Source organism: Mauremys mutica, chromosome 1 (assembly GCF_020497125.1).
Source record: "Mauremys mutica isolate MM-2020 ecotype Southern chromosome 1, ASM2049712v1, whole genome shotgun sequence".
Taxonomy (NCBI): Eukaryota; Metazoa; Chordata; order Testudines; family Geoemydidae; genus Mauremys; species Mauremys mutica.
The window spans coordinates 56,312,304-56,600,661 of record NC_059072.1 but is presented as its reverse complement, the minus strand read 5'-3'; the positions used below and the strand labels follow the sequence as shown (position 1 = coordinate 56,600,661).

Genomic DNA, 288,358 nt, shown 5'->3' with positions numbered 1-288,358 from the left:
CCTGGATCACCCAGTCCCAAATCCAAGTTTCATCCCCCCACTGTGTAGTTGAGTATTAAGAGTAGTTTGTTGTTATTCACTGTTTCCGTCACGTTTTCCTTGTCAGAAGACTTTGTGTGAAGGGGGGAGGGGTTTTTTAATTGCATAGGACAGCCTCCATTACCAGGGTACAGACTTGGGGGCAGGATCAACAGCAGGACACACACAGACTGCAGTCACTAGGCACCAGGGTCAGTCTGGGAGGTGTATGCTGCCCCGGGTCAGTCTGTGAGGTGTATGCTGCCCCAGGGTCCTAGCGCCTGCCATCCACAAATGGCAAGGCAGGCTGCCCTTACCATGCCCTTCCACCCTAGCCACGAGCCTCTCCGATGCCCTGAGCCCCAGCAAGAGCCCTCATCCACGGACACATAATCACCCTTCCCACACACCCCTCACCCCTTCCTACGCCCCAACCCCCAGCCCAGAGCCTGCATCCAAACTCCGCCCCAAAGATGGCACCCCTCACCCCTTCCTGCAAACCCACCCCTTCCTGCACACCCACCTGCAACCGTCCTCCCCCCAGAGACCCCTGTAGGAGCAGGAGCCTGTCATTCCTCTAGTGTAGAAGCGGTCTGTACATCAGTGCACACCGTACCCACCACAGTCTGCGTCCATGTTTCAACCCTTGAACAGGAATTCATAATTAAAGAAAACTTTGTTAATAATCAGTGTTCCATTAAAGTTATTTTAAAACGTGTGTTGGAAGGGGGGAAACCTGGAGAACGGGGTATGTAACCACAGATCGAAGTTAACAGTCACTGAAACAGGCTCAGGTTCAGCTTCTCTGTAAATCAACTGTAGAGTCATAGGTTACCCTGCTCTCCGAGGAACCTAGCTTTCAAAGCCTCCCGGATGCACAGCGCTTCCCGCTGGGATCTTCTATCGGCACGGCTGTCTGGCTGAGCGTAATCAGCAGCCAGGCGATTTGCCTCAACCTCCCATCCCGCCATAAAGGTCTCCCCCTTGCTCTCACAGAGATTGTGGAGCACACAGCAAGCAGCAATAACAACAGGGATATTTTTTTCGCTGAGGTCCGAGCGAGTCAGTAAGCTCCGCCATCTTCCCTTGAGACGTCCGAAAGCACACTCCACCACCATTCTGCACTTGCTCAGCAGGTAGTTGAAGAGTTCCTTCTCACTGTCCAAGGCGCCTGTATAGGGCTTCATGAGCCAGGGCATTAGCGGGTAGGCTGGGTCCCCGAGGATCACTGTAGGCATCTGCACATCCCCAACCGTTATTTTGTGGTCCGGGAAGAAACTACCTGCCTGGAGGCGTTTAAACAGACCAGAGTTCCTGAACACACGCGCGTCATGAACCTTGCCCGGCCACCCGACGTAGATGTTGGTAAAACGTCCCCTATGGTCCACCAGTGCTTGCAGCACCATAGAAAAGTAGCCCTTTCGGTTAATGTACTGGCTGGCCTGGTGGGCTGGTCCCAGGATAGGGATGTGAGTCCCATCTATAGCCCCACCGCAGTTTGGGAATCCCATCGCGCCGAAGCCATCTATGACGACCTGGACGTTTCCTAGAGTCACTACCTTTGAGAGCAGTTGCTCAACGATTGCGTGGGCTACTTGAATCACAGCAAGCCCTACGGTAGATTTGCCCACGCCAAAGTGGTTCGCTACTGACCGGTAGCTGTCTGGCGTTGCAAGTTTCCAGAGGGCTATGGCCACTCGCTTCTGCACAGTCAGGGCTGCTCGCATCCGGGTGTCCTGGCGCTTCAGGGCAGGGGACAGCAAGTCACAGAGTTCAAGGAAAGTGCCCTTACGCATCCTGAAGTTTCGCAGCCACTGTGATTCATCCCAGACCTGCAGCACTATGCGGTCCCACCAATCCGTGCTTGTTTCCCGGGCCCAGAATTGCCATTCCACACCATGAACTTGACCCATTGCCACCATGATCTCCACTGCGCGGCGTACCCTGCTTTGTGAGAGGTTTGCGCCACTCTGTGACTTCCTGTCCTCACCGCGCTGACGGAGCCTCCTCGCCCGATTTCTCAGCAGCTGACTGTGGAAGAGGTGGACGATAAGGTGCGAGGAGTTGACAACGGCCATAAGTGCAGCGATGATCGCAGCGGGCTCCATGCTCGCAGTGCTGTGGCGTCCGCGCTGTAACCGACCAGAGAAGGGCGCGAACAGATTTCCCGCCGGCGCTTTCAGGGAGGGAGGGCGTGATTGACGGTTCAATGATGACAGTTATCCAAAACCACCCTCGACACATTTTTTCCCCCAGCAGGCATTGGGGGCTCTACCCAGCATTCCAATGGGCAGCGGGGACTGCGGGAACTGTGGGATAGCTTCCCACAGTGCACCGCTTCCAAAGTCGACGCTGGCCCCGTTACAGTGGACTCAGACAGTCGAATTAGTGTACTTAGTGTGGATACACAAATTCGACTTCATAAGGTCGATTCCACAAATTCAAGTTAAGTAAATTCGAAATAATCTTGTAGTGTAGACGTACCCTAAATCATCCAGCCAGGGCTTTGTCAAGCCTGACCTTAAAAACCTCTAAGGAAGGAGATTCCACCACCTCCATAGGTAACCCATTTCAGTGCTTCACCATCCTCCTAGTTATATAGATACATATTTGCAAGTGATTTTGAAACTGTCCCTATACCTTTATACCAATATATTTAAAAGTGAGATACTCTCATGGACCCCAATCCTACAGATACATAAGAGTGTATACCTTTCTCATAGGAATATTCTCATTGACTTCAAGGTTAATGAACTAAAAACTTGGTATAATTTAACATTTCTGTATGTATTACAAATGTCCTGATAATTACATGATTATTATTTTAAACATGTTGTTCAAAGCAAGTCAGTGTGATACATAATTGGCTGTTCTAACTAAATGAATCTGTACAGTTTTTGTCCATAATCACCATTTTTGTTGCACTTCCCTGGCTGTGCCTGTCTTCTATCTTTTGCTATGCAAGTGCTAAAGACAAATTTACAGAACCTTTGCTGTCCATGGCTATTTGAGTCTTAATTTTGATAAAATATGTAGAAAGGGGACTAAAACACATTTATGAACTGACTTTTAAAACATTAATGAAAAAGAAGGTTATATAGGAGCTCCAAAAGAGGATCAGCCTAGGTCTGCCTAAGAGCACAGGGGAGTGGGACTAGGACTCGTGAAGCAGTGAAATGCAAGGAGCAGGAGCCAATCAAAATGGCTGGACTTGTGCTTCCCCAAGTGCAAGAGCTGATCCAGTGTAGTGCCACTACCAGCGTTAGCTTCCTCAGAGGTGGTGAGGCTATTATCTGCCCTACTCCTTCTTCCACAGTTGACAGAGCTAGGGCAGGAAGTGTATGCTGCATCTTGTGAAAAGGTGGCACAGTGCTTCCAGGAGCTCCTGGTGCGGGTGCATGTGTCTGCACTACAGCTGCATCTATAGGCTGCAATTGAGCCAGTCCTGAACTGGTAGATTCTTTTGTTCTTGCAGGATTTAAATGTACCAAATGTTCTATATTTTTAAATTTCTTATTCATAATAAAAGACTTCAGTTTCCTCTTAAAGTTACATTTTTACAGCTAAGTTATAAAACCATAATGAGAGAGATTTAAATAGAAATGTTGGTAATCTTGGTAGCTGTAATACTGTTACCGACTAGTTTGTTTAACAGATCTGTTAAAGTTTTAGAGTTCTTTTGATTCACAAATTATCTTTATGCCATGATCAGTTGCAATTCATTATCCACATGAAACATCTCCCAGAGAAACATGTTTGATACTGTAATGTACAGTAAGGTTGAAAAGACAGGCAAGGTTTGTAAAATTCTGTGGGAAGGACATAGACATCAATAAATGCTAAGGATGAAATGCATTCTAATGTAGAAAATGTGTGAAAGGCCCTCTTAATCTCTTTAGCCCTTTTAAAGCCCATTTAGAGGGTGCTAACAGGCAGGCTGCATTGTCAAGGAAAACAGGAATTTCTTTCCGACCTCTGAGAAAGCAGGAAGAACCTGGAGGAACCTACACAGAACTTGGAGAGAGGAGCACAGATTGCAGGAGGAAAGAGTTTGGAGGAGGCACCAGGAAGTCAGTATGAGTGTTACACAAACATTAATGAATTAAACTAGCAATTTAGGTGATGTATTATCAGTATGCCATTTTATAGATGGGGAACTAAGGAAAAGGCAGATATAATGTCTTGCGGAAGATCACACAAGAAATCTGGGTCTGTCTTCTATTCCAGCTCTTGACTTCCACTTCTGGTACCTTCACCACAAGACCATCTTTCTTCCCACATATTAAGAGATTATCTGCACTAGAGTGAATTTTACCCTTATATTTTAACCTTCTTCAGGTGAAGACTGTGTCTGAGCCTTGAGCTCACTGTTGGGACTTGACAAATAAATAATAAGGAAACTACCATTCTGTGTTTAACCTACATAACTGAAACAAACATAAACTGGGTGCTGAAGGACACAGTCTGTGTCTTGAACATGTGTCTGAAGAAAAATCTTCAATTTGCTGAGTCAATAGGAGAGGTCCTAAATATTTTCCCCTTGCTCCTAGTGCTTAATAATAGCAGATTACTATTCTGGCAGGCACAATGAAGATGGAGCCAAGTCTCCACCCATTCCCTGCTTCTCTGGTCACTCCATGCCCACCTACATGGGGGTGGGGAAAGTACTGGTCTGCCCACCATGCCTGGAGTAGAGATTCAGAAGAGGCTGGCCAAAAACATAGTGAAGTCTTACTTCCCCTTTCTCCTGTGCAACCATATAGGCCTAGATGCAAACTGACCCTGAGCCATCTTGGTGTTATGGGCAAAGGGTCACAAAAACAGTAAGACTGTATTATTTTACAATTCATACGTTTCTAAAAGAGATGTTTAAAAAAGTAAGAGGCATATTATAGTCTGGGGTGGTAATGCTATCTATTATTAAGGTTGCCTGACACTTCCCATTGTAAGACCCTGTTTTCAGTTGTTTATAACTTTGCCAAACTTTAACCATTTGGGCTGATATTTTACATGTCAGATGTTTGCCTCAGGCTGGTTTGTTTTTGGAAAGCTTTACAAAATACAGTAAAGTGGAGGTAAGTAAGAGGATGTTACAGATGGGACTACTGAGGCACCAGGAGATAAAATGATTTGTATAAGGTCACACAGGAAATTTGAGGCATAGCAAAAAGTGTGGTATGGTATGAAGATGTTATTGGCAGTTGTTTGAGATGGCTTTCATAACTCCTGTGTTGCTTCCCTGCATGTGAGCAATGTGCTTATCTCAAATACATGCTGATAAACTCCGATTCCACACCATCTTTTTTTCCTCTATATATTTTATTGTAAGGCATCACTTTTTAATCAGTTATTATTGAAGAATGACATTTCATAGTGGGAATATTTTCCATAAATGCTTTTTATTTTATTGATCAGCTGATTACAAATTCTTTGCTGATTACACTTTAAATACTTCAAGATCTTTGTAGGGTGCTATTTTTGATTGGACTTTTTTTTTTAATGTTATGGTAGAACTTCAGAGTTACGAACACCAGAGTGATGAACTGACTAGTCAACCACACACCTCATTTGGAACTGGAAGTTTGCAATCAGGCAGCAACAAAGACACTCGCCCCCTCCCAAAAGCAAATACAGTACAGTACTGTGTTAAACATAAACTACTAAATAAAAAGGTGAAAGGTTTTTTTTAAAAAAAGATTTGACAAGCTAAAGAAACTGTGTGCTTGTTTCATTTAAATTAGGATGGCTAAAACCAGCATTTTTCTTCTGCATAGTAAAATTTCAAAGCTGTATTAAGTCAATGTTCAGTCATAAATTTTTGAAACCATAGGGTTTTGGTCAGAGTTATGAACATTTCAGAGTTACGAACAACCTCCATTTTCGAGGTGTTCATAACTCTGAGATTCTACTGAATTTATTGTCTCTGGGTGGCAGTGAAGGGGCTGATGTAGTAGGATTTTCTTCCACACTGGGTATTTGTGTGCAGCTTTGTGGTGTCCACTACGTCAAACACTTTGAATTCCAAATTGTTATATGTCTTAGATAATAAATGTGTCAGTGAATATTATCTTCCAACTGTAACATTCCAGTCCTCCACAAACTTTCTGAGCTCCATTTTTTCTTTCAATATTTCTGACATACATACTGTCCTGCAAGTTTTGGCCAAATAATCTGGTGCCATTTGAAATTATTTAAATTTCATGCATGCTCCATACAACACTGTGCATATATATGGTATCTGAAAATAATCTTAACTGATATTTAGCATCTGAGAAGGTGTGTACTTCTTGGCTGGCTTCTTAGGTCACTGAATTTTTCAACAATGAAATCAGATGTCTAAACGATACATTCAGTTACATGGAAATGAATTCTGCATTTTGATTACCATTAGGCCCAGAAGAAATGAATACACAAAGGCTATTTTTCAGCTGTGGAAAAAGATTGCTAATAGTCTTGTTCTGCCAAGAACTGTCAGTCACAAGGGCATGCAACATTACTGTTTGCTGCTCTGTAGGGCCACAGTTACATTTACTGTGCATAACAATAAAGTGTTATGCTCGTTTAGGGGAATTTCATCCAAAATAGCGGGGGCCACATAAGGCTTATAGTTCCATTACATAATGGGTAAGGGAAAGAACTGTGAAGCAGCAAGCATACAAGGATCCTCTGCACAAACTTCTTTGGTGCTCATTGCTACATCAAAATTATTTTTTTGCATCATTTTCTTTCTAATGCAGGATATTTTACTCTTCCCTTTCTTCGTTTCTGGAAGGCAGAAAGAAGCTCAGTAGTTTTGAAGTTGCCAGTGCAACCAGATGGTGACCCACACAAGAGGAGGAGGAGCAAAATGTGTACAACTTGTTCAGAAATGTCATTATCATCCAGGGCTATCAAACTTTGCTGGGCACACCCGAGAGGCCTCCTAGAGGTGCCCATCAGAAACTCTCCTTAGTCCTGCCTGAAGTGTTCTTCACAAGATTTATCCTTAAGTAGAAACCTGAATCCCTCCACTGAATGCAAAGATACTGCAGCAGTGCCATCCATGTCCCTACAGATCTAGCTTCTGCCTAGGTCCAGTAGATCTGCTTCACAGGTTGTCTTGAGTGGTCTGAGTTATCTGCACTGACTCTGAGGTTTTGAAAGTGCCTTTATTGCCTTAGGCTCAGTAGTAAACCAGTTTGGTGGTACCGAGCTTTGGTTCATGTGGAGGCAATGACACTCCAGGAGATCACTGAATGTAAGAAGTACTGTGAGAGAGCCTGCACCAAAGTTGCCAACTCCAGGCAGCTACACAATGAATCTTAGTGATTGGATTTTGTCTCTGCTGACAATGAAGTTCCCAATGTATGCTCATGGAAATAGTCAAGTGCAAGTGGACTCGTGAGTTGGCCACAATGGTAGCGATACCACATATGCATAGCTCAGAGAAAGCTTCATCAACATTTTTCAGAGTATCCTCTTCAGTGAAAATGCCCTTTGTACCAACACCAAAGCCTGAAACCTGGAAAGCAAAAGTTGCATAGAGATCCTCAGAGCATGTGTATCAAGAGTGTTATCTTTGAAACCGGCATTCCATGGCCTTGTCTACACTAGACCTTTTTTTGAAAATCTTGGCCTTCCTCTTCATCTTTGTCTTCCTTCTTGTTGTTATAATGTACAGACTGCCTCAGAGTAGCTAGTGTATTCTTTTCTCTCCATATTAATAAGCATTATGTCCAAGTATTGTGAGAAGAATGTATCACATGTTGGCCTTGACTAATATCAAGCTGTTCATGGACAAAATTAATAGTCATTTATCAATTAAATGTTGCATTACTGACAGCCATTATATACCAGCTCATTTTACCTGGCTGTTACAGTTGAAATAACAAGCGTCACAACATGTTTGCAGTTGGTGCTGCAAAATTACAAATGTCAATTAATATTGGGGTTATATGATGTAAAATGTTGCAACAACTTTTGTATAATGAATTATTTTTGCCACATGTCACCGTACACTTCCCTGATGCCAACAGTGGGTATCCAGCATAGCCTTCTAGTCACATGTATTCGTGCTGTGGTTTATTGGTGATGTGTGCTTTTTCTTCTGATTCTGGTACACAGTTGATCTATGCTCCTGTATCAACTTTGAATTTTATGGGTGTTTTAGCTTTCCCTGTCAGTAATGTGGTGATTGCTTCAGCCATATCAGTCACTGCTGATTGTCGTGATACCAGAAACAGTTTAGTGTCTTGTTCAGCATCAGTCTCTGATTCATATCTTTCCATGAGTGTATGTCTCTCTCCCTTTGAGGACTCAAAATTACCCAACTGGTACAAAGTGAGGTAAAATGTTTTCCCTTTCTACACTTGATACAAGTTTTTCCTTGTGCGTGGGATGTCTGTTTTCGTGTGCTTCCAGTCACATTTACAGCAGGTGGGCCCGTTTACTGTTTTTGTCTGCCCACTTTTTCTGAGCTCCCATTTCCAAAGGGCTCAAAACCAGAGATGCCCAGCATAGGGGAAAATGTGTGAAACAACCTCATTATGTTCTCTGCTGCTCAATTCCATGCATTCTTGCCACTATTGTAATGCATTTACTTCCCAACTGGTGTTTTTCAGTATCTTAGTTTGGAAGCCCCGTGGACTCATGCTATTTTCCGTATCTTCTATAGGACTTCAGTTAATTTTTCCTACATCTCTTTGGAGTTTGACACCTAATAAAATTCTGTCTTTTAACATGTCATCTCCATCTGCAAAGGCAGTCTTTCATTATGAGTTGCAGCAGTATTAACCATTCATCTGTTGTCTGTATTGGGCCCAAATTGTTCTTATAAGACTTTCTTTTTAACTGGATCATTTTTATATGGAGTACAAGAAGCCTTGTACACTTATAAATAATTTGTAGGGTTAGAGTTGTTTGGGACGATTTTTTCTTTTAGTTTCCCATGCCTATATATATGCACTTGATATATATGTGTGTATGTGTCTTCATATTAAGTGTATTTTTAGTGATCTGAGTATACGCCATGCGCGACCCATAGTCATATGTAGGGGCATAAGATAACCTACTGTATAGAAAACTTTACCTGTATATACCTAAGTGCTTCAAGAAACCAACCACTCTGCAGTGCAGTACTGCTACTGGACTGGCGAGTACCTGTATATTATTTTATACTTTATTCATTTTATTGTATTATAATTATTTGAAAATTTGTATTCCATTGGTAAGTATAACTCTTAGTTAACTGGAATTTCTGACAAACCGGCACCCCTAATTCCCCCAACATGCTGGGTAACAAAGCTTTTACTGTATATGGGAACACTTACAGTCCTTTTTGAGTTGTTGATGATCTGTCTGCTTCATGTCCAGCAAACTCCATCAACATCAGCTTCTTTTGTCTGGTCCAGTTTTCAGAAACATTTCTTACTTCGAAGTTCATTGGAGGTATATTTCTTACTGTACTAGCAGATGCCTTTCCAAGTTACTTCTGAAGACATGTCTTATCCCTACATTATATTATAAAGTGAATTGCATTCAGGCAGAGGCTTCTCAAATATCATTTCTTTATATAGCTGTTGGTAGAGGAATACCTGACTTCCTGAGTTCACTTTCTGCTGATGTTTTCTGTCATGAGCCTTAAAATGACAAGAACTCTTTCAGCATGCTGGTTGTTGAGGTCATTAACTTTGTGTTTCATGCAATACAATACACCTGGGCTGATCCATTTGATTTTTCTGCTGCCACAGCTAAGTCACTGAGGAGCCTTTTGTATTGGCATGACATTATGGGAGCAGCAGAGGAGAAAACATATCAAAGGATCTTCTGATCAATGATTTAAAACAATATTGGAATAGATCTGTCAGATGCCTGTGCCTACACATATGCCCTAATCTGGATTTTTTTTTACTGGTACTGGGCTTAAATAAATGGACTTCCAGAGTTCTTACTTGTTTGTCATGGCTGATCTTTATTTTTAATAGCTAGTTAACACATACAGTAGTTTTTAGCTTCTCAGAATCTCTCTTTAGTTTTCCCTCCTGTTGTAGAGGCAGCTGCTCTGATAACTGACCTCAGATATATTTACCATCTTGACCTTTAGCACCAGAAATTGAATGACAGAGCCTACCTCCAAAATTAGTTCATTCTTTCAGCAGCTATACTCGAGGATTCATGCAAGGATAGGGGGCAACTGGTCCATTTCAACTCTCTCACTTGTAGAAGAACAGGTTAAGAAATATGTAAAAGTCACTTTATAGGAATTACTTGTAGGTGTCTTAATGCCTTGCAGTACCCTCTCAATCTCAGTCTCCCCAAAAATGGGGAAAAGAATGTAACCTTACAATCTAACAGAAACCTGGGAGGATATCTGGCTTAATGTGAAAGAGACTTCAAGTCCTTTATCTTTGCTATTCTCCCAAAACAAGGTATTAAACAGGTACTACCGGACACAAGAACATTTGTTTAAGGCTAGTTTGACAACACACAGTGAATGTTGGAGATGCAGACAGCTACATGAGACTCTTTCGCACATCCTTCATACCTGTCAAAAATGCATGTATCTGGACAGGTTGGACACTATATTCAGTACTCTCTCTCTCTCTCTCTCTCAGAAACTAAGTGTCACTATCTTTCCTTCTCCACGCTTTGTGCATATTAAGGGTACTGGATGAGTTGGTATTACCAGTTAACATTAAGAAATGGACTGAAGTAACTATTTTTGTGGCCAAAAGAGTTATTTTGAGAATGAAATACTTCAATTCCTCCCTCATGCACAGACTGATTTAGTGAGCTTTCTACTACCGCATTAGTCTAATGGGACTGCTTGGAAAAAATGTGAAGATGTCTGATCACACGTGAAACTTTTGCAGTTTAGTACATATTCGTCTCCAATTATCATAGGTTATTTTCTTACTTATTTATCTATTTAGTCACTTTAATAATTGATTCCCTGCCTCAGCTAATGATATCTGAGAAATGATTAAATTATTAGGTGAAACTATTTCACCGATACAAATAAACTGATATTCAGAAGAGAGAAAGTAGGACATTGCAATTCTTCATTGTTTAGCAAGCATGCCAGTTTGATTAGACTTTGATATTTTTCAGCTGTCACAGAACCACTTTGGGATTACAAGAGATGTTTTGCTACATTACAACCATTAAAATCAGTGTTTTGAATCTTGTTAAAGCACATTCTTGTTCCTACTGCATACCTGAAATAACTTCTAATACATTTAGAGAGGGTGAAAGAGTGTACTCTCTCAGACTGGAAGTACAATCTAATATAGTCCTCTAAAGAATGTCAGGCTGCATACTTAACTCTCTCTTCACTTTAACACCATTTCTGAAGTCCATGCATACTACAGTAGGTGTTGTAATAACAAGGTGTTAATAATATATTTAAAGTAGTTTGTAACAAAGATATATTGGTCTTATGTTGAGAAAGAAACAGTTAACTGTAACAGAATTTTATTATGAGGGTTACATTGTATTTTAATCATATGACTGGAGATATGGATCTTTTTCATGGCTCTGCCACAGATTTCCTAAGTGACCTTTGCAAGTCACTTAATCATGATATGTTTCAGTTTCTTCCATCTGTAAAACCAGGATAATACCAGCTACCTAATCGGAATATTGTGAGAATTTAATCATTGTTCATAAAGCACTTTGAAATCTGCAGCTGGAAGTAACTTTACATTTATATAGCACTATTTTAATTAGTAATTGTATTTATTATCATGGGATACTATGGTCATAATTGTGGTGATATTTTCTTTTTAAGTCTTTCTTTTCAATGGCTTTTGTCAGTTACCTTTCATGCTTATCTTAGCCCAGAAATGATTTTTTTTTAAGTTTGATGAAAATCCTTTAAGGGTATTTAAAAAACAGTCTTGTTTGGCTTTTAGCACATATGTACTGTAATCCTCAACATGAAATGCTGCTTTGTTAAATCTTTAAAAAATAATTTAAGATACAAAGAGGTTCATTTGTCTGCTTTACATACCCAATATACTATATTCTTTACCTAAGAGGGTGCCAAATTTAATGATCAAGTACACACATCTGAATAGTTTCCCAGACTCAGCATTCATGACCTCCCTGAACCCTCCCATCACTCTGGAAAGCCATTTGTCCACTACAGATGCTTTGAATGCCCTCTAGTTTTAAGATAGTGTTAGAAAGGATCAGCAGGTTTGGTGCCTTGTTCATTGAGCCCTGATACGCCTCTGAATATTAGAGTTTGCATGTTCTTGGAGAGCAGGACACTGTCTCAAAGTGTGCACATTGTGAAAAGAATATGTTGTGATATAATGTTTGCACCTAGCACCTTTTTGATTTTCCCCCCCTTTTTCTTATTTTCCTCACTAACTAAATGCAGTATTTTGTATTAATGCAATATCAGAACCGAGATTCTGATTGTACAAAATCAGTAAAATTGAGCTTCTGATATCTATGGCATCTATAACTTAGCATATGTGGTATAGTATATGTTTAAAGAATTAAAGATAACTCACCATACACAGAAATACAAAATGCTGCATCCTGTATATTCTGGAGATCAACTTACTGCTGTTGTGGCAAACAGTGGCCCCAGTCCTCTTCTACACTGACTGCTTTGCACCACTCTTCCAGTGCAAAGCAACTGGAAGGCTGCTGGATTCAGAGCCTCAGAATTTTCCTGGCAAGAGGAATCTGTGAATGCCACAGAACCAACATAGCGACACTATATCACTCCAGATTCTTGGCTTAGGGAGCATGGCTGATGGAAAGAAGGCATGGCTGGAGCAATCCCTGGCTGCCAGAACAACCCCATGAGAGTCACAGGCAGCTTGGCATAACTTACAGTGATCCTGAGGCTGCTCTAAGTTGTGCCGGGGACAAATGCTCCCCCCAGGCAGTCCCCAAGTAATGAAAGTAGCTTAATGTCACTTTTGCCTCCCATCTCCATGTCTTGTGCCAAGTGTAGCTCAGGTGGAACAAAGAATCTGGTCCCATATGTGATGGGTTGGACCCTGCCCTTCTGGGGTGCTACTGGGTGTGCTGGGGTCCCACTGAGCCCACCTGTATCACCAGCCTGGGTTTCCCTCACTCTGTGCTGCTGTGATCAGCTCTCAAGCCCCTTTCCAGCACACAGTAGGGACACACCCAGCTGTAGCATCACACAGAGTCTGCGATCAGCTCTCTGTGGGAGGACTCAGCTAGGGGAATGGCCAGCTCTCCTGTGCACATACCCTCTGGAGTGTAAACCCAGAATTATATTGTCTTATGCTGGATAGAAATCCATATAGTGTAAGCTCATGAAATTCAATCCCTCCCTCAATGTGGAGGGAGATATACATGGCTCTTTGTGCCCTCCCCCGCACCCCCAGTTATGAATTGCACAAACTGGAGTTTGGTATAAACAAGAAATAAGTTTATTAACTACAAAGGGTAAATTTTAAGTGATTATAAGGGATAGCAAACAGAACAAAGCAGATTACTGAGCACATAAAACAAAACATGCAAACTAAGCTTAATTCACTAAAGAAACAGGTTACACATAGTAATTTCTCACCCTAAATGTTGTTTGAGGCAGGTTTCAGAGTTTCTGCAGCTCAGAATTCCAGTTATTTCTCTTTACAGGCTAGACCTTTCTTTCTTTGTTTCTTCAGGTGTTTTTAGCAGTCTTCCTTCTTGGTCAGGGAGGCAATGGAGAAGAGCCCTGATTGACTCGCTTCCCAGCCTTAAGTAGGATTTACATAAGGTGGTGTGGAAGCAAGGAAAGAATTAATAAGGATTTGAAGGGGATTTTAATGCATGTTAGTCAGTTAGCAAGAGTCAGGCCATACTGTGACCCTTATGACGTGAGATTTGTAGAAGCAAGATAATGTAAGACAGAGTAAACTGTGTGAAAGTATTACGACCTTGCAATGTGCAGTCTTGCTTTTTCTAGTAAGATAGCAGAAAAGCTTATGTATAAACAAAATGTATTTGTTGCTTTTCACTGTCTCCATAATTGTCTAAGCTTGTCTGTAACAAAGGTATAAAGGCTTAATGTAATTGTTTACCAGTTGAGAGACCTGTCCAGGACCCTGTGTCCTATGGCACTCTCTCCCTCCATGGTAATTACTGGAGAAATAATAAAGTATTTAATTTTGCTGCACCCAAACAAAAAGCGAGAACTAAGTTTTTCTTCGACAATTTGGGGGCTCGTCCGGGATGGCAACGCCCACGGACCCACAGACGGCTACTACGGATCATTCCCCTTCGAACCCCATGGCGCCACATGAGAGGTATGAGACCTTTTGAAATCTCTATTGGGGTATCGGAGGAGGACTGTCCCTGAGGACGTCTGTCTCTCTGTTGGGCTCACGCCATCTGAACTTATTGACTGTGCAGCAGGATCAGATGCAAAGTGGTATTGGGGAGAGGCCCCAATAAGGTTAGTTTATAGCAGTACTGGGAACTGCTGAGTTGGCCAAGGTAAATGCATAAGGTAATGCATAAGGTAATGCATAGGTAAATGCATTAGAATGCACCGGTGCTGAGGGGTTTTTACCGCCTCAAGAGGGGTTGTCATACCGCCTCATGGTATTGGTCCGGACCAGGTAAAGATGCATCGTGGTTAATAAAAAAAAAAAAGAGATAAAAAGAGATAAAAAGGTTAAAAAAGGGTTAAAAAAAAGGAAAAAGGAAGAAAAGAGGCCTTGGTGTGTGTGTGTGTACACCAGTGTGAGTGGCTGTTACCGGGCTAGCCCGGTAACTAGTGGATCTTTAGGAGATCCGACCCACGGTGGGCTGACTCAGCCTGGCATAGTCCGGCGAGGAAGCTGCCTGGGTCTAGGGGTGTGTGAACCCATCTTCCCTCCCCTTTCCCTTCCGTGTGGGCTACTGACAGTCTGATCATCTCCTTAGTAGAAAATGGGTAAGGGACAGTCTAAATATTCCACCTTACCCCCTAAGGGTACCCCAGCATATTACATGTACGTACATTATGGTCCTAAAACCTGCAGGTATTTAAATGATTGGAATCTGTACACGCGTGAAAATTCATTTAAACAATGCCCATTAGAAGGCACCTTCAATCTAGATAAGATCATATATCTAAGAGGAGCTTTTAATCACCAAAGAAAAGCCTCTGACACGGTGTGAGCAATTTGTCTAGGAACGGGTTAATTTGAAATTCGGCTTCACCCAGAGATAGGAGAAGTTGTTTTGTGTTCAAGGTCGAAAATCAGTGCGGACTATGCTAAGTGCAAAGGAAAACTGCTTTCAGCCCCAGCTGCTTGTGGAAAATAGAGACAGGCAAACCAAAGGCAGTACAAGTTGCAGAATTGGAATTATATTTGCAAAGCTTAACTTCCCAGTGAGACATGTGTGAGTATTAAAGTGGTTTAAGGCTTGGGGCATTCATGTTTTTCCTGTGTGAGGTGGGAGCATTCCCAATACTCTCCATTGTTGTTTTATTATTTTTAATGAAGCTTTAAAATTTGATTATATGCTCTGTCAGTCTGATCACCTGACATGAGGGATAAATTAGTAACAGGAATTTGTCACAGTTTGGTGTGCAATTAATAATGGGAGGGCCCTGCAGAATTTACACCATCTATCTGTTTTACCCTTGTTATTTTGTGTTTGCTTTGTTTGGTATTGTTGGTGTTATATGATAAGGATTGCATGATTAAAGGTGAGCTCTAATAGAATAAGGAAACACTATTTGGTTTTGGTGCACTATTTAGCTTTGGCTCTGTTTTGTTTAACCGGTTACTGTTGTTTTTCTGCTCTGTTCATTTGGGCGTTAGGTGTGTGAGCGGAACTGAACTTCTCGTTCGTAATTCCTCAGGGTGGAAGCCATGTGTGCGATGAAGCTCTGAGGTTGTCCTGAGATTTTACAGTCCCGCCCCCCCCCTGTAACGGACAATGTAATAGAAGTAGGAAAAATCTGGCTTAGACTGTAATTTTCTTTGCTCTCTGTGTAATTTTCTTTTCTGTTTAAGTGTCAGCAGACAAATGGGTGGGTCTCTGGGTAGACCCCCAAAGGGGTTTGGATTATATGTTAAGTGAATGGCCATGTATTTTTGCCCAGGTGGCAAGCCTTACTAGGGAGGACTCGGGTAGTCTTGTAAGTAAAAATGTTTTGGGGAAAAGACCAGTAGGGTGGGGCTAGTTGAGAAGCTCACCATCCTAGCTAAACTGGTAGTGGAGCAAATTGGTGCAAAATGGAAGGGACGGCTCAGCGAGAAAAAAAAGGATCGGGCCCAGGCGAGCAGGCAACAGACAGAGTGATTGGAAAACAGGTTGGAAACTTTTGAGGGTGTAGTGGAAAAAAGGAGTAAGTGAATATAAGCATGAGAATTTCAAATACTCAGAAGTATATTTGGAATGGTGATTTGAATTGGTAAAGTGGCTGTTGGAAGGGAAAAGCAAGTGATTTTTAAGAGAACAGTTTTTGGTGTCTTTGAAATGTTTGTAAATAAATTCAGGCAAATACATTTATTAGATTGTAATAATTTGGCTATGACCAATTTTGTTAAATCAGTTGAAGACTGTATACAGTGCTATGTAATGGACCCTGTGTCTTATGGCACTCTCTCCCTCCATGGTAATTACTGGAGAAATAATAAAGTATTTAATTTTGCTGCACCCAAACAAAAAGCGAGAACTAAGTTTTTCTTCGACAGTGGGAATCCTTTGTTTCCAATGGAAAAATACCAGCAGTGTCCAAGGTGGTACTCCGTACCAGGTGACATCATCACATGACCTTGCAGTGTCAAAACTACATCTCAGGAAGGTGGGAGATTAGTATCTTCAATGTCATATTGTCTTCTTAAATGGCCCATCCAGGCTGATTGACTACTGTCTGGCGGGCGTTCCCCCAAGTACACACACAGTTGTAATTGTTACATAGTCAATATTCCTAACTTCAGATACAGAAATGGTACATGTATACAAATAGGATAATCTTATTCAGTAAAACATAATCTTTCCAATGATACCTCACATTACTCATCTTGCATAACGTATATCTTAGTCATGCCATATTCATATCATAACAATATTTCTATGAAGAATATGGGGTGTAGAATCACACCGTAACATTAAATGTTTTGATTTTTGTGTCATTAAAATCTCATCTTAAAATTTGCCTCACTGTAGGGCCAAATGCCACTGTTGGAGGCACATGCACAGTCTCACTGAAGTCACTGGGAATTGTACACATGAATTCAAGGGCACAATTGACCCAGAGTTTTTCTCTACTTATGTGAACGGGACTTTGTCAGTTTACTTCAAGGGGAATCTGGCCCAGTAATTTGAAAAAAAAAACCAAAACCAAAAAAAACCCCTTCTCTGTGAGCATTTGGATCGTATCCATTCAAAAGTTTGAATTAGTGACTCATAGATACTTTTTCAGATTTATATTTAGCGTATCCAGCTTTACACTGGCTTAAATGAAATCAGAATCTGGCCTGACTCCTTTTTGTAAGGAACCCAGTATTCTGCCAGTGTAACATGGGGGAAGCAATTTAACAAGCTCACTTCTCAGGACTATTGAATTTTACTGCTGTAAATCAAATGAGAAGCTTACATAGGGACAGGTGGAGATAATATTTGAACAGAAATCTGAATCCCAGTTGAATCCAGCACAGACATGGATAAATCTGCTGCTAAGGCTTACTAGTTTCTATGGCTATGGGCTTTTTGAGATGTGTGAGGATTTTCTTACTGTGAATATTTTTTTCTTTTGCATGGGCTGAACTTGCTGTCTCCATATGAAGAACTACAGTAATATCAGATCTTACTGCTGAGATCATTAACATGGACCTTCTTTGTTCTCACTTCTACCTAGGCTGCCAGTGGAAGAGAACTTAAGTTAAAGTACATAGGAATGAGTAGCTGAAGAATGATATTAATAGGCAGGCCCTGTCCTGACACTGCTTTACAGTTTGTCTGTTATGAGAGGGGGTCAAAGAACTGTCTCTTGGATTGAGGGGAGGAGCAGAGACAGAATTCAGGCTCTAATATTCTCCTCTATTGCACAGTGCAGAGGGGAACAAGACTACAAAGATATCAGAAAATTATACACTGGGCCATGTCACTTTGACGCAAATATCTAAATGATGATAGCGCTGTATGTCTGTCTTAGCACCCATTAATATGGAATGTAGCACCCATTAATGTGGAATGTAAGGGCCCATTTTTGAAAGTTATTTAGGTGGAAATAGGCACCTAATGGGAGTTTCCAAAGCTCCCGGGCAACTAACTTCCACTGATTTCAGTGGAAGTTTTGAAATCCCACTAGGTGTCTATCTTCATCTTTAGGCCCCTAAATACATTCATCTGGACCTAAGTGCCGCCCAACATCTGACAAAGCCTGGGTTCATTTCTGCAGCTGGAACACAGCAGGCTAAAGGTGGCTCAGACTTTTGTCTAAACTTATTGTACTTTTCAATCATTAGGAGACAGCCAACTTTTTAGTTGCTTCTTATTGAAAACCTTTATGCTGCTTTATATCAATGTTTGACACTGAGAACAACTGCTAAGTCATGGCTCACCAACCAACTTGCATATTTTGTTCCAAAATGTGTGTATTTTTGAGATCTCCAGAGTGATGTCTTAATGACGTGTTCTTTAATTTGCATTTTAGATCATTCTCTTTTTGCTATAGAAAAAAAATGTCCTTGTGTTAAAAAGGGAAAGAGTGCTTGGTAATAAGGGAACATTGGCTTCTTTTTCTGCACTGGGGTTATGTAGTTCACAAGTTGATAAATGTTGTAATGTAATCAGATCCTATCAGAACTAGAGATAGCCCACTGTGGTCCCGACCAGATAGTATCTATGATTTTCACATGAATAGTCCATACATTTCCTTATGAAATATATTATTGAAGGTGATTCATAGCACTGGCATTGGAAAAAAACATGTGACCCTTTCTTCACCCCAGCAGGTTTCTGAGGAGTCATCTTTAGATTGTAAACCCTTAGGGAAAGAGATTTGTTTCCCTTCTGTGTTTGTGCTGTGCCCACCACAATGGGATCCCATGTCAATTCAGGACTGTGGGTGGTGGTGTTGTAAGTAAGGTTAGTAGCACCATCTATTTTTAAGGTTGCCTGATGCTTCCTTTTATAGGACACTGTTTTCAGGTGCTTATAACTTTGGCAAACTTTTAACTGTTTGGGTTGATATTTTCCACATTGCACATCTACCTTAGGTTGAAGTGTTTGGTAAAATTTCAGCCAAAGTGGTTCAAAAGCCATTTCTGAGAATGAGGCTAAGGAAAAATACATTGTTTTGCCCACGTTAAAAACATTCTGGTGACAGGAAACCTAAATTCTGACATTTCCTAACTTTTTAGTGCTTGATGTTGCAACTTTATTAAAGTGCTTTAAATGAGTGTGTGTGTGTGTGTAATATAAATATTTATTTCTACTAATTAAACTCTTTGAAAATAGGACATCAGTGAATTCGAAGATGTGTAATGAGAGATGTGAAAGGATGCCATGTCATACCTACCTTTAATAAAGAACAGAGGGGAAAAGAAAAAAGCAGTAAGAGGATCAATTGCACCATGGTATTGATTTTAGGTTGGGCTCATTACTATTGATATGATATGCAAGTACCAATTTTAGAACCTGGATAATGAGCATTGTCTGTGGTGAGGGAATAGGTAAAATTATTTTCTCATCCAATGAAGAATCCAGTTATCTCTGGAGAAGGCTGATTTGTCCTCCATTAAGCTAGATGAATGCTATTGCTCTTAAAGATAGTGGCTATCTGTGTGTGCTAACTGTGGTGGTTTGTTTCTATCTTAGATCTTGTAATCGCTCTGGAGAGAAGGTAAGCATATGGAATTACAATAAGGAAGGTTGGGAAATGGGCAAAAAATCATGTAAAATAGTTTATTTGACCAGAGAATTAAGTTACCCCAACCTCCCCTATAGTGGAAGATAAGCACTGGGCTCAAACATGCTCCCCACTGAAGTTAATAGGGGTTTTGCCACTGACTTTAATGGAAAAAAGGTTGGTCCCAATGTCTCTTCCATTTCTTTTATAATAAAATGCATTAAACAAGTGATAAAGACAAGTGATAAAATAACAGAATGTTGTAAATGGTACATGGGAATATGTTTACATTGGTTTTAGATATATATTTAATAGCATGAAAACTGGCCTTTTTTGTAATATTTTAAATATGTATTTTCACAAATATTTTAATATTTTTTGTGCTATACAAAAGTATACTGTGTATATATGTGCATTTTCCCATGCGGCTCTCACTCCTGATCTCATTGAAACTTGGCTTGCGGGGGATCAGGAGGAGACCCATAGCCCTCTTCTCCTCTTTTGAAGGCTACTGCTGCTGTTGGCATGAGCTTTGAGCAGTCTTTGCTCTCCCTGAGCACAAGAAATGGGATTGTATCTAGTCCCTTTGTAGAGACACATTGTTGTGGAAGATGAGCCCGGGTTCTCTCATAGTCTACCTCTTACTATATAAGCGTCTGATTCAGTGACAGCATATTTGCAGCCAACTCTAAATATACAGCTTCACAAAACATAATACACAATTTAGACCTCCGATTAGGGAAATCAGGAGAATAAATGTCTCATCCAGAATACAGTATGTTTTTCTATTTCAATATTAAGTTAAATTTTCATTCATTGACAAGTAATACCAGTTTTTTTCTCTTGTGCATGTGTAAATCTTTTTTATAGTATTGCTTAGCACTGTTAGATGTTCATAAAAATGCTTTAATTATATTTACTGGTTATAAATTAAAAAAAATAGCTTGTATACTTTTACCATTATTGTAGTGCAGCAAGTTACCTTGTGCATTATAAACCTGCTTTATTGTCAATCAAAAAGACCACAAATAATTCTTTTTAAACAAGTCATGTATTTTAATAATAAACCACTTGCTGACATTTCTCATAATTTAGCTTTGGAGGTTATGTTTGTGAAAGAGTGTAAAATTATGCTCTGGCAGTTCTCCAGAACATTTAATTGCCTCTTGCCAATACTTTATTTTAGTGTAAAAGAAGTGACAGGTTGCTGTGTCTGTAATAGTGGTTAATTTTTAACTTCAAAAACTTTCCTGTGATCTTAAAAGCTTATAATTTGTTCATAGGCGCAAGCTCGTACAAGCACTCTGCAGCATCTGTATGTAATTTTAGCAAACAGATACAGTGGAAGCCTGTAGTCTCTCCAAAAATTGTTTAATTAGATGTGAAAACTGGGTTAAGCTCTTACATTAACTTTAACAGCTGTAAACACAACACCAAATGTTCACGTATTGGACCTAATACTACATCATGCTGTGTGCCTCCTGTAGGGTGCGGAGCACCTTCAATCCCTGATGAAGACAATGTAATCTGAGAATATGCTCAGCATCTTGCAGGATCAGACTCAAAATATCTAGAGTGACTATCTGGCCCCACTGAAGTCAATTGCAAAACTCCCATTGAGTGAAATGGGACCAGGATTTCACTGCTGAAATGTGCAAATGTATAGTTTATGGCTGTGGGATATTAGAGGGTTGTTATCAAGTCAAAACAAAGGGGCCAATCTTTCAGGCCCCTGCTCAGGGATAGTAACATTTTCCATTCTTTCCACATACAATCCTCAGTGGGGATGCCTTGTGAGGAAAGGATGAATGATCAGGCCCTTAATTTAAACACAAAAACAAACAGAAGACCTCATCTGTGTTACCAATAACACCATAGAACAATAGCTGAAAGAAATTTTAAAATTCTCAAGTGTTTTTCACCTTTTTTGTTTTCACATGTTTGCCCTTTTATTCAGCTTGGACAGTGAAACTAACCTGGTTAGTTTAAATTCTAATTACATCCTTACATAATATTTTGTACTTTATAGTCCGTTTCAGGTTGATTTAAGCACTGCAAGGTACTGTTTATTTTTTTAAAAATGAGAACATTTTTATTAATATTAGGTTTTGGGAAATCTTTTTTAAAACTCCCCCCTCTTTCACAATACCAAAGTAACCAACAAAAACAATCCCCTACACTTGTACCTAAAATGGCTATGTTCCTTTAAATTGCTTTTCAATTTTATTTTTCTAAAGGATTATAGTTCCTTTCTTTTCAATCACATTAATGTTTAGGGAATTCTTTTTCAAACCTAAAACACTAGATTTGATAAGATTTCTAGTAGAAGTAAATTTAGGATAATGATTGTATTTTGCATTATAGAAGAAATAGGATTATTCTTTAAACACTGTGGGTAAAATTGGAACACAGGCACTATAACTACTTTATTCAAGTAGTGATTTCTGATCTTATTTGTATTAAAATAAAAAAAGTGTAACAGTGAAAAACACTAGTGCTTTTAGAATTTATTTCAAAATGAACTCAATTCTGCTCTCAGTGGCATTAGTAGTGGAAATTCCCACTGATTTTAACGAGAGCAAGATTAAACCCACCATGTTTCCTTTCATAGGGTTAGACCATGCTTGTTAGACATAATCCATAGTGAGTAGTGGTGAAACTCTGCAGTGTGCTGGAAGGCACGGATTTTTTTCCAGAGCTATCTGGCATGCAGGGGAGTGTGCTTACTGTCACACCCATTTCTCCATGCTGCCCCTTGAGCCACTGCAGAGGGTGAAGTAGCTGTGGCTACATCTTCTCTCCATCTCCTTTGGTGTTCAGGGTACCATTAGGGGAGCTGAAAGAGAATGTTCCTTGCACTCCCCTCATCTCAGTGACTGCAGTCCCGCCTGGCTTGTACACAGGTAGGGGGAAAGGCTCCGTGCACCCTTCTCCCATTGTACACTCATCATAGGGGCCAGTCACAATCTGGTCCATAATCATTCTTGCTTCAGACTGTTTAATGCAGGGCAGTTTTTGCTTCATTTTCAGTTCCTTCCTTCCTACCATTCATAATTCCACTGCTCTCATTAAAATGCTTTTTAGCATCCACTAATGGGAGTGGGCTTGAAGAACTACAGGTCAGGTTTTGAAATACCCAACAGTGTCCACATAGCCAGTAACATAGCAGTAGCAATTGAGATACACCTCCCTCTGCTGATAAGCATGAAAAGGAGAGGAGATAAAAGTGAGTAGTAAAAAGACAGACATTTAGTTTCAACATTCAGCTGGGGATGAGCTGCAGAAGGATATGGCCTGCAGCTCTCTTTTATGTGATGCAGCTCCCTTTGGCGATTTGAATGTCTGCATTCCGTAAAAATACAATAATGCCTTAGTAAAACATGGAAACTACTCAAAAACCCCGTGAAAGAGATGTAGCTAATGTGTCTCTGTTCTATGGAACTGAGTGTAATATATTTTAAGCTACGTAGGTGTCACATTTGGAGGACAATTTTGAATAGTACACAAAATGTGGTTTGTGGAAATATATGTGTTTGTTAACTGTGCTGTGATGCATAACTTGTAGATGCCATCTGACTACAGATGTGTCATTGTGATATCCAGGCTTGGGAGAATTCACTGTTTTATTTGAAGACAACTAAATGTTCCATACATTAGGTCATCTTTTTTAGGAACTTGATATAACTGAATGCAAGTGATCTTGTAAACAAAGCAGCTATGTGCAACCATAGGTATTATTAGCCCTATTTTACACAGGAGGAAACTGAGACAGAGAGCTGAAGTGATTTGCCCAAGGCTATGGAGAAAGTTAATGGTCAAAGCAGAATTAGCACTTGGGAGGTCTGCTTGACTCCTAGCTTTATGAATGCAGTGTTGTTGTAGAGCTGTGTCAGTCCCAGGATATTAGAGAAACAAGGTGGGTGAGGTACTATCTTTTATTGGTCCAACTTCTGTTGGTGAGAGAGACAAGCTTTTGAGCTTACACAGAGCTCTTCTTCATGTCTGGGAAAGGTACCTGAAGAAGAGGTCTATGTAGCTCAAAAGCTTGTCTCTCTCACCAAAAGAAGTTGGTCCAATAAAAGATATTAGCTCACCCATCTTTTCTCCCAAACTTATGCTCATTCCTTTGGGCTACAGTGTCTTCAGTGCAATAGCATGTTTCTCTGTTGCTGGTGTTAACTTCTCTGGAAGAGTTTTATTATTTGGTGTATGAGCCTTATTAATGATCAAACCTGCACACTACATGCTGCTGCTGTGTGACACCTTGCATGTCTGATGATGATTAGGCTGCTTCTACTTGCTCCTCCTGCTGCTTTCAGAGTTCAAAAATGAATTTCTGGGTCTTTGTACAACATAATTTTTCCACAACAAATTTCAAACATAAATGTCTGGAAACAAAGATGGTGGACCATATTCTCAGACTTCAATGGAGCTACATTCATTTACACTAGCTGAGAATCTGAACTGACACGACTAAAACTGGTTTGGTCCTAAAAAGCTTTGGTTATATATTTACTCTTCTCTTCTTACTGCCTATGCAGAGCACAAGTATTCCTGTGTTTTTCTGTGATACACTAGCTCAAAGCACACACAAGCAATAAGGAAGTGTCATGGATGGAGAATCAGTATTGACCTCTTTAAGAGGGAAAAATGAAAGACATTCTGAGGAGTGAAACTTCCTCTAATCTTTTGAGAATTCTACTTTATATGAGCCTGAAAGAAGGACTGCAGAGTCCTTCAGCAACAAATTGACTGGTGAATAATAACAGGTCCTGCATTCACATTTCTCTGTCTTTTGAAAACAATTTCTTTAAGGTTTTACTCTGAAAAAGATCTAACATATCCAAAAGCTGAAGGCAGCAAACATCAATGCTCATCTTGTATAATGCCCATATATTCCATTTAAATAGATTTGATTCTAAATTATTTAGAATCAAAATTTAACAAATAATATTATAAGTACAAATTATAATTTCCTGTGCCCTGTCCACTCTTTCAGGCATGGCATCCTACTACTCTCTTGCTTCTCCCACAATCATCGCTGTGCTTTCTTTCACCCTTTATGCATGGAATTCTTCCTTATCCAGAAAGGCACTACTCTTTCTTCTGTCACATTTTGTCCTCAAGACACAGTTCAACCATGGCTCCTACAAGGAGGGTAGACTCCTAATTGTGCTATATAGAGGGGCAGTTGGGGATGATAACTATTTTTAAAAACAACAACAATACTATTTATCTTTCCAACTCTCCACCCCTCTTATGATTGGGAGATCTTCAGGGCACGGCTGTGTCTTACGGTACGTGGGCAGCACCTAGTACATTGTGGGCACTTCTGTAATACTAATGCTTAACTAATATTAACTTAAATAAAACTGACTTAAAATTGCTTTAAATTATTACTATTATATATACAATAAAAACAGGAAAAGAACTTTTCCTCCTCACTCAATTGAGGCCAGCATCCAAGGGAGCAGGCAGATTCTCCTCCACCACTGTTGCCTGCTACTTCAGCGCCCACCCCTTTCTTCCTCAGGCACTGCTCTGTCTTGCCAGAACCTAGTGGTGCTGTTCAGCACCCCTCCTTCCTGTGACGCCTTCACCCAGGCTCTCCAGCAGCTCTCTGCTTTCTGAATGGTGGCCTCTCAGGACATAGGCATAGCTTGACTTCTGCATTATGGGGGCAGCTCTGGTCAGGCCAACGGAGCTGCACATTGGGGGGACAAATTTTGTGCCTGCCTAGTCTTGCAATGCTCCCCTCAACTACGCCCACGTCTCAGGATGCAACACAGATATACCTCTGGATGCTGGTTTTCCGGGTGATACCAGAGAGTATCTGCTCCAGTATGAGAGTTCTCTCTCGTCATGGCTAGGTAGCAATGCAGGCATTCAGAAGGATGGATAAGCAAATCCTTGGCTCTGTACTGCCCCTATGGTACAGAGGCCTCTCCCACTGCTTCTGGTAGAGGTGGTTGCACATCACTCCACCTCTCTTTGCTACTGCTGCTCATTTTTCAAATGTATTTTATTTAAAAAATGTCCTCCAGCTCATCTGAAGCAACCACACTACTTTCCTCTCATTCCCCAAATTGCAATCCACAAAGAGGTTTCAGCATGCCTGCAGGAGCATTTTCAGGGTAGATACTCTTTTGAGTTATTTATTTTCACAAATATTCACAGCTCTTTCACTTTGCACAAACATCAATTTACTTGTCAGAATATTTGCCAATATCAACCGAAAGGAATTCCAAATACAAAGAAAGTGCACACATCAGTTTTGTGTGCAAAAGTGTTTGCAAAGAATTGTTTCCTGTATTTGCTGAGCTCTATTCTTTAGTTAAAGGCAGAGAAAGTGCTCTCCACTCATGCTTGGACTTCTGCCCTTTTCTCTTTGACATGAACTGCCAAAGACTCCTTGCCTCTCTTTTTACCCCTGCCCTGATGTCATTCCACTGTATTTGGCATCCTGTCAGGTCACTGGGGTAAACTCTAAAACAAGTTATCTTCTGTGTAATCTCCTGCCAGATTATTTTCCTGGCAAGGGACCTGGCTGGATAAGTGCCATATAGTGCCCTTTTATTTTTTTTTAACACCTTCTTTATAAGGAAGTTATTTTCTAATTCTCTAAATTTAGGACACCTCTGCCTTACTTGAACATGAAGCTTTCCTAGTAGCAGCCCTTTTGTCTTCTGTTCCCTCCATTTTGTTTTGTGATTTCCAGTTTTTATAACTAGGGAATGAGTTTGAGTGAAACTGGAGGGCTATGACCAAGATGTGCTTTGTTATTGTGTTTATAGTTATTGAGTCTTGTACATGTGAGGAACATTTCCTATTGTTTAATGATCAGAAAACAGTTAGCAGAGTTCTTGTTTTGGGACTAAGATTTAGTGTATCAGGAAGGGATCAATTCTGTTGCAGCAGGGGTTCTTTCCAATGGGTTCCAGTTCAGGTTATTTTACTATTTACTTCAAATGAATTAGCAAACTAAAGTTGCTCTTTGACTGTCTTACGATCTGTTAGTCTTAGCTAGCTAACATTTTTCATCCATAAGAAATTGCAGTAAAGCTAAATATAACTATGTTTAGTGTTCCTCTACCCTGCAGTCGACAGCCAGTAAATTACAACCTAGAAATATTGGGACAAATTCAGTTATACTCTTGCAAGCCCATTGAATTCAATAGGGATGTATGGGTGAAACTGACTGCAGAATTTGTCCCTATATGTTTTTTAAAGGTTGAGGTGGATTATATTTTTTTCCAAAGAGGAACAAGATACAGTAATAATGGTAGTATATATCCATTGTGGGTTAGATTCTAATTTCAGATGCATGGTGTGCTTGCTATATTTCTGAGACTTTTTTTACTGTGTTTGAAGTACCATGTAGCCCACTACGAAATGCAACACAAAAGCAGATTGTTCAGGATATTCAATAATGCATGCTATGTTTCTCCGATTAGAATGTTATAGTTTAATCTGAATTAAGAATTATCATGTATTATAAAATGATCTCAAATTAGAGAACCTGATACTCTATGGCATGCACTTTGCGGCATGCAGTCATTGCAGGTGCAAAATGTTACCAAATCAGTATTTTGCACTCAGTTTGCACAGATGTAAATAATTTCACAAGGTACAAGCACTGGAGTGTCAGGCACAGAAAATTCATTATGAGAACTCTGTAAGTGCTCTATACAGGGCCGGCTCCAGAGCCCAGCGGGGCAAGCACCCGCCTGGGGCGGCCCTTTCCTGGGGGGGCGGCAGGCTGGGCCAGCGGACCTGCCGCAGTCATGCCTGCGGGAGGTCCACCGGAGCCCCGGGAGCAGCGGACCTGCCGCAGGCATGACTGCGGAGGGGACGTTCGGCCGGCGGCTCCAGTGGACCTCCCGCAGGCATGACTGCGGACGGTTCGCTGGTCGCGCGGCTCGGCTGGACCTCCCGCAGGCATGCCTGCGGCAGCTCAACCGGAGCCGCCGGGCCAGCGAACCGCCCGCAGCTGCGGGAGGTCCAGCCGAGCCGTGCGACCAGCGGACCCTCTGCAGTCATGCCCGCGGGAGGTCCGCTGCTCCCGCGGCTCGGGGGCGCCTCCCGGGCATGACTGCTTGGGGCGGCCAAATTTGTAGAGCCGCCCCTGGCTCTATATCATTGTGCACACATGTATTTGCTACAGAGTAGTGCACATTGTAATGTTTTAGAGACATCAATTTTTAAAAACATCATTATTGGAGGTAAATGCATTAAACGTAAAAGACTTTTTACAGCCCACTAAATCCATTTGTCTACAAGAAAAAGTATTGATCTCTGGCATTTTAAATGAACTGCAACAAATGTGGTAGAAAAGCCCTAAAATAATATAGCTCATATGAAATAAAATTAGAGATTAGAAAAGGGAAATAATTAAAAACATTCCCCTATCTCAGTGAAGAAAGATATAAGTAATTACCTAATTTTAAGGGAAAATTTGGTCTCATGTCTGCATTGATGTCAACAGGAGAACTGCTTGTAGGAGGAGCAGAGTAACCAGTGTTTAGTTAATTCATGATGATATGACAGCAGAAAGAGCTTCAGGCAGAGAATCTGCACAGGCAGCTCCCCGATCAGAAGGTGTGAAGGATAGTGGAGTAATGGAGGACCTCAACCTGAAGGAAGGGTTAAGATAGTGTTAGATATATAACCTACTGTAGTTATATATGATGCTCAGATGAAATGAGTGAAACATCTACATTAATGATTCCCTCTCCCCAACAATTTCAGTCATAGCGAGGGAGTGGATCATGGGTGCATGACACTTTATGTAGTAAGTAAAAGCATGTCCTTGACCCAAACAGTGTAAAATCTAAACTGATATCCAGACGTCAAAAGACTGAGATAACAGGAAAAGGGGGTAAGGTGTGGGGGAAGAAATGTACAGAATAAACCTGTGGACAAGGTATGAACTTTTGTTGAATGGTAGGTATGCTTGTTCCTCGTTTTTTTTTAATGTTTTTCCAAGGATATATTTCTCCATTGGCCTATATTAGGGATGATCATTAAAGTGGACAGCAAATTAAACATGAGATTATAATAATCAGGCAGCAAAAAAGGCTCAATAAAGACCGAAGTAAGACCATTTCTATGTGGTTTTTGTTCAACTGCAACTGGAATACTGCAATCATTCTGAATTACCATCAAGATATTAACAAATTGATGGATATTCTAAAAAGAATAATATAAATCAAATCCCTCCCAATCTCCTAATGATTGTTAAAGAGAGATTAAAAAGTTAATTATCTACAATAGAGCTATTCTGGAGCTTTTCTATGAAAAATGCAATTTCTGCAAAACTGAAATTTTCTGGGAAAATTTCAATTTTGCTGAAATTTCTCAATTTTCCTTCAGGAAAGTAGGAACAAAATATTTTTGAATTGAAATAATATATTTTGTCAAACCAAATCAAAACTTGAATGTTGAACTGGCCTAACATGAAATCAATGGCTGCTTCTATGTAGGTTCTTATACTGCTTGAGTTACCATGATGCCTTATGTCTCCATTCTTTTCTATGGGCTGGGAGTCCTGGCTGGACAATATGTCCCATGATGCACTACAGTCTACCCTCTTGTTGAACAAACCTGGTGCATTATGGGAGTAACATGATCATGGGATATCAGGAGAGCTATTGGCCTTTGAAATAGTCTTCCAAGGAAAGTAACCTCATTGTTTGTTACATTTAAAACTAGACGATCTTAAATTCCAGAAAATATACCATGGCAAACAGTTCTGTATTAAGGCATGAAAAGACTTGCCCATAAACAGTGAAAAGATTGGCATGGTTTAGTTTACAGAGGAGTCTAAAAAGACGGTATAAGAAGTATAAAAATAATGAATAGTGTGGAAAATGTAAATCAGGTGCTCTTATGTGCCCTCTCATAACACAAGATGATGTTCAATTAAATTGACAGCAAATTTAAAACTGACATAAGAAATATTTTTTACACATCATCATCATCATCATGGCAAATCCCAAAGGGATGTAGCCTCCTTGCAGACTGACTGCCACCCAGATCAGTCTCTAGCTAGATCCTTAAGACAATCTGGCTGGGTCTTCAGTCTGTGTCTGGCACTAGTGGTCTTACTGTGCCAGTGAAGATTTTGGTGACCACATGTAGTGGCTTTCCTTGGTAACCACATGTAGTGGCTTTCCTTGGTAACCACATTTCGTAATTCTTTGTTCTTCCATCCTGATAATATGTCTATACAAAGAAAGCCACCAAATCTGAACCAGTGCTGATGGAGGTGGTTGCTGGGTTTGGCTACGAATATTCTCATTGCTGATCTTGTCCTGGCACTTAATATAGAGCAGCTTAAGAAGACAATGAGAATTGGAAACATCAATCTGCTGCTCTTCAGCCTTCCTCAGCAGGGCTGCCCAGAGGATTCACGGGGTCTGGGGCAAAGCAATTTTGGGGGCCCCTTCCATAAAAAAAAGTTGCAATACTATAGAATACTATATTCTTGTGGGGGTCCCTGCAGGGCCTGGGTCCTGGGGCAAATTGCCCCACTTGCCTTGCCCCCCTCCCCCCCTGGAGGCCCTGTTCCTCAGTGCCCACATTTCATGATCATATAATAAAGTTGGTATAACTGTGGTTCTTCAGATTCACAGCTCTGTAGGAAGCTTGATATCACAGCATTGCCACAGAGGCCACTGAAGGGCCCAAAACATGGTGGCAGCTGCTACTATACAAGTGTCCACATCTTTTGAGCATCTCCATCACTGGTTATGATGCTTCTCAAGTATTTGACAGTGGCCACCTGTTCAATGTCCTGTTTGGACAAGGTTTATACTGAGCTGGTTGTAATCAAGGCTGCTTGATAATAATGGCCAGGGACTTAATTTTATCAGAATTAATAACCACACCAAGGAGCACTGCTTCTTGCCAGACTGATTTTGTTTACACAACACATATGTGGTAATCCTACCACTAGACATAACTGAGACCAAGAGCTCAGGAGAATTTGAAAAAAAGGTTAGCCGTTTATATACATAATGAGAACATCCACAGTTAAATTTGACAGGTTTGGGGAAAAAAAGTAGAACTGCTATAAACCCTTGCTTCAGGGTATAAACCAACCTATAATTTGCAGTCTTAGAAAGCTATTGTCCATTATAAGGTTTCATGTAGTAACATACTGTACATCTTTTCCATCTATAACTTACATGGTTCTTTGACATGCTGCATGTGTATGACCTACCAAGACATACCTGGAATTGTCAGACAGTCTAAGTGATATGCATGCATGATGGTTGTAAAATTAATCTCAGCTGTGAGAATAAAAACTGTTCAGAAGAAGACATCAAGTCTGACACAGTTTTGAGAAGAGAGGGTTTTCAGCATAAACTAATACAAGAAAAAATAATTTATGATTGTGTTTGATCTCCTTGGGAGTGGAAAGGGTGTTTATTACAAACTTAATCTGAACTTTATCCCCCTTTTAACAAGCTGACCCGCAGATATACATTCAAACTAACTGTAAAGGAGAAGGCATAGCTGTATGTTAAAAATTTGAATAAACAAATTAAATATATATGGTGAATTAATAATATGGAAATGTCTCTAGTCAGATGAATCCCAAATAGTCAATCTATTTCAACCTATTTCTGGCAAAAATCTCTGGGAAGAAAATCACTAGAATAAATGTTAAAAACTGGGTTTTCCTTCTATTTATTGGAAACCTTTCTCTAGATGCTCATCTGTTTTATTCTTTATTAAAAACCTGAGTGATGCCATGGACACTTCTAACTTTGGATCTGTCAGATCAGTTACTATTTCCTTGTACCACCTGCTGTCTGTAATGTAGCCAGAGTTGAGTCAATGCTTTTATGGACTGGTGACAAGATTGTAATCCATCTTTGTGTGACCTGTAGTTTAAACTAGGGGCTTTCCTGAGAGAACTCAGCAAGGTTTCAACTTGTTCAAAATGCTGCCATTATACATTTAAACTTGCAAAAAGAAAACTTATCACATTCAAATATGGAATTTGTTTTAGAATTGCTTAGCCACCATGATTTGGTAACATTTTTTTACCCACTGTGCACTCATTTTGCAGAGGTTTAAATGACTGCACAACTGTAAGGGAGTGGAGGATATGGCATAATGTTATTATGTATCTGATTTTAGCACATATGCGACAGAGCACATCCTAGATAACTAGAAAGAGAAATACAAGCCACCAGTTTTAAATGATTATGACTTATCTGTTTGTCTGAATATTTTCACAGGGTATGTAAATAAAAGATAACCATTGTTTAATTTCTCACAATCAGTATTCATTTGACACATTATGGCACGTCTCAAAGTAATGCCAATCTTCAGATGACTGATTATTTAAAGTTACATAGTCTACAGTTTTTTGTAGGGGAAATTTTCAGAAAAATATGTGTGTGTTCTCAAGGTAAAATTCCCCCTATTGCAGAGGCCCTGAACTACTACTTAAGTCCCATTTAAACCCTCCTTTTGGGAGTCTGAGTAGTAGTTAAATGGTGCATAGATCTTGTGCTGGCCCTTTGCAATGTTTCTCTTCAGGGAATAAGGATGACAGATTGAAGTATCTTTTCACTGGTTTTTCCATTTAGCTAAAACCCCTTTTTCATCATAACCCTAACCTTAGGAGAGGTAAACTTAGATGGTAAAGATTATATTTTGTTTTAGAAAAAATACTGAGTATATTGATAGTGTGTATTTGTGTACATATAGCGCACTGTTCAACTTATGTAATTTAAAATGATGAAGGAAAAAGGAGGTGAATAAAGATCTTGTAGGGTTTATCTTTCACCGCTAGGTTGCCAGTTCAAATTCAGATTAGCTTAGTAGAGATCAAAAGCTGTTTCCATCTCCTGGCTGCTCAGTGATCTGTGCAGAATGAGTTGATGATTTTATACCAGTTCTTAGTAGACAGGTGTCTGTATCTCAAGGCCACTATTTCATTTAGCACAAAGCCCTTGGTATTGTCCACAAAAGATATTCTTACTGTTTTGGTTTGAGTTCTATCCTTATTCTTCACAGGAGACTTTAACTTTCCATAGGTCTTTTGGAAAAGTAATACAGCAATTGGTCAAAACACAAAATGTTCAGTAAGTTTGTGGAAAGTATTGGGAACAACTTCTTGTTTCAGAAAGTGTATGTTAACGTTAGTGACCATTATCCTTTACCTTTCAACCCATAGACTGGTTTGCAGCTCTCATTCTAAAAGATTATTATTGTCATATTTCTATTAGGTCAGGTCACTGCAAGTAAGTTTGTTTTATGGTGGGCCAACAAACCTTCCAGTTCAAGGTCCTCCCCTTTGGCTTCTCAGTGGCTCACAGGGTATTTACAAAATGTCTGTCCATTGGGGCAGTTCATTTAAGAAAAAAAAATTGTCAACCCCTATCTAAAAAATTGGTTACTTGGGACTGTGACATACCCAGCGTACAATCCAGACTGATGAGTAGCTGTGTCCCCCTGCCCTCTAATATGGGTACCCTTTATAGTGCTTTGCTGCTGCAGCCTCCACTCCTGGACTGCTCACAAACAGCCTCCAGTATTTAAGTCACTCTGAGTGGCCATACTGGGTCAGACCAAAGGTCCATCTAGCCCAGTATCCTGTCTACCAACAGTGGCCAATACCAGGTGCCCTAGAGGGAATGAACAGAACAGGTCATCATCAAGTGATCTATCCCCTGTCGCCCATTTCCAGCTTCTGGCAAACAGAGGCTAGGGACACTTCAGAGCATGGCTTTCCATCCCTGCCCATCCTGGCTAATAGCCATTGGTGGACCTACCTTCCATGAACTTATCTAGTTCCTTTTTTAACCCTGTTAAGTCTTGGCCTTCACAACATCCTCTGGCAGGGAGTTCCACAGGTTGCCTGTGTTTTGTGTGAGGAAATACTTCCTTTTGTTTGTTTTAAACCTGATGCCTATTAATTTCATTTGGTGACCCCTAGTTCTTGTGTTATGAGAAGGAGTAAATAACACTTCCTTATTTACTTTCTTCATGCCCATCATGATTTTATTGACCTCTATCATATAAGCCCTTAATCGTCTCTTTTCTAAGATTAAAAGTCCCAGTCTTATTAATCTCTCCTCAGATGGAAGCTATTCCAGACCCCTGATAATTTTTGTTACCCTTTTCTGAACCTTTTCCAATTCCAATAGATCTTTTTTGAGATGGGGCGACCATATCTGCACAAAGTATTCAAAATGTGGGTGTACCATGGATTTATATAGAGGAACAAACAAATTAATGAGCTAGCAGTGCGCTGGATAGTACAAGAGGCATATCTCTGGGGTACAAGGCAGGGGCTGGAGAATTTGCAGGGGTTGTGCTGTGTGTGTAGTTCATGCATGGCTGGGAGAGCATGCAGCAATCAGCTGGGTGCGACTTTGCATGCTGAGGGTTGTGAATGAATGAGCCAGGAGTGGTGTGTTCCCACAGCAAAAGGCACCCTGGGCTGGAGAATCAGAGGGACACAGCAATTCAGCAGGCCAGATTGTACTCTGGGTAGGTCATGCCCCCCCTCCCCAATCTTGAGGGGCGCTCCTCCCTCCTATCCCACTCTGGAGGGTGGGGTGGGGGGGCGTCCTATGTCTCTGTGTGAGCTGCAGCCAGCCACACATGGGCTCTTACCAGCCTCGTTTATACTGCAGGGTGAACCCAGCACACTCCCAGTATTAGTTTTTCCCCCCAGAAGTGTGTGACCTGTTCTGTCCAGCCCTCTCCTGGACTATACAAACTCATGTAAAGTCTGTCATTTAATTTATAGAAAAAATATGCACATGTTCTGTTATTCCAAATAGAGTTTCCCAGACACTTCAATTCAAATGCACTGGATTAGATAAAACAATAAAACAAGTTTATTAACTACAGAGAGATTCATTTTAAGTGAGTACAAGTAATGAGGCATAAGAGTCAGAAATGATTACAAGTAAAATGTAGATAAAATGCAACTATGACCTAACTTAAACTACATGAGAGTCAAAGCAAGGTTTTCTGACCACACTCTTTAGCAGATTACTGGCCAAACTGTTAGGTCAGGAACCCTCCCCCAGTCCAACTCTACTTCCTTTGTTGGTCAGATGCCATGGATGTGGTGGGTAGAAAGAAAAATAGGCGTGTTCTTGGGGTGTTTCTCCTTCTTTTTTATAGTCCTTGCCCCACTTTGAGAAGCATTTCCAGCTCCTAGTGTGGCAACAGGCAGTCCATGTGGGCAGGAACTCCAGGCTGTTTCTTTCCTAAAATATAGATTTTTTTTTGCCCACATCCCCTTTCCTGACAAAGAATGGCTTTTAGCAGGTTTACATCTGGCTGAGGCATCAGCTTGCCCTTTGTCTCTGAGAAACTGGTTTGGCCATTCCCCAGACTTGGAACATCTGTTAGTAATGCCACAAAATGGAATCTTATAACTTTTTACATACAATGTTGCCACACATATTTACCAGGACAATAATGACCAGCAAATTATGAGTTTTCAGATGATACCTCATAAGGTATACTTTGTACAAAGATTTTTATCGTAATGTGCAAGGGGTGTATACAGGGGTACAGTCCATCACAGGGACATCACATGGTTGCTTCTCAGTGACAATTATATATGCTTCATATTTGAGAGTCTAGGACTTCTAATAAATATAAAGAAGTTCCTGTTTGTTTCTACATGACAGATCATCTTTGTAAGTACAGTCCTCAATGCCCAAGGTACAGGTTGCTGAAAATACAGTCATTTATACTGATGCTTTGTTAGCAATGGACTCAAAGGGTCATGTTCTTCCTGGCACTAATGGAATTACTGGCCTGAGCAATTTATGTGACATCCTATGGAAGACTCAGAATGTGAATTCTCCAGTACTGCTAGCACTGAATTATAAGCCAAGCAGAGATGGCATGGAGAAAAGGTTGTCTATTTCTGAAAAGGTCCTGATTTCCTTACAATGGGAGACTGAGTCCATGTCGACACGAGCACTTTCATTGGTATAACTTATGCCAGTCAGGGGGTGTGAAAAAACACACCGCTGAGTGACATAAGTTACACTGACAGAAGCACCGGCAGGGACAGGAGACTGTCTCCCGATGACATAGCTATCATGACTCACCGGGAGTAGATTAATTATGTCAACAGGAGAGCTCTCTTCCGTCGGCATAGAGTGGCTACATGCAAAATCTTACCGTAGTGCAGCTGCACTGTCACAGCTGTGCAGATGTAAGGTCGCTAGTGTAGACATAACCTCAGATTACAAATGTGCTAAAAGGAGTGTCATTCAACCCTCCTGCTCTTTCAGAGATGATCATATCAGACACCTCCAACAATGGACAGAGTACTTATCTCAGTGCTCTAAGAAAGAGAGCTCTTTGGAACTCGAGAGAAAATCCTGCATATAAATGCACTGGAAGTAAGATCAATTCACTTCGCTTTCAGATCTTTGCTTCCTCATAACAAGGTGAGTCAAGTTGCTACGGACAATATGACGGTGATGTATGATGTTTACAAGTCAGGGAACCTTCATTTCATGTATGCAATAAATCAGCCAGGCTGCATATCCAGAACAAGATCCACCCCATTGTGCTCCACTTGGATAGAAAATTCAAGTGCCTAGCACATCAATTAAGCAAAGACATGACACATAGTTTTGAGTGGGAAACAAAGGATCCAGGATCATCTTCAACCTCTTAGTTTCCAGAGATACATCTATTTGTCACTAGAAACAATACAAAATAGTCAGTTTTGCCAAGAACAGGTAGGGACAGCCTCTTTATATCAAATGCTTTTCTCATGGATTGGGGGAAGAGTCTGCTCTATGCTTTCCCTCCATTTTTCTTAATGCAAAATGACATCAGACGTGGCTGAGGCAACAGTGGTATATAGACCTTCTCCATCTTTCCAAAGCGATATACAGACCTTATCCAATGCACTGGACTTACTGTCTCATAATAAGAGCAGGATTTATCATCCAGATCCACTATTCCCGCATCTGACTGCTTAGGTGGACTTTAACAGACCTAGAAAAGTCTCAGGCTTTATAAATATGGTAGGTTTTACCTAATTCTAGAAAACTTTTTTTAGTAGAAGGCGATTTAAATGGGCTACATTTGTGAGATTGATGCATGACAAGCCTATATCACCAATTGTTGCTGCTATAAAATGTATAGTAAGTATTTGTATAACAAAGATTTTGGATCTCTGTCGGGGAGGTAAGATTCGGTGTCTGAGCCCAGCAGTATAGCCCAGTGGCAACAGTCAATGGGATTGGTGGTAGGGGAACCCAGGCCCTCTCTGCTCTACTGGGTTCCAGCCCAGGGCCCTGTGGCTGGCAGGTTGGATATGCAGTGTGGGGGAAGACCACACCAAGCCTGCTCCTTGGGTCACTTCCTCCCATGGCCTCTGCTCCTATAAAATCACTACAGGGGGTGCTTAGGGACTCCTGGGCAGGGGGTAGGTTCTCCCTAATCATGATCCAAAGAACGTTCTCCTTCAGTCACAGCCCACCATCTCCAGGGGGCCTTTGGCGGCTCGGCAGTGGGGTCTGGTCCAGGCACTGTGGATCTCCTGCGGCCTGTCTGCTTCCTTGCTCCGCCCACCCCCTTTTGGCTCCGTTTTGAGCTCAGCTTCCATTATGAGTATGCCCAGAAGGTGCGGCTGGGCAGGGCTTTCTGGGCTCAGAGCTGCTCATTAACCTTTTGTTCCCCTGTGTGGGGCTTATACACAATGTCACAGTCTCTCAATATCATCTGTCAAAGTCCACTTGGCTGCTATATCAGCACACCACGAGTTTGTTGGTAACTAATCTGTCTTTGCTCATGGCATCTGAATATGGTTTATCACAAATTATGAAGTTCTCCTCTGAGCCCATGGCAGAGTACTCATTGATTTATTTGTCTATATAAGCTGCATTTATTGTGGCAATAATGCAGGAGGTCAGACTGAAAGATCACAGTGGTCCCTTCTGGCCTTATGACCTATGAACTAGATAGAAGGGTTATACACCCATATGGCTGACCCATACACTATATTCCACAAAGATTAAGTGATACTTTGTCCTAACCCAAGGTTTTTACTAAAGGTAGTTTCAGAATTTCAGATTAATCAAACAATAAAACTACTAGTGATTTTCCCTGCACCCCATAGTCACAAGGGTGAGACTTCATACTGTGGATACTAGAAGGACTCTAACTTCCTATCTGGATAGAAGCAAGAGTTTTTGAAAGCTTCCTAATTTTTTTTATAGAGACAAGTTGGGTGAGGTAATATCTTTTATTGGACAAACTTCTGTTGGTTATAGAGACAAGCTTTCCAAAGATATTACCTCGTCCACCTTGTCTCTCTAATATCCTAGGATCAACACATCTGGGTGCAGGGGGGCTCCAGATACAGGGGTTGAGGGTCAGTTGGGTGGGGTTCAGGTATGGAGGGCTAGAGAGGTTCTGGATGTATGGGGTGTCCCTAGACCTGTGGTGATTTACCTCACGGTCAGCTGCTCTGGGTGCCTGAAATGATATACCTGTGCTGCTAGGGAGTGGTGTCTGACTGCTCTTGTAGCTTCCCTTTGCTTCCCTGTCAGAAAGTCATTTTTCTGTAGGGAAGCAAAGAAATCTGCAGGAGACATGAATTCTGCACACGTGCAGTGGTGCAGAATTACCCCAGGAGTAATCTTATGTAACTGTTCAGAAGGGTAAATCCATAGTTTCTCAAGGACAGTGGTTCTCAACCAGGGGTATGTGTACCCCTGGGAGTACTCAGAGGTCTTCCAGGGGTACTCAACTCATCTAGGTCAGTGTTTCTCAATCTGGGGGTTGCAGTCCCCAGAGGGATCATGGTTTAGGAGAGGTGCAAGTGCAGGGCTGGCATTAGGGGGTGGCAAGCAGGGCAATTGCCCAGGGTTCCACACCACAAGCCCCCCCCCCAAAGCTAAGTTACATACTTCAGCCCCGCTGCCTGGGGCTTGGGCTTTGCACAAGGCTCACAAGTGAAAAACAGGCTCCAGTATCACACTGAAATGCAAGTACAATATTTATATTCCAATCAATTTATTTTATAATTATATGGTAAAAATGAGAAAGTAAGCAATTTTTCAGTAATAGTGTGCTATGGCACTGTTTTGTATTTTTATGTCTGATTTTGTAAGCAAGTAGTTTTTAAGTGAGTTGAAATTTGGGGCATGCAAGACAAATCAGACTCCTAGAAGTAGTCTGGAAAGGTTGAGAACCACTGAATTCGGAGACTGAGTCCCACCTATCATGAATGGAGTACTACCATATATACTCATTCATAAGCTGAATATTTCTGGTAAAAAAGTGACACATCAAAGAGTGGGGGTCTGCTTATAAATGGGTGAACACCAAAATTTGATGATTTTAAACTCTATGGAATCACTGAATTGAATATCTAATACATTGTCGTTTTGCTTACCTGGTGCGTCTGCAGGCACGGAGACCCTCAGCTCCCTGTGGCCACGTTTTACCGCTCCCAGCCAATGGGAACTGCAGGAAGTGGCACTTCCCATTGGCTGGGAATGGCAAACCGCTGACACTAGGAGCTGAGGGGCTCCATGCCTGTGAATGCTCCAGGTAAACAAAACGTCCATGCCCGCTAGGGGCTTACCCTAAGGAACCAGAAGCCAAAGTTTGCCAACCCTGAAATATAGGGTTGGCTTATGAAAGGGTCATACAGTTTTTGCTATGTTTACCTAACCATCTCAGGGGATCAGTTTCTAAACCATCGGGCTAATGAACGAGTATATACAGTACTTGTTAAACTATCTCATGAGTGGGAATATGCAGAGGACACTTAAAGAAAAAATTAAGGTTATTCTCTTGTAACTAGAGTTCTTCAAAATGGACTTTACATCTTCACATTTCCTGCTCACGTTCCCTTCCTCAGAGTCCTAATGAAACATGACTCTGCAGAGGTGGTGGAAGGAACTGAGGTGATAGTGGACATGATGCCTTCTTTTATAGCCTCACCCTCAGAATGTTCAGGCACACTGAGGGGAAGAGTAAGATGGGTGCACGATACCTTCACTGACATCCCTATGAGAGGTTTACTGTCCAGGCTGCACTGATTGGTGCAACCAATGAGTGGGAATATGCAGAGTCCATCTCAAAGAACTGCACTTCCAAGTGAGTAACCTTCATTTACAAGTTCCTACTAAACCATTTTGAACCATTGGAGAAAATTTCCTTGTACTTTTACTCTAAAGTCTAAAGGCTACCAAGCTTTGTAAACTTAGGTCCCTTTCCATCAAGCAGCTGCATCTGCTAATGTTTTCCAGATAAGGTGGTAGAAGGAGTCTTTAACTTTCTTCACAAGAGAAGTTCAAATTGCACTTAAACCAGTCAATTTTCTTTTAGTCACAAACCTTCTCACATTCCGGAAAAACAATTATAGTGGTAATAATGGTCATGGTGGTAAAATTCTACTTTCATAAAACTGTGGATGAAATCTAATCTGTTGGTATTATGTAGAGCATGGAGGATCTAGTTTTGATGCTTTACTCCCCTTCCTAAAGTCAACTATCTTCCAAGCTAATGGGGCAGCTAGCTGAGATCCTCCTGATGATGTAATTCAGGGGTAGGCAACATATGGCATGCGCGCCGAAGGGCGGCACATGAGCTGATTTTCAATGGCACTCACACTGCCCAGGTCCTGGCCACCGGTCCAGGGGGCTCTGCATTTTAATTTAATTTTAAATGAAGCTTCTTAAACATTTTAAAAATCTTATTTACTTTACATACAACAATAGTTTAGTTATATATTAGACTTATAGAAAGAGACCTTCTAAAAATGTTAAAATGTATTACTGGCACACGAAACCTTAAATTAGAGTGAATAAAGACTTGACACGTCACTTCTGAAAGGTTGCCGACCCCTGATATAATTGCTTGCTCCACCTGGAGCACAGCTACTTTGTGGGTGAAGACATCGAACATCTTATGGTGCTGAATAACTACTTGGGCATCTGTACGCTCATTCATGAAGCACTACAAAACTGACGCACTTTTTACTGTCCAACACTGCCTTGAAAATTCCCTTGTGTTCTCCTGTGAAAAGTCTCTTTTTGGGGGAAAAAAAGTTATACATTTTGGTCTGTTTGTACAATTTCGCTTGATTTTTATGATGTTTCCACTTTGGACATTTTCACTTTCTCCCCCCAACTTAATAGGGCGGATGGTGGTGGGGGGAAACTTCCCAGAAGTTTTTTGGTAGCAGATTTCCATGATAGAGAATAACTAAAAATGCCTGTAGCTATTACTTCTCTGAACAGGAGTCTGCTGCTCTGGCAGAATCCTGGTTTATGGTATTTGACACTTTTTTAGTGCCTGGTCACACAGAGATGATAATTGATCCTTATCTTTGGATGCTCTGGGAAAAGAGAGAGGAGATGACAAGTCTGCTTTTATTCCATCCTCCCTCTCTTTTGGAGAAAATTTTTCAGCCTGATGTCTCAATATCTAATCTGTTTCTTCTAGCGTTTTCTTATTCCTCTGAACTTTAGCATTTGTGGCCTGGTTAGCTATATCAGTACATGCCTGTAAAGAACACTTAGTGAGTAGACAGCATGCAGGGGTAGCAAGGCAAGAAACTTCTAGAGATGAAAAAGGTAGACAAATTCAGCAGTCCCAAGCCTAACTGAGCAGTGGATTACTACTCAGACCAGATAAAATTACAGGTAAGGAAACTAACCCTGATTTACCCTGAATTAAATAAATTAAACATGAAACATAAAACAACATGAAATTACAAGATGAAAAACAACATGAAAAACCATATCAAAATAACAAGATCTATTAAAGAGAAACTTACCAAGGCAAAGAAATTCAAAGTTACTCCAGCCATAGTTTAACTCATTCTAGTGAGCATGTACAGCTCTGGTGTTGTGAATGAATGTAGTTTTCTATATCTACTTCTTTACTGTGTTGATTCTGTTGGGCTCCTAATCCAGGCTTTGTCTCTGTATTAAGCCTAATATTTGTATTGGGATGAATCTTCTAACTGCGGGAAAAAATTGACAGAGACATAGAAAGGTTAAGAACTGTATGCTTAAAGCAGGTCACTCTCTTGGCACAATGGCTGACTCAGTGACATTCATTCTGACAACTGACAGACTTTTCTGTAGATATTTCTTGCATGCTTTGCTGTGCTGCCCCATCTCTCTCTCTCTCTCTCTCTCTCTCTCTCTCTCTCACACACACACACACACACACACACACACACACTACGGTATGCAGTTTGACTCTTCCAGGTGTCTTCAATAATTCTCTTAAAATTACATTATCACATCACATAGTCCAAATTATTAGTTTTCTAAAATAATACCTAGCCTGGCTCAATATCCCAAAGTTCTCAGAATATTGGGTGCTCTTATGTATATACAGTCAGATGAGTTCTAGACAGCTTGACACCCTGAAATTTCTGAATTTTATGCTTAGATTTAATCACTATTATTATTATTATTATTATTTGTGTGTTTTACTGTTAAACTGATATTTCTTTAATGAAGTAAATCTATAGGACTGCCCTGGGTAATACTATGAAAAAAGTTATGTAGCTAGGAGAAAACTATGTGGGCCAAATTTATCTTGGGCATAACTACACTGACTTCAATGGAGTTATGCTAGGGATGAAGTTGGCCCTGTGTCTCTTTATCTGCGAAGAATATTTTCTCTCTGGCCAAAGTAACAGCTGCAGTGTACTCATAAGTGTAAAAAAAAAATCTGTATTTTTTTTCAGCAGAGCGAATGTGTAGGCCTTTTGACTACAATGTAGTAAGTCTTATTTTTACATAATGATTTGCATGAAGTCACTGGCAGTCCTTATGCTAGAGCTTTTTGCTTCCTATCTCTTCCCCTCTTAGTTTGCAGTGACCTATATTTCAGTCTCTTTTTTTGTAGCTGAAATTCCCAGTGGCTGATACAACAGCTGCAGTGTGCTGATGGAGCTCCAAAAAAGGGTGAAGCTCATACCCTGGATTGCTGTTTCAGGTTTGGCAGAATGAACATAGAAGTCTTGTGCCAATTTTTGATCCTGTGAAATTTAGCCTTATTACTTACATAGTGACTGCATAGTACTGCACATAATACCTTGTAACTGGGATTTACTTCACTTTGCTTCTTCATGGAACGTATAATGACATTCAAGTGTTTGTTTTTGCCTATATAGTAATATATTATTTAAATATATTTGAAGTCATTTAGATCCGTAGCTCTGAATATGTAGCATACGTTAGAATTCTTTTATATAACACTATTCCCCTACCAACTGGTTAGTATTTCAGATTTTGAAATTGCTGATCTGACAAGCAATTACTAATTTCAGCTACAATGATGGGCTCGCTTTAACAATCAAGGGAGACAGAGATTGCGTAAAGGAAATGTGTGAGTTGCTTTAGTTATGTTGTATTTAAGGGAAGAATAAACATGATGGGATTAAATTTATATATGATAAATCATCCTTATGAAAAAATCCTATAGAATTGAATAGGCATGAAACCATAAAAAACAATGACTTTCCTAGAGGTTTTCTACAAAATCCATCCCACAAAATCAGATAAAAAATTATATCCCAACTATAGATTTCAATAGGATGGTTCAAAAAACCCTGCAGGTTTCTATAGAACTCTATTCGTTTCATCCCAATTAAATTTGATAGGACTTTTCAATATGGACATGCAGTCAGTGATTTGACAAATAAGGAAAGTTACCCCAGGCTGAATAGAACTGTGCAATGGGTTTAATATCATGAAGAGAAAAATAAAATGTAAACATAAAAAAGAGCCTTAACAAACAAAGATATGATTAATGGATTTAAGTTGTTTTCCAAAGAACAGCAAAGTGTCAAGGAAAGGTGATGAAGAGCAGAAGCAATACTCATCCATTTTATTGCAATATGTATTGCATAGATCCAGATTCTTCTAATTAAATGTGTACATCAATCTTATTTTTGTTAATAAATTGATTTGCTTAAACTCCAATTCTATCTCTTTCTAAGCCACTGCCTTTTTATACTACCTCTACTACTATTTTGCACATAAATAGTCCTTTTCAGCAAAAAAACCTCTTTACAAAGTTGTGTGAGTATTACCTCAATTTTACAGAAAGGAAAACACAGAGAGGATATGATATTTAGCAGCCAATCTTTGGCACTGCTGGGACAAACCCCCCTAACTCCTGATTCCCATATACAGGACTCTAGTACACAAATAATCTGCATGAAGTTGAATGACTACATTTTAAATGTTGTACTGTAGCTGAGAAAGAAATTGTATTATTAACTGCATAACATGTTTACTTTTACAAATTCTATTATTTTAACTAATAAGCCTTATTTACTGTATGACTTTAAAAGTATGTGCAAATATTTAAATATTCACCATAGCATTACAATTCAAGTTGTCCCAGAAATCCATGCAACTTTAGTGAAACTGCAGGGAAAGTAGAAAGTTTCAATAGGCACAGAATAGCCTTGTACTTTACAAACTTGCAAAGTAATTGGCATACATATTTCATTCCTAACATTTCCACTAGAAGAGATGAGTGAAAAGAATAAACAATGTAAATACATGGACTCATTCCACTACTGTAGGAACTTTTTTTTTTAAAGGCAGCATTTTACTAGCAAGAAATAATATCAATGCACACTTCATGAAATCAGACAGCATTACATCACCGAGGGCCAGATTCTCAGGTGTAAATCAGCATAGCTCCATTGACTTCATTGGATTGACACCAATTTACACTATCTGAGAATATGGCCCTGAAAGTCTAAAATTGTTAAAAATATATTATTTCAACTATTCCTCACTCCTTCATCTTCCTTTTCTCAGATTTCATGACTCATGGTACAGCTGCACTTTGAACTGGGAGTGTAATTCCCAGTTTGAGGAGATTTACCTGCACTAGCTCTGATCGAGCCAGGGTGCTAAAAGTGAGTGTAGCTACGGCAGTGCAAGCAGCAGGGGGGCCATGTGAGACACTAGGTATGTACTTGGGGCAGCTAGCTCCTCTTACTTCTCATGCCACTACACGGTTTTTAGCACTAACTATATCAGAGCTAGCACGGATATGTCTCTTTGAGCTGTGAATCACACCCCCAGCTCGAAGTGTAAATATGCCCCCGGGTTCTCCTGGTTCAGTTCCTATCTCTCTGTTTCTTTAGTAGCTGTAATGCTGACTCCTTTTCCTCCTCTATTCTGTTCTCTTTGGTTTCAATCAGGGTTCTCTTTCTGATTCCTTCCTCTTGTTCCACTTTACATCATGGGCTTCATCTATCACTTTTATGCTGACTACTCCCAAATCTCTTCATCCCCAGTCTTTCTTCTTCTGTTTTCCTTCACAGCTCTGTCCCTCCAACACTTTTCTAGATGTTCACTGACAACTCAAACTCACTATGTTGAAAGCTGAATTGCTCGTATTCCTTACAAAACTCACATTGTTTTCCACGACTGTTGATAATTCCTCTATATTACCTGTCACCCTGGTTTGCAACATCAGTGGCATTTTTAGCTCCTCATTTTTTCTCACAACTATAGATGTTGCCCTGTAGAGCACTTTATTGCAGAGCTCACTGGACCATTGACAGGTTGTCTGCATGTTGCTGTCTGGTCACATAGTAGTATTCGCTTCATGTTTCTAATTGCTAAACTGTGTTAAAGGAAGCTAAAAATATTAAATACTTGCCAAACATTAAATTTTCATGTAAGTAATTGCAATAGCTGCCCACAAATAGGAGGGGAAGTGGTGTTTGCCATCATGACTGGGGGGCAAGGTGGTCCATAAGAATATTTTTATTAAGATATAGTCCACACTGAAAAAGTTAAGATTATAGAATAGTTTCCTTAACTCAATTTTAACATGATCATAATTTCTGAAACGTTCACATTCTGAGCTGAAATTTTCCAGGCTTGGTTTCTTCTGAAGCTGAATTGCTGGAACAATATACATTTTGTACTGTAAAACAAGACAAAACAAAAATCTGACTATGCTTGTTTTGAACTGGGCTACAGCAAAAATGGCAAATGTTTGAAATGTGAAAGTTGGCATGGACATAATTTTCACTGAGACCTAGTCCCTTATTTCATTTTTGGAAGAAATCATTTTTGAAAATCTATTCTTCGGCTATCCCTTGATGTGAGGATGATGTCTGCCAAGAGGGTTCATTGTTGAGTTTGTGAGTGGCTGAGGAACCCAATTCGTGCCCCACAGATTTTCTCACAGAAGTGACAGGTGTAATTTTGGAGTAGACTTAGTTGTTGGCTGGACTATTGTGCCCTTTCTTTCCTCCTTTGTTGCCTCTCTGTCTCATCAGTACGTCTGTTCTCTTCAAAGTGAGCTGTGGCTTGGTGTATCGTGTGGCGCCACTGTGTTCTGTTCCGCGCCAAGTCCTTCCAGATTGTTGGGTTGATGCCTTCCTTTTTAAGGTGCACTTTCAGTACATCTTTGAAACTGCTGTCCTCCACAAGCCCTTCTTCCCTGACTTAACTGAGAGAAGAGTACTTGCTTTGGGAGGTGAGTGTCAGGCATACATACACAGTGACCAGCCCAGCGGAGTTGGTATTTCATGACCTGCACTTCTATACTGCTTTTGTTGGTTGCAGAGAGAACGCTGATGTTAGTGCATTGGTCTTCCCAGCTGATCCTGAGAATCCTCTTGAAGCAGCACTGCTGGAACCACTCCAGCTGGTTGAGATGTCGTCTGTAGTTACTCAGGTCTCACACCCATCGAGAAGGGTGGGGATGACAACTGCCTTGTAAACCAAGATCTTGGTGCCTGTTTGCAGATCCCTATCACTGAAGACTCGTTTGAGTAGTCTTCCAAAAAATGTGCTGGCACAGTGGATCCTGTATTCAATGTCTGTGTCAATGCTGGCTGTTTGGGAGAGGTGGCTGCCAAGGTATGGAAAATGGTCCACATTTTCCAGGGGTTCTCCGCTGATGGTGATTTGTGGAGTACGACAAATAGTTTGTGCAGGTGAAGGCTGTTAGAGTACCTTGGTTTTTCTGATGTTGAAGGAAAGACCTAGGCTGCGATAGGCATCTGCAAAAAGATTTAGGGTTGGCCTCTGTGTGTGCAAGAATGATGCAGTCATCTGCATACTGAAGGTCAATGTTGCCAATTCTTGTGATCTTAGATTTTGTTTGGAGACATCGAAAGAAGGAAAGGAGGAAAGAAAGGGCACAACAGTCCAGCCAACAACTAAGTCTCCTCCAAAATTACACCTGTCACTTCTGTGAGAAAATCTGCGGGGCACGAATTGGGTTCCTCAGCCACTTACAAACTCAACAATGAACCCTCTTGGCAGACATCATTGAGGAGCTTGCCATTCAGACGATACTCTATCCCAATTCCATCAGGAAGGCGGTGGCAAATGAGAATCAAAATCACAGCAAGGTAAATGGAGAAGAGTGTTGGAGCAATGAAACATCCCTGCTTGACGCTGGTGTGAATGGTGAATAGTTCAGTCTCTGAGCCATAGCACAGAATGCTTGCAGTCATCCCATCATGGAGTAGTCTGATGATGGAAATGAATTTCTGTGGACAGTCAAACCTACACAGCACTATCCATAGGGCATCATGATTGATAGAGTCAAAGGCCTTGGTTAGATCAATGAATGCCATGAACAGTTCCTGGTGTTGCTCTCTGCATTTCTCTTGAATCTGTCGTGCCACGAAGATCATGTAAGTTGTGCCTCGGGATGGCCTGAAGTCATTCTGTGATTTGGGGAGGACTTCCTCGGCAAGGAGGAGAAGGTGGTTTAGTAGGACTCGGGCAAGGATCTTCCCTGCAATGGAGAGGAGAGCAATACCTCTGTAGTTCCCGCACAAAGATTTGTCCCTTTCTTGAATATTGTAACAATGTTGGCATTCTTAAAGTCAGGTGGGATTTCTTCACAAGTCCAGATTTTGGCAAAGTTTGTGCAGGAGCATTGTTCCACCAACTTTACAAACCTCAGCTGGGATGCTGTCTGGGCCTGGTGCCTTATGATTTTTTGTCTGGGTGATGACATGCTGGACTTCCTCAGAAGATGAGGGATCAGCAAGATGTTCCATTGCCGGCCATTGCGGCATAGACTTGATGGTGTCTTCAGAGACCGTGGATTCACAGTTTAGTAGGCTCTCAGAGTGCTCCTTCCAGCATTGTTTAATGGCCGCTTTGTCCTCGAGGAGGGTGGAGTCACCCTGGGAACGTAAAGGGGTTGGGACTTTGCAGCTTGGCCCATATATTTGAAAATCATAAGCTAGTGAAGCATCACTTAAGAGCATTATCAGAGGGCATCTGCTAAGATTTTATCAGAGGTTAACAATATACTGTCCAATGTATGACATCACTGTATAGTCTCTGTGCTTGACTTGACTAAGGCTACTGGTATGATAGTTTACATGAGGGGGAGTCTTATAAAACAGAGAGAGCCTAATCATCCAAAAAACCCTAAACAAATGTTGCCTTAACATCAGGGATGGGAGAAACTGCAGGCATGGAAAAATGGCAGAGCCTGTGATTTTAAGAGCTTTGCAGTTCTTGCTGCTTTCTGCAATATTCAGTAAATGCTAAGCTTTCATTTTTAGGGAAAAAAAGTAAGTTTCTCTCTTTTCCCATTTTGTTCATATAGCCACTGCAGTGTAAATGGATAGAAAAATATTGCCAGACAAATAGCAGCAGTAATGGTGAAAACTCACTCCCACTCCCACTCCCACTCTGCGGAGCGTACTCAAAACCTGGAATCAGATTCATTAGCCTTGCCCAGAGCAAGTGCAAGGTGGAGTGAATGCTTATGCATTGTTGCAAGGGCTCATCAGTGTGAATAAAGCTTGTGCAAATCTAGCCCTTAGACAGCATAGCAAGAAGTGATGAGTGCACTTTATGAACTGAAACACAGAGAGCCTTAACTCAGATATTGATAAACAACGTGCAGAATAGAGGTGGCCAAAATGTGGCTTGCGAGTCACATGTGGCTCTTTTACAGTTAAAGTGTGGCTCACAGAGCCCCTCTCCCAAGCCCCTCCATTCTCCACCTACCAGACTTGAGGGGAGGAGCTCAGGACCTCTGTCTTGCACCAGAGTGTTGGGGTAGGGACTTCTGCCCAGTGAGGAGTAGGGTCTCAGGGCTTCAGTCCCACCAGGCACGCCTGCTGGGGCTCAGGGCTTCAGCAGGAGCAGAGCAGAAGCCCCAAGCTCTGGCAAGTGCCTCCAACAGGGCAGAAGCCCCGAACTCCAGCAGAGATGCCCCAGCTCTCAACTTCAGAAGATTATCAGATGTGGCTCGGAGGGTCAGTAAGTTTGGCCACCTCGGTATAGAAAATCAAAACTGAGTTTCGCTCTTGATTTGATGACTCTTCAGCTGTGTGATTTTTTTCCACCTTCCATAAGTACACTTTGTTAATCACATTTGATCTTGTTCTTTATTGACAAAATGGGAATATCTTTTCATTAATCTCTGTAGCCTTGTCTCCACTGGAGCATTTTAGTGGTGCTGGCACCACTGCAACCCCAACGCAGCATGCATCTACACAAAGAAGCAGTTGCAACAATGCATAGGCATCCACATCATCATTGTGTGCAAGTGCAATTGCTCTGAACAATGCTAATCACTGTCTCATCCTCCACCATTTGATTCTGTAATGCTGAAGTGCCACTCTAATGTTCTGTTAGATCTCCAAGTGAATTGCCACAATGCTTCTGTGGTTACAAGTGCTATATGATCATTGGATGTATAAAAAAGGGAATACTGAGTAGGAGTAGAGAGGTTATATTTGTACTGTATTTGGTACAGTACCTCTGTATTTGATACTGGTACAACTAGTGCTGGGATACTGTATCTATTTCTGGGGTCCATAATTCAAGAAGGATGTTGAAAAATTGGAGATGATTCATAGAAGAGCCAAGAGAATGATAAAAGGATTAGGAAACATGCCTTATAGTGAGCGAAACAAGGAGTTCAATATATTTAGTTTTTTAAAGAGAAGGTTAGGGAGTGACTTGCTCCTTGCTCCTGAGAACTGATAAAGAGAACACAGAAAAGGGTCGCTGGTAAATAGTTTCTCTTTCTCCCCCTCTCTCCTTTTCTCCAGCTCTCATCCCTATTCCTTCTTGCATGCTGTTCCTACACTTGTAACAGTGTTCCTCTCCTTGCTGCCAAATTACCCTCTTTTCAAATGCTACATTAAAAACTTATTTTCCACAAAGGACGTAGTCCGTAATAATTGTAATTGACCTTCATATTTTTGTGTGTCTGTACTGCTTAGAAATGGGATAGGGAAGGTGTACTATATGCTCACAAGCTCCAGGGGCCTCCTGTCACCAAGCAATGGTTAAATATTTTTTAATCTCTAAGAAAAATCCCAGGCAAAAATTGTCAAACTGGAGTTGAGGGTACAAAAGCTGGATACTGAAAGCCAAGGTTACAATAGACAGAACCATTAGAAAGTAACAAAATGCACAGTTAAGGTCACCGTCCTAAACAATCTTACTCTGCCCCTGTATCAGAATGTCTTTAGAAGAAATGTATCAGAGGGGTAGCCGTGTTAGTCTGGTTCTGTAGAAGTAGCAAAGAATCCTGTGGCACCTTATAGACTAACAGACGTTTTGCAGCATGAGCTTTCGTGGGTGAATACCCACTTCTTCGGATGCAAGCAGTGGAAATTTCCAGGGGCAGGTGTATATATAAGCAAGCAAGAAGCAAGCTAGAGATAACGAGGTTAGATCAATCAGGGAGGATGAGGCATATATACAACTATATATGCCAGCAATGCCCCTCTGCTATGTACATCGGCCAAACTGGACAGTCTCTAAGGAAAAGGATAAATGGACACAAATCAGACATTAGGAATGGCAATATACAAAAACCTGTAGGAGAACACTTCAACCTCCCTGGCCACAAAATAGCAGATCTAAGGGCTTGGCTACACTTACAAGTTGCAGCGCTGGGAGTTACAGCGCTGGTCATGCAGCTGTGGAAGGGCCAGCGCTGGAGTGTGGCCACACTGACAGCTACCAGCGCTGCAGTGTGGCCACACTTGCAGCACTTTCCAGCGCTGTATTGAGAGGTGCATTGTGGGCAGCTATCCCACAGAGCACCTCGTCCCGTTTTGGCGCCGTTTTGGCGCTGAGTATTGTGGGAAGGGGAAGGAAGTGTGCGGGTCATTCCGCTTCCTGTTTGCCAGCGCCCCGTGGTGCATCGCTTCACATCCCAGCATTCACTCTTTCCAGCAGCGTTTGGCGCCATTGTGAGTGTCTTTCTGTTACTCTCTGTGTGAATCGCGATTTCTGTGGCAAATGGAGCCCGATCTGCTGAGGACTCTGCTGATGAGTGTCACCAGCACAACACGTTTGGCAGTCCAGCTATTCCTTCAGCTCCAAAGTGACAGTGAGGATTCCGACGATGATATCAATATGGATTTGCCTGCCGCGTGTGACACTAAAGTGCTTGCGGCATTTACGGAAATGCTCAGCACCGTTGAACGCCGCTTTTGGGCTCGGGAAACAAGCACTGAGTGGTGGGATCACATCGTCATGGAAGTCTGGGATGACGAGCAGTGGCTGCAGAACTTTCGTATGAGAAAAGCCACTTTCATGGGACTGTGTGCTGAGCTCGCCCCCACTCTGCGGCGCAAGGACACAAGATTGAGAGCTGCCCTGACGGTGGAAAAGCGAGTGGCTATTGCAATCTGGAAGCTGGCAACTCCAGACAGCTACGGTCGGTCGGGAACCAGTTTGGTGTGGGAAAGTCGACCGTGGGAATCGTTTTGATGCAAGTTTGCAAGGCAATTAATCGCATCCTGCTAAGAAAGACCGTGACTCTGGGGAGCGTGCAGGACATTGTGGATGGCTTTGCACACATGGGTTTCCCTAACTGTGGAGGGGCGATAGATGGGACGCATATTCCTATTCTGGCCCCCCCCCACCTGGCATCAGAGTACGTTAATCGGAAGGGGTATTTCTCTATGGTTCTCCAGGCGCTTGTGGATCACCGCGGGCGTTTCATTGACATTTACACAGGCTGGCCTGGAAAGGTGCATGATGCACGCATCTTTCGGAACAGTGGCCTGTTCAGGAAGATGCAGGCAGGGACTTTTTTCCCAGACAGGAAGATCACAGTAGGGGATGTCGAAATGCCCACTGTGATCCTTGGAGACCCCGCGTACCCGTTACTGCCTTGGCTCATGAAACCCTATACAGGGAAGCTTGACAGGAGCAAGGACCGGTTCAACTACAGGCTGAGCCGGTGCAGAATGACTGTGGAGTGTGCTTTTGGGCGTTTAAAAGCCCGCTGGCGTTGCTTGTATGGGAAGCTAGACTTGGGGGAAAGCAGCATCCCCGCGGTTATATGCGCTTGCTGTACCCTCCATAATATTTGTGAAGGGAAGGGTGAAACATTCAGTGAGGCATGGACCACCGAGGTTCAAGTCCTGGAGGCTGAATATGCACAGCCAGAGAGCAGGGCTAATAGAGAGGCCCAGCACAGGGCTACAAGGATTAGGGATGCCTTGAGGGAAGAATTTGAGGCTGAAAGCCAACAATAATGTTTGCTGCCTTGCATGGGAGTGAATTGCACTGCTTACACTGTTATTCTATTATCCATAATAATAATATGATTTGTAGTGCCTCTTTCTTTACTGGGCTAAGGTATCTTTCACTATCTGCTATAATAAAGACTGTTTTCAAAGCCAAGAATTGTTTTATTGAAAAGAAAAAAACTTCCTTGACAGACAGACAGACACACAACATTTCATGAACACAAGAGGGCAGGGGTGTGGGTTGGTGAACTGTACAGTCACAAGTTTGCATATGCCCTGTCTGGATTGCTGTTTAATGAATCCTGCACTTCAGGGTTCATATACTGCATGGTGATGGGGGTTGAATGCAGAGGGTAAGGGTGGTGGTAGGTATCAGGGCTGGTTGGGGAACATACAGGTGTTGGAGGCAGCTGGTGGTGGTAAGAACCTGGATGCTGGGGAAAGGTGGTTTGAGCTGACATTGGGGCACAAGGCACAAAGGACGGGGCGGGTGGGGGAGTAGCACGGTAGTGCTCTGCTTGCATGGCAACGAGTGACTCTATAGACTCCGCTTGGCGCTCCAGGATGCTTAGCAGCCGCTCCGTGGTTTTCCTCTTGGCCACTGCATTTCTCTTGCGTGTCCTGCTTTCTTTCTCTCGCCAATCCTTCAAGTCCTTACTCTCTCGAGCAGACTGATTAAGAACAGTTTTCAGCATGTCTTCTTTGCTCTTTCGGGGATTTTTTCTCAAATTTTGAAGCCTCTGTGATGTTGAACATCTGGGCAGTCCAGTAGTCAAGGTCACTGTAGAAACAGAAATGACAACATTTAACACGGGCAGCATTGTATCCACTATCTCCAGACATGAATTGTTACACTGAGGGAGTGAGTTCTTATTTAAGCATTCTTTTACCCACACGCATAACACTACAGAAGCCACGACATGGTGAGTGAGCAGTGCTTATATGGGGAGAAGTGGGGCTTGGGTGTAAGAGGGGAGCTGGTTGCTTCGGGTAATCTGGAGTGCTAGAGGGGTTGAGTGAAATGAAGATGCAGATGCAGGGGTGATCTTATCTCCCTATCTCTTCACTAAAGAGTCTCCCAACATTTTTCACAGGACTTAATCCTGGAAGATGTTTCCCTACTGCGAGTCACTAGGGAACAGCGGGGGGCTCTTTTAGAGCAATGTGGATTCCGCCCGGGACCCTATGCGGCTTGCCTGTGTTCAGAAATGGTCCCCCCACCACTGGCAGAAGAGTGGCGCGGACGCGTCACCGTCACTGGGACAAGGGACACAGTGGCTCTGCCTATAAACCTGCGCAGGCATATTGCCCACGCTCTGGATGAAGCTTTTGCTGAGATAACTGAGGCAGATTACCGCGACGTGATAGACCACATCAACGGGCTATTCCACATCTAGAGGCTGGCATGCATGCATCCATAACCCCCCCTCCTCTCCAGAAACATTTCACCCAGAAAATAAAAGCCGCTTACCGGTAACACGCTCCTCTGCTTGTCCTTCTGCAACTGCTGGCTGCTGCGATTGCGTGCTTTCCTCCTGGCTTGAGAAGAGCTCCTGGCTGCATGCCTCCAGGGAATCTGCGGTTTCTTCCCCCATGCCAGGAGCTTCACTCGCGGTTTCCTCCCCCCCCACGCCTCCGCCTCCGCCTCCGCCTCCTCCTCCTGTCCCCCAGCCTGCTCAGAAGTGTCCATCGTTATCCTGGGATTGGCAGTGGGGTCACCCCCAAGTATCTCATCCATCTCCCTGTAAAAACGGCAGGTCGTGGGAGCAGCTCCGGATCGTCGATTCCCCTCTCGGGCTTTGTAATAGGCACTCCGCAGCTCTTTAATTTTCACCCTGCATTGTACTGCGTCCCGATCATGGCCCCGATCCAGCATGGCCCTTGATATCTGCTCAAAGATATCGTAATTCCTACGGCCGGAGCGCAGCTGTGCCTGAACAGATGCCTCACCCCAAACACTGATGAGGTCCTGCAATTCACCAGTGCTCCATGCTGGGGCTCGTTTGCCGCGTGGAGGCATGGTCACCTGTAACTGATTAAAACTGATTGCACTCCACACCTGGCTGCAGCAAACAGGAAGGAGATTTTTAAATTTCCCGGGGCATTTACAGGGCGGGTCACCTGAGGCAAGAGCAGTAGAGTGCAAACTGATGTGCAGAGTGGCTGAACAGGAATTCTGGGATAACTACTTATTCCCTGGAGGACAGGTAAAGCGCTGGTGAGTGTCCACACCTGCTGGGCAGCGCTGGATCACCAGCGCTGCACTCCTTATACCCCTGCCGGGATGGGTTTTCAGCCAGCGCTGCAACCAGGGAGTTGCAGCGCTGGTTGTGCCCTGCAAGTGTGGACGGGGTGTTGTTGCAGCGCTGGAAAGCCTCCACCAGCGCTGCAACTTGTAAGTGTAGCCAAGCCCTTAGAGTGAGTGAGTGAGTGAAGGGATTTTGGCTTGGCTGGAGCTGAGTCTGGCCATGAGCGAGCAGCTCTAGCTCTCTAATGCATTTGAGGCCTGCTTTGGGGGGAGGAAGACCCCTTTGATTTGCTGCCTGCCTCCTGGTCGGTCCCCTGGGGCAGAGCAACCAGAGCTGCTATAGGAAGAGCTCCCTCCTGCCTCTCCCCCCAGCTACCTGAAGTTGTTCTCACAGGAGGGAGCAGAAATAGCTCAGCAGCTCAGAACAGCTCCTGCTCCCTCCTTCTACTCCCTCCTGTGAGCAGTTGTATGGTTCCTCTACTCCTCTTCCCCCTGCAACACCAAACTTGGGAAGGAGCGGGTGTGTGTGAGTGAAAATCCCATGGAGCTATACCCCCACAACCTGGAAGGGAAGAGGGGACCCTGCTACAACTTTCCTCTTCCAAGCCTGGAAGAGGGAGGGTGTGAAGAACCCCAGGAAAAGCAAGGGTAAGGGTAGAGGGGATGAACTGTTGGAGAGTTGGGGGGCTGTGTAGGAGTAGAACTGATGGGGGATGGGGGCTAAAGTGATGTGGGGCTGAGGCAGTATTGATTTGGAAGTTCGGAGCAAACATAATTGGGGAGCAGAAGTGGGGATGAGAGCTATTGCAGTGGGGGCCAGAATTACCTTGGCCACTAAATTTGGGATCGTGGGCAACACTAATTCTCTCTCTCTCTCTCTCTCTCTCTCTCACACCCACCCACCAGGCAGGGACGGTAAAAAAAAATCAAGACACCAACCCCGCCCCCAGTATAATCTTTTAAGAAAACTTCATGTTTTAGGGTGTCTGATTTGTGATTTCTTGAGGTTGGCAATACTACACTTCTTCTTATTGCCAGATTACTATCCTTCAAATACCTCCTTAAAAACGTTTCCATAAAGCTAGTAATTTGGACCATAATCATTATGTGATTGACCTAGTGCTTTCCTGAATAGTTGGTTAAGGATTTTTATGACAAGTGCTCCCAAACAGCAACCTAAAGGCGACAGAAAACCAAGTCCATGATATTTACAGCCACAGGCTACAAACTTCTTAAAATCCTTATTAGGCCCCCCCTTTAAACAAAATCCTTAACCAAAATGGCTTCATTTTACACCTAATGTGCAATGGGTAGAAGGACAGTGTGGGAAGTGGGCAGAGTTAAGGTTTTTAGGTGACCATTTCTATGTATTTCCATGCTTAATGGAGCTCGTTTTCTTTGAGCATAAACGTTGAACTTCCAGGCTTTTCAAGCGTTTGTATTTTGTAGACGAGGACAATGGGCTCTAAGTACATTTCTTATTGACACATGTTTCCAGGCTTACCCCTAGAGTCACAGAAAGTTTTGGGTGAGGATTGTGTATCTGGTTGGCGAGGGCATGGAAGCACGCTGAGATTAACTCTTATGTGTAGGTTTCTGTAGTTGGGAGTGATTATTATTACTCATTACACTTTGCGATGCCTGGTTGTGTCAGAAAGCAAGTAAGTGTGTGTGTGTGTGTGTGTGTGTGATGCCTGGTTGTGTCAGAAAGCAAGTGTGTGTGTGTGTGTGTGAGAGAGAGAGATGGAGTGGCTGCAGTGAGCCGGCTCCACGCATTGGCCAGGTCCCTGCCCCAAGGGGGCGGGCAGTCCCTTTGATCGGGGGTCCTGGGATGGCCACGGACTGAGTGAAGCTGGCATGCTGCTCCTCGCTTCCCCACAGGCTGCGGGAGGAGGGGAGGAACCGCCCTCGCCCACCCCGGCGCGGAGAGCGAATGGCAGAGTTCAGGCGGGGGGAGCCGGGCGGGGGCTGCGGAGCGGGCAGCCTGCTGAAGGAGTAGCGGGGAAGCCGGGAGAGGAAGAGACAACGCAGGGGACAAGGGTGGGCGCCAGGAACATGAAAGAGCCGAGCCGTGCGGGGTCGGCCCAGCCCGGTGGCGGCGGCGGCGGCTGCTGAAGCGGGCGCTGCTGCTGGAGGGAGCAGCGGCGGGGGGCGCCCCCGGCGTGAGCCATGCGGGTTGCGAAGTGGCTAGCGGGGCTGCTGTGCCCGCTCTCCCTTCTCATCACCGGCTCCTGGGAAGGCCGGTTGCACCCCTCACAAGGTAAACAGGCGGCAACAAAGGAGGCTGGGCTCGGCCCCGAGCGGCGGGGCTTCCCCGGGCAGCTGGCGGTGACACAGAGCGCGGCGCTTTCGAGGAACGCGGAGCCCGGGTGGGGGGCGCGCCCGCGCGGAGGGAAATCTAGGCACCGCAGCCTCCCCGCAGATGCTGACATACGGTACTACACGTTCACTCCCACTCCGGTTTGTACCACTCTCACACCCACCCCCCAACTCCAGTTACACACAGCGCACAAACACACACGGACATGCACGCCACACTCACACGCATCGCCCCCCCCCCCACCCAAGCACCGGGACCCTGGCACGTGCTGAACACAAACCCACAGACCCGCTCCCTCCTTCCCCCTACTTACAAACGGGGGGTGAAATCCCGGCTCCCCCTGACATCAGCGGCACCATCCCAGCGCTTGTCGGGGGAGGGGGGCAGATTTCAGCCCCCGTTTGTAAGTGGGGGGAAGGACGGAGGGGTCTGTGGGGTGTGTGGTGTTCAGCACGTGCCAGGGTCCCGGTGCTTGTTGGGGGGGGGCGATGCGTGTGGAGTGCATATTCGTGTGTGTTTGTGCGGTGTGTGTGTAACTGGAGTTAGGGGTGTGTGTGAGAGTGGTGCAAAACAGTGGGAGTGAATGTGTAGTGCCTTATGTCAGTGGGGTGCATCTGTGGGGAGGCTGTGGTGCTTAGGTTGGCGGGCTGGGTGAATAGGGACTGTGTGGCATAGGGTATGTGAGCAGGGATGGGGAGGCAGGCTGAGTGTGTTGTATACCCCCCACATATACTGTATGTGAATGGCTCTGACTTGTGCCTCTGCTTTTACTATGGGCATGTCAATGGAAAGGAGGCATGTAGGGCAGTCTTCAGTCTCCTGCTAAGCGTGTTGGTGGTGCACACAGTGTGTGGGGGTGTTGGGGGCTGTGTGGGAGGCGGGTTGCATGTACCACTGTGGGAGCTGGTACTTGCAGTATGTATGAGTGTTTGGAGTGGAGACACAACATGTATGAGTGTTTGGAGAAGAGACACGGGAGGAATTCCTTTGAAGACCCAAAGTCTCCTTCCTGACCCATGTCTCCTCAAGTAAGGCAGCTGCATGCTAGACTACACTGTACTGTAGTGGGCAAATTTTGGATAAAAGTATGGCTCATTTCCACACTATTTGGTAAGGATGAGTCTCTTTCTTTCTGTTGCAGAGACCTTAGTGAAGCAACTCTCTTCCTACGAGATAGTCACACCTACCCGAGTGAATGAATTTGGAGAAGTTTTCCCTCACACACATCACTTCAGGAGGAGGAAAAGGAGCTTGGAGGCACCCGGGGAGCCTGCTGCTTTCAGGACACATTACCAGCTCAATGCTTATGGGCAGCTCTTCCAACTGAACTTGAGCACTGATGCAGGATTCATTGCTGCTCATTATAAAGTGATGCATGTGGGGTCCGCACAGGAGCAGCCCTCCTCTGACTTGCGCCACTGCTTCTACCGGGGGCATGTCAATGCACAGGAGACACATACGGCTGTCTTCAGCCTCTGTGGTGGCCTGGTAAGCATGTTGGTTATTTCTTCCTATTCTCCTTCATTCATATCTTTCCCTATTTGAAAGAGGCTCCTTTGCAGCAGAGCTAAGTCTGAAATTCTCAAGCACTATTCGAGGTAGCTGGTCATGCCAGGAGTAAGGGTAGGTGTTGGCAGTTGTGCTGAATTGATGATTCTTTTTTGGTGGGCTATAGACATGCCATTTTCATAAGATCTGCTACTGGCATATAGTAAGATTGTTTGGTATGGCATTTTAACACAGAAAAAACTGCCTCAGAAACACAATAAACCAGTGTTTTGATTAAGTGATGCTGTAAATCACCATTAAATGTTATATATGTACAGATGGGTAAGAAGTCAGGAAAGTGATGTGGGGTCCTGGGATAGCCAGGGAAAGGCTAGTGCCTGTACTATTTCTTCCACTGCTTCCACAAATGCTGTAGGAAGAGAAGGTGCAGAAGAGGAACTCTCAGTGTTCCCTGTGCCACTCATGTTAGGCTGATCATGCTTCAATTGAAGTAAATGAAAAACCTCCTGTTGACTTCAGGGAGAACAGGATTAGGCCATGTATAAACTGAGCTAGTGAGAGCCATAAAGCTAAGTAGATTTGTTTTATTTACTCTTCTGACTCCCACCCTTGGCTACAAAATATGAGAACTGGCCTTTTCCTCTTTATTTACAAAACACAAACAATGCAACACTCTTTGAAGATGTACACTGGCTTCTTCTTTTGCCACTTCTATCAATTCCTTGTTTTTTCAGTGCGATAATACTGTTTTATATTAAAACGAGGATGACATTATAAAGCAGTTATTTACGTTATCCTGTCAAACATTTGTTATTTTATAGATCAAGCATTCTAAACTTCTAATGATAAAATTGTATCACAGAGTATATTTTTGTTTTAGTTAAACCAAACCAAAACAAAAAAACCCACCCCACTTAAAACATATTGCAGCTATGGTAAAGGAGCAAGGGCTTGTCTACACATAAAACACTACAGTGGTGTGCTGCTCTTCAGTGAAGACACTACCTATGCCGACAAGAGGGATTCTCCCATCAGCATAGGTATTCCACCTCCCTGAGAGGCGGTTTAACTGAGGTGTTCAGGGGTATGGAATTTTTTACACCCCTGAGTGATGCAGTTATACCAACCTAATTTCCAAGTGTAGACTATGCTGTAGAGTGAAAGCTGTTATGTTCATTAGACCTGCCATCCAAGCACAATGTTGTAAAACATTTCCCTTTAAAAATACGATTGTGTAGTTGTTGCTATGTTAATTTAGGACTAGATTGTGTACAGGCTTGGTCCCGTGCAGCCATGCAAGGAAGTAAAAGGAGTAAGGCTTTTAGGTCTGGGTATTGGGGAAGAACAAGGGCTGCATACCCTATACTCTTCCTTATGAGCACTTGAGCGAGGAAGATGCAGAAAATAGAGCAGAGTTAGCTGGATGTGAGTGGTGGGATTATGCAGCAATTTACAAAAGGCTGACAAATAACATACTGCCTTCTGCGACGGTGTTAATAGGGGAACCCCAGAGGAAATTGTACTTCAGAGGGGTGTCTTTGCTCAATTCCTTCCAAGTGCTCCTTTTGGGATAGTGTAACTATGTGCTATCCTATACTCAGACCTGAGCCTGCAGACTCATTCTAGCGTAAGACATTGACTATTTGAACTGAAAAAGTAAACAGTCCAGACCTGAGACTGTGCATATCCAATCTTGCTTTTGAAGCATCCCTAATAAATACTGATATACATCATTAAAAAGGAAACACAGCTCAACCCAAAACCCTACCAAAACAAAACACTATACTGCACATACACTTCTCCCCCTTGGGAGAAGATAAGAAAGAAGAAATGAGCCACATGTGTGAGATGTTCATCATGTTTAACGTTTTATTGAAAGGTGCTCAGATTAGATTGCTATAATAAACTACAGCGAATAGATCTTTCTCCTTTTACAGCTTTCATTATCTAGGAACTCCCATCCCATGTAAAGCAGTTTTTCACTACTTGAAGGGACATGACCAACCTGAAAGGCACAACTATCTGAAATATTTGTACCTATTGTACTTATATATAATATGTAAGCTTATTGGAACTGAAAGAAGTTAGTGTAAAATATTTTTCTCAGTTTTTTAGTTTATTTGCATTGTATATTCAACAGCCAGTCTGTGTCATGTATAGTTTTAAATGGGACTAATCACAGAGAAAGTAGTACACACTGTGAGTAAGGATAGTAAAATCTAGCTCTTAGTTATTTTATAACCCTTTATTGTAATTATATTGGGTCAATCCCATCTCTTAGTGGGACCAATTTTCTCCCTGTTAAACTCAGTTACTTGAGCCTGGCATGTGGAAGTGAAGAGTTGGGGAGGATTTCCCTCATTGCAATTCCCAAGAAATCAGAAGTGAGTGAAGTTTGAGAGGCTGTTTTGAGCCAAGTGATGACAATTATGTTCTCCAGTTTTGTATCTTTCAGGGGAACTGCTGTGGACCAATGCTGTAAAAGTTAAGGGAAAAAATAGGACTTAAAATGCTACAGGAAAATTAAAAATAATGTTTTAGAAATTGCTCTGAAGATATATACAAGTGTATCCGAGAGTGATCAGAAGTTTAGTTGGTAAACCAGGTACTCAATACCCAGTTAATCTCTTTGGCATCTTTCTCCACTTCCCTGACTTTATCCACAGCCTTCACTACTGCCTCCTAAGTTCCTACCCTCTTCCTGTTTGCATCCTTGACTCCAGTCACCCACTCAAGCTTCTGCTGCTCTCTCTGACCTCAGTGTAAGCATGTATGGCTGCACAGTACCCAGAGAACATTGCTTAAAGGCTGTTGACAAATTGTATGCACTTTTGATGTGTTACATGGCAGAGCTTTCACTAGGTTGAGGGATGCAAATGGCAGGGGGAGGTTAAGAGGTTATTAGGGAGCTTGTAATAATTGCAGGGGGGAACCTATAATTAGGAAAGTTGGGGATGCAGTCAAAGGCAGGAGGTTAAGTGGGCTCACAGTTGGACTTCTGATCACTTGCAAGCAGACAGTTTACATCTTTTGAGTGATTTCTAAAATTTCAAACTTTATTTTCGTAAGTTCTATTTCTTTGTTTTTGTTTTTACTTTTACTGCATTAGTCAATTTTAGCTTCCTACGAGAGTGGGAAACAAGGTCTCCTATGGATGTCATTGGCTGCATGTGGACCAAAGTGGCCTCTCAAACACTATTCAGACAGGAGAAACAAAAGAGGTAAAACATTCATTTAATTTTACAGGTTGATTGAGAAATACAGGGAAATACTGTTGAAAAGAATATTCCAATATAGTAGATGACACAGTTATTTAATAATCATGACTGGAGTGAGTCTTCAATTCAAGGTAGCCCCTACCTAAAGAAAAAGTGAGAATTAAAAAAAAATTAAACTATTTAATGCTGTAGAAACAGTAGGCTCAGCCCCTTGAGGAGCATTGTGTTGTTCTTGAGACAGACACAGGGATGTGTTGTTGGACTCTGGAGAGATATAAACCATGTTTTCTGCAGCTGGAAGGATGGCTTGGCCAACCTTTTGCCAAATGTTATCCCTTTCTTTCATTGCTGCAGAGGACTCCAGGTCTAGCATGGTTCTATTGTGGAGTTGCATGTGTGGGAAGGGAGTGTGTGTAGGGGTACGTGGAGCCTTTTTGCAGGTGCTGTCCTTGTATGTAGTACAGATCCCAGCTTGACAAGAGATCCCATAGTCTCAGCAGAGTTTGGGTGTGGCATGAGGCCACTGGATCTTCTGTTACATGAACTACAGAAAAACAGAACTGGTAAGGGCTAAAGCAGTGTCAGGAGTGTAATAGTCTTCAGAGTAGCTCAATTGTCACCTCTGTGGCTTAAGCAGAGAATTTTTTTCAGCCCCTTTTTGTAACACTCCTCTTCTCCACACTAAGCCTGGCTATTCTGATTTTGGGGGAGTGGGAAGAATTTGGGCCTAAGCATTGATCTCCAGAACTTCCTCAGTGCAAGAGGTTTTGTTTGTTTTGTTTTAATAGGGGTCAGTGGATCACCTTTCTGGGGATTCTGAAAACAATTGTATCTGCTATTAAGTAGGAGTGTAGTAGCTTCTTTTCAAGAAAAGTAAACAGTCTTGGAATTTGTTTTACTGAAGTGTTATTTTTAATTATACTTGGTTAAAAATTGGATGGCTGCCACAAACTGGTACTAACATATGCCAGTGGTTAGACTCATCTGGAATTACATTATATAGATAACAGCCCACTGGTATTTGTTTTTCCTCTCTTTAATGTAGTTAAAGTACAACAGTACTAGTGAGTTAGAATACATTGGTTTTTCAAAGAAAACTTTTACAGTGCTTGTCACTGGATGCTAAATTTTCCTTTTAGGTAACATTTAATTTTAACTAACAGGCTAGGCTGTCTGTTGAAAATAGTTACTTCCTTACTCTGAAGATGAGATCAGTGTGCAGAAGCTCAGTTAAGCATATAATGTACACGAGCATCAGTATTATATCAGATGAGGAAAGGATAGGGAAAACGTTACAAACTGTCAACAATTGACAATCAATCACTCTTTGGACAAATTTAATTGCTGCTGACATACACTTAAACATTCTGGGTTAAGGAATCCTCTATTCTGGTAGATGAAGCTGTAACCTCAAATCTCCATAATATGTCACTGAAATACTTCAGTACTACTAGTATTGTTACCCCTCACCAACACAAATTGGCATAAGAGACAAGAATTTACTCACTGAGTAAAACTTAAGTATTGTTATGTTTATATGTAAGCAAAAAGGACAGGACAGGAATCTGTTCAAACTCTCCAGACATTCAGTGCAATGAGAGAGAACTGAGAGTTGTGTGCTTTATTTTTTCACTTGGATTTTTCAGCTGATTTTTTCCTCTGCTATTTTCTCCCTGATTCTCATGGTTTTGTCTTTTGTGCTCTCGCTTTTCCTTTCTTCAGCATGATTTCTCACCAACACTACTTCTCACATACTTTGGCCTGGTTCCTGTTAACTTTCCCTCACTGTCCATTCTTATAGACAAGGCCAATCTCTAACTAAATGGGTTTTGCATATGTCACACTTGAACAGGCATTTGTAACTAAGAGAATACAGTATTTTATTGTCAGCACAGTCTCAAGGCTCCTCAGTCTCACTTTGCCTGTCATAGAATGAACAGCACAAATGTTTAAGCTCTCACTTTTGCTTTACGATCTTTTGTTAGGCTTTCCCCACCTCCTTCCCCCCTCCAAGTCTAGTCAGCATTCTACCTAAGGGGACATTTTAAATGTGTGAAATAGAAGAGTATGGAAAATTATTAAGTGAACTTTATGGCCATATCATGTGAGCATATCTAACATGTGTCTAGCATATCTAACATGTGAGCATATCTCTGCCTCTCATGTCAAAACTTTCAATCATTGTGTATAATGGCTTCTGAGTGATCAAATGTATCTCCCTCAACTGAAATCAAGGAAGAGCAACCATCAACAGTTGAAGAACCAACAACTCATAGGAACCTGGGACTCTAAAGTGAGACATGCTTTTGGAGGCATGACTTTCTCCTCTTTTTTTCCCAGAGTTGTCTTTTGATAGTTCAAGCCTTTGGTGCCCAGAATGCAGGTGGGCTATCTCTTCTCTGTCACTAACAAGAAAAAGATTTATTGTTAAAGCCACCTCAGTCTTGCTAGTCAAAGCTAAAATAGTGCCCACTCCTGTCCTATCTCTTCTTAAATAATATAGGTCTCACTTCCAATGACTCAGTTCAGAGAAGCTAGGCTTCTGTTATCTCAGTTATTTAAGACAAACCTCATGTGTCCCCAAGTGCTTCACGTAATATGGATTTATCTGAACCTGATTTTTTTGAAGAGGACTCCTGTTCAGATTAGGTATATTTTGATAGGAAAAATACCTAATCTTATACCAAAATATCTCTAAACTCTTAGTACAATGAATTCTTAGTACAAAATTGTACTTGATAATAGGTGGGTTGCATCTAGTTCTTGTTTAACCCTCATGGATATAAGCTAACGTTTTAGAAAGTAAAGTTGTGGACTCCTTACCCTAAAGTAGATGCCATCATTGCAAATTGCTCTAGAAAATTCTCTCTCTTCTGACTGAGGGGAATGTCACACTCCAAACACTCTAGGACAAACATGGACATACTCTCTGCAGAGATCCTATGAATTCTACTGTCACTGTCTATTCACCAGTTTTATGCAAGCACAACTTTGACTATGTATTGTTGAGCTTTCACCTCCGTATGTGACCCCTCTGAAAGTACACAGAGGGATTTCCACATACATCTTATATTGTATCGTGACACACATATTTATTTGGATTTGGACACCTATCCCAGGCTCTGAGTGCATTGACAAATCATTGTATAAACAGTTCACAACAAAAACAACAAGAGCAGAACAGCAGCAAACCTCATCAGCCAGTCAGCAGAAAAAAAAACTTCTCCACTTTGGTTTTCCCCAAACTCCACACACCTTCTGCTCTCCCCAGACACACATGCAAATAGATAGGCCTTTAAGCATGCTCCAAAAGTCAGCAAATTCTGGCAGCTATTTTTATTTCAAACCATGAGCTGTGTGTGTGGGAGTGAATTCTATATCTGAGGGTCCCTCACAGAAAATGACCTGTCTGCAGTCCTGCTCTCTTACAAACTAAAGGAATTTCAGCCTGAGTGCTGCAGGTGATCTCAACTGCAGCATTTTCACACAGAAGAGATGCTGGCTCTCATATAGGCAGGTCCCAAATCTTTTAAGGCTTATAGGACTAAACTAACACCTTACGTTTCACCTGCAAACCAACTAGTAGCCAATAGATATCACAGAGGGTTGGTCTCATCTGCTCTTGGGGAGAGAGACGCTTATTAAGCAGTCTGTAACACATACTTCACTCACTTTAGTTTCTAATCAATTTCAAATGTAGCCTTATGTAAAGTGTATTGCACAAGACTGATGTAATGGTGATAGAGGTAGGATTATGGTAGCAAGGTCTGTAACTGTGAGAAGAGGTCACAATCTCCTGACTCACTGTATATTGAAAAAAGCAGTCCTAGTCACCACTGCTGTTTGATCATCTAAAAACAACTGAAAAGCTACCAGGACCTCAGAATTATGTACTTGAGTGACAAGGGGTGGATACACATCCTATGTGACATCCCAAGCAAAGGGATCAATATAATCTTTGTCATATCTTCTGGTTACTTTGCCAAGTTTATCATCGTCATCTCAATTTTATTAGTTTTGAACCACAACCAATTTGTGCTCCATGACACAATCTCTACCAGATACTGGGGGGAGATACTTAATCATGGGTCTCACAAACTGAAGATATAAAACTGGTTGTGATCAGCATAATAAGACTTTAGAATCCAGTTCTTCTCACTAACTCTCCTAATAGTCCCATAGACAATGAACAGAAGAAAGCTCTTCAACTGTTAGCCATCAGGATAGGGCTGTCTTTCTGTGTCCATCTTCATGTAGTGAGAATGAGAAGTGCCTCCACACAGATCCAAGAAGTTCTTGTTAAACTGTATTTGGGATATTTGAGTTGGTGACAGTTTAAGTATTTTTGAAGGACAAAAGACAGGGGTATAAGTTCCATCAAAACATGTTGTAGAAATGGATCAGAGTGTGTATCAGTGATTCTTATAAGGTTTCTTTTGGGTTTATGGCTCATTCCACATGAAGCAGCACCACCTCCTGATGTGGGAGAGAAAAATAATATCATGGTGTGTATCTTGTTATATTTGACACACAAGTGCATCTGAACTAAAACTGAAAATGGAAACTGATCTCCATTTGCTTGTAAATGCCACTAAATAGCAAAAGAACTAGCTGATTTGCTGTCAGGCTTACTACTTTGATAACTTCTTGTTCTGGTTTGAGTTGGGCAGTTGTGTCCCATACTGTACTTTGGAAAGTTTGAGGAAGAAGGTGATTATATGTATGTACTCACCAAAGTGCTACATAGGGCGTTAACCATGCCTGGCACTCTTCTTCAGGTGTTTAAACTTTCCCTGTGTCCTTGCTGGCCTATCCCAACTTCCTTTCAGAACCATTTTGTGGAAAGGACCCTGGGTTTCCTCACTTTTCACAGACTGCTCCAGTAGTTATTTCTCTTCTGTCTCCGCCTTCCTTAAGATCTTAAGAGAGTTTTGTTCATCTTGTATCTAACAGTGCTTGTTTACAAGCAAACAGTTATCTATCATCATTCCAGATATCTTAAACAGAACAAATTTTATTTGGCATGGAATTGAAAATAAATAAAAAATCAAAATAATAAAATGTAAGCCCATACAAAATATTAAAATAACTAGACTAATACTATTGTAGAACTCGTTGTTGTGTATTTGGTTGTCATGGGTTTTGTTACTATGGCAACTGAGTTAGACTATTAAGGGATAGCTCAGCCGGGTTCAACCGGCTGAGTGAGCTCTCTGTATCTGTAAATAAAATGGAGGTTTTGGTTAGCTGTCTGCTCTCTGGCCTCAAGTGATTGCTTCCTACACCGGCTGCCCCAAGGATATAACACTGGCGACGAGGGTGGGATCCTGGTGCTGCTCCAGTAACAGAAGGAAGTAGAAGTCAAGGTAAAGACCAAACAAAGAAAAAAAGCTGCTTGTTTGCACTGACTGTGAAAGTGAAACTAAAAATCATGGCTACTCTGACCAGGCCCCTGGAGCCTTTTGATGAGAATACAGAGCAGTGGCATGTGTATACTGAGCGTTTTGAGCTTTTTGGTATTGCAAATGACATTACAGAAGCGAAGAAGGTGCCAATATTCTTAACTGTTGTAGGGGCTAAAACCTACTCTCTGCTACACAGCTTACTACATCCTGTTAAGCCTGAGACTAAATCTTACAGTGACATTGTGGAAATCCTGGGGTCTCATTTCTCCCCAAAACCACTGGTAATTGCTGAAAGATATAGGTTCCACAAAAGAGACCAAAAGGAAGATGAAACAGTTGTACAATTTGTAGCCATTTTAAAAAAGCTAGCAGAACACTGTGAATTTAAAGAGATGTTAAATGATGCCCTGCGTGACAGGTTAGTGTGTGGCCTCTGCAGTGAAGCTATACGGAAGCGCCTACTGACAGAGGCTCAGCTTACATTACAGAAGGCTGTTGATATTGCTGTCTCCATGGAACTACAAGGGAGGCACAATACATCGGTGCATCCCCTAGGGTGCAAAAAGTGTCACAAGAACTGACCCACAAAACGGTGCAGAGTCAAGAATGTTACCGCTGTGGTAAGCTGGGTCACCAGGCATCAGAATGCTGGTGTAAGGACCTGGTGTGTCGACACTGTGGCAAAAAGGGACACATTGAGTATGCCTGTAAACAAAAGAATAAGAGGCCTGTGGTCTGGCCGACAAAAAGAGGAACCTTGCATACCCTAGAGCAGACCCAGGATGATCAAGGTGACACCTACTCACAAGAGGAAGTGCCTCTGCATGTTTTGTCTTTGGCAGCGGGCTTACATGAATACTGGGTAACCCCCTTATTGGAAGGCAAACCTATACGCATGGAACTAGACACCGGTGCAGCTGTCTCGCTGGTTCCTGAGACTGTGTATAAGGAAAAGCTACAGCATCTTCCGCTTAAGGCAACAAAAACTGTTCTGAAGACGTATACAGGTGAAGCTGTGCCCATGTTGGGCACTATTGATGTTAAGGTGGAGCTCAATGGACGGGCGGCTAAATTGCCACTGTTTGTGGTGAGAGGTAACTACCCAGCCTTAATGGGTAGGTCTTGGCTTGGGAAGATTCAGCTGAACTGGGCAGAAGTACACCGGATGACTAAAGAAGAAACCAGTCTAACCCCTATACTAAGGAAACATGCTGCTGTTTTTGGAGATGATTTGGGAAGTATGAAGGGAATCACTGTGACATTGAACATTAAACCTGGCAGTCCACCAAAATATCTGAAAGCCCGAACTGTGTCATATGCCATCAGGCCAAAAGTTGAAGCAGACCTGGAGCGCCTGGTCACCAATGGAGTCCTAATACCAGTTACCCATAGCTCATGGGCCACTCCTATCGTTCCAATAGTGAAGAAAGATGGCTCTCTCCGGATTTGCGGTGATTTTAAAGTCACTGTCAACCCAGTGTTGTGTGCAGAGCAATACCCGCTTCCCCGCATCGATGACCTCTTCGCAGGCCTGGCTGGGGAACAAAAGTTCAGTAAGATTGATCTGAGTCAAGCATATTTACAGATGCACGTCGATGAAAAGTCCCAAGAGCTGTTGACTATTGTGACTCATAAGGGGCTTTATCGATACTGTCGCCTACCCTTCGGAATCACATCGGCTCCCGCCCTGTTCCAGAGGGCTATGGACCAGATCTTGTGTGGCTTGTCAGGAGTTCAGTGCTATCTGGATGATATCCTGGTCACTGGAAGAAATGAAGAGGATCACTTAAAGAATTTAGAGGCTACCCTACAAAGACTGGAAGAGTATGGCCTACGAGTTCGCAAAGACAAGTGTGAATTCTTCAAGCCCTCTGTTGAATATTTGGGACACATCATCGATTCTGCAGGTCTTCATAAGGCCCCTGCAAAAGTTAAAGCTATTGTGGAGGCTCCCCCACCTCGAAATGTAAGCCAGCTGCGCTCATTTCTAGGACTCCTGAACTATTATGGGAAGTTCATCTCACAGTTAGCCACACTGCTAAAACCACTTCATGAGCTCCTTGGGCAGAACAAGGCCTGGAAGTGGACTGAAGCCTGTGATGTTGCATTTAACAAAGCTAAGGATGCATTGTTAAATTCTGAAGTTCTAACGCACTTTGATCCATCCTTACCCCTGCAATTGGCCTGCGATGCTTCCCCTTATGGAGTGGGAGCGGTCGTGTCACACATTATGCCTTCGGGAGAAGAAAGACCTATTGCTTTTGCTTCACGCACTCTAAGCAAAGCAGAAACTAACTACGCCCAAATCGAACGTGAGGCATTAGGAATTGTTTTTGGAATTAGGAAGTTCCATCAGTACCTGCTTGGGCGAAAGCTTACTCTTCTTACAGACCATCGACCTCTGACATCAATTTTTGGACCCTACACAGGCATTCCCCATTAGCTGCTAGTCGTATGCAACGTTGGGCATTGATACTTTCTGCACACACATATGAAATCAAATATCGGAAATCCACTCTGCACGGCAATGCAGATGGCCTCTCAAGGTTGCCTTTACTGGTCAAACATCAAGATAGTGCCCAAAAGGAAATCTTCTACTTTGAATAGGTAGAGAATACACCCATCACTGCTACTCAGATAAAGAAGGCAACCCGTGTTGACCCAGTATTATCCCAAGTTATGGACCTGGTGATGCATGGAAAATCTCGACAAACCTCTCCGGTCTCTCCCGACCTTGTTCCCTACATGTCCAGGCGGACGGAGTTATCGGTCCAATCTGGTTGTTTGTTGTGGGGGAGGCGTGTCATTATTCCACCACCCCTGAGATCACAGATGTTAGAACAGCTACATTCCGGTCACTGTGGAATAGTGCGCATGAAGGAAATTGCACGAAGCTATTTTTGGTGGCCTAGATTGGACGGTGCTATTGAAGAGAAGGCAAAAGCTTGTCTGTCATGTCAGGGTGTAAGAAATGCACCCCAGTGGGCACCCCTACACCCATGGGACTGGCCTGAAACCCGTGGCAATGTATTCACGTTGACTTTGCTGGCCCCCTTGAAGGAAGTATGTCCTTGGTGGCAGTAGATGCCCATTCTAAATGGCCAGAAGTCTCTATAATGCAGTCCACTACTGCAGAGAGTACTATCCAAAAACTACGAGGACTCTTTAGTCGTTTTGGTCTGCCAGAACAACTTGTGAGCGACAACGGACCGCAGTTCGTCTCTCAGGAGTTTCAAAATTTTATGAAGGCAAATGGGATACACCACATCACGTCAGCACCATATCATCCGTCCACCAACGGATTAGCTGAAAGATTTGTGCAGACAATGAAAAACGCTTTGAAATCAGCAAAGGGACAACACTCCATTCAAAAGCGTCTGGATACCTTCTTACTTTGCTATAGAAACACACCTCATGCTACGACCCAGGCTTCCCCAGCCTTTCTAATGATGGGACGACAGCTGCGCACTTGCTTTGATCTGCTGAAACCTTCTGAACCCAGACAAACTTTGCAACATCAGCAGCAATATCAAGTCATCAGACGGGCACCCAGAGCAAAAGACCGAACCTTTAGCCCAGGACAGCCAGTTTTGGCTCGGAATTATACTTCCAGAGCTAAATGGGTCCCGGCCACAGTCATCACTCAAACAGGACCTGTTTCCTATACAGTCCGGACTGCAGAGAATCTTACCTGGCGGCGACATGTAGATCAGCTGTTGCCAGGTCATTCCAGTCTTCAGGACCCATCTGCAGTTGAGGGGTCTGACTTCACCCCTCCTGGTGAGACACTGAATCATGAGTCACCTGTTCCTGACTGTTCTCCTCCACTACTGCCGGCAGCTGAGATACCCCTTTGCCCAGCACGAGCTGATACCACCTCCTCACCTATTCGTGCTGCGGACCCTGAGCCCCTAGTACTTTCGGGTGCAACAACACCAGAAGTTCGCCGTAATCCACCTAGAGACAGAAGGCCTCCTCATCGGCTGGATCTTTAGTTAGGGCGAACCCACGGTTATGGGGCAAAATAATCCCCAGGGTTTAGCCGGGAATGGAGGCAGTCTACCCTCCTTCTCTAGTTTAGTGTGTGTTTTATTTAGGGGATGTTCTTATTAGGGGGGGAGGAATATGTTGTGTATTTGGTTGTCATGGGTTTTGTTACTATGGCAACTGAGTTAGACTATTAAGGGATAGCTCAGCCGGTTTCAACCGGCTGAGTGAGCTCTCTGTATCTGTAAATAAAATGGAGGTTTTGGTTAGCTGTCTGCTCTCTGGCCTCAAGTGATTGCTTCCTACACCGGCTGCCCCAAGGATATAACACTCGTCAGCTAGGCTCTGCATTTAAATACAAAATATGAGTTAAGCCAATGGTTTTCACCCTGTGGTTCGCGGACCCCTAGGGTGAAACTAAACTTAAGACTGTCTAAGATTTCCAAAGAGGGACATTAAAATTTTTTTAGGCATCCACAAATCAAAAAAGGTTGAAAACTACTGAGTTAAGCTATATAAAAACCTTATGTGCTAATAAGACCTTTCATCTCAGCTTCCAAGCTGATAGCTCCTCAGAGGCCTGTCCTGTCCTTTTCTTTGCAAGTTTATATGATATGATACAGCAAAATGTATGCAAGATCAATCTCTCTCTCTCTCAGCGTAGTTGATATATCTTTGAGCCCATTTATGTTGCAAATGCAACTAATTTACAAAACCTGATTACAGTGCTCTTGTCTTCAAACCTAGTTACAATGTGGTTACTATTTATACTGTAGATGTGTTAAAACTTCAGACATGTGAAAGGTTACGTTAACTGTTCCATGTCCCAAGCTTTAGCATGATTGTGCAATATGGTTATCATTTACACTGCTAATTGCAAAAATGTTGTAACTAGGTTGTCTTGAGTTGGCTGTATTTGAAGTGTAAATAGATTCTTTGTTGATAGTCTTTGTGGCTTTATATCTGTATGGTAAGAAACCAAGTGTTAAAAATTAGCATATTGATCACTACCTCATCAATTAGCTTAAAAGTTAATATACATTGAATTAACTCAAATTTAGTTAAACATTATATTGTGAAGTGTTAACATATTTGATTATATTGTTTATTCTTTGTCTTATGATACACCAACTTATAAGGGCCTCCTAATTTGCACGGTTCCGTTTATATATTGTTTCATTTAATTATATATTATTTTAAAAAGAGTTTGTCTATTTCAGGCATGTGCAACTACCAATTAACTCAGTAAGATTTAAGCTTGTGTAAATATGGGGAGAATTTGACTCCATGGTATGTAATTGGGTTTGAGGCAATCATTGATAGAGTCCGGTAAATTACTCTAAAGAGCTATGTGGCAGATTCAGTTTGTTTCAAATTAAATTGAAGTCTTATCTTTGAGTGTTAAACAAGTTTATTATTTTTTGTTTTTATGTAATATTTAATAGTCTTTACCATTCCATTGGGAAGTGCTGAGAAATATAGTAATTATGTTTTAAATTAATAAATAATAATGTTGAAATCCCATTTAAAATAAAGCAATTGTTCAGAATAGCATGAGTATTAGGAAAATGACTTACTGTATGCTATTTTGGTTAGACTGAAAAATATGCAGTTTCCTTAAATATTTTAAAGAGTTTTTATAGGTTATTCAGGTATTGGTATATATTGCTGTGAATTTCCCATGCCTTATTTCTATTTAATGTGAAAGGTATTTATGCATGTGCATTATAATACTCAGCAATATTGATCTTTGTGATAATTCATATGAGCTGACACTTGAGTTGGCCGCTTCAATTTAGTTGACATAATATATAAACAACTTTGTTCAGACAATTGCACTTGTAGATGAGATTATTTATTTGAGTGGTTTAATGGCCATATTTAAGGAAAAGCTTAATGCTGTTTAAACTAAGTTAAGTCAGTGTTTAATCAGCAGATGAATTACATTTTCCTCTCCTGTCCAATCATACACAAATTTCCAAGTGCACAAAATATCTACGACATAGAACTTTAAAACTGTTTATGCATTAATGGGAATAAAGATCACCTTATGTTGCATAATGTGACCAAGTAACTTTTTATCTTTGTGTGTTGAGTGGTCCTTACTAGACTTCTAAATATTGTCATATTTGTGTGTGGCTCATTCTCAAGTAGTAACAAATAGAGCTGGTCGAAAAGTGGAGAGGGGAAATTTTGAAAAAAAATCCCCCTCTTTTTTAAATTTCAATATTTAATTGAAATTTGAAACAGTTTGAACAGGTTTATAGTTGATCAAAAAAGGGAAAAAATGAGTAAAAAAATTGTTGAAGCATATCCTGTTTGATTTTTAAAATTCAAAATTTCATCAGTCTTAAAATTCAAAAAATTTCTGCCACCTCTAGTAACAAGGGACAGAAACATATGTAGCAAACTTTTTCCTGTTTCTAGTTGAACTAACCTGGGCATAGGCAGTTCCAAATTACTGACTGAGGGGTAGAAATATAGATTCTTAGCTTTTATTTATTTCACTGGGATTTAAGAACAAATAACAAGACAAGTTCCCCTGTCCTAGAAAGTCTTATAGACTCAATTTACAATGAAAATGTGCTATAGTGTACAGTACATCTTCCCGTGTAACACACATGAATATTGTTTTCCCACATAAACTAAATATCACAATTTTCTGTCAACACAGGATGCAAATCACATATTAAACTGTAGTTTCTGAATTCCACAACTTAATAACAGACATTCCTATTAGGATATGTTTGTCATTCATTTGTATGCGTTATGGTACTTTTGGTAAGATTGGAACATTTGGACATGTTTCCAATGTATTTCACCAGTTGAGTGGGAACTTTCTGCAGCAATTACAGTTACAGTACCTGAGAGAATAGTCAATTCAGTACAAGTCAGCTTTCCAAATATAGTATTAATATCTCATAATGAAGATTCACAAAAGTTGGATATGTTAGATCATCCAGTCTGTCTTGCAAATGAAAGATTGTTCCTTGTAGTATAGTTTTAGTGTTTTGTCCAGTTCATTTTTAACTGTCCAAATGTATGGCTTCCATCAGTTCTCCTAATACCCCCATTAGATTGTTTTGGCAATTTGAGCTCTTGATGAATATCAGTTTATGGGCTTAGTACTTGTGACGGGTTGGATCACAGAATCCTCCCAGGGAGTTGCCACCTGATGTGCCCAGACTACTTCTACCCCTGCTTTCCCTGCCAGCTCAGGACTCCAGCACCCTATCTTGCGAGCCAGACAATCCCGTCTGCTCCAACACAGACCCAGGGTCTGAACTACTTGTCCCAAAGCTGCAGGTTTATCTGAAAGCAGCTAACAGAAGTGTTCCTGTCTTTAACACTCAGATGCCCAACTCCCAATGGGGTCTAAACCCAAATAAATCCATTTTACCCTGTGTCACGGAGTCCCTGGGCGATGCTCTGGAACTGCTCCCCACACATCCAGTCAGGACTTTGGGGAGCCTCCTCTCCCTTGGAGCAGACTGTCTTCAGGGCAAGAAGCTCACACGGCTTCACCTCCTGGGTCTCTCCTTGGAGCATTCAGCATATGCCCCTCTGTGCGCATCCCACAGTGAGTCCGCCTAGGTGGGGTCCTGGGGAAGCCAGAGGGTCCTGCACGCACCACCACCTTGCTTTGCAGTCAGACGTGACTCTTAGCCAGCCAGTAAAACAGAGGTTTATTAGATGACAGGAACACAGTCTAAAACAGAGCTTGTAGGTACAGAGAACGGGACCCCTCAGCCGGGTCCATTCTGGGGCCCAGCGAGGCAGATAACCCCATCTGCACTCACTCGTCCCCAGCCAGCCCGAAACTGAAACCCCCTCCAGCCCCTCGTTTCTGGCCTTTGTCTCTTTCCCGGGCCAGGAGGTCACCTGATCTTTGTTCTCCCACACCTTTGGCATCCCCTTGCAGAGGGGAAGGGCAAGGGCCATTAGTTGCCATGGAGACAGAGTGTTGGCCAGAAACTGAGGCACCCACACAGTATTCAGAGGAAATACTAAGAACAATCCCACTTCGTCACTCCCTGTATAAGCTTTATACAGGGTAAACTCATAAATTGTTCGCCCTCTATAACACTGATAGAGAGGTGCACAGTTGTTTGCTCCACCAGGTATTAATACATACTCTGAGTTAATAAGTAAAAAGTGATTTTTATTAAATACAGAAAGTAGGATTTAAGTGATTCCAAGTAGTAACAGACAGAACAAAGTAAGTCACCGAACAAAATAAAATAAAATGCACAAATCTATGTCTAATCAAACTGAATACAGATAATCTCATCCTCAGAGATGCTTCAGTAAGTTTTTTCCTCAGACTGGACACCTTCCAAGCCTGGGCACAATTCTTTCCCCAGGTACAGCTCTTGTTCCAGCTCAGGTGGTAGCTGGATTCTTCATGATGGCTCCTACCTCCCCTTTGTTCTGTTCCACCCCTTTATATATCGTTTGCATAAGATGGGAATCCTTTGTCCCTCTCTGGGTTCCCACCCCTCCTTCTCAATGGAAAGACACCAGGTTAAAGATGGATTCCAGTTCAGGTGACATGATCACATGTCACTGCAAGACTTCATTGCCCACTTGCCAGCACACACTTATACAGGAAGACTTACAAGTAAAACACACCCATCTGCAGACAATTGTTCTGGTTAATGGGAATCATCAAGATTTCATACCACCATTAATGGACCACACTTTGCATAATGACAATAGGCTCTCAGAGTTTATATTTCATATTTCTAGTTTCAGATACAAGAGTGGTACATTTATACAAATAGGATGATCACACTCAGTAGATTATAAGCTTTGTAATGATACTTTACAAGAGACCTTTTGCATGATGCATATTCCAGTTATATTATATTCTCTCATTTACATATTTTTATAAAACCATATAGACTGCAACGTCACAGTACTATCTTTTGATTTTAACATTTTCCACACGTTGTTAGAAGTACATGGAACTGTCTGCTTTATCTTGTGCATTGTTCTTAGGTGGAATTCATTTGCCTATCCAGAGTCAATTTTGGTAGGCCTGTTCACTTTTGAGAGCAGATAGAAGCAGCACAAATTTTTTTTCTTTGCTGGATGCAAGGATGTTTTGCTGTGAAACAGGTCCATGATGTGGGACAGTCCGTTGCCTCTTTTGAGAGCAGCATCCATATTCTTCACAACAGTCGCCATATACGGATTTTCTAAATTTTGAGGATTTTGCCTTCCTGTCTCTCCAGCCTTACTACTTACTCCCACCTGCCACCCTCATTTGCCTCAAGATAAAAACTGCAAAATTTGAACCTGCCAGCTGGATCGCCTCTCATTGGATCACTGAATGTCTGTGCCTAAGCTATCTTTCCCTTTTTCTCTATTCCTCCGAGTCAAACTATTAACTTTTTACCACCAGAGCCTTCCAGTGCAGACTGCTAATGATAAGGCAGAGTGTTGTTAATAATTATAGAGACTTGAAAAGGGTACTCATTGTTTGTCAGGCACCAGGGGTCCTGAAGTCAGGCCTGTAGGGCTGCCAAGTAGGAGCCTTATTCTTTGCATCACCATGCTGCAAAGCCATATAGGGAAACTGTAGCTGATATCTCGCAAGCAGAGGTTACATCCACTGACTCAGAGGAATCAGTTGACTAGCAGCCAGCTGCTGATTGGTCCCTCCTAGCATAAAGCTTCCTGTTCCTTCACCCCATCCTGTGAGCCCCCCCATGTGGGTAGAGCAGAGATGGGAAGAGGTGGAGCCTCGGGGGAAGAGACTGAGCAGGACCGGGGTGGAGCGCTGACAGGGCCACAGCCGGAGTGCCCACCCTTTTGGCGGTGGTGCTCCAAAGGCGTTGGGCCAGCTGTTTGGGGAGGCTTAGGCCTTGGCTACACTTGAGAGTTACAGCGTTGGTGGTGGCTTTACAGCGCTGTAACTCACTCCCCGTCCACACTGGCAAGGCACATAGAGCGCTGTAATTCCCTGGCTACAGCGCTGCATGTACTCCACCTCGATGAGAGGAATAAAGAGAATAGCGCTGCTGCAGCGCTGGGGTGCCAGTGAAAACAGGGAATAATCTTACTACACTGTAACTGACCTCCGGAAGCTTCCCATAATGCTTTTAAGTAAAGATAACTCTCTTTGTTTTGTTGTGATGCCTCTGTTTGTTTTGTTGTGAACTCTGGGCTCCCGGAGCTGCTTATCAAAAAAACAAACACAGCTACTGTTTGCTGTGAATGAGCAAACAGGCAGGGGGCTCCCTTTGGAAGGCCCACAGCTAGTGTTTTGCTTGAAGAGAGGGGAATGGAGGGGGCTTGAGGAGAGAAGCAGCACAGCGGGAGGGAGGGAGGGGGGGTCTGTTTCGGGGAGGCTGCTTATCTGGTCTGTGAGGAAAAAACCAAAGAGGGCTATTTGCTATCAGTGAATGAGAGAGGAGTGGGGGAGGAGGTCGGAACTTGCAAGGCAGCTGCTGACAGAGTGTCGGCTCCAAAAATCCACTCTCTCTCCCCCACGCTCCCTGTCACACTCCACCCCCCCCCTTTTGAAAAGCATGTTGCAGCCACTTGAACGTTGGGATAGCTGCCCATAATGCACCTCTCCCAATGCCGCTGCAGATGCTGCAAATGCGGCCACGACAGTGTGCTGGTAGCTGTCAGTGTGGCCAGACTGCAGCGCTTTCCCTACTCAGCTGTACGAAGACAGGTTTAACTCCCAGTGCTGTACAGCTGCAAGTGTAGCCATACCCTTAGTCTTCCCTGGCCTCTTATACCCGCTGCCTATGTTGCCATGTCCCTAGGTAAGTTGTTCCAATGGCTAATTGCCTTTACTGTTAAACATTTGTGCCTTATTTCTGGTCTCAATTTATTTAGCTTCAGCTTTCAGCTACTGGATCTTGTTATGGCCTTTACTGCTAGATTAAAGAGCCATCTATGGTCAGAAATCTCTACTCTATGTAGATATTTGTGGGTTACGATCAGGTCACCTCTTAATCTTCTCTTGGATAAACTAAATACATTCAGCTTCTTAAGTCCAAGGTGTGTCTTCCTGAACTCTCCTGTCCTTTTAGCTCTTTTCTGAAGCCTTTTCAGCATTTCAATTTGGAAACTTTAAGATTAATTTCATGTTTCTGTAGCCTCTGCTGCTATACTTGCCCGTGTGTTTTCAAAGGTGCCATTAAACACTAGGTTGTAACATGTGTATGCATATATACCTCATCCATAAATTCTGTAAGGTTTTCTTAATTTCTTCCATTACTCTTGGAGGGTAGCAAGTATGTTAGTTAAGCCTAATGGAATTTTAAATGGTTCAAACAGACCCAATATAGTAGACAGAATTGTTCATCCATATAACCTAAATGTATTTTTTTTTATTTAATACAGACAATTGCCTAACTCATACAGAACATCTGTGATCTGTAGAATGGGTTGTTTGTCTGATGTGGATTTTCTGTTACATTCACGCTAGTCTAGCAGGTGGGTGAGGTTCTCTGGCTTGCAATGTGCAGGAGGTCAGACTAGATGATCACGATGGTCCCTTCTGACCTTTAAAGTCTATGAGAATCACAGAAGTATGTGTTAGAGAAGATTACTTTTGATTTTGTAATCTTTTTCTACTTATGAGATCTGCTTATTAGCTCTATCTACTTTTGATATGCCTTTACCTCTTTATGGAAGTGTTTTCAACAGATTTCTGCTTATATGATTTGACATGTATCTGCAGAATTTGAGTCAAGCAAATTCCATCTCATCTCTTGGAAAAGGCTTGGACTTCTATTTCAACATGTATTTGGCAACTTGTCTCCATATATCTGCTAAGTGACTTGAGCTTTATTGGTTTTCCCCAAATCTTTTTAATTTACTGTGCTTGGAAAATGCTGTGTTTTTCTTTGGGCTAGTCCATTATCTACAATTACATCATATCTCTTGTAACATTTATGTCTCCTACAGGAATCTCACTGTCTGGCAATGCACTGGAATTTCATATTTAATCTATTGTAAACTTAGCAGTAAAGTTTTTGCATGTCAGGATGATATGGTGTTTTTATGGATTATTGAGTTTGCCATTTATCTGATATAATAATTCTTCAAGCATTTTGACTAATGTTGCCAGTTTTGGGAAATGAACTAAAAGTCTGTTTGTTTTTTTGCAAAGCAGAATGTTTAATATTCCACTGAAATCTAAAATAATTTTTCATGCTCATTATCACACTGTCTGGGGTTGTGCATGACCGCGAGTGCCAACCTTAGGGCAGACTGTTGAAAAACAGGGCAGATGTCCCCAAATGGTGGTTTGTTCTATAATTAGATTCCACTAACACAGTAACAAATGTGAACTTCTGAAGCACAATAACAATCTTACCATGGAGTCACAGGCAGTCCCCTTGTGCATGTCTGTCTATATTGCTACCCAGGCAAGTTGGACTTATTGATAAATGGTTATGTACATCAAAGACCACAAAATATTCAGGTTGCTTCCAGTCTCAAGAGACTAGTCAATTACCCCAGGTCATTTTTGTACCTCAGATTTCACACCAAAGAAAATCATAGGGTTAGAAGGGACGGCATCGGTCATCTAGTTTAACTCCTTCCAAGAGGTAGGATTTGTTGTGTCTAAACCATCCAGAACAGATGGCTGTTCAGCCTCCTTTTGAAAATCTCCAGTGAAGAAACTTCCACAACCTCCGGAGGCAGTTTGTTCCATTGTCCTACTGTTCTTACAGTTAGGAAGTTTTTCTTGAGATTTAATCTAAATCTGCTATGCGGTAGGTTGAATCCATTGCCTCTTGTCCTGCCTTCTGTGGCAAAAGAGAACAACTTTTCTCCATCATTTTTGTGGCAGCCTTTCAAGTATCTGAAGACCGCTATCATATCCCCCTTTAATCTCCTTTTTTTCCAAATTAAACATACCCAATTCCTTCAGCCTTTGCTCATATGGCTTTTATTCCATCCCTTTGATCATCTCTGTCACTTGCCTCTGGATCATTTCCAGTTTCTCAACTTCCTGTCTATACATTGGTGACCAAAATTGGACACGGTACTCGAGCTGAGGCCTTATCAACACCGAGTAGAGCGATGCTATCACCTCCCGGGACTTGCATGCTATACCTCTGTTAATGCAACCTAAAACTGCATTTGCTTTTTTTGCAGCAGCATTGCATTGATGACTCCAACTGAGATTCTTCTCACCAGTGCTGCCAAGCCAGTTCCCCCCGATTCTGTATTTGTGCATTTAGTTTTTCTTCCCTAAGCGTAGCACCTAACATTTGTCCTTATTAGGTGCTAAGCTTTGTCTTTGTTGAATTTCATTTTGTTGTCTATAGCCCAGTTCTTCAATTTACCAAGATCCCTCTGAATTTTAGCTCTATCCTCCAAAGGACTGGTAACCCCCCCCCAGCTTTCTGTCATCTGCAAACTTGATCAATATGCTTTCTATACCTATCATGTCATTAATAAAGATGTTAAACAACACTGGACCCAGAGCAGATCCCTGTGGAACCCCAATTGAGACCTCCCACAATCCGATATCATTCCATTAAAAGTTACGCTTTGTTTGCAGTTGTTTAACCAATTTTGTATCCACTTAGTGGTGGTTCTGTCAAGCCTTCATTTCTTCAGCTTATTTATCATAATGTCATGTGGGACTGACATAATACTATTAGTCAATCCTAAAGTAAACTAACTAAGGATTTATTAACTAGCAAAAAGAAATGAGTTATATATAGATTAAAGCAAGCAACTTGTATACACATATGAGTTATAGTCTGTGGTTTCAAAAGGTGACTGAGTTGTAGTAATCTATCAGCACTGAATGTCTTTTAAGGCTAACCCGGATGGGCTGTGGGGATCTCTGCTTTTGTTTTCTAGTTCCAGCCCTGTGAGAGTCCATATAGCAAAGAGATGAAGAATTTTCATGTCAGATATATTTATTTCCTTCTTCCAGAATTCACACTAATGGGACAAGCTTTCTTGCATGTAGCACATTTACAGGTGTGAGAGGGCCATGAGTCTCTGTATCACGATGCTTTATAAAGGCCCATTTACTTTTAATAGTTCTTCTTAATGGGCAGGGGAACCACTCCTCCTGTCTGAGTTTACAAGTTCAAAGCAGGCATTTTTACAGTTATAAAGCAAAACTTACAAATTACCCTATAGTATGGGATACAGACATTACAAGTAAGATTATTGCATGCAGCAACTGACGAGCATTTTGTAGAGTCTAAAGCACTAAGTATATCCTTACAAGTCTAAAACCTACCTTGAACAATACTAACATGCAGGTGAGCTGGTCTGGTTTCCAGCTATGAATTTGTCAGTGCTCAGCTGACACCAACAGTGTTGGCAAGAATTGGCATCTAGTTCACCAGTGTCACACTCATAAATTTGGATGGGGGCAGGGGTTGGTGGTAATGAGGGATATATTCAGAAGACTCTAGAGAAGTAGAATGTAGCTTTTGAATCAGGAATACAGATTGTGTACTGGAAGACTGGATTTTAATATATGAGCAAGTTAAATTTGTATCAATAAATAGGGTGATATTTAATTTTCATAATTCAAATTAATATTTTACTTAAAAACAAATAGTGTATATAACTTCATTTAGAAACTCTGAACTAATTGTTGCATATGGCCTGGAAAGACAAAACTGTCAACTTTTGATGGAAAATTTTGGTTTATTTAACCCAGATGTTTCCATCTGAAATAATTTATCTGTTATAATCAGACATCAAAGAAAATCGTATGGAAATAGCATTGACAACAGCAAAAATATACACAATAAGATATTGGACAAAGGAATTTTACCTTCAGTGTTGGACTTAAGTGTGTTAATGTGTGCAGTCAATTAGAACAATTTTTTTTTACTAATTCATTGGTCACCCAAAGAGATGAAAGAAGATATGGAACTGGAATTTGAATGTAGATTTGATATACTTTCATATGTAAATATGGTACATTGTTTTAATGCTTACATTCTAGTGCAGCGGCTTTCAGACTTCATTGCACCGTGGCCCCCTTCTGACAACAAAAATTACTACATGACCCCAGGAGGGGTGACCGAAACCTGAGCTCTGCAGCCCCTCGGGGTCGTGTGTGTGTGTGTGTGTGTGTGTGTGTGTGTGTGTGTGTGCAAAGCCAAAACCCAAGGATTGCACCACCAGGCAGGGGGCGGTAACCTAATCCCTGGTGCCCAGAGTTGAAGCCAAAGCCTGAGGCCCGCTGCCTGGGGCTGAAGTCCTGAAGCTTCAGCTTTGGCCCCGGGTGGTGGGGTTCAGGCTTTGGCCCTGGGCCTCGGCAAGTCTAATGCCAGTCCCGGTGACCCCCTTAAAATGGGGTTGCAACTCACTTTGGGTCCCGACCCGCAGTTTGAGAACCGCTGTTGTAGTAAATTTTAGGATACTTATTTGAATTGCTTAACTGTAAATGTTTTTTTCATTTAATATTTTAATGTATTATTGAAAAAGTTCAGGGGGTGTTTACAAGAACCTCCTTTTTCCCCCCATTACAGCATGCTACATGCTTCATATTGTTGGTGCTACCTCATTTCATATTGGTGATACTGTACCATTGATTGGTTATCCCATTTGATAAGGGCTGGAGCTTGCAGCTCTTTTGCTTTATGCAAATAATCTTTACTCATATGAGTAGTTCCACTGGAATTAATGGGCTGCTTACAGAGTAAGGATTACTTCCATGAATAAAGGATTGCAAGATTGGCTATAGTGTTAAAGCATATGATCAAATTCTCTTTAGATGGACTGACAAGTAGAAGAACCTAACAGTCTAAATCAGGGGTTCTCAGCCTTTTTTCTTTCTGAGACACTCCCCCTTCCCAACATGCTATAAAAACTCCCTGGCCCAGCTGTGTCACAATAATTGTTTTTCTGCATATAAAAGCCAGGGCCTGCATTAGGGGGTAGCAAGGAGTGCAACTACAGGGGGCCGTGAAGCTAAGCTGCTCAGGCTTCAGCTTTAGCCCTGGATTGTGGGGCACAGGGCAGCGTGGCTTTGGCTTTCTGCCCTGGTCCTCAATGAGTATAATGCAAGCCCTGCTTGGAGGACCCCCTGAAACCTGCTCACAGCCCCCCAGTGGGCCTCAGACCCCTGGTTGAGATCTGCTGGTCTAAATGATGTCACCATTTGCAACTAATGAAACCCGGACTTCAGTCTTAGTTAGGGATTTGAGCTGTACTAGTGGCTTCAAATCCAAGACTTTTTTTCCACTCCAATAACTCTTGTCAAGCTTTCTGAGGTTACGTCTGCACTATGAGCTAGGGGTGTGATTCCCAGCTTGCATATACATACTTGCGCTAGTTTGAGAGCTAGCACAAGTATAAATAGTGTAGCTGTGGTACCATTGGCTGCAGCAGCAGACGCACAGCTTAGCAGTGCCAAGTACAAACCTATAGGGTTCAGGTGGGTTTGCACTCTGCATGGCTAAGCTGTGCTGCTGCTGCCCGTGCAACATAGCTACACGAAAATTTATATTTGCCTTACTCGAACTAGCTTGGTGAGGGCTATGTGTATATGAGCTTGGAATCACACTCCTACCATGTAGTGTAGATGTAGCCTAAGACCTGCATTTGAGAGATTAACTTCCCACCCATTAACTTGACACTATGCACACATCTGCTTTTCTGTCCCCTAAAGCTGGGATTTTGACTTTATTATGTTAACAGCACACTATGAATTTCTTTAATTGACATTTGGATATTTTGGGATCTACTTGGGCATTAAATGACAAATGCAGGTTCTTTCTGTTAAACTAGAAGAGTGTTTTTATTCTTGTTCTTTCTCTTTTATGATTCTCATGCATGATATTGAGGTTTTGTTTAACCTGTACTCTGGACTCTGTAGAGGGTCTATTATGTGAATTACCTTATTGGTGAAATTTTCACTTTGGGACGCCTCCTGGGCTCATAGAGGTAATCTTTGGCTAATATCCCTCTTTTTTTCTTGAGTAATCCTTTTGGCATGACATCTAGAAAGGTAGTGGTGTTTTGCTTCTGCATATGAACGAGGGGTCACAATTACAGTCTTTTTTTCCAAATTCCTACAACTAACATACTTCTCGCATTCTTAAAGCCTTGTCTTCCTTTCTCCTCAGACCACAAGCTCTGGCACGTTACAAAATACTGGGTCTTAATTCATGATTGTTACAGCCTTTATTACAATACATTTTTCAATATGTTTGCTATGTTGTTGAATGTTAACTTTAATTATTTCACAAGACTTTTATACTGCAGATTACTTTCCCAGCAAAGGTTAGAGGTAATTTCAATCCATGCTGTTGCTTATGTCACAGACGGTTTCTTTTCCAGATTTAATGGGAAATACAAGAGTCCTATTAAATGGAGAAAATATCTGTCAGAGGGGGAAAAAGCAGATAACATCCAGCATTCTTTCCTTTTAACTTATTTGGGTCATTGAAACGTCTTTTGAATGTAGAAAAAGGAACTATTTTATGAAATCAAACTCAAATATATCAGAGATGTAACTACATTGGCCACTCAAATATGAACTTTGTTTTATTTAACTAGAGAACTTTATAATTTACATAATTAACATTTAATAATACAAATTATTGATTATTCTGATTCCTGGTGTGCTTCCCCTCCACACTTCAATTATGGCATAATTGTAATAGTTCATAGTTCCATATTCTCCTGCAGTTAAGAGTTCAGATTCTAACCTTTTCAGGTGGTGTACATCATTTATACTAGCCGTTTTCAAGACAACAGTGATTAAATTGGGTTAGAAATTAAACAGGGAACAGAGGCAACTTGGTAATAGGAATAATGTGATGAAATGGTCTGATATTCAGAGCAAATATACAAAGCACAAATTTCTAACTTTCCAATGGTATAATTGCAAGTATTCTGGCCTTGATGGTTTGTGAGATATTGTATCTTAAAAAGCTTCCTAAGCAGGGACCATTCCAATTTTGTTCAAAATATTATTATAATTTAATATTTATGTTATAGTAGATCTTATAGGCCTAAGACAGGTCCAGGTCTCTTTGTAATAGGCACTATATAAACATGTAGTAAATGACAATCCGTGTCCCAAAGATGTTGCAGTCTAAAAGAAAAGACATAACAGGTGAATTGGACAAACATATAGGTGGTAGAGAGGGGATTGAAGATGAGGTAGGTAACAAAAATAATTGGATATTTCATCATAGATTAGCTGTGGATACAATTCTTAACCTATCAGTGGTAGTAGTCACTACTTGTCTCCTTTCTATCCTTTACCAATTGGTAGTTTTCTGTGTGTGTTACAGCAGAGTAGAGTTTTAAGGAAAGATTGAAAGAAGGATAAAATGGTGGCTTTATGGATTTTGTTTGAGAGTTTTTCCCATATATTAGATATGTTGTATTGGAGAAAGCATGAAAGTGTTTATGGGGAAAAAGCAGACAAGAAGAATGGAATTCAGGTAGTCAAGGTAGTGGGCAACAAGGTCGATCTTGAATATATTGTGTGGCAAGAAGCAGCAAGATTTAGTTGTTGTCTGGATGTGTGGGTCAAAAGAGAAGGCCAAATCAAAAATGAAGATGAAATGAGATTATGGGTCTGAGCAACATGGAGGACTGTGGTGTTGTCCACTTTGATAATAGAGACAGTAGACGTGAGGGCTTTGGTGGAGAGATCAGGAGCCCATGTTAAATTTTAGTTGAGAGCTGATCATCATAATGAAATGTCAGAAAGACAAGCTGAGATTTTCTTATGAATAGAGGAAGACAGATCTGGAACAGAGAGAGAGGTTTGTGAGTCTACAGCATAAAGCTGATAGCTAAAGTTACATTTACAGAGAAGATCACTCAGAGACAGGATGGAATGTTTTAAATCTAGGCAAGTTAAATTATTTATTTAAATCACTGGATTTTTTTTAAACAAAATAATTGATTTAAATTAAATTGAGGATTTGTAAAACTGATTTGAAAACATGTGCTACTGTAACTATAAATTGAAATATATAATGACCTAAATTATAAATGCTGCTGTTTGTTGGCTTGTTTTTAAACTCCATTAGGTATAAGGTATCTTATTTGAAATTTACAAAACTGGCAGACAAAATTCTTAATATTGAAAATGAAGGCCCTGATGATACAAAAAATGTACGTTAGTTCTATATCATTACCCACACGACTTGTCTCATTGACTTCACTGGAACTACTTAAACCAAAAGTTAAGCATGTACATAAGTGTTTGCAGCATCTGGAGGTAAACTGTATTTTTATTATTAATAAAATCTGCTCATTCAAAACAAAATAGCTTCAATGTTAACAATAAATGCTATTTTGATTTTAAATACATTAACAAAGTTATTGTGAACTTTTCTATACACAAGCCAAAATTTTTAAAAATATAAATCTAATATTAGGTTCCTCAGGGGAGCCCATATATATGCCCTGGGAATGGAATTTTCCAAATTGTTTAAGTATCTTAAGAACACACCTCCTATTGATTTCAAAAAGCAAACTCTGATGGAGGAATGTAGCCTGGTCCAAGCCTTTCAGCTTTCTCAACTTTTGGCAGTTCAATATATTGCAAGATGTTGGTTACAAATATATCACAAGCTGTTTGCTTATCAACTGAATTCTGTGTTTGAGTTTGTGTTCTCACAGTAAGATATTAAGGAGGCACATGACTGGGCTTATCTTTTTGGTATAGAGAAGCATTTTAAGTGTGAAACTTCTTAGTAGAAAACATTTCTATGTGAAATCTTAAATTCTGTTCTCAACTGGAAAACTAATTAAAGAAACAAGTACAAAATATCCTCTCTGGTAATTTGAAACTATAAAATGGGAAGAAAGAAAAATAGTAGCAACATGTAAATAAAAAATATGGTTTAAATTTAAAATGTTGATTTTTATAATGATTTTTGTCTTCCCTACCCAGAGATATGGTGTAGAGTGTGAAGAGAAGGGGGGCACAGAATGAATTAATGTATAGATAAAGACTGTACACACTGCATAAAGTCAATCTTACCCCATTCTTAGGGTTGACTGTATTGGTAATTCAAATAATGAAATAATATAAATCTTAACAAAAGCTTTCTCCCTTAAGTCTGAGTGACAGGACCTCCCTCTCTCTGCCCCTAGGACCTTTGGACCAGAAGGTCATATCCACTCAAGGCTGTCTCTGACAGGCTGTAGAACTTCTGGTTGCCGGGAGTCCGAGATTCTGAGCCCCCCCCTTCCCTCCCCCGGGACGCAGATAGAGTTCTCACCGTTCCCTCACAAACCACACAGCACAAAAGTAATGAGTGTGGAAAAGCTGAGCTGAGCGTATGCTGTGCCACATAGACCTGTGTGCCCAGGCCTTGCCAAGAATTTAGACCTACCTGACACCAAGAAAATCCTACCTCTGCAGAGTGAGGCATGAGAGGAAGCAGTGGTGGGGAAATTGATGTATCAGTTATGGGGGGTGTTTTGTCTTTTGCTCTTTACACAACGTACATAATATGAAAGCATCAAACAGGCACAGTGGACACACTACCACCAGGATATAGTTCTTCTCCCTTTGGGTAGAACATGGCATAGGGCCCATAATGTCCACTGCTATCCTATAAAATGCCTCTTGTATCACAGGCAAAGGATGTAGGAGAACTTTCTGTGGCCATGCAGGTCTTTTCCTTTTGGCATAATTCCCAAGACCTGCAATAATTTTTCACATCATTCTATATCCCTGGCCAATAGAAAATTTTCTTTAATCTCTCGTAGGTTCTCTATGCCCCCAAGTGACTAGCAAAAGGACAATCATATGCTAGCAACATTGATTCCTCACAATGCTGGGCAGTCACAAACAACTGCTTGAGCGGTTTTCCAGGGCTCTTGGTCCCAAAGGACCAGTCACTTACCCTAGGTCATTTCTACTCAGATCTCAAACCAAAGGCAACTCCTGTGTCCAATTAACTAAAGATTTATTAATTAAGAGAAGAAATGAGTTATTTACTAGGTTAAAATAGAAAACATGCACACATGAGTTAGTCTCAGATTTAAGAAGGCTATATACACTTCTATAATAAGCTGCTCTTTAGGGCTGACCCATGCCAAGCAACATGGGGATCTGTCATGAATAGTTAGTAAAGGGTTAAAAATAGTACCTGGTAGGCACCTGACCTGAGGACCAATCAGGGAAGAGAATTTGAAATTTCTAGGAGGGAACTTTTTCCCTCTGTTGCGGTGTGTTTTGTTCTTAGCCGTTTTGGAATTACAAGGGTCCAGACGATTTAATCAAGTCTCTACCAGCTTTCACCTTTCTGAACTAATTTCTTCTAGTCAAGATAGTGAGTATTAGAAAGATACTTTGTGTCTCCATCTAATAATCCTATGTTTGCAATTCTGTGTGTTTGTTATTGATTATTCTTAATTCTGCCTGTACTGGTTGTACTGAGAAGGAGAGGGGATTCTCTCCAGAACTTAGCAAGGTTATACCCTATGAGTGTCCGGCTTGGCTCATAGAGATTCTGTATTTTCTTGTTTTCTTTTAATAAATTCTTTCTATAAAGATTTGATTAAATCCCTTCTACTGTGGATAGGGGAAGGGGCTGAGAAACTCTCTCTCGGTGGTGAGACGGCTTATCTCCGGGCAGAGAAGGGAGGGGGAAGAGAGAATTCCTCCTGGGTTTGATTCAAGCAGTTTGAATCAGGTATCTCTTTCCAGTGGCTAGGAGAGAGGGAGGGGGGAGGTTTCCCTCCTGTGAGTGGATCTGTATTTCCCCAGGGAACGTCTCTGGAAAGAGGATTGGGAGGGGGAATACAGGGGTGTCCCGGCCCACGTAATTGACCGAGGTGGTGGCAGCAAAGGGGAGACCTACCCTAGGATTTTGGGGTGGGGGAAGGCATGCGGGTCCTCACTTTGAAACCGCCCAGTTTCAAGTGAGGGTAGACTCTGACAGGATCTCTTACTTATGTTTAGGAATCTCTGCCCCTCAGAGTCCAGAGAGCATAAAGAGATGGAGTTTCTCTTTGTCAGTGATTTTTATCCCCTTCAACTCAGAATCCAAGCTGATGGGATGAGTTCATGTGTAGGTCTCATCTTCCTGGAGGGAGTTGGGAATGCAATCAACAAGGTTTCTGTCCTTGGATGCTACACAATGCCTCCTTTGCCTTTAGTGGGACATCTTGTGTGTGTAGGACGAGCACTTTAATTAATGCTTCTTTTCCTCTGCCATATAGGAGTTGGCTTCAGTCCCTCCCACACCTGGAAACAGTCTAATTTCTTCTGCTGCAATGGAGCTGGAGGGTCCTTCCCCTCCCCCCTTAGCAGTTTCTGGGTCTTTACCATTTCTTATTGGGATCCCAGCACAATGTTTGTTTTTACTACAGGTTACAACATTAACAGGTTTAGTCATATGCAAAATATCATTGCCTACCAGCATTTCCACGGGTATACTCTTTAGCAGGCCCACTTTCAGGTCACGCTCTAAAGCTTCTGAATTCCAAATAAACCTTATCCAAAGGCATAAGAATTTTGTGTTTCCCCACTGCCAGAAGCTCTACCTTCTGGTGTATACCTTCTTCCTGATGTGCATGTACTTTTATAAAATAAAATAACCAACAAGTGATAGCATTCTGTGTACCATCAATGTCACGGATTCCCCTGTATGCTCAGACATTTTCCTCTGTTGTTTGTGTGGTTCTTTCATTCAGCAAAAGGACAGAAAACCATTATAAGAAAATGTATTAAAACCGTATTTTAAATAATTTTTTAAATAGTTTAGTTTTCAAGAAAAGTGTCGCTTTAATGTACTGTAAAATTGAAATGTTAAGAGAAAATGGTTATATCTGCAAAAAACAAAGGGCAACAGCTCAATACAGAAATGTGACATGCTGATAAAACCCTGTAGTTAAGATTACCCTGCTCTCCAAATCTGGGTGGACCTTTGAGCAGAAAATTCTAAACTTAAGCCCCAGTCTGGAAGTCAATGGGACTCTGAGTGGACTCAAGGGTTTGCATGTGTGGAAGTACTCGCAAGATTGGGGCCATAGAGACTGAGGATGGTGGTAGAGATTTGTGTATAATACACAATTAAAAAAAACCCCAAACTTCAATGACAGCATAATAGAACACATAGTACATGTAGTTAATTTTGAGTATTTCATACAAATTTTACTGCACATATAAAATCACTGGTGTAAAATATAATTTTCAGAGGAAAATACATTGACTGGCTCTGTCTTATTTTCAGATGGGCACCTTTAAAGCACATGATGGTGAATATTTTTTAGAACCTTTGATGAAGGCAGATGGAGATGAACACGAAGATGATCATAACAAACCACATCTTATATACAGACATGAAGATTTAAAAAATGACATTTATCAGAAATCCCATAAACCTTGTGAAGTTTCAGGTATAGTTATACTTTAAATTTTGATGTCTATGTCTGTTCACTATGGTTTTTAGTGTTTTAACAAATGGTATGTTTAAAAAATGTTTTTCCTTAGTAGTATTAATGACTATCGCTGTAATTGGGAACTTAGAATGTGTTTTATTTATTCGTTTCACATAGACCTAACAAACATTGGTGAAAAACAAATGTCCCACTTTAAATGTAAGAATAAATTAGCTTGCAAAAATATGCATCAGTCCTTCAAACACTTATGCACATGCTTTATTTTTCACAGTGATTCTTCCATAGATTAAATTTTTGCAGCATCAGGGACATATTTTCAGCTTTTATGTAGATTCACAAAATAAATGAAATTTAGTGCAAATAAATCTAAAAAGTAATCCATTAAATCTTCCTGTCCTATAATATACTGTATTATCTAATATTTACTATTAATGTAGGTACTAATGTTGTTCTCATTATATACATTTTTAAAATATTTTATATTCATATTACATATTCATATTATATTAACATTGAGAAACAGAAAAAGGGGTACCTGAGGACCATAGAATTAGGATATGTCACAACACATTGGCAGTAATTTTCAAAGCTTCACAGTTTAGGAGAGTCACTTGAATATGAAAGGGAAAAAACCCACTACTAATAGCATAACGACAAATAATGGACGTAGCACAGTGCTTTAAAACAGTTATATTTTCATAGAATCGAAAGACTAGAAGGGACCTTGAGAGGTCTTCTAGTCCAGTTCCATGCACTCAAGGCAGGACTAAGTATTATCTAGACCATCCCTGACAGGTGTTTGTCTAACCTGCTCTTAAAAATCTCCAATGACAGAGATTCCACAATCATCCTAGGCAGTTTATTCCAGTGCTAGGAAGTTTTTATAATGTCCAACCTAGACCAACCTGGCTGCAATTTCAGCCCATTGCTTCTTGTCCTGTCCTCAGAGATTAAAGACAATTTCTTTCCCTCTTCCTTGCAACAATCTTTTATGTACTTGAAAACTGCTATCATGTCCCCCCCAGTCTTCTCTTCTCCAGACTAAACAAACCCATTTTTTTAATCTTCTGTCATAGATCATGTTTTCTAGACCTTGAATTATTTTTGTTGCTCTTCTGTGGACTTGCTCTAGTTTGCCCACATATTCCCTGAAATGTGGAGCCCAGAACTGGACACAGTACTCCAGCTGAGGCCTAATCAGCATGGAGTAGAGCAGAGGAATTACTTCTTGTGTCTTGCTTACAACATTCCTGCTAATATGTCCCAGAATATTTGATTTCTTTTGCAACAGTGTTACACTGTTGACTCATATTTAGCTTGTGATCCACTATGAACCCCCTGCATTTCTGCAGCACGCCTTCCTAGGCAGTCATTTCCCATTTTGTATGTGTGCCACTGATTGTTCTTTCCTAAGTGGAGTACTTTGCCTTTGTCCTTATTGAATTTCATCCTATTTGCTTCAGACCATTTCTCCAGTTTATCCAGATCATTTTGAATTTTAATCCTGTCCTCCAAAGCACTTGCAACCCCTCCCAGCTTGGTATCATCCACAAACTTTATAAGTGTACTCTCTATGCCATAATCTAAATAATTAATGAGGATATTAAACAGAACTGGACCAGAACTGATCCCTGCAGGACCCCACTTGATATGCCTTTCCAGCTTGACTGTGAACCACTGATAACTACTCTCTAGGAATGCTTTTTCAACCAGTTATGCACCCACCTTAAAGTAGCCCCACCTAGGTTGTATTTCCCTAGTTTGTTTATGAGAAGGTCATGTGAAACACTATCAAAAGCCTTACTAAAGTCAAGAATATACCACATCTACTGCTTCCCCTTTACCCTGTCAAAGAAAGCTATTAGGTTGGTTTGACACTATTTGTTCTTGACAAATCCATGCTGACTTGTCACTAAGGCCCTACCAAAATCATGGTCCATTTCGATCAGTTTCACAGTCGTCATATTTTAAAAATTATTAATTTCATGATTTCAGCTATTTAAATCTGAAATTTCACGGTGTTGTAATTGTAAGGATCCTGATCCAAAAAGGAGTTTGGGGGGGGTGTCACAAGGTTATTGTAGGGTGGATTGCGGTACTGCTACCCTTACTTCTGCGCTGCTGCTGCCAGCAGTGCTGCCTTCAGAGTTGGGCAGCTGGAGAGCAATGACTGCTGGCTGGGAGCCCAGTTCTGAAGGCAGAGCCGCCGCCAGCAACAGCGCAGAAGGGTGGCATGGTATGGTATTGCCACCCTTACTTCTGTGCTGCCTTCAGCGCTGGGCGCCTGGCCAACCGCCACCACTCTCTAGCCACCCAGCTCTGAAGGCAGCACAGAAGTAAGGGTCGTAATACTGCAGCCCCCCTTAAATAACTTTGCAACCCCCCTGCAACTCCCTTTTGGGTCAGGACCCCCAATTTGAGAAATGCTGGCCTCCCCTGTGGAATCTGTATATTATAGGATAAAAGCACACAAAAGACAAGATTTCACAGTCCATGACTTATTTTTGATGGCTATGAATTTAGTAGGGCCCTACTTATCACCTTATCTCTTCTAGGTGTCTGCAAATTGATTGCTTAAGTATTTGCTCCATTATCTTTCTGGGTACTGAAGTTAAGCTGACTGGTCTGTAATTCCCTGAGTTGTGTTTTTAGAGTCATAGTCATAGGGCTTGGCTACACTTACAAATTTGCAGCGCTGCAGCAGGGTGTGAAAACACACCCTCTCCAGCGCTGCAAATTGCGGCGCTGCAAAGCGCCAGTGTGGTCAAAGCCCCAGCGCTGGGAGCGTGGCTCCCAGCGCTGTCCGTTATTCCCCACAGGGAGGTGGAGTACGGACAGCGCTGGGAGAGCTCTCTCCCAGCGCTGGCGCTTTGACTACACTTAGCGCTTCAAAGCGCTGCCGCGGCAGCGCTACCGCGGCAGCGCTTTGAAGTGTAAGTGTAGCCAAAGCCATAGACTTTAAGGTCAGTAGGGACCATTATGATTGTTTAGTCTGACCTCCTGCACAACGCAGGCCGCAGAATCTCACCCACCCACTTCCGCAACAAACCCCTAATCTATGTCTGAGCCATTGAAGTCCTCAAATCATGGTTTAAAGACTTCAAGGTGCAGAGAATGGTCCAGCAAGTGACCCGTACCCAACACTGCAGAGGAAGGCGAAAACCCCCCAGGGCCTCTGTCAATCTGCCTTGGAGGAAAATTCCTTCCCGACCCCAAATATGGCGATCAGCTAAACCCTGAGCATATTGGCAAGACTCACCAGCCAGACACCCAGGAAAGAATTCTCTAGTAACTCAGATCCCACCCCATCTAACATCCCATCACAGGCCATTGGGCCTATTTACCGCTAATAAGCAAAGATCAATTAATTGCCAAAATTAGGCTATCCCATAGTAGTGTAGTGTAATGTCAATTTTTCAGCAGTTGTGTGTATAGACTTGCATTCATCTTAATGATTTATTGAAGACTGCAACATGATGTAACGGGGGAAAGACATCTGCAGCTACCCTCAAAGTTCAATATCTAGACCAACATCTAGAGTGCGCTTAGAAATAATTTATTTGAGATTCTAGGTGTCCATCAACTATTGTTCCAAACAGTAGGATATCAATTTACTATTATAAGACTGCCATTTTCGAAGTATTCCTCATTGTAGCTAAGTGTTTTAAACCTATTGACATAACAGATACCTTTCTTGTGCTTTTAATATGAGCATAAAGGCTTTGTTTATATGACTTCAAAGAAAACACAAATGTGTGCAGCTTCATAGTAGAAAACTGGAGAAAGTAGTTTATGATGTTTTGTTTGACCTGGCATTGAGAAGCATCCTGTTTAATGAATTCTTTAGCTTTGATGAGATTGAAACTAATGTGAGCTTATTCTGAATGTACATGCATTTCATGAATGTTTATTCAAAACTGAAAATTCATTATTACTATATTTTTCTCAGGAGGATAGTGGTCAAAAGAAAGTTAGACTGTACCCTTTCCTCTTAAGGAATATATGATTAAATATTTGAAAAGATCAATTCCCTGAAAATGTTTAGTGGTGTGGTTTTAGTAGTTTGTGCTTGTGATTTTAATTTTGGAAAACACTTATCACATACTAGTAGCTGAAAGCCCATGCTGTCACGTGGGTTTAATTAGTAAGATCAGGTATTTGTAAAAAAACCAACAATCCTAAAATGGCTCAGAACTTAAAAATTGGACGGTAACAGACCACAGATTTTGCCGTTGTGTGGGTGGTTGCGTTGATTTATGTTTGGGGTAGTGTGGGGAGACTTGTGCTGGTGGTGAATGGGACATGTGCTGCAGTGAGGAGCTTTGTGTGGGTGTTATTGTGTGTGCTGGTTGTGGTGTTGTGTGTGGGTTGTGCTGTTCTGGGAAAGTTGTGTGGATTTGTGAGAGTGGCAAATGAGAGGTGTGTGCTGCAGTGAGGAGCTATGTGTGTTTGGGGTTATTATGTGTAGTGGTTGGGTGATTGTGTTGATTTAAGTCTAGGGGGGTTGTGCTGGAAGGGATGTGTGGATTTGTGTGGGTGGCAGCTGGGCACATAGGTGTGGCAGTTGAGCCAAGTAATCCACCATCTATGCAGTTTCCCTCATACAGTCAATGACATTGTAAATAGATTAGCTGTGGAGGAAGGGTGGTGATTAGTTGAGTTACCTCTAATATCACAGTGATCCAGGACTCCTGGCATGGCATAGATACATGCCTTATAACTGTACACCTCACCGGTATAATTCATAAAGTCAAAATGGCTGAGAACTTAAAAATTGTATGGTAACAGACTGCAAAACTGAGTAATGATTCAAGTTGGTTATACTCTGAACAACAAAAGCTCTGTCATACTTGTAGCTGTTTCTATCACCTCACACTGACTCAGAAGACATTTTAGGCTTCAGAGTGACACAGTGACATTCCTAGAATCTTGTTAGGTGGATTTTAAACTTGGAAGCAGTAAGTATAAGCTAAAAACTCTGTTTATTCATAGATTTTAAGGGCAGAAATGGACCATTATGATCATACAGTCTAATCTCGTGCATTACACATGCCATAGAAATTATATTGCTGTATATGTATTTTGATTAAGGTTACTTCAAAAATATGGTGATATCCATTGATTGGTATTGTCTGTCAGGTAGTTTGTACATTATTTTAAAATCAACGAAATATCAATCCTCAGATTATTCCTTGTATAAAAAAAAAGCAAGAGTTTCAGTCAAAATCATGTAATATTACACTGACAGTTATAATTTTTGAGTGCTGATCTGAAATTGTCTTTTATATTTCTATTCAATGTCTGCTCTTGCACTAGGTTTGTATAAGGCCCCATTCTTGGTTAGTTTTAGGTACTACTGTAATAAACAAAATTAATAATAATTGCACTTTAAAAAAAACCTACACATTATCCTTTATCCAAATCATGGTCATTGTCATTTCACTGGTCTGTCAGATTTTGCAGTTTTTCTAATCAATTCCACTTTTAACCAAACAGTTGCTTTTTGAATAGGAACTTCTAGACTACTCTTAACGTGAAAACATGTTTCTATTTCTATTTGTATTGCTATATGCCATTTTATGATGCTGCAACACTTTGTAAGCCTGACTTGAAACTGTAGAAACATGCAGACATTAGTTATCTATAGTTCTGTTAACAAAACTGCATAACAATGAAGAACTATTCCAATATTATCAAAAAGAATCCATCTACAATTATGTGAAATAAATCATTCAATTTAGTCAGATTTGTACAACATCTCATGAAAGAAAATTCTCAAAAAGAAAACTCATTTCATTCTCTGCCCTTTCCATCATATCCACAAAATGAAAGATTCTGGGAAACTAGCTTTGTAAAGGTAATTGTGAGAGTGCACTGGGAATCAACAGCTGAGCCAGCACTCTAGTCACTTAAAGACCAATTAAGTCCCCCCAGGATGGACCTGATGGGGGCCTAATTAGTGGGTTAGAATGGGCTGGGGGAGGATTAACGAGCAAATTGGCCCATTAACACAGGAGGACTAAGAAGGCACAGGAAGGAAGTGCAGGGGAGAGAGAGGGAGGCTAGCAGGGTCAGAACCAGGAACATTCTATGGGTTGAGAACTCTTCCCTTGCCTCAGCAGAGAAAAGAGGCAAAACTGTTAATAATTTATGGTGTATGGATCAGTAACGTGATGGAAAGAGCCAACGTAAATAAACTGAAGTGGGCTGTTTAATGGCTGAAGTTCTCTGACTGTGTAGACAGAGCAGAATATGGGAGCAGATTAGTTCCCTCTCATTAATTATTTCACCTAAATCAGAGATTCTACAGGGCGTTGTCTGCACACAATCTTGAACAAGTATAACTAAAAGTGAGTTTTGAAACTATTTATTTAGTTAAATTGGTATAAATTTGTGCATGACCAAATTAACTAAAAGGGTACTTCTGAACTGATTTAGTAAGCTGGGTGCAAGTTTGTGAACAGATATTCTTAGGTTGGTTTAAAGGTAGCTTAAACTGCCAGAAGTTTGTGTAGGGAGAAAGGGCTAAGTCTCCTTTTGTTAATTCAATATTGTCACAGTTCAGGGTAACTGTTCCTGTATTCCTCCTCTATGGTCCACCAAGGGCACCCACTGAGGCTTCTGGCTCACCAGCTGGTATCTCTCTTGGGTGGAGACATGTCTCTCTCCCCCTCCTGACTGGGTGTTGTTTTTTTTTCCAGGCTGTACTATTCCCTGCCTACAGTGTGAATTCTCCAGCAGGTCAGACTACTTAAGCAGGCCTGTTTTGCTTTTCTCCTCAGAGGCTATAAACAGAGTAATTGCCCACAGTTTTTTAAGTTATCATGCAGTTTTTTTTCCTAAACAAGAGCATTTATTCTTAAGGTAAAAGTATTACAGAGAAAATGTATTAAAAACCATAAAAGAACCCCCATCTCCATAAGGGCTTTGGTTGGTGTTAGTCCTTTCAACCTCATGTAAGGATTGGAGCTCTCCCATTGGACAGAAGGTTCTGTTTGCTGGATCAGAAAAAAATCCTCGAGTCAGTTTAAACTCAGGCTATTTATCCAAAAGTTCTTTCTTTGTCTGTTGGCCTCTTGAAAATCCAATCTGAACTAGTACAGGCAAGCCTCCTCAGGAGGTGGTACCGCTCTGTAGATGTTACAGTCTGAGTGAATTTGCCTAATCACCCCCCACTGTTCTTAGCTCCTGGAGGACACTGGTTACATTCTCCCACAGAATTACATTCAATTCCTGGCCCCCAATGATACATAAACTTAATACAGTAAGATCTCGAAAAGATATTGCAGGAAATTGCCATATCTGTCACAAATATATCCACTATTTTTCTTGAATTGTAACTCAGTAGCATTGTATGATATAACACTATTGAACAATTCCTTGAAATGCCCCCCCATGAAAGCTATGAGAACTTTGAAATCATAAAGAGCAATATTGTTAGTGAATGGATATGAATTAGCATGAGCATAAATGAGAACATTTATAAATGTGCAGCTGTGAATAAATAACCCTCATCATAACTGTATGTCTCCAGTTTAAAATAAAGTTTTTCATAAGAATGGCCATAGTGGGTCAGAGCAAAGGTCCATCGAGCCCAGTATCCTGTCTACTTACAGTGACCCAATGCCAGGTGTCCCAGAGGGAGTGAACCTAACAGGTAAGTGATCTCTCTCCTGCCAGCATTCATACTCCAAAACTTAAAATTGCCCTAGATTTTCAAAGATTAAAAACATAGGCATGGTAAGCCTCTCAAGATACGTCTACACTGCAACAAAACCCTCATGGCAATACATCTCAGAGCCCAGGTCAACTGCCTCGGGCTCATGGGGCCTGTGCTATAGGGCTAAAAATAGTAGTGTAGACATTCCTGCTGGGCTGGCACCCAGGCTCTGAAACCTGGTGCGGGTCTTAGAGCCCAGGCTTCAGCCCAAGCAGAAATGTCTTTGCTGCTATTTATAGCCTGTCATTTGACCCAGTCCTGAGACTCACTATTGCTTTTTACAGTGTAGACATACCCCCACAGATCAGATCCATCAACATATTAAACTGATAATTGTAAGTTTTCTGAAAGCTGCCAGATTCTAATTTTAATAGGTCTTTGTTGATATTGTTCATTGTATCCCAATCCCCATCCTCTTGTAAGCTCTTCCTGGTTCTGAAGGCAGGACAACATATGGCAACACATGGTGGAGATACAGTGACCTCCTGAAGGCCTTTACATTGCTGAACATTGTCCAGTGACTGGTATGGCAGTTCAATTACATACTATTTGTGGAATACTCCTCCACCAGCTTGCTTTCCCTGGAGCGTAATTCTCTCAGAAATGATACCTTTGTTATCACAATCAAGTGAATTATGATACTAAAACCCAGTTAAGCCCCCTTACATGTAGCCATGTGGCTATACATGGGAAATTGTATGGTCATTTTTCTTTTAACTGTGGGCATAAATTATAGTTCAGTGCTTTTAAAAATATTAGGAGTAATATTATGCATTTGGAGCCATATTCTGTCACCCTTATTCTCACTGAGTACTTACGCCATACATATTTGCACTGATATCAAAGGTACTCCTCATGGAATATGGTACTACTCATTGTGAGTAAGAGTAGGAGAATGTGACCCTTTATGATTGTATCTTCACAGAATAATTAGCATTTCAGTTTAAGTATCAGATAACAAATCAGCTCTACTGAAAACCTTTGCTGTATTTGCTGTACTTGTTCAGACAGAGTTGTGCTAAAAAATAAAGGATCAGATTCATTTACTCGTGAAAAGTAGCAGAACCATTTACAAGTAGATTCACAGTTTTTGTATTCCGTAGAAGATGCATTTAGAAAATTGCTGTTGGGTGCCTCTCCTCATTTACATTGATTTTTATATCAGTATACATCCATTGACTTCAGTCGAGTTAATCCACTGTTAGCCTCTGACAGGCAAATCAGACTTTGGATATTTGTTTTGGTTGGCTTGCTTTAGACACCCAGAGTGGGAGTCACAAGGGGAACCTAGGAGTCTTGCTGCCACTTTAGCACCTAAGTCTGACATTTAGGCCCTACTGGCATTTACAAAACCCCTGTTCAGGTGCCTCCTAATTATGCAGGGGACTGAAGTCCTTAGGTACTTAAGTTTCTGCTGCTGAGCATGTGCAAAGCCACCTCAATCCTGACAGCGCACAGCAGCTCAGTGCCTCACTCACTGATCATTCTGAGTAGGATTCACAAAATGGGTGTTTCCCACCTATGTTGCATTTGGGGCCTGATCTGGTAGATGTTCTCAAAGCACATCTAAACCAACATAAAACAGCTAGGGGACAGAGAGGAGGAAGAGGAATAGTAGCTCCTCCTTTATAACTCAGCAATTAGGGCACTCACCCAGGCTGTGGAAGACCAAGTTCAATTCCTTCCTCTGCCTAATGTGAGATGGGATTGTGAAATTGCATCCCCCACTTCCCAGGAGAATACCCTAACTACCAGGCTATGGGGATATTCTGTAGCAGGGCTTCCTGTCTCTTCTGTTGGAACTGTTTCACTGTGTATAAATAATTAAATATGGATTGGGCTAGAGCAGGAGCAAGAATGACACCAGCTAGACTTAGGTGCTGAAGTCCCTTTGGAGGCAAGGCTTAGGCCAAGTTCCTCTCTTCAGTATTTCCTACTGGCTAGCTTAGGCGGCTCCATGGTCAGTGTGCTGGCTTTTGTGAATCACATTCTCTGGGGCCTAACTCTCCCCATGTATTATATAAGGAGTTGGGTGTCTTAGGGTATGGCTGAAATTCAAGCTGGGGGTGTCCTCCCAAGTTTGAGGAGATATACCTGCCCCTAGCACTGATCAAGCTACTGTGCTAAAAATAGTGGGTAGCCCTGGCGGCACAAGTGATGGAAGGGTTAGGTGCCCTGCACACATACCCATCGGAGACTCTAGGGACATAGTCAGGGTGGCATGCCCCTCCTAGAGCTTGTGTTGCTAAGACTGTGCTCTCAGAGCTAGCACGGGTATGTCTCCTCAAATTGGGACTAGGGGTTTTTGGTGCACAAAGAATTCAGGCCCTTAATTAAATACAAAAAATTATGTTTACATGATAGTAAGGACATAAAAGTGTAAACAAAACAAAATCCCTGTAATGACCTGAGTTAAGTCTTCAGTGTCAGCCTTGTTTATACACTTCCTGGCTTTTGTTGGTTTGTGTCACAATTTTACTATTTAAATGTAATTTTTTGTATTTAATGTCCCTGTTTTATTTTAAAGAAAAACAATCCCATCCCTTTCATGGAAGATTATAAAACATACATTATTTACCTGAAGAGACCAGAACTGGTACCTTTCCAGTCTTTCAGGTAAACACAAACTTAAGCAACATTATTGCTAATGTATTATACATTTTTATTTATCTAAAGTTGTGTTATATATTTGATTGTACAGAACAGTTTCTTCTGAGTTGTTTGAATATTTGGTAAACATTGATTGTAAATGTTTTAAATGTGCATGTTATTTGCTCACTAGATGATAAGTGCCCTTTTTTGTCATGAAAATACACTGCTCATTTTGACATTTAATAAAGCTTATGAAATATATGTGAAAAGCAGCACTTGTGCATGCATAAAACTTTTCTATGCTTAACGTATCAATTACTATAGTGGTAATTTTTTGTTTTGTGCTATAGTATCAAAATCATTCAGATCATATTATGGGCTAAAGAATATTGGAGGGTGGGGGGGATTGGTGCCAGAGGCACGTCGGAAGGAATTCTGGCTGTGGCTAGCTATGTGCTGCAGTGGCACTACAGTTTCATCACCCTTTGGAAGTATAGATCATGAGTTCCTCCTCCCTGTGCTAGCTTAGTTTAGTTGGCTGAGAGGGAGGGGGGGGCCGAAAGGGAAGGACAATGGCCCCAACTTCACTCTGTCTTTCCTACTTCCCTTGATGAGACTAGTGGCGTTAGCTTGGAGCAGGCCTTGTGGTCAAGGAGCACAAACAGGGAAGGCTCCACAACCTGGCCCTTGATTATGCATTCCTTTGTCCTCTCTTTCTTCCTCCTCTGTGTGTCAAATTCTTGCTTCTTTGACTCCTTAACATACATTTAATGCAATTAATCTGTGTCCTTGCAGAACCCCTTTGAACATGTGCAGCCAGAGTCTGGGCAGAGACAGCAATTGGGTAGTAGTTCTGAGATCTTTCTTTTATATCTATGTTTGTTTTAAGCCTTGATGGTTAGTGTAGCTATTACAATGAGTTGTTGTCTTGTCTACAACTGCATAGTATCAGATTTTCCCCCTTAAACTGAGGTTCATGCAGGCGGACATCACACTGCTCTTGTCCTTCCAGCTTGTCAGTTTGAATTTTAAAATGATTTGCATTCTAAAAGGTAACATGTCTCTTTCCCCTGTTTGGGACAAGGACGATGTTTTTGCTCTGTCTGTACAGCATCTAGCACAATAGGCTCCTGGTCCACATTGACTAGGGCTCTTAGGCACTAGGGTAGTATCAATATCATTTCTTACAATTACACCAAATATTGGACAGCTGTATAATAGTGTACTGTAAATATCCCGTTTGCTATTCCTGTTTCAGGCTTCCCTATCTAATGTTTTATGCTTACATTGATTCATTTTGGAAGCAGATCGTAAATATTACAGCGTTCTCACTTTATTTTGTGCAATCTTTCTCCTTACTCTCGTTAATTTTAGAAACTGCATGCTATAGTAACTGTTTTTTTATCTTACAGAAAAAGAGATGAAGAAAATCACTTTACCATTTCCAGACTACAGCAGTTTAAATGAAGACCTAAATATTTTACAAAAGGCCACAGTTTTAGAATATGCTTTTAAAAATCTATCAATAGAGGTTGATAGAAGCAATCCACATTCCCGGAAAAAACGTTTTCTTTCCTATCCAAGATATGTAGAGGTGATGGTTACAGCTGATACCAAAATGGTTCGCCACCATGGACGGAGCTTGCAGCACTATATATTAACACTTATGTCAATAGTAAGTAAACTTAAGTGATGTTGCCAATAGTAAGTGAATTTATTACTGTTCTGGTATTTTCCCTGTAAAATTATATACCCTTTAAATTTACTGGAGCATCTGCATCCAGTCAGATGGAATTCTGTATTGAAACAAGGACCTTCTGTAAATATAGAAGATCGGGGCCAGAACCTTAGCTGGTAGCTCTGTTGACTTCAGTGCAGTAAGGTGCTACTTACCATAAGGGAACGTGGTAAAATCTAGTCCTTGATTTGATAAAACATTAAAAGAATTAGTAATACATAATTCACTGTAATATTAAAGTAAAATGAATAAATTTACACAGCAGTGCAATTTTTGTAGCTGTTGTAAGAACATGTAGCTGTTGTGAAATAAAATGCCCAGGTTATTTTATATTTGTGCTACAAGCATTTTCAGAATAATAATCAGATTCTCAGCTGGCTTCAGCTAATGGAGCTACTTCGATTGTAAGCTGTTTGGGTCAGGGACTGTGATTTTTGTTCTTTGTTTGTACAGCGCCTAGCACAATAGGGTCCTGGTTCATGTTGACTAAGGTTCCGAGGCACTATGGTAATAAACGACAGTAATAATAATAATTAATAATAGTAGTACATAATTAACACCAGCTGAGGATCTGGAGGGAAGAGAAGACCCAAATGCTAGAGCGGCTTAGGGATAGTGTCTCTGTATGTGCTCGTCATCACAAAAGGGATGATGAGGAGGTGGAGGCTTCGTTCTGGTCCTCCTCCTCCTCCTCTCCTGCACACTCACCCTCTGGTTAGCTGCAGACAGAAGCACATGCTGCTACTTTTGAAGGAATGGTGCAGTGGTTGCACACCCTAGAACTGAGATCAGAGACATTGAATTCCTCCTACAGCCTACTCTAGTATGTCCCTTAATGAAAGAATTTGGTCCGTAGCATACTCAACCCATTTGCACTGAAGGAAAACCAACTGATGCTGAGCATTCAGATTGGACAAAAAGAGATCTGTGAGTGATGTCATTAATATAAAGGTAACTTTATATTGATTTGGGGCAGATATAGGTTGAGATCAGAGGTATGTTCCAGAAACATAACAGGGTGTCAGATAAGGCTTAAATAAAAATAGGCAAATGTTCAAAATTAAATACTGTACACCAGATCCTCAGCTGGTGTAAACTGGCGAAGCTCCATTCCATTCCCAAGAAGGAAGCAAGTAAGACCACAGGCTTTCTTCAGTCAGTGTCCCTCTGCACAGTACATTGTCAGCCTCCAAGCTGCCAAGACAGAGAGGTTCCACTGACAATGACCCTCCACCTCTTCTTCTTTTGTTGCTGCATAGTCTGCATCCTCTACTGGGAAGCAGGTTTTACACTGGTGTCAAGAGCCTGACAACCTCTCAAGGTTCACTTCCTTTCACTCCCCTTCATCAACTAACTCTTACTTTTTGGAAGCCTAGACTCAGATGACATTGGGCCACTGGGTCCTGGAAATTTTCAACAAAGGCTGTTTAATCCAGCTCATTTCAAGAAAGAAGGGATTCAATTCTGTCCATACCTAGATGACTAGTTCATCTGAGGAAGATCATCCCAAATAACATTAAGCTATTCATCACTCTGAGCCTCAAAGTCAATAGAGAAAAATCCACGCTTTCTCTGACTCAAAACATAGAGTTCATAGGAGCTGTGTTAGATTCCAGGTCAGTGAGAGCCTGTCTTCCTTAAGATAGAACCTCTTCAACAAACTTCAAACTCAACCAAGGACGTCAGTGAGAATATGCCTCAGGCTCATGGACATATGGCCTCATGCACCTATGTGATACAGTTTGCCAGACTTCACCTGTGCACCAGACAAGGGTGGTTGAAATCAATGTATCTACACAGCAGTCATCACATGGACATGATGGACACAGTCCAACACCACAACTACACTATATGTCAACAGACAGGGAGGAAACAGGTCATCTCCACTCTGTCAGAAAGTCATTTGGCTCTAGATTTGTTCATTCATTACTGGATCATGCCACTGGCCTTGCATCTTCCATGTGTACAGGACTCACTAGCAGATCACCACAACAGACAATTCAGACAACCATGAATAGTTGCTCTAGGACCCAGTGCTGACTAGCATCCTTTGCAAATGGAGATAGCCATCAATGGAATTATTTCTCACAGACCAGAACAATTATGCCAAGTTTTCTGATCTAGATGGGGCTCCAGTTCAGGCTCCCTGCAGTTGTCTTTTTCATCACCTGGATATGGGAATGAGGTCTGGTGATACCGAGAATCTGAGTCAAGAGGCAGAGATGATGATCATGCTGGTCCTGGTCTGGGCCCCAGGCAGTTCTGGTATTCAGATCTAGTGAACCTCTCAATGCAGCCTCTGATCACTTTACCTCCTCTACCTGATACAATCTCACAGAACAATGGTGAGATCCTACATGTAGACCCAGCATTGTTACATCTGACAGCTTGGCTGCTGACTGGATGATATCCACCAAAAGAAGCTGTTCAGCTGAAGTTCAGAACGTTCTGTTCCAAAGCAGGAAATCCTCAACTAGATTGATTTTTTAAAGCTAAGTGAGAGAAGTTTCATCTCGGCACCAGCTGTCTCCCTTGACAACACCTATTTCATTGATATTGGGCTATTTACTAGTCCTGCAACAATTTGGGCTTTCTATTAGTTCCATAAGGGAACTAGCAGCAATAGTTGCACATTACCCTCTTATCCAGGAGCACAGTGTATTTTCTCCAGTGACTGGATTTCTTAAGGGCCTCAGTTATATTTTTTCTGCAGTTCAGTAGCTCTCTCCCTCTTGGGACCTCTATGATATGAACAGGATTGATGAGTCTCCCCTTTGAACCCTTAATAACATCTTCCCTTTACTACCTATCAGTGAAGACTGCCTTTTTAGTAGCCATCACATCAGCTCAAAGGTGGGGAGGGGAGAGATTCATCCCCATATGATGGATTCCCCTTACACAGTATTTCAGAAGGCTAGAGTTACTCTCAGGCCTAACCTCAAGTTCCTGCCAAAAGTAGTTTGAGTTCCATAGGAACCAGTTTATTTATCTCCCAGTTTTCTTCCCAAGCCTCACCCAATCCCAGCGGAAGCTAAACTTCATATACTTGACATGGTAAAGGCATTGTCATACTATCTTACCAAGACAAAATTATTTAGAAACACATCTAGACTGGCCCAGATCCTCAGAGGTATCTAGATTTTTAACTTCCATTGATTTCAGTGGAAGTTAGGAGCCTAAATACCTTTGAAGATCTGGGTCTTTGTGGCCTTTGCTGATAGGGTCAAGTATCAGGCAGTATCTTCACAGAAATCTCTCAGAATGGGTCCAACTACATATGGACATGTTATGAGCTTCCCAAGTTGGATCCACTTGGACACATTAGATCTCATTCCACCAGAGGTCAGGCAACCTCTGTGTATTTGAAGAATGCCTCTATTCCTGAGATTTGTAAGCCAGATACATGAAGCTTGGTCCTCACGTTTACAAGACTAATCTTTTGGTCAAAGATTCCAAATAGGATGCCCATTTTGGTAGGGCTGTACTGCAATCATTGTTTAGGAAGGAGTCTTAGTACCCATCTCCAAGTAATCAGACAGCTGTTAGTCACCAAGAGTTGAATCCATGTGGAAAATCACTTAAAGAAAAAAGAATGGTTACTTAAGTACCTTAGAACAAATGTCATTCTTTAAGATGTTTTGTCCACATGGATGCGACAACCTTCCCTCCTTTCCTGCTACTGTATATTCCTTCCCACATCGGAGTTGGGTATTGGTGAAAGAACTGAGAAATGGTTGGGCCTGCCTCCCCTTTATACTGGGGTGGTGTGGGGAGGGAGGATGTGAGGGTATCTAGGGCACAGGTGCAGCTCTGATGGACACTTCTGGCCAAAAGAATCCAATCTAATGCACATGAGATGTACATACACAAAGAGTGGCATTCATGTAGACAACACATCTTGAAGAGGCACAGTGTAGGGACAGGGGCGTTGGCGGTCAGGCCTAGAGGTCAGAGTCAGAGTCAGAAACCAGCAACCAAAGTCAGAGTCAGAGCAAGAGACAGGGTCAGGATCATGCCAAGGATTGGGGCCAGAGTGGGGGGGTCAGGACTCATGCTGAGGGTCAGGACAACAATGCCAGGGTCAAACCAGAGTCAGGGCTTTGGGTCCTGTACGTCAGCTGATTAGGAGTTCATTCAGTTGCTTAGACAACTTCCTGTGTCTCCTTCTGGCTCAGGTAATGTGGGCCAATTGGTAGGGCCGGATGTCTGCTCCAATCAGGAGCTTCATAGGCAGAGCGTCTGGTGGGCCAGAGTTCTGCTAGCACCTATCGCTAATGGTTCTGGAGAGCTGTCAGGTGGCAGTTGTGGTCTGGGCACTGCTTGGAGACTTCTAGGTCTGCGTTTGAGACCTGCAATCCCTCACACACAGTTACTTTTCTACATGAAGGGTAAGCTTTCAGTGTGGCTTCACCCTGGTCCGTGGGTTTAGCCAGTGAGCGCTGTGGTCTAGCTACCTGATTTATGTGCAGAAATGCCTGTTTGCTTATGCAAATGTAGGTTTTGCATGTGCAAAAAATATCTCCTGCAAAATATTTGGTGTGGTTTTGAGGCATGTTGTGAAACTAGTCTCTTAAATTTTGGTTCTGCTCCCACTAAAGTCAGTGGTAAAGCTTCCATTAACTTCAATGGCGTGTCCAAAAGAAATCTTTCCCAAACTTCCTCCTCTGGCCTTCAAATAACCCCCCAACCTCATCAAGCTCATCATCCAAAGCAAGCTCCCCGTAGACCAGGACACACCAACTCAAAGCAGCACCAGACACTGCCAGAGCAACAGATGCAAAACTTGCGGACATATCTTCACTGCTATGATGATCAGTACCCCCACAATACACCTTTCAAGATTTATGGGTCCTTCACATGCTTGTCACAACATGTGATGTACCTTATCTAGTGCATCAAATGCCCCAACAACAACTATGTAAGTGAAATGGAACAATCACTACACTCTCAAATGAACTCACACAGAAAAATGATAAGACAAACATCACCTGCGGTCGAACACTTTTCAGAAAGTGATCCCTCCATATCTGATCTTTCAATACTTGTCCTTGGGGAAACCTGCACAACACCTTCAAAAGGCAGACTTGGGAATTTTAATTCATAACTCTGATAGACACCAAAAGCCAAGAATTTAACAGAGGCACTGGTTTTCTGGTTCATTACAACAATTTGTAACACACCATACTGCCTGGTGCCCTAAATTGCCCATTTCAGACCCTCTGTTCATAATAATCTAATGCCCAATTTCCCACTTCATTTCAAGTGACCGCCTCCAACATTTTAGCCCTTCTGTTTAACAGTCTGTTCCAACTTAAATTTAGCTCAAACACTATTCTTCCTTCCCCAGACCTAAAGAAGAGCTCTGTGTAGCTTGAAGGCTTGTACTTTCCACCTACAGAAGTCAGTCCAGTACCAATCTTGTCTCTGTCATATCTGTGGAGAGTCCATTTGACCTTAGTCTTATTCAGTGTTAATTATTGAGTTATAGTAAACAAGTATATTCAGTTATAGTACACAAACGACAGATTGCCAAAGGTGTAACTGAGTATAATTTGTCCATCTTCTGGTAACCAATGTGGTATTTGAATCTTATAACTGAATATAAAAATTTAACTAAATAACTGAGTATGAAAATACTAAGAGATCTCAAGTTTTCCATATGGTTTTAGCAATCTAATCCTACGAATTTTTTCTCTCTAGGTTGCAGCAATCTACAAAGATTCAAGTATTGGAAATCTCATAAATATAATGATTGTAAAACTAATTGTAATTCACAATGAACAGGTAAGAAAAATATACTTATTAATAGGATATTTTTCACAGATTAGGCACAAAATATTTGTTTGCAGGCTAAGTTTTAAAAATAATTTCAACAAAAACAGTTTGTTTTTTAAATGTTAAGGTCAGTTACACTTACTTTTACTATGACCATCACTTTGTTGATATAAAAACAAACAAACCTCCAAACAAAAAACCTCCACCAGAACCAAACAAAACAGAAAAAGAATGTAGGTGTCAGGGTTAACTCTAGCCCCAAGTGGAATTAGTTTACACACACAGAGAGCTTTACTACAGAGCCTTTTATTTTTATTATAGAACTCCTACTATCCCTTCTTTTGGGAATTCCCATTGAATTAAATGGGCTTTAAGCCAGACCCTCAGAAGGGCTTATAGGGCAGCTACCTGCAGGATAAGTCTCCTGAGCATGGCTTCATTAATACCATATTGACAGGGGAATGAGGGAGTTCCCTAGAGGGGTCGTGTGACAGGTGGCAGTATGGAGGCCCTAGTTGCTGATGGATCCCCTGAGATCTTTTGTTTTGCAGGGTGCATGGGAGATAGTATCCCCTCCCCTCATACAATCTGCTGAAAATGCCACAAAGAGAATCTTACAAATGGTTCCTCCTTCCCGAGTTGTTGTCTGTGGTCTGTCAGTAGGGCAGCAGTGTACGAGAAGGAGGAAATGATATTTACCATAAGACCCATGTAGTTTTATCGTCCAAACTTAAGTGAAATTAAAAAAAAAAAGACAAATTAGATGTTATAAATTGTATCAGTCCAAGATAGTGTGCATAACACCGATCTGAATTTTTTTAAATATGTTTTTATGTTGATTTATTTTGTCATAAATATTTTTCTAACAGTGTCTTTGTAATCAGTATATGACACAGGGTTATACTTACTGATTTAAAAGACTGGTTATATTACTGTCTGTCTGATTACTGGCTACATTACGACTCTGATCCTGCAAATTAATCTGTGTGTGTTGACTCCTGTGTAGGGCCCTATTGACTCCCTGCCTGCTGTTCACCCACACAGATCAGCTTGCAGAATTGGATCCCACATGACTGAATTATTGCAAGTGAATGAGTTTTACAGTCTTTGTTGTGTCTTGGCAATTTCCTGTACAGGAAGGACCAGCCATCAGTTTTAATGCAGCTACCACTCTTCGTAATTTTTGTTTATGGCAACAAACACAGAATATTCTGGATGATGCTCACCCTTCTCATCATGATACTGCTGTTCTCATCACAAGGTACAGCCTCTGAAATAGTCACATTTATTGAACTAGGTCAGACGAGTAACAGTTTGTTTCTGACATTATTTTTAACTGTTGCACTGAAATATTTCAAAGTTAATTAAAGTAAACGAAGAAATCAATAGTGGAATAAAATTAAATGTTTTGTACTCCGAGGATGCATTGAGTTCAAGGTATAGTTTCCAGCTCAGGTAGATGTATGCACGCTAGTTTGAGTGAGCTAGTACGCTAAAAATAGAAGTGTATCCGTGGTGGCGCAGGTGGTAGGGTTGGCTAGCTGCCCAAGTACAGTCTTGCCAGAGACTTTGAGTACTTACTCCAATGGCTAGCCCATCCCACTGCCTGCACCTCTGTGGCTATGCTTCCATTTTTAGCATGGTAGCTCAGTCAGAATTAGCGTGCATATATCTACCTGAGCTGGAAACTATACCTTCAGCTAAAGTGTAGTTATATCCTGAGACCACAGAGAAACAATTCATGAAAAATTACAGTGACAATGTTGTGTTGGTAACAGGCCAGCTGATACAGTTCCCATTAAAGTCAGTGGGAGCAGGATCACCCCTGAAATTGTGATGTGGTGAAATGAAGGTTCTACCCACTGTACTAATATAGTTCAGTCAGTGCTAGGGTGCTGTACCAAAGCAATAACATTAATGGAATCCATTGCACTGACATAATGATGGTCTACTTTTGGAGAGTAGTATACAAAATTAATAAATACTTTACAGGGGGGAAAGCATTAGATTTAATATATATTCCTCCTGTCTCCACTTTTCCCGGTCTTTCTGGTGTTCAAGCATAAAAGATATACCCTCCCTAATTGTTCTCTCTCTTTCAGTTGCTCTGATATATTGTTTTATATCCACTGGAAAAAAAATAATAAGCTGCATTTAGATCTTGTCCTGAATTTTATTTTCTTATTTCAGCAGAGTTGTTGGTTCCTCTGCTTAGGGCAGTTTCAAATTTCTGGAACAATACTGCACAATTTTCAGCAGCATTTCTATGCTTGCTCTGAATTGTGACCCTCCAGGGAAATAGCATAAGCTGAGATCAACAAAAAGGGACTTAGGGATTGTGATGCTGAGTGTCATGACACCTAACTTTTATCCCCCTATAAAACCACAGGAACAACACTGTGATACATAGAACTGGAGTTAGGCCCCTAGCCTTCTATACAATGAATGGGGATAGATAGGCACCTTAGAATGTGATCCACAAAGCCAGCACGCTAGGTGGAGAACTGCCTAAGTTAGCCAATGGAAGACCCAAGAAGAAGGAGGCATATTAAGGCTCACCCTGCCCATTTTATGGAGTTCAGTGTCTCAATTTGGGCTGCAGGGAGGTGCCTAGCTCCGCTAGCAATCCACAAAATGGGGGAAGATAGGTATTAGGGTTGCAAACTTTCAGGGGTTGGGGTGTGGGAGGGGATGAGGGCTCAAACGGGGGGCACTGGTTCCGGGATGGGGCCATAAATGAGGGGTTCAGGGTGTGGGAGTGTGTGTGGGCTCTGGGGTGAGGATGAGGGGTTCAGGGTGTGGGAGGGGGCTCTGGGCTGTAGTAGGGGATTGGGGTGCAGGAGGGGGTCAGGGCTCTGGGCTGGGGTGCAGGTTCTAGGGTGGGGCTGGGGATGAGGGGTTTGGAGTGCAGGAGGGGGCTCCAGGTTTGTGGGGGGTCTCAGAGCTGGGGCTCAGGGTTGGGGCGAACTTACCTCTGGTGGCTCCCGGTCAGTGGTGCAGCAGGTGGGGCTAAGGCAGGCTTCCTGCCTGTCCTGGCACCGTGGACTGCACTGCGCCCCGGACAGGGCCGGCTCCAGACCCCAGCGCGCCAAGCGCGCGCTTGGGGCGGCATCCCAGCAGGAGGGTGGCAGGCGGTTCTGGCGGACCTTCCGCAGGCATGCCTGCAGAAGGTCCGCTGGGACCGCGGCTCCGGTAGACCTCCCGCAGATGTGCCTGCGGAGGGGCCGCTGGTCCCGCAGCTCCGGTGGAGCATCTGCAGGCATGCCTGCGGGAGGTTCACCGGAGCCGCGGGGCCAGCGGACCCTCCACAGGCACGTCTGTGGGAGGTCCACCGGAGCCGCGGGACCAGCGACCGCTAGAGCGCCCCCCGCGGTGTGCCGCCGTGCTTGGGGCGGCGGAAATCCTAGAGCCACCCCTGGCCCCGGAAGCAGCCAGCAGGTCCAGCTCCTAGGCGGAGGTACAGCAGGCGGCTCTGCATGCTGCTCTCGCCCACAGGCACCATTCCTGCAGCTCCCATTGGCCATGGTTCCTGGCAAAAACTGGACAGCTGGTCACCCTAATAAGCGCTTTTCTGCCTAAGTTGTATGTGGAGCCCAGTCCAGTAGGTATACTCAGAGGCTGGCTAATTCCCCTGGGAGGAAACTCTGATAACTTTTATCCCAGTGATTAGTGCACTCACCCAGAATGTGGGAGACCGCTAGCTCAATTCCTCCCTCTGCCTAATGAGGAGAAGAGATTTGGACAGGAGTCTCTTATTTCTCAGGTGAATGGCCTAATCACTAGGCCATAGAATATTCAGGTGTGGGTTTCCCTCAATCTGTCCTACTGAAGTTCTACTTTAATTAAATAATTGAATAATTAAATGTCATTTGGGGGGCAAAGACAGAGTGGGGATGACTTTATAGCCCATTGGTTAAGACACTGACTTGAGAGGTAGAAGATTCTGTTCAAATCCCTCCCTGTCAACTGGGTGGGGAGGACTTGAACTGGTGGTTTCCCAAATCCTAGTGAGTTCTTTAACCACTGGGCTAAAGATTATAAGGCAGATCCACCTTCTGTCCTCCCGCCCCATCCCCTGAGTTGTTTTGTGTGCAGTTAGGTGGCCTCTGAGCATGCCTACTGGACTGGGTCCACATGAAAACGTAGGCAGGTGACCACCTGTCTTTCCCCAGCTTGTGGATTGCTCTGGCATTTAGGCAGGAGGTGGGTGCCCAGAGGCCTAGAGTGAGGCTGCAGTGTGCAAGCTCAGAGATAGGAAAGTAGGCACCTAGGGAACTTTTACTACTAAAACTTAGGCACTGAGTGAGTTTAGATGCCTATGGGGTTAGGTGGCAGCCAAACAATGGGAGTTTTGGGGGTTGCAGCAGCACCTAAAAACAGGACTTGCTACCTAAGTATCTGGGGATCTAGGACGTAGCATTTACGCTCTCTGTTCCGTGCAGGTTTGAGAGACAGTGATAGTATGGGCTAAGTCTGTTAAGTTTAAATTAACTTGTTCACAAGAATTTAAAACTGCTCTATACATTTAAATATTAAAAATTATGCATCAAATCCACATCTGGTTTAAATCATTGAAGGTTCTGATCCATTGACTCCATTGAAGTCAATATAGTTACATCAATTTATACCAGCTCGGGATCTGGTCCTCTGTGTTTTTTATTGTTTGGAATACAACTTTGGATATTTTAATAGTTTCAAATAAAATCTTTTTCTTCAAGGGAAGATATCTGCAGAGCTAGAGAGAAGTGTGATACTCTAGGTAAGCTACTTTGTTAAATCAGTATAATATTTTTTAAGAGAACTTGTAAGAGAATTGTATTACAGATATGAGGAAATCATACTGTAAATGTAAAGTTTACAATGTGCATCTTAGAAAGTGAACCTTTATGATATTGCATCCTTGGTAATGTAACCTTGGCTTCATATATATTCTGGGAATGATTTTCTGGATCAAGGTAGGTTCTTAATTTGTGTGCCTCTGGCTATATCCATTAAGCATCACTTTGAACATGTACCGCTTAATATCCAATATAGTCAGTACTTCTACATGAATATTTTACTGTTAAGCTTTTATATAAAAATTCATTTTTCCAGGTTTAGCGGAATTAGGTACAATGTGTGACCCACTGCGCAGCTGTTCTATAAGTGAAGAAAATGGATTAAGTGCTGCATTTACTATAGCACATGAACTTGGGCATGTGTAAGTATATATTTTCCAATGGAATAAATGTTTTGATTTCTTTTTTTTTTAAAATAAAAAAAGCTCTTTACAGGACACAACATTCTCTGTGCCCCCTTGCATCTTGCCGCCTCTGCTGGCCAACAGGTAGGGGTAATAGATTCATAGTTTAAGGCCAGAGGGGACCATTAAATCATGTAGTGTGACTTCCTGTATGTTAGTGGCCATTAAATTTCACCCAGTTACCCCTGTATTGAACCAAATACCTTGTGTTTGATTGAAGCACATCTTCCAGAATAAAACTGTGGCTCTGTCACTCTCCATCCACCTGCTCACAGTGAGCGTGGGGAGCACTGGCTGCAAAAGCCCCTGTTCATCCCTTGTGCCCAGAGCTGTGATTGGAACAGATCGAACACTGCATTCAGGGAGCTTAGGATGGGTACCTCCTGAACCCATCCACCTCCCAGGGTAGTTTTATTACCCTAACCACAATCTAGCCTTAATAAATAACTTCAGTTTAAGTAAATATCAAGTCGCTAATATAACCATTTTAGAGCACCATAGGAATACACAACCATATAGAAATATCTTATTAAAAATATGAGAGGAAGACAAGGACAACTCATGGTAAGTGCCATGCCTATCAATGAAATAAAAGGCATGTCATGCTCTGGGTCTGTGAGGCATGCCACAGTTTAGGTTATGATGGCATTTCACAGCCTAGAAGCCATATTGTGAATTGGATATGCCTTTCATGGTCACTTAGATGCATGCCACATGTAACAATGCTTCAACTCAAAGAGCAAAATATTGCAATTTGCTGGTTGCATAAATATAATAATGCTGGACTTCATATAATTTGTGTATTTAGTAGTCACAATTAAGGTGTGTGTATGGGAGCATATAGTATGTGTATCCTATTTATTAATGTATACAGTATGTTGGATAAACTGTTTGTCTAAAACGACATGGTCCAAAGAGGCTGACATTTTCAGAGCCAAGTAGGGTGTTTAGCCACAAACTTATAGTGAAATTAATCCTCATTTAGCAGGGGTGCTGGAACAATTTGCATAGTGGGGATGCTGAGAGCCATTGAACCAAACTGTAAGCCCTGTATGTGATGGAAACCACTTCAAGCCAAGGGGTGCAGCAGCACCCCTAGTTCAAGCATTTATGCCAATTAGCCGTAAAAATCTCAGAGTGGTTCTTTCTCTGATAATGTAATACTAATCTCTATAACTAATTTTCTCTACATGTATATTATACATAGTAAAAAAAAAAAAGCTAGGAAGACTACGTTGGACTGAATATTCAGAATAATTCTCAATGCAGATCAAAATGAATTAATAGACTCATACTTGATCGTAAGTATAAGTGAAAGACTGAAAGTATAGGTGAAAGATGAATGCATAGTGAAACCCGACTCATAAGAAGATTTTCACACACTTTTATGTTAAAACAAATAGAGCAATACAAGGTGTAAGTTTTGGTGTGTTTTTAGTAAGACAGTTGGAGCCTCATTTGATATTTAAAGGTAGAATTTGGTCATAATGTGAAAATATACACCTACTTTTTTTTAAATATTCATTTTTTCTGAACAGTTGTAAGAATTAAGCCCCCAGTCTGTAATATATTTTATTATCCTTTTGGATGAAAGATGCTACAGAATCTATCTACGGCATTTCTAGGGCATCTATCACCATATTAGCAAAGAGGCACAATTACAGTGGAGGCCCATTATACAAGAAAGGCATTTTAAAACTTAAGAATTGAACATTTGGTGATGTAATAAAGTAAACAAATGAAATTTTACTGAATTTTCTTTGGAGTGTGTTTGTTTGTCTTTTAGATTTAATATACCCCATGATGATAGTTTTAAGTGTAAAGAAGCTGGAATAAAATATCAGTACCATGTAATGGCCCCAACTCTAAATTATCACACAAGTCCATGGACCTGGTCAAAATGCAGTCAAAAATATATCACTGAGTTTCTTGAGTAAGTATCAATATAATGTAGTCTGTTTTTTCAATTGTTGTCTCTTGAAACTATTTAAAAAAATTGCTTAAATATAACTGTATGCTATTTTAATAGCACTCTGTGTTCCTTTTAATTTGTCATATGCTATCTTGCCATGGAGTTGCTTTTCAGTTACTGAACAGTTTAATATTTTAATATTCATTCTTAGAAAAGTAGTCCTCTGTCCTTCAAAGATTGATGCAGGTGCTTACCTTTACTTACTGTGAGAAGTCTCAAGCTACTCACACTGTGTTAAGTTAAGGACATGCTTCAGTTTTTTCAGGATCAGAACCTGGGCAACACAATCAAGTACATCAATATATTTAACATGGTGTATCTAGATCAAAATGCACACCCTCTTCTTTTTATGAAAAGCTTCTTTTTAAAATGAGAAATGCTGGTTATAATTAGATTTTTCCTGAGTCATGACCTTTTGATCTTTTCCTTTGCTATGACAATTTTTTCAATTCTCATTTTCTCAAAAATGCACAAAAGAGAGCATTGTTGATGAATTAATTGTAAGATAATCTTAAGCAGAATCAAAATGGGGAAATTTTCATCCATGCCTGTAATTTTCATTTTAATACGCAGACTTGTAGATCAGCATCTAAAATATGAATTACTGTCAACAGTTTACATGAAACAGTTGAAAATAAATAGAAACCTCTATAATTTTATTTTATATTACAAAAACTGCATATTGCTGTGCTGCATAATTATAGTGGTGATTGTCCTAAAATCATAACAGTTGTCTATCTCTTATGGTTTATTTTTGAAGTTTTATGTTTGTTGTTGCGCTGATGTGATATTTTAGAAAGGCAGTTGTGAAGCTAAATATATGTGCAAACCCACAGCTTACTTTGTTGGGAGTTATGCATATGTAAACACTGTAAGATCTGCCCCCACAATCAATTAATTAGTGTTTTACATTTTGTAATATAATCACAAAGTGGTCTTATCTCCAAAGTTATATATTTGTAAAAGTTCAATAAAACCAATTTATTTACATTTTGTTAATTTTATAACAGTACTGGTTATGGGGAATGCCTTCTCGACAAACCAAATGGAAGAATATATGATCTTTCATCACAGCTGCCTGGATCAATGTATGATGTCAACAAGCAGTGTGAACTTATGTTTGGTCCTGGGTCACAAGTATGCCCCTATCTGGTAAGTCACACAACACAGAAACCCATCTTTAACATTTATTTAACAATTTTTGAAAAATATTATTTGCAGTTTCTTCAAAATTGAAATGAAATCCCACAGACTCTTTATCTTTAAACAATTGTTTTTTTTCTTGAGCACGTGGAAGAGTTTAAAAAATCAGCATGGTAGAGGACAAGAAACTTCAGTGGAAAGCTTGGTAGTTCTAAGTGCTAGGAGAGTTTTATGTGGTGTTGAGGAGTAAGTGGAATACGGTGATTTAGATCTGTGCATTTATGCATGAGGTGGTTGTTGTAGGAAACTGAATTTATACAGATGTATTCTGCTTCAGTATTTTTCTCTTATTGTCTTACAAATGTATTCAATAATTATTTATTTTTACATGTTATCTGTTCAATAACCTAGTCACTACACAATTTTTAATTAATTTAAAAAGTGTTTTTAATTGTGAGTTTGGTTTTAAAAGTAAGCATAATTTTTCATTAAATAAATAATTCATATACATGCTGAAATGAATGAGAAGGGGATCCTGTGCTTTATTTTATAAGTTATAACTCATGCCTGTTAGAGTTGCAGTGCTTAGAATAGCTTTCATGGTAAGCTTAACCTACAGGTCAAGGTCAACAGTTTCTTAATAGCAGAACAGTGAACTGGAAACAAAGCTGTATACAGCTTGATACAATAAAAAATGGAATTTCAGTTGTTGGATGTCTGTGCAAACTTTAAAATGTCATTATGGATTCATTCAGTGCTAAGAATTAAAGGGCAAGCACTGCCAATATGGCATAAAGGCTCTGTTTCCACCTGCAGAAGAAGACTTTATTAGCATTACCGGGTGGAACTAATTAGATATGACAGTTAACATAGGATCAGATTTAGACAAACTTCAGTGGGAATATTTTTCGAGCAAATTGCTATTCACTGTGAGGCAGGGAATCAGAATCTGGCCCATAGTGAGTGTGGAATAATTTAAGATGGTCAGGATTTGTATACCCAAAGGTAATGATGCTCAACACTGATTGTGTCATGATTTTGATATATCCATCTAGATTGTCTATCCAGCTGGAGAATATAACTTTTATACTATGCAGTAGTAATTAGGAAGACAGACTCTTTCTATTACTATATTTTTTTAGATGAACTATTGGTTAATTCTTGGAACAGTCAGTTTTACTGACAGAATTAGTATATTTGGTTTCCTTTCTATTGCCCTGATCCAAATCCTACTGAAATCAATGGAAGTCTTTCCATGGACATCCTGGGATTTTGGACCATGTTCTATGTTCCATGTACCCAAATCGATCTGTGAGGTGGAAAGTCTATAAACTTGAAACCCTCTTTTGCAGTATAGTATTGTATATGATATTAATTTGTAAAAATCTTATAACTTCTATTTAACTATATTTAATCTATAAAATTAAACACCTTATGACCATTTAATTTTTAGGCTTTCTCATTCATAAATGTATAGTGTGACTCATATACTCCCTTACTGTGAAAACCACTCAATATTTTTTTTAACACTAAATGCCAAATGTGCAATAACTCCATTGTAATCAATGATAATTTACACCAGAGGTTGAATTAGACTGAGGAGCCACAAATGTTGTTAAAGCCATCTTTTCCTGTTCATCCACTTGGGGACAACTAACCCTAGTTTGGCGACAGTTGAGGATTGAGTCTGCAGTTTTGACAGAACTATTACAGTACTGCATATTGCATCTGTGAAATCATATTGAATAAAGTTTTCAAAAGTGCCTTCGTGATTTTCAGTGGGACTTAGACTCACTAAGGTACTTTTGAATTTTGACCCATTGTCAATAAATTGGTACCACTATGTGGAAATAGTAGTTAATGGCTTTACATGGTGATTATATTCAGACCTTACGATATGTAGTAAATAACCTGAACCTCTAATTTTTTTATAAAATACCAGTTATGATGTGAAGTTAACTGATTTTTGCTAATCCAGTGAGTTCAATCAAAATATTCCATATTATTTGTTTTTCCTAATGCAGACTCTCTTCTCTTGTTTTATAAGGAGTAACATTTGTGAAAAATATTTTAATCATAGCTTTTAGAATTCTCCTATTTGCAAACATTACAAGATGCATGTGGTAAGAGAAATGTAATTAATATGTAGGCCATTGAACAAAATGATGTTACAGGTGTAGCAAAGGAAATTACATTTTGTTTTCTTATCAGAAACAATGCAAACGCTTATGGTGCACAAGTGCTGAAGGAATTCACAAGGGCTGTCGTACTCAGCATATGCCATTGGCTGATGGGACAGAATGTGGTCTTGGAATGGTAAGATTTAACCTTTGCTATTTCTCAGTACTTACACATAGTAAAATCATGGAAGTAGTTGACAAGAAAGTCTAATATCCACTGTTTCTCTGCCTTGCAACTTCCGGAAACTGATTGTATGGGCGGCACCCACTTGACCTTAGATGCAAAGTTTGGCTAACTCATATAATGTTGTAACATAAATATTATCAGATTGCAATCTCAGGCCAGTACATACAAAGGTTTAGGGATAGCACATTGGTAACAACAGAGTGTTGGCCTTATGAGGAAGCTGCCATTTCTCTTTTCACTTCTGGGGTCCCAAAAGCTAGGGTCCTTTTTGACCAGTTGTTTCCTAAGCAGTTAGTTCTCTACTGCCAGCTGTGCTCCAGAAATGAATTTCCTAGGGTATAGGCTTCTCTGGGCTGATGTGGTGGTGTGCTCTGCCAACCTAGACCCTGATCCTGCATAAGGAACTGCTAGTGTTGACCTATGTATCTGTGCAGAATCGCCTTTGATAGTAATCTGCTTTATATTAATCTGTGCTAGCAGTTCCCAGTGGGGCCCTAGTTTTATTATTTTTTATGTGCTTTCATAGATTCATAGAGTTTAAGGCCAGAAGGGACCATTGAATAATCTAGTCTGAGCTCCTGTATATCACAAGCCATTACATTTCATTTGTTCACCCAGAGTACAGTAACTTTGTATCTTTACAGATTTTCTCTGTGTTTTTGATACTACATATATAATAGTGAATTTGATAATATAATTTGTTGGATAACAAATTAGTAAGGAAGGTTACATCTCCTGAAAAATCATGATTTTCTTATATCTTGCAAAATTAGAAAGAAAAAGTTACTGTGGGGCTGCCAGTGGGACTTTGGCCTGATTGAACCTTCATGTATTCAGTATTTAACCTATTTTTCTGAATTACTCATTAAATATGATGAGAGCTCATCACATTTGTATTAAACCTTGTGTGTAATCATTATTTTAAAGTTACTACGGTGAATATGTAGTGATATCAGAGTACTTTTGCTATGTAACCTAACAAAACCCCTTTGTTATGTTATTACTGTAGTGAAACTAAATAATTTTCTCTAGTAATTGAGAAGATAATCACAGTATTTAGAGCATTGACTTTGAAAGAATCAAAAACATGTGCAGTGATTAATATGATAAAATGTGATTTGTCCCTATTTAAGGGTCTGCTTCTGTGCCCATCAAAGTTGGTGAGAAGTTTTCCATGGTCTTCAAAGGGGATAGGAGATGACCACTAGTTATTAGCCTCTAACCAATAAGACATGCTTAGTGTAATTGAGGTGCCATTCTCTTTGAGCCATAATGTTGAATAAATCTATATTTCGCATTTTTTATTATGAATTATGTTGTAATATTTCTCCCTCTGTAGATAAAGATATAAATGGCTATTTAAAGAGTTAATAATTTAGCTCGAAAAACACTTTTTAGATTTAGCATGTTGTTTTTTTGTTTTAACAAATTATTTTTCTAATCAGCTAGGTTTAAAGTTAATAATACAGAATAAACTAAAGTGAGTGAATAGACAGCTTTTACTGAACTCCTGGGTTGCTGAAGGCAACCTTTTTTCTCCATGTTAGTTTTTTAGATTGCAAGATCTTTGGGGAAGAGGCTTTTTTATTTTTATGTTTGGTATTTACAGAGTTGAACACATGAATGGTATAACAATAATAATAATAATATTAATAGTAAATTCAGTCGTTACTGGTGGCATTTCCTATAATAGTAGTAGGTAAAATGCAGCATTGTTTGAGTCAGCATCTCAACAGAGAATAAAGGAAACCTTTATGTCAGGCTTTGAACTTCTCCTTGTTAGCTTTAATCACTTCATAAAATTTAAACACTGGTTCATTTTCACTCTAAACTTCCTGCATAGTCCATTTAGTTCATCACAGTGCACTTTCTTCACCTAACAAATATGAGGATATACAGAAAATAATTATTTTAGCAGGAGCAAAATAAACTTGTTGGACTTTCTGCCAGTGTCTGAAAATTTCTCCCTCCCTCTCACCCCTTTTCTCCTTCTACATTCTGAATGCTGATGTCTGGCAGTGGATCAGTTTTAGCAGCTCTACTGTCCCCCAGAGCCACTTGTCAGTACATTGATATTCACACTGTGTACCATCCCTTCCAGGTGGTTTTCGTGTTTGCCTTCTGGGCTTCACAAAAATCAATGGGAGGAGGAGGCATCTGCAGGTTCTAATCCTACCAGCACAGGCCCACAAGGGAGCAGAGAAGGATACATGTTTTAGAATCCCTGGCGAGACTTTACTATAGAAAAACAATAAATAAAACTAGACTTACCAATGTGAATATTTGCTAGTTTGCAGGGGCATTTGCTATGGTGAATAGCTGAAATTTACAGCTCAGAGGAACAAATACTGTATTACTTGAAAACACTTCTAATGGCTGATTTGAGAGAAATAGTTAAATTGAACATACACATTTCTCAGGATTGCTTTTATAAGATTCTGAGAAAAAATATTATGCAGTATAATAATGGAAAATATATGGCTGGTGCTTCCTCCCCCCTCCCTCAGTAATCAAAGTAAGTTACCATGGTAACATGATGTGAATTTAGAGCCAGATCACATGCTTACTCTGAAGTAGCTTGCTCACTGGTAAAGCTGAGCAAATAACTGATTTTTTTGGATCACTGTCAGTTCTGAAAAAAGTGGGGAAAAATCGTTTCAAATAGAACCAAATCCAAAAGAGAATCGATCCAAAACAGATTTTTGTGGGTGGTGGGGGAAGAAGTAGCCTTCCTTACAACGTATAGCCCAGGGGGATGTGGGAAACTCATGTTCAGTTCCCCCCGGTCTGTATGATGTGGAAAAGGGATTTCAGTTTGTGTCTCCCACATTGCAGGAGAGTGCCTTACCCAATGGGCTGTGGAATGGGCAAGTATCTCTCGATGTCTCCTTCTGGCGCTGTTCCACTGTGTCATTAGAGCAGGCACTTGAACTTGTGTCTCCCCAGCCTAGGTAAATACTTTTAACCACCAGGCAATAGTCACTTATACTGTTTCTCTGGCCCACTGGCTAGTCATTGTTGCTATGAATGACTATGAATTGCCACTGGAAATGTAATTTCACTATAATTGCCTTATTGTTATAAGGAGGTTTCAAGGGAAATAGAAGTTGTTTAAATAATTCCTTACAGTGTCTATATCAGGGTAGGCAGCCTATGGCACGCATGCTGAAGGCAGCACGTGAGCTGATTTTCAGTGGCACTCACACTGCCTGGGTCCTGGCCACCGGTCTGGGGGGCTCTGCATTTTAATTTAATTTTAAAAGAAGCTCTTTAAACGTTTATCAGAGGGGTAGCTGTGTTAGTCTGGATCTGTAAAAGCAGCAAAGAGTCCTATGGCACCTTATAGACTAACAGATGTTTTGGAGCATGAGCTTTCGTGGGTGAATACCCACTTCGTCGGATGCATCCGACGAAGTGGGTATTCACCCACGAAAGCTCATGCTCCAAAACGTCTGTTAGTCTATAAGGTGCCACAGGACTCTTTGCTGCTTTTAAACATTTAAAAACCTTATTTACTTTACATACAACAGTAGTTTAGTTATATATTATAGACTTATAGAAAGAGACCACCTAAAAACGTTAAAATGTATTACTAGCATGCAAAACCTTAAATTAGAGTGAATAAATGAAGACTTGGCATGCCACTTCTGAAAGGTTGCCGACCCCTGGTCTGATATCTACACTATAAAGCATAGGCATGGGAAGTAAAGCTGCAGAGGGTGCTGCAGCACCCTGAGGTTTTATGCGGGGGTCCTGGCTCCCAGTTGCACACCCGGGGTCCCAGCTGCTGGCCCTCGTGCCTGGGGTTCTGTTCCTGGCCCCACACGCGAGGTCCCAGGTGCCAGCCCTGCTCTCGGCTGCACACGTGGGATCCCAGCTGCTGGCCTAGGCAGGAGTATAAAAATATTGCTCGAGCATGCAGGGGTGTAATCAGGAAGGCCAAGGCACAATTGGAGTTGCAGCTAGCCAGGGATGTGAAGGGTAACAAGAAGGGTTTCTACAAGTATGTTAGCAACAAAAAGAAGGTCAGGGAAAGTGTGGGACCCTTACTGAATAGGGGAGGCAACATAGTGACAGATGATGTGGAAAAAGCTGAAGTACTCAATGCTTTTTTTGCCTTGGTCTTCACAGACAAGGTCAGCTCCCAGACTGCTGCACTGGGCAGCACGGTATGGGGAGAAGGTGAGCAGCCCTCAATGGTGAAAGAACAGGTTAAGGACTATTTAGAAAAGCTGGACATGGGTCTGGATCTAATGCATCCAAGGGTCTTGAGGGAGTTGGTGGATGTGATTGCAGAGCCATTGGCCATTATCTTTGAAAATTCGTGGCGATGGAGGGAGGTCCTGGATGATTGGAAAAAGGCAAATATAGTGCCCATATTTAAAAAAGGGAAGAAAGAGAACCTGGGCACCTACAGACTGGTCAGCCTAACTTCAATCCCCAGCAAAATCATGGAGCAGGTCCTCGAGGAATCCGTTTTGAAGCATTTGGAGGAGAGGAAGGTGATCAGGAACAGTCAACATGCATTCACCAAGGGCAAGTCATGCCTGACCAACCTGATTGCCCTCTATGATGAGATAACTGGTTCTATGGATATGGGGAAAGTGGTGGATGTGATATATCATGACTTTAGCAAAGCTTTTGATACGGTCTCCCACAGTATTCTTGCCAGCAAGTTAAAGAAGTATGGATTGAATGAATGGACTATAAAGTGGATAGATAGCTGGCTAGATTGTCGGACTCAACAGGTAGTGATCAACGGCTCCATGTGTAGTTGGCTACTGGCCCCATGCCTGCCCGCAGCCGTGGCCCTGGCCTCGGCCCCCTTACCCCTTCCATGTCCCCCCTTACTGGAGACACAGCCTTGCTCCCAGCCTCAGCTCTGGGGGGCAGAATGGGCGGCACAAGGTAAAAAGTTTGGGGATAGTTCTGCTGGCTTTCAGCACCGCCACTATAAAAAGCGTTTCAGTGACACTGCTACAAAGTTACGCTGACTTAAGTTACACTGATGTACAGCCACTGCTGTAATGAAACCACTCTTGCATGTCCACACTATGCTTCTTGTGTTGGTGGAACGCATCCACAGGAGCAGCTCTTGCATCAGCACAGAGAGCAGTGCACTGTGCGTAGCTATCCCACTGTGCAACTGGCCTTCTGGGTGTTTCGGGAAGGGTTTACTATGCCTCATGGAGGCAGGTTCAGCATCACATGATGCAGGTTTCTCAATCCCATCATTCCATGAGCATTCTACTAGGTTTCCAGATGCTTTTCAGCTGCTCTGGTAATGTGCGAGCCAGCCATCTCTGTCAGAAAGCACAGATCCTGCAGTGCTCTTCAGTATTGTGCTGTGCGTTATGAACACAAGGCTATAAGAAGAACTCAACAGAGGGGCTATTCAGTGGAGGGAAGCCTTGAAGGAGCATTTTAACAATGAGCCACAGTAATATGTGTTGCTATAGTGTGCTGAGCCTGGCATTGTTTGTTTGCACCATGCTATGAACCTTGAAATGATTGCTGTGTGTGCCCGACTGTAACAATGCACATGCACCTATTGTTGGTGAATGTTAGTAACAGTCACCCTATGATGGAGAATAATGAAGATAAATTCAGTTTCCATAAGTAGTTTTATTCCACACCCATGCAAACATACCTACATAACCTTCATACATGCAGGGGAAAGTATCTTTAAAGGGGAAGGAACAGGGAATTCATAAGCACGTACACCAATGAATCTCTCACAGCTGGGTGTACGTGCGGCTGTCGTTGTGTTTAATCTCCTGCGGGGTGGAGTGCCTTGGGTCGGCAGCAGCCCCGGAAGATACATGGAATGGGGGTGGGGAAAGTGTAAGGCGGTCCTGGAATGCTTTTTCTTTTCTAATTAAGCTTTGTATGATTAAAGGTTTCAGCCACAATTGAAACAAACCTCAAACATATGAACTTGTTTCAGATGGAGATTATTTATATTTTTATCTAATGATTTGTTGTAGTGTGTTGTAACTCACATGCAGCACACCGCAGTATGAAGTGTACAGAGAACTCCCTTGTGATTCTCTCCCTCTGCCTCCCTACAGTGATTTCTCTTTATATCATGAGTTGTGCACCTGTGAAAAGAGGAAAGGATTTGATCCCCTTTGCTTATGATTTTTCTGCAGCTACTAGCTCTTATGAATTCTGTTGTAAATACATTTCAGTACTACCACTTCTATACAGAATTGAGGAAATAAATTCAAAAGAGCATATCAGAGCAAAAATAACTACAGATGCAGCTGAAAGACAGGGATTCTTGTAATTGGAAGCACTAGTCCATTTTTTTTTCCTGAAAACTGCTTTTGGGACATCTCCCTCCTTCCTTTAACAGAGGTGAGAGTGAAAAGTATACCACTGTGCATCTGTGATCACTGTGGAGGTAGAGACTCAAATCATATTGCCCAGATAACAGAAGTTCATTCCAATTCTGAATATGTGCAACGTAATGGAAATACAGTATTGGTCCATATGACGCTGACTGAGTTTTAATAATACTATACTGAGCCATGTAACACTGCAATTTATTTTAACGTAACGTGTTTACTAAAGTAAAGATGGCTTGAAAACTGGGATTTATTTTAACACAAAAACCTTCCTCAAGAGAAGTAAATCTCTTTTCTTTAATGAATAATCTATGGTAGGTGTAAAAAAAAATTGTACCAATTTCCCATCCTCCATCGGTAATTTAACTGTTTACGTCTATATAAAAAAGTGAATGGCAGTGGTATCTGTTTTTACTTATCCAGGGAAAGATTTAATTCTGTTTCTTTTCATTCTTCTTTAAAACTGTGCCATCTTTTCCCACAGCCTGAGGCTAAGCACCCTGATCTCCACCCTGACTGCTCCCTCCCCCAGTCCTCCACCCATATACCACCATCCTGACACCACCCTCCACCTTCCCCCACAGCCCTCATCCTGACTGCTTCTCCCACACATATACCACCACCCTCCCTGGCTCCAGCTCCCACTTTCCCCCACAGCCTCCAGCCTGACTGCTGCCCTGTCCAGCCCCCAATCCATATACCACCACCCTGACCCCAGCCCCCTCCTTGTAGAAGCGATATATCCTCCTTTGCCTTCTTCTATGCCTCCCTCAGCTCTTTGATTTTTTACACAGCACTACTGCATGTCCCTATCATAGCCCTTCTCCTCCATGCCCCAAGCAAGTTCCTGCAGCTGGAGCAGAGCTGTGTCTGCATAGCCTCCTCTCCCCACAGAGCCAGGAGATCCACCACCTCTCCTGTACTCCAGGCAGGGGTGCGTTTGCTGCGTGGAGCTGGCATGCTCAGCTAGGCAAATGCTATATGAGCTCTCCATGCCGAGCAGACAGGAAGAGCAATTTCAAAACTTCCGGGGGCTCTAAAAGGGGAGGGGTGCATGCCTGTGTAACTGGCTATAGGACAGCAGAGTTCAAACTGGTGACCAGAGCGGTCACGGTGCACATTGTGGGGCAACTTCTGGAGGCCACTTAAGGCGATATAATCAATGCAGTGTTTACACTGACACTGTATCACTCTAACTGTGTCGCCCTAAGTGCTACACCTTATGACGAGGTGGTTTTATTATCTCAGTGTAGCAGGAGAGTTAATCTGGTGGGAGGAGCACTGCAGTGTGTACGCTTCCATAGTTAAGTCGATGTAAGCTGCCTTATGTTGATTTAACTTTGTAGTGTAGACAAGCCCAGCATGTTTAACTGGATACAGCATAATGGAGCTGTTACAAAATCCATTCTGCAGTTCTTCTGAGTATTGACAAGTCCTTAGAAGTTGCACTGGTTTAGCTTAAATCCAAAAGTGAATTAGTTAAACCAATGAAAACCTCTGTGTGGACACTCATAAATCAGGTTTAAACTGATATAAATCTTTTAGCTTACACCAAACACAAGCTAAACCAATGAAAGTCAGGCTTACAGTGTCCAAAGGGTATCCACATGCAAAATTGTATTGGTTTAAAATTCTACCTTTAGTTAACCTGGTGCAAGTTTTTGTGTGGACCAGGCCTAAATGAGTTTGCATCTTGCCCTGACTTCAGAGCTATGCCAAATTAGCTTTACATGAATTGAAATGTAGGTTCCTGCATTTGTTTTTATTTCTTTAAGTTTTGTGTACTAAAAAAATTGTTAAATAATATCTATCAGAAAGCAACAGTGTTATGCAGACTTTAAAAGTATGAAAAATACAGGCAAGGTTTGATTTCATTTTACAACTGGTCAGAATTTTCTGTTGAAATGTTTCTTCAATGAAAAATGTGCTTTCCTCAAAGTCAAAATTTTCTTTGGGAAAATTTCAGTTTTGCTAAGTTTTTTTTTTTTCAATTTTCTGTTGGGAATCTAAACAAAGTATTTTACTATTGTTGTGAATCAAAACATTTTAGTTGGTTGAACTAAATCAATATAGTCTGATAAAAGAGTTTGCCCATGGATGAGAATGAAAGTGTGAGGTGCCCAAACCACAGTTTCAGTGAAGCATAGTGGCAGCTCAGGTATGTGCATTTTAATGTTAAACCGAGCCTAAGCAAAACCTTTTGATTCAGGGATGTCTAAATGTTTTGTTGAGATCAAATATGTAAAAACAAAAAGTTTCAACCCAAAATGTATGGAACTTTTCATTCTGCAACAATTTAGATATTTCTACATTTTGTTTCAATTTGGGATGAAAACAAATTTTGAAATATTGGAATTTACAATGGGATATATATTCCATTTTTGAACAGGTCTACTAAATTTTTAATTAGTTTGGATGTTCCTAAGTGGTGGTGTGCTCTGGGGGAAGATGTGTGATATGCCAAGTGGCAAAATGTGGTGATTTCGGGGTGGAGTGACAGCCTACATTTTTGGGGTTTTTTTGTTTTTGTTGTTTTGGGCCCTAGATATATATAGTGGTGTGCTACACTTACGCAAAGCACCAATGGAGTCAGCAGCATGGAATTTTAAAAAAATATGCATTTTATTATATATATATAATAAAATTTAGAAAGTTGTATCTGTTATTGATTAAACTTACTGCAACATTACAATGTTATTTGGTTGGTGCCTTTGTTTGGTGCCAAAGTTCTTCCAGAACTTTGAGTTCAGCTATACTCAAACTTCTGAAAACTCAGAAATGAAGAGTTAAAGTACATGCCACCTCCACAATGGAACCTTAACTCTGCCTCTTGGAGCTGGCAATAGCAACTGGAAATGGTTCAGTAAGGGTGGTGCCATAATAAGTAGACATGGGGAAGGACTAAGAGAATGTGCTGCTGTTTGTGTTATGTTTTGTTTCACAGATTTGAATTCCAGCAATCACTCCAACTGCCTTTGTTGCATTAGGTTTAGCTGCACTGAATGCTGGAGAGATTAGTTGGAGCAGGTTGGCATATAACTGTGATATAATGAGAAGCGGATGTGTACTTCGAAGGATCAAATATACCTCATTTCAGTAAGCTGTGTCAGTAGCAATGCATAGTGGTCTTTTTATGGGAGTTGTCAGCAGTGTGGTGGTATATGAGACAGTGGTCTCTGGGACCTAGTGTCTCAGAAGAAATTCTCAGAGTAACGGTGAAGGGGAGGTAATATGTAGCAAGTCTGGGGTGGTTTGTGTGGAGTAGGGGCATTGCTTAAGTGTAGGCCAGGTATAGGTAGCAGCTGTTTGCTATGCCTGACCTAAACCCTTAGTTTTGCCTTAGCAAAGAGAAGATATGTGACACTGTCATACAGTGCTTGTGTGCTCTGTAGCACCTATAAGGGTAAAATGCTAGTATATGTGTGTTAGCTGTGTGTTGCATCATGACTCAAAGAGGGCAGAATTAAGATTGCATTGTCGACGTGGCATTATCGTAGGTCTTCATTTCTTGGTCTTCAGAGATTTGAATGTAACTGAACTTGATATTCTAGAAGAACACACGTTACCATCAATCCCTATGTCACAGACCCAGATCGGTGCCCCCTGTTGGTCATTCAACAGACTGCTGTGAGGACATCCAAACTTTGAATCCTGGGTGTTTGAAGCCCCTGGAGGCGGAGCCCTAATGAAGTCCTGGCAATGCAGCTGTCTTGGGGCCTCTAGGCACACACTATCAGGGCAGACCCTGTGTCTAGCAGCCCCATCTTGAGAGCTGTGACTATGTGACCTACTGCCAAGTCTCTAGTACCAATACTTACCACTCAGGGTCCCCCCACGCTCTCCCAGAACTCCAGCTGTGTGGGTGTTCTGGGTCCACAATTTAACTCTTCAAGGGCATGTGATAGGTGTAACACACAACATACAGACAGTTTGAACAGGATTCTAATATTGCTCTTTAGTGAATCATATGAGAGTTACACAGACCTATACAAAAAAAAATAAAATAAACCCTATGTGCAGTTCCCTGCCTCAGTTTTCCCACCAGTCCAGAGCATTCTTTGGACTGGGGTCAGAGTCATCTGGGGTATCCAGGATCCTTTTGATGTATCACATAGCTTGTGTTCTGAAACATGGATCCTTCTCTCCCCACTAGCCTTCTCTTCCTTTGGCTGGTCCAGCTACTTTCTCACTCCTACCCAAAAGCTTCCTATTTCACTCTCAAGTATCAGAGGGGTAGCCGTGTTAGTCTGGTTCTGTAGAAGCAGCAAAGAATCCTGTGGCACCTTATAGACTAACAGACGTTTTGCAGCATGAGCTTTCGTGGGTGAATACCCACTTCTTCGGATGCCTTGCTTTCGTGAGCTTTCGTGGGTGCTTTTCGTGAGCTTTCGTGAGCTTTCGTGGGTGAATACCCACTTCTTCGGATGTCTTGCATCCGAAGAAGTGGGTATTCACCCACGAAAGCTCATGCTGCAAAACGTCTGTTAGTCTATAAGGTGCCACAGGATTCTTTGCTGCTTCTATTTCACTCTGTGAGTCTCCCTGCCAGACACACCCAGCCTCTGGTTTTCAAAAGGTTAGCATCAGCACCTTGACTTCTTTGTCCTGTGTTGGGGAATTTTCCACTCTCCAACCGCCAGATCCCTGAAGGGAGTTTGGGAAACTGGGTCTTCCGGGCTTGAGCTTAACCCATTGTTTAGTCAAACTACAGTCATGAAGGTTAAGATCTCTCCATTGTCTCTATTCTGGTGTACGTATGTGTAGGATTATAAAATACCTAGCACAGTTCTCATGGTATATATATATAATAATGTAAATCAACACATGGATTTTTTGAAAGAAAAAGCAAACTTTTTAAATAATTGAAGAAAGCCTAAAGAAACATCTGAAATGTGTTTGGTGCATCAGTTTTATACTGTGACTTCATCTTGTTGCTTCTGTAGGAATGCAGCAGAACAATAGCTGATACAACTTCATTGAAGAAACTATTCAAATCCCAGATGTGAACATGTGCTTACCACTTTTATGGGTAGAAACAATCCCGATGTAGACATAGGATTTCTATGTGCAACTTTTCAGAAATTTCCCTTGAAGTTATTCTCACTCTTGTTGTTTTCTTTTCTTTTTTAAATTTTGGCTTAGCTATGCTGTCAGATATCCGTAACAGTTGTACAGTAAAAATCTCATACTTGAATGAAGTACTATTTTTTTGTGAAATAGGAGCTAGAATTTTCAGTCCACTGTGTTCATATTTGATATCCTGTCATCCTGTTGACAAATTCTGGACATATAGGAGCTATGTTTCTTCATATTCACATTTTAGATCTCTCACAGTATCATCACATTTTCATAGCTATTAATTTGGAGGTGCTAGAATACTGGGCTAAAAAGGTAAAATTGGACCCAAGACGCATCACATATAAAATGAATATTTGTACCCTATAATAGACACCACAGCAAGAAAATGATATGCACAGTACAGTTATCTATGGAATAAATATGCTGTGGTGTCCTGCCACACTGAGAAACAGAAAGCCGTTAATGAATGAGTTCTGATGAAAATGGCAACCTTTTTAGAAGGGCCATGTATTGAACAGTGTCAAGGGGGCATTTTCCACCATCCTTGCTAGTAGAAATTATGAGGGCTTACTTCTTTACCACTGAGGGATATGAGTAGCTGGGATAGAACAGCCTATGGCACTCTAGTGTCTTTTGTGGTTGTTCCATTTGTTACAATGATTATATCAATACTGTTGGAGAAAAACTCAGTTCTCGCTTTTTGTTTGGGTGCAGCAAAGTCAGATACTTTATACTGTTTAGCAGCTACAGCAGGGAGAGAGTGCACTAGGACATAGGGTCTCCCCTTCCTAGACAGGTCTCTCAACAGGTAAACAATTACAGCAAACATTTATACTTTTGTTACAGACAATAATAAGCAACAGCTGCATTTTGTTTATACATAGGTCATCCTGATATCTTGTTTTTCTCACTTCTAAAGACTCCAGTCTATGTTTCATATTATCTACACAAGGTCGAAAAACAACTTCTCACACAGTTCTTTTCCACTTGCCTCACACAATCCTCGCTTCTACAAATCTCGCGTTATTAGGGTTACAGTTAGCCTGACTCTTGCTAACAAAGATTGTCATGCATTAAGATCCCCTACAAATCCCTGTCAGTTCTTTCTGTACTTCCACAATACCAAGGTGAACTGTGAGGATGATGCAGAGGAAAGGAATATTCAAGAGCCAGTTTTTCAACAGCTATCATCATCATAATGTTCTTCTAGGCCATTGACATAGAATCATAGACTTTAAGGTCAGAAGGGACCAGTATGATCATCTAGTCTGACCTCCTGCACAACGCAGGCCACAGAATCTCATCCACCTACACCTGTATCAAACCTGTGTCTGAGACACTGAAGTCCTCAAATCATGGTTTAAAGATTTCAAGGTGCAGAGAACCTTCCAGCAAATGACCCATGCCTCACGCTGCAGAGGAAGGCGAAAAACCCCCAGGGCTTCCGCCAATCTGCCCTGGAGGAAAATTCCTTCACGACCTCAAATATGGTGATTAGCTAAACCCTGAGCATGTGGGCAAGACTCACCAGCCAGACACCCAGGAAAGAATTCTCTGTAGTAACTCAGATCCCACCCCATCTAACATCCCATCACAAGTCATTGGGCATATTTACTGCTAGTAGTCAAAGACGAATTAATTGCCCAAATTAGGCATTATACCATCCCCTCCATAAACTTATCAAGCTTAGTCTTGAAGCCAGATTTGTCTTTTGCCCCCACTACTCCCCTTGGAAGCCTGTTCCAGAACTTCACTCCTCTGATGGTTAGAAACCTTCGTCTAATTTCAAGTCTAAACTTCCTGATAGCCAGTTTATATCCATTTGTTCTTGTGTCCACATTGGTACTGAGCTTAAATAATTCCTCTCCCTCCCTGGTATTTATTCCTCTGATATAGTTATAGAGAGCAATCATATCTCCCCTCAACCTTCTTTTTGTTAGGCTAAACAAGCCAAGCTCTTTGAGTCTCCTTTCATATGACAGGTTTTCCATTCCTCGGATCATCCTAGTAGCCCTTCTCTGAACCTGTTCCAGTTTGAATTCATCCTTCTTAAACATGGGAGACCAGAACTGCACACAATATTCCAGATGAGGTCTCACCAGTGCCTTGTATAACGGTACTAACACCTCCTTATCTCTACTGGAAATACCTTGCCTGATGCATCCCAAGACTGCATTAGCTTTTTTCACAGCTATCTCACATAGTCCAACAGCTCAGTAGTCGTATCCCTTAGTGTACTGAAAATGTATTAGGTCCATCATTTTGTGAGATTGGACTAATGAAAAAGCTCCTTTAGTCCTTTTAATTTAATGTTAATCTAGGTTTTGACCCTAATATGAAGGGAGTGATGGTCTGACTGTAAAATTGCCACTCTCTGTATCTAGTCCTAAGCTAAGATAAAATCCAGCATGTGGTCTTCTGTTTGTGGGCCCAAATCTACCTTGAGTAGACCCATCCTCCCATGTTCTGGAGGATCCATAGGATTCATAGGATCCAATGCTCAAAAAATGCCATCTGTGTAGACATTGAGGTGACCCAGGGCAAAAAATTCAGATAATTTCAACCAGATAAGAGATCAGTCAGCATTCAGTATGGAGAATATGATTAGTGAATAAGTTCCTATATCCAGAGCAAAATGATTACTGAACCCTTGTATTGCATGTGATGTATTCAGTATTGGCTGAATAACAAAAAGGGTAATTTTCAAGACCCATTTTCTGCTGTATATGTGGATAATAAACGGATAGCATAAACCTGTATTGGATGTGATATATTCAGTTCTATTGAGGAAGGTGGGGCCCACTGTAGTACTTATTTTAATTGCTAGATCCCAGAGCCAATCTGGAACCTTCTCTACCACTCTGATTTGGGAATTTATATATAGTATTGTCATTAATTGCATTCTTTTGTGGTCCAGTGAGGAAGTCACTGGGGTCATAGTGTAGGCATGATGCTATGCCCATATGTAGAGACCAAATGTGGGCTGGGATTTTAAAGGAATTAGTCCCCCAGTTCCCATAGTTAGTCGATAGGAGTAGGGCACCTATCTCCCTTAGGTGCTTTTATAAAAATCTCACCCATACACTAAATCCTGAGGTCTTTACTCAGTTTTTAATAATGGCTTTTTCAGGAAAATTCCTAGTGACTTCAGTAGGGCTACTCGTGTGCAGGATTGGGTGGTTAGATTGTACACTCTTAGAAGTAGTAATACTGTCTCTCATTTGTCTGGAACGTACCATGCTCATTCATGGTTTGTATTAACAATAATACGTTAGTTACAGTTATAAGGTGCCAAGTCTAATAACTGCAGTGGCCCTAACAGAATATACAGTAATTATGTTATCTCTATCTCTAACTTAATGAATCCCCCAGCAGCTAACATGAGAGGTGCACTTTATGCCTTAGCTGAATTTGGCCAGTTCCATTCGCAGTATTTTTTCCAGTCACTCTCATCTGCAAGTCTTCAGGCCCATACACAAATCAGATCTAGAGTGTCATCAAAATGATATTTACCTGTGACACTCCGAGTACGTTTCCCAGACTCACGGAAGATCTCTGTGTAGCTCGAAAGCTTGTCTGTCTCACCAACAGAAGTTGCCCACCTTGTCTCTCTAATATCCTGGGACCAGCATGGGTACAAGAACACTGCATACATCATAATGAAATCAAATTGTTCTGAAAGTTACTTAATATTTCCTTTAGCTTTGTTTGCTTTAGTAGAATACTTAAAACACTTTGAATTTCTTGGTGGCTTGGTAATATGGTAGAATTTTTAGGTTTGCTTTTCATCATGAATTTTCAAGGCAAATAGAAGAGAACTTATAAGATGAAGACTGCTGCAGATCTAAATCTGAAGTTTGTGTGTAAAATATCAACAAGAATTTAGGGTCAGAATTTCAAAAGAGCTTGGCTCCCATTTTGGTGCCTAAATGAAGTGGCCACCTTTTCAAAAGTTCTCAGTAGCTTCTGTGGTTCTCAATGAGAGCTGTTGGTTGAAAAACACTCTTGAAATTTTGGCACTTAGTTTACATTCCTAAAATGGAAGCTAAGCCATTTGGAAAATCTAATGTTACCTGTTGATGCTGAGCCTTAATTTTATGTGTGTGTTTTAATAATTTTTTCTCTCTTTTGTTTCTGTGATACAGTAACCTTGCGATAATAAACTTGTTGGTTGATTTCCATTAATCTTGTTTCACAATATCTTTTTTTAAAAATAATTTTTCTACTATTTCCATTTTGGTTTTCAGATTTTAAGCACACATAGCTAACTTTTAAATGTTATTGTTTGTCAACTGAACAGCACTGTTACCATGGGATTTGTGTAAGCAAAGAAATGGAGACACGTCCTGTAGATGGAGAATGGGGACCTTGGGGACCTTATAATTCATGTTCAAGAACCTGTGGAGGTGGAATCAAAAGCACAACCAGGCTGTGTAATCGACCCGAGTATGTTGTTTGTTTGTTTTTATCAATATGTTTTTTATATTGTTGTATCCCAGCAAGTTAGTTCAAGGCAGCAGCAAAATAAATAGCAGTTTTAATAATTTCTAAAGCTAGAGGAGGTCAGTCTACAATCTCTGATATTCAGAAGGTTTCTGAGTTAATTTTATAATTTCTCTCAGGTGAATTATGTGTTTTTCAGATATTTTAAAATTGCATTTAGAGAGGACCTTTTCTTCTAATTTTATATAAATTGTTAGAATTTAGAGTCAACACTGGAATGCTTTCATTGAAGTAGGAACTTCAAAATAACATTTTCCCTTTGTTAACCTTTTAAATAATCACTTCATTTCATCTATGGCTTTTTCACAAGGTTGCCAACAAGAATATTCACTGGTGGTAGGGAGCACTGTTCTAGCTAGGCCTTTGGATGCTGAAGAGTACATAATTTTATGTTGTTAAAACATTTCCTCTCTATTTGACAGTATTTTCCTTTTTTCCACCTCCTTTCTGTCCTGTAAATGTGGTCCTCTGCCAGTGGTAGAACTTTGGAGAATAATGCTTTAGGGCTTGAGTCTGCCTCCCTTACTGGAAGTGACTTCAGTAGGACGAGTTTCCTCAGAGCAAGGACTGTCTCTCATTATATGGTTGTACAGCACTTAGTAAAATGGGGCTCTGATCCTAATTGTGGCCCTTAGGCAGTACTGCAGTGTAAAACTAATTACTAATTCTTGCAGAGTAAAGTACTACGACAAATAAGGGTAATAAAATGGGGCTCTTACAGATTAGTAGATGTTCATATTATTCAGATTATTATAGAATTGAAAGGCCTGATTCTAAAATGGTAGCATGATACACCCACTTTGCATTCACTATTCACTGCACAAAGCAGTAGAAAGTGAGGTCTGAATATCAATATATTAGGGTATGTCTACACTACGAAATTAGGTCGATTTTATAGAAGTCAGTTCTTTAGAAATCATTTTTATACAGTCGATTGTGTGCATAGGGAAAAACTATGCTGAATGGATATGATGAAAGACTGTTTTGAAGTTTTGCCATTAGGATCAACTGATTGTTTTAGAAACAAATGATGGATGTGATGTTGATCCTATGTACTTTACTTTGAATCATTTTGATTAGGCCGAGAAATGGAGGAAAATACTGTGTGGGTCGCAGGATGAAATTTCGATCATGTAGTACTGATTCATGTCCAAAGGGCAAACAAGATTTTCGAGAGCAACAGTGCTCTGATTTTGATGGTAAACATTTCAACATCAATGGTCTTACATCTGCTGTACGCTGGCTTCCAAAATACAGTGGCAGTAAGTAAATACAGATTTTCTTTGCTAACTAAATAAAAATGTTCATTTACTTAAAGCTTTACAACAGACAAAAATCATGCTGGATTTTCTTTACAGTTTCTATGAAAGATCGCTGTAAACTTTTTTGCCGAGTGTCTGGAACAACTTCCTACTACCAGTTGAAAGACAGAGTTGCCGATGGTACTCCCTGTGGAACTGAAACCAATGACATATGCGTTCAAGGCTTATGCAGGGTATTTAAACTTAACTTGGATATTATAACACTTATTTATATATATAATATATATATATATACACACACACACACAATGTATTAACATACTAATAAATATTTATCACCTATATATGTATATTATATATTTTATATAGTATACTATAGTATATACTACATACGCAGTTCTTCTAGCATTTGCAGTGCTTGATGAGCCACCTGACAGCAGCTTTACCAGCGTAATTAATGGCCCTCAGGCCATCATGAAGTCTGGTTAGTTGACACTCATCGACAACATGTGTCATTGACTGACAGAGACCACACTGACAAAGTGGGTCCTGCGTAGATCCTTCTTGTAGAGGTTGGCTGTGCATATTCCTTGGCCAGTTCGGAACCTGTTCAACAGAGTCCGAAGATGATGTGGCAGGTCACATCTCAGCAGTTGAACGGTGAGATCAGTGACAGTGAAACCATTCCAGATCTCGTTAGCTGGACTACTTATTGCACCATAGGGTTGCTGCTGAAAAATTCTGATCTGGCAATTGAGACCATGATGGACATGAATCATGATCTGTGGTGACTGAAGATGTCTGCATACAGTGGTAGACCTGGATTGGGATTTGGCTATTGATTGTCTGCAACGAATGTATGGAGGAGCTAAGTTGCTCAGAACTGGTAGCCATGGAATAGGAGTCAGGCATAGGGTGTCTGTGATGATGCACATGGTTGAGTTCAATTCAGCATCAGCCAATTTACTGTGAGGTGAATAACAACAAATGGGCACAGTAGTCCGCTGAGGAGTAGCACAGCACCAGAGCTGATGTGTGAAGTCTTCTGTGCACCTGTGCCCCATGTCAAACTGCCTAATTTGCTGATTAGATTATTCCTGGTCCTGACTTTGGCAGCAGTCTGTTTTAGATGCTGTGGTAAGTCAAATAGCAATCTAGTGTGACACCAAGGTAGACCTGTTTTGCCTTGTATTTCAGTCATTATCCAGTGAGGAAGATGTCTAGCTTACATTTAGCACTTTCATTGTGGAGGTGGAAGACACTGAAAACTATCTTTGTCACACTTTGTTGGAGGCGCCAACTGCTACAGTACTCTGCCATCTTGGGCAGGTTGGTGTCAAACAACAACCTTGTTCTCGTCCATGACTGAAAACAATGGGGTACATTTCATATAGCCAGATGGTCACGTGGTTGCTCATGTGACCTCTGCTGGGTGACATCAGTAGATGGTCTTGGTCTTGGTCTTGGACAACTTTCCACACAGTTAACACAGACTAGCACTTATACATGTTGGCCTTCAGCTGCCCATTGTTAAACTTAGACAAAAGAAGATGGAATTTCAGGAAACCAAATTGGGAGAAATTTAGCAAAATCCTGGAATGAAGTATCATTACTATCCCATCATGTTTCATGCCAGTCAATGAAGCCTACAACCATTTCCATGGAGCCATCTTCAAAGCAGCGTGAGAGTCCATTCCACAAGGCTATTGCTGTGTCTACATTCTTTGTTCTGACACCATACGTTCAGAACTATTGATGTGGTATGAATTGTCTGGAGATCCAGATATTGCTGACCAGCTAATAAAGTCCTTAGCTGCTGTGATAGAAGCAAGATGGGAGGAAACAACAAGAATTATGAACTTCACCCATTCCAGCCAGAAATCCTGGAAACTTTTGTGTTGACTTGGCACAGCAAGTGCTTCCCCGTCCTCCTTTCACTCCAAACCAAGTTGCTAGCCACTTGCTTCAGGTTGCAAAAGTTCCCCTGAATAATCTTGTAAAATGGCAGATTTGCAATGAATGGCGGCAATTCAGATGATGTAATCTGCACCATTCACAAACACTGAACTAGACACTGCACTGTGCAACATCAAATCTGGAATTTCACCAGAATTCCTGAATCACCTTGGAATCAACGCTTATCAATGATTATCCAAATTCCTGACACGGGTTATCAATTTCGGTAACCTGTCAAGGATTTGGAGAATGTCAAAAGTAATCACCCTTTTAAAACCTGAAAAGGACACACATAGTGCAGCAAACTACCAACTGATCTCACTGCTATCTGTCGGATTCAAAGACTTGGAGTGGCTTATCCTCCAGCGTATATCTCCAGAGGTGGTGGCAATTCTCAGCGTTGACTGAGCTGGCTATTGGAAGGTCGAAGCACACATGACCAAGTCCTAGCCCTCACTACATATATGGAAAACAGGTTTCAACAGCACTGGAAGACCAGAGCTGTTTCTTGGACCTGACAGCAGACTACGATACAGTATGGCACACTCGTCTTCTGATAAAACTGTCAAAAGCTCGCCCAGCATGAGTGGTGGACATTGCTGAACTTCTACTTCCTGACAGGCATTTTCATGAGATGGAACAAGCGAATGGAGAAGACAATCCAACAGCTTACCCCAACGCCCTGTGCTTGCGTCCACCCTGTTCAGTCTGTGTTCAGTCTCTACACAAACGACCTGCTACTGACACAGTTACGGAAATTCATCTATGCAGATGACTTCTGCTGCGGTACCCAGTCATGCTTTTTCATTATATATATATTGGAGAGAGAGAGAGATAGACTGTGTGTGTGTAGTGTATAGTATGTATATAATAATATATAGTATACTATAGTATATACTATAGAGTATAAGCTGTACGTACTATATATATAGTGTGTATATATATATATAGTACATAAACCTTATACTCTATAGTATATACTATAGTATACTATATATTATTATATACATACTATACACTACACACACAGTCTCTCTCTCTCTCTCTTAAAAAATATAAAAATATATGGCAAAATAAATATTCTTGGAAACCACTAAAGCAAAGTTGTTTGAACCGATTTTAACAAAGTTCTGATCCTAATCAGCTTAGCGACCTAGAGGTAGAGCTCACAAAGTAGAAGACCCAGATTTGAATCCTAATAGCCTAATTCTTCTGTCATTTAAACAGGTGTAAATTAGGGGTAACTCTATTGAAGTCAGTGAATAGCAGAGAAAAGTGCTATTACTTCTATGGAGAGGAGGTTTTACATCATATTTCTCAAAATCAGGAGGCAATTTAGCTCTGAAAGAGATCATTTCAAAGTTTTCTTAGATGGATGAAAATTATGGTAATGCCACAGGCCTTTTTATAGGGAGAGGGATACTAAAACAACCCAGAACTTTGAGCCAGATTTTGCTTTCCATCCCCATGCAACCTTACTGACTGCAGTGGGTTGCATAATGTGAAAGTGAAGATAAAATTTGACCCTTCATTAGGGTAAACCACAGGGAGGAATGCCAGAGAGCAGCTGTACTTATGTGGAGGAGGGAAGGGGAATGGTTTGAGTAAAGAATTAAAAATTAAAATAGTGATCTTGCGTTTATTTTTCTTAGTATCTTAGCTCATATAAATAGTCAATAAATCATTCTTTATTTTACAACTATAGAGTTTAAAAGAATTGATGTTCATGTGCACATAATACTAAAGGAATTGATTCATTTTAACATTACAGAAGTTTTTGAACAAATTGTCTTTAAAATTTATAGTGAACATTCAATATTGTAGATAGAAAATGTTAATGCATCAAGAAATACAGAAATATTAAATAGATTTGCATTGTACTTTCTTAGAATAACAGAAGTATTATATTTTGTCCTTACATCAAAGCACCTAAGATCATATAAAAGACTGTTCATGATTTGCCAACAAAGATGGAGATAGTCCATTGATATATATATATATATATATATATAGTGAATAAAATCTTTTTGGGGAAAAATCTTAATGTGCCATTTTCACTGTTTTCTACTGAGCTGAATGACTTATTACAATATATGCAACACAGATTTATTGTATTTCTTGTAGCAAGCTGGCTGTGATCATGTGTTGAATTCCAAGGCAAGGAGAGATAAGTGTGGAATCTGTGGCGGTGATAATTCTTCATGTAAGACTCTTGCAGGCACTTTCAACAGTGCTCATTATGGTATGTTTTTCTCTTATTTTACATTTAAGTTGTGTTTAAAGTACGATTTCAGTGTACATTCTTTAGGGCCTCTGCCAACAGAAAATATCCATGACTTTGAGTGACAAAAGCTCTTTCAAGGATACAGAGACAAACACTGTGGTATGTTGACCTATTCAAGAAAAAGTCAGTTGCTGAGTAAAGTCAAAGCAAAAAAGAGAGAGAAAATGGTGTGGTGAGAAGCTGCAGAGCTATCTCTGGAAAAGAGTGCTTCCTGCCTCCTGCACTTTGTGATCAGTCTGTGCTGAAACTACACTGCCCATGGGGCTCCAGCATCTTCTGCTGGCCCCATGAGGAGAGAGAGGGATGAATCCCAGGTCTGAGCTCCTGGCTGATTTTCTTTCTTTTATTAAAATGACAAATATAGACCCATAAAATGTGATGCCCTCTCTTATCCCAGATTACCAGAAGATGTATGTCCTTCTTCTGATCAATGACAATTAGTGGGAAAACCTATCACATAGAGAATCTATTACCTCAGTTTCTTCATTAATACTATCTATAGTTCCTACATCAATGTGTAGGAGGGTTTGAGAGACCAGTGTGTGTATATATAAATAGAAACTCTTGTCAAGCATAGCATACAGAGCCATAGCTTCGTAGTAAGAGCATGGGACAGAGGGTCAGGAGACCATGGACATCAGTTGTCCAATGGCCCCTTTAGGGTGCTCCGCTAGTTTAAAGGTGCAGCAAACTGGGTGGAGATGACCCTTGGCAAAAAGAGGAGATGCCTGGCCAATGTAGAGCTGCCAGAAAGGTTGTGTGCTGGCACCTTTCCCATTCTCCAGGGGACAAGGGGAAGGGTATGTCCAAAATGCTGCTGGACTTTGGCTATTTTTTGTCTGGCAGATGGTCTGTGCTCATCCCAGGGGACGAGGCAAAAAGACCAGAAGGCGTAAAGGTGGCACACAGCCATTGTCTCCCCTCTGTCTCTTCTCCCACATGTATATATACTCACAATCCTCTCTTGTTTCTGTGCTGATGAATGATTGAAGGCACAGTAAGTGCCTATTATTATTAAATCAGAAACAATATGAATTTGTAAACGTACATTTAAAATTGTAACAGTGAAAGGATGTAAGAGTTTGATAAAACTGTAAAGGAACTGTGGGCTTTTTTATCACCATTAATGATCATGTACTGGAGGGTTAGCACATGAATTGAATTAAGTATGTTCCTGATACCAATCTATTCATATTCTGATAAAAATGGCATTAATGCCACTGTCAGCAAGGCTGTGTTAGAATATCTGTTACCACCTTACATATTTTTGAATATTAAAAGCAAAATATATTATTAAATATATTAAAAGCAAACATGCTCAAACATGGAACTTTCCATTTAAAAATAGGGTTTCTTTTTTAATACAATTTCAAAATTAAATTATTGTTAATTTAGTCATTTTTATTTTAAGTCTGGTCTTGAAAATTAGTAAATTATGTAAAATAATGAAGTTAGTAGCTTCAGGCACTTTTTTCTATGGTGGAAGTGAAAAAAAGTGGTGGTGGTTTTTTTTGGCTGTTTTTTCATTTTCAACTGACAGGTTGCAGGACTTTGTATTTTGAGGAAATAACACAATTAAGACCTAATCATTTTAGTTAGGAAAACAAATCTGTGCATATGCCAGAAGGACTAGGTCATGGCAGTTATTTCACTGCCATCCATTGGTGTGGTACAGTGTCCTGTGCACAGGGTGTATGCAATTTGAACAACCATTTAGGCTGCTATAGATTGTTTTTCCTGTGTTTACCCCACCCTCCTTCCATGAGCCTGTGTAAAAGGGCTTACTATAAATGAGAATAAGACCCATTATACTTTGTACCTTCAACTAAGCTTCTTTCAGCAACACAACATGGTATGATATAGCCTTAGGGCCAAATTCTACTACCCTTACTTATTTGATTAATCCTCTGACTTTGCTGGGCTTGCAGAGGGTGTTGGTCAAGGCAGAATTTGACATGGCAAGATTATAAAGCTTGTTTTTGGAAATTAAAATTGGGTTATTTTCTTCTATTTTACAATTAACCATAAAATTTAAATTGTGCTTTAATTATTAAGCCCTTAAATCATCATACATCCTATGTGAGTACATTAGGTTTTCCAGAAGTCTAACTGTGTGGTGGCAAGTAGTGAGGCAACTACCTGCTGCCTGCATGATCAGAGGGAATAGTTCAGTGCTGTCACTAGCTCTGTCCACTGTTACTATGACATGGTTTGGCTCTGTAACAAAATGGGGCTGGAGTCCCTCAAAATGGGCAGGATTATGCAAATTACAGCATGTCTACAGACCCTAAACCAGATAGTAGCACGTATGCCACAGATATTGTAGCTGCACTGCCCACACAGCTCTAACAGTTTGACAGCCATGTTCAAGCAGGAATGCAACAGTCCTCACAGAATGTGATGTTCAGTTGACCCTTAGCATCTTCCCAGAAACAGAGAAGTGACCCTCCAGGATAGCACTAGCACATCTCCAGTCATACTGATGAGATAAGATGCTCTCTCAAGGCTGTATTATACCAGCAAATTGATTTTACCATGCAGTTTGGTATGTGTAGGCCTCACCAGCTTGTGCTGCAATACTCTGCCCCTTTGATATTTCCTGGGAGTAGTGCAGTAGTAGACACTCTTACACCAAGGGACCAATTTGAGATTTGGTTTATGCCACTGCAGGAGCAGCCTGTGTGATCAGTCACTGGAGCAGTGCTCTGCATGCCATGTAATGTTAAGTTATAATTTTGCCCTACATATTTAAATGTTAATAAAATAGTCATCAGCAATTCATTGCAACTAAATGCTAATGTACTGGCATCCTGGTCTGAGGAGACAGGTACCTTTAATTACTCATACTTGGTATTTTTAACGGTCTTTCTATTATATTGCACTTATAACTGAAGTATCTGAGTACTTGACAAAGAATTGTCCCTTCCCCAACAAAAGTCAGTGATGTAATTTTCCATTTATTTGTTTTATATCAGCATGCTACTTGGCAATGTTTCTGTTATTTTTAAATTTCTTTCCTCCCAATTTTGTCTTCTCTCCTCTCTCCTCCAACTACCTCTTTCTCTTTCCTCTCCCTGTTTTTACCTTCTCTTGGGCGTGAATGATAGCGGGCTTTTTGGGTATTTTTTCTTTACTAAATATTGGAAAGATATATTGTGTAATTTACAGGTAGTGGACTATTGACTAAAGATGTGCAAATTGTAACAGTTTGCAATTACAGTGCTGCCCCCAAGTGGTAGACATAATAAATTTGTGCTAACACTAAGGGTACGTCTACACTACAAGACTATTTCGAATCAACTTAATTCGAATTTGTGGAATCGACCTTATGAAGTCGAAGTTGTGTATCCACACTAAATACACTAGTTCGACTGTGTGAGTCCACAGTAACGGGGCCAGTGTCGACTTTGGAAGCGGTGCACTGTGGGAAGCTATCCCACAGTTCCCGCACTCCCCGCTGCCCATTGGAATCCTGGGATTTCCCCCCAATGCATGCTGGGGGGAAAAATGTGTCGAGGGTGGTTTTGGGTAACTGTCATCATTGAACCGTCACTCCCGCCCTCTCTCCGTGAAAGCGCCGGCGGGAAATCTGTTCGCGCCCTTCTCTGGTCGGTTACAGCTCGGACGCCACAGCACTGCGAGCATGGAGCCCGCTGCAATCATCGCTGCACTTATGGCCGTTGTCAACTCCTCGCACCTTATCGAACACCTCTTCCACAGTCAGCTGCTGAGAAATCGGGCGAGGAGGCTCCGTCAGCGCGGTGAGGACAGGAAGTCACAGAGTGGCGCAGACCTCTCACAAAGCATGGTACGCCGCGCCGTGGAGATTATGGTGGCAATGGGTCACGTTCATGCTATGGGACGGTGATTCTGGGCCCGGGAAACAAGCACGGACTGGTGGGACCGCATAGTGCTGCAGGTCTGGGATGAATCACAGTGGCTGCGAAACTTCAGGATGCGTAAGGGCACTTTCCTTGAACTCTGTGACTTGCTGTCCCCTGCCCTGAAGCGCCAGGACACCCGGATGCGAGCAGCCCTGAGTGTGCAGAAGCGAGTGGCCATAGCCCTCTGGAAACTTGCAACGCCAGACAGCTACCGGTCAGTAGCGAACCACTTTGGCGTGGGCAAATCTACCGTAGGGCTTGCTGTGATTCAAGTAGCCCACGCAATCGTTGAGCAACTGTTCTCAAAGGTAGTGACCCTGGGAAACGTCCAGGTCGTCATAGATGGCTTCGGCGCGATGGGATTCCCAAACTGCGGTGGGGCTATAGATGGGACTCACATCCCTATCCTGGGACCGGCCCACCAGGCCAGCGAGTACATTAACCGAAAGGGCTACTTTTCTATGGTGCTGCAAGCACTGGTGGACCATAGGGGACGTTTTACCAACATCTACGTGGGGTGGCCGGGCAAGGTTCATGACCGCGTGTGTTCAGGAACTCTGGTCTGTTTAAACGCCTCCAGGCAGGTACTTTCTTCCCGGACCACAAAATAACAGTTGGGGATGTGCAGATGCCTACAGTGATCCTCGGGGACCCAGCCTACCCGCTAATGCCCTGGCTCATGAAGCCCTATACAGGCGCCTTGGACAGTGAGAAGGAACTCTTCAACTACCGGCTGAACAAGTGCAGAATGGTGGTGGAGTGTGCTTTCGGACGTCTCAAGGGGAGATGGCGGAGCTTACTGACTCGCTCGGACCTCAGCGAAAAAAATACCCCCGTTGTTATTGCTGCTTGCTGTGTGCTCCACAATCTCTGTGAGAGCAAGGGCGAGACCTTTATGGCTGGATGGGAGGTTGAGGCCAATCGCCTGGCTGCTGATTACGCTCAGCCAGACAGCCGTGCCGATAGAAGATCCCAGCGGGAAGCGCTGTGCATCCGGGAGGCTTTGAAAGCTAGGTTCCTCGGAGAGCAGGGTAACCTATGACTCGCCAGTTGATTTACAGAGAAGCTGAACCTGAGCCTGTTTCAGTGACTGTTGACTTCGATCTGCGGTTACATACCCCGTTCTCCAGGTTTCCCCCCTTCTAAAAAAAAGTTTTAAAATAACTTTAATGGAACACTGATTATTAATAAAGTTTTCTTTAATTATGAATTCCTGTTCAAGGGTTGAAACATGGACGCGGACTGTGGTGGGTACGGTGTGTACTGATGTCCAGACCGCTTCTACACTAGAGGAATGACAGGCTCCTGCTCCTACAGCGGTCTCTGGGGGGAGGACGGTTGCAGGTGGGTGTGCAGGAAGGGGTGGGTTTGCAGGAAGGGGTGAGGGGTGCCGTCTTTGGGACGGAGTTTGGATGCAGGCTCTGGACTGGGGGTTGGGGCGTAGGAAGGGGTGAGGGGTGTGTGGGAAGGGTGAGTATGTGTCCGTGGATGAGGGCTCTTGCTGGGGCTCAGGGCATCGGAGAGGCTCGTGGCTAGGGGGGAAGGGCATGGTAAGGGCAGCCTGCCTTGCCATTTGTGGATGTCAGGCGCTAGGACCCTGGGGCAGCATACACCTCACAGACTGACCCGGGGCAGCATTCACCTCCCAGAATGACCCTAGTGCCTAGTGACTGCAGTCTGTGTGTGTCCTGCTGTTGATCCTGCCCCCAAGTCTGTACCCTGGTAATGGAGGCTGTCCTATGCAATTAAAAAACCCCTCCCCCCCCTTCACACAAAGTCTTCTGACAAGGAAAACGTGACGGAAACAGTGAATAACAACAAACTACTTTTAATACTCAACTACACAGTGCGGGGATGAAACTTGGATTTGGGACTGGGTGATCCAGGAAGGGAAGCACTTCTCACACTTTAGGGAATGGGAGCTGTTTGGTACATGAGCGCTCTGCTGGGGTGGAGTGACAGTTTTCACGGCCCCTAGCGGCCCTCCTTCTTGTGATTTTGGGTGAGGGGGGGACAGGACTTTGTGGCGGGGGAAGGCGGTTGCAGATACAGTTCAGGGGGGCTCTCTGCTCCTGCCTGCGGTCCTGCAGAACATCTACAAGGCGCCGGAGCGTGTCCGTTTGTTCCCTCATTAGCCCAAGCAGCGTTTGAGTCGCCTGCTGGTCTTCCTGCCGCCACCTGTCCTCCCGTTCGCTGTGTGAGCGCTGCTGCTGACATAGGGTCTCCCTCCACTGTCTCTGCTCGGCCGCCTCGGCTCTGGAGCAAGCCATCAGTTCCGAGAACATGTCGTCCCTAGTCTTTTTCTTTCGCCGCCTAATCTGCGCCATCCTCTGTGAGGGGGATGCCGGGGCAGTTCGTGAAAGAGCCGCAGCTGTGTGATGGGAAAAAGGAAGTGATTTCCTTGAAAAGATACATGTTTGCGAACACTGAACACAGTCTAGTCAGTTTCTGTGAACAAGACCATACAGGGCACCTAGTCTCACGAGCTCTCAGGACAAGTTCGAGATTTCGGAATACGCTTTCATTGGCTGCGGTCTTGCACAGGAGATCGGACAAGCGGGGTGGTACAGCTGAATCCGTGTAGCAGCCAGGCCTGGTAAGCACTACACTATAGGCTGCTTAACAGTTAATGGATAGCTGTGCCCTCCCGCTGAAGGCAATCTGTAAAGCATAAAGTCTGACCCTGTTCCAGCCCCTCGCGGCTGTGCACGGGAAAGATCACTGTATGCTTTTCCTCTGTGGCCTCCAACACGTGGCTGTTAAGCGAAGGTCATTGCTATGCAAAGTAAAAGTCAAGCATTCACAATAGTAACAGTACACTAATTGCCCTAATTAGATGCAGCAGTCGCCGAACGAGATTAGCCTGAGGCGGGTCACTCGGAGAGAGAGAGAGCGGATGCTGCTCGAATCCCTGCACAGACCAGGACCGTACGCTGCAATGCTGGTGGAGGCAATGATTCCGCTGTACATTAGGATGGCCTGGCGCGGAAGAGTGTGCTTCCACGGAGTACCAAATAAGGCACCTCTCCCCAGGAACCTCCTGCGGAGACTTTTCGAGCTGCTCTCCGAGAGCTTCGTGGAACTGTCCCAGGAGGATTTCTGTTCCATCCCTATCTGTGTGGACCTTCTCTTTATATAGTTTTTTAAGCAAAAGGTTTTATATAGTTTTTACATATTTTTTATTCCTGTTTTTTAAAAAATAAATGTTTCCATGTTTATAGCACTTACCGACTGATCCTTCCCCTGATTCTGAGTCCGGGTTAACGGCCGGGGAGGGTTGGTAGGGGATCTCTGTGAGGGTGATGAAGAGATCCTGGCTGTCGGGGAAAGCAGTATTGTAAGCGCTGTCGCCTGCGTCGTCCTCCACAAACCCTTCCTCATCTTCCCCATCGGCGAACATCGCCGAGGAACTGCCCCTCGACACTATCCCATACTCAGAGTCCACGGTCACTGGTGGGGCAGTGGTGGCAGACCCACCTAGAATGGCATGCAGTGCCTCGTAGAAGCGGCAGGTCTGGGGCTGTGCTCCGGAGCGTCCGTTTGCCGCTCTGACTTTTTGGTAGCCTTGTCTCAGGTCCTTGATTTTCACGCGGCACTGCGTTGTATCCCGGCTGTATCCTCTGAGTGCCATGGCTTTGGAGACCTTCTCGTAGGTCTTTGCATTCCGTTTGTTGGAGCGCAGCTCCGAAAGCACAGACTCATCGCCCCACACAGCGATCAGATCCAGGACTTCACAGTCTGTCCATGCTGGGGACCTCTTTCTATTCTGGGATTGCATGGACTCCTCTGCTGGAGAGCTCTGCATCGTTGCAGGTGCTGCTGAGCTCACCCCGATGTCCAACCAGGACATGAGATTCAAAGTGCCCAGACAGGAAAAGGAATTCAAATTTTCCTGGGTCGTTTCCTGTGTGGCTGGTCAGAGAATCCAAGCTTGGACTGCTGTCCAGAGCGTCAACAGAGTGGTGCACTGTGGGATAGCTCCCGGAGCTAGTAAGTTCGATTTGCATCCACACCTAGCCTAATTCGACATAGCCATGTCGAATTTAGCGCTACTCCCCTCGTCGGGGTGGAGTACCGAATTCGAACTAAAGAGCCCTCTAGGTCGAACTAAATGGCTTCCTGGTGTGGACGGGTGCACGGTTAATTCGAATTAACGCTGCTAAATTCGAATTAAAGTCCTAGTGTAGACCAGGCCTAAGCCTGTTTGGGTTATGCACATTGATTATTATGTGATTAATACAATACTGTACAATTAGTGGATAATGAAACTAATGGGGAGAGTCTTGTAGTTATATTTTTAGCTTATTACCCCTGGATGAGGGCTAGCCAGTTGATGTTTAGTGCTAATAATAATCCTGAGGTAATGTTAGTGGATAGAGAAGCAATTGGAGGAGTTATCAAGAATTATATTAATTCTTCTGACTGATTGTGCTACTATTTGTTAAGCAGGTTCACAATGTAGGGTTCTTAGATTCAGTGGTGCACCTGGATGTTTAGGTAGCAGCTGTGAATAAGCATTTTTAACTGTACATGTGAGAAGAGTGTGGCTGTTTCTCTTAAATGTGGATCTGGCTATTTATTATTTTGCTACCTCAAAACTATGCTGCTACATTACCTACCGTATTGTTCCGAGTATAGGCCGCTCCTGATTATAAGCCGCACCCTTAAAGTTTGGTGCTATTTTTAAAAAATTAAATTTTTAACTTTTTTTAACTTAAAGAAAATCTCAGCCGCGGCCGGGACTCAGAGGGCTCTGGGCTGTCTGCCACGGCGGGGAGCCCAGAGCCCTTTAAATCTCAGCCGCGGCCGGGACTCAGAGGGCTCTGGGCTGTCTGCCGCGGCGGGGAGCCCAGAGCCCTTTAAATCTCAGCCGCGGCCGGGACTCAGAGGGCTCTGGGCTGTCTGCCGCGGCAGACAGCCCAGAGCCCTTTCAATCCCAGCCGCGGCGGGGAATCAGAGCGCTCTGGGCTGCCCGCCGCGGCGGGGAGCCCAGAGCCCTTCAAATCCCAGCCGCGGCGGGGAATCAGAGGGCTCTGGGCTGTCTGCCGCGGCGGGGAGCCCAGAGCCCTTTCAATCCCAGCCGCGGCGGGGAATCAGAGGGCTCTGGGCTGCCCGCGGCAGCGGGGAGCCCAGAGCGCTTTCAATCCCAGCCGCGGCCGGGACTCAGAGGGCTCTAGGCTGCCCGCTGCGGCGGGGAGCCCAGAGCTCTTTAAATCCCCGCCGCGTCTGGGATTGAAAGTATTTTTATTGGTTTTTTTTTTGGCAAGATCCCGCTTACAGGCCGCACCCCTAGTTTAAAGACTTAAATTAGGGGAAAAAAGTGCGGCCTATACTCGGGACAATACGGTATTACTGTATTTGGGACTAGCTGGAGTAATTGTAGAATGTGATGACTCGTTTATGAAGAATTACTTCTTGAAGGGAGCACATTAGACCCATACTCTAATGACTCCAGCTCACATCTAGAAGATTGCAGATCTAACATGACTAATTTATCTAATGTATATAACTTACCTACCTGCCTGGCCTTCACACTGTACTGTCTGAGCACCTAGCAGTTATTAATGGATTTTCACCTCACAGCACTCCTTTAAAATAGGGAAGTATTATCTCTGTTTTACAGATGGAGAGCTGGGGCACAGGATAGATTAAGTGACTTGTCCAAGCTCTCACAGAAAGTTCGAAGCCAGGTCCTCCTGAGTCCCACTGTAGTGTCCTATTCAGTAGACATGTATATGGAAAGGATTTTATTAATAGAGTACACTAACATTATTGGTTATAGTATATGTCATTCAGTTTTCATAAAACAAGAAAAAATAATTTTCTTTTTTGATACGAAATCAATAAGTATTATAATAGTTCAGTTTGACTAGACTTTATATAGCTTAATATCTGTGTTTTAAAAGAAGCTACCAGATTTTCCTTCTTGCAGAATAATGAGTGGATTTAACAGCGGGCTGTCCCTCACTGGTTGTCAAAGTATGGGAAGAAAGCTAATTAAACAAATGTTCAGCAAATTAATTTTTACAAGTATATGGATGTTTATGGTGTTTAGAAAGAACTAATTTATGTACAATTATATTCCAGGTTATAATGTCGTAGTAAAAATTCCCATGGGAGCAACAAACATTGACATTCGTCAGCACAGCTATTCAGGAAAACCAGAAGATGACAACTACCTTGGTAAAGGTTTCCAGTAAACAACAGCTGATAGATGGTTTGTGTGTACTTTCCCAAAGGTCTACTGCAGACATAAAATATAAGAAGTCTGATAAAGTCCTTAGAGCAATTTTGTAATTATAATTTACCATCACCTGGGTTGCCTGGTTCCCTCTGCAGAAGTTACACACGTGTAATTTCATCTGGAAAAAAAACCCCAGGAACTTTAATGGCTTTTGGGGATTCAGAGATTCTCTGGCTGGAAGGGACCGTTGTGATAATCTAGTCTTATCTGAATAACATAGGCCATAGAACTTCCCCAAAATAATTCCCAGATCATATCTTTTAGGAAAAGTTTTGATTTAAAAATTGTTGGTGAAGGAGAATCCACCATGACCATTGGTAAAGTGTTCCAGTGGTTAATTATCCTCACTGTCAAAAATGTATGCCTTATTTCCAGTCGGAATTTGTCTAGTTTTCACTTCCAGGCAGTGGATCATGTTATACTTTTCTCTGTTAGAATGAAGAGAGCTTTATTAAATACTCATTCCTCATGTAGGTACTTATACACTGTAATCAAGTCACCCATTAACATTTTCTTTGTTAAGCTAAATAGTTTGAGCTCCTTGAGCCTATCACTGTAAGACATGCTTTCTAATCCTTTGGTCATTATTGTGGCTCTTCTCGCAACCCTCTCCAATTTATCAGCTTTCTTCTTGAATTGTGGACCCCAGAACTAGATACAGTATCCCAGCACTAGTTGTACCAGTACCAAATAGAGGTAAAATAACCTCTGTACTCCTGCTTGAGATTCTCCTGTTTATGCAGCCCAGGAAGCTTACGTTCAGCTAATTATCCACTATAACCTCCAAATCTTTTTTCAGAGTCACTGCTTTCCAGGAGAAAGTCCTGCATCCTATAAGTATAGCCTACATACCTTACTCTTAGGTGTATCCATTTACAGTTAGACACATTAAAATGCATATTGTTTGCTTGCATTCAGTTTACCAAGTGATCCAATTTGCTGTGAATCAGTGACCTGTCCTCTTCATTATTTAACACTCCCCCAATTTATGTGTCATCTGCAGACTTTATCAGTGATTATTTGATGTTTTCATCCAGGTCACTGGTAAAAATGTTAAATAGTGTAGGGCCAAGAACAAATCCCAGTAGGACCCACTGGAACAAACCTGCTCAATGACGATTCCCTGTTTATACTTACATTTTGAGACCTACCAGTTAGACAGTTTTTAATTAATTTCATGTGTGCCATGTTAATTTTATATTGTTCTGTTTTTTAATCAAAATGTTGTTTGGTACCAAGTCAAATGTCGTACAGAAGTCTAGGTATATTACCTTTATTAACATTGTTACCTTTATCAACCAAACCTATCTCATTTAAAAAAAAAAAGATATCAGGTTAGTTTGACAGGATCTCTTTTCCATAAACCCATGTTGATTTTCATCAATTACATTACCCTCCTATAATTCTTTATTAAATGAGTCCCATTTCAGCCGCTCAATTATCTTGCCCAGGATTGACATTAAACTGACAGTCTATAATTAGCCTGGTCCTTCTGTTTACCCTAGTTAAAATTTGGCACAACATTAGCTTTCTTCCAGTCTTTTTGAACTTCTCCAGTGCTCTGAGACTTATTGAGAATCAACATTAATGGTCCAGTGAATTCCTCAGCCAGCTCTTTTAAAAGTCTTGGATACAAGTTAACAGGACCTGCTGATTTAAAAATGTCTAACTCTAGTAGCTTCTGTTTGACATCCTCCAGAGATATCTCTGGAGGATGTCAAACAGCAGCTACTAAAGTTAGACAATAAACACTTCCCCACTTTTCTGCATTATTATTATTGATCAGTCTATCATTTCCATCTACTAGTGGACAATATCATTGTCAGGATCCTTTTGGTTCCTAATATATTTAAAGAATTCCTTATTGTCCTTAACTCTGCTGGCCACAGAGTTCTCCTTGTGTCCCTTTGCTCCCTTATCAGTTTTCCACAATTCCTAATTCCTGATTTATATTCATTACTATCAACTTCCTCTTTCTACTATTGGTTTATTTTTTGTAGCTGCCTGCACTTCCCTCTAAACCACATCAATTTTTTATCCAGTACAACCTACTATCTCAGTTGTTAGACTGTGATGTTTTGGGCATCTAGTAAAGTGTTGTTAAATTATTTCGAATTATCATTCACATTTTTCTTATTAAATTTTTCCTCACAACTGCTTTGGTTCATCATTGTTTTCAGCTTGTGAAATTGGCCTTATTATTATTATGCTTGCACACTATAAATGTGATCAAGTAATGATCACTTGTACCTACGTTACCATTAATTTTTAGTTCTGTGATCTTTATCTGTTGGGACAAGGTTGAATAGAGAATCCCCTGTGTTGGCTGCAACGCTTTTTTAGTTAGGAAAATTGTCACCTATGATGATTAGAAATTTCAGGGATGTTTTTGTACTGGCAGCATGAGACCTCCAGAATATGTCACTCAAATTGAAGTCCCCTGTGATCACACAGTTATTTTTCCTACACATTATAGGTAGGTGCATAAGGAGGCAGTGATCCTGTTCCCTAGTGTGATTTGGTGGTCTGTTTCTTATTCTTAATGTGTGTTTATGTGTTTATCTGTCAGAAAGAGGCAGCACGAATGGATGGTGTATTTACAAAGATTTTATCAGTATGAATATGTGGTGGTCATGTTATTTATAAGTGAACTAAGAATTAGAGCACGTACTGGGATTTTTTAAATGCATATTTGTTGAAAACATACCATTTATTTATAAGTTGAGATCTCTGTTATATCTGAACTATATAGTTTATTTAATTTGATGTAAAGTGGAAGAACGAGATTTAGACAGAGTAGAATTGTTGTTGAAAACATTTATTTTCAGTTGTGTTATGACATTTTGCAGTTAAATGTTTCATTAATTTTAGAGAGACAAGGTAGCTGAGGTACTATCTTTTATTGGACCAACTTCTGTTGGTGAAAGAGACAAGCTTTCGAGCTTAACAGAGCTCTTTGTCAGAATGTTAAACATGCACAGAGAACAAGCTCATATGGTCACCTATACATACATTATACATATATTCTATCCATGGATGAAAAATACTATGAGAAAAGAGGCTTTTAGAAAAGTATGCTTATCTTACAATATTAAAATTTATCATGTAATGCCAGAATGCACATTTCAGCCTTGCCAATGAAGGCCTAGGAGTTACCCATTTTTTAACCATGTTACTGAACTATAGCCCTGTAGAATACAAGACTGTAGAACAATTCAGAATACAAACTGTTCCCAGGTATACTGGCAGGAGCAAAACATTTAAAAAATATTTCTGGTATTACTACCCTGTAATACCAGGGTATGAGGTCCCCCAACACAGTAAATTTTAATGATGTAGATAGTACCTATGGCACCTGAATAGAAGTATATTACTAATGGTATCAGATCTTACTGATGTTTTCAAAACTGTTTGTCATAAATTTAAAAAATACCAATTATCATAATGAATAACTAAATGCAAACAAAATTTCAAATTTGTATTACTGTTTATTATACCTTTTAATTGGGATAGATGTTTATTCCCAAATTTTTACTTTTAGCATTATCTGATACTCACGGGAATTTTATCCTGAATGGAAATTTTGTTGTAAGCATGTCTAAAAAAGAAATTGGTATACAAGGAGCCATTTTTGAGTACAATGGTTCAAACAACACTGTAGAGCGAATTAACAGCACCAATCGACTAGAAGAAGAGCTAATTTTGCAGGTGAATTTTCAATGTTTTAATAAGTTTGTAAAGTTAATAAGTGTTTATAGTTTTTATAATCATGGGTCAATTAATTGAAAAAAAAAGTATTATTTTTATATCTTTAAAGGTATTATGTGTAGGGAATTTATACAACCCTGATGTGCGTTATTCATTCAGTATTCCTATAGAAGAGAGAAGTGATCTGTTTCTCTGGGATCCATATGGTCCCTGGCAAGAGTGCAACAAAATGTGTCAAGGTATTGTGAATTCTTTTTGAAATCCGAATTCTGTTTATGATGTTATTTCATATTCTTACATGTAAATTCAGAAGTATTTAATATCATGTCACATCATGCATCTTAATCTGTGTATGCCCAAATGTGGCACGTAATTTGGGATAAAGTCCTGAAAATGAGGTACACCAATAAATGCAGGAAACTTTAAATGGTGAGGGATATTTAATTTCCTTGGTGTAAATAGAGTTCTGTATCTTCTATTCTGGATTCTCTATTTCTAATGTAAATAATTTTCAACTATAAAAGTGTGAAATTTGCATGAAATTATAGGTAATTTAAATTTAGAGGTTAAAATGAGTGATATTGAAATTAAGGTACACTTAAGATATGTGATCCAGAAAAGTGTGACAACATGGATTGGGTTCATCAAAGGATGAATTAGTTCTATTTAGTTTAAAAATTTATTTATTTGTACATTTTCACAATAATTCTAGCAGTAATAATTGAATTTCTATATTTATGGAAGCAGTTTGATTAAAAAAATGGTTACATTATATAATCTCATAAAAGACTAGCCACTTGCCTACAAGAATCTGATTGATACGGCTAGTGCTCTTGCTTGACATGAACTAAGCCAGAGTGCCAACAAAAGGAGCCATCTGTATGTTTTCTAAACCTTAGCTGAATCTCCTAAAGAGTCAGAGAAAGATCAGTAAAATTTTTCAGTTAAAGAAATCTATCTCAGTGGATTAAGCTTCAAATCCAAGCCTGTTATGAATAACCAGGAAGCTCAGACAATAGACATTGCAGAGCATAACAAAAAGCTGTGTCTCATCTGCATGGATGGCATTTGAGTCCATGATGTCTCACTGCTGTGTATATATGTTGCATCGAACTAAAGAGAGAATTGATCCCTTTGGGTATGTCAAGCCTACAAAGAAAAACCCGTGGAAATGAGTCTCAGAGGCCAGGTCAGGCTGCTGCTCAGGCTGTGGAGCTAAAAATAGCAGTGTAGATGTTCTTGCTTAGGCAGGAATCCAGACTCTGCGACTGCGGGTATGTCTACACTACGAAATTAGGTCGATTTTATAGAAGTTGATTTTTAGAAATCAATTTTATACAATCGATTGTGTATGTTTTCACTAAGCACATTAAGTCGGCGGAGTGCATCCTCACTACCATGGCTAGCATCGACTCACGGAGCGGTGAACTATGGGAAGCTATTCCACAGTTCCCGCAGTCTCTGTTGCCCATTGGAATTATGGGTTAAGCTCCCAATGCCTGATGGGGCAAAAACATTGTTGCAGATGGTTTTGGGTACATGTTGTTACTCTCCGCTCCCTCCCTCTCTCCCTCCATGAAAGCAACTGCAGATAATCATTTCATGCCTTTTTGCCTGGGTTACCCATGCAGACACCAAAGCATGGAGCCCGCTCAGCTCACTGCTGCTGTTGTGAGCATTGTAAACACCTCACACATTATTCTGCAGTATGTGCAGAACCTGGCTAAGAGACAGCACGAGGACGATTGTGAGGAGGACATGGACACAGATGTTCCTGAAAGCACGGGATGTGGCAATTGAGACATCATGGCAGCAGTGGGGCAGGTTGATACAGTGGAATGCCAATTCTGGTCCAGGCAAACAAGCACAGACTGGTGGGACCACATAGTGTTGCAGGTATGGGATGATTCCCAGTGGCTGCGAAACTTTTGCAAGCGTAAGGCCACTTTCCTGGAACTCTGTGAGTTGCTTTCCCCTGCCCTGAAGCGCAGGAATACAAAGATGAGAGCTGCCCTGACAGTTGAGACGTGAGTGGCGATAGCACTGTGGAAGCTTGCAACACCTGACTGCTACCAGTCAGTCGGGAATCAATTTAGAGTGGGCAAATCTACTGTGGGGACTGCTGTGATTCAAGTATTCAATGCAATCACTGACGTTCTCCTGTCAAAGGTAGTGACTCTGGGAAATGTGCAGGTCATAGTGGATGGCTTTGCTGCAATGAGTTTCCCTAACTGTGGTGTGGTGATAGATGGAATGCATGTCCCTATCTTGGCACCGGACCACCTTGCCAACCAGCACATAAACTGCAAGGGGTACTTCTCAATGGTGCTGCAAGCACTACTGGATCACAAGGGACGTTTCACTAACATCAACGTGGGATGGCCGGGAAAGGTGCATGACAGGGAGAACTAGAAGTCCTGGCACAGTCAAGAAATTATGATGTAATTGGAATAACAGAGACTTGGTGGGATAACTCACATGATTGGAGTACTGTCATGGATGGATATAAACTGTTCAGGAAGGATAGGCAGGGCAGAAAAGGTGGGGGAGTTGCGTTGTATGTAAGAGAGCAGTATGACTGCTCAGAGCTCCAGTATGAAACTGCAGAAAAACCTGAGAGTCTCTGGATTAAATTTAGAAGTATGAACAACAAGGGTGATGTCGTGGTGGGAGTCTGCTACAGACCACTGGACCAGGGGGATGAGGTGGACGAGGCTTTCTTCCAGCAACTAACAGAAGTTGCTAGATCACAGGCCCTGGTTCTCATGGGTGACTTTAATCACCCCGATATCTGCTGGGAGAGCAATACAGCAGTGCACAGGCAATCCAGGAAGTTTCTGGAAAGTGTAGGGGACAATTTCCTGGTGCAAGTGCTGGAGGAACCAACTAGGGGAAAAGCTCTTCTTGACCTGTTGCTCACAAACAGGGAAGAAATAGTAGAGGAAGCAATAGTGGATGGGAACCTGGGAGGCAGTGACCATGAGATGGTCGAGTTCAGGATCCTGACACAAGGAAGAAAGGAGAGCAGTAGAACAGAGACCCTGGACTTCAGAAAAGCAGACTTCGACTCCCTCAGGGAACTGATGGGCAAGGTCCCCTGGGAGAATAACATGATGGGGAAAGGAGTCGAGGGAAGCTGGCTGTATTTTAAAGAAACCTTATTGAGGTTGCAGGAACAAACCATCCCGATGTGTAGGAAGAAAAGTAAATATGGCAGGTGACCAGCTTGGCTCAACAATGAAATCCTTGCTCGTCTTAAACACAAAAAAACAGCATACAAGAAGTGGAAGATTGGACAAATAACCAGGGAGAAGTATAAAAGTATTGCTCAGGCATGCAGGAGTGAAATTAGGAAGGCCAAATCACACTTGGAGTTGCAGCTAGCCGGAGATATTAGGAGTAACAAGAAGGGTTTCTTCAGGTATGTTAGCAACAAGAAGAAAGTCAAGGAAAGTCTGGGCCCCTTGCTGAATGAGGGAGGGAACCTAGTGACAGAGGATGTGGAGAAAGCTAGTGTACTCAATGCTTTTTTTGCCTCTGTCTTCACAGACAAGGTCAGCTCCCAGACAGCTGCACTCTGCAGCACGGTATGGGGAGGAGGTGACCAGCTCTCTGTGGAGAAAGAAGTAGTTCGGGACTATTTAGAAAAGCTGGATGAGCACAAGTCCATGGGCCCAGATGCGCTGCATCTGAGGGTGCTAAAGGAGTTGGCCGATGAGATTGCAGAGCCATTGGCCATTATCTTTGAAAAATCATGGCGATTGGGGGAGGTCCCGGATGACTGGAAAAAAGCTAATGTAGTGCCCATCTTTAAAAAAGGGAAGAAGGAAGATCCAGGGAACTACAGGCCAGTCAGTCTCACCTCAGTCCCTGGAAAAATCATGGAACAGGTCCTCAAGGAATCAATTCTGAACCACTTAAAGGAGGGGAAAGTGATCAGGAACAGTCAGCATGGATTCACCAAGGGCAAGTCATGCCTGACTAACCTAATTGCCTTCTATGATGAGATAACCGGCTCTGTGGATGAGGGGAAAGCAGTGGATGTGCTATTTCTGGACTTTAGCAAAGCTTTTGATACAGTCTCCCACAGTATTCTTGCCAGCAAGTTAAAGAAGTCTGGGCTGGATGAATAAGGTGGACGGTAAGGTGGATAGAAAACTGGCTAGATGGTCGGGCTCAACGGGTAGTGATCAATGGTTCCATGTCTAGTTCGCAGCCGGTATCAAGTGGAGTGCCCCAAGGGTCGGTGCTGGGGCCGGTTTTGTTCAATATCTTCATTAACGATCTGGAGGATGGTGTGGACTGCACCCTTAGCAAGTTTGCAGATGACACTAAACTGGGAGGAGTGGTTGATATGCTGGAGGGTAGGGATAGGATACAGAGGGACCTAGACAAATTAGAGGATTGGGCCAAAAGAAATATGATGAGGTTCAACAAGGACAAGTGCAGAGTCCTGCATTTAGGACGGAAGAATCCCATGCACTGCTATAGACTAGGGACCGAATGGCTGGGCAGCATTCCTGCAGAAAGGGACCTAGGGGTTATGGTGGACGAAAAGCTGAATATGAGTCAACAGTGTGCCCTTGTTGCCAAGAAGGCTAATGGCATTTTGGGTTGTATAAGTAGGGGCATTTCCAGCAGATCGAGGGATGTGATCATTCCCCTCTTTTCAGCACTGGTGAGGCCTCATTTGGAGTACTGTGTCCAGTTTTGGGCCCCACACTACAAGAAGGATGTGGATAAATTGGAGAGAGTCCAGCGGAGGGCAACAAAAATGATTAGGGGGCTGGAACACATGACTTACGAGGAGAGGCTGAGGGAACTGAGATTGTTTAGCCTGCAGAAGAGAAGAATGAGGGGGGATTTGATAGCTGCTTTCAACTACCTGAAAGGAGGTTCCAAAGAGGATGGATCTAGACTGTTCTCAGTGGTAGAAGATGACAGAACAAGGAGCAATGGTCTCAAGTTGCAGAGGGGGAGGTTTAGGTTGGACATTAGGAAAAACTTTTTCACTAGTAGGGTGGTGAAGCACTGGAATGGGTTACCTAGGGAGGTGGTGGAATCTCCTTCCTTAGAGGTTTTTAAGGTCAGGCTTGACAAAGCCCTGGCTGGGATGATTTAATTGGGTTTGATCCTGCTTTGAGCAGGGGGTTGGACTAGATGACCTCCTGAGGTCCCTTCCAACCCTGAGATTCTGTGATTTTAGCACTACTCCCCTTGCCGGGGAGGAGTACAGAAATCCATTTTAAGAGCCCTTTAGGACGACGGAATGGGGTTGCTTGTGTAGATGCATTCATTATAAAATTGACCTAATGTGGCTAAATTCGACCTAACCCTGTAGTGTAGACCAGGGATGCGTGTCAGAACCCAGGTTCTTCACCTAAGCAGGAATGTCTACATTGCTATTTTTAACCCCAGAGTTAAGCACAAGTCTGACTCAATTGACCGGGCTGTGAGACTCATCACTGTGGGTTTTAATTTGCTGTGTAGATGTATATCATGGCTAATGCTATGATTTAGTCATAAGTATTTTTAGTAAAAGTCATGGATAGGTCATGGGCAATAAACAAAAAATCATGGCCCATGACCTGTCCATGACTTATACTATAAATACTCCTGACTGAATCTTAGTTGGGGGGGCCACTGCTCGGGGGGCACCCCTGGGGCCAGCAGCACCAGCTGCCGGGCACGCCCCCACGCCCCACAGCTGCTCCCGCCGTGACTACCGCGACCTCCGTGACACACACACAGCCCTAATCATGGCACTCCACAGGTGGAGAGGCAGTTTCTCATTGCTACTCTTTGGGTGATTCCCTCCAGGAATTCCATTCTCCTAGACTCCTGCTTCCTCTTTTAGGTGGGACAGCAGGTTCACATGATTGATCTTACTGAATGCTGTAGAGATCCAGGAGTATGAGATTGGATGTCTGCCTTCCATCTGTTGACATCAAGAGATAATCCATCAGTGCCATTAATGCTGTTTCTGTTTCATGTCCTGGCCTGTATCCAGATTATGCTAGGTCTAGGATATTGGCTGCAGCTAGATGAGTTTGAAAGCAGTCCTCAAATGCTCCCAGCAGGCCAATAATGTCATTGAAGATGGTGTTCAGAAAATAAAATGTTTATATTGTATTTTTTATTCCAAATTTCTTAGAAATAATAAAACTGTCATACAACTTTATACAATTCTTTGCCTGCCAGAGAGTTTTTAGTGTTTGCCAGACACCTGGCAACGCTTCAGTTCTGTCAGTTTGTTGACGTTTGGCCTCAGTGACTGAGCAGTTGAAACCTTCAGGATTGCAGCAAGGTGTGCATCAGATAGTTGTGTTCAATATTTTGACCTGTTTATATTCATTGTGGAAAAAGGTGATGCTGTCTCCATGGCTGACTTTCCCCGGTGACTAGTGATGGTATCTCTGTCCCTCTCCCCCAGACAATGGTTGCTGCCGGGGGGGAGGGGCAGTACCTGCAGCAGACATTGGGCAGTGTGTCTGCATGCATTTCTCTTCCATGGGCTGCAGTGGGGAGGTTCTCGGGCTGCAGATGGCCCGTGGGCTGGGACTTTGAGACCCGGGCTGTAGATGGTCAGAGTTGATGGTGCTGTTTACCATCTTGAATACCTCATTTGGGTGAGATTTGACAGCTTCTGCAGAGATAGAAAGAAAAGTTCTATTGGTCTTTTGGCAATTTGGGGGCCAGAGTGTTGATAGCTGTCATCATGCTATAATTATCATACCTCTCCAGATTGTCAACTCCTTGCCTGTAGGTGGAGTACTGTGGTCTTTTAACATGCTTTGGAATTTGATAGGGTTGATCAGCCAGGATTGTGTGTATTTCTAGTTGCCTCGAAGTGAGCAGTGCTCTGGCCACTCTGTTAATCAGGTGATGCTGACACAGTATCAACATAAGAACTGATAGGGAATTTTTTTGACTAAGCATTTTTGTCAGAAAATGCAGATTTGTCTAAACCTAAGCTTCTTATGGGACTGTGGCTGTTTCAGTTAAAGTGTCTTTGGGAAGGCTTCTCAGGTCCAGGCTGGAATTTTTGGTCAAAAGGAGAGAGTGAGCAACCCCAGATAGGTACCTGGGAACTAGCTTCAGGTCCCTGTTGTGCCTGGTTTAGAGCAGAGGCTTGAAGCTGGGTCTCCCATATCCCATGGTGAGTTCCCTAACCTCTGGAGTATTGGGTATTCTGGGCTAAGGGGATCTCTCTCTCTCTCTCTCTTTCTCTCAGGTTGTTCCCTTTTTATTGTGAAAAAAAAATCAGGTTCTGATGAGAAACAAAAATAAATTCTGAAACCTCAAATTTTCTCACAAAATGGAATTCTTGTTTGTTGGTCAACATCTTTTGAACACACAGGGTGTGACCAGCTGCGTGGGCTAGACAGAGATGACTTGTGAGACTCCTAGGGAATAGGGCGACCAGACAGCAAGTGTGAAAAATCGGGATGGGGCGGAGGGTAATAGGAGCCAATATAAGAAAAAGACCCCAAAATTGGGACTGTCCCTTTTAAAATTGGGACATCTAGTCACCCTAATAGGGAGGCAGGTAGAGAAAGATGAATTTTTTGTCTCATGTATGTTGGCTTTTCTATTCTGTGTAATTATTTTGAGAAACACAACTGAATATTTCATTACAGAAAATATGTAACTAATTTTAAAATAAACAAAAATGGCAATATATAATCAAAAACACTTTTTTCTTAGCTCTTTAAACTTTTCCAAATGTTTTGTTCAAGGTCTTCGTAAAAGAAAAGTTACATGCATACGTAAGAGTGATCACTTGGTAGTGTCTGACCAAAGATGTGAAAATATACCTCCTCTACCAGCAGTCTCTGAAAAGTGCAATACAGAATGTGAATTAAGGTAAAAATATGTTTTTTTATGAAAAGGCTGTTTTAAGACTTAACTATTTTGTAGCTGTAGATCTAAACAAAGTATTATACACAGGTGAGCTTCCAGCTTTTTAAAAAAAGAAAATGAGTTGATTGAATGGAGTCACACTCTGGATTTACACTTGTGAAACTAAGAGAAGAATTATTGTATTTATTTTGGTTCATAGTTAATGGGGGTGAATTTCATCTCCCCAGCATCTTTACTAAATTTCACCATGAATTATACTCTCAATTGGAACTCCTTTGGGGCCCAGTCTTCTATTGCTGGTGCACCAGGAATGCCCAGGATGCAGTATTCAAAGAATGCAGGATTAGAATCACTGATTGAGATTTTCAAAATCACCCAAGGGATTTAGACACAAGTTCTGTTAATTTAAAAAACTCTAGAAGTCTTTCAGGGTATGTCTATGCAGCATTTTGGAGCAAGGAGGAGTGAGCCTCCCAGTCTGGGTCAATAGACTTGGGCTAGCAGGGCTCATGCTAATGCTCTAAAAATAGCTGTATAGAGAGCACTTTGACGTGGCTTGCGCTGGAGTTCGAGCTTGGATGCCCATCCTTCTCCCTAGGCTTCAGCGCCTGAGCTCCAGCCTGAGCTACAATGTGTAAAGCGCTGTCTGTGCAGCTATTTTTAGAGTATTAGTACAAGCCCTGCTAGCCGGAGTCTGTCAAACTGGGCTGGGAGACTCACTCCCACTCACTCCAAAATGCTGTGTAGACAAACCCTCAGTTTATGTGTGTTTAAATCTTCATGACAGTTTTGAAATTTTCAATCCTTATTCAATCTCAGATATTAGGAATGGCAATATACAAAACCTGTAGAAGAACACTTCAACCTCCCTGGACACACAATAGCAGATTTAAAGGTAGCCATCCTGTAGTAAAAAAACCTTCAGGACCAGACTCCAAAGTGAAACTGCTGAACTTTAGTTAATTTGCAAATTTGACACCATCAGCTCAGGATTAAACAAAGACTGTGAGTGGCTAGCCAACTACAAAAGCAGTTTCTCCTCCCTTGGTGTTCACACCTCAACTGCTAGAAGAGGGCCTCATCCTTCCTGATCAGGGGCGGCTCTAGGCATTTTGCCGCCCCATGCACGGCAAGCAGGCTGCCTTCGGCGGCTTGCCTGCAGAGGGTCCGCTGGTCCCGCGGCTTCGGCGTACCCTCCGCAGGTGGGAGGGTCCGCCGAAGCCGCGGGACCAGCATGCTGATGCCTGGAGCCGCCCCTGTCCCTGATTGAACTAACCTGGTTATCTCTAGACTGATTCTTGCCTGCATATTTATACCTGCCTCTGGAAATTTCCACTACATGCATCTGACGAAGTGGGTATTCACCCATGAAAGCTTATGCTCCAATACATCTGTTAGTCTATAAGGTGCCACAGGACTCTTTGTCGCTTTTTACAGATCCAGACTAACACGGCTACCTCTCTGATACTCAATCCTTATGTTTATTTTCAATTTATTTAATCTATTGCCTAAAATTGATTTTATACTGCATTCCTCACTATAGTATCTGAGTGCTTAATGCATTTATATTGTATTTATTAAAATATATTTAGTTTTATATAACAGTTTATACTTGTAGGTGGCATAATATTGGCAAAAGTGAGTGCACATCACAATGTGGCCCAGGGTATCGGTCTTTAGACATCCACTGCATGAAGTACTCTGTTTCAAAAGGACTGAGTGTTCCAGTGGATGATAAATACTGCGCTGATCAGCAGAAACCACCAATCAGAGAACCCTGTCATGGTGACTGTCTGTTAACAAGCTGGCACTACACGGAATGGTCAGAGGTACAAATTCAAACCCTTGTGATTTATGATTGCAGTTCTTCTGATTAGTGCTCATATTAGATTTTGATTTTTTTCTGGTAGTAATTTGCTCTGATTTTCTCTATTTAAGTAACCGAAAGAAAAATTCCTTTGGAAAATCTGAGTTGTTATAGGGGAGTTGGTAGTAAACCCTATATTTAGGTTTCCTAACACTTTCTATTATAAAAGATTATTGAAACATTTTTTTATAGAAGCTCTAACACTTCAATTGTTTGATGCTGGCCTTTGAAATTCAGCAGAGAGAAGAGCTGAATTTGTCCTAGTTACATTTCCATTCTGGTTTAGTTGAGTTATAAATGGTTTAAAAAATGCCATTTTGCTTCTCTTGCTTTTATTCTTCAGGAAAAATTTGGCAGGATGCCAAATCACTGAACACAACCACATCATCAAAGCACCAGCACAAACTACATTGGGAACAACTGGAAGCTGCCAGAGCAGCTGTAGTGCTAGAGTCTTCCTAATCCATACCCCCATGAATGTGACACATAGCCCCAGCATCACATCCTCCTCTATGCAGGCACTACAAAGGGCAAGAGCTCCTCCAGCTCCCAATGCAAGTGGGAGTGGGGGTGGGGAAAGAGTTGGGCTGATCTTCATTTGTAACCCCTCTGGACCCAGAACCTGTCTTCAGAAACCCATCCTCCCCATCCCCTAGGGCAGGTGCTGTTCACTTTTTCTGGAGAGAGAGCCAGACCAGGCCAGCCTCCCCTGAGAACTCCCTAGACCTACCCTGGGCTAGGCTCCTCCAATAACTCCTTTAGTATGAGTGATACCTTAACATTATGAGTAAATGAACTATCATTTATATTCACATTTTTGTTGCTGGAGAAATGCTAATGGATCATTGGACTGGTATATCCTTGAATTGGGCATTGGTTAGACAACAAGAAGGGGAAAAAAAAGTCCTACCACATGACATCAGTAACTTATTTAATTCTCTGGGACAACAGCCTTCTCCTTCTGCCAGCTAGTGTAATTAGTTTCGTAGCTCAAGTGCTAACAGTCTGTGATATAGCAATGCTGAATGTTCAGTGTGCAAACCCTGCTGATGATGTAGAGTGGAAGGATGTTGTTAAACTCATATATAAGAGAATTTTTTTAACTTTTTAGAAATACTTAGGAAATTACACACAAAAATTATGTTTAAAGAAAATTATTTAGATGGCAAAGTCATGCACTTGAAAGTTAGGAAATGCCAGAATTAAGGTTGTCCATGCAACTGTAATTCTACCTCCTTGTGTATATGCATTATGTTACAGTCTTTAATTGCATGATCATATGCTATTTTTTCCACAGAATCCCTGTATCGTTCAATACACAGGATGGATGCAATCATAAATCTGGTATTTCCTAACTTGGAAGTGCTTTATTTTGTAACTTAAATTGCTTTCTATTAATATAATATTTTATATGTATTTTATAGAAGATAAGATATAAAATTGCAGCCTTAACATTAGTTTATGAACTATATCATGGAGCTAAACAGCAAAGTAACAAATTTATCTCTGAGATATTTATATGAAGTCTATAGTGTTACACCCGGGATGAATTTGGCCAAATAGATCTCTTTTTAATGTAGCTTGAATTAGTCTTTTTTACAGTACATTTCTTGTGCTCTGTTTTACTTTTTTCTATATTACAGTGTTCCAGGAGCTGTGAGAGAGGCATAAGAACGAGAGAAGCTTTTTGTATGAACAACTTTGGTCGTCGGCTAGCTGATAGAGAATGTCATGAGCTTCCAAGGATTGTAACACAGAACTGTAATGAGTTTTTATGTCCAAACTGGGCTACTAGTGATTGGAGTGAGGTAACACTAATCACGCAAAACTTCAGGCTCCTTTGATATTATTATACTACTTTTAAAATTACTTTAAATGTAAGCAGTACTTTTTAAATGTTCACAGTTTTGGTATTACTAGTTATTTTCGTTGTAAAATAAATATAGCATATTCTAATGCCAGAATTTTGCAAAGCTCTCCAGATAGCTTGCTTGATGTCTTGTGAAAAACTTACCAGTAATTCAGCTTTTCATGGAATGTTAGTGCAAGACTGTGAGGGTTCTTACAGGGATTTTATCTAATATCTTACCGCTAATTTTTCTGAAGTAATACAAACTATGCAGTCAAGCAAAGCACATTATTGTTTATATTTTCATGTAGATTATACTGGCTTTCTCTGAATTGTGAATGGGCTAAGTATGTTTCCTCTGGAAGTTATGACATATGTTTTTTCAAAATTTATGATAAGTATACATTTTATGATACTTTACTTTAATATTAATGGGTAAATGAACTCTAATTTGTTTTCACATTTTTATAGCTGGGGAAATGTTTATAGATCATTGGACTGGTATATTCTTGAACTGGGAACTGGTTAGAAAGCAAGAAAATAAAGAATTGGTTGTATTAAACTATAAAAATGTTTTTGTGATTAGTTGTATATTAACTAAAGTCCAACAAATGACTGGAAAAGGTGAATGTATAAATTTATATTTCATACTTTTTATCAGCTGACAAATGTAATGTTATCACTCTGTAGTGTCCTGTGACATGTGGGAAGGGAATGAGGTATCGACAAGTATGGTGTCACCTGAATGATGAAAAACTGAGAGAGAACTTCTGTAATCCAAACTCTAAACCAGAATCAGTAAGATCATGTGAACTTCATGAATGTGCATCTTGGCAAGTAGGACCATGGGGATCAGTGAGTACATAAGTATTTTTGCCTTTTTCATCTATTCTAGACTTTTGAATGATCATGCAACAGCAAAGTTTTAAAATATTTTCTGTTGGAATATAATTGCTAAGGTTGTAAGATTCTGTCACACCTCAGCATGTTTTATGTGTGTTGAGTAAAAAGTGTTGCTAACCCAAAATTAATGAAAGTAGATGCAATTCTCAGAGCAGTCATATTCGTGGTAAATGTTCAGCCAGTCATTTCTAGACAAATCTGCACTTCTAGGGGCATCCTTGATTTAAAATATAAGACTATATATGCCAAGCTAATGATACTGTTAAGAATCTCCAGCTGCTTAATATAATATATAATCTTTAGGAAAAATGCACAGCTTATTTATTTTAATTAAAATAAGTGTATTTACAATTCAGCAGTGTGTGCTTTGTTTCGAAAGGCATATATCTGGTATACATCCGAGATACTGCAAAATTCCAAAATAGGATGTACTTATTTGAAAGAGGGATAAAAATAGTTCAAAAGAAGGGTCCTTAATTTGATGGAGCCCCGTCTGAATAATCAAGCCAGCATTGTTTTCAGGTTATTCAAAAGAAGTCTCTGATATTCATTGAGAACATGTAGCTAGGGAGCTGGACAGCATATGATAATATTTTTTTTACCTGTGAGATGCAGAGACCTTGTGGAGAAGAGGCCTATAAGCACATTCTTAAACTATACTTTTCACTTCTGTAGAACTTTTAATCTATCCAATCTCTCTCCATAGAAGGCAGAATTCCTCAAATTTAGTGTAGTGCTGGGCAGGGGCGGCTCTAGGCATTTCGCCGCCTCAAACACGGCAGGCAGGCTGCATCCGGCGGCTTGCCTGCGGGAGGTCTGCTGGTCCCGCGGCTTCGGCGGACCTCCCGCAGCCGTGCCTGCGGGAGGTCCGCCGAAGCCGCGGGACCAGCGGACCTCCCGCAGGTAAGCCGCCGAAGGCACCCTGCCTGCTGCCCCCGCGGTGCTGGCAGAGCGCCCTCCGCGGCTTGCCGCCCCAAGCACGCACTTGGCGTGCTGGGGCCCGGTGCTGCTCCTGGTGCTGGGAGTCTGTGGAGCAGTTGCTAATGATCTGTCACCAGTGCTGGCTTCTCTTCATTTCCAGCTGCTAAATTGCATTAAAATGAGCTAAAAATCCATTACATACTTTCATGATATTACTTTTCCATGTAAGCAATTGCTATACTTGGCATTTCTGATTCAACACCTACACGAAATTTGCCAAATAAGAAATCCATGTAGTAATAGCAACAAAACAGAACTCTCCATCTTCATTACTCCAAATTCCATGCATTGGCATCTACTGATAAACAGCAATTTTTACTGCCAACTTCTGATTTAACAACAATATGTGAATATTTCTTAGAATACAGGATTTTTTCTGCTAATGTAAGAGCCCTGAATGAGTATATAATGAAATAATGAAGAAGGGTCATTAACATTAACTTTGAGCAAAAGAACAGCTTTCATAGCATCTACACCAGTGGTGGGCAACCTGCAGCCCACGGCTGCACGTGGCCCATCAGGGTAATCTGCTGGCAGGCTGCGAGACAATTTGTTTACATTGACCGTCCGCAGGCATGGCCACCCGCAGCTCCCACTGGCCGCGGTTCGCCGCTCCTGGCCAATGGGAACTACGGGAAGCAGCAGCCAGCCTGCTCCACTTCCCGCAGCTCCCATTGGCCGGAAAGGGCGAACCGCGACCACTGGGAGCTGTGGAAGGCTGTGTCTGTGGACGGTCGATGTAAACAAACTGTCTGGCGGCCCGCCAGCAGATTATCCTGACAGGCTGCATGTGACCTGCGGGCAGCTGGTTGCACACCACTGATCTACACTGATTTGACTTTTCACTTCATTCCCTACAATGTTTATCACACTAGAAGCTTGTTTCACTGGACTGTTTGTTCCTAGTAACAGAAAGTTAATTCTGCTTGGTGTACAATGCATCTGAAACAAAAATTTTGAAGCTATAAAAACCCAAATGTTTTGATATGATCCTGAAGTAATTTCTTGGGACGCTATATGAAAAACCACAACGTATGGTCACTCTGCCTAACACCAGCATAGCCAGCCCTGGAAGATTCCTGTGGGGTATGCTTGGGGTAGCATATCTCCATTGTGGCTTTTAAATGACTGGGACATCCCTGTGTCTTGCAAACTCTGCATGTTCTAGTGGCCTCTGGAGCTGTTGGCTGCCTGTGTAAATTAGAGCATCCTGAGGGCTGCTCTGATTTATGTCTGGAGCAATCTGAAGCCTGGATGTTATCAGGATTAAAGAAGCACAAAGGGTGTTTTTGCATATTCTCCTAATACAGCTGTTTTTCTTTTTTGTCCTAGAGAGAGAGGTTGGGGTTGGATGGTTGAGGTTTGATATCCAGTAGGATATGAAAGGGGCACTTCCTGTGACTTGAGAAATGTTTGCAGGGGACATGATTGTGGATAAAGATGGTTATCAGGGAAATAAATGTACTGTATTTGCATTAGCCATAGTTGTTAAACATTTTTGAAGGCTAATAAGCAGGGTAAAGTGAGCAGGCCAATTGCTGTACAATGAGGGTCTGATTTTCAGAGTTTTAGGCATGCAGTTCCCTGAAAGTAAATTAAATAATGCTAATTGTGCAGAAAATGGCAAGTTATGTATAACTTTTCATTCGTAGGTATGTTTAATACAATTATTGGTATGGTAATTAAGCATGTAAATTAGCTCCTGTGCAGTAGTTATTCAGAATTATTATTCAATATTAAAGTTATTCCACCTGTTAAATTATCATTAGAATATTTTTAGAGAGAGAATACATTTAAATTTTAAAAAGGACTGTGCAAAAAAATTATTTCTAGATTATTTTGTTCCTGTTCTTGTTACATGGATGTTCTTTAAAAAAATAAATTGTATCAACATTTTAGAATGATGACCAAGTTTTAAACTATTTGTTGTCTTTGTCAGTGTGCTGTGACATGTGGACGTGGATACCAAATGCGTGCAGTCAAATGTGTGACTGGCACTTATGGAGTTATTTTAGAGGATGACAGAGAGTGCAATGCTGCTACCCGTCCTAGAGACAGTCAAGTAAGTCAAACAAATGCACTTCAAGCAAACAATTTTTTTTTTAATTTAAATAAACCCAATTATATAGCCTCATTGCCATGGGGGGTGGGGGGGCTTCAGTGAAGTATCTCCCAGTAGCCTAGAGGCTGGGAGTATTATACTGAAACTAAGTGTCCATATTGTGTACTTCAAATCTGGATGGTGGAGGCTGAGGAAGAGAAGAGGCATTATGGGGCAGGAGCATGACTGACATTCCTGGACAGCCGACCACTCCCTGAATAGCTGGCACATGACTGGGACTGCCCAGACTTTTGCAGACAGTCAAAAGAACCTTTGATTAATACTAAAACGCTCCAGTGCATGGAGCAATATGCATAGGCTGACCACATGCAGGCTGGAGGCAGACTCTGTTGTGGGATTCTGATCATGTTCAGTTAATAGAGGGGGGTATATGACTACTTGAGCGAGGAATTTCTGAGGTTAATATATTTTAGTTGTATATGCTGGTATAACTTGGTTCCCTGCCCTTTCCTTTTATTCTGGATTCCTATCCTTCCCTTTCTTTTAATTTAATCCTATATTTTCCCCTAATAAAGTGTTTGTTTGTTACACTCAACTGATCTTTGATTCCTTTTAATAATATAATGCAAATGTTCTGGAGTCCATAGGGGTTGTGTATTCATATGTACATCCAGCCACTGAGTGGAGGAACCACATATTAAGTACCCGGTACAGCTCCAGAACACCAGCAAGCTCCTCTTGGCTGTTTTGTATGGAGTTAGGTGGCCTGTGAGCATGCCTACCAGATCAAGCCCCACAGATGAGTTAGTGCCTATCTTCCCCTAGTTCGTGGATCACACTGTGGCTTAGGCACCCAGATACCAATAAGGCAGAGAAATAGGCCTAGGGAACTTGTACTGCAAAAACTTAGGCAACAGGTGAATGGGGGTTTTGAGAATACTAATAGTGCATAAATAAGGTACTTAGGCCCCTAAGTCCCTTTATGAATCTATCCTCAAAAGTGGAATCTGTGTGGACAACACATCTGGAAGAACCATAATTACTATGAGGTAAATGACTGTTCTTTTAAACACCACTGAATAAGGCTATGGAAAAGTAGAGAACAGAATTACTGAAAAATTGTGTTACTATAATATAATGGTGATTTGCTTTGCTTTTTGCAGTTCTGAAAAATGTGTTTAAAGTTTACATTATCCTTTTTTGCACAGGACTGTGAAATGCCTCCTTGTCCAGAAACCACAAAATTATGGACAACATCACTTCCTGTCATAGGGAAGGTGACTCAATGGAGATATGGATCATGGACCCCAGTATGTAATATATTACAGTGGGCATAGTAGCTAATTATATAGTTAAGAAAGTTCCCATTCTGTCCCATTTTTCAGTGCGTAGAACTTAAATTTTATCTTTCGGTCTGAAAAAATGAACTTTTGGAGGTTGTTTGTGCAGAAGTGATTTACCAGTTTTTAAGCATTGGGAGAGTGAAAATATAAATTTTTCCCATTATAAAAGGATTATTGATGCCTTTGGTTTAAACAGCTATACTGCTGAATAGTGATGGGGTTAAAGTTGTAATTTTGCATGTAAATAAACTTCATTGAAAAGAAGTGTCTTTGAGTACGCTGTTAAAAATTGGCTTTGGTTTATCTGAGATATGAACATTTGAAAAGATGCACTGATCCTGTATATTTTTTGTAAGTTCATAAAGTGTATAACTGAGACATTCATGCATTTCTAATTTAGCTGTGTAGTGCAAAGTGTACTGAAATTGAGACCGGATTGAGATAATGCCTACTCAGAAAGCCTTTGACACAATTTATGGACGGTTTTTGAGATATGAACACATCAGGGAGGGCTTGATAGATTTATGTTGGTGTCAAAAACAGAGTAATGATGTTATAAATCAGGCCCTAAATATACTTTATCATTATGTCAATGAAATTAGTCTCAATAAAATAATTGAAAAATATAGGAAGACGCTACCTATAGGTATCTAAACTGTAGAAAATAATAATAATATTACATGATAATGCAATCATATATTTTGAAGACTACATCTTAACATGTACACTCATGTGAAACAGTTAAGGTTGCACATCCAAACCCCATAGCCCTTTTGTGAGCTGCGCATGTCAGGCCCATCTAGCAGTACTCCACACCTCATTCCCCAAAAGCAGAGCTCCATTAGAGCCGCACTTTCAGGGCTTCCCCACTAGCAGTTGCTCCCAAGACTTCACCTTAAAGGGAGCTATTCACCATGGAGAGAGGCCAAGAAAGGTGATACAGGCTGAGACAAATACACATCTTGGATTACTTGAAGAGTTACTCTGGATTTATATCCATATAATTGAGGTTGGAATCTGTCTCTTTGTGTTTAATTTATGGATTAAAACCTATATTAAATCATGTTAGTACTAAATATGCTTACATTTGCAAGTTAATTTTGGGTTTCTTGGTCTAATAAAATATGATCAACATATATTGTTCTGCTTCATAGTGCTCTGCATCTTGTGGAAAAGGTAACCGTGCTCGCTATGTGAGTTGTAGGGATGCTCATGGTGGAGTTGCTGATGAATCACTCTGTACACACTTACCCAGACCAGCTGAGATTTCAAACTGTTTTAGTCCATGTGGAGAGTGGCAAGCTGGAAATTGGTCACCCGTAAGTATTGATTTTATTGTTGTATTTATATCATATTAGTGCCCAAAGGCTCTGATTAGAATTGGGTCTTCATTGTGCTGTGTAGAGGTGTATGAAGAGACTGTCTGTGCCCTGAAAAAAATTAATTATACTTTTATTAATTTCAGAAGTATATATGAATATCTTTAGTTACTGTTTTTTGATGTTATGTTGTATCACAAGTGTTGGGTTAATTTTTGGTCAGTGCACAGTTACATGTGATAATGGAATAGCAACAAGACAAGTTGTCTGTGTCAACTACCATCAACAAATTGACGAGAATTACTGTGATCCCGAAAGCCGTCCTTCCAAAGAGCAAGAATGTAACATGCCTCCATGCCTGCCAGTTTATCGTCATATTCCTAAAATGCATGACCATCCAAGCCATTTTCCAGAACTAGATTACCCTCCAATACACAGGGGCCATCACCCACAAGATAATGTAAATCAATGGAGCCAGCCTTCTGTAGGAGGAAACCAGTGGAGAACAGGACCATGGGGAGCAGTAAGCAAACTACTAAAATGTATTTACTATGTTCATCATTCTGCATGCATTAGAGTTTTGTTTTTTAACATTTCTGAAAATAACGTTGTAGTACAGTACCTATTTGGTTAGCTTAAATATATATTTTTATTTTAAAAGCAATATTTTAATATGTTTAATCAAAAACAATTGATTTTGATTTTTAAAATGTAGAATGTTTAGAACTTTTACAAAAATTTTTTGGAGTTTTTAATTTATAGTTCAGTGCCAATTTCCAAATTTCTTATTTTCAAATTCATTTAAGCAATATATTGTACATTGCAGTGCCTACACAACTAACAAAGATGTATATTTGCCTTTTGTTTTACTAGTGCTCTAGTACTTGTGCAGGTGGATTCCAACGTCGTGTTGTAGTGTGTCAAGATGTGGATGGAATAAGTGCTAGTCATTGTGATGAGGCAACAAAGCCCCCAGAGTCAAGGCACTGTGATTCTGGACCCTGTCCACGATGGAACTATGGGAACTGGGGAGAAGTAAGATTATTTCACAGTTTTTAAAAAAAAATTGTGAACCTTTTGAGCATTTTTTTAAAAAAGGTAAAATAATTATTTAAGTATGTATACAAGAGAAAATCTTTTTTACTAGTCTAAAAAGGATCAAACATTTTCAAACTCAAACAATTTTTATTTACCACTGTCTTCACAATGAATAAGCAACTTATTTGTTCAATGATTAATCCAGCCTTTGTTATATAGATTGCCTATAAAAGGGCATGTTGTTTCTGTTGATTACTGGCATCTGGTTACCATATCTATAAGCAGTAGACGAGTGAGGACTTGCTAGTGGTTATGGCTTTGTCATGCTGCCTGACACATGGCAATTATTCATTAGTCTAATTAGAAGATGATTTGGGTGGGAGAAGGGTTTACTCCAAAAAATCATTTTCTAGCACAGTGGTTCTCAAACTTTTGCATTGGTGACCCCTTTCACACAGCAAACCTTTGAGTGTGACCACCCCCCCTTATAAATTAAAAACACATTTTTTATATTTAACTCTATTATAAATGCTGGAGGAGAAGCAGGATTTGGAGGTGGAGGCTGACGGCCCGGGACACCCCACATAATAACCTCATGACTCCCTGAGGGGTCACGACCCCCAGTTTGAGAACTCCTGGTCTAACAGCCACCGTAAGAAAATATAAGATGGTGAAATAAAAGATTAATAGATTGTAAAGCCAGAAGGGACCTCGTGATCATCTAGTCTGGCCGACTATATATCATGGGCCATAGGACTTCTTTGAATTATCTCCTGTTTGAACTAGAGCATATCTTTTAGAAAAAAAAATCCTATCTTCATTTTAAAAATGTCCAGTGATAGAGAATCCATCACAACCCTTCGTAAATTGTTCCAATGGTTAATTATCCTTGCTATTAAAAATGTGCCCTTTGTTTTTAGTCTTAATTTGTCTAGTTTCAATTTCCAGGCAATTGGATCTGGTTATACCTTTTTCTGATAAACTAAAGAGCCCTCTATTATCAAATTTCTGTTCCTCAGGTAGCTACTTATAGACCGTAATCAATTCAACCCTTAATCTTCTCTTTGTTAAGATAAACAGATTGAGCTCTTTGATTCACTATAAAGCATGTTTTCCATCTTTTAATCATTCATGTGGCTCTTCTCTAAACCCTCTCCAATTTGTCCAAATCGTTCTTGAATTGTGGACACCAGAACTGGACATAGTATTCCACTAGCAGCTGCACTAGTGCCAAATATAGAGTTAATATAACCTCCCTACTCCTACTTGATATTCCCTGTTTATACATCCAAGGATTGTGTTAGCCCTTTTGACCACAAGTCATTTTCAGAGTCATTGCTTCCTAGGAGAGAGTCCCCCATTCTGTAAGAATGACCTACATTCTTTGTGCCTAGATGTAGGATTTTACATTTGGCCATATTAAAATGCATATCATTTGCTTGCACACAGCTTATCAAGTGATCCAGATCACTCTGTAACAAAGACCTGTCCTCTTCATTATTTACTACTCCCCCAATCTTTGTGCCATCTGCAAACTTTATCACTGGTGATTTTCTTTTCTTCCATGTTGCTCATAGAAATGTTAACTAGCATAGGAGTAGATTCTTGCAGGACCTCAATAGAAACACATCAGCTTGATAATAATTGCCCAGTTACAGTTGTATTTTGAAACCTGGCAGTTAGCCAGTTTTTAATCCATTTAATATGTCAATTTTTAATGTTTTCATTGTTCTAGTTTCTTCAAGTGTTGTGCGGTACCAAATTAAATGCCTTACAGAAGTTTATAATACATCAGGACTACTATCTTATCAATCAGACTTGTAATCTCATCAAAAATAATATCAAGTTAGTTTGAAATTATCTATTTTCCATAAACCCATGTTGATTGGCATTAATTATATTACCCTACTTTCATTCTTTATTTATCAAGTACTGTATCAGCCAGTCTGTTTGTTTGTTTGTTTTTGCCTGGAATGGATGTCAGGATGACAGGCCTGTAGCATTCTTTCCATCCTTTGGAACTTCCTCAGTTTTCCAAGACTTATTGAAAATCAGTATTAATGGTCCAGAGACTTCTTCAGACAGCTCTTTTTAAACTCTTGTATGCAAGTTATCTGCATCTGCTGATTTTAAAATGTTTAGCTTTAATATCTGCTTTCTAACATCCTTCTGAGTTACTGTTGGATTGGAAAGTATTAAATCATCGTCATATTAAATGATTACATCACAAGGCTTTTTCCCAAATACAGAACAGAAATATTTTGAATACTTCTGCCTTTTCTGCATTATCATTGATAATTCTACCATTTCTGTCTAGTAATGGCTAAGTATCATTATTAGTAATGGCTAATATAATATTTTGTTTCTAATATATTTAAAAAAACCCTCCTTCTTATAGTCCTCAACTCTTCTGGCTATGAAGTTCTTCTTGTGTCCGTTTGCTTCTCTCATCAATTTTCTACAGTTTGAAGCTTCTGATGAATATTCATCACTATGAACTTCTCCTTTTTTTCTATTTGTTATACAGTATACATATATCTTTCTTTTTAAGCACTGTAGCCCTTTTCAATATGGAATTTTGGGGTTCGGGGCATCTACTAAAATGATCTTAAACAGTTCCCAATTATCATTCCCTTTTTTCTCTTTAAATTCTTTCTCCCAACTGATTTGTCTCATAGTTATTATCAGCTTTGTAAAATTGGCTTTATTAAAGCACCAAGTACATGTATTACCCATCTGGACTTTATTCTGCTTTCACATTGTAAATGTGATCAAGTCATGATCACTTGTTCCTAAAGCTATCACAAATTTTTGGTTCTGTGATCAATTCCCTGCTGTCTGTCAAGATGAGGTCTAATATAGAATTACCCCATGTTGACCGCAAAACATTTTGAGTTAGGAAATTGCCATTTGCAATTTTTAGACATTCCAAAGATGTTTATATACTGTCAGCATGAGACCTCCAGATACTGGAACAAATTATTAAACAATTGGTTTATAAGCACCTAGAAGATAATAGCTTGATAAGAACAAATCATGCCAAACCAACCTGATTTCCTTCTTTGACAGTGTTGCTGGCCTAGTGGATAGGGGAAGCAGAAAATGTCATGTGTTTTGATTTTAGTAAGGCTTTTGACACAGTCACAATCATTTTAATAAGCAAACTAGGGAAACATGGTCTAGATGAAATTACTGTGAGTGCACAACTGGTTTAATCAACTGTACTCAAAGGCTGGTTATCAATGGTTTGCTGTCAAACTGGGAAGATCTATCTGGTGGGGTCCTTCAGGGTCCTGGGTCCAGTTTCATTAATGACTTGGACAATGGAGCGGAGAGTATGCTTATAAAATTTGTGGATGACACTGAGCTGGGAGGGCCAGCAAGCACTTTGGTGGACAGGATGGGAATTCAAAACGACCTTGATGAATGGGAGAGTTGGTCTCAAATCAACAAGATGAAATTCAATAGAGACAAGTGCAAAGTACTGCACTTAGGAGCAAAAAAAAATAATAATCTAACACACAACTACAAAATGGGGAATAACTGACTAGGCAGTAGTACTGCAGAAACGGTTCTGTGAGTTATAGTGGATCACAAATGGTATACAAGTTGTCAGTGTAATGCAGTTGCAAAAAGGTTAATAGCATCCTGGGGTATATTAACAGGCGTGTTTGTTTTTAAGACACAAGAGGTAATTGTCTTGCTCTGCTCGACACTGGTGAGGCCTCAGCTGGAATACTGTGTCCTGCTCTTGGTGCCACACTTAAGGAACAATGTGGATAAATTGGAGTGTCCAGAAGAGAAACAAAAATGATAAAAAGTTTAGAAAACATGACCTATGCGGAAAGGTTTAAAATAAAGTGGGCATGTGTAGTCTTGAGAAAAGAAGATGGGGTGGGGGAAAGGACCTGATAACAGTCTCCAAATATGCTGTTATAAGGAGGACGGTGATCAGTTGTTTTCCATGTCCACTCAAAGTAGGACAAGAAGTAATGGGCTTAATCTGCACCGAGGGAGTTTTGGTTAAGTATTAGGAAAATCTTTCTAACTATTAGGATAGTAAGTACTGGAATAGGTTACCAAGGGAGATTGTGGAACCCCCATCACTGGAGGAAGTTTTTAAGAGCTGATTAGACAAACGCCTGTCAAGGATGGTCTATATTTGCTTAGTCCTGCTGCAAGACCAGGGGATGAACTAGATGACCTTTGTGGTCACATCCAGCCCTACATTTCTATAATTCCATGATTCCATCTCACTCAGATTGAAGTCCCCCATGATAACACAGCTATTTTTCCCCTTCCCATTACAGATAGGCACTTAAGAGCCAGTCATTTGTTCTCTTGTGTGATTTGGTGGTCTGTAGCAGATATCAGCTAGTATTCTATGTTGTGCTGTATCTTTTATGACATTGATTCATAAACATTTAAGAATACTTGTTTCTGAGTTGTCAATGTCTTTGAAGCAAGTAATGCCAATTTCTACATAGAGTGCTACTCCCCTCCCCCTTTGCAGACTTAATCCTTAGGTTGCAACCATTGATTTTAACATCCAACTCTTCCCACCAAGTTTCAGAAACAGCACCTAGGTTGAATTTATGCTCATTAGTGAGCATTTCATATTCCTGTTATTTAGTACCTAGTCTCCTAGCAAGTGAGAAGTTTTCTCAGAAGCTGAAGCTTACTGTACAGCTGACTAGAAGCGTTGCAAGAATTACTGTTCTCAGGGCATGTGAAGCGCACAGTAGATGGAGAAAGAAGAACTGGGTTGTAGCATTAACTTAATACTATGGAAAATGGTAACCTTCTTTGAAAGGGAGATCATGTATTTGAAAAGTGAGCAAGGGAAATAGCTAAACCATTTCAAAGAGCCAAATAAGATGACCTGGGGAGGATACAGACATTGTAAGTCAAGAGAATCTCAACTCCCCCTCTTTAAGTGTGACGGTTTGTATGAACTGTTTTCAATTATGAAAGTAAGGAAGGGATTCTCTATTGCAGGGGTCGGCAGCCTTTCAGAAGTGGTGTGCCGAGTCTTCATTTATTCACTCTAATTTAAGGTTTCGCGTGCCGGTAATACATTTTAACGTTTTTAAAAGGTCTCTTTCTATAAGTCTATATTATATAACTAAACTATTGTATGTAAAGTAAACAAGGTTTTCAAAATGTTTAAGAAGCGTCATTTAAAATTAAATTAAAATGCTGATCTTACGCTGCCAGCCTGGGGTTCTGTTCACCTAGGCCAGCAGCGGGCTGAGCAGGGCCTGCGGCCAGAACCCCAGACCGGGGGGGGCAGAGGTTTCAGGGGTCAGGGCTGGGGGAAGGGGTTCAGGGCAGAAGGCTGGGGTGGGGGTGGTTCAGAGATCAGGACAGAAGGCTGGGTGTGTGGGGGGTCAAGGGTCAGGGCAGAGGGCTGGGTGTGTGGGGGGATTCAGGGCAGAGGGATGGGGCTGTGGGGATACAAGGCAGAAGACTGGGTGTGTTGGGGTGGAGGGGTGTTCAGGGCAGAGGGTTTGGGGGTGTAGGGGGTGCAGGGTGGAAGGCTGAGTGTGTGGGGGGGTCAGGGCAGAAGGATGGGGCTGTGGGGGTGCAGGGCAGAGGGCTGAGTGTGTCGGGGGGGTCAGGGCAGAGGGATGGGGCTGTGGGGGTGCAGGGCAGAGGGCTGAGTGTGTCAGGGGGGTCAGGGCAGAGGGATGGGGCTGTGGGGATGCAAGGCAGAAGGCTGGGTGTGTGTTGGGGTGGAGGGGGATTCAGGGCAGAGGGCTTGGGGATGTAGGTGGTGCAGGGCAGAATGCTGAGTGTGTGTGGGGTGGGGTTCAAGGCAGAGGGCTGGGGTGCTCGGCTCGTAGGGGTGCTCCCACCCCCTGCCCTGAGCGGCTCATGGCAGGGGGCTGGAAGGGATAAGCCCTGTTCCAGCCCCTTCCCCAAGGCTCTGTCCCTACCTCTCTCTGCGTCCTCTAGGAGCTGCCTGCACGCTTAGGCTAGGGCCATCAGCTGATTGGCTTTGGGAAGGAGAGGGGGCGGGGCAGGAAAGCACCACACCAGGGGAAGAAGCGGGGGAGGGGGAAGCTTGGCTGCCGCAGAACCAAGCTTCTGCCTCCGCAGGGGGAGAGCGGGGGGGGGGGGGGCGCTGAGTGGGGCTGGGGGCTGGGACCGCAGCAGGCAGCTGCGTGCCACTCAGAATCTGCTCGCGTGCCGTGTTTGGCACGCATGCCGCAGGTTGCCGACCCCAGCTCTATTGCATGTCTGAGCAAACTTTAACCATAGATTCTGTGCCAAAGACCACATGTACAGTTAAACAAATATTTTGAGTTTATTCTGACCTAGGGTCTCACTTGCATTACCTCCTACATATTGAATCCCATGAACCACAATAACCAGTAGATGAATTTTTGAATTTTATGAGTAAAAATGGAAAATTCAACATCTGATTTTTTTCATATGTTATTCACCAGCTCTAGTAACTTAGTTCCCTAGGCCTAGCCTGTGCATCATGTAATTTTCTCTGCTAATATCTGCTTTGCACAGCTTTGTACAACAGATACAGCCCTCCTTTGGTTTAGTATTTCCTTAATAGAGAAACAGAGTATATGACAATAAAGCAGTAGGACATATTGTTTCCTCATCAGATTATAATTTATTTCTAATAGTTTATTATAAATAAGCAATATTTTCTGAGAAGAATGGATTAAGTTAACTAGGAGTGAGCTTGGGCTAGAGTGAATCCATACTAGCTTTTCTATTTGTTTTAGCAGTACACGTTTGACAGAACTTCTGGCTAAAGTTTGTTTCTCTCTTTTTGTTTCTGCTCTACAAAACAATAACTTTAAATCTGAAAAAATAAATATGTAGTATGTATATCAGGAGACACCTATGTCTACAAAACAAATGGCCTTTAAGAATCAGAATATGAACATCAGGAGGGGTAGTGTACTTTGTTGCCCAGTGTTCCTGGGGGTTCTCTTGTTCAAGCAGAAAACTTAGCTTTATGCCCAATTTCCATTTGCCCTTATCACAGAAAAAGGGGTACATGCTACACTGACTCTGGGTGCTAACCCTGAAGACTTACTAATTTCAATTAATTTTTTTTTCTCTCATACTAGTGTTCACTTCTGCCTGAAGGAGCAGACTTTCTATCTTCTTGTCTTTTGTAGACAAAAGTTAATTAAATATAAAAATGTAGTTTTGTAAGCTCTTTGGGGCACAAACTGCCTTTTCGTTATGTATGGGTGGAGTACCTAGTAAATGGGACCAAGATTTTTGCCTGAGGCATCTAGGCAGTAGCGCAATAAAAATATTAAATAGTAATAACAGTTTACTGATTATGCAAATATCTGTTTGGCATATGAAGACTGTTGATGAGACCCCTGAACTATATCTTTTTTATTTTTTTAGTGTTCTCATACATGTGGAGATGGAATAAAGACAAGATTAGTGATTTGTCAGCTTCCTAATGGCCAAATGTTGAATGATCAAAGCTGTGAAATTCTAGACAAGCCACCTAATATGGCACAATGTAATGTGCATTCTTGCCCTGGTGATGTTTCATGGCAACGGGGACCATGGAAATCGGTACGATAGTATTCACTATTTCCTCCCTCTTTTTCTCCCCCCCCTTTTCTTTTATAAATTATATATAGTATTTTTGTTTGATCACAGGGAGACAAAACTGTGTGTGGAATGTACTCATTGTTGCTTTATTAAGCATCTGCTACTGCTCCCATTTAATTAAATGGCAAACTTCCATTGACTTGTCTGGAAGCAGAATGTAAACAATCATAAGAAACATTTTAAAAGTGGTTGCTGTTCATCATAAACAGTTTATTCTGTTCTGCAGGAGGAGGAATCAATTTGGGATTTTAAATTTAAAATAAATACTGTAATTTGTGCTATAGTATTATCTAAATATTTATATCCATATTTGCATATAGATATATAATGCATAACATTCTAATCAAAGCTACATCTAAGTATCAAATGTATTTCATACACATGTATATTTTGTGTTCCCTGTAATCAGTCAGTACTGTACTCTGCATTTTATGTATAATTGTATATAAAGGTTTACATCTGTGGATATAACAATGACTAATTAAAGATGTCTGTATAATTGTATAAGTAATTCTAATAGAGCTCCTATCTATATGTCACTGTCTATTATTTTGTAAAAACAAATACAGTGATCATCATTAAAATCTGTACAGTTCCCACTTGCAGATAATATACATTACTGAAATAATCACAGTAGACCCTATACTAAGGGACTAGGTAGTATTCCCTATGCTGTGAATGCCACAGTAACATTTATTAGATAACGTGCAAAAATTGTAAAGAGATCAATGGCAACCACCATAGGGCCTGGATCCAGCTCCACTGAAGTCAGTGGCAAAAATCCCATTCACTTCATTGGGAGCAGGACCAGGATCGCAATTCTGTTAAACGTTACTAATATTAACAAGCTGATTTAATTTGGTGTTTTTGATCAAAGAATGTGGAAATATTATATTAAGTGAACTTCAGATTTCAATTTTAAAATATTTTTAAATAATCTAATTTTATAACCTAAATTTGGTACAAATATAAATTGAAATAGATGTTTTAATTAGTAATTTATACTAGTATCTTTTTCTTCCACTGTGCAATCAGAGTTTCAGTCTTATGCTGGTGCCTGCATGTCTGTTAAGCAAATCTTGTTTAGCCATTTGCCAAATGTTAACTGGTGACTTGCAAACACTTACTAATATATGCTTTTGTTTTGTTTAACTGTAGAATTACATGCTGAAAGGGTAAGCAGAACTTTCAGCATTATCACTGACGATAAGCTCAATGTTTATTCCTTTCCGATCTCCTGAAATCACGTACTGCCAATTTGTTCTCTGAGTGATGCTACAGATTGCACTGCAATATGTGGGTGCTCTCTGTTGAGGAAGTGGGGTCCAGGTAAATGCCCTTTTAATTAAACCAGAAGTGATGTAGTTTTGCAAAGATTTTCATATTATTTTATATCCCAAGTGATATAAAGTGCATTTTATATCTTTCAAAACTAAGCCATATGGTTTAAAATGGCACCTTTTAGCACCCAGTAGGAACCTTTATTTGACCCTCTCTTGACTCCTTGCCCTAGTGGGGTTCTGTGGTGATGTTGACATCACCAGCATGTTGCATATTGGGTGTCACTCCAAGAGGGAGCTGGTCATCAAAACCAGTAGGGGAATCGAAGATGAAAGTATATTCAAATGCTTCACGTGTTGACTATGCTTCTTAACCTTACTGTTAGGAGTATTCAGCACATAAAACTATAATGAACATTTTAGAAAAATATTTCAAATCACCTTTTAAGTAGGGCTTGGATGAATGCACATTGTCTGGAATGATTGATGACTAAGGGCTAGATTGTGTGTATTTGGCACAACCCTTAGTTAGAGTGGTGCAAAGTCGCAGAGCCCTGGAGGAGCACCAGAAGCGTTCTGTCTCAGAAGCAGAAAGCCTACTCTGAGCTTTCTGGTGCATTGTGGTGTGCACTCTGCAAATTGCTACACTTAGAATATTTCTTCACTCCCACCTCATTGGCTCTGCTGACCAGTGTGTATGGAAGGGTTGGGAGAAGCCATGACTCTACCTTCCATGTGCCATTTTGTAGTGCTGGGCAACCTTGGATGAGTGTCTGGTAGCCGCCCTGCAACCTCCAGAGCTCTTTGATTCTGCCTTATCTTCACCGTGCCCCTCCCATTCCCCTCTCCCGTCCCCTTAAAGGCTCTGTGGGAACTAGGTAGAATCTAGTTCTGCATTCTTAAATAAAAATGTTATAGGATAACAAGTGTGAGTCTGGATAAGAGCACATTATACATTTTATATAAAATTGTGAGTTATCTGTATCCTAATAAAGAGGAGAGGATAGAAGTTGAGGGAGTACAGGTAGGAACTGAAAGTGAAACAAACAAAGTCCCTTTCAGTTACATCACATGAAGGCAGACAATTAAATATTAACAAATTATATGAGTGCTTTTATATAAATAGTAGAAGTCTAAATACTAAGATGAGTGAACTTGAGTGCCTGGTGTTAAATGAGAATATTGATATAATAGGCATCACAGAAACATGATAAACGATGATAAAAAATATATAGGAATGACAGAGTAGGTCACACTGGTGGGGGAGTGGAACTATATGTGAAAGAATGCATAAAGTTGTATATAGTAAAAATCTTAAATGAATCAAAATGTACCACAGAATCTCTATGGATAGAAATTCCATGCTTGAATAAGAATACTTATTGCCCTGCGTGATGCTTTCGCCAGGGTTCAAGCACTGCCTGTCATGTGGGTGGGCGATTCCTCATAGTGATCCCCACATGAGATGCTTGCCATGTTTAGGGGGACACACTGAGGAGCAGTGCTGTATTTGTAAATAATTCACCAAAAGAAACTAGGTGGCCAGAGACTTAAACTTGGAACAGCACCTTCTCAAGCAGGCCATGAGGCCTGTTTCACTACCTGTTTCACAACCGAGGCCTAAGATCAGCTGTTACCTCCCCCAAGAGACAGAGGAGCCGTTCACCCTCCTTGGGATCACTGAAGTCTCATAAAGCTAAATGGGACCATCCCAGGGCTCATGGAGACTCTTCCTCCTCCTCTAAAAAGAGTATGGACCAGCACCATACCACTTCTGGCATGCAGGATGGAGTAGGTCCATCAAACCACTTCCAGGTACTGTGCTGAGGACACTGAGAGCCCCAACCATCTCCAAGGAGGCATACTAGGAGGCAGCAGAGTTACTCTGCCTATCTATTCTGGATTATCCACTTATCCAGGATGTTACCAGGGCAACGGCCTCCACTTCCTTGGTAACACCCTTTGGTTGTGTTGCAGAGACAAAGAGTCCGTCGGCACAGCAGCCTGGTCCTTTTGCGCCACAGACTGTAGAATTGAGGCCAGTGTTGGGCCTGGCACTGAAGACCTCCTCGGCATTGGTGCACTCCTCGGCACCAACATTGTCTTGGCTGCAGTTTCCGCCTTCTACTTTGGGTACCAATCCCTTCTCTGGCACCGGGAATAGGTGTCAGATATTTGGTACCAGCTATGCCGATTCCTCATTCCTCATCAGCACCAGTACCACTTTCCCGTTGGGCTGTGGATGAGTCTAACCATCTGCTTTTACCATTGGGACTAACTTCAATGCTTTCACCAGAAACGTGGCGGGACTTGGTATCCAGGTCAGGGTCCTACTCCCAGCCTTCATTGCTTGATTGGCATCAGGGACCATTCTCAGAGCAGTATCGGTACTGAGATCAGCACCCCGTGTAGTTGGGACCTGGGCTCCTGGCTTGGTGCCTACTGGCCACCAGTGCCTTATCTGTTCCCACAGAGGCCTCCTTGGAATCCCTGGGATGCTCCTCATCCCAGAGATCATATTCTTCCGCCAGCTTCAGAGCGAATTCACGGGTCCTGTTGGTGGTTAATGTTGCTGATCCACCACAAGCTCAGACAACTGTTGAGTCTTCTTCAGGGCCTCCAGACTTGTCTCATCTGGGTCCAGTTATTCAGGAAAAGAATACATCCCTGGTGTACTTGGCTGCTTCTTCATCATCTCCTGGTGATTCAGTGGTACCAGGTTCCTCTTCTCCCTCAATGCCGGAGAATTTGAAGGCATATCAGGACCTTTAGCAGCAGATGGCTGCTTACTGAGGCATCCAGGCAGAATTGTTACAGAAGAATATGCACAAGTTCCTCTACATTTTCCAACCATCTGCTCCAGGGAGAGTAGGCCTCCCTATTAATGACGCTCTCCTGGAAATGTGGTCCATTTTGTCAGACTGTCTTCTTCTTCTTCTCCAAATGTGACTGAAGTCAGTCTTTCATCTGACCCATCATCACTTGCACAGACTGGTCCGACTTTCTCCGTCGTTCCTGGTCTCCTTATGGTGGTGGACAGTTCAGGATAACATATGCCAGGGTTTTCCTTGCTCAGCCCCTACCAACCAGGACTGTTTTGGGGAGCACATCTGGGGTCACTAAAAGTTCAGGCCTTGTGGCCAGAACAGGAAGCGTCACTGCATATCAACATCCTGGAGCTTCATGTCACCTACATGCCTGTCACACTTTTTCTCATCATCCACACTTTCCAAGATCACATCAAGGACTCAGTGGTTCACGTACTAACTGACAATACCACTGCAATGTATTATGAGAACAGACAGCAGGGAGCACACTCAAATGTTTTGTGTCAGAATCAGGGGTATTTCAAGGATGACCAGTTTCCTGCCTTCACTGTGTTATTCCCAGCAAAAGACAATCTCCCTAAGCAGACTTGCTTCACTTCTCTCCTCAGAGATGACACACAGTTTAATTGCTAGAGCTACCACAATGTTCTTTCTAAGCAAGCATATTTTTTCTTAAGGTAAAAGCACTAGAAAGCACTACAAAGAAAACAGACATACTAATAAGCTTACCAGAGATCATCCTCTCCCTTCAACCCCCAACCAGGGGTTTTCCTGTGGTTTCAGGTTGATTGCACCCTTTGCTCTAAACAGGAACACAGTCTTATGGGACCTCTGTAGGCCAAAGTCCTTCCAATCCTTCCCTAAGGATTGGGGCCTTCCATGTATCAGAGGTCCTATCCATTTGCTAGCTCAGGAAGAAGGCCCTGAGTCAGTTTAAACTCCAATTATGTAAAGTCCTTTCTTTGTCTGTTGATTCCTGTTTTGGTCGTTGAACTGTCCTCATGTAATAGGTGATCAGCATACCTAAGGACCTCCCCTCAGGGTAAAGTTTCAAAGGCTGAGCCTGTAGATGGGGGCTTGCAATCCTTTCTGTTCCAGTACTTCCCAGGAATTCCGCTTTACGTGTATTGTTCCAAAAGATTAGTCATGTTTGCTACCTTGTTCAACAGAGTCTTTTGAAGTTCACAGTACTTTCCAGATATTGCATTAATCCTGCCTTTACACAATCCCACAATAGTACATAAACATTTGCATTTTTAATACAATGGGCTCCTCAAATACTTAAATTTAATTAAGTAAGATTTAACTTAATTCAGTAAAGTTTGTCCAGGATATTGCAGGAAATTGCCATCTGTCACAATATTTTTTCAGTCAACATGAAATGTTATTCAATCAATTTTTAGAAGCAGCAAAGAATCCTGTGGCACCTTATAGACTAACAGACGTTTTACAGCATGAGCTTTCGTGGGTGAATACCCACTTCTTCGGATGACTTGCATCCGAAGAAGTGGGTATTCACCCACGAAAGCTCATGCTGCAAAACGTCTGTTAGTCTATAAGGTGCCACAGGATTCTTTGCTGCTTCTACAGAACCAGACTAACACGGCTACCCCTCTGATACTTGACAATCAATTTTTAGTTTTTCATTGAGGATTCTTATAGTCGAATTGTGAAACTAAATAGTAATATATGGTTATTTGCTGAGGGATGACAGTGTGTTAGATTTTACGTTCTAAAAGACAAATGACAGGCTGTTACTTCATTTAGAGCGCTGGGTGAGCACAGTCTGCAGACATCACATGGTTGCTCCAGAGTTTGTGTTTTGTTTGTTTGTTTGTTTTTAAGAATAGAATTTACTAGGAGGTGGATTGGCTGGCCATCAGTAGGGGGTTAGGAAAGGATTTTTGCCCACACCCCCAGTGTATTCTGGGAGCTTTTTAAAAAAAAACAAAAAACCTCCTTCCTCTGATGCATCAGAGATGGCCACAGCTGGAGATCAGATACTGGACAGGGTGGACCAAGGCTCTCTAGTGGCACTGACCATTCTCATTCTCAGGTGCTTGACTGGCTGGTTCTTCCTCAGTGCTTAGAGTCTGACAGTTATATCACGGTTCGAGAAGGAATTTTCCCCCAGGTCAGATTGGTAGTGGTCTTGTGGGGGAGGGTGCCTTCCTCTGAAGTGTGTGTGTGTGGGTCATTTGCCAGGATTATTTGGGTATATTTCATTTAATCATTTCCCTGCCTTTTGGAGGCCTCGGGCACTGGTGCATGTTAGTCCCTCCTATTCTCTCCCTGTAGTACGTAATAGTCTAATGTCCTGTGGGCTGTAATATTTTGGTCCAATTTCAGTGATTGGGTTTAGTGTGCAGGTGTCAATGGCCTGCGATATAAGGAAATTAGACTAGATGACCTAGTGGTCGCTTCTGGTAAGTTTTCATGGAACAAGTGTGTCTTGATGAAGGGTATGAAAGAGAGTAGTGTAGGTGCTCCTGTATTTCTCAAAGTATTTTTAATAATTACATAAAAAGTTCAAGAAGTGTATTTCATCACAATATGAAGTTTACTAATTTAGGTTCCAGTTCAAGAATACACTTAGATGTTTAAATCCAACCCTGTTCAGTATAGCATGTAATTATATGCTTAACCTTGACTTCAGTGGGACTTAAACGTGAACTTAAGTGCTGCCTGAATACAGATGCTTTCCTGAATCAGGGCTTTAGCATGGAATACCAAAGCGAAAACTGAAAAATGGCATACATCATTGGGGGGAAACAGGTGTGTCTCTCTGCCCTCTGTTTCAAGGAGCAACATCCAGGTCTTCAGGCAAGTGTAGAATAGTGTTTAAGGCACTCCTCTGGGATATAGGAAACCCAGGTTTGAATATTTGCTTTGTATGGTTTGGAATAGGAACCTGAACCCAAGTCTCCACCATCAGACTATAGAGCCTCTCTCTGACCCAATGAATATTTAATTATTTATAAAAACTGGAACCGCTCCAGCATGACAGATTGAGAGAAACCCACCCTAGAATTAAATTAAATATTAATTTAAGTGCTCAGATAATTTTAAATGAGAGAGACTGTGACACATCAACATTTACTATTGGAGCTAAGAATTAGGAAGCTTCATTTTAAGAACGCTAACTGTCCTGCATACCTTCGAGCCATCTGCAGCTGGTCCGTGTTCAGATATCTTTCTTATCAATGGATTCATGTATAGACCAGAGCTGAATCAGGTATTTATCTCCTCCTCAAATAAAGATGAAATTATAGTTTTATTTTTAGAATAAAGTATATTGTTAGGATATTTTTGCAGATCAGATAAGGTACTCCTTCTAGAGGCATATTCAACATACCAATGGCATATTATGTGTTTTTTCTTTTGTTGGGCAAATATTGATACATGCAACTGTTCTTAGTATTACCAGTGCATAAATGGGAGGATGAACTCCTCTCTCTAGTTAGTTTTATGTTTTAAAAGATTTTTAATGGCATCACTTACTATCATTCAGTCACATATTTCAAAGCTCTGAGACAAATGTCGCTGATTTCTTTGGTGTTCTAGGTTTTTCCTTTAGACATTAACTCCAGAATTACTACAATGAAGAACTCTGTCTTTGCACTAGTGGAAGAAATGTAATTTTTATTTTATTTTTATAAATGGAAGTAATTTTTTGAAAAACTGAGGTTCCAGTCCTGTCCCAATGAAGTCAATGCCAATTTCCCATTGACTTCTCTATGAGCAGGAGCAGGCCAATAGTGCATAAGTAGAAATATTTATTTGCTTTCATTTTAATGCGAAAATCCTATTATGTTTCATAAAAGTGCCTGCATTCACTTCTATAGTATATAAAGAGTATTTATATCCTTAAAGTTAACCTTTTATATTAAAAGGGAACTCAGGATCAGAAATCATGGTTTTCAAAACCAGGTACATTCTTATACCTCTACCACTGCTGCTGCATATTTTCAAACTTCAGAATACCTCATTACTGATACAACATGTTTAATATCCCATTGACTTAAATCTTTAATGGTAGCATATGCTGATGATTCTTTAAAACTTTGAGAGAAAGGAATGCCTTTTCAGAGATCAACTGATAATGTCTGCCACTATCCAGATTGTCATAAAATGGACCTGGAATAGTAGACTATTAACTATATCATAATTTTGATTAAAATGGATCAAAATAGTTATTTCCAAAATTCCAGAAAGAAGATTTGTATGTGTTGGTTTTATTAAATTTAGAATAAATTTATCCATTTTGATACTATATTGTCTGTGTAGTTTTAAAAAATAAATAATTTATAATTTATGTCTGATAATTTATTATGTTGAGGTGACTTGGTGTCTGTGTGAAATACAGTTGCATTTTAACCCCTATTTGTTTGACACATGTTTTGTGGCTTTGTCTGTGTCTATATTTAATTTGTGCTTTATTAATGCATCCTAATATTTGGGCTTTTTTAAAAAATGTTGGAATTAACCACTATTGTGGGAAATGTTTTATTACCATTGAGTGATTTTTGTATTGCAATGAATTTTCTATGGTTTTTCAGTAACATTATTTTCACAGGGAAAAAATGTTAAGGAATTTCTTTTGTAAAATATTAAAAGTTGTTATTATAGAACTTGTCATGGCTTTTATACCTGAACCTAAAATTAATTACTCTAACTAATCACTGTTGCCACCAGAAAGCTTACTTAGGCACAACAGCAGCAATTAATGAAGTTGGGCAGGTTGGCATGAAATATCCAGGTTGATGCATGATTTTTGGAGATAAAATTAAAGGATATTGGCGGCAGGCCTCCTTATACTATAGCTATAACTTCAGGGTCTGATCCTGCTCCCACTAATGTCAGTGGCAAAAATAATACAAAACAATATTGATAATATTTTAATGTTATTTATTATGTTAATTGATGGTACACCTTCAACTGCAACACTTTTAAATGTTATCACACCATGTCAAAAAAGATATATCAGAAATAGAAAGATAGAGAGATGGGCAATTAAAGTTGTTATATCACCTGAAAGACTTCCATATGAGGAGAGTTTGAAAAGATTAGGACTGTTTCATTTAGAGAAGAGACAAGTATGAGAGGACATAATAGACGTCAATGCAATAGGGAATGTCAGAGAACAAAAATCAGGTACTTTTGTTTACCATTCCTAATAATACAAAAACAATGTAATAGTCACTGAAAATTAAAAGCCAAAAAACCCCACTAATTTTAAATTACTTTTTTTTAGAGAGGCTAGGATTTTGAGAGAAGCCTAAGAGAATTAGGTACCCATCTCTGAATAGGAGTTCAATGCTGGAACCTAACTCCCTATTGCACCTTTGAAAATCCAGCCACAATCCATAATCAGCTTGTGGAACTCATTACCACAACATATCATTGAGTCCAAGAAGCTTAACAAGATTCAAAAAAGTATTAGATATCTGTGGTTATATTAGCTATGTTTAAAATATATAAAGGATGTAAACACTCATGCTTCAGGTTATAAGGTGACCACTGACTTACAGGGGTTAGTGAATGGGCAGGTTATTCCATAATTGTCCATTATGAAGGTCCTTGCCTCTTTCTCTGAAGATTCTGGTAATGGCCATTGTCAGAGACAGGCTAGTGTACAGACAACTAGTCTGATTGATGTGGCTGTTCCTGTGTTTCTTGAATTTTTCCTGCTGACGCACCCTAAGTCCCAAATCTCCAGACACTTACACACATGCTTACATTTAAGCATATGAGTAGTCTCAGTATGTAAACTTGTGCATAAGCATTTGCAGGATTGGGGCCTAAATAATAATATATAGACTGAAAAATACAGAAGAATGTAATAGGTTGAAAAGAAAATGGAAGATGACGTAAAGAGGTGGGTAAAATATTGTATTTCTCATGACTTAGACTACACAAAAAATCTATTTTGTTCTTTTTTATTTAACATTTAAAAACAAAACATCTACTCTATTTTCCCTATTTCTTTAATTCATATAGATTTTTTTAAAACACTATAAAAATGAAATTGTATTTTGCAAGTTTATGAATACTGAACTACTGTCTTTATCAACACTTAATTCTTATTCAGTTTGGTGGGCGGGGGTCGAGTTAACACTTTGCAGGGGTAAATGTCTTCAGTCTATGACTTAATATATTATCTATTTAAAATGCTCTTATTATGATTCAGTGGGATTTCATAGAGGAAAGTTTGTAAATTACTTTAAAATCTTTATATAAATGGTGCTATTTAAAGGCAAGATATTATTGTAATACCTGGGCATAATGAACCCATAAGATAAATGGGTACAGTTTATACATTAGTAGAGATGGGCCTACTCTGAACATTTGGAAATGTGAGGCTTGGAATCCAGATGCAGATACAAATTTGAGAGATGGCTGGTATTTCTGAACCCAGTTTCTGGATCTAAATACCACTGAACTTTGGGGAAGACAGACCAGGATCTAAATATTACAGTTGGGTTTCATCTCTAAATTATACAGAAGTCGAATAAAACTCATGATTGTTTTGATATGTTGTAATGCATAAATAGCAGTTTTGACTGTAGCAAACATTAGATTCTTCAAGTGATTGTCCACTCCTGGTGCGTATGTGCCCCATATGCACTAGATCAGGTTCTTTTTGTCAGCAGTGCCTGTTGCAGCCATGCCTTCACCTTAGATGTCCTCACATCCCCCATCTGAGAGCATAAAGGTTGGAGTTAGGCCCAGATCCTTAAAAGTATTTAACTGTCTAACTTCCATTGATTTCAACAGCTTTCAACCTAAATACCTTTTAAGACCTGGGCCTTAGTTCTTTGTCCATTGACTTTATATAAATAAAATGAAACAAATGTGACAGATTGCTTAATGTACTACTGGGAGATGCTCAGATATTACAGAAGTAAATGCAATATAAGAACCTATATAGAATAGAAATGGAATTCAAACTCAGGGCCTGTGGTTCACGTAGGGAGGTAATCAGATATTTAGAAGAGTGTGTGTCCAACTGCATGAAAACATAGAAATCATGGAAACATTGAGCTAAAAGGAGTCATCCAGCCTAACCCCTCACTGAGACAGGACCAGGTATGCCTAGACTATCCCTGACAGGTGTTTGTCTAACCTGTTCTTAAAAACCTCCAATGACAGAGGTGTCACAACCTCCCTTGGAAGCCTACAGCTGTGCTCAACTAGCCTTATAGCTAGAAATGTACTTCTAATAGCTAACAATCTTCCTTGCTGCAGATTAATCCTATTACTACTTTTCCTGCCTTCAGTGTACATGGAGAACAATCAATCACTGTCATTTTTAATAACAGTCCTTAACTTATTTATCAGCTGTTACAAGTCCCCCTTCAGTTCTTTTCTCAAAACTAAACATGCCCCGGTTTTTTAACCTTTCCTCATAGGTCGGGTTTTCTAAACTTATCAGCATTATTGCTTTTCTCGGGACTTTCTCCAAGTTGTCTACATCTTTCTTAAAATGTGGTGCCAAAAACTGGATACAGTACTCCAGCTGACTTCACCAACACCAGCTAGAGCAGGACAGTTGCCTCCTGTGTCTTACATATGACATTCCTGTTAGTATACCCCAGATTATTAGCCTTTTTAGCAATTGCATCACATTGTTGACTCATATTCAGTTTGTGACCCAGAACCTTTTGAGCAGCACTACTGCCTAGTCAGTTATTTCCTCTTTTGTAGTTGTGCATTTGATTTTTTTCTTCCTAGGTGTACTATTTTGCTCTTGTTTGTATTGAATTTCATCTAGTTGATTTCAGATCAATTCTCCAATTTGTTAAGATGTTTTTGAATTCTAGGCCTGTCCTCTAAATTGCTAGTAACCCCTCCCAGCTTTGTGTCATCCACAGATTTTATAAGCCTACTCTCCACTCCATTGTCCAAATCATTAATGAATATATTGAATGGTATGGGAGCCAAGACAGACTCTTGCAGGACCTCACTAAATATGCCCCCCCTCCCCATTATAAACATGTTATGAACTAACCAAGTTAGAGCCACCTACCCATGTGAGAGCTCATTCCATTAGAGCTCAGGGTTCCTCTTTGAAGAACATCCTTGTTTCTCAAATCTCTAGGGCAGCTGTATGGAGTTTGGTCCACAGACTTTCAAGTTACTGTTCTTTTGGTAAAGTCTTCCACATAGGATGCCCATTTTGATAGGGCTATCCTGAAGTCATTGCTTGGAGGTGGGTATCAAGAGCCCTGCTCCAACAATCATAAAACTGCATTTTAGTCCCCAGGAGTGGAATCCATGTGGACAATCATTTGAGAAGAAAGAGCAGTTACTTACCTTACATTTACTGTGGTTCTTTGAGATGTATTGTCCACCCACCTTCTACACTGCTACAGATTCCTACTTCTCTGGGTTAATGTATTGGCAAAAGGACTGAGGGATGGTTGGCCTGCTCTGCCATTTATACCCTGGGAGACATGAGGACGTCTAGGATGTAAGTGCTGCCCCAACAGACACTGCTGGCCAAAAGAATCATTCTAAAGCACATGTGCACCAAGAGTGGAATCCAGGTGGATAACATGTCTCAAAGAGCCACAATTACTGAAGGGTAAGTAGCTGTTCTTTTTAGGTCCTGATACCGAAGTCCATGACAGACTCCCATTGACTACAGTGGAGCAGGAGCAGGCCCACGTTGAAGTGTTCTGTGGAAAAAAAGCTAGTTCCCTAGTCAAGTGCTCCACATGATGAGCAAAATAACCTACACATTTCAAGATAATTAAAACACTCCCACCACATGCTTAGATAATGTCTCTGTTGTGTCTCTGTGAAGATCTCAAACCTAACCAGAAAAGAAAAGTATAAAATAAGAATTGAACTGAATGCCTGAGTATTTCTTAATCTTTGTCATATTATGCAGACTTTCTACACCTATATTTGAATAAATTCCTATTATTACCATATAACCCAAAGACCCAGCCAGGATTGGGTGCAGTCACTACAGACCTTACAGTCTAAGGCACTGATCTTGCAAACACTTCCACATTCACTTAACTTTAAGCACATGAGTAGGTATTGACTCCAGTGGTACACCTCATGTGCTTTAAAGTTAAGCAGGATGGAGATCTATATTAATATAACAAAAAACAGGAGGAAAGGGTGTGCGGTGAAAGGGTAACAACGTTTTTATTGTGGTACAATTACATATTTGCTGTCATTGAAATTTTCAGCACTTTATAAATAGTGCTATTGTTATTCTGCATGCTTTTGTATTGCAGATTTAAGTAATAAATATACAGTAGTTGAAGACTCCAACAATTCTATATAGTAGAATTGAGGCTTACCCCAAACACAAACCTAGTTTTTAACAGAATAAAAAATATGAAAGTTTACATTTGGGGAGGTGGAAATGGAGGTATTTACAGATGCATGTTTGATATGGCATTTACCTTCTGGGTCATCATTGTATTTCTCCTAACATTGTTGAAAATGACAGTGTGTAGATTGCAGCTGGTAAGAATCATAGAATTGTAGGACTGGAAGGGACCTCGAGTGGTCTTCTAGTCCAGTCCTCTCCACTTAAGGCAGGACTAAGTATTATCTAGACCATCCCTGACAGGTGTTTGTCTAACTTCCTCTTAAAAATCTGCAATGACGGGGATTCCACAACCTCCCTACACAAGTTATTTCAGTGCTTAATACCCTTTCAGTTACAAAGTTTTTCCTAATGTCCAACCTAGACCACCATTGCTGCAATTTAAGCCCATTGCTTCTTGTCCTATCCTCTGACGTTAAGGAGAAATGTTTTCCCATCCTCCTTGTAACAACCTTTTATGTATTTGAAAACTGTTCTCATGTCTCCTCTCAGCCTTCTCTTCTCCAGACTACACAAACCCAATTTTTTCAATCTTCCCTTATAGGTCATGTTTTCTAGACCTTTAATCATTTTTGTTGCTCTTCTCTGGATTTCCTCCAATTTGTCCACATCTTTCCTGAAATTTAGTGCCCAGAACTGGACACAATACACCAGTTGATGCCCAATCAGCACAGAGTAGAGCAGAAGAATTACTTCTTGTGTCTTGCTTACAGTATTCCTGCTAATACATCCCAGAATGATATTTGCTTTTTTGACCACGGTGTTACACTGTTGACTCACATTTAGCTTGTGATCCACCCCCAGATCCCTTTTTGCAGTACTCCTTCCTCAGCAGTAATTTCCCATTACATGTGCAACTGATTGTTTCTTGCTAAGTGGAGTACTTTGCATTTGTCCTTATTAAATTTCATCCTGTTTATTTCAACTATTTCTCCAGTTTGTCCAGATCATTTGAATTTTAATCCTATCCTCCAAAGCACTTGCAACCCCTCCCAGCTTGGTATTGTCCACAAACTTTATAAGTATACTGTTTATGCCATTATCTAAATCCTTGCTGAAGATATTGAACAGAACTGGACCGAAACTGATCCCTGCAGGAACCCACTTGATATGCCCTTTCCATCTTGACTGTGAACAATGGATGACTATTCTTTGAGAATGATTTTCCAACCAGTTATACACCCACCTTATAGTAGCTTCATCGAGGTTGTATTTCCCTAGTTTCTATATATGATAAGGTCATGCAAGACAGTATCAAAAGCCTTACTAAAGTCCATATATATATATACACCACATCTACTGCTTCCCCCTGCCCTGTCAAACAAAGCTATTAGCAGGGGCAGCTCCAGGCACCAGTGCTCCAAGTGCCTGCCTGGGGTGGCAAGCCATGGGAGGGCAGCCTGACGGTCGCCATGAGGGCAGCAGTCAGGCAGCCTTCGGCGGTGCACCTGCGGGAGGTCCGCCGGTCCCACGCCTTCAGTGGTAATTCGGCAGCAGGGATGCCGAAGGCACGGGACCGGCAGACCTCCCGCAGGCATGCCGCCAAATCCATGTTACCAGCAGATCTCCCGCAGGCATGCTGCTGAAAGCTGCCTTCCTGCCGTGCTTGGGGTGGCAAAATACATAGAGCCGCCCCTAGCTCTTAGGTTGGTTTGACACAATTTGTTCTTGACAAATCTGTGCTGACTTGTTACTTATCACCTTATCTTCTTCTAGGTGTCTGCAAATTGATTACTTAATTATTTGCTCCATTATCTTTCTGGGCATTGAAGTTAAGCTGACTGGTCTGTAATTTCCAGGGTTGTCCTTATTCCTGTTTTTATAGATTGGTACTATATTTGCCCTTTTCCACTCCTCTGGAATCTCACCCATCTTCCATGATAATCGCTAATGGCTCAGATATCTCTTCAGTCAGCTCCTTGAGCAATCTAAGATGTCTTTCATCATGCCCTGGTGACTTGAAAACATTTAACTGGTATACGTAATTTTTAACTTGTTCTTTCCCCATTTTAGCCTCTGATCCTACCTCATTTTCACTGAGACAGGATTAATTATTCCTTGTGTTCATATTTAATTTTTTGTACACACACAGGAGCTCAGCTAAACTCTATTGGTCTGCCATTTTGTGAATGGGTAGTCTGTATATATTTTTGCATTAGGTTAATTGAATGGAGCCTATTTCTGTTAAGAAAAAGAAAGATCCATTTAGGAAAGCACATAAATTAAATCCTTAAATTTCAGCTGGCTCATACAGTTAAAGGGGCTCTGTCAAGTTAAAATTATGGTCCAGATTGTATTGTAGAGATCCACCTATGCAAGACACTATGTGCAGTGGCAGTGTATCAGCTCTGCGGTACCATCTGTACATATATTATCAACACATATATTCCTCCGGAGGGGTTGGAGCAGAAAATAATCTGCTCTCTGACACAGTCCACTGCTCTGTGCCCAGATTTCTGGGCAGGAGGTAATAATGGGTCTTTTCTAGGTTTACCATTGTTTTGCATGCACAACTATGGTGGAGGTTGTGAGCACAGTAGGTGGACAGTGCAAGAATGCCTATTTCCCCTCTTTTGAAAGGTGTCCCTGAGTGCATTTGTTTGTTGGTAACAGCACTAGATCAAAATCATGTTTCTTTTACTCCTACCCTTTCTTAGAGGCCTCAAACTTACAGTTCTGGTTCTTGCCCAGTTTCTTTTCTGGTAAACCTGCTCCATCTCATTTGTGTCTGATGGAGCCTTTCTCCCATGGTGAAACCTTGCCCTATACATGTGTGGAGTGATAGAGAGGAAATGGGGGGCTTGTTGACAATTAGTGAAGTCAAGAAATTTGAGGTCCACTATGATAGTAGAGGTACCAACTGTAAAGTATAGTATAGTATATACCTGGCATTATCTGGAGATGGAGCCATACACAGGACTCAATGTAGAACTGTAAAGACAAAGTTTATACTTCTAGCATGAGATTTTCCAAAAGTGCCAGCTTGGGACTAACCCTCTTCCCATTGAAGTCTTGGGATTGATTTCAAAAGGTGATGGGATATTAAAAAAACAACCTGTTGTATATTTTCTAAATTTACTTGCCTCCAGCTATCTGTCTTCATGTTATATATTACTAAATTAAATAGTGATAAAGAGTTAGGCACATGTACTAGACTTGTGGTAAAGGGATAGTTTAACAGCATCGCTTAAAAAGTATTTTTCCAGCCAATTAATAAACAGATTGTCCCCTTATAATTTAATATCTACTATAATAAATTTCAGTGGGAGTTTTGCCTAAATAAGGTTGAAGGTAAAAATCAGCACAGAGGGGCATGCAAGATCTTCCAGATCACTTAAGCCCAGCATTTTAGGCTGCACATGAGGGAGAAGAGTCCACGAGCAAAGTGATGGCAGAAGAAAGGAATACATGTTTGTCTAATTCTCAGCTGGTAACCAGATGCCATGAATTCAAGTCAAGAGTGAGTAAGGCAGGAATAATAGGGAGCATAAATGGAATCTAAAAAAGGAATGTAAAATGAGGTGCCAAACATGACAGACATTGCTATTAAAAATCATTTGTCATTTACTCAGGAAATAGTAACTGCTCTCTTTAAATATTAAAAGCAATCACAAAAATCTAGCACCGTTAGAAGTTTTGTGCCAACACACAGTTCTGTTTAGATAGCTCAAGCCGGGTTCAGGCATTTCAATTATAGAACCTTAGAGACTATAACTAACTATCTACCCTATATAACATAGGGCCATCCCTAATTTTGCCAGTGCTAGCTGGTTCCCCAGTGGATTACTCTTGCTTCCATTTGAGTACCTCTTCCAGAATGGCAAAAACCTGGAAGAAAGTTTCTGGAGGACAGGTCTCAGATTCATATTTGGTTTGAGATTTTGAGTCCAGTATTCATATCTGTATACAAAGAAGAATATTGCCTCTGTAGGCTTTTTTCCCTATTTTGTGTTGTCCTATATCTGAGACATTTTCATTATTTTCTCTTTGGGTAATCTCTCTTCTGCCCATTCTATCTTTGCCTGTCTTATGTTCATCTTGTATCCTGCTGTTTTCTTCTCTCACTGTGCCACACAATTTTCCATCTGGAACTCTTAATGAATGCTTCACCATGCTTATGAAATGGTGCTATCACAACATGGAATACCACAAAAAACATTTTGCCTTCAGGTATTTTGCAGTATATGCTTACTGGAAATACAGTGGGAATGGCTCTCTGGGGTTGTGTGTTCATTTATATTCAGCTTGGGACAAATTCCAAAATTTGAGTTAATTCAATTTCATAATATGAAATCTGGATTTGAATGTTGTGTACATCCCATCTTCCCTTCTGGGAATTATTATAATGAGGACTTGGGGTTTAGCTTAGACTTCTATGAAAGGCTACTATTTATCATTTATTACTCTATCCCTCTCAACCACATGATCTTACCCAGCCTCATCAGTTTTCAGTCTATAGTCACTCCCAACCAAGGCAGAACCATCACTCTTCAGCTGAAAGAACAGACAAAACTTAATCTAGAAAGTGGAATCTAATCTTTTCACCAGAAGCAGCTACTGGTAAGCATGGCAAATCTTTCTATCCCTAGGAGTTGGGAAAGAGCATTTGAGTTTGTGTGGTCTGTACTTCACACTCCTGTATGTGAGACATTCTGTGCTCGTTAGACCACAGGGATACCATCAGCCCCTTTTTTAGGGAATTATATAAATAAGGCTGAAACTCAGCCTTTGTTTTCAGTATGCACACAGATACTTATAATTTAAAAAAAAATCAGTTGACATTATGAGAATAGCAGACACTATATTATTGTGTCAGTTTTAGATGGATTATCATCCCTTGTTCAAAATGGGAAGTTATGTAATTTTCAGAAATGGCATTTTTGCATGCTCTTAATCCATAAGACAACAGGCATTTGGGGGCTTGATTCTCCCCTCACCTGCTTTGGTGTTATTCTGTTGATTTCAGTGGAGTGACTTCAACTTACAACACTGTCAGGCCTTTCCTGTTTTGAAAAGCACTTGGTTCACCAAAGTTCTGTTGGTTTGAAAAAATGCATTATAACGTGCTTCACAATAGCTTCATCTCATAATTAATTTGGGACCTATTGGAATTATGGGCCTATGTCTGCCCCTGTTCAAATCAATGGCAAAGCTCCCATTGATTTCAGTGGATTAGTCACCTTGTACTGGGGCCATTCTGTGCCAGTCTCATCCCTCAATGCAAGTTACATCAGTTGAAGATGGACAGGTTGTAGATACATCTTGGTTATACCTCATTTCCCTTGTCCGTGCTCCCCCTGTTGGGGGTTAGTTTGGAGCTGATGTATTCACTCCCTGCCACCCAATGATTGCCCTTGCTGGGGGAATTCTCTAATGGAGAGAAACTGAATTCAGAAAAAAAGCTTTACACTGATAGTGATTCTGGAGAATCAGACTCAAAATGACTGCACAGGTATGAATGAAGGCATAATTTAACCAGAATCGTTATCACAATTGACAGTGTAAGAATGAATCCAGCTTGATTTTCAGAGTCCAAGCTGGCTTTGCAGGACCAGCAGTTAGAAAGCATATTTTTACTTGTAAAATGGGCATGTTAATATTGCAAATCAATTTAAAAATGAGACGCAATAAGCATGGTGCCCTGGAACCACACCCATTTTACCTCAGAGCACAAGGCAGAAATAGAATCTCTAATTCATTCAGGAAGCTGACAGATTTCCTCAGAGCCACAGACAGAACTTTCAGGGCCCATAAGAGGTAGTAAAAGGTTCTTACCTCATTAGTCCTGTGCTCTACACCCATTTTGGTCAAGGGTATAAACACCACTTCTCACACATCTCTTGATTGTTGCAACTTTGTATTACAAATAATTATTTTTGCAACCTTGTCATCTCAAGTATTGCAGGGAGGAAGGAGGGATAGATAGATAAGGATGGCAGCAATAGTATCACTTCTTTATTGAAGTAAATGGCAGTTTGGATGAGGCAAACAAAGATAATTGTTTTCATGCTCACATTTGCTGCAGCAGGGACATATTGCATGAGGGTGACAATATGCAGTATGTCCAAAGTATGCTTGACACCAGCTGCACTTCCATTTTCTCATCTGTAAAAAAATGAGGCTTTGATCACTACAAAGAAAGTCTCATAGGTGCTAAGTTCTGTGTGCATAAGAACATAAGAGGAGCAACATAAATAAAACTACTGGTCTTAGGTCTTTTAAATAAAGGAGATCAATCAATTACAAAATTTAAAATACAGTAAGGAGAAAATACCATCTAGAGCTTCAGGAGAAAATACTGTGCATATATTAAAAAACGCATGATAGTCATTCATTTGCAAAAAAGTATCAGTCCAATTTAAAAAGAGGACACTGCTTAAAAAGCAACTGAAAATATTTCCAAGTACTGTATTATTAATTTCTAATATCAGATGCACTTTAATACAATGAATGTATCCTTAAAATTTGGATGTAGTTGAATCTCCCAAAAGAAACTGTGGTACTATGTAATGGAAAGACATAAAATTTGCTTTAATTAAGTTTAAACTATTTTGGCTGCCAAATAAATGGAAGCCTATTGTAAATATCTCTTTAAAATTCAACTAGACAGAAAAAGCTAAATTCTATAGACAAGCATTTTAACTCTTATTAAGTGTTCAACTTTCCAAACAAGTTCTAATTTTATTTCAAAAAATTGCAGAAGGAGATGCTTATTTTTCTTATGCACCTATGTGAGATAAAACTGCTGCTCTGCTTAGGCAGGAATTCCCTCCCTTTCCCCCCCGCCAACTGCTTGATTTGAGATGCGTTCATCTGAAAATGTCTGCAGCTTTTTAGTATGACTGTAAGGGGAGCTGTAATCACAGAAGGACCTTCTTTCCCATGGGAAATGTAGATATATCTACCACACCAGATAAAGACTTAGGAGCAGCTGCACAGGAGGAGAGAATTCATCTAAGGGCAAGGAAATCAGGTTATTGGCCAGCCTTGCCCCTGCTGGGGTCTAGCAGCTCTGACCTTATCTTCATCTTAAAACTAGTTTATCTGGAAATCTTTTTTTTAAAATGACTAAAAATGTCACATATGAACACTATACAAGAAACCCAACCCAAATGCTACTATACTGCACATCTTCACATTGTTAGAAATATAGTTTGTCAACCTGAGATTTATTTATTTTAAATTTCAGGAGTAGATTTACAACTGTACTCTGGATGCTGTCATTTTGGAGCAGCATAAAAAGCCAGAGCAGACTGGCCAGTTAAGCTTGGTTTAAAGCTTTGCATTACCAGAGCAGCATATAGTGCACGGAGTGTAGACCTCTGCACTCTAGTTTTCCTTTTCTGTTCTCTACATTTCCCTGCACAAAGAGCCTCAGTTGTCTTCCTCCTGCCTTCCACACTCCCATTCACATGTGTTGTGTGCACCCATACTTTCCCTATATGCCCTCCCTGTTAAATAGATATGATGCAACAAGTAGATTTGAAAAATAAATATTTGGATTAAGAGCCATTTTTTGCCATTATTCTTCATAATAGGTTTCTCTTTCAGCAGAGGGATGACACAAAATCTCCAACAAGAAATGTAGTGAATGGGAAGGATGGTCCCTGGGGTAGAGCTGTGGGTGAGGAGAGTAGAGATCTGGTTCAATTCCTTGCTCCAGCATGGACTTTGTGTGATCTTATGCAAGCCGTTTAGTCTCCATGCCTCAGTTCCCCATCTGTGAAATGGAGCTATTACTGCTTCACTACCTTATAGGGGTGTTGGTGATTGGTACATTAAATATTACATGCTTTGAGACCTACAATGAAAAGTCCCATATAAGAAATAGGCATTATTAGTCACACAGGCTTGTCCTCTTAAAATGGACCACTATCACCCAATTATTTTTAATGTGACTAAATCATATATGCTGTGCATGGTTAAGATGGCTGCCTCAAAATAGCCACCATCTACCACTGCTCTCAATGGGACTGATGCCACAGGCTGACCTTAGCAAAAAATGGCCAATGCCTCCCATTGTTTCCAACTGGAATAAAGCCAAACTGGCCTAGGAAAGATGATTGCCCTATGCTTTCAAGAGGTAGAGCAGAACACTCCAAGGAGCAAGATAATGAAGGTGGTAGCTATCTTTACTAAATTCTGCGGTTTTAGTACCATAAAGGAGAGTAGGAGAGGGCAGTCATTTTGGTAGAGGGTCATTCTTCATGAGTTTCTCTGAACATTTTGTAAGTCTGTTGAAAGAGTAATTTTCAGTTATGAATGATAAAAGGGAAACTGACTTTTAACCCTAAATATTTATTTTAAAAAACCTACCCATTGTACCAGATCTAAAACTGGCAGAGGTAAATCTTGTAGATAGGTAATAACTGAGCTGAGATCATTGGGACAAAAAAGTCTTACTCAGGGTTCTAAATTTATGAAAGGACCCATTTTTAACTCAATCTAATGGATTTACTGAAATGATCAGAAAATTCATTTTTTATTGAAAGTGTAAGTGCTGTAGTTGTGCAGATGCACTGTATTCTTCATACAAAACAAATAGATTGCACTAAAAGTAGGCATTCAAAGTTCAAATCAATCTTAATTATGGCCATGACATGTGCATCCATAATAATGGGACAAGTATTAGGAGGAAAACAAAATCACTAAAGTTTGAAAATTACAATCTTATATATTTGGGGAAAATAACTCAAAGCACATATATTCTATGGGGGGAGGGTAGAAATCTGGGAAAAGGTAACACCAAGAGATTTGGAGTGAGGTGTGACAATTGACAGCAAAGTTGACATGAAATTGCAATGTAAAATGGCAGCAAGAGAGACCAGTGTAATATTTGGGCACCATTTGCATCCGCAGCTCTTTCTATGGATCAGTTTGTCATTGTTACTCACACTGAGTTGTGACTTGTGTTGTTGTCTCATTGAAACAAATGAGACAACTGTGACAAAGCTCTGTCCTTGTCTCCATAGCTCCCACATTTCCTGGGGGATTTCACTAGCCTCAGAGGCTCATTATGACCCTTCATGTAGCCATCTCTCTCTAGAGTCAAGGGTTACAGCCTACTGAACCCTTTTCATCATAAGCCAGCAAGGGATAGGAGGAAAAGCTACCTTCCCTTGCACAGTCTGTTGTCTCCTACTCTCAGTGATTAATCAGGGGGGCAAAGGGAGGAGCCCAGGCCCACCCTCTACTCCAGGCTCCAGCCCAGGGACCCTAATAGTATCAGCTGTGGTAGCTGATTTTTTAGAAACAGGACATATACAATTCCCTGGCCTACTTCCCCATAGCAGCTCCCACTTCAAGAGCCACTTCACCCTTACCTCAGGGCCTTCTTCCTTGTGCCTGATATGTATAGCCTGCTCAGTCTCTCTAACAGCAAAACTTCCTCCTACAGCTCCTGACATGCACACCCACCTGACTAACTGGGAGGCTTTTAACTAGTTTCAGCCAGCCCGATTGGCTTCAGGTGTCCCAATCAACCTAGCTGGCCTCCCTGCCTTCTGGAAAGATCTTAATTGGCCCCAGGTGTCTTAATTGACCTGGAGCAGCTGCCATTTGCTTATTCTGGTAACAGGGATTTATTTAGCTTGTGGATAATATATCTGTCTCCCATGACTTTACTATAGCCATCTGGCCTTGGCCCGTCATACTACTCATGGAGTAAGGTATTACTTAGCTTGAATAAAGATGGCAAAATCCAGCCCTAAATGGTTGTGATTCAACTTACTGAATCTGAAATATTGGGTTCAGTTGAAAGGACTGCCTTACTAGAAAAATACATTAGAGAGAGTTCAGAAAAAAGCAACAAAAATTGTCAAGGAACAGCAGAGATTGTTTTATGGGGGAAGATGAAATAATTAGCTTGGCGGAAAGACAGCAAAGGGGGTTATGTTATCAGAAGAGTGGAAACAATAAAGAGGAGAGAAATTAAGGTGCTAAGCAGTATAAATTGAAATAATGAATCAGATAACTAAGTGACTGTTTAGACTGTATTCTAGGAAAGTAAAAATAAGATTTATTAGGGTTTGAATAGTCTCCCATGACAAGTGGTGGACATAAAAATACTTGAAACATTGAAAACTAAACTGGACTGAACACTAGAAAATGTATTCAAGGGAATATTCTCTATTGACAAGAAAACATGATACACTGGACCAATACTTTTCTACTCTATGAATTCCATAGGTCTAATTTTGTCTTGCCTTGCAACTCGTGCAAAATGACTGAGGCCAAAGGGGCTGTATTGGTTATAAAACGGGGCAGAATCTCATCCTTTTAAATTCTATGACCAGTTTCACAGCTAGTTTTGGGGTGGGTATAATTTTTCCTTCAATGTGTGTCTGTGCCGCTGCTATTTAAATATTATTTATTTGTATTGCAGAGAGCCAGGGGGGCCCAGTCAGAAATCAGAGCCCCATTATGTTAGGCACTGTACACACATAATAAAAGATGGTCCTTGGGCAAAAGAGCTTACAGGCTCAGTATATAAAAAGGTTGGATATAACAGAGTGGGGGAGCACAAGGTAACAACAAGACAATGCTAATTAACATGATAAGCAGTGGACACCACACACTAGCTGTCAAACCATTGTCAAGTATTTTGTAGGCATCACAGCATAGGAGAGTTTTAAGGAGGGGTTACAAAGGATTTAAAAATTGATGGAATTAATTGGAATGTTGTAGCTACAATGCAAAACCTACTTCTCCAAGAGCTGACTTGAAAGTCCCAGGAAGTAACATAAAGTACAAAAATTATTTCTTACTAATAAAATACTATAACATGCCATTTCTTTAAAAAAAAAAGATGGATTTCATTTTCAATGTCAATAAATAAACATACTCTATTATTGACAGCACAAGGGACTTGATTTAATAAACTTAAACAGCCATCTGGGTTAATTTTCATCTAGGAATATATAATTTTACAGTGGCATAGAAATGAGTGTGTATAATTTCTTTGCTGCTTTCAGTACAAAGGTTCATGAAAAATGTTATCTGTTGTGCAATCAGTGTTTTAGAAAATTGTCTGGGCAATATACAAATAAGAGTGAGCATTTGGAACAAATGAATGTTATTAAATTCAGTAGTCACCATATTTCTTATATAAAAAACAGAACACTTTTAACACACATGATGTGACTGTCATGCTTCCTGACACTGAACCTTTTTGATATTTTCTTGTGTAGTAATCTGGTTGCATCAGTTGAGAATGGGATATATAACTGAATGTCATCACCATGCTTTTGGCGACTGAGCCCATAGTACCTTACTATCTCCCAGTAGGCTCATATAGATATTGAAGTGTTATATGGAGCTCTGCAGGAGTGAGGGCCTTCAGGGAGGAGAAGCAGTTACCCATCACACCTCTGTGAGTTCAGCTAGAGAGGAATGATTGGAGCCACTGTAGCGTTGGGCCACCTATTCCTGCTTTGTCATGTAGTTGTGTTAGTAGTGTCTTGCGGTCCACTGTGTCAAAGATCCAGCAGGCTGAGCATGGAGATCTTACCTATGTCCAGGACACAAAGAGGTCATCTTGTACTGCCACTAGAGCCATCTTTATGTTGTGCCCTGGTCTGAATTCTGACTTTGAGGAGCAGGGCCGCCCAGGGAGGGGGAAAGGGCAAGTGGGGCAATTTTCCCCATGCCTTGCAGGGGCCCCCCCTGAGAACATAGTATTCTATAGTATTGCAACTTTTTTTTATGGAAGAGGCCCCCAAAATTGCTTTGCCCCAGGACCTCTGAATCCTCTGGGTGGCCCTGTTGAGGAGTCCAGGATTCTAGCTTATGAAGCATGTTGTGGAAGCTTGTTGGTTGCCACTTTCTCACCCCCACATTGCAACACACAATGAATGAGCCTGCACATAACAGTAAAGGGGCACTTCATAGCCCCTTAATCTGTTTTCTAACACCATAGTAAGTAGGGTGACCAGATGTCCCATTTTTATAGGGGCAGTCCCATTTTGGGGGACTTTTTCTTATATAGGCACCTATTACCGCCCCCACCCCAATCCTATTTTTTCACAGTTGCTGTCTGGTCACCCTAATAGTAAGAGGAATATGGGGAATACAACCATAAACTAACTGAAGATGGGCAAGATAGGATGAAATTAATGAGAATCATTGCAATGACTGTATATAATATACATACCTATGATAATCTCCACTGCCTCAACTCTGCTGGTTTCTCTGGTCTTTTCTGTGTGTCACCCTCTCTTTTAGTGTATAATGTTTGTGTATTGCAGTAATTTGTGCTGTAAAGAACTCATTTTAATAAAGTTAGTAACTTAAAAATCAGAAATGACACAGGCCCAATTCTAGAGTCTGATATGGCCCCTTTGCAATGCTCCACAACTGCAAAGGGGAGGGAAACCCTGTGAATTTCTCCAGCTGAGAATTCCTTCAGCAGAGAGGGAACGCATATTTGGTGCAGAGTAGGTGTAACAACTCTACACCAATACTTCTAACCCTCCAGCATGGAAGAGGCAGGGCCAGCTGAAAGGGGGCATGAAGAGAGCCTGCTCTAACTAATGAACTAATTCCCAGCTGGCCCCTGCACTGGGCACAGCTGGGCTAAGAAGCCATTTAAGGAGTCACCATCCTGCAGCTAACCAAGACGGGTTATAATCCTTGCATAGTTTTAGAGCAGTTTAAACGATTCCCACTTGACTATGGCCCTAGGAGCCATTGTGGCAACCAGAAATCATTAGAGTACAAGGCATTGTAGTGCTGTCTCCTCCCTTCTCTAACATGCCTCCTAGATCACAACAGGAAATCCAACAGTTTTCTGATTCCTGTTACCTCACTGAAGTAGGTTCTGGATTGAGCCTTAGAATTTGAAAGTTTCTAATCCCAATTTCTTGCAGTTTGTGATCTTTGAATATGCTGGCTCTATACGGTCACACAATCACACCTAAAAGTTTTTTGTTTTTTTTTTACAGTGGTAATATGCTATTCTCTTTAGATGCTACTTTTCCCCTCTTGGCCATAGCCTTACAACTCTTATGCCATTCACTTGCGAATAAAAGCACAAGGTGGAGCTGTTTATAGCCTTTCCACTTGCTAAGCTGTTTTCCAAGTGGAGTCTGGAAAAACCCATTTGGCCTGGTTAGAGTACGGACACAAAATGTTCCCTTGAAAAGAAGTTAAAATAAATGTAGACTAAAATTCCAAGAAAAATCCAACTGCTTAGTTTTTTTTCAAAGTATCTATAAAAAAGGATACATCTAAAACCTTCCAGTAAAGCTTTATTTATTGCAACTGCTCAGAATTATATTTAAGCTGTTTCAAAAGAGCCTTAATTTGCTAGCAATTGATTATGCTCCTTCTGCATAAGAATTAACTTGTACACTTCAGAGAGTGCCAGTAGCTGCATGAGGCTGATCCTCATAAAATTTTAATACAGAAAAAAGACTTAACCAATGACTCCTAGTTACCAGGGTTACGGAATGACTTTGAACGATATTAATCAACTCCAGCTTTTCACTGCAGTTTTATAATATTTTTTAAAGGATCTGCAATATGGTAAATATTATCTTAACCCAGGGGTAGGCAACCTATGGCACGTGTGCTGAAGGCAGCACACGAACTGATTTTCAGTGGCACTCACCAGGGGCAGCTACAGGCACCAGCACGCCAAGCGCGTGCCTGGGGCGGCAAGCCACGGGGGGGGGGGCGCTGCCGGTCGCCGCGAGGGCAGCAGGCAGGTTGCCTTCGCCGTCATGCCTGCAGAGGGTCCACTGGTTCCGCGGCTTCGGCGGACCTCCCGCAGGTGTGCTGCCGAATCCGCGGGACCGGGGACCTCCCCGCAGGCAAGCCGCCGAAGGCAGCCTGCCTGCCGTGCTTGGGGCGGCAAAATACCTAGAGCCGCCCCTGGCACTCACACTGCCCAGGTCCTGGCCACCGGTCCGGGGGCCTCTGCATTTTAATTTAATTTTAAATGAAGCTTCTAAACATTTTGAAACTTTACATACAACAATAGTTGTATATTATATAGACTTGTAGAAAGAGACCTTCTAAAAAGGTTAAAATTTATTACTGGCACACGAAACCTTAAATTAGAGTGAATAAATGAAGACTCAGCACACCACTTCTGAAAGGTTGCCGACCCCTGTCTTAATCCATGTTGAGACAAATGCTAAAATTTCAGGATAAAAAAGTTTTGGAACGTTTTTCAACTTGTATTTGTTTTAAGAAAAATATTCATATTTCTTCCAAGATATAAAGTTCCTGTGGAAGTCTTTCTACACATGTGATCCATGATATATGGAAAATGTGTTCTTCATACAACTCCAAAATCAATTCAAGTTTATAATCAATAAGTAAAAAATAACTAACCTGCTTTTACCATATGTTATACAAAGAAAAGTGTTATATCTGTGCTGAGCACTATGGGCCAAATTGTGCCTGGCTCCTATGGAAGTGTGCAGAGTGAGAAGAGAACAAGGGATCTCCTTGACCTTGCACAACAAGAAGAGATCCAGGTATAGTTGCAGTCCTTGCATTTAAGGGAACAATGGGATTGCTCCCTCCTCTGGGGATGCCCCCTCCATAACAGCCTGTAGAACAAAATTGGCAGAGAGCTACACCTCACAAAGAGGTGGTGTGCTCCTCCCCATGCATCAGAGAACCTGGGTAGAAATGCAGGCCTGTGCATAAATAGCACAACTGAGCCTTGTAACAACTACAGTAGAATCTCAGAGTCACAAACACCAGAATTACAAAATGACCTATTGTCATAAACAGTTAGTTAAGGGTTAAGGTTTTGTTTTCGACCTGTAAAGGGTTAACAAACAGTACCTGTGGACACCTGACCAGAGGACCAATCAGGGACAAGATAATTTCAAATCCCTGTGGAGGGGAGGTTTTTTTTCCCTGTTCTTTGTTTTTTTAGAGGGTTTCTCTTGGGAGTTGAGGGAGTCCAGACATCTTAATCAAGTCCTCCCAGGTTTCTGCAATAAATTCTTCTATTCAAGCTAGTGAGTATTAGCAAGGAACTAGTATTCTTATACTTTTATTTCTGTATTTGCAATTCTGTGTTTTGATATAGAATTTCTTTAATTCTGTACTGTTATTGCTTTTACTGAGAAAGAAAGGAGGGGGAATTCTCTCCAGAGATTGATAAGTTTAAACCCTGTGTATTGTTCCACCTTGGTTACAGAGACAGTTACTTTCTTTTTAGTCTTTAATACATCTTTTCTGTAAAGGACTTGGTTGATTTTTCCTTGGGTGGATTCTCAGGGAAAGGGGAGGAGGGAAGCATCCCTCTGTAGTGGATCCCGGTATCTCTCCTAGGAAAAGGGAGGGGGAAGGAAGCAGGGGGGAATGGTTTATTTCTCCTAGGTGTAAGAACTCCATGGATTTGGGGCTCTTGGGATCCCCAAGGATTTTGGGGAAGGACTGTGTCCCAATACACGTACCTTATTGGGTGGTGGCAGCTTTTACCAGATCTAAACTAGGATTTTAGTTTAGAGGAAAACCAATGCAGGTCCCCATTTTGGAACCCAACAGCTCTAAGTGGGGGTGAGACCTATGACACCTATCAACCACACACCTCATTTGGAACCGGAAGTATGCAATCAGGCAGCAGCAGACAGTACAGTACTGCATTAAACGTAAACTACTAAACAAATATAGGGAAAGTTTTAAAAAAATTTACAAGGTAAGGAAACCGTCTCTGTGCTTTTTTCATTTAAATAAAGATGGTTAAAAGCAGCATTTTTCTTCTACATAGTGAAGTTTCAAAGCTGTATTAAGTCAATCTTCAGTTGTAAGCTTTTGAAAGAACCACTATAACGTTTTGTTGAGAGTTATGAACATTTCAAAGTTGTGAACAACCTCCATTCCTAAGGTGTTCGTAACTCTGAGGTTCTACTGTATGTTAACTAACAAAGATCTGATCTAAGCCCCACTTGAATTCAGTGAGAGTCTTTCCATTGATCAGAATGGACTTTGGATCAGGCCCTAAAGGTCCAGTTCTGCCACTCTTACACATGTTGAGCAGTACCTTCATTGTTTGGGGTTCTTTTGGTTTTAAATAATTCTGTAGAGATTAAGGTTTACAAATTGAATGACAATAGTAAACTATGCTAAATAAGAATTTAAAATGCAGTAAATGTTTATCATCGGTATATTTTTTATTACTGGTATATCAACGATTGTTCCTCCTCCTTCCATAGGTAGTCTGAGCACTGAAACAACAAAAGTACATTAAACAAGTCAATCAGACTTTCATGTTGGTGAATTAAAATATTCTATTGGAACATAAATAATATAGCCCATACAGTGAAGCTACTAATTTGTGTCCTGATCCCTATAATGAATGGGAGTTTTGGGTGTGCCGGAATTCAAGATCAGATCCTTAATTTGAGATACATGTAACAGAGGAAAGGATACAAAATCTATAGATCCTGTCTGTAGGTTTCCCAGAAAGGTTACTCTTAAAGTATGAGGTCTGAATTGCATTTTGAAATTTTTTTAAACATAATCCCAAACTATGGCATTAGATAAGCCTGGAGTAAAAAAATAACCTCTATATTAAAAATAAAATCATTGTTGCAACTATCGTTTCTCAGTTAATTTAAATTTTTCTTGGTACAACCTGGAAAGTCCAAGACAAATTTTCATGTCATATACTGCCATTTAAAAATCATTCATTAGGTTTTACTGATGGTTTTAATTTGGGATTATTTACATAAATTTACATGACTGTAAAATGAAAGTCCATTTCCCACAATTAAATTAAATGTTCTTTGTTACAAATTTAAACATCTTTAAGAATCATTAAGTCCTAGTTTTCTTCTGTAAATATCTGTTAGATAATCTTTCATTTGTGGTTCCACATTTTCATTGAGACATCAAATACATTTCAGTAGGCTTTAACCATTCTCACTTGAATGAGCAATATTAGAGATAACAAACTTTAAAAGAAACTGTTTGGACCACCTATAGTCCTATAATCATTATGTCTTGTATTTTCCTTTTGAATGACCATCTCATCTGTTCCCTCTCCACTGCTGTTGATGACCAAAACATTTGGTTCTGTTTATTTTCTGTTTCCGGTATAATCTTACTCTAACCATGAAGTTTAATAGTAGAACTTTGTTATATAAGAGAATTTAGGATCATGTCTTCATACGATATACATAATTTTTCCTGTAAATTCTATGAGTGATCCTTTTACATTCTACCTGCTATTAATTTATGTTGCAATTATAATAGATTAAATCTTCAACCTTCTATGGAGACAGGGCCAATGCAAATTTAGCCAATTTGAAATTAAAGGAGTCATGTCAAGGTTGGATTTGGCTCACTAATTTTAAAGAAGGTGTTCAAGTTTTGAATTGTTAGTATTAAACATAAATATTCATTATATAGTTAAGCACATGCAAAATAATGTCTTTAGAAGGTCGCCTCTATAAGGCTGCAGACGGAAAAAAATCACATTTTATTAAACAAATTATTGCTGGATATACCTTGGAAGCAAATTATTTGTAAATATAATATGAAAAGTGTCTTGATTTTTAATGGCAAGGGCAACAAGGAATTAAAGATTAAGCTTACCTTTGTGTTCTCTGCTATAGGAATTGCATCTTTGTAAGTAGAGAGTTCTTTGACAACAGGGCTCTTGTAATGCTATCTCTTGAATAAAGAAGTGCACACAGGAGCTAGAAAGGCTGTGTCTAGTAGCATTTGAGGATTAACTAATGATTGGCAGATGAAGGCCATTGAGGAAGGAGGGGCATCCAGCCGTGTGAATGTGATCTCTTCCTAGTATATCAAATGGGGACGTGAGCTTGTGCTGTACTATAGTTCCATGCTATTAAAAACAGAATAAAAAGGGAGAATCTTTAGAGTTTGTGTTTCTTTGTACATGCATTTTATTACTTCTTTTAAATATCTGTAGACACTTTAAGTGTACTATCATGTTTCAAGGTCTTCTTAATATTTTAGATTTTTAAGTGTAGACAATGTGTGATGCTTTGAGGTCTAAATCCTTTGAAATCAGAGTTTATCTTTGAAATACATTTATAATTATAAGGCTTGCAAAAATTGCAGGTTTTCTCACCAACCTTGGTCTTAGGCCTTGGCTACACTTGCAAATTAGCAGCGCTGCAGCAGGGTGTGAAAACACACCCTCTCCAGCGCTGCAAATTGCGGCGCTGCAAAGCGCCAGTGTGGTCAAAGCCCCAGCGCTGTACGCGGCTCCCAGCGCTGGCGCTTTGACTACACTTAGAGCTTCAAAGCGCTGCCGCGGCAGAAATAGCTGAGTTACAGCAAATTGTTTTATATGCAGCATTTACCACATTTTCCTCTCTTCGGATTATTCAAAATGTAACACAAATACTTTAAATTATATGCACACCATTTTAAAGCCATAAACTGAAAGGTTCACATGAAGGAAAAATGATTTAGTTTAGAAACATTCCCATTCGTTATAGTCACTGCCAATTAGAACTGTATGCTGTTAGTTGTGGGGTAAGCCAGTTGTTTTGTTCTAAAAACATAGTGAAAGTTACATAAAGGGACATGATATCAATTATGATGTTTAATAAATGCAGCTCAGGTCCCAGGCCTGCCAAGATTTATGCATATGCTTAACTTTAAACACATAAGTAGTCCCATTTAAATCCATGGGACTAGTTACATGTATGAAGTTAAAGCACATGCCTAAGTCTTTGCAGGTCAAGGCCTGAGTAAGCAAGTTAACATTCTATTTAATTAAATGTGATGAGCATCTCTGTGTAAAATGTCTGTGTCTCAGAAAAACAGTTGTGTAGAGTGGCTTTCCACCGGTAGTTTTAAGGCAAGATGATTTAAAATTTTTGCAGCCAGGGGGCTGTATTTTGTAAACTTTATTTCCTAGAAATAGAAAATGATGTTACAATGTTTGATTATATTGAGATGTGATGTAAATTCCCCTGATGAAGGACACTAGATAGAAGAAACAAGGAAATACCTGCTGGCATTTGTGAAGAAAGAGGAGGTTACCCACTTTGGCTAAGTCTTCTTTTCTGCATATGTGTATGAATGACGTTTTGGTATGCGTAATCGTTCTACACCTGATTGTAGTGGAAGCATTTACACAAGACTTCTAAGGCCTATGATAAATCATAGTCTAAAACCTAGAATAAATTAAACTGTACCCTTTCTGAAAACTGAAAGAGAAAAAAATTCCTTTGGTACATTTTTCCAGAAATGAATGTATCAGCTAAATTAATTCTTCAGATATTAAAAGGCAACAGTTTCATTAATTTATTTTCAATCTCGGCATCAAATATTGCTGATTTTACTTGTATGAAATACACCCATTCCACCCACACACTAAATAGTGCAGGATCAGTACCTACATAGGATCTGCAGAAGTGCTAGAGAGTTGGGGTGAAATCCTGGCCCCACTGAAATATAAATGTAAATAATATAAATGAAAATTATAAATGTAAAAATTATAAAATGTAAATTATGTAAATTATAAATGTAAAAATATAGTAACATAGAATATAGTAATGTAGGATCAAAAACAGTACAAACTCTATGAGGCTCTAGGGTCTATATGACACATTCTCATGCAGATTCTGGAAAGAGAAGAGGTTTTGTTTTGTTCGTGATTTATTCTGATTCATTGTATAACCCATCTTTTTTTATACAAACAAAAATGAGCAGTATATTTATTTACAAACAGAGAGGCCTGGATGAATTGTTGTGAAATCAGCATATTTATGAGATCTCATGATTTGACGGCTGATCTCATATATTTAAAAATGACTGATTGAATGAATGAACAATTAACTGATTGTTGGCCAGGATGTGAACAATAAGTACTGTTCATTAGGAAACAACTTCTATAGTAACTTCAAAGTAGACCTGTACAGTAGATATTGCACAATATAAAACAGTTATTACTTACTTGTATTATGGCATATGCTAAGTACTTGCTTTTTCTGTTTTTTCATGTTATTTTAAAATTCTAATACAGACAAAAGAATAAAGCAAATCTATTTCTTCTTTTCCAGTGTTCTGTTTCCTGTGGAAAGGGTATCAAATATCGTGATGTGCATTGTGTGAACAGCATCCAAAGTAAATTAGAGGAAGAAAATTGTAGACATTTAAAGAAGCCTCGAACCCACAAAGTTTGTAGAGCTGTCAGATGTCCTGCATGGAAGGCCAACAGGTGGAAGGATGTATGTAAAATTTACTGTAATTATATACCACTCTCCCTTCTAAGCAAAGCATAAAAGGCCATATTAATGCCATACTGCTTCAATTAACGTGCTAGATGTGCTGCACACGTAAGAATGGCCATACTTTGTCAGACCAAAGGTCCATTTAGCCCAGTATCCTGTCTTCTGACAGGGGCAAATTCTAGGTGCTTGAGTGGGAATGAACGGAACAGGTAATCATCAAGTGATGCATCCCCTGTCGCCCACTCCCAGCTTCTGGCAAACAGAGGCTAGGATCACCATCCCTGCCCATCCTGGCTAATAGCCATCGATGGTCCTATCCTCCATGAACTTATTTAGTTCTTTTTTTAACCTTGTTATAGTCTTGGTCTTCAAAACATCCTCTGGCAAAGAGTTCCACAGGTTGACTGTGTGTTGTATGAAGAAATACCTCCTTTTGTTTGTTTTAAACCTGCTGCCTATTAATTTCATTTGGTGAACTCTAGTTCTTGTGTTATGAGAGAGTAAACAACACTTTCTTATTTACTTTTCCACACCAGTCATGATTTCATAGACCTCTATCGTATCCCCCTTCATCATCTCTTTTTCAAGCTGAAAAGTCCCAGCCTTACTAATCTCTCCTCATATGGAAGCTGTTTCATATCCACACTAATTATATCTAAAGTTTAAACTGAAGTGGCTCACTCTAAGGTCTTGCTTTTATCTTCTAAATCACAGAAACGACTGACAAATTTGCAAGTGAAAATGAAAATCTATTTGATAATACACATCTTTTGCTGATTAATAGTTTGAGGCTTTCCTCTCACAGTGCAGCCTGTTCTTGAAGGGAAGCTAGCCTAATATGTATATTCAAGATGAAATTGTTAAGATAAACATTTACATTCTGTGATTTTTTTTTAAACAGAACTCCAAATCTTTTGAGGTTTTCTTATCAGTGTGTAATAATGTATTGTGCCATAATTCCTCACATTGCAGTACTTTGCTTTTAACTTGCTCTTTAAGGGTAACCTTTTCAAAAGTGTCTTAGGCACCAGGGAGCCTGAATCCCACTGTGTCCGACATCACATACATGCTTTTGAAAATGTTGTCCGTCATCTATAAACAATAGAACATACACTAACATTTGCAGGCTACAGTATTATCATAATATATATAATAATGTATTCATCAGCAGTATTGCAGGTTGCTGTCATTCTTCTGTGTATATATGGGAGGGATCAGTTTACCTGATTAACTGAATAGTGTTTCACACACATTCTTTAGTCCCCTGGAGTTGAAGGGGAGGAACTCAGACAAATGGCCTAGCCAAAAGCTGCGTTTCTTCCCATCCCCTTTTTATCTGTTTAGGGATCTCTGACTTTGGAGAACTTGATGGGGGGAGGTAGAAGCTCCATTCTTTTCCTGCACCACCCCTCTCTCCTACAAAGACTGCTAGGATGCTTCCTTGTCATTTAAGAATCTCTCTTGCTTTGAGAGCCTGATATTATGGAGGTTCTTTACCCTGGCTGCATTGTGCCACTCAGGCAGTGCAAAGAGAGGGAGATTCTAGTGTGGGGCGTGGAGAAGTGTGGAGGTACACAAAGGGGTGTTCCTGCAGCATGATGTACTCTGGCAGTCAGTAGCTGGCAAATGGTCCTTTGGTTACCATAGCCAGCTTGCACAGGTTAGTGAACCAGGCTGCTCTGACCTATGCCTAATGGTAGGTGGAGAATCAGGAAGTTATAATCAGTGCCCTGACAGTCTCACCTCTCTGCCACATCCAGAGGAAGTGAACACAGCAGAAAAACTGACCCAGTCTATGAATGCCTATGTCTATGGTACAAATAGAGAATGAATGGTACTTAACAATCCTGCTCTTTAACTCCTTTTTTCCTTAATTGCTGTAACATTCTATTTCTCCAACTCTTCCCAAGAGCAGAGGTGAAACCATCTATCAACCCTTTTTCTTACGATTTTCCTTTCTAAGGAGAACAGTGGGTATTGCAATGAGGTGTCAGCTTCGCTAAAGTCAGAAGAAAACAGTGTTCCCCAGTGAGTGGGGGGAAAAACTTGAGTTTAATTTGTTTTGACTTCCCAACATCAGCCCCTCGATGTAAAGGCTATTTAACCTAAAGAGAAAATGGCAGTTGCCTCTACTCCCAAATTTGTTCTAGAATTGGTCAGTCAGTCCCTGACAATTGCTACCAGTAAGCCTGGGACAACCTTGCTGGACGTAGTTTACAGAATCACCAGTGTGGTAATTAGTAACTCAAAGAAATGGAGGCAGTAAGGATTTGGCAGCTGTATAAAAGATATCTAGTACAGCACTGGAAGCAGAGATTGTGTGGAAGTTTGTGAATGTGCTCCAGTGTCACACACTCTGAAACATTTTGTTGTATTAGCATTAATAGACGTTTTGTTTTGCACCTTAAATTTGTTTTGTCTGAGTCATCTTTGGCAAGTCTACCCCTAGTCATGTGTCTGGGTGACAGTATGTTGAGACAGAATAAATTATAACATTTCTATAGTATAATCATGCATCATAAAAAATTGCATTTCAGTACATTTTTCCTATTAAAATATAATTGAAAGTATTAGCCTTATAATTTGATAATTTGCAACCAAAGATGTGTCCTGGAGAATTATGGCAAATTCTTCATTTCAGCATCTTGACTTTTTATTGTTGTTTTGAAATTAACAGTTTATATAACAATCTGTCTGACACAGGCATGTACTTGTGATGAAGAATACAACATGAATACAAAAATGTGTATACAGAGTCTATTGTCTCTTTTACACTCTCATGTAGGCGCCTGGGAAGTTAATGATTATGTTACAAATGTGTCTGGAGAATAGAACCTCCACCCTTGCATCTGGGATCTTCAAATAAAATGAATTTAAAAAGTTGTGGTATACATCTTTCCTATTCAAATTGTATCAGATAATTTATTCTGGCTCTTTAAAAGGTGCACACTTTAGGAACTTTGCCAATTATGTGATTGGGGTGGACTGGGTATCCTAAAAGGAAACAAAGATGTAGAAAAAGGGGAAGAACTCTTTCTTATGATTTGGTGGTTGCTGAAGTCTTAAAAATATTGGATGGAAATGGTAAAATGAAACACAAAGAACATTTGTTTGTGTGTGAGAGAGCTATTTAGATTAGCATGTGAATAGCTAAGGTGGATCCCTTTCCTGCCATATGCCAAGAATATATAGGGGCAACAATAATAGAAAATGTATATGTAGAAACTTTTCTATTGCTTTTCTGCTTCTTGTTGTAACAATGAGAATTCCAATGCCTGTGTCTGACAGTGAGAAGGAACAGCAATATCCAATCAACTACTCTTAACATTTGCCCTGTTATGACCGACCCCTAGGGTGGCAATGCCTGACTAAGCAGTGCAATCTTCATTGGCTCAGCAGCAACAGGAGACTATCCCTATACTGTCAACTCCTGAAACATATTTTGCAGCATGCCATCTGCTGAGTCTCTCAGTAGTGGTTTTGCTGGCAGTCCAAGAACCTTCTCACCTGGTACCAAGGATTGCTAGTCAAAATTTGCCATCTACGGTGGTTCAGTGTCTGATACTTTAGGCATCATATTCAGTATCATTGAGAGGCAAATTGATATCACCAATGCCTTCTTCTCTTCTTGTCCCCAGCAGTCACACTGGTATGCTTTGTGTATGTCCCATCACCAGTACCAGGCTAGAAAGAGGAGCAGAAGTTATAGGAGACCAGCCTCTCTTACATCTTCAGTGGCTACCAGCTCATCCAGACAGCCTGGGAACTCCAGACAGCTGTTTTGATGTGTTTGTGAGGAGAGCTCATGATGAAGTTCTCCTTTAAGGAGCTGATTCCTCTGGTTGGGAGCCATAGAGGAAGCTCTCCACTTCTTTAAACCATGATTTGAAGTCTTCAATAGCTCAGACATAGGTTAGGGGTTTGTTACAGGAGTGGGTGGGTGAGATTCTGTGGCTTGCATTGTGCAGGTCGGACTAGACGATCATAATCTTCCCTTCTGACCTTAAAGTCTATGTATTTTCTTTAGTGCTCGGTGACCTGTGGAGTGGGCATTCAACAACGGGATGTTTACTGTCGGCTGAAAGGCAGGGGTCGAGTGAATGAAGCAATGTGTAATCATGATGCCCAGCCCCCTAGTCAGAAGCCCTGTTGGCTGCCTGCCTGTGTGCCGTACCAATGGCTGACAGATGAATGGCAAGATGTAAGTATGGCCTTTCAACTAGTGTGAAGTAACTGGCCTGCAAATGTGAACAGGCCTGCAAAATTCAAAAGCTGTGGCATGAAATTTCAAAGGCACTTTTTCTTTCTAAATAAAGAACTTGTTTGTCTAGAGTTGTAGGCATAAACAGTGCAGAAAGTATCAGCAGGTCCCTAATGGGGGAATTTAAAACTAATTTTAATGTAATAGTTCTCTCTCTCTTCAATCTCATGTAAACCATATGTAGTGTAGAATATGTTTAACAGTGGAGGCCTCAAAAATCAGAAACTATAAAAGAATCACCTTTTAAGAATAGAAAAAATCTACAGGGAATGTCATGAAAGATGAAGTATTCAGTAGACACTCCAAGGATAAAATCCTTTTGGGAACATTTCTTTCCACAATGGGAAGTTCTGCAATGTGAAGATTTGCCTTTAAAAATAAGAAATAAAATAAAACATGGCATACCCATTTAAGAAAATCCAAAGGCATAGAATTGTAGATGGTTTTGATATTATAGTAACTGTAAAAAATAAATAAGTAAAAATGTGAAGCAACTATTGCGGATAATTAAAAAAAGAAGCATAGCCAGGAAAATGCACAGGTAGCCTAGCTGTTATGTAATGTTAATTTATAACCTGATCCTCAAGGATGGTGCCTCTTAGAATCAGGCTACTAGGGGAACAAAGTCCCAAATCTGGGTATGATGATTTTTAAACTTAAATGAGGCAATATTTATACTGTAAAAGTATAGTCCTCTTGACTTGCTATTACTGTACATGCCATAAACCACAGATAATCCACAGATCACTTGCTGGTGGCTTGGAAAGAGCGGGGTATTGGTCACATGATTCTGGCAAATTTTCCTGCTAAATCAATTACAAGAAAGTTGAAGATATATAAATACATTCCTACTGTCACTTTCTCATGTAAGCAACTGCAGCATTTGCCAGGGGGATATTATGTGATCAAGAATGGGAGTGCCCACATGACTGAGATTGGGAGGGGAGATGTCCTAGAGACAATCTCTATTAAACTGTGCTCCACATTGTAACAGAGTTTGAGAAACCCTGGTTTATAATATGAGAGTAATTGTAATCATTGAAGTACTATGATGTTAGCATAACAGAGAGGAGGAACCAAACTTTACACATACAGAACATCCTTGTGGTACTAGCCGTCAGTGCTAGCGTCACAAGAATGTTTTGCACATAATGCATGTGGGCACCTCGCCTGATGATGCTAATACTGAACCCTGGCTTCATGGGGAGTTGTGCACATGCACCCTTTCCTGGTCCATCCAGGTGAAGGTTGTTTTTCTTTAGGGGAATTATTTATTTCGTTTTCCTTTTCAAAAAAATCCTCTAAAAACATTTATCTGAACTGAGAATTGAAATGTCTGTTTTAATTACTTTTTTTTAAAAAATTCATCATCTAGCTTCATTTGCTCCCACATGTCTTCCTTTGCCATTTTCTAGTCTTTATGCTTCAGCTTCCCTGTATTGTGCTTTCAATGTCCCTCTTCTATCCTTGGGTGTCTCTGCTCCTCATCAACTGCCTCTTCCTCTCATCATCCCCCCGATCCCAACGAGCACAGTGCTGCCACCTCTCCTTCTCAGCCCTCACCAAAGACAAAGGAAGTGGCACTAACTTGACAAAGAGGTCCTGAGGTACCCACTATTGGAGTATTGGGATGCTGTGGTACTGGCACACAAGGGATGAATATTAGCCAAGACAAACATAAACATGATGTGCTAGCCAGTGGTGCAGAGATTCGCTAGACTGTACAGAAATGTTTAGGATAATGAGTTTTATAACAGGAAATACAAATTTTCAAGATTAAGTATGGATTTTCCCTTCTCTCCAAATGCTTGTATTTTTTTATTTAGAAATGCAGAGCTCTCAACTGGAAACATAAATGCATTTTGCTTTGCTCTTTCTTCTTGGTAACTCATTTCATGTTTGTTACCCTTTGTGTGAAATTCCTTTGTTCACATTGTCTCTGCCCCTTCTTTCACAGTTATATCCAATATTAATGGTTACTAACGTAAAGTTTGGATTCATTTTATCAAAACTCCTTTATAACTTAACATTTTCAAGATGTTCACTTTCTAAAGACCAAGTTGCCCAGCCTACATTAATTGAATGCTTATTGTTTCTTATCCTTTCACACAGAGGAGTCATTTTGACCCAGCCCCTTGTCCTGCCCTGACATTTTCTTCGTTTTAACCTCTGGCTCACCTCACATGTTACACAGTCATATACGAAACAATAAGGATGTATAATTACAAGTGCTGGTATCCGTGCTTTGAGAACAAAGTAAAAGGTTTGGACACACTAGGTGTTTTGTACTGAACTAGATAACAGGTTTCACTAGATCTTTGTTTCAAGGTTTTACTTGTGCACCAGATAGATTTGTTCTGTGAATAACCATTTTAAATGGTAAAGCTGTAATTTGTTTATGTCATACCCAGTGCTCAGCATCATGTAGGAAAAAGGAAACACGCCGGAAGGTCAAGTGTGTGGATGAAAACAAGATCCAAGTAAATGAAAGTTCCTGTGATCCTGCCACAAAGCCTCCATCGATCAAAAAATGCAGCATTGCTCCCTGTAAATATGTTGTGGTTACAGGAGACTTGTCACAGGTAAATGAATCATGTTGCTAACCAAATTTTCCTTTTGATGTTGTATATTAATATAAATTGTACATTCTGTGTAAAAATAATATTTTAGACTTTTCCCGCATGGGACATTCAGACCAGCCATGATTTCTTGTTGTGGTTCCAATACCACAATCCTATGTGGTTGTGTTCCACAATCCATTGCAGCCCTGGGTGGGAGGAATACTGATGGGTAGGTGTTTTCTGATACCTGTGGGTGGGGGCAAGAGGGACAATACTTAAGCTCTTCTCCTCTTCCCACTGCCTATGTGCTGCAGCCTGAGCCTGGGGGCAGGGCTGAGTACTCTTGAGTGCTGGAGGGCACCGGCTCTGACTGTTGGCTTCTCACCATCTTTAAGTGACTCTTCTCTGGAGCAGAGTACGGGGGGTAAAGGAATAGCAGGAACTGTAATGGGGTGAAATGGCATCAGCAGGAAGATAAAGGGAGCTTCTTCCCTTCTATGAGTTTTCTCCCCTTTGTTTGCAGCAGCCACCATGTTTTAGAGATTTTGCCATGATCTACTAGCCACACGTCAACCCACCTGAAGATTCTCAGTTAGAGAACAGCTGCTCCCCTTGGTCCTAACCACCACATTCCTTGTCTGTGTACTGAAGAACCTCTCCTGGCGCCTCATCCAAAGCCCCACTGAAGTCAGTGGGAGTCTTTCCATTGAGTTCAGTAGGCTTTACATTAGGCTCCTGCACCATTGGGCCTTTCTCACCTGCACTGTGTGGAGGTAATCGCAGAGCCAGGTTCCTGCCTTGGGACGGGGGATGGCCTGAGCTCCCACCTCCAAAGGCTCCATGAGTCTTGAGGCACAGTTAATATAGAGCGCCGTTTCTGTACTCTGCCAGCTCATTACTCAGATCTGCTGGGCCTGCATATCTGGGAATAATGGCTACTTCACCCCAGACTCTCACTGAAAAGAGGATCAGAACTCACTAACTATATATTCTGATGCTGCAACTATTATAGCAAATAATGTGTTTTGTTATTATTTCAGTGTTCAGCCAGCTGTGGGCTTGATTACTGGCAAAGGATCACATACTGTATTGGAATCCATACTATTCGGAATAATCGTGCCTATGGTCTTCGCTCGGTAGCATATCGAGATTGCCCAATAGTGCCTTCCCCACACATTTATAAATGTAACATCAGGGGATGTTTACAAGCAGCTACTTGGAAGGTGGGGAAATGGAGCAAAGTGAGTATAAATGTGCAACCTAAAACTTTACAGTTGCCTCAAACACAAAAAAGTTTACCAAAATTTATTTGCTGACAGTGTTAATGATTTATTTTCTTCTGAACTTCTGGTTATATGTGTAGTGCTCAGTAGCTTGTGGAGTGGGAATAAAAGAAAGAAGAGTAGAATGCATGACTGAAAATGGTTTATCCAGTAGCTTGTGCCTGTCACGTTTAAAACCAGCAGCCAGAAAGATCTGTCATGCAAAAGAATGTAAGTAATTGACAGTGATGATTATGTACTGTACTAAATGCTTTCTTGGGATATTTATGTAAAAACTGTAAAATAAATATCTTTGCAACACAAATATACACAAGTAGCTGTTCAGATTCAATTCTCAGTTCATGAAATATTGATATGGTTCAATCATTCATTTTTAAGGTGAAGCTTTCACTAGCTGCAAAGAAATCCAGATTAAAAAAAGGATTAGAAAGGATGGTGAATATTTACTTAATGTTAAAGGAAGATTGATAAAGGTACTATCAACATTTCTATCACAAGGGATGGGTTGTGAAATAAAACTTGTATTATGTAATAAGGGTTATATTTTTGGTTGTAGATTTATTGTTCGGGGATGCAGTTTGAGAATCCCAGAGAATATTTAACATTGGTTAAAGGTGAAGCAGACAACTTTTCTGAAGTATATGGATACAGGTATAAAGGGCTTGTTTTTAAAGTCAGTGCAGTTCTTACATTATGAAATGTATTCGGTACTTTGAAACTATAAAGCAGAGTTTTCCTTTATGGGAGCATATGCATAGAAATATATTTGGGCCCAATTTTCAAAGATGTAGGCATACAAATGTACATCACTAATGTAAATATATTTCCATACTGAATGTGTGTGTACCTGCAGTAACTGACCTTACAGATGACCTTTTATTATTTTTCAGTGAAAAGAGCACCTGGTTATACCAGTGTTGCAGTTGGCCCAAGTGTATCAATGCCCTACGATTCAATATTTGTTGTAAGATATTCTGTGCCTAGTATAAAATGATTTGATTATGATTCAGTATGATACTACTTTAGAAAACATATCAAAATAGAAACCAAAATGTGCTATTGCAGGTTACAAAATCCATACGAATGTCCTTTCAATGGAAGCAGAAGGCAAGACTGTGCATGCAGAAATGACTACCTTGCTGCTGGACACACTACTTTTAGCAAAATAAGAATTGATATAATCTCTATGCAAATTAAAAGTAAGTGTTTATATATTAGTATAGACCTCTATGTAATATGATCCTTCTGTTGGAATTTTAAAGTGACTACTATACATGCAAATTTAGGACCCAGTTGCGCCATTTCTATGCAAACAAAACTCTTAACTTCAATGGCACTTCCATGAATGAAACATAGAACTTCACAGTTCTTAAGCTTTCATGGGTGTCTCCTAACTGTAAAACACATGCATAATCTGCATGTGTCTGTGTTTCTCAAGAGAAGAACTAAGCCTTTTCCTATAGCGGATTACATGGATTTTGTTTTCCAAATCTAGAGATGTGTTCAAGGGACCTGTCTAAGTTCAAGGTGTGTTCAAGGGCCCAAGCTTTATGTTTATGTAAGTTGATGACGATCATGAACCAAAGGGATGAGAAGGGAAGTAGGATTTTGACTGACTGAAAATCAGTGCTTTTTAGTAAAACCATTAACTCTAACCCTAAATTTGGAGGTATGGGGGAGAGGGAGTGTGGTGTGTGGCTTATTGTTATTTTTGTTAATATGAATGTGTCAGGTTGTATGCATTCATATGGGGTCAACACTTAAAAGAATGTCCAAATTTACTTGAACTTTAGAATGTAAAACATCTAAGAAACTCAGTACAAAAAAACCCCAATTGTATTTATCCTCCCATTACAGAACACTTTTAAAAAAAAATTTCAGCACAATTCATAAATTTTAAGATCAGATGGGCCCATTAGATCATTTAGTTTGTTCTCCTGTATCTCACAGGCCGATTTCACCCAGTTACCTTCATATTGAGCCCAATAACTTGTTTGATTAAAGCATATCTTGCAAAAGGGCATGCAGCCTTGATCTGAAGACACCAAGAAATGGAGAACCTATCACTTCCCTTGTTAGTTTGTTCCAATGGTCAATCACCCACACTATTAAAAACGTGCACCTTATCTCCAATTTGAATTTGTCTGGCTTTAACTTCCAGCCATTGGTTCTTGTTATGCCCTAATCTACTAGTTAAAGAGCCCTTCTCGCCATGAGGAAATATATACACTGTAATCAACAACAAAAATAAAACCAAATTTAACATATGGACAACAAAATTAGATATTAAAACAAGTCATAAGAGTTCTTATTTTGTTAACATGCAGTTCTGTGAATTAATAAACTCAAGGTATTCATGCAATCTCTTAATTATTTATGTAGTTTTTTCTTCATTTAGTGGTGAGTGGACAGGGGTCTACTGTGCCTCTAAGTGTGTTGCATTTTGTAATCTAGCTGGAATATTTTCATTAATCAAACTTGTTCTCTCTCAATTTCCAGGCTTTAGGCACTTATTTCTAGAAATTATTTGGGGGAAATTCTGTGACCTGGGTTATACATGAGGTCAGACTAGATGATCACAATGATCCCTTCTGGCCTTGGAATCTATGAATCTATGAGACAACATTGTCACTATTACATGGATTTAATGAAACATGCCATTTAAAATGTACATGGAAGCAGTTTATGAAGCAATACTTTTGCTACTTTCTGCATATTGCTTATCTACTAATAAGTTTTTAAAGCAACAATTCCAGTGCTAAATAATTGTCATATCTGTTTATTAGCTACAGACCTTCTCTTTGCTCAGACTGTATTTGGGAGAGCTGTTCCTTTTGCTACAGCTGGAGATTGCTATAGTGCTGCCAGATGCCCACAGGTATTTATAATTTTTTCATGAAATTAACACTTAAGAAAAAGATCATTTTATTAGAGGTCTTAGTAGGAAGATGCAATAGGTTCTAATGTACACTCAATATTCTGTATAAAAATATAGTACATTAATAAATAATTGCTTCTTGCTCCCTTCTTTTCTATTCCATCATCTCTTACATTTGCTCCCTGAAATTGTATTCCTCAGAGCTGTCTCCTTTGCTGTCCCTCATGTTCCTGCTCCATGTATAAGTATCCAATCTGCTATTGATCTCTTGTGTTCCTGCCTCTTGCAGGAGGTGTTCTGGTGTTCTTCCGATGGGAAATACCCCTTACATTTTTTGCATGTTTTGCATAGGCTTTCCAATGTCCTTCTAATCCCTCTTTCCAGCTCTCCTCCCTTGCTAAGGCCTATCAAATTTCTCATTTCCTCTCCATCTCTTTCCTTCTCCCCTTCTTTTGATCCCATTTGGGACAGCAATATCAGCTAACTCCCCTTCTCTCTGTATTTTCTCTTGGTTTCTCTGCTCCTATGATGTATATGGCATGAGACATCCATTCATATAAAGAGTGGAGGAGCTGAAAGGCAGAACTTAAAGATAAGTCAGCCATTGGCCACTCAGCAGCAAAAGAACACTTCCCACCATATGTTGTGAGTTGCCTTAATGACCTGGGACATCACGAAAGAGGTCGGAAAACCTGTGTGGAGAAAGAGCAGAGGTCTAATAAATGCAGATACAATAAGGCATCCCAAGCAGGCAAATGTCATCCACTGGCCTACAACCAGCACCAGAATACAGTAATCAGAAAATTAAACCACAAATAAACAAAAATCCTCACAAGTGCTTCAGAGCACTGGCTACTGAAAAAAATATTGTAGGGCCAATTCCACTGACCTAAGTGGGCACAGCTCTATTGAACTGCCTCTCTTTACACCAGTGGTGAACATGACCTTTAATGACTAATGATAATGGATTCAGCTAATTGGGGATATATCTCTGCACTGCAGTGTTCACACTTACAGGAGATGCCTTGAAGGAGTGCTGCTGGTCTCTGTCCAGATCAATTGAACCGCTTCCTTCACACTCAAAGTTTTTTAAATCTGTTCCCAAGCCTGAATATTATACATGACAGGCAACTGCTGTACTATCAGTAGAATTGCACACATGCAACTTTCATTTATTTCTGCAACATGAGATCACTGTGGATGAAGTTACTTCATGAAATATTATGGGTCTATGATTATGGAATAAGCTGCACTCAATTTACATTAATTTTCTCCAGATGCAGTATTCCATAAAATTAATACATTCCACTTCTTTGATACTCAAAGGACTGCCTCACCTGTGTAACATATCAACATGTGCCAGTACACCTAGGGGTATGAGTCCTAAAAAATAAAAAGAGCAACTAGATATGAAAATATACAGAAAATAAGTTATACCAAACTATACGAGACTGAATTTTCATGATGTTTTCAGCATCTATATGAATCACAAGTGTGACGCTTGAATGGTGCATATGCATCACTAGTACCCTGAAATAAAAATAAATTCTTCATACAGTACCTACAGTCCTTTGAATGTAGTTTATTTTTGATAACGCTTGTGTACTATCATAATACAGGACTCTCATGAACACCTTAATGTTTACACCTTTAAACTAGGCTTGGAAGGATTAGATTTCAGTAAGTCGGTAAATGTTGATTTCACTATATACCACAAACTGAGAAAAAAGTATTTCCCTTCATGATCATTGAAATTTACAGACAGGCAAAATAAGAAAATTGCTGTTTGAAAACTTTAATAGAGTCAAAATCCAGTGATTAGATTTTAGAATTAAGCTTGTTAAAAATGGACTAGTGAATCAATAGGAAAACCAGGTATGATTTGTTGATTTAAGGTTATTCACTTTGTATATTTTTACATGTGATGTTGACAATTTGTGTTTTAATATTTATAAAGTTTTAACTTTTTGAATCTCAACATCTGTCATTAAATAATTGTCTGACCCCCTCAGAATTTCACAATTGTGAAAATTTAAATAGATAAAAATTGAAAAAAATGCTTAAAGATAAACATTGATATTATCTATCAAAATTATAGAAAAAATTAAAATTGAAATTCTGCCAAGCCTAGATGAAACCACCCAACAGTGAGTAGAACATATATTTACCGTGTTGGATTTTGGCAAAAGAATAAAACAGTAAAATGGGAAAGAGTCTTTCATTGCAGTACTGTATTACTGGAGCTGACTGAGATTTCGATTGCATAGTACTAATCTCATAGCCTTCGTCACTTTACAAAATTTAAAACAAGCACATTCAATACAGGTTTGATCCAGTTTTCATTAAAGTTAATTGCAAAATTTTCATTGGCTACTAGGGGGAGCAAGTTTTGGCACTGTCTATATGTGTACACACACACACACACACACACAGTATTTACTGACATGTTTGTTTAAAACATCAACCACAATATTGCATTAATGTAGTTTATTCAATTTCTGCAACTTGTCTTCCGTGTCACCATTTATTTTCTAAAGTGGAAAAAAATAGTGGAAAAAGGGTAGTATAGTTTCTAGTTCCGAACATGTTGTCTGTTCTAAAGTGTATTTCAAGTCCATCTTTGATTTTTATTTTTAAATACAAGTTTGCATATAAAAGGGCTTTGGAATCTATGCAATTCTCTGAAATTGTGTTTATTGTACAACTTTGTATTTAGCAGTGAATTTAATTTAAATATTTATTTGTATCTGTATTGCTTGCTTTTGTTCAGAGGTATATTAAGTATTATGTAAGCATGGAAGAGTGAGCTATCACTTCCAGAATAGGGTGAGGCACTTGATCGGATACTGTACTTGACAAAGGCTGAGAGTTGTTAGTAGAAGAGAAGGATGTGTCTGGAGTTGCCAGAGTGTGGCAGTCCCTGCCTATGTAGCTCCAAAAGTTCAGAACACAGTTTAAAATATTTATCTTTTGAGAAATTGTTGTTTCAGGTGTTGTAGCTGTTTTGGTCCCAGGCTATCAGAGCGACAAGGTGGGTGAGGTAATATCTTTTACTGGACCAACATCTGTTGGTGAAAGACAAGCTTTTGAGCTCCACAGAGTTCTTCTTCAAAGCTTCAGAAGCTTGTTTCTTTCACCCACAGAGTTTAGTCCAAAAGAAGATATTACCTCACCCTCTTTGTCTATCTTTAAGAAAGCAGGCCTCATTCTGGCAGGTCTCACATTTTTTAATACACAAATTAAAATAAAGACATCAGATTTCAGTTAGGAATAATAAGCAATCCATTTCAGATAAAATGTGACTCAAACCCCAAACATGAACCAAGCCAAAAAGTTTGAGGTTTTCAGAAAATCAGATAATTTTTAAAGTATTTTTGAAATTTGTTGTTGATCTCTCAAAATGTCTGGCTTTTGACCAGAATTGTTATTTGATTATTATGATAACTGATGTTATGTTATGTGGTATTGTAATTATGCCAATGATCTAATAATTGTTATTATTTAGCATTATTTCCCATCACCAGCAAACCAGAAATTACTGCAAGGATCGCACAAAAAACTGTTTGTACCAGAATTCCAGCAATGTCTCTTGATGAAAATGCTTGTTTATGTTTCAAATAAATATCAGAACTTTATGGATGTCTCTCTAATCTAAACTGAACTCCTGATCATTATGTTTTTGTCCATAATTAATTCCTTTGCAAAAACTATCTGGGAACATCACAAAATGTCTGAGTATTTGATGTAACCTAATTTTTTATTTTAAAAGTAGAGAAAAATATTAAAATAATAATTTACTCTTAAGGTACAAGAGATGGTGAGCAAGCTAAATGCAGTAAAAGGCTTGTGTGTGCCAACGTAGAGGTTTCTAGGCTTTTTTACTTTAGAAATACAAAGTTCAGTATGGAACATAAGGTTACAATGCAATACTCTAAGTAGTATTTGCTAATGATAAGTGTCTTAAAGTTTGTACGTAAGCTCTGTACTTTGTTTTTTTTTTCTTGATAGGGGCAGTTCAGCATTAATTTGACAGGCACTGGACTGAGGCTGTCCAGTACAGCTAGATGGATTGCTCAGGGGAATTATGCAACTGTTGATATACACAAATCCCAAGTAAGTAGTTTTGCATATTCTTTGTCCATTCTCAACTTGACTGAGACACTTTCATCTATACTTCAGAGCTGTAGGAAGTGGTGGTAGTGATTCAGTAGGGGCCACTCTTTGATCTCAGTCATTTCTGAATCAAAATGGTGTTCAAGGCCACTGATTTGTTTGAGGAGATGAGATATAACACCGAGGCCTGACAACTTGTGGTCACTGAAGATCTCATGTCATCTTTCATAAGAGTTAAGAGTGTTTTAATCCTGTTCTCCTAACAACATTCCAACCTAGGTAAGTACCTTTGTCCTATCTAGCTTTCCCATAAAATTTTAAGATGACACAGTGGCATTATCCAGGTGATAAATCGTTTTTACGATATCTACTGTTCAGAATTCTCATGGATCTTTTATCTCCTACAGAATTCATGCAGGAAATCGAAAGAGCATTAGGGTATAAATAGTATAAAACAGACATTGGTTAATTAACCACTAGTCCATACATGATTTTCGTAAATTTATTAAATTTCAGATAGCCACATGGGTATATATTATTATTTATATTGCAGTACATTCTAACATTGCACAGTTAGCCTTGCAATCTCTGAAGGTACACAGTGTATATGGGTCAAGAATTTATGAACTTGTCTATTCTGTAGGACAGTGCACGGCCAGAGGGCTGTAAATTGTAGAACGCTCTAAAGGATTGCACTCTAACTGCCCTGCACTGACCCTGTTGACACAATCTAATAGGCATAGGTGCTGACTCCGTGGGTGCTCCAGCCCTCAAGCATCCACAAAAAAAAGTTAGCAGGTGCTTAGCACCCACTGGCAGTCAGCTTCTCCACCACCCCCAGTGACTCCTGCCTGCCAGCGGCCCTGCAGATCAACTCCTCCCCATCCCTCCCAACACCTCCTGCCCATCGCGATCAGCTGTTCTGCAGCATGCAGGAGGTGCTGAGGGAAAGGGGAGGAGTGGGGATGGGGCACGCTCAGGGAAGGGGGCAGGAAGAGGTGGGGAAGAGGTGGGGTGGGGGCTGAGCGTGGGTGGGGATGGGGCCTGGAGTGGAAGCAGGAAGAGGCAGGGCAGGATGGGGACTTGAGGCCTGGAGTTGAGCACCCCTGGAATAAGTAGGAAGCTGGCACCTGTGCTAATAGATACCTATTGCCCTTTGACATAGTCCTATCTGAAACAGTGCTAAATTAACGTATGCTAGAACCTTTAGGAGGGCATTAGCAAGGTCTACACAGAGCAGTTAGAGTTCAACATTTCAAGGTGTCTACAATTTACAGCCCTCTGGTATATGCTGCTGCACTCTCTGGACAAACCCAGTGTGTTCATTATGGGTTCAAGTTAATTTGATCTTGTCTTCCAGATGCAGTAGTCTTCAGTGGGATGTGTCAAAGGTTCTAATGAGTCAACATTTTATTAAACTGTTGTGTGTAACTATGGCATTGGTAGTTTCTCTTGACTGAGTTCTCGCTATTTTTGCCTCTCTAATTTCCAGGATGGTACTAAAATATATGGAAGATGTGGAGGGTTCTGTGGGAAATGTATTCCTAACACAAGTATTGGTCTCCAACTTCAAATACAGTAAAAACCCTGAAGTGGTAAGAACATCAAAAGCAGGAAAATCTGTCTTTAAGGTGCAAATTCTAGGTGCTATTATTTTTTTCAGTCTTTCATCTCTGAAATGTTAATTTACTATTAAGAATTCCTTCTCATTTTCTTCAGTGTTCAGGGATGCATATCATTGTTTAATCATTTAGTGATTGGCTAACAGGTACATAAACCACAATCATAAACCCTCAGGTTTTAATAAAGAGGTATTCATTCAATGTACAGTATATACAAGCAAATAAAATAAAGTGCACTGATGTTACTGCTGGTAACACCTTAAACTGGACCATAATTGTAATACTGTACCTGCAACTAATCAGTGCACCTCATTGTACAATTTACAGTAAAATGCATATACTGTGCTGATTTTCTTGATTAACTATATTAAAGTGTAGAAAAGAAGCAAACCAATTCATAATTTCAACTACTTTCAGCTTTATGAAACCTGTTGGGAATTATGTTTTGTCAACAATTTACATCAGAAGAGTGCATCATCGATATACTTTTTCCTGATACAGTTTCTATAGGGTTTTGGTTTTTTTTCATTTCTGTGTCATTAAAAACATTCATTCTCTCTCTCTTTTTGTGGTGCTCAAACAGTAATATTAATTTTGGAAAGTGTGGTTCAAACTCTGTAGTCTCCATGAAAAATGTTAAACATCAAAACGCTGTTTTGTTGTGGGTACAAGAAAATAAAAGAACACATCATAGTTTGAAAATCTAGTTTTAAAACCCTACCTCTCACACAGCTACGTATACTGTAAAAGCAGTATATTGTGTATGTTGTACAATTTAGTATGCGGTTGTATAACTATACATATTTACTTAACCTCTGCCCACATACTCCAGACATTTTATTTGTTGGAAGTGGCTAACAGCATATTAACAAAAGCCCTATCTTGTCTCACTTCCACACCCAGAATTGCCATTGACCTTAGTGAAAGTTCTGGGTTCAACAAGGGAAGGTAGGGTTAGGCCAACGTGTGCCTAGTGCACGTTTTTGAGAAGTGCAGTTTAATTTTTCAGAGGGCAATAAATGCACATTGTTAAAAGTGCTTCGTCCTAGAAAAATGAAATGTACAGGAGGAAATGTTTAAATTTCAGACATGATCTAGCTGTTTGATTTGTTGTTTAGAATTAGTCCAAGTCCAGAAGTGCAGAAATAAGTACAGAATAAAGATAACCTGTTTCAGGTAAATTCTCAGGTATTCAAAATAAGATTTTCTACGTGCATAATAAGACACGTTATGTACTAGATAATTATAGGCATTTTTTAACTCTCAACCAAATATCAGCTAACTATTTATACGCCAGTGAGAACTGGTAGGTCATATGGCAGCTATAGCTTAGTTTTACCCACAAAGTGTAAGCCAAGTTAGGAATACATTTTAATGAAAGGCTATAGTGTACCACATACGTTTAAGCAGTTGCTTTTTAGATAACACATGTAGATGACTATTTTGTGATCTCTGTATCAGAAAAGTATTTTTGCACTATGTGCCTTATACTAGTTGTAAACGTGTATAAGAAATATATAACACTATTTTCCTAGAAATGTTTACATTTATAATTAAAACGTTGTAATTTATAAAATATTTATATAATAAATATGCTTGTGTGATTGACACTTGAGTACTTTTGTTTATTTTTCCCCACAATGAAGTATAGTATAGTATTCCAAAAATAATGAAGCTGTTGTATACCTTCAGAATAGTTCAAACTCCTAGCATCATTTGAGCAAAATACAACATATAGTTTAATTATTGAAATAATTGCCACACAATCAGTTGTATTCACTGTACAGGCAAACTGAAATCAGTATGTAGTGAGATTCATTTTTTAAATATTTTATTAAAAGACTCCTTTGTATCTAGAACTGTATTCATGTCTCATGGATTTAAGGCCTAATCCTGCAAATCTTGTGCACTTAAAACTCACAGGTGAGTTTGGGGAATACAAAGAACATAGTGTCAGAGCTACAGGAAACTTTAACGTTGGGAAGAGTTTACAGTACTCTGTTCTGTAGAAGAAAGAACTAATATTGTGGTGTTAGGAGTATGCTAAGTAAGGACCCAATCCTGCAACAGGATATTATGCTGTTTTATTAAGGAATCCTCCATGTAGCGGTCTTTAGTTGATTTAGATTAATCACAAGAATCCAGACAGCTTTACAGAGGAAGTGGCAGTTCAGATTATGGGCCACTACATTCAATAAAGAAACACTGAAAAGATGCAGGTTATCATCAGCTACTATGTAACTAACTTTTTAAAGCATTTTAGTGAATGCCTTTTTTGGATAATCTTAGTAAGGTTTATCCTTTTTTAAAGGATTTGGAATAATGACTGTTGATTGAAATGGCCAATTATAATAATTCAAGAACTATAAAGGATACAGCTTCCATATAACGATTCTCCATTACAAAAATCACAAAATGAACTATGCTTGTTCTCATTCCAAAACGTTGCTTTATGATCAAGAAAGTCCAGCTCTTCCCAGTTCATTGTCATGCAGAGAAGGTTTGGGCTAGATTCACAAAGGGTAAGTGTTGTGTTGCTGAGTGTCACAGTGCCTAGCTTTTAGGCAGAAAGAAAACCATTCGGATTCACAAAGCCTGAGTTAGGAATGTAGGATCCTTAAACAATGATAGGAGGGAGATGAGCACCTTATGGGCTTCACAACAGCCAGCACGCTGAGCAGGGGCCTAAGCTAGCCACAGGGAGATACCAAGGAGAGGATGTGTCCTAAGCTCTGTCCCCTCAGGGAGTTTAGTGTCCAGGCTAGAGAGAGAAACCTACCTTTGCTTGGGATTCTCAGCTGGAAACCCTCTCCTGGAGTCAGGAGCTTATAGCATTTCTTGCAAGAAGCCAGGGGGGAGGGGAAGAGAATGACTTTGTAGCCTAATGGGTAGGGCATTTACCTCAGAGGTGGGAGCCCCAGTAGCCAATGGCTATTTATTTATTTATCTAACTTAGAACAGCTTTGCCAGGAGACACTGAGGCACCCTCACATCAGAATGTCCCATAGGCCGATTGTTAGGGCACTTGCCTGAGAAGTGGCAGCTCTAAGTTCAAATCCCTTCTCATCAGGCAGAGGCGGGACTTGAATGGAGGTCTCCCATTCCCTGGGTGTGTACCCTAACCACTGGGCTAAAGGTTATAGGGGAGCTCCTCCTGCTGCCTGTTTTGTGTGGAGTTAGGCAGCCTCTGAGTGTCCCTACTGTATTGGGCCCTGTATGTGAGTTAGGCAGAGGAGTGTCTATCTTCCCCCAGTTTGTGAATCATTCTGGGCTCAAGACAGCCGGATGGCTAGAGAGAGGCTACAGTGCACATGCTGAGAGGCACAAACACAGGTGCCAAGGGAACTTTTACTGCCAACATTTAGGCTCCGAGCAAATTTAGGCACCTCCAGGATTAGAAGGCAGCTGAGTGAGGGTTCTGTGAATCCCAGTGGTGCCGAAATCTGGAAATTAGGTGCCTGAAGTGGCAATTAGGTGCCAAAGACCCTGTGTGAATCTAGCCCTTAGTGCTTAACATTGGGGAATCATGCTAGTGTATTAATATCACCCACGTACACGTTTCCCAGTAATGGCAGATTTTGCCTCCTGATCTTCACAAAGAGGGGACCCTCTACAAGCAGACATCACTCTTCCAGTGCAGGCAGGGAGACAGCCAGCTCCCTCAGTGGCAATCTGTCCCCCTCCCCAGGACTCCAAGGAAGTTGTTACTCAGGACAGGGATCCACAAGAAAAGAAGGGCTGGAATGGGGTAGGGTGGGAGCAGAAATTAGGCAGTGCCAGTCTGGGAGTGGGCAATAGCCACCAAAACTAGCCAGATGGTAGAAGGCATATAATGCAGAATTAGATTTCCAAAATGCTCCCAGTTTCAATAAGCTACAATAAAGTCATATTGTTAATTTTGGAAAGGAAATTTAGGTTTTTTTAAGCTGTATGATTTTTTTAATTTTTAAAGTGCCCCATTAGCTGATACTAGCATTGGCTAGTGCTCCCGAGTTTTTCAATATAGGTATGTTGTCCATCAGACCACACTACAATAGTCACCATTAAGTATCAATTTGCCTACAGTTGCCACTCCGTGGTATGAGATACTGCAGTATTCTAATGTACTTAATGATGGGAAATAAAATCAAAGCTATTACATTTACTGTGCAGATTGAAATTTTAATTAACTAACATCACAAGCTCAGGATATTTTCTAATTTATGGGGTAAATTCACCATTGCACCCTGACCCCATCACAGTGTCAAACTTCCTCAGGCTGGATACAGCGGCACCATTCAACATGCACTTTGTAATGTACAGGGTCTTCTGTGAGCAGGTCAGAGGGGAAGAGATGTTACTGGAGCACATGATACTCTGCTATAGCTGTTGCAACAGAGCATAATTTAGAGCAGGCCTAAGGTTGCTTTAATTTAGGCGGGGGGAATGGAGGAGAAAAGTGGCTTAAATGTTCTTTTGCCCTTCACATTGTAACTGTGCGTTCCAGTTCCTGGTGCAGGAAAGGAATAGCAGAAGATGCTCTTTATCTCAGCAGGGAGGGGAATTGACTGGATTTGCAGTTGATGGCCACCCTGAATCTTTGAAAGGTGCTTGGGTGCAGCCAGCCATGCGCCAACCTTGGGATGCATCTCCCACTCCTTCCCTTCCCCACATTCTGGGGGCAGGGTTTGCGCCATGCTCTCTGGCCTAATTATTGGCCAGTTCATGGGAGGCAGGTAGTAGGTTGGCTCCTCTGTCCTTGCCCTTTCAGGAATAAAAGACACCTTCTGGGTGCTGGGCAGTTTTCAGATCGCTAAGTGCAGAGTCCATCCTTATATCTTTTCCTAAGCAAACTGTATTTGTTTAGACTTTTAACATCAAATTCACAACAAATAGCAGAGTATTAATGTGGTTACAATAGTGACATTGAATAAATAGCTCTTTGTCATTAAAAACCTGTGGGCCAAAATCATCCTCTACTTATGCGAGCTGGGGCTGAATTTATTCCTTTTCCTCTTTCCATTGAAAATACTTTTATAATAAATTCTTCAATGGAGCATGACTTTTGTGCTTCTCTGTCTGCCTGAGTTTCTGCACAAATGTTAGGGAGAATGTACTTCACTGTTCTGGCATTTTGTGAATTCCCCACTTTAGGATTTTGATTTATTTGGGAGGGAAGGGGGTTTTCATCAAGCATTCTGTGCAAACTCACTAGTTTTTAATCTAAAGGGTATTTAAAGGACACATGCAGGTTAATGAATAGTGCTGATGAATTTGGCTACTTGATATTGTTGACATATTTGCTCCTGTTTGAAGTCTCATGTACTGAAATGAAAGCTATGGATCGTTCCTATAGTATTATGTTTTCATTTCCTTTAATTGACATCACACTAAATATATACCACAATCTGAAGCCAGATCTGTGCTCCATCTGACGAATCTTCTTAAAATGCCATGTGCAGAGCTCCATCTTGTGGCTGTTACACATGATAAACTACATTATGTCAATTGGAAAGCTAGTCACGTTTGATTTACACTTAGGGCACATCTACACTGCAATTAAAAACCTGCAGCTGGTCTGTGCCAGCTGACTCAGGCTTGGGCTGTTTAATTGTGATGCAAACGTTCAGTCTGAGGCCGGAGCCCAGGTTCTAGGAACCTGCGAGGTGAGAGGGTCCCACAGCTCGGAGCTGGAATGTCTACACTGCGATTAACAGCCCCGCAGCCCGAGCCCCACGAACCCAAGTCAGCTGGCACAGGCCAGCTGCAGGTGACTAACTGGAGTCTAGACATACCCATAGTAAGTGAAATATTGGACAATCCAATACCTGTATTTGTCATTTTATTTTATACATTTCTCTTTTGGTGCTAAGGTTAAAATATACAAATTGTCCAAACACTAATAAAAATACAGAATTGTAAAGTTTAGAAAGTATTTTGACAATTTTTTCCCTAAATCACCAAATAAAATGTAAAATCTATATACACTTACACCCACACATATATATTATAGGACACACTCGATGATGTCTGGTAAGCACAGAGACTATATTCTGCCCCCAAAACAATGCTCCAAAAAGGAGCCAGGAAGGGATGAGTATTACATGGAGTCACAGCTCCACTGCCCACCTGCAGCCCAGCAGAGCTGACTGGCCACATAAAAAGGGAAGAAAGTTGCTCCTCTTAAAGATGTGTTACTCCCAGCACTCCCCCGATGCAGCTTGCGAAGGTCAAGTGGCTTCATGCCCTCAGACAGGGCTATGGCTAAATGCTACATGTGACCCCTAGTGAATAGATATCATTTAACATGCAAGAACATTGTGTGACTACATGTTCTTTGTTCGGACTTTGACAAGTCTCTCTCAGGTTTAATTATTTAGAATAATTCTTCCTCCTGTCCCGGTAAATGGGCTGCCACATTTGTGTAAAAAGCATGACCTTTTTGTAAGAGGGCACCTCATTACAGTATCGGCTATTAAGCCTTTCCTGAGAGAAAGACAGACTTTTTTCATATTGCTTAGTAGAGGTCATATCCAACTCCCATTGAAATCTATAGAAAAATCCCATTGACTTCATTGTGAGCTGGATCTGGCCCTAAATGCACAGGTTCAGCAAGCTCTAACGTGCTTTGAGAGTACCTAATACACACCCATTCTAAATGGATTATAAATAAAGAAGATCAATACCAAACCGTCAAAGACATTTGCAACCCCTTTTCTACAGCCACAACAAAACGGAAAACAATTTGTATGCAGAAGCGCGTGTGTACACACACACATAAACCTAGGAAGGACTGGAAGAGTGGGCTCCTTGTATTGAAAATATGTGCCCGGATTCTTTGCTTCATTGGGTTTCCAGGGCAAGTAAAATTAGGGGAAAGATGATCTTGTGGCTAATGGAAAGTGCTAGGATTCAGGGTTCCAATCCCAACTCTACTACTGATTTGCTGTGTGACCTTGAGACAGTCATCTCACATCCCTGCATCTGTTTCCCCATTGGGAAAATGGGGACAATAATCCTAAACAACCTCCAACGTGGTGACCCCCCCCCCCCGTATGCAGCTATGAAATATTGGCTCTAGTGGAAGTATTAGCATTCATCTCTTAGTGTTAGGTATGGGGAGGCAGACTGAAGCGGACAAGCCTTGCCTTTCGCACACTCAACAGCAAATGTCACTCAAGTCACTAGTTAGAATCTGGCAGGTAGGTTGTCTGGGGACTGCTCTAACCAGCACCATCTGGCAACAGTCCTCAAGGATTATATGCCAGGTGGGGATAGCTGTGGTTTAGAACCTTTCTTCCACACACACCCACATACTGCAGCCATATGTGACAGGTAGCACAGGAGCTGAGTTCACTGGATCTGTGTAAGCTGAGAGCATCTCAGCTTGGGTGAATTCACATCCATCCAGATCTGTCTGCTTTCCAGCCATTTTGTGCCACCAAAGCAGTGCAAAAATCGGATCCAGGATACTGTAGTGTAACAGGTCACATTTGACTCAACACTGCAGCACCTCCTGCTGGCCATCCTGGGAATTAGCTCAGGGTTACCAGTGCACCCTCCTCAAGTGGTGTCATACCCATCGTCTCTCTTGCCTCCGCAGTGTCCTCTTCTGGACACAGCCCTCTGGCTGTGCCCCACTCAGTTCTCTCCCCACTTCTGGGGGACCCGACAGGCCTCAGTCCAGTCACTTGTCTCAGTGGCAAACTGCAGTCCATGCACTGGCCACTCCACTGGGTGGCAAGTGGGGGGGCAAAGAGAGGGGAGGACCTGGAGTCACCCGCTACTCTGGGTCCCAGTCCAGAGACCCTCCAGCCAGCAGCTATGTACTGCCCCTCCTCCTACTCCACCCTCTGTTTCCCTGGGCCACTTCCCCACAGCCCTAGCACCTTCTCTGCTCTTGTATCAGGGTCTCTGTCTGGCAGCCATCAGGCTGGAGCTCCCTCTTGCTCCCTTGACCAGCACTGCTCTGTCCATCGTGCTGTCTTTCTCAACCCTACTACAGGGCAACCAGTCCTCCTCCCTTGGCCTCCAGGGAAAGACTGCCCCTGTTCTGCTTAGCAGTCCTTCTTATATGGGCCAGCCTGGCCCTGATTGGCTGCTCCACTAAGCCTTCTCCCTATTGGCTGGCTAAATAAGCCCTCCTCTAACTGGATGGGTTCTGAGCAGCCTCCCCCAAGGCTGCTTTAACCCTTCTTCCACCTCTGTGGGGCAGCTTCACCACCACGTGTAGGTACAGGACACAATAAGCCAAATCTAAGGTTCTGCAGAGGATACCTTTAGTATGTTAATGTATGGGCGGGAGGGTGGGAGTACGCACACATGTGTGTTTTTATGTGGCTTTATCTAACTTAAAGGTTATAATATCCAAGATGAGCTTTTAAAGACAATGGAGGGTTTTTTCACTCTGTAGATCCTGAATGTTTTTAGCCTAGCTTCTCAATTTTATTTACTGGGTTGAGCAAACAACTCTTTAAACTTTAAAAAATAAATAAATAAATAAAGTACAGAGTTATTATTTATTATTTGTATTACGATAGTGCCTGGGAGCCCCACTCATGGGCCAGGCCCTCATTTGGCAAGGTGCTATACAAACACAGAATAAAAGGATGGTCTCAGGCCCAAGAAGTTTTCAATCTAAGCAAAGAGTATTTTTCATTTATTCATTTTTAGATTTTTAAAGCCAGAAGGGACCATTGTGATCATCTAGTCTGACCTCCTGTATAACACAGGCCAAACTAATTCCTAGAGAATATATTTTAGAAAAACATCCTATCTTGTTTTTAAAATTGTCAGTGAGGACTCTTGATAAATCGTTCCAGTTAATAACTCACACTGTTAACAATGTACGCCTTAGTTCCAGTCTGAATTAGTCTAGCTTCAACTTCCAGCCTTCGGATCCTGTTATACCTTTCTCGATTGAAGAGCCCATTAAAAAATATTTGTTCCCACGTTGGTATTTATAGCGTTACTATCCTACAAGCATCTTCTGTATCTCTTGTCTTTTTAAAAAAATTCCAAATCTCCTTTAGAGTCTTATTTAAAGGTTCTCCATGGAAACAAGACTGTTGCCCTAAATTGGTGTCCAGTTAACAAAACAAAACACACACACACACACAAAAAACCCCTGAAAGAGTCTCAAATTTTTTAAATTTTAATTCTTAAGTTAAAAACCACCCGAGAACATTAAAAAAAAATAAATAGGTAGCAGAAAAATAAAGATCAAAGGAGTTGAGAAATCCTAACTCAGACATGGGATTGTTTCAAACAGGACTGCGTGTGGAAATGTGTATGCCATAAACAACGTCACAGCAGAGATGTTGCTGTAATCTACTTTTGGAGTATTCCCAAGGCTTCGCTACAGTTTTGTTTGACCTTTATAAATAAATGACACCACTTTCCACTTGCATTCCAGCAAAGGATACAAAAAATTAACTTTCACAACATAGTAGTTTACTTATTCCCATTTTAGAGATGAGGAAATTGAGCCATGAGAAGTTGAAAGCCAGATTCTGATACCCTTACTCAGGTTGTGTAGTACTTTACTGACTTGGCTCATTGTGAGTAAGGGTGGCAGAATCTGCCCCTAAATGACTTGTTCTAGATTACACAGTTGCAAACCTGGGAAAAGGTCAGGTTTCCTGACTGCCTGTGCCATAACCTCACTTGTAGGCTGGCTTTGCTCTTTTCTGGTATGTCTCCACATTTTCTTGAGCCTTTGTGATTCTCAAGATGGACCTCACTGTGCCTGTGAATTAAATAAGCAGGAACTCATTTTTTTCCATGTCTTAATTAGTCAGGCTCTCTTACTGATGTGCTTTGGACACAAGCCAACCTGATCATAGAAAAAGTAGGATACTGCTGTTAAAAAGAGCTATTGCCTGGAAATATTAGCTTCAGTTCAGACAGACAAGCAACAGTGATAATGGCAGTTAGGAGGAGAAAAAAGCACCACCTTCTGCATTTCATTCAACAGAAGCGTTATCTGATGTGGGTGAAATATTTGACATTGAATCGTCTCATATAAATAAGGTGGCTTTCTTTTGCACAATGAGATTTATTTTACATGTCCATGACTTGAGAGGTTTTTATTGGTTTTGTTTATCCTGGCTGTGGAGAAAGGCGTCTGTGCTCTGTTTCTGATACATTTCGCCTTGTGTTCAGTTATGACAGATATGCCTTTGAATCTGGTTTATAAAAATATTGTAGCACCAAAGCGAAGCATTCTGGCCATATTTATGTCTGTATTCTGTCCTTAAACATGAACAGCTGTGCATACATCAAGCTGTCTCATATTTGATTCTGCACAGCAGTCCAGAACCTTTTTCTTTGTAATACACAAATATTTCCTTTTTTGTGGCTCATCACTGTTACCACAATGAGAGTTTTTTTAGACCATATGTATTTTTTCAAAGCTTATTTGTACAATTAAATAAAATACTGAAGGAGAGTTCAAGCTGTAAGGGGGATAACTCTATAGGGGCTACTAAGGGGGGTATTACAGAGTGGGTGAAATAAAATAAGTTATTTATTTCATGCAACCCATTGTTTTATTCTGGAAAAAAATCCTGAATTTATGAATACTGAAAGGCTCTTTTTGAAAGGGTCTAATTTTACAGTCTGATTTATACAAGGAAGGGACAGTCAAAGAAAGTCTGTGAATTTTCCAATGCAAAAAACTACAGTGATTCCTGATAGTATTGATGCCTTGTGGGTCGAAACCATATTTGCATTTGAGTCATCTCTTGCATAGCTCATTGATTATGATAATCTCATTCAGGGCCATTTTATCATCCTGAATTGTTTGATGTGCCTCTAAAACTAGAAATCATTAAAACTAACTGTCTGGTACACAAATTGGAATTTATGCCCATAAAATCCAAGGCAGAACGTTTTTATTGTTTTCTTTTGTTTTGTTTTTAAGTGCCTTGCAGGAAAGATTCTCTGTAAGGTCTATTTAACACTTCATGAAAAGAAAACAGAAGCCCCAGTTGTTCATTTGAACATCTAGGAAGGCCTCCATCTTATTTGAACATCAAAAGCTGCTATTGGTATCGCCTTTAACCAATGTTTCATAGCATTTAGCAAGGGCCCTTTTTCCTTCTATCATCTTCTTCTTCTGTCTTAGATGTACTATTCTTTTTGCAATAACAATTTGCATTAACTCCAACTGCCCCTCAATTTAATTCCTGCTTGTAACATGTGAGATCAGGGCTGCCCAGGGTGGGGGGCAAGTGGGGCAATTTGCTCCAGGCCCTGGGCCCCGCAGGGGCCCCCACAAGAGTTTTTTGGGGGCCCTGGATCGGGGTCCTTCACTCGCTCCGTGGGGCCCGGGCCCCCGGAGCTTCTTCCGCTCCGGGTCGTCGGCGGCAATTCGGCGGTGGGGGCCCCCCGCCGCGGGTCTTTGGGGCACTTCAGCGGCGGGTCCGGGAGGGGAAGGACCCCCGGCCACTGAATTACTGCCGAAGCGGCGGCCCCCCGCCGCCAAAGACCCCAGGCTCCCTGAATCCTCCGGGTGGCCCTGTGTGAGATAAAGAAGAAAATTAGAGCAATTTTCAGTTTCCCCCTCAAAGTAGTAACATGAGGCATTCAGCCTTATCCTGCAGGTAACTTTGAGAGGAAGGTGGTACATAAGAACATAAAGATGGCCATACTGGGTGAGACCAATAGTCCATCTAGCCCAGTATCCTGTCTTCTGACAGTGACTAATGCCAGGTACTTCAGAGGGAATGAGCAGAACAGGTAATCATCAAGTGATCCATCCCTTGTTGCTCATTCCCAGCTTCTGGCAAACAGAGGCTAGGGAAACCATCCCTGCCCATTCTGGCTAATAGCCATTGATGGATCTATTCTCCATGAATTTATCTAGTTCGTTTTTTAACCCTGTTATAGTCTTGGCCTTCATAACATCCTCTGACAAAGAGTTCCACAGGTTCATTGTGCATTGTGTGTGAAGAAACACCTATACCTATTAATTTCATTTGGTGACCCCTAGTTCTTATGTTATGAGGAGTAAATAACACTTCCTTATTTACTTTCTCCACACCAATCATGATGTTATAGACCTCTATCATATTCCCCTTCAGTCGTTTCTCTTCCAAGCTGAGAAGTCCCAGTCTTATTGATCTTGCTTCTTATGATTATACCCTAATCATTTTTGTTGCCCTTTTCTGTACCTTTTCCAATTCCAATATATCTTTTTTGAGATCGGGCGACCAGATCTGCATGCAATATTAAAGATATGGGCTACCATGGATTTATATAGAGGCATTATGATACTATCTGTCTTATTATCTATCCCTTTCTTGATGATTCCCAACATTCTGTTTGCTTTTTTGACTGATGCTGTACATTGAGTGGATGTTTTCAGAGAACTATCCACAATGACTCCAAGGTCTCTTTCTTGAGTGGTAACAGCTAATTTAGACCCCATCATTGTATATGTTTAGTTGGGATTATGTTTTCCAATGTGCATTACTTTGCATTTATCAACACTGAATTTCATCTGCCATTTTGTTCCCCAGTCACCCAGTTCAGTGAGATCCCTTTGTAACTCTTCTCCGTCTGCTTTGGACTTAATTAGATTGAGTAATTTTGTAGCATCTGGAAATTTTGCCACCTCACTATTTACCCCCTTTTCCAGATCCTTTATGAATATGTTCAATAGTATTGGTCCCAGTACAGATCCCTGGGGAACATCTCTTTCCTTTCTGAAAAATAATCGTTTATTCCTACCCTTTGTTTCCTATCTTTTAAAGAGGGTAGAAAAGAGTGACTAAAAAAGCCGACTGCTTTTCACTAACTTTCCATCCTTCATGTCAGGATTAGAAATGCACAGGCAGTTCTTGTTCTAGGGTCAGTTGTGTGTTTGGGATTGTATTTGTGAATAAATGCTCCAAGAGATTATTTGGAGAAGGATCTATGAGAATGTAGCAAGGCAGACATAAAATTAAGCGGGAAAAGCTCTTCTGTGGCTCTATGAAACACTGCTCCCTTCACCAATGCATTTGTCTGGCCAGTTGGTGCCAGTGTTGCTATACATGAAATTCATGCTTCAGAATATTTCCAACATGGAAAATAAACCATAGCTGTCATTCTTAATCTTAATATGCTTAATATTAACTCACGCACCTCTCTAAGCAGAGGCAAAAAGAGGACTTTAACCTCGGTGAGGGAAAGACATTTCCAGCCTGCCCACCTTACCTGACACGCACCAGTGAAACAGAAAACTAGCTTGAGGATTAGTGCAATGTTATTATTGCCATAATAAAACAATAGTGTACAAATATCTCGCACTTGGAATGAAATTCTCATCCAGAGGAGCATATGAGCATTGCAGGCTGTCTTGCATTACAAGCCATGATAATCCATTCAAAAGAGACTTGTGCTTTGCCAAATGAAGGAAGATTTTTCTCATTGAAATAATTTTTCTTGTTTGAAGATGGCAGATCCCTCAAACCCTTTACGTTTTTCTTCTTAAATACGCTCCAGTAATGACCTAAAGCATTTTAACTTTCTGACACCAGACATGTACACACAATACCCACTGAAGTCAATGGCATTTTGATGTGCCTATTTAAGGGAAGAATCTGTAAGATGTAAGGCCAAATTTGCAGCTGGTGGAAACTTTAGTATAACTTTAACAGAGCTGTGCCCATTTACACTAGGTCTGAGTATGGTCAATAGTGATTTGAACCACTACTGTCTAACGCAATCGAAGGCTTTTAGGCCCTGATCCCACAGTTGGCTCCACACAGGTGGACCAAGATGCCTGCATGGAAACTTGCTGCAGTTAATGAAGCTTCATGTAGGTGCAGATCCAATTTCATGATCAAGGCCTAAGGTTGTAAATGGTTTGTATCAGGCAATGTGTCTTCCTCTGTTGTTTTATGCAGCACAGAGCACACTGCTGAGGCTCAATGAATAAATAAATAATACTAATTCAGGGTTTTTTTTAAAAAGGCTGAGCTTTTTGCTCATTGCCTGAGATTTCTGAGATGCCTCCCACAAGGTGTGGCTTAAGCCTCCTCCCTGGTGCTTGCTAGTTGGAGTGGCTTCTTTCCCTCCTTGCATAAGTTAGGTCCTAGGCACAGTTGCCAAGTTTCATGTGGTAAATAAGCACCCCGACTTTCACAAGAAGCCAGAAATCAAGCTAATCCCATTTCAAAACAAGGCCAAAACAAGCCAATCTCTAAGAACCCCAACACTCTATGTGACTAGATCCCCCCGGGTGTGCAATCTGGGACTGTGTAGGCCGGGTGTGCACCCCTAACTCTCCCCCCCCCTTGCCCCTGCTTGCTGGGAGCTGATCAAAAAAAAAAAAAAAGAAGCAGCAACAAGCTACAGGCAACAAGCTACAAGCCAAAAACTAGCCAACAAGCAACTCACAAGCCAATTAAGCCAAAAACAAGCCCAATTATTTCTGCATTTTTTCCTGTGGATTTGGCATGTCTGGTCCTGGGGTCTCTGTTGTGAGGCCTGTTGCCTACACCTAAAGTGACTCCTCATTGTGAATGGGATGCAAGGGTGCTGTCCCCTGGCAAAAAATAACTTCCTACTAATCTTAACAAGGAGAATAAACCAGTGCACAAGAAATAGAATACACTAATACAAACCCCAACAAATGAAATGCCACATTCCAAAATAACACTATTACAAAGGGACAGTGGCTCTAGGGAATAAAAGGGTTAAGGTTAATTAAAAAATGCTAAAACATTAATAATACAACAAACTCTCCATCTCCCAGCATTAACAATAGTGCTCTCCCTGTGACTGGGCACTCACTGAAATTATCAAGTTCGCTACCGCTCAAGAAACAGTGCACCAGGTTGTTTGGTTTGACTAAGAATTCACTTTAACAGCAAAACTCTGAAATCTACTTATGATAAAACAAAGAAGTCTGTAAGTGTACTGAGTAAAGATAGTGGACACAATCGGTTATAAATAAAACAAAGTTATAACATGCTTTTAAGAGACTAAACCTAATTTTAGCAGGCTACATGCCTTTGTCTCAAACAGTTTCTCACCCTCAGAGTCCTGTTCAGAACTTTCTGATATTTGGTCAAATCGGGCTCCAGATTTTTCATGAATCACTCCCTTCCACCAAGAGTATTCCTCAGTGAAATGGCTAACCAGAGTGCCTTTTTACTTTGCCTTATATTTCCCCAACACGCAGTGTCTTTGTTTTCTGGGGTTCAGGCTCCAGCGTTTGCCCATGCTGATGTCAATCTGGCATTTCCTGTTGACTTAATGCAAATGCACTCCCATTGTATTTGGCTTATCCTGCTTAATTGTTAGGCCTGACAAGAGTTGCTGACACAGAGTAGTGAACCACCAATGGGCTGCTGTGTCACAGGGCTTACATAGGAAAAATTAGAAGACCAAATTCTACCTAGAGCTGAGTGCAACTCACACTGAAATGTAAATTCCATGTGAATTTCTGATGACACACTACTCTGTCTCTGGGAAACAAGCGACCATAGTATCCAGCATACCATGCTGCTCATTGTTTAATCAAATCAAAGAACAGCTGCCTTTTTTTTCATACCTAAATCAGTTAAGGATGTAAGAGAAGCAGCATATTTGTGACTAATGGGCATCTTTGTGTATCCCTTTTTATACACAGAATGAGCGACTCTCACTTGGGTAGCAGTGACGCTGAAAAAGCCTTAAGGTCCATGTGGGATAATCAGCTGAACACAAACTCCAGTGTGACCCTGTAGCTAAAAGGGCTAATGCCATCCTTGGATGTGTAAATGGAAATATGAAATAGGAGTAGAGAGGTTATACTCTCTGTATTAGGCACTGAGGCAACTGCTATTGGAATACTGTGTCCAGTTCTACTGTCCACAGTTGAAGAAGGATGCTGAAAAATTGTTCAGAGGAGAGCCACAATAAAGATTAAAGGATTGGAAAACATGCCTTATCAAGAGAGAATTCAGGAGCTCAGTCTGTTTAGCTTACCAAAAAGAAGGTTAAGAAGTACTTGAGCACAATCTATAAGTACCTACATGGGAAACATAAATTTGGTAATAGCGGGATCTTCAATCTAGCAAACAAATGTAATACAAGACCCAATGGCTGGAAGTTGAATGTACACAAATTTGGACTGTATATAAGGTGCACATTTTTAAGAGTGGGTGTAATTAACCATTGGAACAACTTACAAAGGGTTGTGGTGGATTCTCCATCCTTGGAAATTTTGAAATCAAGACTGGATGTTTTTCTAAAAGCTATTCTCTCGCTCAAACAGGAATTAATTTTGGAAAGCCCAATAGCCTATGTCAGTGGTTCTCAAACTGTAGGCCAGGACCCCAAAGTGGGTCACGATCCCATTTTAATGGGGTCGCCAGGGCTGGCTTAGGCCTGGTCTACACTGGGGGGCGGGGGGATCGAACTAAGGTACGTAAGTTCAGCTACGCGAATAGCGTAACTGAACTCGAACTACCTTAGTTCGAACTACTCACCCGTCCAGACGCCGCGGGATCGAAGTCCGCAGCTCCCCCATCGACTCTGCCACTGCCGTTCGCGGTGGTAGAGTTCCGGAGTCGACGGGAGCGCGTTCGGAGTTCGATATATCGCGTCTAGATGAGATGCGATATATCAAACTCCGAGAAGTCGAACGCTACCTGCCAACCCGGGCGGGTAGTATAGACGTAGCCTTAGACTTGCTGGAGCCCAGGGCTGAAGCCCAAGGGCTGGGTGGCAGGGATCAGGTTACAGCCCCCCCTGCCTAGAGCTAAAACCCTTGGGCTTCAGCTTTGGCCCCTCCCCATGGAGGGGGATGGGAGCTTGGGCAGGCTCAGGCTTCTGTCCCTCCTCCTGGGGTTGTGTATTAATTTTTGTTATCAGAAGGGGGTCACGGTGCAATGAAGTTTGAGAACTCCTGGCCTATGTTATGCATGAGGTCAGATTAGATTTGGATTATTATTATTTATCGTTTGTGTTATTGTAGTGCCTATAAGTCTGTCATGGATCAGGACCCCATTGTGCTAGGTGCTGTACAAAGACAGAACAAAATGACAGATGATCACAATGATCCCTTCTGGCTTTATAATCTATGACTCTATATGTGTACTTACTAGGGTGACCAGACAGCAAGTGTGAAAAATCGGGACGGGAGTGGGGGGGGGGGGTAATAGGATCCTATATAAGAAAAAGAACAAAAAATTGGGACTGTCCCTATAAAATCAGGCCATCTGGTCACCCTAGTACTTACTCACCATGGTACAATGTCATTCCATGGAGAATCAGGTCTCAGTCACAATATTCCCAGAATAATGATTCGTGCCAGAAGGTACTGTCCAGGTTATCTGACTGCAGGTCTTTGACATTAGTTAGAAACAGTCTTTCCTAATTAATGCCAAACTTACTGCAAAAATTCATGACAATTATTACAATAATTACATACAATAATGGAAAAATTGCAAGTCTCACTTAAACTGGGCAACACACATGTATAAAATATTTTGCTAAACTAATTGCATTTCATGAAGCAATTCAGTTTTACTATGTGAAATTGTGCCAAGCAAACAGCAGCCGTTTGGTCCTTTTGAAACCCAGAAGGAGCTGTCTGCCTTCAAGCCTGCTCTGAAACAATAAGGTAAAGGAAACATGAGAGGCCTTTTAAAACCTCAGATTATTTATGATTACTGATTTGTGTATCTGCTTTGGGATCCCATTGTTATTAGCATTACAGTAACACCTAGCATCCTAGGGGGACATGGAGGAGCATTGGAGGAGGGGGGCCCTGCAGCAGGGCCTGGGCCAGCTCCCACAGGGGGTGGGGAGGAAGCATCATGCTTCCAGTCTCACTCTGCCCACAGACCAGCTCCTCCCCCAGCCTCACTCCTCCCCCCACCCCATTTAGCTTCCAGTCCTGCTCTGTCTCAGTACTGGACCAGCTCCCATGGGAGATGGGGAGGGAGCACCATGATTGCAGCCCCCTCTGCCCCCAACCCATCCAGCCCCCACTCCTGCACCACCTCCAGGCCCAGTTCCGCCTCCAGACCAGATCCGCCCCCAGTCCCACTCCACCCCCATGCCCACTCCTCCCACAGTCCCAGCTCCACTCTGCCCACGGCTCCACCTCCAACCCAGCTCTGCCTTCATTCCCTCTCTGCCCTCAGACCAGCTCCACCTCTAGCCCCAGTGCCTCCCCCAGTCTCAGTTCTGCCCCCAGCTCCACTTCAGCCCAAGCTCCACTGCTGAGGAAGCTTTGGCTGTGCAGTAATGGAGGTGGGGGGGGAGCATGGATAGATTCTGTTAATGGTAAGGGGGGGGGAGTGACTGGAAAAGTTTGTGCACCACTGACCTAGATGTTCCAGCAGCACTCAGGGCTCCATTGTGCTAAACACTGTGCAAACACTTAGCTGGAGACAGTTTTTGTTCAGAAAACAGTCAAGATAGACAAAGGGTGGGAGTGGAAACAGAGATCCAGCAAGCTGGTGACTTTCCCAAGTTTCCACAGCAGGTCAATGGCTGAGCTGGAAGTAGAATCTGTGTCTCTTTGACTCCCAGTCCAGTGCCCTATCTACTTGCTCATGCTGCCTCCCTTTGGGATGAAAGGCAATTTATAAATGTAATATATGGCTAACAGTGAAAACTGGGAATCATAAGTAGACCCTGTCACGCTGTCTGGAGTGGTTCATGAACATGAATGCCAACCGCAGGGCACAAACCCCAAACTGGTTGTGAGTTCTATACTTAGATTTCACTAATCAAGTGTGAACTCCTCTATAACAGCCTTAACATAGAGTCACAAAGAGCCCCCCGGGGTATTCCGCTCTATCCTGCCAGCTGGCAACCTGCCTTTGTGATAGATGGCCCCTTACGCTAAACATCACAACGATATTCAGATTATGCCCAGTCCCAAGGGACCAGTCACTTACTCCAGGTCAATTGTATCTCAGATCTCACATCAAAGACAATGCCTGTAGCCAATCCTGTAAGAAACGAACTAAAGAGTTATTACCTAGGAAAAAGAAATGAGAGTTATTTACAGCATTAAAGCAGGTAAATACACACACACGAGTTACAGTCTGAGGTTTCAAAAGGTAATAGAAGCTGCTGTAATGTGCAAGGTGTATAAATCCTCTAAGGCTAACCCAGGCCAAACAGCTGGGTGATCCCTTGCTTATGCTTACAAATCATTGCTCTTCAGTGTTCAAGCAGCATAGACACACTGGTCCTTCTTCTTATTCTCTGTCTCCAGAGTTCAAGCTGATGGGATGAGTCCACCTGCACGTCTCCTCTTCATAGGTGTTGGGGGAGCAGTCAACAAAGTATTTTGTCCTATGATGTTCCACTGTGGCTTGTCTGGTGTCTATGGGCCTTCTTTTGTTGGAGAGGAGATGACACCTCTTGTGGAAAACTAGTCTTTCACACTCAGTAATGCTTCTCTCCTGACTGTGGGGGTTCACAGTTTCAGAGCAAACACTTGACTATTACCTTATAATATGGATTAATGCATGCAGTGACTCACAAGCATTTCATGAAGTCTAAATCAGGGGTCGGCAACCTTTCAGAAGTGGTGTGCCAAGTCTTCATTTATTCACTCTAATTTAAGGTTTCGCATGCCAGTAATACATTTTAATGTTTTTAGAAGGTCTCTTTCTGTAAGTCTATAATATATAATGAAACTATTTTTGTATGTAAAGTAAATAAGGTTTTTAAAACATTTAAGAAGCTTCATTTAAAATGCAGAGCCCCCCGGACCAGTGGCCAGGACCTGGGCAATGTGAGTGCCACTAAAAATCAGCTCGTGTGCCGCCTTTGGCATGCGTGCCATAGGTTGCCTGCCCCGGTCTAAATGCTAAACACATTTTTTTACAAATATAATGCCTATTTTAACAATACTAGCACACAAGTGAGTCAGACTGGTTCCTAGCTATGCATTTGTCACTATTCAGTGAGGCCTAGAGGCCTTGGCATAAGCTTGCACTTGGTCTGCCAGCGTGACAACCATCCAATCTATTTAGTGAAATATGGCCTAATCAATCCTAACCAAGATTGACCTATAGGCCCAAACACTTAGCCTGCTTATGTGGGTGCATTAAGGCCAAAACCAGCAGATATGTAAGCCGGTGGCCCAAGCTATAGAGAATTTAAGCAGCGAGTCTACACACCCATTCAGGCTCTATGAAGAAGAGCTTTGTGTCGAGTCTTCTAGTGCACCCCATGCCTACAGTGGGGCACATATCATACCCCACAGCTCCACATGGCCCAGTTCTGGCACGGAGAGCAGTACGTACTGAATAGTCGCTGACTCCCAGAATTCCACTGGGAACCTCACAGTGCCAGACTAGTTAACCTGGCATGGCTCAAATGCAATGCTCATGGGTGCCAGTACAAAACCCCAATGCAGATGGCCAAGAAATCAGATGAAGCCCAGCTGTGCCGATGCCCTCGCCCTTCCTTTCATTTTGGAGCTTGAAATTCTACTCCTTCTGGTCCTCTTTTTGTACAGTCTGTGCTCATGTTCTCAGGCTTGGGATGACTGTAAATAACTACAGCTCTCTGCCATCTAAAGCCTTAATAACAATAGTAAACACTATAAAGAGGTGATTTAGTGAGAAAAAACCTGACTAATAGTGTACTCTATTTCATTTAAAGCAGTTGGGCTGTTTCATCACATAACTCTCTTCATTGTATCATCTGTAAAGATATCTGTATGTTAAAATCCGCATCACTAATGCTCAGTAGGTGCATTTCAAACAATGAGGATGTTAATTTGAAATACATCTTCAATTTCTGAGATGTTGCAGTAGAGTTAGTAATTCTGGCAAGTTTTAAGGCAGAGGAAATTTGTGGTTTTGAATAATATCAAGTGGCGCCAGCTCCTCTCTACATTGCTTCCATGGGAAATTTTATTAACAGAGTTGAGAAATAAAATCTGACTCCAAATTTTTCTATCATTGCACTTTGAGATATGAATCCTCTGGCTGCAGCATGAGGCCTTTCTGCTAAGCATTCATAAGCAGAGCTGACACAAAGAGATTATAGTAAGGAATCCATGCAGACTTGGCACGTTTGTTAAAAGCTCACAGAAGGGGCTGTTTGTCCATTACAAATCTGTTTTAATGTGCAGCGCACCATACAATGCTTCTGAAAAGAAAACACTTAATATTTGGGGGGCACTGGGTTCTTTCCAGTAGACGACTGTGATCACTGCATCCGCAACAGCAAAGTTGGCAGACCAGCAAGAGAAGTCAGCAGCACCATGTTAATTAGTCTCCATTTGGACATGGGCATAGGAGAAGAATAACTGTACAGATGTAAGACCTTGAAACTAGAGAGGCATTGACCTGAGTGTTTACTGATACAGTCCCCTTAATTCTTTGCAGCTCCAAGAATAACTAACACTGCATCAGTGAAGAAACATGGCATGAAGCTCCCCAAGTTACTGAGTATTTAAGAACACCTTGTTCACATTTACCCAGCAGAAGTTTGAAATCAGAAACCAGCTGCTTGAACTGGTATAGCCAGGGAGTGAATTTCTCAAGGATCTTCAGAGCTAGGACCAGTTTTCTAAACTTGGTGTAATAAATAAGGCTGTAGGACAGCTTTGAAATCAAAGGGTTTGAATAGGGAAATTAGCTGAAAAGATGCAAGTATGTTAAATGTTTTCCTTTTTAGTGCCAAATTTTGTAAGACCCTGTATAAAATTTGGGAGATGAGAGAATATCTGATACACAGTTTGGAAAGGTCCCTCAGCTGCACAGTGAAAATAAAACCATTCTAAAACGTTGCCTACGTTTTTTAGTTCCCGCACTCAAATATTTGCTCACCTTGTGGGGTCACAAACAGCACCACTGGTGCTAACGTTTGAAACAATTCCTCCCTCAACAGCTGCTGTTTTCAAAAACAGATTGGACCCATACCCTGAATTCCAGAAGTACTGCAGCTGTAACTCTAATATCCCACACAAGGGTGACAAAATTATTCTAGGAACACTTTCATTTCCACTAGCGACACATTCAGAGACTCCAAACAATCTTCTAAATTCTGCTGACATGACATATTTGGAGTATATTTTTAGTAGTTTAATAACTATTGTAGGTTCAAAGGGAAATGCTATAAAATGGTGGTCAGTCCAGTTTTAATGCCTGGTGCTGAGTGTCGGGCAATGAAGAAGAAACATAAACAAATGATATCTTCCAGAGAAATGCAAATATTGAGAGGGATGAGGGGTGTAAGCAAGAAGGACTATGTGAGGAATGTGTAGGTTACAGCCATACTCAAAGTAACACCCATAAACAAAAAAATAAGGTAGTGCAGGCTCACATGGTTTGGTCATGTAAAGCAGAGCCCTGACAATTATGTGTGTAGGAGTGTCCAACAGCTCAAGACTGAAGGAAAAAAAACGAAAGACCAACCCAAGAAGAAATGGTGGGATGTCACCAAGGAAGACATGTTACCACGTGACAGAAGTGACAGAAGTTATGGCACTGAACGGAGCACTTTGGAGGAAGACGACTTATACAGTGGACCCCATTTGATGGGATTAATGCAAAGAAGATGAAGGTTGTTAATACTTTCACAATTTGGCAGTAGGATTTTTTAACTGCTTTGGTGCTTGTATTTTATGTTAAGTGCTGTACTGAATAATGAGTTGGAATCCTCAAGTACCAGTAGTCACAGGATCATAGAAGGAAATGCACAGTTATTTCTTCTAGTCCATTTCCCTGACAGAGCTGGTTTATTCCCTACTGTATATTGTTTAGCCTGTGGATCCATAAACTCTTCTCCATCAGATTCAAATGTACTAAGATTACTTGGTAAATCAGGATTATTATTTTTTAAAAGAATGAGACAGACAGACAGACCTCTCTATGTATAAGGCACTTTAAGAGGCAGGGCCAGGAATACACTGATGAAGTTTTGCACCTCCAGGGGATAGGGAAGAATAGAAGGTGGAGGATGATCTCATTCTCCATTTCCCCCTTATGAATTAGGCCTACATTTTCAGAAGTTACTAGTTGTGATCCTGGGAGCCCCTCAATGTGAACTGGCAGAGGGCCCACCATTCTATAACTCTTATCAGGCCTGACACACTGATTAGCCCCAATACACTGTTATCATAATATACATCTAAAAGGATGAATGTACGGTGTCATAAGTAAACAGGTGACATGCATGATTAATGCACGGGTTGGGTACAAAGAGTTACATATGTGTGCTGGAAATATGTCCTTACAATGTATTTGGGAAGCAGTTCATACACCAAGCTTGACCAAGTCGTGACAAAGGAATGTGGATTTGCCTGTCTGACCGACTTGATTGCAGGCAGAGGACAATGAAAGTACTTTACATATAAGGCAAACAAAGCCATCTAGAAGGTGCTTAGTGAGTTCACTGCGGGACAGAGTCTGCACCCCAGGACACCTTCCTGGCTCCTGAGGGAGAGACAATGGACTTTGGGTAATATAAGGGGAGCAAAGAGACATTTTAGGGTTCCATCCCTTATGGAACAGAAAGAACAGGACCGTATGAGCCTGTGAAAGTTGGATCCTCTTGGTCTGAAGGGCAGGAGCTGCTCACAATTTGCTGTAAGTGCAAAACTGTTGTATGCAAAGACATAAGGCTCTAGAATTAAGTTTTAGTCACTAGAAAGTGTATTTTGTTTTGTTTTGTTTGTGACCAGACGTCTCTTTTTCTCTTGCTTAGTATCGCTTAAATCTTTGTTCTTTATTAATAAGGCCAATTTTTTTAGTCTCAAAATAATCTCAGTGCTGTGAAGTGAGAGTCTCCAGCTGACATACCAGGCTGGTCTGTGCTCTGTCTCTTTGAAGAGAGTGAATTTAATTTCTGTGAGTGACACAGTGAGAAGGACTGGGAACTGTAGGGAGACGTCGCTGGGGAACTCGGGAACTGAGGTTCACTGATTGTTACCTGAAAGACAAGGTTTAGATTGGCACAGTGTAAGAGTTTGCTACCAAGGCAGACAGGCTGGTGTGTCAGAGAGCAGACACTCAGCAGCAGCGAAGCTCTCACTGAGGCCGAGCGGTAACACAGTGGCTTACAATTCTGGATGTCCTGAGCAGAATGTCACAGTTGCATAATCTAGTGCAGGATTTACACACAACTTGCTGGCTGACAGAGGTTCACACTTCAAGCACTGGTAAAACTAGATTTTTATGTCATTCTGAGTGAGAAGGCTGGGAACAGTCAAAAAAGGTCACCGTTTGTTGTTATCTGTTTATTTCGAGTGACAAAATAGAACAAAAGCAACAGCAAAACATCTGTGAAATTAGGAACAGCCAGATTGGCAGCTGAACAGAAAGAAAAGAACATGAACCCCAGAGATGGGAGGCTGAAATGAGAAACATAGAACCAAATGCAGAAAACCAACAAGCAGCCCATTAATGGACCATGGCACTGAAAGAGAAGGAAGCCCAAGAAAAAGGGAAAGCAGCATAACCTGAGCTGGAGGGAAAAGCATGGACAGATCTGACAGCTCCCAGGCATTCCCTGGTTCCATGGAACACCCAGTTGGTTCAAGCTATGCCCAGCATACAAAGAATCAGATTGTATTGAGGAATACCTTGCTACTTTTGAAAGCGTCTGTGATTTGCATAAAATTCCAGAAGACAAGAAAGTGCCCACACTAGTTGCAAAGCTCTCAGATAAAGCATTAACCATATTGGGAAGACAGAAGCAGCTAAGGTGGGGAGGAGACATTCCCAGCCTAGCCTGGAAGATTGAGGCAATGTGTCTCCAGGGACAAGGAGGGAGGCGCCCCTTCCAGTGGAGGAAGCAGCTCTCAGAGCTGACAGCAGGCAGGAATGTGCAGCAGAACAGAGAGCAGACCCATCTCTAAAAAGCATCAGGGGAATCATCTTTGCTTTGATGGTTCTCCAGTTAGGGGAAACAGGGAAAAGTTTTTTGGAAGATGAGGGATGATTGTGCAGGGAAGCTCCTGTGGGGAAAGATGGACGCCCTGGAAGCCTTACAAGCAACTTCTTGTGCCTGTTAAACATCACTGGAAGATAATGAAGTTACCCCGTGACTGTCCTTTTGTGGGTCACTAAGGGACTCAGAGGACTTATGAAAGGTTACAAAGGAATTGTTTTTGGCCAGATATGCAGGTGTGAGACTATTGCAAGCCCTGTGACAGACGCAGAAGAGGCCATTAAGATCTCACAAAGCTCCCATCAGCCTGTAACTGTAATCAAGGAAGCATTTTTAGGGTGGCAGTGGATACTGTGGGACCGCTGCTCCAGCCAACCCAGAGGGTGTCTAAATATGGATTTATTCTTTGGCACCCAAGTATACACATTTTGGCTATGTTTCTAAGCAGTCTTCTTCATTAAGAGATCCAGAGAGGCAGAAACACAAGAAGCAAGGCTGAGCCAGCTGCTGATGTAGCTATGGGAAAACAACAAGGTAAAGTGCAGGAAAACCAACCAGAGTGAACTGCTGGGAAAGAGGAGGAAAAGACACAGAGTCTGGAAGAGTCAGACAGAGCAGAGGAGTTAGGCATAGTGGAATTAACATGAACCACAGGGAAGGGAAAATGTAAAGCAGAACTAAATTTGTGGAAGGTTAAAAAATAAGAGAAGTAACAATTAACGGTTGCAGAAGCTGGATTTGGGAGAAATACAGGATTTAAGACATGAAAGTATTTAGAGGGAAACACTATCTTGGTTAATGTGAAGAAGTAATGAAAGAAAATCTACAGTAAGTCAGCCAGTAAGCTAGTAGGGTTTGTCTAGTGTCAGATTCAGTTTTAAATGAGCTGGCAGAGGAACTCTCTGGACTGTTAATGTTGATTTTTAATAACTCTTGGACAGCTGGGAACATTCCAGAGGACTGGAAGAAAGCCAATGTTGTACCAATATTTTAAAAAGGTAAATGGGGTGACCCAAGTAACTATAGGCCTGTTAACCTAACATTGCTCCCAGGCAAAATAATGGAACAGCTTATCTGTAACTCAAAAAGACTGAAAGGACAGTAATATAATTAATTCCAATCAACATGGGTGAATGTAAAATAGATCTTACCAAACCAACTTGATATCATTTTTGATGAGATTACGAAGTTGGTTGATAAAGGTAGTGGTATTGATATAATATGCTTAGACTTCTGTGAAGCATTTGACTTGGTACTGCACATTTTGATTAAGAAACTAGAACAATACAAAATCAACCTGGTCTACATAAAATGGATTAAAATTAGCTAACTGAGAGGTCTCAAAATATAATTGTAAATAGGGAATCATCATGTGTTTCTAGTGGAGTCCTGCACCAATCAGTTCTTGGTCCTACGCAATTTAATATTTTTATCAACGACATGGAAGAAAACTTAAATTCACTACTGATCAAATGTGCATATAGCACAATGATTGGAGGAGTACTAAATAATAAATAGGATAGATCGCTAATACAGAGTGATGTGGATTGACTGGTAAACTGAGCATAGGCAAACAATATGCATTTTTAAAAGGCTAAATGTAAATGTATACTTTTAGGAACAAAGAACACAGACAATACTTACAGTATGGGGGACTCTATTCTGGGAAGCAGTGTGTCTAAAGGAAATTGCGGGCCATGGGGGATAATCAGCTGAACATAAGCATCCAGTATGACACTGTAGCTAAAAGAGCTATTGGGATCCTTGGATATATAAACAGGGGAATCTCAAGGAGGAGGGGTTATACTATCTCTGTTTTTTGCACTGATGTGCCCATTGCTGCAATACTGTGTCTAGTACTACTGTCCACACTTTGAGAAGGATGTTGAAAAATTGTTCAGAAGAGAGCCAAGAGAATGATTAAAGGATTAGAAAACATGCCTTAAAGTGAAAGACTATTTAGTTGTGGCCAAAAAGGCTAAGGCAGTCCTTAGATGCATAAACAAGGGAATTTCGAATAGGGAATTGTGACATTCCCCTGGTGTTATCTGGACTGGTGATCTGCTTGACTCTGGGAGCCACCTTTACCCTGTTCTGCTGTGAGAACCCCCACTCCTGGGCTGTTCACGCACAGCCTCTAGCATGTAAGCTGCTCCTTGGATTGTGCAACCGAATGACACTAGCCAATACCTCCGGTCCCAGACACAACCCTAGGAACCTCCATTTTGCAGTGTCCAGTTATGCCCACTTGACACTGCAAGCTTATAAGAGTTCATCAATTTAACAAAGAAATTGATATGTACCAGGCTTGTTATCCCAAGGGGAGTCTCTGACACACTTCAAACCAAACGCACTGCTTCAGGTAGAATAAACAAACACATTTATTAACTACAAAGATAGCTTTTAAGTGCTATTAAGTGATACGCAAAAAGTCAGAGTGGTTACCAAAATAAAATAAAGTATAAGCACGCGGTTTAAACTCTCAACCCTATTAGACTGAGCAACATCTAGATTAAGCCATTTTTCTCACCCCACTGGATATTGCAGTCCCTTATATACAGGTTTGGTCCTTAAACCTGGGCCTATCTCCTCTGCTGAGTCCTGTCTTCTTCTCAGTGTCTTAGTTGCTTGCAACAAAGGTGGGGACAGGAGAAGGGCCCAGTATGTGTCCACTCTGTTTTATACCCTCAGTCCATGTGCTTGGAGAACACAAGTCCAGGCATGTCTGGGGGGGCATTTCAGAGTCTCTCCAAGCAAGGTTGAGCAATTCCCCTGGTGTGGCCTCATGTAGGTGAATCATTGCATTGTAGCTCCCTTCCTGGACAATGGCTATTGATGGGTTGTTTGACACCCCGCCCGGCATTGGTTACTTTCCTTGCTGTTTCCTCTGGGGAGCTAATATCTGGCTGATTCCCCAACTTACAACATGTTTTAGTGACCACCATACAACACAATTCTCAGAATTTCATATGCATTAATGATACACATATATGGATAGAAAAATTACTTTTAGCAGATCATAACCTTTTCTCTGGTACCTTACAAGGCATGCTTTATATGTAAGATCACGATTATATGAAAATGAGGACTATGGGGGTTACAGTACGCTCCCCCAAGGTATAGAATGTCACAGGAGTAGAGAAGTTATATTAGTTCTATATTTGGCACTGCTGCAACCACTACTACAATACCATCTCCTGTTCTGGTGTCCACAACTCAAGAAGGATGTTGACAAACTGGGAAGGGGTCAGAGAAGAGCTACAAGCATGATAAAGGATTAGAAAACACACCTCTTTGAGTGATAGACTGAAAGAGCAAAATCTGTTTAGTTTATTTAAAAAAAAGGTTAAGGAGAGACTTTAACACAGTCTATAGGTACCTACATTAGGAACATAAATTTGGTAATTAAAGGGCTCTTCAGTTTAGCAGACAAAGATATAACAAGATCCAATGGCTGAAAGTTGAAGCTAGAAAAAATCAGGCTAGAAATAAGGCACACATTTTTAGGAGTGAGGGTGATTAGTACTAATTAGACCATTCTGAGCCCATCTGTTAACAGTGCATCCACAACCAGCCAATTTTATTTTTCCTCACTTATATACTCTACCACCATAAGTGTGCTTGAGCATCACATGCCGGTGAGAAGATATGGAGGAATGACTACAGACCATGAGGAGAGGGAGGAAGGAAAGAACAAAGGAAAGGGAATGCTGCTTTTTATATATAAACACATAACTGCACTCATCACAGCACTGAAAAGCAATTCCCTAGTAAACAATCAGGGTATCCAATAAAAAACATTTTTTCCCATTAAACTGGTCAAAGCAGGGCCTACAAAGAGGCATCAATATGTCACTCTGGGACAATGTCTACCTTTAAATAGCTGTCTTCATGCTCAGAGTTACTGGATGACCCCAGTGCATTTCTAGTGACATTTGAAAGGGTAGCAACAGAAGCCGGCTGGGACAGAAGAATATGGGCCCTCTGGTCAGCACCTTATTTGGCAGGGGGAGGTTCAAGCAGCCTACATGTCCTTGAGTGACGAACAGACCTGAGACTATGATGATGTTAAGATGGCTATATTAGATCACATGGATCTGTTTACGGAGAAGTACCGACAGAAGTTTCAAGTCACTAGATGGGCTGGAGATGTATGGCCCAAGATTTTCACGCAAAGATTAACAGACTGGGCTACTTGTTGGTCAAAGCCAGATATGCAGAGGATAGGTGAAATTATGGAGCAATTTCTACAGGAGCTCCCTGAGAATACCTGTATCTGGGTTAGGAGGCATCATCCCACAGCCCTGGAGGTGGTGGTCAGACTCACAGAGAAGTTTGAGGAAGCAGATTTTCCCCAAAAGGGTGTGTGTCCATTTAGCAGACCCAAGCCAGGAAAGAAGGTTGGAGAATTGGCAGAGGTGCAGCCTGCAGAGCAGAAAAGGGAGGAGAACAGAGGAACGCCTTCGGCGAGATGGGAAATTACTTACCACCACTGTGGGAGACAGGGACATATAAGATAGTGTTCCTATATGGACTGTGAACTGTCTAGATTTTGGGGTTGGACTGGGACACTGGGGGAGAGGTGGAGAAAAATGCCAACCATCTCTGTGAAGGTGGGGAGGGGTTGAAAGAGTGGCCTATTGGACACTGCATTGTGTTTGCTGGACAGGAAAGATATGGTGAAGCCACACTGGATCCTGGCAGGGGAAAGGAGTGCATCCATGGGAGAAAAGACTGCGCAATAGCTGAGATACCCCTGGAAGTCCTGAATAACTTCAGACAGAAACAGGTTGTGTTAGAGATGGACCGGAGCCCCTTCCCCTCTAAGAAGAGAGTAGGCATCCAGGATTCACTACAGAAGGGAACTGAGCCACTGGGGAAGATAAAGAAAGGGCTCTAAATAGGAGAACCAGAGAACCCTGGACAACAGAGTACAAGCCAGGGAGTAAAAGATGAAAATAGAGGTTCCCAAGGGGAAAAGAGGAAAAAGAAAGAAATAGCTGAGCAGACACTGGATGAGAAAGAACACCCAAGAGTATCTGAAGGAGATGGGCTGTCCCCAGCATTCTCGCTGCCAAGGCCTTGAGATGAGGAACCCCAAGATACACTTATGAGGCTAGGAGAATGGGGCAGGAGGGCTATAGATTAAAAGCACAGTGGGGTGATAAAATATGCCCTACCTCAAAATAAATAGGGTGAGGATGCGGAGATTAGACCCCAAGTTGCCCCTGGTGTGAAGACTTGTGGGCAGATACAGAGTTGGGAGGGATGATCCCCACCCACAAAGGGTGACTTTTGTGAGTGGAGGATGGATGAAGCTTGTAAGGGGATACTGGATAACCACCCTGGGGGTGATTGTGCAAAACAGGTAGCTGGTGCCTCTTCTAAAAAAGAGAGAGCACAAAGAAAAAGGAATCTTAGCGTTCAACAAAGCGGGATGGTGTGTGACAGAGTGCTGGAAGCTAACAGATGAGCCAGCTTAGGCACCAATCAGTTCCCCCGGAGAAGGCTGATTTGGGGTATACAGCTAATTAGATGATCAGGCTGGGAAGGCTATCAGCTGAGGGGTATAAAGGAAGACATAGGAAGGAAGCCAGGGTGGATGACCTGGGTTAGTACAGCCCAGTATGAACTGTGATCTCAAAGAAGAGAGATTTATGTCCCTCCCAGAGCCCTGTGGGAAACAGCCTGATAGCCAGAAACACTGTCCATATTTTTCTGCACAAGACTGCCCAGGTGTTGGTGATGGGAATATAAATAAATTCGTATGAAATTGCGACCTACTGCCAGCGTCTGATTTGATTCATGCCAATTTTGGCAAAAGATGAAAAGCAACGGTGCCACACACGAACAGAAAGGACTTCTCAAGGGCAAAATCATTTACAGTTCATGTCTATTTTGGGTAGTAAGAGATTAAGTTTGGAACCATCTCTCCTGGAATAGAAACCCAGCAAGGTCCTCGGCTTGTATAAATCAGCATAGCCCTAAGTAATTTAAAAACTGAATGAATGAGGCAAACATATGCACATACACAGTGAATATTCATTTATATTTTTAATTGAATTTCCTTCAGTCTTATTTACACCTTGTGTTTTTCCTTCCTATAACCATTCCTGTGACAGAGTTTTCCTGGCGAAAATGCTAGCATAATACATTCCAAAATTGCAATTATTCAAGGAAACTGTATTTTAAATTTTACACAAGAGACTTTTTGCGAGAAGTGCTTCCACACTCATTCAGGCCAGAAACAGAAATAATACTAGCTACAACTAAGTCTAGAGTGAACTTTTTTGGTTTTGTTTTGGTTTATGGTTTGTTTTTTTGTTTTTTACAAGAACCTAATTTTTTTCAGGGACATTAATGAAAATCTGGAATAAAACTATTATCCTGACAGATGTGGAGCTGCTCTCTAATAATTTAGGAATACCAGTGTGGACCTGGTTATTGAGATGTTTGCTGTATGGTACATCAGGTTAAATATTGGGAGGTTTACTGCATGAATATGTTGGTTGAGTTTAACAGGGAATTGTAAAAACAAGCAGGAAGTGAAAGCAATGGCTCAAGATAAGCCATCCCCTGGTAAATACCTTAGGGTAGTTAAGAGATAATGCTTGAGCTATTAGCTGTGAAGATCCTATCTCTGGGCTCTAGCCAAGTTATAGAGTTTGTTTGGGGCCAACAGATTAAAAGGACTATAAATAGTTTAGTTGTAGCCATCTTGGTCCCAGGATATTAGAGAGACAAGATACTCAGAGTATCGTTCCCAAACCTGAAGAAGAGTTCTGTGTGGCTCCGAAGCTTGTCTCTCTCTCTCTCACCAACTGAAATTGGTCCAATAAAAGATATTACCTCACCCACCTTTTCTCTATAAATAGTTTAAAAGATACTCTCTGTCCAGCCATCAGCCAGTTGTTGCTGGGACGCTGTTCAGACTGACATATACAGATACTCACTGTGTTTGAAGAAGTTAGGCCTTCATAGGCTTCTATCAGGGGATGCTAAGCCTTGAGGTAAGGTAGACGTGTACAGGCTATCTTAGATTCCTTTCTCTAAATGTTTTATTCCCACTGTTAAGATTAAACAATACTTTGATTTGAGAAGGCTGTCTGGTCACTCTTTTCACCACTGCTCACAGACTCCTGAAGGGAAGAACCACAGGTGCTGAACCCAGTTGGACCAGTTGGGTAAGCATGGAGGATCTACAGTGAGCTGTAGCCCAGTGCCCGGCCTAAGAGTGGGAGAGTTGCATAATTCCACCCCAGGAGAGCTAAAGGCATGAGGGCTGACACCTGAAAGGATGCACTCATGGAGTCCAGAGAGGGGACAGAGGTGCAGCTAGCCCTGCAACCATGGCAATTATGAATAATTATTTGTAATACAGTAGCAGGTAGAGATCCCAGCTGAGATCAGGGCCCCATTATGCTAGGCACTGTGCATGCACATATAAGAGACAGTCCCTCCTCTGAAGAAATGAAATTCTACAGAGACAAGACAGTGGCAAAAGGGGAAACAGAGGCATAGGCAGATGAAGTGATTTTTCCAAAGTCAGGAAGGTTAGTGTGAGCAGGTTAGTGTGAGCATGAGGAGAGAATTCAGGTCTGCAGATTCACAGCCTAATGCCCTTGTTACTAAACCACAATAGTTGTTGAATAAATGCAACTAATTTGAAGAAATCACAGTCTGTTCACAGATACTCAACAACAACAAAAAAGGAGAGAGAGAGACTAAATGCATCAAATAAATTATTCTCTGTGAATTAGTCACTCAGCTCTAAGGGTATGTTTACACTACCCGGATCGACAGGCAGCAGTTGATCCAGCAGAGGTCGATTTATCGTGTTGGGGTCGATTTATCGCATCCAGTCTAGATGCGATAAAGCGACCCCCGAGCGCTCTCCCATCGACTCCTGTACTCCACCGCTGCGAGAGGCACAGGCAGAGTTGACAGCTAAGGTGACCAGATAGCAACTGTGAAAAAACAGGACAGGGGGCGGAGGGGGGGGGGGGAAATAGGCACCTATATAAGAAAAAGTCCCAAAAAACGGGACTGTCCCTATAAAAATGGGACATCTGGTCACCTATCGATGGGGGAGTGACAGTCGACTCACCGCAGTGAAGACACCGAAGTGAGTAGGTCTAAGTATGTCGACTTCAGCTATGTGAATAGTGTAGTTGAAGTTGCGTAACTTAGATCAGTCCTCCTCCTCCCCCACCCCAGTGTAGACCAGGCCTAAGTACAAACTGACGTTTGGAAGGTGCATGGGAAAGGCAAGTGAAGCAAAAACAAACAAACAAAATGCACAAACACAATTGGAATTCCTTGCTTAAATATTCCCTCATCAGTCAGTGTTATTTTTCAAGCAGGATTCTGAGGGAAAGTATATTATTACAGTCACTTATCTGAACACTAGCATCTGTGAAATCATTACCATTAAGATAATACATACAGTTTGACTTTATTAGACCATTATTCCTGAATCATAGGCAAAAGTGACATAAGGGCTTCAATGCTCTTATAGCATGTGGTGTGAGCACGCTCGTTAAGTATCCTGTAAACGCACTACAATCTCAGAGGTTTGTAATCCATAGATTATTGACAAGATAAATTTAATAATAGTAGTTAGCCTATATAGTGCTCTTCCTCAGTAGATCTCAAAATACTTCACAGTCTTTAAAGCATTTATCCTCAGAACACCTCTGTGAGGTAGGGAAATGCTATTATCCCCATTTTACAGATGGGAAGCTGAGGCACAGAGAGGCTAACTGACTTGTTGAAGGTTACACAGGAAGTCTGTGGTACAGTAAAGAATTGAATCTCTCTCCCCCAACACCTGGGCAAATGCCCTAACCACTAGACCATCCTTCCTCCTTTGTTGACATTAAATTCAATTGTGTCAGTACAGCTTTAAGGTGCACTCAGGAGCTCTAAAAGATCATTCAAAGTTTTATTTGCATATTGTGTCCAGGATCCTATATCCTATGTGGCATCTTAGACATAATGAAGCAGGTAGCTCAGAATTGCCATTTTATTCTCTCCCCCTCCTCCCAGCCTGGTCCGGTACAATCATGACAGTACCTCTTGTTGTTTGTTTATTTTGACATTAAACTTTGTTTATTTTACACCCCTCTCAAATTTTCCATCGTGAGCATGCTGCAGATTTTTGCAATGAACACACACAATTGGGGGGAGGGATAGCTCAGTGGTTTGAGCATTGGCCTACTAAACCCAGGATTGTGAGTTCAATCCCTGAGGAGGCCACTTAGGGATCTGGGGAAAAAATTGGTCCTGCTAGTGAAGGCAGGGGGCTGGACTTGATGACCTTTCAAGGTCCCTTCCAGTTCTAGGAGATTGGTATATCTCCAATTATTACCTATTACCTTTGCCTTGTAGAGATTGTGTGAGCTCACGTCTTTCCCTGTCCACCGACCGGAGCGGCGCAGAGCCCTCCTGGCAGGCAGTGTGGCGAGCGCCCTGCTGAAGGAAGCCCTGGCCACCCCCCTTCTCTCTCTCCCCTCTGCTGCCCAGGGCACATCTGCAGGGCTGGGAGTCCCCCTGCACCCAGTCTGCCCTACAGGGTTTGTTTGTTTGTTTTCCCCTTTGCCGCTCCAGTGGCCCGCAGGTTTGTTTGTCCCCCCCGCCCGCTGCTCCAGCCGGCTCGCAGGTTTGTTTGCTTGGGGTGGCCAAAAATCCAGAGCCGGCCCTGGCCATTTGACATATATGGGGAATTTTTGCCAAAATCTGTTAAGGTTTTCTTCAATTCTGTTGCATTTGGGGGGAGATTTAGCTTTATTTTCAGTTCTCCCATGCACTTTGATTTTAATCTGAGATATTATTGCAAAGGCATTTATTACTGAATTAGATTAATGAGCCTTAATTAAGGTTTAAGACCAAGTTTTATCAAAAACCTACAAAATTCCACTCCCCAGGAACCCAACAGACCTTTAGCTGGTAACCATTTTAGGAACAGAAGCAAGAATCTTAGCTATACAGATAAATGGCCATACAGAATATTCCTCCACTTACATATTCAAACTATGCAAGATTGTTCCATCAGAACATCCTTTCAATCAATGAAGATCATAATGTGGCAGGGCAGGTGCAGATTTCTGTTTCTTACTGGATGATCAGCAGTGAAAGGGTTAACTAATTTAAATAGCTATAACTCCGGAGACGCCAGAGTTAATGCCATTAAGACAAATCAATAATGTTTGCACTTGTTTAAATGTTATTGGTCCAGATGATCTGTTCTGTCCTGGCCCCTTTACATTGCTCAGCTATGTGTGGGGTCCAGGAAGCTAGCAGAAATAGCTGAAATTCATCCCTCCACCCCCAAGGAAAACTCCCTTGTGTAAGGGAGTTCTTTGGGTAGCATAGAGCTGCCAGACTGGAACTGTGCCTCTCCCTGTGTCCTGGGTATATGGGGCGTGCCAGGAGAAGAAAGGAACATGGGCAGAGCACTTTGTGCACTGGTTGTTCTTTGTAGTAGATAGCCCCTCCTGCAATAGCCCCTTCACTGCAAAGTTAACGCCTCTCAAATTAGTTTAGCTCCAGTGAGAGTGGCTACACTGCAAAATAACATGAGCTGTACAGAGCAATTGGATTACTGCACAAATTGATTGTATTAGCAGCTGCATGGCTGTCCGAACTCCAGCTGTAGCCGAGACTCCCTGACAGGCCAGCTAAATGGAATTAAACCACACGGCCATCAAGTTATGGATTTGTGTGTGCAGGCAGGATTCAAATTTGGGGAAACACTTGAGTTAATTCTTCAGCAGAGACAAGTCTTGAGTGTAAATTAGAGGCTTAAACCCTTCTTTGCAACTCTCAAGATAAATAAAACAAACAAATAAATAATAATCCGGGACAATAATTTGAGCCACTAGTCTGATTGCACTAAAGACAAATTTTAGTGTTGCTTGTAAATAAGTTTAATCTTTTACTGTATTCCAAGCATACATATATTTAAATTCTAGTGTTAGGTTATGTGCCTCATTCTGTAGCCCATTTGCATGGAAAACTCCTATCAGATGATTTTGTATATGGGGTGGATGCAGAACTGGGCCCCATGAATACTGATCAAAGATTGAAAGTTTCTTTGATTATTGTGAAGAAAGAATTACATTGGATCAATTAACAAAATTATATTAAACATAACCTTCTATGGGTTCCCCTTCTGGACTCTGTTCCTGGGCAATGCATTTTAAAATACCACTGATGGGTTTGTCCTCCCTACCCAGCATTATTAGGACAGGACAGGTTTGCAAACTGTTGTGGAATTTTGTCAATATATTTTAGGATTAGTCACTACAGGATTCAAGCCAGGGAAGAATTTTCAAGGCTTAAATTCATTCAAATTTACAACAGGTATTTAAAGTCTTTTCTGTTTTTTTAAATAAATATATATTTATATACATATTCCAAATTATCCTTAAAAATGCCACTTTTGTGTACCTTTTTTGATGTGATGGGGAGGATGGAGGCTGATAGATTATTAGAGAAACAGACTGAGGAATATGCAGATGAAAAATAAAAGGGGGAAATTCTTTGAATTTTCTTACAGTGTTGTTCTGAATATTGTGTATCATGTTGTGGAAAATGTTTAGCCATCTGTCTAATGGATATCAGCAAAGGGGAGGCTGCGTTAAAAAATAAACTACCAGTTTGTCCTTTGCAAAAAGTTAATAAAAAGAAAGAAGTGAAAGACTGCTCGTTATTTTTAATGACTTTGCTTTCCAGCAGAGTGCCTGTATCTCCCTTCCTTTACATTCTGCCTTATTTCAGTTCTTTATGGCACATTAAACCACTCAGAAGAATGATGGCTTTGTTCTAAAGCACTGAATTTATCAAGAGGCCCACAGTCCCAGCCTGACCAGGCTGTTAATCACAACTCCTGTGCCAAGGTGATGATGCAGAGAAGAACCCAATACATTGTCCACTGAACAGTGACCAAATAACAGAACAGCTTTGGAGTTCTTTCATTACACAGAATAGTGTTCTTCACTAAAGTTGCAGAACATGATGCACCAAACCATAATTGTGTTTGATACGCTGGCACTCACCAATGCCTTTATGTTTTCTGCATGCGTCTACTTTTTCTCTGTTACTGGCTAATTAGACATGAACATCATACTTTCTGTCAAGCAATATTGGCTCCATTAACTTTAAAATATCCTACATGTTTTGTAGTTCATAATATGAAACTGCACAATGTATATACAGATACAAGTTCTAGTATAGGATTTAATATAAATTACTGTATTCCCCAACTTATTAAACATTTGCAAGTATAATATTTAGGTTCATTGTAGATTGACATTGTGTGCAGAATAGCTAAAAAACAGGTTTTAGTCATAAGTTTGAGGATTAACAACAACTTCTACTTTTGGGGGAATTCTGCACCACTGCGCATGTGCAGAATTTACGTCCCCTGCAGATTTCTTTGCTTCCCCACAGAAAAGTGACTTTCTGACTGGGAAGCAAAGGGAAGCCACAAGAGCGGCCATGAGACCCTCCCCAGCAGTATGTTTCAGGTGCTTGGGCAGCCAGCAGAGAGGTAAATCACTGTGCGGCAGGGGGCAGGACTGGGGAAGACCCAGCTGGTGGCTCCTACCCTGCACCTAACTCAGCTGCTAGTCCCGGCTGGGCTGGGGAGGATGGGACTTCTTCTTCCCCTGCACAGCATCCAGGACCGTGTCAGACCCATCCCCAGATTTCTCCCCTGGTTGAGGGCAGTTCCACAAACTTCCCCCTGCCTCAATGCTTCCTGCACCCATTGCTCCTCAGCTGCAGGAAGAGGGATCACTGTACAGGGAGCTGCTATCCCATCTGCCCAACCCCCATGTATCCAGACCCCATCATACCCAAACCCTTCCTCCAAGCTTCACCCCCAACATCCAGGACCCCCGCGATGAGTCCCATTCCCCCTGCACCACCCCAATGAGCCACCCGCACCTGCATCCCCATCCTACTGAGCCCCAACCAGCTGCAGCTGGATCCCCACCCCACTTAGCCCCACTCCCCCAGCATCTGGACTCCCCTGCTGAGCCCCCCACACCAAGATCCCCCTGCTGAGCTCTATCCCCTCAACACTCAGACCCCCCTGCTGAGTCCCAACAACCTTCACCTGGACCCCTCCGCAGAGTCCAATTACCATTGCAACCAGAACCCCCAACAAGCCCCTGTGCATCCAGATCCCCCACACACCTGGATCCCCCTTTGAGCTGACCACACCCATATTTCCCCACACAGAAGCCTCTCAACCTACATCTGGATTCCCCCCCACTAAACCCCTTCACACTTGGATTCTGCCTTGCTGAACCTGCCTGCCCACACCTGGTGCACCTGGCCCAGAGGGGTACGGCCCTGGGATGTATCTGGGGCAGGCCCTGTCCTTATGTTGTGTCAGGGCTGGGGGGAAGCTTCACAGTGATCTCCCACCTCTGTGCAGCCAGTGGCCTGTGCTCCCCAATGCCTTGCTGCAGAATTTTAAAACATTGTGCATAGAATTTTTAATTTTTTTGGCAAAGAATGTCCTCAGGAGTAAAATTCTCTCAAGTGCCCTACTGTAATTTTACATATAGGTAAGGTAGCTGCCTTAATGTAAACTTCAGCTGATAGGCTTTTTGCCCAAAACAACACTAGGTCTAGTCATGCTATACCCAGGTCTTTACAGCACTCCACTTACAATTATCTGTGTCTGGAAAAACAAAACTGATTCCCTTTTCAGTGCTCAAGGGAATAATTAGAAGTGGATCATTGTCACTTCTTGGCTCTTGGTAGTTCCACTCCAGCCAGTTTTGCTACAGCATCTACCTGAACAAAATGGTTTGCAAATGGAATTTTTAATCCTGTCCTGCTTCTCTTGCTTGATGCTTGAAGACTTTGAAGACTTTGGTGCCTGATATTGTCCTATTCAGCAAAAGGCAAATCCTGGACCCAGTACACAACCTGAGTACTGAGGGCTGCGGAGCGCAGCAGCAGCAGAAGTGATCCAGTGCAGGGAGTCTCAACCTTTTTCTTTCTGAGGCCCCCCACCAGCATGCTACAAAAACTCCAGGGCCCAGTGGGGGCGGGCTTGGGGCAGGGACTTTGGGCATAGGCGTAGTTTGATGTCTATTTGGGAGAGGTGCGGGGGCCAGTGTGGCTTGAGGCAGCTCCACATGGTGGAGTCCAGGGAGGGACCGCCACCTCCACCCCCGACTCACCTCAGCAGGCCACCCACTCTGTCTGGGGGGCGGGGGGGACGACAACAACCAAAAATTATAACTCAAAGGAGGGGGGTTCAGCTCAAAAAGTTTTAAAATGGCTGAGGGTGCAGGGAGGGGGTAGCTAGGGGCTGTGTGCAGACAGGGAGTAGCTCAGAGTGCAGGGAGGGGGTAGCTAGGGGCTCTGTGCAGACAGGGAGTAGCTCAGAGTGCAGGGAGGGGGTAGCTAGGGGCTGTGTGCAGACAGGGAGTAGCTCAGAGTGCAGGGAGGGGGTAGCTAGGGGCTGTGTGCAGACAGGGGGTAGCTCAGAGTGCAGGGTGTGTGCAGACAGGGGGTAGCTCAGAGTGCAGGGAGGGGGTAGCTAGGGGCTGTGTGCAGACAGGGGGTAGCTCAGAGTGCAGGGAGGGGGTAGCTAGGGGCTGTGTGCAGACAGGGGGTAGCTCAGAGTGCAGGGAGGGGTAGTTAGGGGCTGTGTGCAGACAGGGGGTAGCTCAGAGTGCAGGGAGGGGGTAGCTAGGGGCTGTGTGAGGATAGCTCAGGGTGCAGGGAGCAGGGCCGGCTCCAGGGTTTTTGCCATCCTAAGCGGCGGGAAAAAAAAAAGAAAGCCAGGATCGTGATCGACAGCAGCTCCAACATGCCGCTTTCTTCTTCGGTGGCAATTCAGCGGCAGGTCCTTCCCTCCGAGAGGGACCGAGGGACCCACCACCGAATTGCCGCCGAAGAGCTCGACATGCCGCACCTTCCCCTTGGCCGCCCCAAGCACCTGCTTGCTGAGCTGGTGCCTGGAGCCAGCCCTGGCAGGGAGAGGGGTGTCTAGGGGTTGTGTGAGGGCAGAGGGAACAGGATGAGGGGTGGCTAGGGCTGTGTGAGGGCAGGGGAGTAGCCCAGGGTGGCAGGGAGAAGGATATTAGGGGCTGTATGCCGGGAGGGCTCCCCTGCGGTCCCCGCTCCCAGAGGGCTTTGCCAGCCGTAGAGCAGCCTGGGCCCCTCCACCCGGGCAGCTCTTACTGGCTGCCTCTGCAGGAGCAAAGGCGGCTGGGAGCTGAGGAGCAGCTTCAACTCTGGGCACCAGCAGCAGCACCGGAGAAGAGGGAACACTGTGGCTGCCTGCTTCATGGCACCAGCCAGAGCAGCAGCTGCCCCGCATTGCCCGGCTCCAGCTTTCCATCTGCGACCTGGCCAGGGGGCAGGGAGAGAAGGAGATGGGGGCGGTGGGGGGACCTGTCCCAGGGACTGCCCTGCTCTTGTGCTGCAGTTTGGGGGGGGCAACGCCCTCCATGCCCCCCAACTCTGCCCATGGGCTCAGAGCATCTGCTTCACGGGAGCACCAGGACTCGGGGCTCCAGGATTCAGCCCCCCACCGCCTAGCTTCACCCCCACATGAGGCACTGTGGATCAGGGCTTCAACCCCACGGGAGTCCCGGGGATTGGGGCTTCAGCCTTGGCTCCTGACTTCAGCCCCATGGGGGGCACTGGGGTTTGGGCTCTGGGTTTCAGCCATGGGACCCTGCAGCCCCATTGAAAGGGCTCGTGGACTAAGTTCCCTCTAAGCTGCGTGGCCACGTGGCCATGCAGCTGCCTATTAAGCCTCATGCAAGGGCTCATGGATGCCGTGGGGAGAGGCACCTCTCCCTGCTGGCCCCAGCGTGGACCTGCCCTGGACTTGCCACGGCTGGGGGCAAGGCACCCCTCCCTTGGCCCAGCCCAGGCCCAACAGAGCTGCCGCATCCGGGGAAAAGTGCCTCTCCCCCGGCCCAGAGCTGCTGTGGTGAGAGAGGGCTGGGAGGAGTCCTCCCTCTTCACTGCAGCCCCAGGGCAGCCTCACCCCAACCTCTCATCCCTGGCCCCACCCCACACCGGACCCCACCCTCTGCCCCAGCCCTGAGACCCATCCTGCATCCCCGGCCCTACCCCAGAGAGCCTTCACCCCCTGCCCCCAACTCTCTGCCCCAGCCCTGAGCCCCATCCTGCACCCCAAACCCCTCATCCTCAGCCCCACCCCAGAGTCTGCACCCCCAGTCAGAGCCCTCACCCCCCACACCCCAACCCTCAGCCCCCTCCCACACTCCGAACCCCTCGGCCCCACCACATGAATTTTGTTATGTGCACCAAGATGAAGGTGATGTGTCACACAAAATTAAAGGGAACACTGCTTCTGGACCACCAGGGGGCTGTAAACCCCTGGTTGAGAGCCACTGATGCAGAGCCACTATCACTACCACAGAACTGGAGTAGCCCTTGTGTGTTCTGCCCCTCCTTTCTCACACGCAAGGGTGTGCATTAGTCAGTAGATCCCGCAGTTGCAATGGCACAGCCAGCTTCTAGTCCTCAACCCCCCCCTCTCAGCAGTTAAGGAAAGTCTGTGGGGCTGTGCACTGCAGTGCTAAGTCTGTACAGATCCCCAAGCACCCAGTGATACCCACATTGGCTCTACTTTGTTCAAGATCAGCTCTGCCCCTGGAAGGGGAACAGAATTTTCTCCATGTGGAATCAGGGGAAGACACATTGAAAGGTGTTTGAATGTGTATTCTTTAAATGCCAGGGAATTCTAGGCTCAGCAGGCTGTTTAATGCTTTAGATTTACTACTTTTTGCACAGAATAATGCCAAAAAGCATCCCAGCAGAAGAGAATTCGAACTGGCAAAACATATTCCTCTGCCTATATTAATCCAGGAAATGAAACACTTGACTCGAAAAGTATTCTCTTTATCTAAGCACTGACATGCCTTTGGTTAAAAAACATTACTTTACCATGGTTCCTCTAAGCTAACTAAAGAATGAAAGGAGACAACCAATCAGATAAAAAAACAAACCACATGCTTATTTTCTACAAAACCCAGCACAGAATCAGTAAGAGCAATTTTTTTACCTCTACCACAATACAGTATTTAACTTTGTTGTAGCCTGACAGCAACCCACAGCTGGTTGATCTGTTTAGCTGATGAGAGAAGCATTTGATAAGGTACCTATCAGAAAGCTAATTAGGAAAGAAAAGGCTCATTGGATTGCAGGAAAAACAACAAAATGGACAAAGAAAAGAAAGCAATTGTTCAGAGCTATCATCAGCTGTACTCCTACTGGGAGGGAGGGAGTTGTCAATGTCATTTCCCAGGGGCCTAGTCCTGCTCTAATTGACTTACTATTGTTGGAATCCAAAGGAAAACAATCCAGCGTGGCCATGACAACAGGCTGAGAGAAATAAATGATACAGTAGTACTGGTAAGATTCACTAGGGCTTAGACAATACACTGCAGTACAGTGTGAAGGGATATATGATGACATTCATCACATCTAGATCTAAATTAGGCAGGCTACATTATATTACTAATTAGTAACACTGGCATATTGGGCTATGGAAGTGGAGTGTTAATAACGTCCCTGAGCCTTGTTGTTTTAACTCAATGGTAACAAACAACTCGGTGTTACAGGAGCAAAGATGATTTCCCTGTAGGCCGAAGATCTAGACGGCTACCTCCACCATCCATTACAGGAAGCACAATATTTTTAGTGACTGCTTTGCTCTGGGCTCTGAAAAGTGTACTGTATATTTTCCAGCAAACCCTGGGCAACAAGATCCCTCGTGTTGAAACTGTGTAGGAGCCTCCAAAGAGGAAGGATGAGGAGCCACGATTTACCAAAACCTGGTCCCATGCAATAAGAGCAGGAGATGGGCAAGGACTAGAGAGATTTACATTTTACAGCATTGGGAGCTCTATTGTGATTTCCCATTTACTCTGTGACAATTGTTCAAGGGGTCCTAGTTTGCATAATTAAAATACATAGCTAGACAGGAATTCAAATTTTGGGCTAAACTGCATGAAGTGTTCAGTTTTGATCATTTTGCTGGTCAAGAACATTTAGGTATTAGAAAAGCAATTAAGATATACTATTACTTAAATAAGAACTATTATGAAATGCCTAGAGAATATAATTCATTATCCAGACAAACTTTCAAATATATAGACATACATGCATGCTAAATTAAAATCAAATTCCCGTGGAATTACATTTATTACCTATATCTTCTACATTAAGGCCAAATTAGTTCACTTTCATTAATGTTATTACAATGGATACCACAGTTATGTGGCACAGAAGGTTCAGAGAAGATACGATGAGATTTAGATATGGTTAGATAATTGGAGCTACAATGAAAGACAGTAACTAAACTTACCTTTGTTGTTTTATTGGTTTCACACCAATTTTCCCTTGACAGTGTCCTTTTGTTGCAGCAGGCAGAGGAATCTCTCTCTGCCCGGAGCACCAAATGGGTACTGTTTAGATGAACTAAAACAGTTTAGACTGGACAAAGATAAATGATCTTGCCTGTGCCTTCCTGATCTGAAGTAGCCTCCCTATTCCAGTCCTGCACTCCCACACACCCCTTCCAACTCTGTCAAAGCACCTCATTTCTGACCTACAGTTTTGTTTGCAGACTCATTTCAACCAATGGGATTGAAATATGCAAATGAACTGGAGTGAGTGACTCATAACTGTCTGAGTTACTTCTGATATCACAGTGCTCCTCTATCTGCCACAACAAATGGGCACAGTGTGGAAATCAAGTTTTTCTGGTGTTCTGGTTTTTCAGTTGTCACCAAACTCAATATGATTCTTCCCATTGATTCCTAGAACATGCCTGAAATTCTGGAATTAATTGAATGTGGTCTTCAAAAGTTATCACATTACAGACAAACAGAAAATCCCTCAAATTGCATATTAGGCCTCACTTCGCTTGGCCAGTGGGTCCTCCCTTTCAATCAACAAGAATCTGTGTTGGAGAGATGGATCTCAGAAAAAAGTGGGGAAAACCAAATGCTTTCCCTCAGACCAGGCATGCCAGAATATTTTGTATAAATTGTAAAGTTCTAAAAAGCAAAGTAGAGATGAGACAGCAGCAGGACACCTACCCAAGGCTAACTGAAAGTACCCAATTTACCCAAAGCTTACAGTGAGCTGTGTTTCATGGGATCTCAGACTCAGGCAAAATGAAGCAATGTCTTTGAAGAGGGATGAAGATCAGCTGCTGATGAGGGGGTATTGTGCATATGAGACATATCGATGTTTTGTACTACCATATATTGAAATTTTAAATGCATACAAAAATCCATAGCACTTCAAAAACTTGTTGATCTTTACTCAAAAGCTTTTTCATTTGGAAGAACTGCCTGCTACATCAATGATATAAAATCAGAAAAAATACAGCTGGTAGATGCAATGCACAAAATCAAAATAAGATTGCTACACTTCTCTCTCCTTAGGACCTTTCCTTGATTTTAAACGTAATTTATTCTGTTTCAGCTGCACAGTTCCTGCACATTTACTTTAAAATGTCTTTAGTTCTCAGTCTTACATGGATCTAAGGCTATTAAATATAATCTCATCTGGGAACAGTATACAAGAAAAGGGAAAATATCTCAAAGCAATATTAAAAAAGTAATAATAGTGCTAGCAGAATTTAGAGGCTTGGATACAAAGCCTCCTATCTCCAGGTCATTTGTTCAAATCTGGACCAGGTCAGAGATGACTGAATTTCATTACCATCTAATAGCTGCTCATTGGCCTAAGTGAAATAAGACAGTTGTATCAGTCCAGTTCTACTACACAGGTATGCACATCACAAAAATATATCATCCCAGGCTGCACTAATTGTCAGGTTGGAAATAGAGTTGAACAGCATATGTCCAACCAAAAATTTGATAATTTTAGGCTTTTTATGGTTTATGAATCTCTTGCTGATCATTGTAGATTTCTGCAAGTTAATTCAGTTTTTGTAAGTATTCACCGAATGGTTGGAATTTTAAAAATTTAGGATATTTGCACATATTCTGTATGGGGAAGAAGGATAGTTTAGTGCATAGAAGATGGACTATGGCCCATGGTCTCTAGAACACTGGATTCAATTCCTGGCTCAGCCAGACTTCCTTGGTGATCTTTGGAAAGTCACTTTATACATCCTGTGCCTCAGTTCCCCATCTGTAAAATGGGGATAATATGCCCATTCCTCACAGGACAGTTGTGTGGATAAAGATAGTAAGGGATCAGGGTACTCCTGTGATGAGGGTCATATCAGTAACAATACTAGATATATTCATTAATTGCTATCTGTCTACATGCATCCGACGAAGTGGGTATTCACCCACGAAAGCTCATGCTCCAATATGTCTGTTAGTCTATAAGGTGCCACAGGAGTCTTTGCTGCTATCTGTCTACAGTTGGTCACGTGGTGATTTGCTTCCCACTTGTATTACTGTAACTTTTTAACAGGAGAATAATAAATGATGAAAATCGAACAGCAAGAAACACACTTCTGGTACTAACATGACACATTTTCAAGATACACAAATGTTTTGCAATTACCAGCAATTGTAGAAATATTTATGAATAACTAATATTTTGGCCCCGCAAACAGCAGCAAATTGTATGCAAGTTCTTGATTTTCAAATGTATATATACTAATCTATTTTTCTATTATTTGAGCAGCTCTAACTGGCAATCTCAGAAAGGACTGAATGAAAATGGACACTGAACATCTAGCTAGAGGTTTTTCCTCCAGAAGAGGGGTTGAGGCAATTTGTGTGTATAGCACATGCCTTGCATACTTTCTATTATCTGGATAAATTAAGACCTTCACTCTTTACAACTGAGAGACAAGGTGGATGAGGTAATATCTTATATTGGATCAACTCAAAGATATTATCTCACCCACCTTTCTCTCTAATACCCTGGGACCAATAAGGCTACAACACTATACACTCTTTACAGCTCAGTTTGGCACCTTTCATAAGCCCTGTGTTCACATAAGCTTTTTTTTTTTTAAATTGCCATCTGAACTCAACAGATTCTTCTTCCTATTTTGAAGTATAGTTCACAAAATGAAGTCTCCAGTATTTCATGGGTGCCTTCTAAATGAGCTAACAAAAAGGCATACAGTCTTGCAAGACAGATTTCACATGACATTTTTGTAGACTTCTTTATTTAGGAATAAATTTTAAGCACTGGATTTTTCATATAATAAGATGCTCTTTGTTTTTGTCAAATTGCAAGAGCTAATTGCTTTACTGCACTCTTTTCCAGAGGCAACCCACCCACTGAACAATCAAGGAATGTTATTGAGCAATGCACGGGACCAGGGATTCTTCAATGTTTTGGCTGATTGTTTTTGCTAATTTAGGGGAAAATCTCACTTTTTTTAAACATGGAGGTATTGTCCATATTATAAACAGTACTATAAACTGATTTTACAATAAACCCCTTTCCTCCCACATCTTCTACTCAAACATCCAAAACAAAGCCCTGTCTGTTTTGCAAACTTCCTGAAGATGACAGTACAGCTACAGTAATGCTAGCGGTGAATCCTCAATATAAATTGAAAGCTGGTACATTCTTTTGTGCAGCATCCATCTACTATATGCATTCTGACTAGTTACTAGATTTCAAATAGCATATGTATTTGTCATATTTTTTCTCAATTATTCGAGAGGGACTGCAAGTGAGAATGTTAGTATTCATAGGTCTGACTATCTGGGAAATCAGACTTCTTAATAAAACAGCATAACCACGTTGCTGAGCCTATCTCAAGGAAAAGTGAATCCCATGGTTCAAGCAGGGCTAGGGAAAAAAAGAATATTTTATTAGGTCTGATTTCTCTGATCAAAGTGATACCAAAAAGAAAGTCTCTCTACACAGATACAACCATGATGAGTGTAGTAGTAGAGATAGAAAGAAAATAATACTAACTCCATCTTATATATAATGTGTATGTGCATGTTTGTGTATTTCTATATAAAATGTCTTACACACAATCTGAATGTGTACATGTGCAGCTACATTTCTACATTTTATCATAAGCGATAACAAAAGTGAATTTGTGTATTTTATTCCCCTTCACCCTGTAAGTAAGTATAGAATAATTGATTCATAGAAGTGACTTGAGTCTATTCTCCCTCTGGGAAAAAGAAGCAGCTGAATTGTTTTACTTTACACTGGACAAAAGGGGGCACTCATGTATTTCTTACATTATTGTTCATGGATTATATCACTTGGTAGAGAATGTAGCTGTGACAATAGTTGCAAAAGGAGGTTGCATAAAAATACCAAATTAGTATAATACTATAGAGACCAGAGAGAGAGAGAGAGAGAGAGAATGCTGGAAGATATTCTAGCACAAAGCAGTCAAAGGGCTTGACTCTGCAAATCCTGTGTGGTGCACAGCAAGGAGTGTGAAGTTATGCAGCAGCACAGGTGGGAGCTGAGCCCACACAGCGATGAACAGAGTATGGGCTGAGCCTTAAGCATATGTTAAGCACGGAGCAGAAACTGCTGTCAAGCCCCTGGCAAGTTCAGAGTGCAAGGCAAAAAAGGGCGGATGTAGGTAGCAAATGAGTGCGTCTGAAGAGGCAGTGGTTTTAGTACAATCCTTATCTTGCTCATCGGAAAGTTACATGCTCTCCAGCCTTAGTCCTGTCAGGCAGAAGTAACTTGATGACTGTGCAGCAGTATTTTCACTGGTGCAGAATTGGACTCCCTTTCACTCATAGTCCTACTGATTATAATTTACCTTGTCGTTATACACAGCACTCTCTGTGCTTGATCTAGCCTTAAGAAGGGAATCTAAGAAAAACTCAAATTAGTCATTTGTCAAAAAAAAACCAACCTCAAAACCCAAATACTCCAAGCCAGTGGTGCCAATTAGGAAAGACTATTGGGGTGGGAGAGTGAACGACCCCTACCCAAGATTTTTGTACTTGCTCAATGTCCCATAGGCCATGGACCCAGTGGGGCTATAGCCCAACCACTTTTAAGCAGTGGCCCCGTACTAAATCAGTGTGGCTGTTGCTCCTGTGATCGGGAGCATCACCCTGGATGTGTGGTCGCAACGCCACTGAAATTTGACCACTGAGAACTAAACTCCTGGCAATGCTGGATCACGCACTGTGTGGGTAAGAGAGAGAGGAGACTCCTTGGCCAAGGGAGACCCAGGGTCCCTAAGGAAGTGGGCGGGGACAAGTGGGGACTGGAAATTGTCTCCCCACACCCCAAAAGAAATATCTGAACTGGTGCCACTGCTCCAAGACTCACCAAATGATGAGTACAGCAAAATATATTTGGACAGCAAAGTAAATCAATATGTAGGGGAAAATTTCCAACTAAAGTTTCTTATTTTTAACCTTTGTATCTAGTGCCATAGGGATCAAAGCCACTATCAGCTGGAAAAACACCGTAACTATCATAGACATGGATAGTAGCTTTAGTTGCAATAGAAAATTGCTGTAAAAAGCAGAAAGTATGGCATGTCATTCACAAAGGTTTCAATTGCTATGCATCATTTGCTCCACCGGCTGCTCGATCCTGCAAAGAACTTTGCGTGGGTGGAGCCGCTGGAGTTTGTCCATGTTCCTCGCATATACTGTGCTGTTAGAGTCTAACTGAAAAATGTTGTCTGCAATACCAGTCAGGCTCTTAATTTGCATTGAAACCATTTTGTTTGGTTAAGCTAAATGTCAGTAAATCAAGTGCTTTTTGCTGCATTGGAGGCATGCTCAGCATACTTCCCCTTCCTCTGCCAGAAACTCCAACGCTTTCTTTCCCTTGTCATTCAGCTGGCCACTGTAGGTTTCTTTTTTGCATCCCCACAGATCATTGCATTGGCTATTCTTCCTCATCCTCCCAGGCTGTTCCAGGCTTTCTCCTCACCATTGCAGACTTTTCCTTTGGTTTACTCCACTTTACAAATGAAGTGTTCCTCATATTACAGATGAGAAACTGAAGCAAAGAGTGGATAAGTGATTTGCCTAATGCCAGCCCATGAGTCTGCGGACACGAGTCTGTGCACTAAGGATCACTCCTTTCAAAAGACAGTCCCATGTTTTAAGAAACTTTTTTAAATCTCAAGATTTCTCATTATAGTTTTGCACAAGCGTTTGTTAAAACCAAGTCCACCTTTGCAAAGCAAATGATTATTGCTGGTGTTTTGGATGGTCACTTTAGACAGCTTTCAATATAGGTAAAGAACACTACACAAGCATTGGAAATTAGATTAGAGAAGAAAAATCATACAGAATAGATTTGTCACTTCATTATATGGAATTTTAGGAGTCTGAATCCTTGATATTAAATGAAAGTCTGCAATCAGGAGCTGTATCAAACCATTGGATTGGAAGTTAACATGGGAGGATAAGAAAAGAGTGGGGTTTCTAAAGATACTGATACCAAGAACAAGACTACGAATTTGCAGTTAAGACTGTAGCCTTTTTTTTATTTAAATTGAAGTTTGTAATTTCATATTAAACTACCATGGGTTCAGCTCCTGTTGCTACAGCTTCAAGCTCAGAGTAAAAATTACTGCTGGCATTTTTCTCAAACTTGGAGACTTTAAGAACACATGAAGTCCAAGGACAGTGACCACAGACACAATCACAACTACTAAGTCTTATCTGTACTACACATTTTATTAATGAAATAAGTAAAGTTATAATTACCCATGCATATAGAAATCCTACATAAATCCATGCAATGATTAAGACTATAGTCATAATCACATCCCTAAAGATATTCCAGGGTCTGATGGACCTTTCAACAGATGATCATTGGTAGAGGGATGGCTCCTCCTGGGGTTTCCCATGGGCTCTACTCTTGTGTCTTCCCACTTTTACCTAACCAGGGAACTTTTTTTATATTGTTGTTCTGTGCACACCTAACACCTTATGCATATGCATGAGGGTTTCAACCCTCTTTTCCTTATCTGTACCTTCGACACCTCACGAATATTGGGGTGCTCTGTTTTTCATAGATTGTTCTTAATCTCTTTTATTCTCATTAGCATTTATGCAAAATATGTATCCTGCGGGCAGGGCAGAACATTCCATGATATTAGTCAGGTCTCCCTTGATCTTGGACACTACATTGCAGTTTATTGCAATCTAGTTTTTTTGTAACATCACCTGTTAGCACATCTTTTACATTAAGCTTCTGACCTTACTGGCATGGGGTCATCCTTAGGTCACCCACTCATGACAAGCATTAGTAAGCCTATGTCCTATAACATCTATTTAGCATATGTTCATTATATATGAAGTAGCATATAAATTGACCATAACACATTGATAAATGGATGATAAAATGAACTAATTAGCTACAAGCCAATTGCAAATCTGTGTTAATTTTATGGTCTTCTTTATGAAAGAGAGGCACTGACAAACTTGATTTGTCAAATTTCTCACAATGTGGGTTTGAAAATTTAACTCTAAGTTGAATTTTATTGCATTTCCATTCTGCTCAGTAGAGACTGGATAAAGGTGATAAGAGGGGGCAGCAAGAAAGATAATATAATGAAAAAATGAATATACTACAGCATAGATACCATATTTAGGGCATTCACTTTTGCCAGCCTGTCTTTGGGTCTCTCCTATAACCTTAATACATAAACACAGGGTTCTCTTAATGAGGGGGAGGGATAGCTCAGTGGTTTGAGCATTGGCCTGCTAAACCCAGCGTTGTGAATTCAATCCTTGAGGGGGCCATTTAGGGAACTGGGGTAAAAATCTGTCTGGGGATTGGTCCTGCTTTGAGCAGGGGGTTGGACTAGATGATCTCCTGAGGTCCCTTCCAACCCTGATATTCTATGGAAAGCATTCAGAGGAAAAAGTGAATTATTGCTGGGGAAAACAACAACATAGGTTTAAAAATAATGACAAGATTGTTAAAAGCCTTCCAACAGTTCAAGAGGTTCACAATACCTCAAATTCCATGATGTTCACCCACCCCAAGTCAAAAGGACAACTGATAACTAAGCAAGATGCATTCAGTGAAGTTTTGTCTGGTCACATACTTTAATTAGACTGACTCACAAGTCACTTCCTGCCCATGGTCTAGTGTCCCTATTTATAGCCGGAAGAAGAGCTTGTGCGCTATGTGAGCCCAAGCTATTGATAATTAATATACTATTAAGACATTATTGGCTATATGGGTCCATGTTCCCTTGAGGGGAAAAGTAGTTAGTATTTGGTATCTGAGGAAGTAATAAAGCACCTAGACAGGTTCAGAATAGCCTAGTGACTAATCTGAAGGACAAAAACACTCCTGTGTATTTCTCTTCCAACTCATTCACATTTTTGTGATAAACTGGTAAAATGGTTCTAAAATACATAGAACTTGAAAATCTCCTTGTGTTTGTGCAGTGTCTAGCACAAGGGGTCCCAACCTAGTGGAGACCTCTAGGCTCTGCCACAATGATAAATAATTATAATACAGCTCGCTTGCCACCCTACCGCAGGGCTTATTCTATATCCACTGTTGCATTGTCACTGTTGTAATCTGGCCTCACTCACAAACATAGTGTAAATAATAATCAGTATAAACAAGACTTGGAAAATAGCCTCTAAACTTTATTGATGAACATGTATGTACAATGCAGATAGCTTCCTCGGAGAGCTCTCTCAGCAAAATTACTTCTGGATTAACAGGAGGACATTCTCCAGCAAGCAATTAACATTAACACCATCCTAACATCTGGGTAGAACTTTTCAAAATCTTGATGGGATGGTTGAATGTGAGACACATTTATCACACTGATAAAGTGGTCACAAACAAGGGCACAATACAACATTTAGGAAACTAGGTAACATTTTTTGTAGAAGGAGGGGACTGAAGGCTAGTGTGAAAAATCAAAATGATGAAGTTAAGAACAAAGCCAAAAAATGTTAAAGCCTTCTGAACTGGGTTGAGTTTTCCTGTTCCTACAATCCCATCCAAACTCTGCTGTCTTGCATATCTTATATTTTAGAAAATTGACAAAAGAATCAGTTCAGTTTTAACAGAGGACTATATGTATGGGTTACAAAGGAGGAAGGCTTTAGAACTGCCTCTAGCCCATAGAGACCTATCATGGAGAAACCCCAGGTATAGTTTATACTCCTCACTCCAGCACATATCTAATTCAGATGCAGGTGAGACATTATTGTTGCTTAGTAAGCAGTTAAGCATAATTAATTGGTATTGCTGGGAGAGAAGAGGTGGAAGAAGCAGTAATGAACAATCTTAGGAGTTTTTTTAATAAATTCTAGGACTGGAAGGGACCTCGAGAGGTCATCGAGTCCAGTCCCCTGCCCTCATGGCAGGACCAAATACTGTCTAGACCACCCCTGATAGACATTTATCTAACCTACTCTTAAATATCTCCAGAGATGGAGATTCCACAACCTCCCTAGGCAATTTATTCCAGTGTTTAACCACCCTGACAGTTAGGAACTTTTTCCTAATGTCCAACCTAAACCTCCCTTGCTGCAGTTTAAGCCAATTGCTTCTTGTTCTATCCTTAGGGGCTAAGATGAACAAGTTTTCTCCCTCCTCCTTGTGACACCCTTTTAGATACCTGAAAACTGCTATCATGTCCCCTCTCAATCTTCTCTTTTCCAAACTAAACAAACCCAATTCTTTCAGCTTTCCTTCATAGGTCATGTTCTCAAGATCTTTAATCATTCTTGTTGCTCTTCTCTGGACCCTCTCCAATTTCTCCACATCTTTCTTGAAGTGCGGTGCCCAGAACTGGACACAATACTCCAGCTGAGGCCTGACCAGCACAGAGTAGAGCGGAAGAATGACTTCTCGTGTCTTGCTCACAATACACCTGTTAATGCATCCCAGAATCATGTTTGCTTTTTTTGCAACAGCATCACGCTGTTGACTCATATTTAGTTTGTGGTCCCTAGATCCCTTTCTGCCATACTCCTTCCTAGACCATCTCTTCCCATTCTGTATCTGTGAAACTGATTGTTCCTTCCTAAGTGGAGCACTTTGCATTTATCTTTATTAAACTTCATCCTGTTTACCTCACACCATTTCTCCAATTTGTCCAGATCAGTTTGAATTATGACCCTATCCTCCAAAGCAGTTGCAATCCCTCCCATTTTGGTATCGTCTGCAAACTTAATAAGCGTACTTTCTATGCCAATATCTAAGTCGTTGATGAAGATATTGAACAGAGCCGGTCCCAAAACAGACCCCTGCGGAACCCCACTTGTTATACCTTTCCAGCAGGATTGGGAACCATTTATAACTACTCTCTAAGTACGGTTATCCAGCCAGTTATGCACCCACCTTATAGTAGCCCCATCTAAATTGTATTTGCCTAGTTTATTGATAAAAATATCATGTGAGACCATATCAAATGCCTTACTAAAGTCTAGGTATACCACATCCACCGCTTCCCCCTTATTCACAAGACTTGTTATCCTATCAAAGAAAGCTATCAGATTGGTTTGATATGATTTGTTCTTTACAAATCCATGCTGGCTATTCCCTGTCACCTTTCCACCTTCCAAGAGTTTGCAGATGATTTCCTTAACCACTTGCTCCATTATCTTCCCTAGCACAGAAGTTAAAGTAACTGGTCTGTAGTTTCCTGGGTTGTTTTTATTTCCCTTTTTTATAGATGGGCACTATATTTGACCTTTTTCCAGTCTTCTGGAATCTCTTCTGTCTTCCATGATTTTCCAAAGATAATAGCTAGAGGCTCAGATACCTCCTCTATTAGCTCCTTGAGTATTCTAGGATGCATTTCATCAGGCCCTGGTGACTTGCAGGCATCTAACTTTTCTAAGTGATTTTTAACTTGTTCTTTTTTTATTTTATCTTCTAAACCAGCCCCCTTCCCATTAGCATTCACTATGTTAGGCATTCCTTCAGACTTCTCGGTGAAGACCAAAACAAAGAAGTCATTAAGCATCTCTGCCATTTCCAAGTTTCCTGTTACTGTTTCTCCCTCCTCACCCTGTCCTTGGTCTTCCTCTTGCTTTTAATGTATTGATAAAAAGTCTTCTTGTTTCCCTTTATTCCTGTAGCTAGTTTGAGCTCATTTTGTGCCTTTGCCTTTCTAATCTTGCCCCTGAATTCCTGTGTTGTTTGCCTACATTCATCCTTTTTAATTTGTCCTAGTTTCCATTTTTATATGACTCCTTTTTATTTTTTAGATCATGCAAGATCTTGTGGTTAAGCCAAGGTGGTCTTTTGCCATGTTTTCTATCTTTCCTACCCAGCAGAATAGCTTGCTTTTGGGCCCTTAATAGTGTCCCTTTGAAAAAACTGCCAACTCTCCTTAGCTGTTTTTCCCCTCAGTCTTGATTCCCATGGGACCTTACCTATCAGCTCTCTGAGCTTACCAAAATCCACCTTCCTGAAATCCATTGTCTCTATTTTGCTGTACTCCCGTCTACCCTTCCTTAGAATTGTGAATTCTATGATTTCATGATCACTTTCACTCAAACTGCCTTCCACTTTAAAATTCTCAACGAGTTCCTCCGCATTTGTTAAAATCAAATCTAGAACAGATTCCCCGCAGTAGCTTTTTCAACCTTCTGAAATAAAAAGCTGTCTGCAATGCAGTCCAAGAGCTTATTGGATAGTCTGTGCCCCGCTGTGTTATTTTCCCAACATATATCTGGATAGTTGAAGTCCCCCATCACCACCAAATCTTGGGCTTTGGATGATTTTGTTAGTTGTTTAAAAAAAAGCTTCATCCACCTCTTCCACCTGGTTAGGTGGCCTGTAGTAGACTCCTAGCATGACATCACCCTTGTTTTTTACACCTTTTAGCCTAACCCAGAGACTCTCAACACCTCTGTCTCCTATGTCCATCTCCACCTCAGTCCAAGTGTGTACATTTTTTAATATATAAGGCAACACCTTCTCCCTTTTCTCCCTGTCTATCCTTCCTGAGCAAGCTGTACCCATCGAGGGCCAGCTTTAAGCCGATTCACCCGATTCCCCGGAATCGGGCCTCGTGTCAAAGAGGGCCCCGCACCCGTGCCTAAGGAGGCCCCGCTCTGGGGGGTCTTTGGCAGCATTTCTGCAGTGGGGGGTCCGCTCTGGGGGTCTTCAGCGGCATTTCGGCGGCATTTCAGCAGTGGGGGGTCCTTCGGTGCTGCGGAAAACCCAGAGCAGATGCCCTGCCACTGAGAATTCTAATCAGGCCCCGTGGGTCATAAAGCCGGCCCTGTACCCATCCATACCCATTCATACCAACATGTGTATTATCGCACCAAGTTTCGGTGATGCCAATAATGGCATAGTTGTATTTATTTATTACCACTTCCAGTTCTTCCTGCTTATTACCCATACTTCTTGCATTTGTAGATAGACATCTAAGATACTGGTTTGATCTTGCCTCCCAGTTTTGCCCTGGCCCTTCTTTCTCTCTGCCATTATAGTCCACGCTCCCTCCTATTTCCGACCCATCTCCCAGGTCTCCAAGTTCTCCACTTACCTGTGGGCTTTTCTCACCTGTCCCCATCGAACCTAGTTTAAAGCCCTCCTATTAGAAAATTTGCATTGGTGTAACTAAAATAATTTTCATAGAAATGTAGAGCTAGAAAGGATCAAGTATACTAGACCATTCCTCACAGGTGTTTGTCTAATCTGTTCTTAAAATCCCCTATTGCCAGGGATTCCACAACTCCCTGAGTAACTTATTCCTGTACTTAACTATCCTTATAGTTAATTTTCCTTCTATACAACCTAAATCTCCCTTGCTGCAGATTAATCCAATTGCTTCTTGTCCTACCTTCCGTGGATATGGAGAACAATTGATTACCATCCTCTTTGTACCAGCCCTAAGTGTAGCATTTTGCACTTCCCCTTGTTGATTTCAGAGCAGTTCTCCAATTTATCAAGATCTCTTTGAATTCTAATTCTGTCTCCAAAGTGCTTGCAACTCCTCCCAATTTTGTGTCATCTGCAAATTTTATAAGCATATTCTCCACTCCTTTATCCAAGTCATTAATAAATTACTGAATAGTACTGGATTCATGAGAGCCCCCTGGGGGACTGTAGCAAGGTGGCTACCTGCTCCTGCCCTTTGGAGCTTAAAACAGCCCAGGAGAGAGCTGTGGCTGGGGCAAGAAGCCTGGGCTGATTGGGGGAAAGTAGGCTCATCTGGGGCCATGCCCCAATCAGAAGCCCAGGCAGTCTCTCTCTGTTTACAGAGGGAGATGGGCCGGGCTGCAGGGAGCTAGAGTCCGGGTACCTGAGTGGAACAGGGCTGGGGAAAGGCAGAGGAGCTGGGGAGCTCCAGCCTGGAATGCCCCAGGCTGCGGCCTAGCACAAGGCCAACAGGTACTGGGGATTGCAGAGGGCAGCCCAGGGCTAGGCAAAGGCAGCAGGTCCAAACCCCTTTGCCTGTGATGAGTGGTTTATACTTAAGTCTGCCCCAGTGAACGGGGGCTAGATGGAGACTGGGCAGTAGTCAAGACTGAGGCAAAGTGAAGATAGTGGGTGGGGGTTCCCCTGGGAGGGGGAGACCCAGAACTATGGGGTTACTGCCAGGGGGCAGCACCCCAGATAACAGGGAACTGGGTCCTGGGTGGGACATGGGGGCCAGAGTGAGGTAAGGCAGATCACTGGCCTGCAGAGGGCGCTCCAATGGCTGGAGAGCTAATTCCTGGAGACGACCAGCAGGAGGCGCTGCAGGAGTGAGTCCCTTACAGGGACTCCACTAGATACTTCCTCCAAGTTTGACAGTAAACATTGTTAACTGCTCTTTGAGTAAGGGATTTCAACCCACTTTATAGTAATTTCATCTAGATCACGTTTCCCTACTTTGCTTATACGAATGTCAAGTAGGATGTGTCGAAAGCTTTACTAAAATCAAGATAAGTCATGTCTACTGCTTTCCCCCATTCATTAGGCCAGTAACCCTGTCAAAGAAAGAAATTAGGTTGTTTGACATGATTTGTTCTTGACAAAACCATGTGGGCTATTACTTACCAGCCTACTATCTTTTAGGTGCTTAAAAATTCAGTGTATAATAATTTGTTCCAGTATCTTTCCCGGTATTGAAGTTAGCCTGACTGGTCTGTGATTCCCTAGGTCTTCTTTGTTCCCCTTTTTAAAAGATAGGCACTATGTTTGACTTCTCCAGTGCTCTAACCTCAGCAGTCCC

At 41.3% G+C, this 288,358-nt stretch overlaps 1 protein-coding gene and 1 long non-coding RNA gene across 2 annotated transcripts; one reads left to right on the top strand and one right to left on the bottom strand.

Moving 5' to 3' along the window:
• The first annotated feature begins 56,692 nt into the window (after positions 1 to 56,692).
• Positions 56,693 to 232,856, top strand: ADAMTS20 (ADAM metallopeptidase with thrombospondin type 1 motif 20). Its single transcript, XM_045001846.1, has 39 exons — positions 56,693 to 56,848; positions 58,050 to 58,396; positions 90,206 to 90,371; positions 102,099 to 102,361; positions 108,125 to 108,208; positions 109,336 to 109,460; positions 112,918 to 112,958; positions 113,294 to 113,399; positions 115,228 to 115,374; positions 116,424 to 116,565; positions 118,768 to 118,872; positions 134,653 to 134,798; positions 135,936 to 136,117; positions 136,214 to 136,350; positions 140,198 to 140,315; positions 150,329 to 150,424; positions 154,027 to 154,193; positions 154,303 to 154,432; positions 161,933 to 162,059; positions 163,675 to 163,885; positions 165,567 to 165,731; positions 166,463 to 166,627; positions 169,596 to 169,718; positions 170,927 to 171,028; positions 172,216 to 172,380; positions 172,604 to 172,903; positions 173,254 to 173,415; positions 180,811 to 180,987; positions 214,499 to 214,666; positions 218,697 to 218,870; positions 221,342 to 221,512; positions 222,532 to 222,732; positions 222,855 to 222,984; positions 223,153 to 223,247; positions 223,331 to 223,425; positions 223,840 to 223,973; positions 225,561 to 225,652; positions 229,661 to 229,765; positions 231,258 to 232,856. The coding sequence occupies exons 1-39, from the start codon at positions 56,758 to 56,760 to the stop codon at positions 231,345 to 231,347; spliced, it is 5,745 nt and encodes a 1,914-aa protein (XP_044857781.1). The 5' UTR covers positions 56,693 to 56,757; the 3' UTR covers positions 231,348 to 232,856.
• On the bottom strand, positions 193,250 to 199,521 carry LOC123361724. Its single transcript, XR_006576202.1, has 3 exons — positions 199,424 to 199,521; positions 198,919 to 198,980; positions 193,250 to 193,362 (listed from the first exon to the last, which is right to left on the bottom strand). It is a non-coding gene; the product is annotated as an uncharacterized LOC123361724 (long non-coding RNA).
• Positions 232,857 to 288,358: the final 55,502 nt, after the last annotated feature.

What these genes read in the sequence shown, in the direction of transcription:
- ADAMTS20 (XM_045001846.1), top strand. Translation starts at nt 56,758, where the DNA reads ATGCGGGTTGCGAAGTGGCTAGCGGGGCTGCTGTGCCCGCTCTCCCTT. An exon ending in CACAAGTATGCCCCTATCTG is followed by an intron (nt 116,566 to 118,767) that starts GTAAGTCACACA and finishes TTTTCTTATCAG; the next exon opens with AAACAATGCAAACGCTTATG. An exon ending in CAGAATGTGGTCTTGGAATG is followed by an intron (nt 118,873 to 134,652) that starts GTAAGATTTAAC and finishes TCAACTGAACAG; the next exon opens with CACTGTTACCATGGGATTTG.